Genomic DNA, 288,358 nt, shown 5'->3' with positions numbered 1-288,358 from the left:
CTTGTGCATATGGGTACTGAAAGCACAGAACAGGGTCGAGCAATTTATCCAGAATCTGGCTTAGCTCCTACCAGAGAAATGCTGCTATGTTAATGGGACATTTAGGCTGACTGCTTAGGTGTTTTGGTTTTATTTCCATCACCATCCAGAAAGAAAAAAACCAATGCCAGCAACTGAAGTGAGATATTCTGCCGCACAGAGTGTGTTACCTAGAAGACATGGCAAGTGTGCATTATCATTGCGGAGCGTTTCTGATTCCAACAGTTTCTTCAAGAAACTTCAGAAAGTTTCTAAGGAAACACGGAATGTTTGGAACATGTTCATGGAGTCATGGGACAGAATTGCAGAATCAGACTGGCTTAGGTTGGAGGAGACCTTGAAGATCATGTAGTTCCAAACCCCCTGCTGTGGGCTGGTTGCCACCCAGCAGATCAGGCTCCATCCATCCTGGTCCTGAACACTTCCAGACATGGGGCATCCACAACCTCTTAAGGCAGCCTGTGCCAGTGCCTCACCATCCTAGACAGTACAGAAGGGACCTCTGAAGAGGTCAGTCCTTAGGGCTGCACACCCTCAGCAGCAAGGTCCATACCAGGAGTGTTCCCTCAAAACCTCCATTGCCCTCCTTCATCAATTTAAACCATCAGGCCTTTTCTTGTAGGTCCTTTCCAACCTAATGAACCTATGAACCTATGGATGGTTGGACTAGATGATCTTGTAGGCCCTTTCCAACCTAATGAACCTATGAACCTATGAACCTTTTCCCTTGTCTTCTACTAACGTGTGTCCCATTTATTAGCACTGCTTCTTTCTGATCTGATATGCAGCACTTAAAGAAGAGTGACCCACCCTGCTCAAGCCTTTGTGTTTTTCTGGACTTATGGTTTCATCTTTCTCCCCTAGAAGCAGTTGGCTTTTGCAGCTGTCCCCATATCAGACCCCCTGGCACTGTGCGGGAATGCCCTCTGCTTGGTGGGATTTACACAAGGACAATCCCATTAGATGAGAAGTGACCCAACATCTCTTGTCTGCCCTTTTTAGCCAACAATTGCCTCTGGTTAAACCAGGGCTGAGCTTTCCTCCTTGCTGCTCTGCTGTTTCATGGTTCTGTCTGTGGCTTTCTGAAGAGCAAGTGAGATGGCAGGCCCTCTCACACACCAGTTTACCATTGCATTTACCCTTTGCATTTTTCTCCAGCCCCATGCTGGGGCTGTCACCAGAGCTGTAAATTCAGCTCTCTGCTTTCTTGCTATTCCTGCTGGGTCTGCTTGAGACGAGCCAGTTCTGGTAGTTGTTTTATTGTTGTGGTTACCTGGAGAAAGGCTATTTTAACTATAACTGCTCATTCTCTGCTTATTTGGAATGCTTTCTGTGAATGCCTCACACTGAGCTTGACTTTGAAGGAATGCTCGATTGGAGAATTGTTACATTCTTCCGAGCTTTCACTCTTTTTTTTTTTTAATCTTTTTCACCCTTTCCTACTGCGGACACAGCCATTCTGCCCAGTGAAATCACAGCTGCGTGGTGAGAAGTCAGTTCAGGATTCCCACATGCACTGCCAGTGGCAGAGTCTGCCTGTTGAATATTGAAAGCTAAAACAGAACAGAATTTACAATTTTATTTTATGTTTTTTAATATTTAAGCCTTGGCTGAACAGCTGTCTCAGGATTACTCAGATGTGCTTTCGCTGCAGCACCACATGCATTAAAAAATCAGATTAGCTCTGTATGAGCATCTGTACTGAGTGACGGATTGAAACAGCTGCACGTTGTGGCAAGTACATGTATGAGGTCTGGTGGAAATCCTGTGCAGGATGTGTTCAGCAATTAAATATGTGGCTGCAAAAGAACAGCAACATGAAGCAAGAACAAATTTATGTTCACCATTTGTGTTCAGTGGCTTTTTATTTATTTATTTATTTATTTTGCAGACATGGAAGAAATAACAAATCAAATATTCTAATGAAGGACATTTTTTCTTTTTTTGTTGCTCAGTGGAAAAGAAGAATCTGGTTCATTTTGTCATGCTTTGTGACACACAGTAAAATGCACTGGCCTGCACATCCCCTGGATCTTTGCATAGCCCGTGTCAAAGGTGTTTATCATGTGAAAAAGACATAGAATCATAGAATTGTTTGGGTTGGAAGGGACATGTGTAGGTCACCTAGTCCAACTCCCCAGCAATGAACAGTGTCACCTACAGCTCCAGCAGGTACTCAGAGCCCCATCCAACCTGACCTTGAGTGTCTCCAGAGAAGAGGAATCCACCAGCTCCCTGGGCAACCTGCTCCTGTGCCTCAAAACCATTACTGTAAAGAACTTTACATCCAGTCTGATTCTCCCCTCTTTCAGTTCAAAACCATTTCCCCTTGTTCTATTGCAACAGACTCTGCTAAAGAGTCTGCTGCCTTCTTTCTTACAGTCCCTCTTTAGATTCTGAAAGTCTGCTATCCAGTCATTGCAGAGCCTCCTATTCTCCAGGCTGAACATCCCTCAGCCTGTCCTCATAGGGAAGCTGTTCCATCCCTTGGATCATTTTTATAGCCCTTCTCTGGACACACTCCAACAGATCCATGTCTTTGCTGTACTGAGGACTCCACGTCTGGACACAATACTCCAGATAGCACTGAAGTCATAAATCACTTTTCCTATTTGGACAAGGTAAGAAGGATTGATATAAAAGATGTAAAAACTGATACCTGAATTTACCAGTGAAGACACTAACCTACAGAGAGTGATGTTCAAACAAGAACCTGGAGGCTTTAACTTTGCATGCTAACATAACTTCAGAGAGAAAGCAAAGACACATGGAGATGACGAGCCAGGCAGAAGCAATTTTGTTTTCCACCATGCTCACTGAGGACAATTCACCTAGCCCAGCAGTGCATCTGCTTCTCTTCACTTGCTGAGCTCTGAGCATCCTGTTTTCTGCTGTGGTGGTGGGGCACAAAATTCTCATGAGCTGGTTTAACTGGTGTACAGGCTCTATTTGGTGATGATAAACCAAATGTGAACCCAGGGGGTTCTCATGCATAAGGTGACTTAAGTAATTCGTTACAACACTGGCTAGGAGATTTGAATGAGCCAGCTAAAATACTTCATCCAAATCAGAGGCCTAGCTGTTAAGGGTTTAAGACAAGCCATTTGTGGCCTTGACTTTTTTTATTTGGACTAAGTTGTTGTTGCAGTCAGACTTTGCGTTCCTGAGTTGCTGGAGCAGAAAGTATGGCAGGCTCAGAACGTAAACACAGCAATTCCTGCAGGAAGCTTTGTTTAGAGATGTGCTAATAATACAGAAGGAGCGTGTTTTCAAGGGTTTGGTCTGGACAGCCCTTCAGACCTTCTGTCTCTGGTAAAAGCCAGATCTGGGTGGCTGTAGGTGAGGGAAGCAGAGTTCAAAGTGTGAGGTCCTGTTTGAGTTTCAGTGTTCGTTCTTATCTCTGTGTCAAACAAATCACTGCTGTAAGCATCCAAGAGCTGCTGGCGGGGCTGGTGTCACAGGTCTGGGAGGGGATGCCCGGCTCCCTTCCCAGCTCCAGCTGTTAACATCAGCCCATCTGCTGTGCTCCTGGAGCAATGTCCCTAAAACTACTGAGACACTGACAGCAATCTGCGTACAGTGATGCTGTGTGTGGTACACAACTTGTTTCAGGGGAGGAAGGTGGGGAGAGAGATAGAAAGGAATGTTTAGGATTATTTCTGCCTCATGCCCAAAGGTTCTGTTTGTTCATGCAAGTATCCATGGCAGAATGAAATGCTTTTCATTGAAGCATTTCTTACCACTTGCTGGCAGCCATTCCGCTCCGATTGCCTTTTCTATTGTATCCCACGAAGCCAGGCTCCAAGGTAAACAAGTGAAAACTTGATAGCTGGAATGCAAAGCTCCAGCTCAGACTGAAAGCTTTTATAAGATCACATTCTGCACATTTCTATTGTCTGTGGTACAGCAAAGAAAAGAAAGGAAGAGATTTCCTAATCTTACTAGAGACAGCACCTCACTGCCTCACCTCTGAGCGGTCTTTGCTCATGGTAAAGACCTCATCCACCCCTATTAGCCAAGAGCCTGAGCAGGGATGCTCACAGTTTGCTCCTGGTCTGGATTTCCCACATTTTGGGGTGTGACTCCCTGAGAAATTATTTTCCATTAGGAAAAAAGTATTCCATACAATGAAAATGCTTTGCAAAGCCATGTTGATTTAGCCTGAAATTTTACTTCAAAAGCAAAGACAGCTCTGAAGATGTTGATGTGCCCAGTTGCAGCATAATTGCAGGGTGAGAACTTTTTCTTTTAGCTTTGCAGTGTTTTTTTGTTTTGTTTTGTTTTGTTTTTCACAGCAATTTACCATTTTACACACAATTATAACTGCCATGAGGACACCTTGGTTCTATGAGCAGCTCCTAGCCACACTCCCATAGGCATGACATACTCATACAAGAGGAGGCTTCAGTGTGCAGAACTGCACCCCACGCACTCAGCCAAGCTCCCCTTCCATGCACGTTATGAAGAGCCTGTTTCTCTCCAACAACCTGCAGTGCACTCCACATTCAGCCCGTGGAGGGCCACCATTCTGAAGCCCTGCCAGGCCAACGTGAAGCAAGCAGCTGTTGGAGGTCTGTGCAGACAAAAATCCCTGGCTGCAGCTGTCTGTTCCAATGAATGTTTAGGGGCGGAGGGAATGCAATATGAGAAACACATGCTCAGAGAGGATGGATTCAAAGAGGGTGGTGTGGAAAGGGATTAGGGGAGACTATCCCCCTGGCTGCCAGCGTAGTGCCATGCTGAGATATGCCTGTGCCATAGATGACCCAAGCTGAGTGCTTTACAAGCTGAACATTAAACAAGTTCTGTGGAAAATGGTTTTGTTACAAATATGCTATGTTCCTGGGTGACAGTCTGGATCTTAACATTCAGTTGGGCCTCATGAACCTGGGGAAATGGAAAATGTGAGGAGGGTGGCTGGAAGACCTCTTTCTCACCTTCTCCTCCAATCCTAAGGCTACTGAGCCTTAGATATAATTTAGAAAGGCTTTTCTAAGCTGTGTGCTGACTCCACCTTTAATGAGTGACCTCTAGTCAAGCTGCCCAGGAACAGGTATCCCAGGAAAGTGGTAGAATCACCATCCCTGGAGGTATTCGAGAAAAGGATAGATATGAAACTGAGGGATATGTTTTAGTGGACATGGTGGTGATGGTTGATGTTGGACTAGATGATCTTGGAGTGCTTCAGCAACTCCCTTCAGTTAGTGTGAGGCGTGCTGAGGGATGGGAGGAACAGAGCTCTGTTTATCCCCGGAGCTGCCCCAGAGTTGGGGATCCAAGTGTCTGAGCGTGGACATCTGTAGGGTCTGTGCCTGAATCTGAGCCAGCCGTCTGGGGCTCTCCATGAAGTCAGCAGAGAGAAGCAGGCTGTGAGGATGTGATTCATCCTGTGGTGCAGTGGGAGCCTGACTCAGGGCAGAAGAGCTGCTTCTGTTGCAGTCTAGGGGAATGACGCCCACAGTGAAACACACTCAGTGAGAACATAAAGTTTTAGCAGTCTTTGGGTTTCTTTTGTTAAATTTTTTCTACAGTTCTGGGTCTGTGATGAGCCTGGGGACCTTTTCTGAGGTCATACATACAGAGGCTTGGATGTGCTCAGAGGGGATGACTGGGCAAAGACTGTGGCAAGAGACAGCACTCTAGTGCACACATTTAGCTTTTCCCCTTAAGTGCTGGGAAGCCTACACTTCATGATTTGCAGTGCTAGGATGCTTTCTATGAAGTTGCTTTTATTTCCAGATGTAGCTTGCTGGGGGATTTTACATTATTCCAAAGTGACTTGGTGCATGAAATGTCATAGCAGACTGATCCCAGCCTGTATAAGTGCCTTCATAGCTTCGGCTGTGGGGTTCGGTCATACTTGAGGTGTGGTTTGGAGACCCTGTGGCACTTCAGCTTAATGGAGCCAGCAGATAGGACCACAGAGAACTGAATATACCAGAGAATGAGAAGCTGAAGAAGTAGATGTTGTGGCTGTCTGGGTCCTGAATCCACTGGAGAAATTCTGGAGGAGCTATGAATATTGGTGTGAGTTCCATGCTGCGTGCAGGCTGTGGTCGCAGGAGCTGTGCAAGCTGAGATGTGACAGAGATGGGGTATGGAGGCAAGAATTACAAGACACTGTGATGCCAGCAGTGCTGAAGTATTAGGAGGATTCTCAGAAAATAAAATAAAAAAAAATGTAGGCATGAATTCAGATGGCAAGAATTTTGGCTATGTCCCAAAGAAAACATGGTGGTTACAATACGTACAAGATCGTGACTCTGTCCTGAGGATCGTCAGCTCAGTTTGGACACTCATATCTGGAGGTGTTCAAGATCCACTCCTGGAGGTGTTCAAGGCCAGGATGGATAGGCAGCCTGATCAAGTACGTGGTTGGGCAGGACTCTAGTGGTTGGCAAACCTGCTCATGGCGGGACCCTTCCAACCCAAGTCATTCTGTCATTCTGCGATTCTATGATCTCTTAGAGTGAGAACTGCATGGTCAGGCTTAAAGACAAACAAACAAACAAACAAACAAACAAAACACAACAGATAGGAGTAGTAAAAGGTTGGGAAGGTGGATATTGAGGAAGAGATGGGGAGGAATTTTGCTGTTCTCCTAAGGAAACGTAGCAATGAGAGGGATGTAGCCATTTAGGTCAGTGGTGGAAAGAAAATGCTGATATTCTTGTCAGTTTTATACAAAGTTATGATCTTGGTCTGATTTCTTGTTTAGGAACACCAAGTGCTTTGACAGCTTTTCCAAGCCAACTTCCCTGCCATGGGGACCTCACCAAAGGAAGGCTTTTGGTGCAGTGCACAAATGGAGGCCAGTACAACTTTGTCAGCACTTCCCATCCTGCTCTAGGGGAAGCTAAGTTGGAAGGCAGTACTTGGAGGCAGGCAGGGCAAAGATGATGCTATACATCTGAGCAGTGAGATCCTTGGAAGAAAAGCTGCTACGAACCATCAAAGCATGTTAGAGAAAGTGTAAGGGGATAAGGCAGGTGTGTGTAGGCTGAAGTGGAAAGGCTGGTGTGATAGATTTATGACAAGACTGGAGAAAGGCAGAGGAGATCTACCTATTATAGTTTAAAAAATGGTCCCATCAGAAAACTGTCATGAGTGCTCCACTGTGCAAATTTATGACATGCAGTGGGAGTGATCATGTCTTCTGTGAGAACTGGTTAAGAAAAGAAGAACTTCATTTAATGAATAATGATCATAAAAGTGCAATAAAATTTTTCTTTCCACAAAAAATTTTCTGTTGGGGAATAGAAAGGTCCTACATTAATGGCAATTGAAAACTGATTATTATTATTTTTTTAGCTGCAAATTTCTTCCAATGTTTGTTTGAAATTTTTGTTCACTTCCAGATTTTAATTTTGGAGCAAGCAAAGCAAAGCAGATTGTTTTTATTTTTTTTATTTTTATTTTTTTCCCAGAAATACATTTAAACCCCTGAAAACATATTCAGCTCAGAAAATTTCACAGTGAGGTATGCCAACTTTTCCTAACCGTTATTGCCACCTACCCACAAAAACAGCTCCCAGGCCACAGATAGTCTCAATACTATATGATTTAGTCATAACAGATGAATATTTTAGTATCCTGCCTGTGAAAAAAATCTTCATTTTTAGGTAAAATGTGTGTTTGAGGCTTTCTGGCAAGCCCTTGAAGAGCTTGGCCATGGAATATTCAGCTCCATCAGTGGGGAAGCACATTTCAAGTACTGACCCTTTGAGGAGAAATTGAGGAACCTCTTTTTTTTCATAATTAATTGTTTTAATCTTGAAAAGAGCATTTTTTGAGTCGCAGCCTGTCAGCCTCCAAATAGAGCCTGTCTCCATCTCCTCTGGAAGGTGTCAGTGCCTTCCAGAGGAGATGGAGACAGGCTCTATTTGGAGGTGCATAGCAGTGAGAAGCAAGTGCTTGGAAAATGAACATGGGACATTTGAACTTGACTGGGAGAAAAGGTTTTCAGCACAGGGAGAGTGGAGCACTGCAGCAGGCTGATGAGAGGGGCAGTGCAGTCTGTTGGACCAGGCCACCAACAAATGAGAAAGAGTCTTTTCCAATGAAAGTGTTACTTAAAGGGCAGAAAATTTTATATATGAGAAGCAAAGTATTGACAACACTTTTAAAGGCTGTCCTCTCTTCTCCAAACAGAAAATTAGGCATATTAAATGTTTTCATGTTTTTCTTAGTCTTCAGGTATGTCTTTGATTATCATTTATGGTGATTAGGGATGTGGTTTATTGGCAACATTTGGTGGTAGGTGAACAGTTGGACTAGATGGTCTTAGAGGTCTTTTCTGACCTTAATGACTCAACAGTATTGTGATTCTATGACTGTTTTGGAGAGTGTCCTTTCAGTTCCTTCAATTACCCAAGCACAAATCTGGGAAAATAACCAGCAGAAACTAGCTATTTTCACGTTTTTAATTATTATTATTTTTTGTCTATTATAAAGAATAACTTCCTTTTCCCACTGAGCTGCAGAACTGAAAACAAAAAAAAAACCTCTACAGGATTTCAGAGGACCTCCTGGTATCGAGAACTGGGCAGTAATAAATTGTCTTGTGCTTTTGTTCTATAGCCCATGAGGGCAGGAAAGGTTCAAGGGCCCCTTTGCATAACATTAAATGAATTTAGAAGTATTTCTCCACTTCAGAGGTGCCTGGCATTTGAGTCTGATGGGGAGTAACAGGGTCAAGTAGCAAATGGTATAATATTAGACTCACTGAAATGTATAATTCTGCAGGTTAAACGATGGTGAATTGGCTTTCATGCTCCAGAGCACCTGCTGATTCTCAGGGGGCAAAGCAGGGATTCATAGCCCACCTTTCTTTTTATTACAATTATAGGAGTTAAAGCCGAACTTAGAGGATCTGCCTTTTTACTCGGTGATCGCTCTGGATTTAATTGATTAATGACAAGACTGGAGATACTGACTCCTCTGATTTCCATTATCTACCATTAGTCATGCTCTTGCTGTGAGAGAGAACAGACTGTAGGAAATGGCTTCAGCTTGTGTGACTGTGACTGGATTCAATTTACTGCATGATGGATAAACAGAAATAGATTATTTGCCAGGGCTGCAAAGAATGAATTTTGATAATTAAAGAAATGAACAAAGTCATCTGGACTGAGGAGCCCAGTGCCTGGAGAGTGGAAGAGATGGATTCCTTCAAGTCAGTGCTCAGAAATGCTGTTCCTAAAGAGGAAATACGCAGGAAAGGGCAATACAAGGATTAAGTTGACAATTAGTGTGATTAAGAATAAAAAAGACTGACAAATAGAGACAGCTGTATCAGAGCCAGGGAAAGAGATGTAAAATGAGAATTGCTGAGCAACAAGATGAGTTTGAACCAGCAGATATGAAGTAGCAAAAAGCTTTCTGCCACGAGAATAGAACAAGAAGAATGACAAAGTGAGGACCAAGTAAATGTCCCTGCACCAGAGCAACTGATGTGGGACTTTAGCAAGAAAAGCCCCAGACCTGCTGCTACTTCTTCTGTAATGAGCTGGTTAGTGTGCAGGAATGTTCTTTTGTTTGCGTCCTCCCACACTGTCTTCACTGCATGCTTTTACTTGCTGTGCAAATCACTGTTTAGGAAGGATTGTTGAGGTACAGTATTATTTGTGGAAGACAGGCTTGCTTAAGATGGCATCAAACGACAGAATGTAATGCACCTCTATTTCAACAGTGGAAACAAAGGGTGAGTGAACAGGGGAGGAACTGAAACTAGTGAGAAATTGATCAGATAATACTGACGTAAGCACTCAGAGGTCAGGATCACAGAAATGAAGGTGAGGAGAGGAAGGCCACTGTTGCCAACAGGAATTGAGTTAACAAATGCCATTAGGACTTCAAGGTCTTCTCGGAGGTTAAGCTATGAAAACCATATTACTGTGGTTGGCTGAATTTGTCTGATTCACCTCTAGATATAACACTATAAAATTCATTCTGCTATCTTTTTAGGAGGTTTACTAATAGTTTTTCCATGGTGACAAGTAGAAAAGTTGTCCAGCTCCCTTTGTTCTTGCCAATTCTGTCTCCTTTCATTCCAGTAGTCAACAGTTTGTAGTTGAATGAGCATTTGGAGAGAACTGATTCCCAGTCTTCCATTTTGTAATATGACATGTACCAGGGAACAAATTGAGCCAGAGCCACTCATACTGCCTCTGCATCTGGTATGTTGCTTCTAGGTGCATGGCTGTAATTAGAGCTCATGCTGCTGTGGGGTAGATGTGGTAGAGAAAGAGAATCAAGACTAAGTTTGGGCTGAGATAATCTGAAATCTCATATCTCAACTCAACTGTGATTCTACTTGTCTCTGCTTGAATGAAGAAGGCCAGATTATTTGTTTGGAGGAGAAGGAATGTATGAAACACCTTGTGAACCATCAAGACCTGCTGGGAAACCAAAGTGTGTTGTTCTCTGTTCAACAAACTGGAAAATCTTCATGCTTCCTGTCATATTAAACTTTCTCTGGGCTTTATAAATAATTGCTGGATGCAGAACACGTTCTAGTGCCTTAGCTCTGTTCTCCGGATTACATGATCTAGTACAAAGAACACCCAAATGATGGTCCTTTTGGTCCATTGCTGCATTTGTTGTGGTTTCCAAGATGCTGAAGAAAGTCCTGCATATTAAAATCTTAGAGTCATAGAATGGTTTGGGTTTAGAGAGACCTTTAATATCATCTAGCTTTAACCCCTCTGCTATAGCCAGGAACACCTCCCTCTTGACCAGGTTGCTCACAGCCCCATCCAGCCTGGCTTTGAATGCTTCCAGGGAGGGGGCATCCACATGTCATTGGGCAACCTGTTCCAGTGTCTCACCACCCTCACAGTAAAGAATTTCTTCCTAATATCAAGTCTAAATCTACCCTCTTCCAGTTTAAAACCATTTCCCCTCATCGTGTCGCTACCTGCCTTATAAAAAGTTCCTCTCCAGCTTTCTTTAGGCCCCCTTTAGGTACTGGAAGGCTGCTGGTCTCACAAGAGCAAAGGGGCAGAATCACCTGCCTTGACCTGCTGGTCACACTTCTCTTGATGCAACCCAGGATACGGTTGGTCTTCTGGCCTGTAAGCTCACATTGTCGGCTCATGTTCAGACTCCCATCAACTGACACCCCCAAAATCCTTCTGGGGGCTGCTCTCAAGCCATTCTCTACTCAACCTGTATCCATGCTTGAGATTGCCCTGACCCAGGTGGAAGACACAGGATCTTCCACTTGGCTTTGTTGAACTTCATGATGTTGGCATGGGCTCACCTCTCCAGCCTGTCCAGATCCCTCTGGATAGCAACCCTTCCCTCCAGCATCTCAACTGCACCCCTCAGCTTGGTGTCATCTGCAAACTGGCTGATGGTGCACTCAATCCCACAGTCCATCTCCTATAAAGATGTTAAAAAAATGCAAAAAACACAGCTGTGCAGATTATCTTCACCTGAAAAAAAAAATAGAAATCTCTTTGTTGGAGGGAGGAACTGTATAAATGGTGAAAACAATTTTCTTTGTTTCTTTCTGAGTTAAGAAACTGAGATAAGTTAACATTTGTCTTTGTCCAGGGCAGCAAATTTGAAAAAGCACAGAATTGTGCAGAATATCTTCTCTCTTACTGCTAGGGAAGGGACATCAGTGGATGACCCCAAAGCGCAGCCAGGTGGACCCAGTGCTACTGACAAGCAAGAAAAGAGGTGTCACCTGGTTCCTCCTTCTGCTCTCTGACTCTTGAGAAAATCTAACCAAAAGGTGGGTAAAGATGCTGACACCTGGTACCCAGATCAGCAGGATGCCCATTTCCCCTGGTATTTGCTTCAGGGCTTTGCACCTCTGCTCATTAACTGTGGGCAGAGCTGAGACACCCAGAAGAACACTGAATCCATTGCAAACCATGCAGAACACATTTGCTGCAACAATCCTACTACTGCTATTTCGTCAGGTCAATATGTAATTGCTTCTGTTGCTGGAGGGCTCCATCAACCCCTTCATTAAAATGCAAATTTCACATTAATTAAAAATGCTGCTAGCATTTGCACAATTTATGACCAAATCTTTGAGTTCAGCAACTCCCACACTGGGGAGCAGCAGCAAGAGATCTTTGAAACTGCTGAAATAAATCCTTATCTCACAACACTGGGGATGTTTTAACTGATAGAGGGGGATCTTCTTGGTTGTTTAAAATCAATTTGTTCTCCCTAGATTGGGAAACACACAAGGCAAAAGGGGTTCTACCAGAATTCTATTCTTATAGATATTCTTATGTTTTCCTATGGTATAGAAAATGTCACACACAAGAAGGAAGAAGAAAAATCCTAGCTTATGCTCTAATACAGTAAGGAAGTGATCTAACTTCTGGTCAACCTTCCCTTCCCAATCAGACAACAGTGTTCCCATATAGCTAGCTAACTTATGCTACTAACTACTGGAATCCCTTCATAGCTGTTTCAACTGGAGTAGATTCTACCAGGTCCTACCTCATCTCATTTTACAGGACAAGGGAGAATGGCTTTAAACAAAGAGAGGAAAAAAGAGAAGCTGTGGATGTCCAATCTCTGGAGGCATTCCAGGCAAGATTGGGTGGGTCCTGGGCAGCATGATCTGGGGAATGGAAACCAACCCACAGCAGGGAGTTAGGAACTACATTTTCTTCAAGGTCACCTCTAGACAATCTATGATTCTATGATCAAGAATGGTGAAGTTTCTCTTGTGATGTGACTGCTCCTCTGTGGCATAGACCAGGCCAACTGACGAGTTCATGACTAGGGGGATGTAGCTGCTTGATACCTTTGCATCAAGCTGGGACATTCCTACCTGACTGCTCCTCAGAGAGGAGCTAGAGGGGAGCTGACAGAACCTGGGGATCTCCATCTCAGACTCTGGATGGTACAGCTACAGCAGGACCCATGTGGTGCAGCTGGGAAGATGGGATCCATCAATGGGTGAAACCCTCTATGAGATGTCATGGCATGAGAAGACACTGCTGTCATTTTGGTTAAACATCCTCATATGACTTGATCCCATTCATTATAGCAGCGGTGAGGAACATATGTGATTTCCTCCAGGATATAAGAGGTCATATCACCATCCAACTCCTCACGGCTATGGCTCTTCTGTCTACTGTGATTTGGCTATCCCAGCTTGAATTTCTAGTGCCTTCCCCTTACCACGATGTCTTTCCCACAAGCCGTCAGCACTTCCCAGCTGTCTGCATCCTTCCACCTCCAAGAAGCAATCCATACCTCATCTGTGCCCAAGCAAATCATAGAAAACACCCCCACGGCTGCAAAAATAAACCTGATGTGCCAAATACGTTCCTGCTTGGAGGGAAATCCATGGTGATGGAGGGTGGTGGCTCTGTGCGTGCCTGGATCTGGCAGTGTCTCTCCAGAGCCTGTTTCTGCTGCACCCATAAACCAGCAGCAATTCTACTGAGGAAACAATATTTATGACTCATTATAACATTTACTGAAGTCAGCTCAGAACTGGACCTCCCTGGCAGTTGTTCACAGTCCTGGAGAAGCTGTGTGTATGTGTGCATGTGCACGTTTGCATGAGCAAGAGGAAAGGAGGCAAGAACTCAATGTACAGTGACTGTTCATCCTGCAGCACTACCCAAACACACTCTGCCTGAGACAGGCTGGGTTCCAGCAATAAAGCAGACGCCCCTTGTATAAAGAGCCTCTTCTCTTGTTTAGTGACAAATGTAACAGGTGAACGAACAGAAAGCATGGGAGTGTGGAGGGATGGGATAGTTATAGCTGCATGCCTTTGCGTGACCTCAGTGCAGGCACATCAGTGCCCTTGCGGCTGTGCCTTAATGCAGTTTTGGGCATTGCCAGGTCTGAGTGACCAAGTGCAAGCATTCATCTCTGCCAGGCATGGTCCTTTCTGCCTTCCCAGAGGTCATGAAGTGGGCACTGAATCGCTGTCCTCCTAGACCCAGATAAATCATCGGTGGGAATTCAGGGTCATCGGAGACGACATTATTAGGATTGTTTCTACACTCTCAGCCTCGATAGTCTAACACAGAAAATAAAAGAAAGGAGGGATGATTTGTTTATAATTTGGTCAAACTATTCCAAGATTTCTGGGAAAAAAAATTTCATCACGATAGGTTCTTAGTTATAAATAGCAGTGCTGCACGCACAGGGGTAAATGCTGCATTCCAGTGGTAAAAAAAAAGAGGAACAAGAGATCGTTAGACTCATAAAATTTATGGTAGCCCTTGGACGGATGTGTTGTGTGTGTACAGGCACATACCATACATGAGGTCAGCCACCAAAGATTTATTACTCCCAGCACCTCTGTCTCGATAGCACCATATGTTTGTATGGCCCGAAGGTTTGTAATTGGGAACTGAAGGTCTGCCTCGTCACTCCTTGCTGGAATCCCATAGACGCTGTTCTGAAGGACACCAGCTGTAATCCACAGTCCTTTTTATATCCTGGCTCTATTTTGATTTAAAGTGAAATCTAAAATGTATCTTCTTTTTTTTTTTTTCTTAGCAAGGAATTCTGAAACTAGAGAAGGGGAGCAGGCAACAGCCGGATACCTTATTTCTGTTGCTGTTGTAAAACCTCATCTCCATATGCTCCATATGTGGGGCTTTTACAAGAGCCTGCATTTCCCCAGTACTGTACACACATCCCACCACACGGTACAAAACAGCTCCCTGCCTGGAAACCTGCTAAGAAACACAGAGCATTCCTGGTCTGCAGCAGGAATAGCCCTGAAAAGCTGTCAAAACTGCAGCATTCAGAGCCTCCCTGCAGCCTGGTGCCATTGGTGATAGGGATGCGGTGGCAGGGGACCAAGCCTGGCATGACAGCACTCGGCCACCGGGGAAGGACACACGTGGAAATTAATTATCAAAAGTATGTTGCTAATAAAGGAAAACGAGACAGTGATTTTCCCAGGCACATGTTTGCAGGAGCAGGTGGGGATCATGCAAGGACGGTGACCATCCCTTGCTCCCTCTGCTGAGCCCTCAGAGCTGCTGGTAGCAGGAAATGTTATCTGCTGTGGACACACCCTTGGGTAGCTGTGGTAACAAACACAATATTACGTGATCCATGGAGATAGGGTTGTTGTGGTTAACTGATGTCTTACACACGTTGTGAAGCAGTTCCTGCTCCCAGTGAGGCCTACATGCTATTCACCATCGTTTTTGTTGCCTATGGTCTAAGGTGATGCTTTTTCTGCCAGCAGCACCTAGCTCAGGTCTCAGTTATCCCTATGTGGTGGTCTGAGGGGCACTTGAAGCAGTTTTCTTGCCAGTTCCCCCAGACATTCCCCCAGACAGGTGAGTTTTGCTGCTGGGGGAACAGGGACACATACAGCTCTCCTAGTGCTTGTATGTTCCTCCTTCATGTGTTTACATCTGCCAGAGAGAACAGAGAGGCTTTTCTGTCACCCCTTAACTGCTGGAGTGAAGGCTCAAACAGCAGTTGTATTGCTGTTTTAGAAAATGGCCCTGGGACAAGGGTGCATCCTGCCTTCTGTTGTGCCCAGAGGCACTTGTGCTGCTTTCCATAGGGGTGTCATCTGCAACTTGAACTGTAAAAGCTGAAGAAAAGCAGGTAACAGTCAGAAACACTGGCCTGGCAGTTTATCCTCTGCAAATCTGTTCTTAGCTACATATGGTCTCTGATTCTTGTGGGTCGCTTCCAGCTCAGAAGCTGGAGAGATACTACAGAGATGCATTCAGTGCCTCTGAACTTGCATCTAGATGCACATTCCTTTGTCTCTCTCTCATATATTATAAATCCTTCCAAGCTTCACAATTTAAATCTCCAAATGCAAACGAATATCTTAAAAGATTCAGGGTAAGTATTTAACAATAACACTGTTGGGGGCAATTTGCACTACAATGACTTGGGAATGGCCTCAAGTTGTGCCAGGGGAGGTTCAGGTTGGATATTAGGAATGAATCACTCTGAATGAGTGGTGATGCATTGATACAGGCTGCCCAGGGAGGTGGGGGATTCCCCGCCCCTGGAAGTGTTCAAGAAATGTGGAAATGTGGCCCTGGGGAACATGGTTTAGTGGGCAGTATTGCTGATGGGTGAATATTTGGGCTAGATGGTCTTAGAGGTCTTTTCCAGCCTTAGTGATTCTGTAGTGCTATGCTGTTAGGCCTGAGGGGTTCTTCCCCCTCTGTGGGCTGGGCTGTAAGAGATTGGTAAGTGATAAGAGAGAGACAGCTTTGTGCACACACACAGGAGGATGCAAAGGACACACAGAGGATTCATTTTTTTCTTCTCCTGATTCCATCTCGCATTTAGCAATCGTAACTTTTCATTTGAGTAATATATGGGTTTGTCCTTTTCGTCAAAACTGCTGTGGACATATTATTCCCTTGATGGTGTGTTCTGCTGAATTCCAGATGTTACTGTTTATTCAAGACAAAGTTAATCCAAAGAGGGGTTAAGAAAAAAAAAAAGATCTGCTGAAAGAATAGAAAAGGAAAGATTTTGGGTGCAGGTATTAGTGCTTTGTGAAGCTTTGCACGAGCCGAATCATGTCAGTGCAGTGAATCAGTCCGGGAAAGTGAAAATGACTGTCAGTGCCTGCTTCCCCCATTAACCTTTTTAATGTGAACTTGTAAAATAATATGTGATCTGGGGGATGAGGAACGCGTGAGCACATACTGAAATAGCTTCCACCAGAGAAGTTAGCATTGTTCCTCACGTGACAGTGAAAGAAATAAGCCTTGCTCATTTCAGCCCTGCTTACGTGCAGCTCCCTACAGACAGATGGAGCAAGCAGGGGAAGTATGTGATTAAAGATGCTGCTTGTTTGAGATGTGCCCTAATTGCTTCTGCCTTGGATTAAGTCCCCAGCATGCTAGGTGCTATATGAAGCCAAACCCTGTCCACCTTAGCGCATTTATAAACCACCACAAGCATTGCTCAGAGAGGAAGAGAAGACAAAACATTCTTCTCTTCCTCTCCTTGAGAATTACAAATGCAGCACTTTCATTTTTCCTAGTTTTTCCATCTAGGGAATACAGAAAGAAGCCAGTGGGACCATCAGGGCTGTGCAGCCTTCCCCTGGGAGCAGCAGGCACAGAGAGAGGAGCAGAGCTGCCTTCAGTCCCTCAGTGTAACTAAAACCAGCCTATAAATCTGCCTCCAGTTTTGGCAGTTCTCCACTAAAGTAGAAAGAAAAATGAGCAGAATATAAGAAAGAGGATTGTTTAATTTTGCAGGTAAGGTGTGCATGCTACCTGCTGTGGTTAGCTGAAGGCTGCTGAGATACCTAGCAGCCTGCCACACTAGTTGCCCTGCATGGAAGTGCCTATTCAGGTGCTAATTCACCCCTTTATCCCCCTCAGGTGAGATGAAACCTGACAGGGTGGGTTCAAAGTGGGGGTATGTATTGGGTGTGTTCTGACACCCATCCAGCACCAGCTGCTATGAGAAAGGATGGAGATGAGGAGGACCAAGGAATACAATGGAGAATTTTCCTCCACCATTATAGGGCCCTCCTGTTATGGCTCTCATTTATCTCCATACAGGAACTTCTGGAGAGGAAGAAGATGATGGGCTAGCGCTGGCAGATTACCCTTAAGCAGCAGAGCAGAAGGGTAGAACATAGAATAGAGCATGCAGTGCTGCTGTTCAGTTGGACTTTCTTAAGCATCTCTGCCTCTTCTCAGGAAGAGGTCTGATCTCCTTTTTCTTTCCCTGGGAGCATTTTCTCCTTGCTCAGAAGGAGCACTAGTGGTTGGTGTCCTTATGAGCTGTTCTCCCCGCTGTGAAACTGTCCCTCTTGGACAGGAGAATGATTGACAGCTCTCCAGGGCTTCTGTTCCCACTGGATTTGGTACCTCCTTAATTAAAAACTAAATGTATAATTGATTTTATTTTTTTAATTTTTAATTTGGTTTGGCTGCCTCTGGGAAGGAGGAAGGGCAATTAACCTCTTCTCTACTTACCAGGAGGAATATTTACCTCTGGACACAGCCTAATCTGACTTTTAAGCAAACACATTAATATTTGCTTTTCATCACATTGAAACCTGCTGTTAACATTCCTGGTACAGAAACTTATAAATATTTACATTAGGAGCCAGCAGTGTGGCTGGTATACAGAGGTATATTCTCTGTCAGTTCAGCAGAATCCATTTATTCCAGCAGAGAAGTCATCCTCATTTGTTGTTTTTTTCGTAGCTGTACCAAATCTTGTTTCCAGATTGAAGTTACAATCAGGATAGAAAAGTCATGACAAATGGGAAATCAACAGCACAAATCAAGCAATCAGCACTAGCCCCTGGATGAGTGGAGTGTATTAGGGTCTCTCCAAGGGAGGAGAGGGCGGTTGAGAGCTGGTTTGATGTGCCCCCCTGCCTGAACTACTTATCTCCAATTTCTCAAATCACAAGATTATTCATGTTTTCTTACATGACAGACTTTGTTAGGAGAGCTCATGCATCACTCCTCTTGAGTTTGCTGTGAGGAGATACACAGCCTACAATCTGCATAGGCAAGGTGAGTAGAATGTAAAAGATGATAATGTTATTGTTTCAGCTATTTCTGGGCTGGGAAATCACCCAGCAGAACATTAAGGGATGTTCCTGTGGCAGATGGCCTAGAGCACCCTCATTGTACAATCAATCCCTTCTCTGAGAATGCTCCAATGTAATCAGAAGAAACAAAAGTTGAGGTATGCTAAAACAGAAGCATATTTTGTAAATAGATACATTTTTTAGTTGAAATTTAGTAAAAGGGACCCAATAAATCTACCACAAGTAGATTCCAGCTAAGAGCACATATTTAGTCATTTGCTATGGAGCAGAGCTGCTGAGTACAACTAGCACTGCCACAACTTGCTGCTGTCCCAGAGCTATCTTGCTGTGTGCATGATGCTGTGATAGAAGAGCACAGTTCACACTCTCCACATGTAATTTTAACACCATCAATATATGAACATGCTTTTTCTGATGACTTAGCAGACTGTGCATGGAGTGATGGTTGGATGAGATGACCTTAGTGGTCTTTCCAACCTTAATGATTCTTTGATTCTATGATTCTTTCCCTCTACTTGGTACCGTGCTGAATTCTAGTCAACTACTGATGCCTACCTCTAACCATACTGCTAGTAGTACTAACAATGCTTGAAAGGCTGCTGCTGGTGAACACTGCCACAAACAAGACTGTGTGCTGGAGCGTCTTCTCTGGGACAATACAGACACCTCAGTGCATAATATGGTGGCCACGCTGGCATCCTTACTTCTTCAGATGTTATCTGTGACACAAAAACAGCATGTTGTCCCCTTCCTTCCTGTGTCTCTAATGGATCCCAGGGCATTAACGTCACCCCTAATGGATCCCGGTGTGTTACCATCACCCCATGTTATGCTGTGGTACTGGATGATGTCAATGGTTGTGCAGGAATGGGACTTTGACACAGAGAGCTGGCAATAAACTTTACGTTGGACGGTAGTGCTATGGTAGTATGCTAAAGGACTTAATTTAGTAGTTGGGTAGAGATAGTGATAGGAGGATGGTTGGACTAGATGATCTTATAGGTCCTTTCCAACCTTATGAACTTATGAACTTATGAACTTATGTAGTGCTGTGTATGTGTCTGGTGCCAGCCAGGTCAGGGTTTCCACAGCCAGATCACCTCTGGAATTCATCTTACTGCTGTCCCTCCATGGCTAACTTGCACGTGACTTGTGGTTTAGCAGGCAGTAATTCAGATTTATTTTAATATCATGGTGTCATCAGCTGAATTAGTCACAGAAGGACTCCCTTCTCCCACCTCCCAAAATTGCACTTGGCTTCCCCAGATTTTCCCCACCCAACCCCATCTCACTGGGGACAGCATGCCATCTAATGGTTAACAAAAGGAGACAAGCCCAGATGACAAGGGTGTCTGAGATCTGTGTACGTATATTGTTTTGACAGCAGAAACTACAAACAGATCATTTTTGTTGACCTATGCTCTGCAATCTGTTTGAAAGTAATTCCTGCCTCTTAGTGCTGAAACTGATGGTGGAAATGTAACTAGTGTGGAAAATATTGTCTCAGTTATCTCTTGCCCAATGATTTATTTCTTAATTCTGATGATCCAAGCTAATACTCATACTTCCTTGGCACTACCTGAGTGTAAGACCCGCTGTGCTGTCAGTCACTGTGGAAATGGGTCCTCACTGATGAGATAGAGCTGAGATTGGAAATAAGAAGAAAGTTTTTTACAATAAGGGCAGTGAGGCACTGGCACGGGTTGCCCAGAGAGATGGTGGATGCCCCGTCCCTGAAGACCCTCAAGGTCAGGCTGGATGGTGCTCTGAGCCCTGTTCTATGTGTCCCAGTTCATTGCTGGGGGGGTTGCACTAGATGGCCGTTAAGGTCCCTTCCAACTCATCAATTCTATCATTCCATGACTGTGAGGGACTGAGATTCCATGACTATCATTCTATGTCTGTGAAGGACTTAAAAAAAGAGGATGACACCTAGATAGCAAAAAACATGAGATCAGCTGCCCAACAATTCTTTCATTAGAAGTGGGGGAGAAGAGTGGAAAAGAGATATACAGGAAGGAAAGGCAGTAGGAGGAAATGTGGTCATGGAGCAACAGCAAGAAAAATGGGCCATGTGTTTGCCACCCATGTGTTAGAAACAGCACTTTTGCACCTGTGAAGGGGGGAGGATTCTGCTCAATTCACTTAAGAGATTAGACTTCTCTTTACAAATCTGCCTGGAAAAGAGGAACAGTAATAATATTTCAAGCAGCTCTTCCCATGCTCAATTATCTTGAAATATGGTTCTCCAGGTCCAGCACACTGCAAGAAATTTCTCCCCAGGGCAAGTGCCTTCGCTAGACCTACACCTATTCCTCCTCAGCCACCACTCTGCCCAGTTAGCACTTAGCATTTGAAAAACCCTTCCTTGTGGAAATAGAATTGCAGTACATTTACTAGGCTGGATCAGTGCTTGCTTCTTGCAGACGTATTTGTCCTTTGGTCTTTCCCATCAAGTTGCTGCCAGAACCATAACTGGGCTTTCGTCATTGCCATTATAACAACAATTAAAGCTGCAGAGGCTGCAGAGTCAGAGCTAAACTAAGCTGTTTCCCTCACCTTCATGCTGAGCCTGTTCTTCATCTGCATGCTATGTGTCAGAAATTTGCATTCATTGAAGATATAATAGAGAAGCATCTCAGGCCTCCTGCCCGGCTGCGTCTTGCCTACCTGCTGCTTCTGGGACATGGTGGCCAGCTGGGTGGCAACATGAATCTGATTCTCTCGTTTCTAAAGCAATATCCTTAACCCCTGACATGTTGGACAGCCTGAAGTGGGCTCTTACAGTGCGGGATCAGCAGGAAACATCTGCTGGAAGGAATGTGAAACCTGAACAGCCAAGCGAATTGTGGTGAAACAAAGAATAAACATGGATGCTGCAAAACAAAGTAGGGTCCGGAAGCAAATTCCTTCTCTAGAAAAGAAAACTGTATCTTACTCTTGTTTCCCCAAATCCCCTCTGTTTCCCAGCTAAGTCCCAACAATTTCAAGCATGCCAAACATGCAAGGAAGTACTGCTGACGTCAGGTGTCTGGAGGCCACAAAGAGGGGATGGAGTTCGGGAAATCTGTGTCCTGACAACAAAACAGATACTGTGTGGGGAGTGTGTGCTGGGTCAGAGAAGGGTTTCCTCGCTGTGCAATCCATCTGAGGCAGTTTTCTATTTCAAGTCCCCAGCTGGAGCTGGAGGAAGGGGCAGTGGGTCTTGGGGTGAATCACCCATCCTGCTGGGAGAATCCTGAGCGGGAGATTTCCTGCATTTGGAAAGAAAACAAGGCACTCAGATGCTGTCTATGCTAGCAGGGAACCAAACATCATCTAACGTGTTCCTCAGTGAGGTCATCCAGGAACCCAGAGGTAGCGCTCATCTGCCATTAATTCCTTACACTTGGAAAAATGAACAGTGCTCCAACTGCACAGCCCTGAGGGCCAAGGGCTCTCCCATGAATGTTTATGTTAAGTGGGAATAAGTCCACAGAGCAGGTGTGGATGGCCTGTCATAATGAACAGCTAACACCTAGGTGTATCGGAGAAGAGAGCTCATGGCCAATGTCACCATGCCTTCCCCAGCGGTGGAAGCAAAGGGAATCTCCACTCCCTGCTGCAGCACTCATGAATGCAGATCACTGTCCAGGAATCACATCCATATCTGCAATGGTCTACAAGCTGAATAAGTATTTTATTATCATCTCATCACTTCATAAAATAAATTCTCCTGCAAATTATTCATAATGGGGAAGAATATTCAAGTTACAGAACGTTTGTGAGCCTTGTCCATACTCAGCATGCAAGGGAGATTTCAGCCACAGGGTAATGCTCAAAGTGCTGTCTGCAGAGAATAAGGGTGTGAAGATGATCAAACAGGGCAGTATTAACTTAGCTACACCTGCTTAAATCCAGATATCAACAACACTCAAGGTTTTTATTTGTGCTTGAGGCTAGGCTTCGTGTCATTTTGTACAATAAAATAGGATCAGGAATGAAATTTTCCAGTATGTTTTTGGTCTAATTTTCCCCTCACTGAATCACTGAGCTTTCCACTAGGGTGCAAGCAGCCCAGAGAGCGCCGCACAGCAGCAAGTACCTGTCTTAGCAGAAGCACTGCAGCCACACATGCAGAATGCTGATCTGCCATAAATTCAGTGTGCTGACTCAGTCGTGCTCTCACTGTTGTTACACATTAACTTTTTATGTGCAGGTGTCATACTGGATCAGACAGTTTTTATTTGTGTCACTCCAGCTTCATGTTGAATGGGAAAAGATGCACTGGGACAGTTGGGCTGTCAGCTAGAAATTATCCTACCAAACACTGGTTTTGAGAACTCGTTCTGTTTCTGAGGGAACAATTTTTGCAACCGTTTCCCATAGCAGAGTATGTTAAAACATTTCCATTTATTTGACTAAATTTTGCATATTCTCTAAATTAAGCTGTGTATTTAAATAAGCACTTTCATAACAACTCCTGCTATAGGCCTCTTTTTTGTTGTTCACTAGATTAGGGAGGTAAATTTCTACTTGCAACATTTGGTAAACAAATAAAGGGAAATCTCTTTGTCTGTGATGTGCTACAGACTCAGCCCTCACTAATAGTGTCTTCACAAAAGAAATTCATAACTGTTTGACAGGAGAGGTGGGATTTGTCCGACCAACTCCAGATGTTCACATTGTAAATTTCTGCCTATGAGCTAAGTGTCTAGACTGTTTTTATAGTCAACAAAGAAATACAGCCACCTCAGGATTCATTTTTCCTTATCCTAAAGTCTATAATGGCTCTGACTGCACCTTGAAAGGGAAAATTATTTCCACTAGCTAAAAATGGAGCCTGAGTGACTAGCACTGAGGTAGATGTCCAGGATTTATCTGCATTTGAATACTAAAGTGCTAGGGATGCGATTGTCATCTGGCACTGAAGGTGAAGGCACAGGAATGGCAGAAAATGCTCTTTCCCTCTAAAGCAGTGAGGATTTCCCAGATTGCCACCACCCTTACTGAATCCACTGGGTCTTTGGGGGATGAATTGGTAGCCCATGGCAAAAGCAATGTTGGAGACCAATCTAGCAGTTGGCATGGTGGGACACTGCAGATAGCCAAGCCACAGGAGGCCCAGGAAAGGGCATTTATATTGTTGTTACGTGAAGCAGTGAATCCTACTGAATGTCTTGGAGGTGCTCAGGTCTTCTGCTGCTGCCTTCACTACCTGTACACAGTCTTTACTTGAGTGCTGTTGGAATTTCTTTTGCATGCACTGTGGTTGCTGATATTTGTCTCATACCTTTCCTCATAGCCTTCTTGATGGTATTTTTGGCAGTGCCTCCTGCTCTCTTCACAGCTGACTCCTTTGCATCTGCAGAGATTTCTCTAAATTGGCTTCCCTTTAGTAGTTTTGTGTTGATGGAAGGATTAAGCTTTTCAGTTGTGACTTGGTGATTATTAAAATCACCGGGGATAAGATTGCAAGATCAAGCAATGCTTTTACCCAGAGTGCTTCCTGGGTGAACTTTTGCTATTCCTTTGATGCTGACACATGGCTCTTCCCATTCATATCAAAGCTATTTGCCAGCTGCTCCCACCAAAGCAGCAGCATACTTTCATAAGCTCTCAGCCTGATTAGCTGTCAATATAATGGAAAAATCCAATCCTTTTTCTCATCCATGTTTGCACAGTGGAAGCATACCATTTTACATACACTTTTTGTAAAGTAAAACCTGCTTACACGTAAACGACTTGGATATTTTGAGGCAAAATGTCTGATTTTACATCTTTTAGTGGCCCTCTATCGTGCCTGCAAGATTTAAGCGCCACAAAGAGTTATTATTTTAAGTATCGTGTATGCTAAACCTGTCGCAGGCACACTTTGATTACAGATTTACTGGTGCAAAAACAGCATGACTGTAACCAGAGTCTGCCTGCTACTTCAGTAATATATCAGATAGCTTCAGACAGATGGTGCATCTGAGGCTTTCCCTTTTTTTTTTCTTCTTTTTGCATAATCTCAGTAGTTTCAGTGAGACTTCTCCATGGCACAGAATAAATGAGAGGCAACCCTGATCACAGAAACTGAGGATACACAGAAATGGAGATAAAAAAAGGGATGGACATTTCAGCTCAACTGCAACAGAAAAAGTAACCAAAATAGGATACGAGAATCTGAGGGGAATCTACAAATCTTGCCATTGCATTACAGCTGCTTCTTTTTAGCTTTGAAGTCTAGCTCTTTGAAGATGCATTACCGAATATTTTTATCTATATGCTTTATTTTCCATGTAAAAATATCAGTTTTCAGTTAAGGAAGGTTACTTTTCTAAAGAATGGTTAGGTTTTATTCCTGAAGCTTTAAAATGAGGAAAAAATACTAGCAGGTAGAGTGCTAGAGCATATCCTAAACAGAAGGAGTTCTTGGAAATTGGTCTCCAAACCATTTTTCACACAAATGAGAGGTGCTGTGAAAAATAATAATCCTTATTAATTAAACCTTTAGGTGTTGGAGAACAAATGAAGGCACATCTGAAAGCTGAAGGGATTTGTGACAAGGCTCAGTCTTTTTGCCTCTGGGGCACCACTTTGGAGCTGTTGCAGGTTAGAAGCAACTGAAAGTCATTACTCTTTGACAGACATTTGGAGACCTCTGAGAAATGAGTTCGTGTTATCCTGTGACCAGTGGTAGAGTGATGCAATGTCAAGTCATCTATCCTCCTTACCCAGAGTAATTGGTATTTTCCTCCATGATATCAAACAGAGAGACTGTAACTAAATTAGGCAGAAAGCAAAATGATCATCCTAGAGACACTCTACTCATTTCATACAAAAATAAAGGTTTGAGCCATTCATGTTGACCTGCAGTAAGACTTGTTTCTCCCCAGTGACTGAAAGGTGCCACGGATGATTCAGTCTGATTTATGCCTTTGAGATAATACCAAATAAAAGAAGACCTGCGTGTGCATTTCTTGAGAGTTGACAAAGTGGAACCAATATTCAGAAGAAGCAAATAAAGACATTGGAGACCTGGAACAATATGGTTAGAAAGTTAAAGTAATAAGACTGATTTATATAGGAAAAGAAGATGGAGTGTCAGGTTAGATACAGTCAATAAAAAGGTTAAAACGTTAAAGAGCTTTTCAAATGCAATGGAGAAGGACATGATAAGAAGCAGTGGCTGGAAACTGAAGCCAGACAAATTTAAGTACAATCTTATAAACTATAACTCCCATAAAGCAGTATGTCACCAAGGTAAAATGAAGTTTAATGTTGAGCCTGACTCAAAGCTGATCATTATTTGAAGATGACAGTAGTGCCACTGACTGCAACAAACATTTCAGCACTGGGATTGCCCAAATCTTTTGGTCAGGTGCAAAAGGAAGATCAAACAGCCAAAGCATATTCTGAGCAACCACAGCCCAAAGCAGGGCTTTGACTCCATATTAATAGCTGCCTGGTTCCATCTGAGCAGTTTTGGCCAATCTGAGACACCAACGCAGAGCTGATACAAGGCCTACTGATGTCCCTTTAGGCACACCAAGTAGAAGCTAGGAGCAATACACCAGTGAATCGATGAGGTTGTTAGATTACTAGGGGTATATGGCTGAAGATAGTCTCAGCTGTCTCAACTCTTACAATCAGTGGAGAGAAATAGGCTGTCCAAAAATGTGGGCCTGAGATACACCTGGTGCACTGTAACTTGAATGCACCTAATTTATCTCTTTGTATTGTACAAAGAAGGGAAATCAGCTCACATGTTGATTACTACATTGAAAGTATTTAATGCCAAGTGAGATCAATCCATCACTCAATGTCTAAATGAAATGATCCACAATTGTAGGAATGCTTTTAGATATTTTCTTGGATACTATATCACAAGATTTTCATTTTTCAGTCTGAATTCTGGATAACAGTATAAACATCCAAAGGCCAGAAATTCCATGTTTTCCTGTAGGCCAAATTAAACACATAAGCTAGAATATAAAAAGGATATTATTCCAGGGCTCTCTGTGAAGAAAAACACGCACCCAAAGAAATGAGAAATGTCCATTTCTATCTCAGAAACACCACAGACCAGCTTGTGATGTTTGAGGAACATGTGGTTACTGACATGTAAGCAGACTTCTTGCTACTCCCCAAGAATCTCTTTGCTTGAATATAGGTTTCTAACACGTAGATAACAGTCACGTGCCAATGCACACGTCGTCATGCAACCTCAGAGCATATCATTCCCAAGGCTGCTAAACAATACATAGTGAAGCAACTTGAGGAAGGGAACAAACCAACCCAAAGCAAGGGAAAGATCACTTGCTCTAGCCCTTTGATGCTGTGTTGCTGCTGTAGCTAAGGCAACCTTTGGCTTGGCCTCTCTGGCTGTTAACAGGCGCCCATCCCCTTTCAGTGCTGCACTTTCCACCACTCCTTTGGAAGACTAATTTCATGATCTTGGCCTGAATCACGAAAGAAAGCGCAGTGAAGTGGCAGCACAAATAAATGCTGTGACCAGAACCTCACTTGCTTTTACAGGAGTGGGAAACAGATGCCTACCAGAGCATGGGGCCTTTGTCCCAGAGCACACCACTTGCTGCAAAGAGCCTCGTACCACACCCTGCAAACACAAGAGTTAGCACCATCAGTGAGCAGAGGCACCAAGAGGTCACGATTATTTTTAGAGACTTCACTGAATGGCCCTATTTCCTGAGTCACTGAGAAAACACTGCTTGTTTGGAGGTGGTGTCTGCCAGGAAATGCACAGTACCTTTACAGGTGTGCCTGCAATGTCCTCACTGCGGCTTCGGCTGACACATGCTGGAGCCACAGGTCAAGATGTCTCTGACGTCCACACAGGGATGTAGGCTGGTGTTTGGGTCGTGATTTGGACTCTTCTCTTGAAATGGTGTTCAGGATGGATTTGAATCCCAAACTCCATGTCTGCGGCACAGGCAGGATGTGCTGTAGTCTCTGCCGGTGTGTTGCCTTCCAAAGCAGCAGGGCCAAGGGAGCCATGTGCAGCCTGAACATGGTCAGCAGCTACAGGGCTTCAACCCTTCAGAGTTGGCAGTCATGGTTTAGAAGGATAATTATCCCTGCTGATAGATATCTGATGCATTCCACCAAAATGTGGGCTTGTGTTTTTTTTTTTTTTTTTTTTTTGTGGGCTGTGTAAGATGGTAACAATTTAACAGGAAAAAGCCCCTGAAAAGCTTAACCCAGATGAAGGAAATGGCAACTATTATACAGTCAGACAGCATGGAGCCAGAGCTTTTAATGCAATTAATTCTGTCATGGCTTAATAAATTCGTTACGCTGGCATAGTCAAAACTGAAGTTAAAAACTGAAGCATGGTGATGAGGGTTTTTGTGTTTAAACATAACAGCATTCAGATTGTGAAAGTGCAAGTTTGCCAGTGCTGAGTTTCATGCCACTGGTCAGTATTAGTGTGTCCAGTAAAATAATTCTCCCTTTTGTTCTGGAGCTGGAATTACCAAGGCACAGTGGAAGTTCAGAGACCCAAGGAGCAGTCTGTGTTTCCCAGCCTGGTGCTAGATATGAGGGCATGGCTCTTTCTTCAGAGACACAGAAAGGTACTGTCTTCTGTCAGGTCTTGGCTGGAGCCTCCTTTGGAGATTGGTCACTGCACTTGAAAAAGAATGTAGAGCAACTGGAGGAGCTTCAGGATGAAGCAGAACGGATGTTTCATGGTCTAGCAGGGAAGTTTTGTGATGTCAAAAGACTCAGGGATCATCAGTCAACATCTGGGATGAGATAAATAATTGAAACAAGGTAAAAGGAAAGGAATCAGCTGTTCTTGTGCCTGAAAAAAGGGTCAAAGATGGTGGACTCAGACTACAGCAGCAGAGTTTCAATGAGGCAGAGAACTTTCTTGACTGAGCTGAATGCCCAAAGGAAGCTGCGCAGTCCTTACACTGTTGTCTTTTCTAAAGGCAGACTGGAGAAGCACCCGTCAGGTGCTTCAATACTCCTGGTCCTTCCTTGGGGCGAGGGATCTGCGCCATGATCTCTTGAATTCTCTTTCAGGCCAGTTTTCTGTGATGCTATTATCCCATAGGAATATGTGACTGAAAATCTTCTGTCTCGATAAGGGACCGGCAGTGGCATGGTGCTGGGGTAGGACTGCTCCTCATTATCCTAAAGATCTACAAATGGGGAAAAACTTTAAGTGACTGATCTGAGTTTTGCACAGACAGGCAGGTTGCACACAAGTCATGTATTTCCCCAAGGAGGCTCAAAGCCTTTGAGAACACAACCACTGAAAGGCCATACATCATGTGCCTTCCTGATCCATTTCTATAAAGATTTGCTCCCTAGCAAGCCAGTGCAGTCTTGTCAGTCTCAGACATAACTGAGCAGTCACTAGCAAATGTGATTTTGCTCAGCAAACCTTGATCCATGATGTCTGCAATAGTTTGGAACATTAAAAACAAATGCATCATCTGCCAAATGGCTTTTCTTATATGAATGCCATGGAAATATACACTCTTTATTGGGATCCTGTGTTTCGTTTGCCATCTCTGGAGTGATAGATCCTTCCTAGGTAATTGGAAAAGAGCATGCCAACAGTTATCTCATTCTAAACACATTAGGAGCCGAAATAAATCCCAGTCAAGCCGAGCTCATCACAGATGAAACACTGCAGAAACAATGCAAAGTTTTCTGGCCATAGAGAAACAGTGCATCTTACTTTTCTATTCAAACATGCATCAGGATATATGTGCATAGAAAACTAGAGTCCTTCCTAGCAGTCCCTTTCCTGTCACTGAGCATTCCCATTGTGGCAGTGTATGCTGCAATGGGCTGAAATCGTACCTGCAGAAAAACTGAAGCCCAAAGCACACCAAGGAGAGGCTGCTCCTTAAGGAATGGTGCAGATCTGGGTACATGCTGGGAGAGGAGGGTTGCATTCCCTGATGCAGACCCTAGCACTTTGTTGGGGGATCTGTTCTCTTGGCTCACCGTCCTCCTGAAAATATATCAGTAATTAGGCTTTTATAATAGGAGCACATCTTTCCTTTTTTTTTCTTTTTTTTTTTCTTTCTTTCTTTCTTTTTTTTTTTTTCCAGCTGACTCTGCTTGCACTCACAGAATCACAGAATTGTAGGGTTTGGAAGGGACCTCAAGAGATCATCAAGTACAACCATCTTGCTAAAGGAGGTACCCTACAATAGGCTGCACAGGTGAGCATCCAGCCAGATCCTGAATATCTCTATAGGAGGAAACTCCACAGCCACTCTGGGCTGCCTGTTCCAGTGCTCTGTCATCCTTACCAGCCTGTCAATTCCACACTGTGCAGTGATGGTGATGAGAGGTGACACCTGTGGGGCCATGTACGTGCATGGAAATTAGACTGCTGCATAAATGCTTCTGCAGACAGGAATCCCAACTGAAGAGTGAATTCATTACTTTGTTTTTCGAAAGAAGGGGGTCTTTACCACAACTCTTTATCCTATCAGCCTCAAAGGATATCACTGTCTGAGACGACAAGCAAGTCATATTCCAGATGTCCAAAGTATTCAACAGAGGATGTTTATTAATGACCTGGGGAATGAAGACAAACAGGCTGCACAAAAATATCTGCAGCAATACAATGGCGAGGTTGATCTTTGTGTTCCAGAGAAGTGGGTAGCCCTCTGATAGGATACACAGGCTGCAGTGTGGCTCGGGCTTAGAGCCCCTCCTAGCACATTCTTATATGAAGTAACATATGGCAGTGCTGCAGAGGAGGAATACAGATCTGCTGCAGAAGTGTCTTCTCCCACTGTATGTTACGTGATCAATTATAATGAGAGAAAATTCCATCCTCATCCCTCATGTCCAAAGAAGCAACCCATCTTCATTTAACAAATGCTGCCACAAGGACAAAGGGAGGTGTTACCTTCTGGACACCCATCATTTGTACACCCATCACAGTATTTCTGCTGCAGTAATGTCCATGTGAATGTGGTAATCACAGTAAAAGAACTATTCGATTCCCTTAGCTTCAGTGGTGATATATGAGTGTACAGAAGTTCAGGGACCCTGATCTTAGCTGAGACCCCCTCTAAGAATTAATAATTATTGCACAAGCCAGGAATCATTATCCTGTAAGGATATATCAAAACATGTATCTTGCACATCCACAAGAAGCTTCTGTGTCTTGCCCCTGGGATCTGACCCTTTAGGGTTAACATGACCTTCATTTTCCAGACATGCTGAACCCAACATCCAAACATCCAACAGTTTTGAATAGAGGAAAAAAGAAAAGGGTAAAAATAAACCGATGGAAATGCTTGGCAAACAGAAAAATACAATGGAATGACTCTCTTGGGAAAACCGCATATTTGACCTCTTAAAATCCTAAGAAACATACTTCCCTGACTCATCGACCCTTTGTATCATTTACCTGCTGTCTGCAGCTTTCCCCAGCTAACAGGAGGCAGCTGGAATTCAGCAGCATTTGCATTTGTTCCTAAGCACTAACCCAATAGCTCATTTTTTTTCGGGTGCCTTAAACTCATCCAGAATAAGCGGTCTCACATTCGGCTCAAGCAAAGACCTGTCGTTTCAGAGACCAGTTTATCCAGACTCCTTGCACATCACCGGTTCAGGGGCCCCTCAGCAAACATGCCATTTTGTCTGCAGTCTGTAGGGTGTTTACCCAACCCATTTCTTGGGCTCTCCCAGGAGGAAGCGCTGAACATTATCATCAGTTGACACAGATTAACTCTGCTTAATGCATCCCTAAACGAGATATGAACACACACATATCAGCTGGCATTAAGCAGGAAAAAAACTCAGACCTTGAGGTTTTTTTTGGGTTTTTTTTTTTTTTTTTGCAAGCCTTGTCCAGCTGCATTCATGCTTTACTACAACTGTTACCTCGAGGTCAAAAGTTGAAGAGCATTGTATTTATGATGTTCTTATTGGCAATGAGCTGAGCTGGCTGGATCATCGAAGTAATCCTTGAATTTTCGGAGTGGAAAATCCAGAAGGTTGACAAAGTTCTTCCATTTAATCTCAAGGAATGCTTTTTGTTCTGAACCAGAGCTGTCTAAGGCTTCCAAGAGGCTTCCAGCTCTAACTCAGCAGCCTGGTAGTTGGAGGAGAGATGATCCAAAATGGATCTGTTCAGAATTTTTCAACCATTTTTTTTAAACTGTTACATCAGCTTTTCAAAATTGAAGGTTTTAATGGAAATACATCAGTTTGGGCCAAATAAGGATTTGCAGCTCTGCAGTAGGCTTGGTAGTTGGTCAGCCCTGTTCAAATGAAAGACAGGTTTCAGGCCTCTGTTTTTCTTTATTCAGAACAAAGATTGCTCTGGAAATGCCAGATTTCAGGCAACAGTTTGAGATTTTTCTTTTTGAAACCTTGAAATTATCACCGCACTGGAAACACGGTGGCAAATGGTGTCCATGTTTTGGACTTTTGCTCTTGAGCAAGAGCTGAGGCATCAGGAGGGAGCAGTGCTGGGACAAATGTCCCTGTGCCATTACCCAGGACAACATTCCAGTGTATAGCCAGAGCCTACAGGCTTGGGTAAAGGAGGGTCCAGGTACACTATTCAGTCCCTGGCTTGTCTGAAACCAATCACTGCAATTCAAGGTTGGGATTTTAGGTACCTTATGGGATTCTATTTCTTTTCTCATGCTCAATGTTGTGTGACATTGAACACTGCTGTTTGGAGGAGCCTGTAAAACTACCACTGGGGACCTGGTTGTCCTTGGAAACAAACTGTAATCTCAATGTGTTTCCAAATGAACAAGAAATTTTTGGAGGTGGAATTAGAGAATCTGTGTGACAGAAAGCACAGCTACTGACCTTGTGCCTTAAGGCTGTCAGGGGATGCTCAGTTTCATGAGGAGGTGAGGACAATCTTTTTCTGATGAAACAAAAAATACCAGCCAAGAACATCTGCAACATCCCCAACAGAATATGAGCCGCTCTGTAATTAAGTCTTTTCTGGATGCATAAAGATGTGCAAAGTGAGAGGGTCCCTGGCATGGCAGTAGCGATGAATTTTCTTTGGCAAAATGCCTTCTGAAGTGGATTTTAGCTCATAAGTGATTATTTTCCCTACAGAGAGCTTTCAGCCTGGGTAGAACAATCCCTGGCAAACAGGAAAAAGGGACACCTTTCCTTGGAATAGATTAGCAGCAGTTAGTTAGGACAGAAGCACAATGAATTGGTTAAACAAATCTCTTTCACTCTGTGGCTAGGTTCCAAAACTCAAACAGTGCTGTAAAAGGGAAGCACAGCCTTGCTGTCTGTGTTTGCACTCAGACTTAAATACAGCAGCTCTCAGGCAGGTTGGTAGCTATGTACCAGGTGAAGGTCAGAGAAAGCTCAAATTCTGTGCTTAAATAAATGCAGGTACATTTTGCAATGAGCTTATCTCTGGCTTTCCAAAGACTGACATGCACCATAGCAAAGCTGCAGGCCACTGATGTAAGGTACATGGACCAGGACACAGCTTCAGAGCAAGAGCATAGGAAATCTCTTTCCCAAAAACAGAAAGACATTAAGGAAGAGTGCTGGAATACTGATGGTATTATTTGGCACTTGTAACATTAGGGTTCTGCATCTTCAGGGATGCTGCATTACTGCACAGTGTTTGTCATAGTAGAAGTCACAGTGCAGTGACAGAGCACTGGCACAGCTGCACAGAGAGGTGGTGGAGTCTCCTTCTCTGGAGACGTTCCAGACCCACCTGGACGCCTACCTGTGCAACCTGGGCTAGGGAGCTGCTTGGGCAGGGGGTTGGACTCAATGATCTTTAGAGGTCCCTTCCAACCCCTACAGTTCTGTGATTCCGTGAGGTAAAATGTAAGACTGGCTAACCCAAAAACCCTATCATGAAGGTCTTGACCATTTTTAATGACATAGCACTGTCCCTTTAGGTCAAATACATTTTGGTTCATAGTCCTATTAGCAAATGGCTTTTATGTTTAAAAATGTAACGCTCCATGTAATTACTCCATCATCCCTTACATCTGACTCCTCGTCCCACCTTTTTATGAGCCATCCATAGATACAAAATGATTTATCCAAGTGCTGCCATGTTAGAAACTTGGTCACGTGGAACTGTTGATGAGGGATATCCATAAAGTTTAATTACAGCATTGATTCTGCTAAAATATTAACTTGAATCTGGCTGTGGAGTACTCCACTCACTTCAGATCAAATGAAAGTATAAAATGTCCTGTACTTTAAAGATGTGCAGCATGTACTTTTCAAGAGGTAATCTACAGGGAAAATCTTTCACTGCCTGCTATAAAGATAACCTCTTCTATTAGGATTCAGTGTGAAGAGTTATAAAAGTCAGAGCCAGAAAGGAATTATTAATTCACCTCTGTTTCTCTGCCAATCTGAGTTTCTTCCAGAAAATGAAGGTTATTGGTATAGGTAAGCTAATGGGGATTCCATAGCTCTCTTTGGAGGATGTCATCCTAGCTAACAGACCTTGTCTTTGGAAAAAGCAGTTCTAACATTTAATCTGCAGCTTCTTTTTTTCAGTTTCACCTCATTGATTTCAAATATACCTGCTTGAATCAGAGTGCATGGTTGGCTCCCCAGCCCTGGTGTTACACAATTTCCAATAGAGAACTTTTCTGTAATTGTCTGACCAGCTCAGACACCTGGATCTGGTTTTTAAGGCAGGCTCAAGCCACAGATTTCACGAAGGAAAGCAGTAATGGGCCACAAGATTCAGCCATATAACTCTCATTTAATTTTGTGGGTGTTACATAACTAGAACTCCAAATTGGCTTTCAAAAACTCATCTTTGATTCTTCCTGTCATTCCACAGAGGACACATCCCTCCCAGACCTCCAGTTTGATTTTCTTGATTTTTTCTGAATCCCTTCCAAGGTTTAATTATTTGCCTAACCTCACTGTCAATCCAATGACTAGGCCACCTTCGCTTCAGGTGACTCTTAATGTACTGTGTTTTGTGAATGGGTATTTGTATGCACAGACACATCAGTGTACCTGCACAAATCTATACATGTACCAGCATGACTGTGTAGAGTTCCTCTCATTTGTCTCTATAACCATGCTAAACTCCTTTGGACAGGCATTGGTGAGAGGGATCTCTTCATTTCCAAAAACACCTGATTTTTATTTCTGCAGGGAATAGTAGATGTTGGACTATCTATGTTGGATGAAACTCCAGGATGTTTAAGCCAACAAGACCAGAACTGTGATGATGATCTTTCTACCTGTTTTGCTTATGACACATTCCCACAAGGCTAACTATTGCTCCTGAGACCAGGTCAGTTTTGCTTCTTTGTCATTAACCTCGTTTAATGCTTGCCTCCAAAGCTTCCAAAGACTCATCTGTTGACTGGTTTGACAAAAACGTGGGCTATCCTAATAGTGAAAAAGCAGGTTGGTTGGAGGAATGCACAGAGACTATGAGCAACATGCCAGTATTGACTTGGGTTTCATCTGATCCAGATAGATGAGCTTTGTCTTTCTGTTCAGATGACCCAGTTACTTTGGAAGGCAGCAGAACAGTCACAGAGTGCTAATAAATCTCTAACAAATAGCTGTTAGTGTTCTTGAGTTCACCTCCCTGCAGAAAAGTAGTAACACTCTAAGCTGGAGACCAGCACTCCTCTACCAGCTAAGACAGGAGTTATTAGCTTCAGGGCAGTGAATCATTTGGAGTTTGAGTGAATTAACCTCCAGAGATGGTTCAAACAGCCTGTTCTCAGTATTGAATTTGCTCATCTGAATACAGAATTAATCCTTCAGGTAGTCACATGCAAGATTATAAGCTGCCATTTCTGATTCCTCCATCATAGCACCTTCCAAATTTGGTAACATCTGTTCACCGAGGAACTCACTGTGTCACATGCAGATGGAAGGTCAACCAGCTGTGGCTTTGAGATGATAAACACCTCTTGTCTCCGATGTAACCAACACAGGGAAACACCATTGCAAGCAGCAAGACATAACAGGAACTGGGTGCTCCTGATGATGTATCAAATGTGACATGTATATGAAATCCAGGTATATTAATCTTGCAGTAGACTGCAGCAGTATGTCCCTGCTGCTGGCAGATTTCAACAACACAGTACAATGTCACAGATGTAATCCAGAGCTGATTATACTCATAATATTGAGTTTTACCTAATGGCCTCAATATTGGATCTGAAATGATTTCTAGCAGCCAGAGAAGATGCACTTCAAACATAAGCCATTTGAGAAAGTCCGCAGCAGTTCATGTTGCAGCGACATACTTGTGAAAATAAACTGGCAGATGACAGGCTCCCACGTCTGGAACAGAAAGGTTGCTGCTTTAATTAAACTTTTTAATTGTCATGGGCATCTCCTCCCACCCAAGGCAGACACTGAATAAACATAGGATGTCATCTCATCCTTCCTACAGACAGACACGGAGCCATTTCAGAAAATCAATGGCAATAATTAAGAAAGCTCTCATTCCTTGCTTTTACCTGCATTCTACTTTCCACACCAAGTGTATTGACTAAATGTCTCTTCCCAGAAGGTTATGTCTACAGGCTTTCTGCAGACTGTGCCAGAAACATTTCTTGTTAGAGGCAGGTACTGCTGCTCACATTCCTAGCAAGCATTTTCCTTTACTGTTTGTAGTACAAGCCCTGTGAATTCTGAGCACTGGAAGAGGCTGGCAAGAGATATTCTGTCCTCAGAGGTCTTCTGGTCTCTGAGACATGTAAAACTTGGCCAAGGAAGAAGAGGTGATGTCAGTTTTTTTCCAGTCATGGACACCAATGGCAAATACAGGTGTTCTCTGCTGGGTTGCCTGTCTCGCAGACTTTCAAGGACAGCCCATAGTAGCATGCCCCCTTCACTATTCTGGATGCAGAAACCTTCCTCCTCTGAAGGATAAGGTCAGCCATTCTATCAAAATAAACAAAAAAACCCCCTCCTGAATGTGTAAATCTCTGGAGAACTGATGAAGGCTTGTTGACCCAGCTGTCCCCATCTATTCCAGCTTCTCTGCTGGTCCCAGTGATGCTCACATTACATCACAATGTGATATAAAGCAGATGGGGCTCAGTGGTGAGTCTGGCCTACAGTTCTCAACTGCATGAAGAGCTTCTTTTTACCTTTCAATCACTCCTTGACCCAAATTAGGAGCTTTTACTGTCAGCAATACTTCTTTGTGCATTATGGTATTATTCCTCAAAGTTTTTTTTGTATCTATAAAAGGTTTTATTTATTAATCAGAGATTTATAGCTGATTTTTCCCACAAAGGCCTAGGGAAGTGTTATAGGAATTACCAGTGCCAGAACATGCCTATGTCCTGTTTCCTTAAATCCATTTGATTCTCAATCAGGTGTAGATAATCACACCTTCCCCACCTTTCCTCATTGCTCTGGCGAACACAGATTGCTGAAACTCCTTACCTGCAAGGCTCACTGCTAAAGAAATGTACCCAACACATACATGCAAGCTCTCACAAGCAGAGCTACCAAAGCCCTTAGGAGCCTGCGTACTTTCAAAATCGATCATACATAAGAGATCATTGCAAATGTAAAACTCAGGCTCCTATCACTGTATCCTGAGCCTCCTATGATTTGAAGCACATTTTTCTGCCTAGCAGCCCAGGATTCTGGAAAAGAATAATTTAAATGATTCGTCCCTGCCCAAGACACAGCAGAGACTTCAGTCTCCTTCAGCTGAGCTCCAGGCCTGTAATATCAGTTCACTTTCTTTCTTTCCTAGTATCATGTATAACTAATTAACAGCTTTAAAGAAAGAGAAATTGGCACATGCACCCTTGCAACATTAGGAATGGATCCAAGCTCTTCAACCCAAATAACCCTGAATCTGTAGGCAAACTTTGCAGATGATGCCTAAAAAGCAAGAGGGATTTGTGAGTTGTGCCTCAAGAGATAGCTCGGAGCAACTGACATTTCTGCTGCAGGATTTGAACAGTGCTGCTGGTTTTGCCCTTTGGGTCATTAAGCCATGACTAAGTGACAGATAAAAACTGAACTATGCAATGTTATGGCTATTGCGTATGGGGGCTGACTGACTCTGCTGAAAGGCAAATGTCAAAAGAAGCACTGAGACAGAGCAGCTGCTTGGCTGCATCATTTCTCCTCTCATGCAAGAGCCAGGGTCTCAGCTCATCTTCCCATGTGCTTGGCCCTCAGCTCCTCCGCTGCTCCGTGCTCCTCCTGGGAGGCTGCCCTCTCCTCCAGCTAATAGAAAACTCCTTTTAATTTCCTGCCTACAGCTATTTGGGGCCACTCGATGCACATTTGTTCTGGTGCCAATACTTGCCTTTAGCTTACATAAGTTTTCTCTTTGGTGTTTATCTATCTCCTTGATGCATTAACGACGTGAGTGAATTGCCTCTCATCTGTTGCTTTAGCAGACTGAAATGGCCAAATTCATTCAATTCCCTCTCATGGCACACGTTTGCTGCTCCTTCCAACATCTCCTGTTCCATAAGGAAATGAACAAAACTGGCTCTGAGGAATTTCATCAGGTATATCCCCCACCCCCTATTGTTTTGCTTCCAGAAGAACCTGCTGTGTTTGCTCATGGCTATTTCCCAAAGGACCTTCTGTTTGAATACCACTCTCTGCTTCTTCCAGCACAAACAGTAATTTCCCATGTGGCTCTTCTATCAAAAGTGTTGCTGAAGCCCAGACAGATTAGATCTAAAGCATTTCCTATGTCTAAAAAAGCCTGTGGAGTATTTTGTTTGCTTTTATTTTTTTCTTTCCTTATCACCAAAAGCTACCAAGCTAGTCTGACCCAAGTGACCTTGGTAAAACCCTGTTACATTTTTATCACATTTTTTCCTTTACTTCTATGTCCTCAGTCCTTTCTGAAGTCCCTTGAATTCAGACCCCAGACAGCCTCTGTTTTCATACAACCCAGCTTCAGGAGGTCTGACATTCTCCCTGTTTTTTGAGCACCCTCAAGAAATAGAATGGCTTCAGGGTGTTTATGGAAGGTTGAAGCAAAACCCAAAGCTGGGACCAAATCATAGAACCACTGAGGTTGGAAAGAACACTAAGGTCATCCAGTCCAACCATCAACCCAGGCCTGTGACCACTCTAGACCATGTTGTTCAGTGTAGCATCTACCAGGTGTGTTGAACCCAGGGCTCATTGCCCTCTGGAAAGCTCTACATTTGAAGAGAGCAGCTCTCTGTATAACATCCCCTTTGCTCAGTGCACTCATGAAGAAGAAGACACCTGAATGTGCCATTACAGTATACATGTTCAGACATCAAGGACTCATCACTCACATGCTTTTATCCTACCTGTGTCAATTCAGTGTGCTCTTAAGCACTCAACATCCCTTCTACTGAGCTAAAGGTCTGGTTAAGGCAGAACCAAAACAAATCAGCTGTGGGATAATATACTTCATATTTTGTTTTTTGGCAAATATCTCCTTGCTTCTTCATGGGGGTTCTGGAGACTCTAGGGCCCTGCCAAGAGCTGGGATGGCTCCTGCATTATTTAATTCAAGTCCTCTGTACTTCAGGTTTCACTCCCTTGGCTGGCAAACCAGTGCTACAACCACCACAATTCCACAGCCTTTTCTGTACCTATACACAGATTATGTACATCGATATATGTACAGATATAACTATGTACAGGTATATTTATATACAACTTACTTCTTTCAAGCAGTCCCCTGCCTCCATGTACAACATGAAACAGCTCAGTCCTCATTGTCTGGTCCAGGCTGGGCTCCAAACCCTGCTGGCCTCCCTCTGGGGCAAAGAACCCTTCCCCATTTAGCTGGAGTGTAGCTATGGCAACATTACACAAAGACATTTCAATGCCAGGCCAGCCCTGTCTGCAGACAGATGCTCATTGGTGCTCAGACTGCACTCCGTTTGGACAAAGAGATGGTTACGACTTAGGATGGGCCCCTGGCTGGAAGCACCCAGGAGCTGGAAGCAAAGCCACGCTGCCGCCCCAACATTCTGGGGAATGTTCCTGAACATGTCTTGTAATGGGTAATAAAGAGGCAGCAGAGAGGGAGGGAACGAAATGGATGAGCAGAGGCTGCAGCAGCTGTAGGGCAGCTTGCTGGGGAGCGTTGGGCTCTCTGAGTTATGTCTCATCTGTTTGGAAAAGCTGCGCTCATACGGCTTTCCTTCTTGTCTCAGTGAACTGCCTGGTGGCCACACACAGATCGTCTTGCTTCTCAATGGAAATGCTGCCGTTTTGTCCATGCAGGAGCTGGGCTTACCGGCTTTGCACCATAAAAACAAAAATTCAGCCACCATAAAGCTCAGCCAGGAAGCCATCAGCCTACACATGTGCCATGCTGCCCATGGGACTTATTCAGGGCGTGTTTGAAAAGCTGACAGGAGAAATCACGTTGCCCAAAGAAGCTGTGGGTGCCCCATCCCTGGAGACATTCAAAGCCAGGCTGGATGGGGTCATGGGCAGCCTGGTCTGGTGGGGGAAACCAGCCTATGGCAGGGGGTTGGAACTGGGTGAGCTTTAATGTCCCTTCCAACCCAAGCCAGCCTGTCATTCTATGGTGATTCTATGAAATCTGAGAGCTGGTAGTGCCCATGGCCCTGTACTGGGGAGGTGGGCTGGGGACCACCAGCACCACTGCTAAGACGATGTTTGTTTTCATCTAGACGATGACAATCTGCTTCTGCATTCATCCCCAGTGACATTTCTCTCCTCTCCTTTTTTGAACTTCTGACACCATTCTGGGGGATGATTGTAACAATTTTCTGGGCACAGAGCTTGCTGTAGCTCTCTCTGCTCTTCCACAGCCCTGGCTGGAGCAATCCACAGACACAGCTGTCAAGCAGACCAAAAGTGGGTGGAGGAGACGTCTTCCTTCCTGGCTGAATAGTGACAGATATGAGGTCTAGTCCAACAAGCATCTTTTTCTCCTCCATGGAGTGGCCACTATTCCTCCCAGCAAAACTCTGTCCTACCCTGAGCTACAATGAATGGCACAGCATCCCATGGAGGCCGCAGAGCCAGCGGCCTGGTGCGGGGCCATCTGTCTGTCGTGGTCAGCCTCGTCACCTCCTGAGCACCCCAGAGAGCCTGCCAGCTGTCAGGCGGCCCCGCTGCCTCCACCTGCCTTCCTTGCTCACATGGGCAGCATGTTCAGCTCAGCCTTGTGTGATTTGCTGTGTGGTTTGGTCTGGGGGACTACGCGTGAATGTGAGGAGCCCCCAAAAAAAGCCTGAATAGGGTGAGAGCAAATAGCTCGTGTTATCTGTTTGCTGCTGCAGAAGGCTGATGTAGCAGCAACAAGCAACGGCTGTAATAAATGCTGGAGTTCTTAGAGCCTTTTCCTGTGCTGGTTAGATGAAAGGGGGGAAAAGGAGGTCTGGAACTTGTAGACCTGAATAACTTAATGGTCATGATCTGTACTTTGAAGCGAGATAATAAAAGACATCTTTTAATGCTATTCATTTTAGGAGCCTTTGCTCTTCAGCCAGGATTTTTCTGCCTGCTGGGAACAGCCCGATGGAAAAAGTTTTAAAGTGTTCAGAAATCCTGTCTGAGATTTTTACTTTGTTCTTTACCTCTGAGGTTTATGTAGCATTGGTGCAGCCTGATCCATCTGACAGAATAATAAATAACAAGAACCTTCAGGTCACACAGGGACCAAGTTGCCAATCCAGAGCTCAGCTGATTTCTCATAAAACCAAGATGCTGTACCAGAACAATTTGAACAATAGTTTCAGAACATTAGTGAGAACTTCTCTTTCAGGATCTTCCCATCTCCTGAAGGTGCCAATTATCAGTAGACGTCTCCAGGGTCAGTCATCCAATGGCACATCTTTACTACTCATCACTTCTGCTGCATGCTGCAACATCTGACTTTGGATTCTGGAGGACATCTAGGGACCCCATACATAGGTAGGAAAGCTGAGTTCTTACAGAGGGTTTAAGGTAGCCTGAACAACCAAGAGATGCCAAAATGAGGCAAGAATTATCTTTTAGGTAACAAAGAATTACAGCATGACCTTAGAGATAAGTGCCTGCTACAGCAAAATGAGGGCAGGGGCACATCTGCCTTCCCAGACCAGGTATGTGTAGTGTATGGTGGACCTAGCTAAGTTCATGTACACTGACTGCCAGTGGAGGAGTTTTGATTCTTCAGAAAATCAGAGGTAAAATCCTTAGTGGTCTATGCAGTTCAGGTATCTCCAAAGAGAGGCAGCAGCTGCAGAGATATTTTCAGTTCTGTGGATCTAAGCTTGAGTAAGAATGAAACCTCAGGTCCCACTTGGATTTCTGCACCTTTTGCTAGGGTTTTGCCTCGATTCTTTTCTCTGTTGGGGGCTAAATGCAGGCCATCTCATCTCCCTTCCAGATGTATTGCTATACTACTTCTTCAATTTTTAATGAAGCCAAGACGCAGTTTTTCCAGAGAGCTTCTGAAAATCAATAGGACTCTCTTACAATGATATATTTTTACAGCGGTAGGTCAATAAGGAAGAAAAACCCAAAGCCTCCAGGGACAAAGCTGTCTTCTTACCTGAAGCACTGAATTTTCTATGACAAAGTTCAGGAAGATAAGTGAACATATGAATAATTTGGAGAATGTATCACCACCACATCACCCATTTCAAAGATCTCTGATATATGTTCTTCGGGGTTATTAACTTGATTCTCTGTAACAATGATTTATTCCAAGGTCTGAGGCATTTTAATATTTTTAGTGCAAGAGAATTATTGCCCTGAATTTCTTATAGCAGTTCTTATGCTGTTATTTTTTGTTATTCTGTTTGAAAGCCAAAGCCAACCAGTGAATAGGAAAAGCATGGCATCTTTTAGGAAACAAGTTACGAAACCCAGACATTAATATTCAGACTTGTCATGTGAGACTAAGTAATCATTTTGAAGAAGATGTGAAACTCTCCTGTAAATTTTTATTAGTAATAAATCACATTTTTTCATTAGTTTGGGAATGCTTTGTTTGATTAAAAAGTCAGCAGCCAAATTAATCTGACTGCAGTTTGGGAACGCATGTGAAACTCTCACAAACACGTGTCTACTTCCATTAATTTCAGTGAGATTGAAAGACATGTCTGAGTTTTTCCTAAATTTGATACTTTTCTGAGATGGAATGTGTATTTGTGAACTCTCCTCTGCTGGGTGCAGGAAGGAAAGGCAAAGAGGAAAAGCATATCCATTTAGCTATCGAATTTAGGCACCTCCACTGAAAGCTGGAGCATCTCCTGACGTTCCCCAAGAGGAGAAGGGAGAATCAGACCATTAATTGAGGTAAGGGGCAGATGAAGAGGGATTCAGAATGCCTAGACCGGCCTTCTTGTGCTGAATTACCTCCCTCCTCCTGCCCTTCCCAGCAGATTCCTGCAAGCTCTGAAATTTCCTCTGCTGCCTCTGTTGTTGTACAGCCTTGGCAGCTGTTAACTTGGATTGTATTCACCCATCCACTCAAGGGAGTCTCCGAGGATGTGTGACCTTGGAGAAAGCCCTGCCAGACCTCTCTCATCCCACCCCCACTTCCCTCTGCCCCCTCGGACAGATGTTGTCTGCTCTGAGCGCCTCGTCGATACCGAGAGGCTGGGAGCCTTCACGAGCTATTTTGGGATTTATCTGACAGACTTCCTCATTTTCCTGTTTCTCTCTAAGGGTTTTATCACCAGTTTAGGTAAAAGCCTGTCCTTCTCTGCTTTAAAGCCAGATAAACAATGGTCTAATAACTCTGCTATTCCATTATTTTTAGTTTATTCTTCTCCCCGTATCGTTCCTGCAAGTAAAAATCACTGCCCTGTTAATGACATCTATAGTAAGCCTTCAGATCTTATTTATTAATCCTGCTGCCCTAGGACAATTGGTCTTATTTTTGTCATTTTTATCCTACCATATTTTGCAACTTTTATTGTCCTTTTTTATTCTCCTCTCACTTTTCTCCAAAGCTTTCAGGCAAAAATAGGTCTTGCACAGCCATGAATCACCCCAGAAACTGAAAAGAAATTGCATTAGAGACTGAACTGAAGGATAACATTGGAATTTGGTGCTTTGTTTTCCACTTCTGGCATAGGGGCCTCAATAGGCAGGAACATATTACACAACAAATCCATCTTGTTTAAGAAATGGGGAGAATGTTTGCCAGTCTGTTACTGCTGCTCATTTCATACATAACACCTTGAACAGCCTTGGGCAAAGGGCACTGGATAAAAATGTAGCTGGATCTAGGAAAAAGCACTGTGCAGAAAATAGATGGTGAGCTGGGTGATGGGAAGGATAATGGGATGTCTCAGGAGAAGGCCCAGGGAAAATGCCCATTGACATAGCTCACAGGCACAGATACACCACACAAGTTCACAGGAGCTTGAGTGAGAAGAGCAGATGGTAAAATGGAACTTCTGGAGGGGCTTGTTTTTCCCTAAAATAATCAGGCCCTCGCTTGGTCTTCAACACAAAAATTCTTAATATATTAAAATTGTTTACCATTCAGCAAGTATCTCGAACCACTTCTAGCCTCACTAAAGCCATGTTTTCTTTTCCAAAGAGTTTAGTTTGCTGGTTTTATTTCCTTCACTGGGCTTGGGACCAGGTTCCCAGAGATAAAATGTTCACGATAGATGTGAAGCCACATGTGAGACAGGGATTAAGCACAGCAAGAATTCCCACAGCAATACAACAGGGCAGAAAGGGGGGAAGACAATGATTTCCAGGAGAAACCACATTTATCTGGAAGCAGCAAGCAAGTGTGAGAACAGTGCTCTATGCTTTATCTAACAGCAATCCCTTCTCATCTCCTTTACAGAATAGTTTCAGTGACCAACTGGGCTGTGTCCTGGAAAACCGCATTAGAAGATTAATTAGTGATGGATTTTTAACAATAGTGTAGAAGATATGCACAGGAGAGAAAGATCAGGAAGTTGAATTGAATTATTATACTCGCATTGGTTTTTAGATTGACTACTTTATGCTTTTGATTAAATTATTATAATTTATGTTCTTTTCAAGTAGCAATTTTCTCTGAGAGATTATTTTCCCTTGACCTATCTCCATGTAGAATTATTTCCATGGCAACAGCTTGAGTCATTTGAGAAAGAAACAAAAATATGAACTTATATTACTGCTGGGTTAGAAAACTAGTTTGATTTTAAAGCAAAAATACAGAGGATTTTGGTCTTATGAAGGATAATTATATCAAAAGGAAATTCAAACTCAATCTTTCATCATTTCTTTTAGCAAAAATGTTATTTTCAAAGGAGGGTTATAAACATACTGTTAACATTAGACCTAATAAATCTAACATCTTTCTACTTGAAAGTATCTTTGAAAGTAATGGGACATAAAAGGTCCATTCCTTCTCCTGAGTCAGCAGACTGATAAATCAATACATAGTAACAGCTATCTGGTATTTTCTTGTTATTTTCTCAGTGCTGGAATATTTGGCTAAGTAAAATGTTTTAAATAATAAATTAGAAAAAATAGATAAATCGGGAGGGACAGGTGACATTCACCCTAGGGTTTGTGAGGGAGCAGCTGAAGCCTCCTTGAAACACCAGCAATGATCCTGGAATGCACAATGGTGGTGGAAGGGGTAGATTTCAGCAGGCTGGAAAAAAGCAAATAACAGGAGGGAAAGGGAAAAGATGAGGATAGAGAGAATTACAGACCAGACAGAATTGCTGTGGCACGCAGAAAGGTTCCAGCATGAATTATTCACAACTTAGTAAACTCCAGCAGAAAAACAAAAACCAACCAACCAACCAAACAAACAAACAAAAAAAAAAAAAACCCAAACAAACCCACAAATATATGACAAGTAGAGTTTTCCAAAACAAATAATGTAATTTCAGTGCGATTCCTTTCTTTGGCAGGGTAAACAGTGCCATGAGCATCAGAGGAGTAGCTGATGTGCTGCATTTTGACTTCAGAGATGTTTTTGCCACTGCCAGATTATCATAGAATCATTAAGGTTGGAAAAGACCTATAACTGTACACCTACCACCAGTATTGCCCACTAGCCATGTTCCTCAGTGCCACATCTTCACAGCTCTGGAACACCTCTGGGGACAGTGACTCCAGCACCTCCCTGGGCAGCCTGTGCCAGTGCCTCACCACTCTTTTTTGGAAGAAATTTTTCCTAATGTCCAACCTGAACATCCCCTATTGCAACGTGAGGCCATTGCCTCTCATCCTATTGCTGTCACCTGAGAGAAGAGGATGGCCTCCAGCTTGCCACAACCTCCTTTCCAGGAGCTGTAGAGAGATACGTCCTTATTCAACATCCAAGAAAGAACAAAATATTATACCTTATGAGGTGAGTGCTGAAGTGCTTGAAAATTTGCACCGCGTGCAAGATGTCAACCCTTCACTAATTATTATTATTAATAATTATTATTATTAATTATTATTATTATTAAATGGTTATGGAGATTTTAGTTAATATTTTTTTCACTACCACTTCAACAAGGGAGTAGAGGATGGAGTTCCATTTGTGGAGTGATTAAGTCCTTGGATGAAAGCTTGCAAGCCTGCCTGAGGGCAGCTGCAGTACTCAGAGTAATCTGTAAGTTAGAGGAAAAATACCATTAATTAAATTCAGTAACATATCAAACTTGGGAAGAGAGGATCAAATGTGCAAATAGAAAGCTGTCAGCAAAACAGCCAACCCAAGCTTTCACGAGGGAGGCTTTGGATAAGCTCGTTCCTGCACAGAAATGGTCTGAGAGGAGGAAAACACTGTTATCATCACCTGTGTTATGTAGTGAATGAATTGAAAGGCTAGAAGAAGATGGAGCTGGATGGTGCTGTCCTCTCCTGTCTGATCATTTTCTTTTTAATCAAAGGAGACTCTTCTCTATCACTCAGATATCAACAGAAGAGATCTGGAAGCAGAATAGGTGCCAGGAAATGTGTTAAACCCACCCACTGCCCTGGTGAGTTCTTCTTGGTGTGAACTTCCTGACTGGAAGGCATCTTGCCCAGAGAGTTGGTGGATGCCCTGTACCTGGAGACACTCAAGGTCAGGCTGGACGGGGCTCTGAGTGCCTGATGTAACTGTAGGTGTCCCTCTTCAATGCAGGAGAGTTGGACTAGACAGCCTTTAAGGGTCCCGTCCAACTCAAACAATTCTATGATTTTATGTATTTATGTACTTCTGTCCTTTGCTGAATACCACAGAGGAAGCACTGGAAGCAGAGTCAAATTTGCCTGAAGGCTTCTCAAGACACTTGTGGGATCTACCTGGAGCCCCATTAGCACAAAATCTCCCTCACCTAGATGTAGTAAGATTCAGCTATCAAGAATGCTGCTTCACAACACTGTCATTGCTCAATATTATGCACTGTACAAAGCACACCATGCCCCTTGGGCACAGCTGGAGCATGCAGCCTCCTCACTGGAAGGCAATCAAAGCTTGTGCTATAGGGTCGGTTGGGAAGGTGCAGACTATGTAATCCTTGCCAGTAAGCAACAGGAAACAGAACTTCCTGAGGAGCCCATTTAATCTGGCCAGATGCAATTCATTGTGGATGGCTTCATTTCTCAAATCACCACAGATAAGGGAAGAAGCTCTTATCAGGTTGTAGAGAGCATAACTCTCCTGTGGAATTTTTAGAAACAGACGATCCTGTGTTCACAATAGATCTTTTCTTCTTCTTCTTCTTAGATGTTTCTTCCTTTTTTGTAAATTTTTGGACTTGCCTAGAAACTCTTTTTATATTCTAATCCTTTAATCTCAGTGTGATAAAGTTCCTCTTAAAAGTTACTGTTAGAAGAGCTCTTAAAAGTTGCTTGGAATGCACACAGCCTTTCATAGAAAATACAACTTGTGTTTATGGCATCTCACTAGTTTAAGTCATGTTGTCTTTTACATAGGGGCCAGAGCAGCATGGCTGTATGTGAACTAAGGAAGCTTGCTCTAACCACTATCAAACTTCTCCATTTTAAAGCATTTTGAAGCTGAGTACTATGTATTTTTGGGAAAAAATGTTGGCTGTGTGGGTGAAATGTAGACCAGATTGTTTGTAGTAACAACTGCTTGTGTTCATGCACAATATTTTGTATTTTTCAAGATCCAGAAAAAAACCATAGGTTAATTGGCATCTCCAGCAGGATGACATTCTCATTTAATTGTATTCCCAGCAAAGCGTAGTACAGGCTGGGTTTGACCAAAGTTGTATGGTTTTGAAAATATTAAAGTAATTTTCATGGGGTGGTTATGGGATATTTGCTAGTTGGCATTGGCGGGGTTTGTTGCCAGGATGAGGCATGTCCCAGCTAGTGTTGCAATTTGCTGCCCCAGCCAACTGCTTGAGGTCGTTCAGTCAAAGGGCTCCTGCTGGCTCTGTGAGATCTCCTTCATTGCAGTGAACAATTCCTTCTCAGATGTAAATCTACCTTCATTTCATTTACTTCTGTGGCATTAAGTCCTGGATCTAGTTCTCATAGCCTGCTCTTCCTTTCCTGGACAGAAGACTAAGCCTTGCCCAAGCCCACAGAGGGCCCCTGCCTCTCTTCACCTCCATACTATTTTTAAAGGCCACACTTTGCTACTACTGTGCATGTAAGGATGGGGCACTGTCCAGTATCAGCCTCTGGGGTGATACCAGGACTTAGAGTCATGAAATCATTTGGGTTGGAAAAGATCCCTTCAAGCCCATCAAGTCCAACCATCAACTTGATTTATCAAGTCCCATCACTACATCACATCTATTAGTGCCATTTCCACAAACCTCCAGGGATGCAGACTCCACCACATCTCTGTGCAACCTGTGCAGGAGTGAGCCCAGTGCTCTGCTGTCCCAGCCACCTCCTGTGTCCTTGTCCCTACACGCTCACCCTGGGGATATCCTAACCTCTGCTCTGGCTTTGCTTAGCAGGGTTTATCCATTCTCTACTGCCCTTTGCTTTTCTATCTTTTGCTACAGAAGTGTGAGGACCAAAAGATTTTCCAGCCTTCCTCTGATTCAATTTCTAGGCTGTAAAGTTGAGTAGAGATCCTTTCCTCCTCCTCACAGCCAAGCTGCATCCTTCTGTGATAAGAGTTTCCTTCGCTTTTGGTCTCTGCTTCCTCATGTTTGAGGCTAACAGTCTCATAACTATTAGATTGCTGTGTTTAGGTTTCATGGGAAACTGCTGTAGCAGCTGAAGATGGAAGGTGGAGTGAGACCGCAGTGAGGTCAGTGACGTGGAAGTGCCTTTACCCACTTCAGCTTCATTTGCCACATTAATAGCTGAAATCAAACTGCTTTCAGGTGAGCCAGGATTCTGGTTCAAAAATAACAGTATTTCGTTAGAAAGAGCTCAATAAGATGAAAACACTTACTCCAAAACCAGCTTAGAAGCGAAGAGCAACACTCTGTTATCCATGCCGAATGTAAACCAGAAACAACCAGTGCTTGCAAAGGCACTGAGCCGACTGCTTACAGAAAGGAGCACTGTCCTGCAGCCCTGCAGGCAGGGCTCTGCGACCTGCTCCTGTCTGCACAGCAGTCCCCCACTCTGGGGAAGGAGCATGGATTTCTGCATGTGAGGTTTCAGGATGGTGCTTGGAATTTAGAGGCATTTTCCACAGAGTCACCAGAAAATGTATCCCTTCCAGAATGTTTCTGGCAAATGGGACACTGGGCTTCATGTGCTCTTGCAGTAGCTCTAGGACCATCTGAGAAAATGGCAGGCACCCACGTGCCTTTGCATCACTTGTGCTGGCTTCAGCAGAGTCTGCATTTATAGAGGAGCCTTTCAAAGCCAAGGTTTAAATGCAGCATTTAAGACTCCTTTGTCCAAGAATAGTAAATGTCACGAATTGCAGGTTAGTTACAGCAGTCAGACTCAGCTGGCAAGATTCCTTTGTAGCACTCAGATTTATGTGACCCCATGTCCTGAATTCTCCATCGCCAACATTTCTGTGTCTCAGGGACTGAATGGCAACGCTGCATGTTGGTGTGTGCCAGCATAGCAGCTGGCTCTCAGTGGACTTTAGCAGTGGGGCTTTGGTCATTGGTTTAATTGCTGTATGTATGAAGCTATCCAAAGCACAGCAGGTATATTAGGTAGGTAAGGCTGTGGGTTCTTGGGACATGTTTCATTACCACCCAAAATAAGCAAAGATGTACTGCAAGCTGCCTTGCCAAGAGACTTGCCTCCTTCCCCATCCTCATGAACCACATCCAAGTGCACCAAGGGACTGCTCTGCCAAGCCAGATGTTGTCTTACTGTTTGTTCCTGAACTTGGGGAGTTGTGAGGGCCTCTGTCATTCACAACCCTGGGCACTGAGCCTTGTCTACTGGCCCTACAGCTCCCGTCGAGAGGTGGGGAGGTATTCCCTGAAGAATCTATTTAAAAAAAAAAGAAGAAGAATATTACAGGGGAAAATCAGTCTGTAGAATATAGAATACATTACCGAGGCTCTGGATCTCAAGGGAGAGGTAAGTGGGGATGAGGTGGAAGGACCACTTAAGAGGTTGCCTGGGTGAGGTGGTCAACTCCACACCTCAAGACTGCCTCCATCAGGAAGAAAAGAAGGGTTATTGTCAAGGCAACTCCCTTCTGAGGGGAATGGAGACCCCATACATAGGACTGACCTTACCCATAGGGAAGTGTGCTGCCTTCTCAGGGCCCAGTGCAGGGGCATTACTAAGAAACTTCATGATTTGGTTTGACTTTCTGATTATTACCCTTTAAAGATAGCTGAGGCCGGCAGTGATGAAGTCGCTGAGAAAGGCCTGAGGACCATCAAAAGGGACTGCAGGACACTGGTGCAGTTATTAATGGAGCAGGAGTACAGGTGGTGTTTGCTTCTGTCCCCTCAGTGGCAGCAAGTGATACTGAGAGGACCAGAAGAACCCACCTCATAAATATGTGGTTGAGAGGCTGGTGCTATTGCAGGAATTTTGTTTTTTTTTGACCATGGGATGGTTGACTCGGTGCCTGGTCTGATGTATGTAAGTCCCACTTGTCTCAAGGGGGGAACAGATCCTCACCCAGGAGCTGGCAGGGCTAGCTGAGAGGGCTTTGAACTGGGTATGAAGGGGGAAGGGGATAAAAGAAGACTCACTAGAGATGAGCCTGGGGGAACAATGCCAGGGTTGGTGGTGAGGCAAGGGTCTCAGCTGAAGTGCATCTACACCAATGCACACAGCATAGGCAACAAACACGAGGAGCTGGAGGCCATGGTGCAGCATGAAAACTACGACTTAGTTGCCATTACAGAACATGGCAGGATTGCTCCGTGACTGGAGTGCTGCAATGGAAGGCTATAAGCTCTTCAGAAAGGGTAGGCAAGGAAGGCAGGCTGCTGGCATGGCTATGTTAGAGAGTTTTGATGTTGTTGAGCTCAAGGCTGGGAATGATAAGGTTGAATCTCTATGGGTAAGGATCAGGGGGAGAGTCAACAAGGCTAACATCCTGGTGGGGGTCTGGTGTAGATCACTGAACAAGGATAAAGAGACAGCTGAGGTGTTCTATGAGCAGCTGGCAGAAGTCACTAGCCCTTGTTTTTCAGCTTCCATGATATATGCTGGAAATACAATACAGTGCAGAGGAAACAGTCTAGGAGGTTTTTAGAGCATATGGAAGAAATCTTCCTGGCACAGCTGGTAAGAGAGCCAGCCAGGGGAGGTGCCCCAGTAGACCTGGTGTACACAAATAGAAAAGGTCTGGTAGGAGATGTGGAGGTTGGGAGCTGTCTTGGACAATGACCATGAAATGGTCAAGTTCTTGGTGGAGCCAGGAGAGGGGACAGCAAAACTGCTTCCTTGGGCTTCAGGAGGGCAGACTTTGAATTGTTAAGGAGATTTATAGGGAGGGGCCCTCGGGATTCAGTCTTGGAGGGTAAAGCTGCTCCTCAAGAAGAAAGTCTTAAAGGAACAGGAGCAGGCTGTCCCCCTGTGCTGGTGGAGAAGAAGACCAGCATGGATGAGCAGGGAGCTTTCCCTGAGGCTCCAGGAGGAGGAAAGAATCTACCTCTTGTGAAAGAAGGGATGGGCAACTTAGGGAGAGTACAAAGAAGTTGTTAGGATATGCAGGGAGAAAATTAGGAAGACAAAAGTCCAGCCTGAACTCAAGCTGGACCCTATTGCAAACAAGAGCAGAAAACTTTTTTACAAATATATTAACAGTAAGAGGAATGTTAAGGAGAATCTCCTTAGATTCACTGCAAGAAGGTGAGATGACCTGTAAGCTGTGTAGATGTAATGTGGCACCTGGAAAAGAAGTCTTGGGCTCATATTTGCTTATTCTGTGACTTAAGGACCAAAACTCAGTGTACACTGCATCTGAGCTGCATTGATGGTGTTTTGCTTATGCCAGTTCTGAGAGTTCCCACTTTCTCAAACTGGAAATTATATTCCCAAGTATTAATACACCTGTTGATATTCTTTTCTTTAATGTAAATTATCTGCAAAATGATGTTAATTAAATGCTGCAGAGTAACTCTGGCTGCTTGTTTGCACCTCAGCAGAAGACAAACCTGTAACTGCAAGGCTAATAGCAGTTTGTTCATCACGTGTTGGCACTTCCAAAAGTGGTTGGCAGTGTTTGTTCAGAAATTGGGAAGGGATCTAATGATCTGGGACTAATCTAATTTGCATGGATATTTTACCTTAAAAGCCACCTTGAACAAAAATTAAACTATGCAGAAATGCTTAGGATGGCAGAGAAGATGAGATTGAGCCAATGGAGACAAACAGAAAACAACATTTCTCTTAAGGAAGCTGAATTGCCCTCTAGAGTCTGTGTCAAAACTACTTCTCTCCAAACATGAGTGCAAGTTGCTTACCTCCCTCTTGATCCCAAAGGCTCTAATGGTGCTGTGCTGACATCACATGGATGGAATAGTACTCCCAGGAGGCCTGGGTTCAGGTTTTCCCCAGGTAGACAGCATCTGATGTCACCTCTAGCTCATGGCTGACTCTAGATTATCTCTCTATGTTATGAGGGCAGAATGTTAAGAGTCACCTACCACAGCTGGTGAGAGTATAGAGTCTGGAGCTGAGAAACAGCTAGCTTTGAAACATCTGTCTCAATATCTCAGAAAATGTCCATTTGTATGGTGCTTTCTTTTCCAAATTTAGCTGGAGAGAAGGCTCTGTAGAGTAGTGTGTTGGTGGTGTTGTACTTCTCCAGCTCCAGTCTGCCCAGTGCCCTCATCTGTTGAGCACTGGCATGGGTACAAGAAACATTCACCACTGTGGTGCAGAAAACAAAGGAGATCTCATCACCACAGGAGCCAAATTGCCTGGAAAAATAGTTGCTCCCTGTTCAAACATGCAGGCTGCATCTCAGCAAGGAGTGAAGCCAGCCAAGTATAACGTCTTAAGAAAGGTAAAGGATCTGCATTAATCTTTATTTGTTACTGAATAGGCCTACTTTCCCACAAGCCAGAATTCAGCATTAATCAAACTGCCCACCTTCCTCCAGAGAAAATAACTACACTCATAAACTGCATGGGGTTTGAGTGCACGTTGGCAGGCAGAACCTGGTAGCAGACACCAAGAGGCCTGTGGTAACAGGTAGCTTCTCCATCTGGAAGGAGGGTATGGGTAGCACAAAAGGTGGGGAGCTGCAGCAGCCAAAACAAACTGGAAACAGCAGCTCCCGTTGTGTCCTCAGCCCTCTGCCACTGCACAGAAATGCTCTGTGGGGAGTCAAGTGTTGTAGCAGATGCACCACCCCACTGACTGCCCATCCAGACCATATGTCAACAGCTTGTCTATAAAAGGAAGATAGTGCCAAAGGCATTACTGAAGTCCAGATAGACAGTATCTGATGTTCTCTCATCCATCACAGTAGTTATTTCATCATAGAACTTCATCAAGATGGTTAAGTATGACTTCCTCTTGGTGAATCCATGTTAATTTCAGCTGGTGATTTTCTTGCTCTTCATTTGCCTGGAAGTGGTTTTGAGGATTAGCTGCTCCATCACTTTCCTAGTGATCAAGGTGAGGCTGACAGGTTTGCAGGTCTCCAGGTCCTTTTGCTTGCCTTCTTTGTAGATAGGAGTGATATTTGCTTTCTTCCAAGGCACTGCTCCTGCTTTATGGGAAAATAAGCCAGACTTTGCAAAGATTGGGTAAAACAGCATTATGGCTGAAGGGACTTCATGTGAGAGGGGGTTTTTCTGGCCTTGAAGGAACTTCACACGAGAGAAGGTTTTTCTGACCTGACCTTGCTGGAGTAGATCGTGCTTCAATATCTGAAAATACTTAAGAGATAAAGGGTGCCTCAGGAACTGGGTAGAGGATTGTTTTGACTCCAACCTTCTATGTTTTGACTCCATCCATGCACTCACAAATAACATCTGTCACGCCTCTGCTCAGGTGATGTTGGCTTTGTGAATGCAAAGACAGAGTAAGATGTTAAAGTCCCAATGATTGCCTCCTTCTAATGATTCTCTTCTGGCATGACATTGAGCTTGCAGCAGTCTCAATGGCTGGTCTGTGCACTGAGGCCTCAACTCTGCAGAGCAAATGCCTCAATACACATCTACACAGTAAATGAAGTAAGAACAACAACAAAAAAAGAAGATAATTAGAGAAAGCTATCCAATAACAATGCAAATTAGTCCCTCTGCACAAAGACATTCACAGACCCTGGGATTTTGTGTACTTATTCCTTCTATTAAATGTGACATACTGAAATCTTCCCTTTGCCAAAAAAGCTCTTTCACTCTCTCTGACCTCACTTAGACAAAAGGGCAGATTAGAAGAGAGAGAAATTCAATTTATGAACCACTTGGGACTGCTGCAAAAAAAGGCCATGCATAAAATCTTAATGAAACATACAGTATTTTAAAATATTTTATTTTGCTGGAGCCTCTGAACAACTGATAGCCAGTAACATTCAAAAGTTCACTGTTTCTCTATCAATTGTTCCATTCCTTACAATGAGTGAATCGCTCCCTCCATACTATCCTCCCTGCTTCTCCTGTTTCCTCTTTGCATCCAAACTTGCAGCACCAACTAGCTAATGCAGGTGAAAGAATACACTAAATGTGCCTTTGCTAGAGGTTACAGATTAAATTAAAGGACTGTTTCTTGAAACGACATGGGGTGTTTGCACAGTGTGGAAGGTTTCTGGCAGGTTATCACACAGCCAATTCAGTTTCACCTACCACAGCTGGTGAGGCACTGTATGAAGATCATCAGGGCCTGAGTCAGTTAGCAAGAAGCAGGTTCTATAGAGCCCTGTTGTGGGTGAAGCCCATTCAACAGCTACTGATTTCTCACTGATGTCAAACAAGCAGGTGCTTTTCTCCATCTACCCACAAGAACCATCTGTGGCTTTGGTCTCATCTCCTAAAACTGCCATTTGCTTCTGCAAAGGTCCAAGGGTGTCAGAGGGGACATCCCATTCCTTATTCACAGCTGGAGTTAGATGCAGCTTTTGGTGGTGGATATCAGTAGTCATGGAGGATGCAATGGGCATGAAGAGCTCCTGAAAATGGGAGGCGTATTCCACGAGGGAGAAGGTCAGGCATGCTTTTTCCCATGTGCAGCGGGAGCTGTGATGACTGCATCACCATTGCAGCCTTCAGGAGATATGAGGTAATTTGGCACAGCTGTATCCTCTCTTGCTGCAAGCTAAATGATGTCAAACCTAACCCCTAAGCCAGAGACTTGGATCACACTTGGACATTTGCTGCTGCCGAGGTGCTGCGCAGTGACTTGCCGGTCTACAGTGACTTGTTGAAGCCTCTTAATGTGGGTAAATCTGGGGCAATGTGGTGCAACACATCAGCATCGAGCTCTGCACACTTATCGGCCAGGCTAGGCCTGCTAGCCGTGTGTTACTCAGAACCAGACAGGAAAAAATACAAGCCTGGTTGGCATTCATCGAAGTAAATGCTTCAAGCTGAGATTTATAGGAAACGGGCTGTGTAATGGGAAACAGATCCTTCCTTCAGAGCTCACGTGCCACTAAATGGTTTTACTATGTTCCACGTGTCCTTGCCAGTCATCTTTCGTCATGGTCAGCACATTCATCCTTTATTAACATCCTTTGGGTAGTCATGTTTAGCTGAGGAATTTTTTATTTATTTAGAAAGCATCTTCCTTGGAACTGAGTCAACACAGAAGGCTCGTGTAGCATAGCGGGAAAAAAAAGCATTTATGAGAACTGCTGCGTGCTCATTGCACATTGTGACTTCCAGCAAATGCCCCAGCAAAGCTTCTGTCCCAGCACTTGGTGGCTGGGCACCAGAGGACTTGGTGGTGTTCAAGGCCAGGCTGGCTGGGGCCCTGGGCAACCTATCCAGTACTCAGTCTAGTGGTTGGAGACTCTGCCCATTGGAACTAGATCATTCTTGAGGTCCCTTCCAGCCCAAGCCCTTCTATGATTCTGTGATTCGATGACTTTGCCTACTCTGCTGAGTAGGTGTTTGCTGGCCCCTGGCATGTGTCTGGCCCTGCCCAGGGAGCTCCCACATGGTGTCCCCAGGTCTGGGAGCCAGCCCACAGCTCAGACCACTCCTACGATGGCATGGTGCTCCTGTGCTGGCTGGTCTTGGTGCCAGATGTCTGCAGTGTCTCCTCTACTATTAGAGTTGTAAGATGCTTTTCAGTGAAATACTGAGCACCCTCTACCTATCTCACAATCAAACAGAGTCCAAGGCAGACTCAGAAACTGCTCATTATCAGGTATGGGATGTTCCTGTCCATATTAAAAGACTAGGATCAGATCATTTGCTAACCTGCCTCTTCTTATTCTTTCCTCCCCAAGAACACTGTGGTTCTGAAAATCAACCTTCTCAACATCCTGCCTTTCAACACATCCATGGAGTAATGCTGGTTGCCAAAATCATGAGCACAAGTCCTGGACATGTCCCAGGGCAGAAGAATGCTGGGAGTAGCGCTGCCCATGGCAAGAAGAGGTTAGACAGCACTGATGAAGGCTGGAAAGAGCCTGGAGTGATCTGCACTGCCCTCATGACAGGAGAACACCTTCTCACCCTGCTCCCAAGCCATACAGTACTATCAGGCTTTCCTCAACAGAGGCTGAGATTTCACCAACCCAAGTGGGTAGCATAGAGGGCACTTTATTACTGAAATGACAGTCCCCAAGAGAGGGCAACCAGGCCTGGTAAGTATGCCAACAGGAGAAAGTGCCTAAAAAAAGGACAGAGAGCTTTCTTTAACATTGCCCACATATATAAATCTTTATTTAGATTAATTAGCCAATGCCTCTCTCTTTCGTGGGACTGAACTGCATCATAAGCTAATGGCCACTGTGGCCTTTGAACAGGAGGTTTGCTAGATCCAGACAACTTTCCCACCAGATTGCAGCAGTTCTGAAGTTAGTGAGATGAAGAGCTTAAACCCTGGTGTATCTCTGACAACAGATGTTCCCCTAATGAACATAAATCTGTCATTCACTTTGCAGTCCCCCTGAGGTCACAGACCACAGATATGCACAAGACAGCAATGGAGGGGGAGGCAGCTCTGTATGGATGGCACATTAGTCACTGCTGTTCACAGGGTTATTTTTAATCTCCTGTCTTCTGCAGGGGAACTCTTTCACACAGTATTTCTAAAAGGAAAAATGGGTTTGACAATGTCCTCCTTTCCCACTGTGTGAGAACAGAGCGTCTGCCAGGAGGAGAGACGCCCACCCTGTTGCAAAGGCAGCTTAAGGCCAAGCAAGTTGGAATTCAAGAAGTGTATAGCTGAGCACAGCTACCTGGGCCTCAGCTGATTCACTACCAAGTATCCCATCCCAAGTACCAGTGCCACCGGCAGCAACCCTGTGCCCTAAATCTGGGATGTGAAGGATGGGGGGGGGCGGGCAGGGCAGCTTCCCATTCATGGCATTATTTCCAATAAACGTGCAGCCTCATTTTAGAGTTGATGCAATGATGTCTTTACCCCTCTGGTGTGCTAACAGACCAAGAGTGCACTCCCTGTCAATGTAAGGAGAATTCTTCCTTTACTCAAAGGTGGTCATGGACCAGCAGGGAGCGAAGGCTGGCCAAGAATGGGACATAGAATCATAGAATCATAAAGGTTGGAAAAGACCATTAAGATCATCTAGTTCAACTGCTGACACATCACATCTATGTTCACTAAACCACGTCCACAGGCAGCACAGCCCTATGTTTTTTGAGAACCTCCAAGGACGGTGACTCCACCACCTCCCTGGGCAGCCTGTTCTGTGTGGTTTCAGGAAGAGCAATTCCTATCAGATGGAGAGGGCAAAGGTAAATCATCTGTGGGAACTGGCCTGGCCTGGAGCACAGCCCTGCACAAAGCCATGCATGTTTTGAAAAGCAGAAGTTCACTCAGGAAGATGCTGCCCTTGAAAGAGAATGATTCAGTTTCCATCAAGTTTAATTTTGGACTGTAAACTTGGACATGCATGACTCAAGTAGGGTCAGCAAGCAGAAAGCACTGGGCTCTCTTAGCTTCTGGAGAGACCCCCTCTGTTACTCACATCAGGGAGAAAATTGGCACAATGCAGGAATCATTTCAGAAAGGTTTCAATATCAGCAGAAGTTTCAGCATATTGAGGCAATTTCCTGACTCTTTTAATCTAACCTCTCAACCCAGCAGTTTTATCCTGACTGACAGGGAAACACTTCAGAAACAATTAGATTTTCTATTGCTAGCTTTTTCTATGGAAAAGTGGAGGTTGGCTACAGGAGCAAACGAACAATAATAATATCCAGTAAATCACTCCTTACCATTTAATTGCATAATGCTGAAAATCACACCAGTGTTGGATATGTCCATGTGGATTGCAGGGCCTGGGCTCTGACTTCTCCCAGTGTCTGTAAGGGGAAAACATTTCAACACTGGGGAAAATGTGGGAACAGAGGTACAGATCTGTCCCTTTGTTTTTAAATTCACCACCAAATACTTGAATTAAATACCAATCTCTCCTCTATGACTTAGTGAAAGTGATGCCAAATAATTGCTTGAGACACAAAATCCCATATCAATCCCTTTAAGATCAAAATATCCATGGATATTTTCTTTAAAAGCCATCACCCGTATCAGGTTCTCTTAAAGCTTCTGTTCCATTTGCTTTATTTATTCTTCCAAGGAGTCAAGCTGCTGTCACAAAGGGTGCAGCCAGGTCGTGGTGCACCAGCTCATGTGCACGTGTTAAACAAGAGAAGGCAAGAAGGCAGCACCCACGAGAAAACCTGATAACTTGCAGCAAGGCATCACCTCCAATGCCATATTGCCCACTGACCTTGTTCATCATTGATCCCTAGCCACTGGGTGCTCTGTGACTTGTTGCTGGAAATCCTGGTGTGCCTAATGCAGATCATGACTTCCTTTTGGCTCCCGTTGCTTCCTTTGGGTTGTATGTGCATGCTCTGCTCTTTCTTATGAGAGGAATTAGGTATTGACTATTACAGACCTTAACAAAAGAAGTGATAGTAAAGGGGAAAGTAGCCCTGCTACTCCTCACAGGCTTTTGCAGGAGACACCCTGAGCTGCTTAGACCATGGGCAGAACAGCCTTGAAAAGGATGGAGCAATTTACATACTGAAAAGAGCCAAAAATCCCCCAATCAGATTTAAAACAAACCAACGTAAGGCCTGTGCTGTCCTTACGCAGGGAAATCTGCTGCACAATCCCAAACACTCAGCCCTACGCAGATGGATTTCTTTTCTTGGGAAATGAAGCCCGTGCAGCTTTTCTGGGCATTTGGGAACGATAAGCTTTCTCCCTGTTTATCAGTCTGCTATGCTTCACACACAGTCTGCATGGTGCACTACAGCACCACTTTTATAAGGATGTAGAAAAGAACAAGATGAGAAAGTGTTGGCAATGCTTAAGCCACCTTCACTTCAGCCCAGCATTGTCTGTTCCCAGACCTCAGGGCACTGTCAGACTTTCCTCACTAAATGATGGAAGCCGGTGGGGAGCTGCGTCTCCTTGGTTATTTCTCTGAACACAAACATTCACCTGAAGATTAACGATTTGTCAAGTCATCTGCTCCAAGGAATGAAAGAGATAGATAGATTAGACAGATAGATGGATGGATGAATAGATAGATAGGTAGGTAGGTAGGTAGGTAGATGACAGACAGACATAAAATTCAGAATCTTAGTTGACTATGATGCCCCAAAAGACATGTCATTTCCAAATGACATTTGAATGATGCAACTTCAGAGTTCAACCTCTGAAAACTCATCAGCTGCCTAATCCTGGTCTACCTGATATCTGCTGACCAGTCAGATGCTATCTGGTCAGTGATTTTCCCTCCGTGGTTCACAGCCTTGAGACCCTGGACAGGGATACAGAAGTTTCTCCTGAGAATGCTGTCATATTCCCTTGGTGGGACAGAGGGAAGGAAAGAGGGTGTGAATGATGAGTACTGCCTGGGAGTGAGGAGACTTGCTGTGAATCCTGCTTCAGGGGACAGCTAGCATAAACTACACAACCTCTCCTTCCTCTGAGAGGAGGCTGAAATCTGATACATACCCTCATGTCTGTATCATGGAGACATACTCATTTGCACACACTCCATAGCCCATTGAATATTTACTGTTCAGGGCATACAAAGCACGAAATCATTGAGAGATGTTTATGTTTACAGGGAATATCAAACTCCAGAACACTTTCCAACATAGCTAATTAGGTTAAAATGAGGCAGAGGAGAGAAATAAACTGTAGTCTCCTGTGGCTGGAGATGTCTTACTAGCCAAACAGTTAATGACTGTGCTTCTTCCAGCCTTGTTGTGAACATGGGAAGGGGAGGAGAGGGAAGGGAAGAATGAAGGGAAGGACAAGGAACTCATGGTTGCTGCAGCAGATGAAAACACCCCAAAGCCCATGGCTCATCAGCCTTAAAAGCTGTGGGGAGGAGCAGGGGTACTCTGTTGGTGTTAATGAGTACTTTCAAACATCAAAACGTTATCTTTCTCATACAGTTCACAAAGCCAAATCCTGCAAGTCCATGTTCCTATGAGCCTCCCCACTGGAGTCAGCAGAGATTGAAACTTGGGTGCATTTACCAAAGTGTTTTTTTAGGGGATCTCTCTATTCTCCCCACCTATTACTTCAGTTCATATCCAGGAATGGTCCCAGTGCAGTTAATGAAGGTTTTGGATGAAGGAACTGCCCTGGAGCACACTCCTGAAGGGCCTTCACCAATGTAGTCCAAGGTAACCCCCAAACACACATCTCACCAATACCACTCCAAACACATCACACAGCCTCCTTTGTTTTCAGCACCCACCTCCCAGATTTCCCCTTGTCACAGAGTGCAGATTTCCAGGAGCACCACATTTCCAAGCAGATCCCTCATCCCATAGGGCAGCAGGATATAGCTGCTGTGGGGCTGGGAGGTTGGCTCATGTGCACCCCACACAGTCCCTAGAGGCATCTGGCAGGTGACACATGCTCTCCGACAACAAACTCAGCTAAATGATTTCCAAATCCCCATTCTCGTTTGGAAGGCAGGGCCACAGTGCTGATGCCAAGAGTCTGTTGCATTGATTTGACTTGGTCGCTTAAGGCAGCGTTTCAGGACATACTGGGCTGGGTTTCTTTGCAGGCGTGTGAAAATGGAATAACAGGCCAAGGGCTCCCTCTGCATCCTCTGCTGGGCATAACTCCGGTCCCAGCTGGAACAGCCGGGCTGGGGGCATATGCTTCTCACAGGGATTGGTGCCTCAGTTCAGCACTGCTGATATGGGATTGCCTCCAGCCCCCTTGGAGGCAAGAGAAGAAGCAACCAAAGGGGATAAGAGCACTCTGCACTTCTCCAAGAGGACTGAGAGGTTTTGTTTTGTGAGGAACCATGTGTCTGCATCAGACTAGATCCATTTTGGTGTGGCAGGAGGCATGAAAGGCTCTGTGCTCCTGAGCTTAAGCACTGCTTGCAGTGAGCTTGGTGATCCTGCACCATGGCACGTGGTACAGAAAGGCAAGATCTTGATTTTACACATCCAAGATTTTGTGTGGGGTAGGGCCCTTCGCATAACTTGTTAATTAAATGTTGCATCATTGCAGGAGATACACAGCTCTTATCTTTGGCTGCCCAGGGTAACACCAAATACTCTTTGGAGAAATGAGAGAGATAGGGGCACCGCTTTCCAACAACCTGTTTGCAAAGGGATGGCAGAATGGTTTTTATTTCTTAGGTGTAAATGCAGCAGCACAAATTCACATTCAGACAAAGGTCCTGCTTAGGGCTGCACCTCTTCATGTAAACCCTGAGAAGATGGCACCTGGCTCCCTATCCCATGCTGAAATGGGGCTTGGAATAACCTCCCTCTGAGCACATGGCTCCACCAGGCAGCTGAGGTCTGGAGCAGGCCAGGAAATTGCTTTGGTGCAGTTTTAACAGTCCAAAGTTAAACTTGATGGAAACCGAATCATTCTCTTTCAAGGGCAGCATCTTCCTGAGTGAACTTCTGCTTTTCAAAACAAATGGTCAGTCTTTTATACTATGGCTGCAGTTTTAAGTTTTGTTTTTCTGCTTGATATTTTGCCCTTTTGCATCAATTTGAAGCAGAGGTATTTTCTGCAGCCTTCAGATTTCCCTAAGGACAAGCCCAGCACCTCAGCATTTCCACCTATAGTTTTCCCAGCACCAACATGTATGAACTGCTTTTCTAAGAATTCTTGTGAAAATGCACTTTTGACATGAGGCGAGCACACAGAATAAAGGGACAGGCTTCTGGTGAGACAAGTCCCACCTAGGGCAAATTCACAGCACTCCATTTTCCCTGCCTTGGCCACGAACCTCCCCGTGTACCTGCTGCCAGCACAATGTTGGCTAGCTTGCCTGCTGACAAATGACCTGAAGCACATTTACAGGAGTAGGCCCAAAATAATGCTTATGGCATGGCTCCAACCCTTGAGCCCAGCCTGGAATCCCTTCCAGCAGCTGCAGGCCACGGCATGCCCAGCTTATAGGAGGGGCCCAGCATGGCCATGGGGCACGATCTGTTTCACCTGAGTATAGATGCCCACAGCCTGCAGCTGAGCTCGTTGGCCAAGGTTCCCTCCTGGAGGCCAACAGGCATTTCCAGAGGGTGTTTTGTCTCGCCCTTCTATTGACTAGAAAGGTGTCTCAGTTGCTTGCTCTGATACACAGCTTTACCTCTACTGTTCAGGTGCTTAAATGTGGGCATCTCATGTCTGCTTGGCCTGTAGCTGCTGGCTCCCAACCTCCTCCTTGCATGCCCTGCTCCGGGCAGATCTGCTGCTGGCACCACAGTCCCGTTGGAGCTAGAATCAAGCAACTCACAGGGAAAGCCTTGCTCAGCCTATTCCTCTTTCAAGGCAAGGGATTATAAGGCCAGCATTTCAACCATGTTTCTAAGGATTGGAAGCGCTGTCAGGACTTGGTTTTCTGGTTATAACTGTATATTCAGAATATTCAACTTCATGTCTGCTGCTGCTGACATTTTATGCCTGCTACTACCATTTTAGGCCTGGTTACATCCATGCCCATTCAGAAGGAGTAGCAATGTTTTCCTGTTAAGACAGCAGCCCTGGATTTGTGAGGCCATGCAAAGCCTCCAAGATGGGGCTCAGGTACCTATTACCTATTTTTATTTTTAGCAAATTGCAATGGCTAGTCCTAGTGCTTAATGAAGAGGAAAATCATTTCTAATTGTTGTGTCTTTGAAGGCACCTCAGGTTTCTGCTGGGACAAGTGGACAGCAATCTTGAAGGAAAGCTTCTTTTTTAAAAAGCTCTGTCTTATGGCATTCTGATCCAAATCCAGCAAGTTAACCATGGCTGTGCCAGAGATTTAAGACTGGACATGGAAGAGGAAGGTGACTTTTAAAAGAACTTGGAATTTGGACTTACTTTGCTGACATAATAAAGAAAACACTTTACACTTTTCCACATTTATCTGTAAAGGTCATTCATTTCCTTCTTGTATTTTATTGGAAAAAAATAGGAGGAAACTCAGATTCTCACACCCTTAGTGTTGGGAAAACTAATTAGCAATCCAAGCAAATGTTGTTTTTCTCACAGACATTGTTAGACACTTTAAAATGAGACAGGAATTTGACTAGGAAAGAAACTAAAAATTGTAATGCTACAATATCCTGTCCTACTGCTCATTTTCCACCCTTAATCCCTTAATCCTTAATAATTAATTCCACCCTTAATTCCAACCTTAATGATTCAAAGAATCATTAAGGTTGGAAAAGACCTCTAAGATCACCTAGTCCAACCATCCACCTACCACCAACATTGCCCACTAAACCATGTTCCTCAGTGCCACATCTCTGTGGCTCTTGAACACCTCCAGGGACAGTGAGTCCAGCACTTCCCTGGGCAGCCTGTGCCAGTGACCACTCCTCCAGAGAAGTTTTTCCTAAAATCCAGCCTGAACCTCCCTGGTGCAACTTGATGTGACTAGCTCTCTGGCTATTGTGCAGTCAAAACATCTTCCTCAATTTCTAACAATACAGCGGAAAGATAGGCTTAATGGTTAGTGGTTCATATTTCAAGTTAACTTTATGCAAATCACAAATAAATAAATAAATAAGAAGTAAAAACAAAAATGAAAATTCCTTAATCCATTAGAATGTTTTGTTTGTATTTTCAGTTTAGCCTCGAGGTTCTTGGCCAAGATAGGAAACCAAATTTTTGGCTGTCTTTGCTGCAGAGTGCCAGGTTAACTGTGGGAAGATTAATAACTCTCTCAAGTTTTTCCATGTTGTCATATGTACTGCATGCCTATCTACTATCAGAAAGAAACACACAGACTACAAATAAATGACTCCAAAGTCTTTGGTCTCAGTCCATGAGGAAGCATATGAAACAAATGAATACTGTTTTCATGAAATGGTGGTTGTTAAAATTGCTGTGGAAGAGCCCAGGGAGGCAGCAGGACTCTGCCAGTGGCACATGATGAACACCCAGCCAGCTGCATGTGGCTCAGGTGGGATAAAGAGAAAAGGAAAAAGTTAAAAGGGAAAAAAGAAAAGACCAACATAAAAGCATTCAAAAAATCATGCTAAAAGCAGACCTTACACGTTTCATTCTCAGTAATTACTGTATGAGGCACTGCAGGTCAGTACCTTGAAGGTGGCTGTAGTAATGGCTGCCCTGAAAGGAAACGCGTCCACTTGCGATTGCTCTGCAGAACTCTGTGCGAATGCGTGACTTGAAAATATGGGAAAATCGGAGCTGGTTAATCTGGCAAGTGCAATACTGTTCAGAAGAGCCGTGTTGCTCATCTGTCTCAGCCAAAAATGTTGCTCTTGGTACAGCCACACAAACAGCCTGCTGCCCGATCCAACCCTATCTGCATGCTGCCAGCCTGGAAACAGGAGGAAGCAGCGGTGAGCCAGGCTTGGGACAGTCTCCTTTCTCATTGCTTAAAGCAATTTGTATGTTGTAGAATGAAGAGCAGATACAGCAGCATTAAGCTGTTTTGCTAAGGGCATCTGAAGGGATATTGTGACACCTGCATGTCATATGGTGACACCTACACGTATATATTGAGACATCTACACCAGAGCAGCAGGGGACACCTGAACCTCCCTGTGATTTTGCCCCTTCCTCTCTGCTACAGCAGTACAGTCTCTTCCTGCAAAGGTGGAAGGTGAAGCCAGATGGATCTGGAGCTCAGTTTACCACCGAACACACACTGACAACATCAGCATGCAACAGGAGAGGTTTGCAAAGCAAAATAGCTATTGGTGACCACCCACTGCCCTCATGTACTCATTTGGGGAAGTTATTTCTACTTCTAGTTGGGCCCTCTGGACCAGAGTCCTCATTGCTCTAGTGCAACTCTGGTGGGACCTACATGTGGGATATGGAGATCAGGTTAGCAGTGAAAGTGCTCCCCATCCTACACTAATCCACTGATGAAGACAGGCCCATATTTCTTTTTCATTCTCCATGATAAAGATGCATTTTCCACATCATTCCACGTAGAAATATGTTTTCTTTTTAGGTAAGGCATTACGACTATAATTAGCCAGCAGTCCTGGGCACAAGAAATTCCTCTGAGGGACTGCATACAAGATTAAATATGCAAGCTATTAAAGGTCAAGGCACAGGAAAGCATAGGCAGGAAAGTAAATCACTGTAGCCTGCAGATTTGATTGCATAAGGGGAGAAAGCACTGAATAGCTGGGACTCTCAGCATTCAAGGTAAAGAAATGATTATTTCTGTTCACAGGAAGGGCTTGTTAACATACCTAGACACTGTTAAACTGAACCATTTCTATATTCTTCTCTGAGTTGATATGTGGCCTTAAATTATTATCACAAGCCAAGCAGTCGGAGACGTCTGGGATCATTAGTACAAATCCCCTGGACAAACTTAAAAAGCACAGAGAAATCAGACGAGAAACAAGTTCTCAATAGCTGCCCCAGGAATTTAGTAATTTTAGTTTATTTGCTTTTATGTTCATCTGGAAAACCATGGGGTTCATCCCAACAAAGGACCATTGAACGGATCACTACAGCCCCTGTCCTTCAGGGGAAGGGAAAGGCTCCAAGCACTGTGTATAGACCAGGAAGATGCCTTCTTCCATGCTGTCCTATTTCTCTTGTCCTCAGTGTGCTCTCCATACTAATCTGGCTTGAACAGCAGTGTCATAAATCATCATGATTTGGCTGGGTGACTGAAACTCCCAGATAAGAAGGTACTATGACCACAGTGCTACCCTATGGACTTAACGGTTCTAACCATCCAAATGTGACATTATGGTTCCTAGGTACTGGAAAAACAATGCGCCCAAGGGGAACAAACCACGGTGGCTCTAAGTGCTGCAGGAGTCAGTCTTTATTTATGGTGACTGTTTCAAACTCTGAGGCTCCTGAGCAGCTCACTGAAAAATGGCATAGGATAATCTAGGGAAGCTCCTCTAGAAGGAGGTTGGACTAGATGAACTCCAGAAGCCCCTTCCAACCTCTCTGATTCAGTGCTAATATCAGCAGCCTATTTAGGGGTTATTCCACTGAACTTTGCTGAGTGTTTCGATGATGTCTGTTACCTAGTCATCCTTGAGATACTTTTACATTTGACTTCCTAGGCAAGGTATGGTATCCAATGATCTTACCTTTTAAGGTGGCATTTGAAGGAGGTGGCACTCAGGAACGGTTGCTACCAATGAGACTTCTGCTGCTCACTGCAGATATAACACAACAAGAGTGGGTTTTTAAAAAAATCAGTACTGCAAATCAGAATTTCCACCAACCTGAGGAATCTCTCCTGAGTAAACAGTAAATAGGAATGACTTGGTTGTTATATGGCCAGTGGGCAAAAGGGTGCTGGGAAGTGCCATGCACTGAAGATGTTCTGTTCTTTAAGTCACCATATCCTCGCTGAGTGACTCATTCAGTACGAGTTTTGGATTAGATCAGTATGGGATTCTTCACAACAGCCAAAGGCAGAGGACTGCGCGGAAGTATGAAAATATTTGTTTGTTGAATATTCTCCTGACTTCCAGCAACTTGTAGTTGAATGACTTCTCAGTCTCTAAGAGGAATCCTTAACAACCCGATAGATTCCTCTTTCATGAGTCTAGCTGTGTCTCCTTGGCTCCATATAAATTTTTAGCATCCACAACATCCTCACATGAATCCAGGCTCCAAATATCTATGACTAATCAATCCTTTAAGCAGCTCCACTGACTTCTGAACTCCCATAGCAATACTTACTATTATATCATCATTAACTTTCACTGCTATTATTTTTACTCTCAGTGGTGTATTCTGCAGATGGTTGTCTAGAAATACAGGCACGTGATTTCCCTTCATTTTAATTTATCATTGGGTTCAATTCATTTCAAAACAATAGTATACAGAAAGGTAACAAGGAAGATCAGAAATATGGTAAGGACTGAAAAATTGGATTGGGGGTTTAAAGATGAACCAAAGAACTGATGCAGTACAGAAAGTAACTGACTACATTCAGTCCAGATGTTGCTGTTGAGATGTAACGTAAGAACAGAGATAAAAAGTCCCAGTAGAGTACCTTAATCTTCATGACTTAGGGGTTTAAACTGTCACAATTAAGAGCACATAACAATTGATGGGAAATGTAGCTGACACAACTGCGTGTGTACACACATGCACACGCAGAGAGAGTCAGGAATCCTCAGTGAGATTTCTGACAGCCACATCTATAAGTGAAATATGCTTTTGCTGTACTCTGCATTAAATCTAACAACCACAGGGATTGGTCATTTACAGTCTCTTTTCATTAGTTAATGCATAAGTGCCCCATGAGTGTGCTGGGTTTTCCTGACCTTAAATTACAAGCTGACTTGTGTACTCCAGTGTAGCAAGCTCAGCTACAATGCAGAAATATCAGTTTCAATTAATACATTTCTTCAGATCCAGCCCAAATCACCAGTGACTGAGCTAGGTCTTAAATGTGTGAATTAGCTTTACTAAAAACATAGCACAGAACTGATATGAACAGATGAGCCACTCAAATTAGTGAAATCAGCATTTTAACTGTGACTCAAATAATGATATATAGAGTTCCATATTACCAGTGCTGTACCATACAACAAGTAGAAGGTCATGCAAAACAAGCAGCAGTTTCTAAAGCAATAGGGATACCCACTATGAGCTCTAATTAACAAAGACAATATCTTTTGTAAGGGTTTAAATTTAACTCTACTGCTTTTCAGATCTTCTGATGAGCTAGCTGCCATTAATGTCAAAAGGTGATGTCTGTCAGCCAAGAACTACACTAGAATCCATAACTGAATTTCAAGAGTTGTCAAGAGAAGGCTAATAAAATAGCTGCTACTGGGAGTCATGCATGCAAAAGAAAAGCTCTGGTCTGGTAGGATGCAAAGTATGTTGTGTGGTTTCCCAATGTCATTTCAAATAATATGTTCAATTTTTCTGAGCTGCATTTGCCTGACATTCTTCTCCTCTATAATAATGATTCATTATATATAATTTATTCAAAGACTGTAACTCACCTCTAAGTGCCTATAAATATTACTGGAGCTAGACATTTGCATTGTAAAACAAATGTGTAACACTGGGATTTATGAAGGATCCTTTTACATTGGTTCCTTGACAGAAAGGAGAGATTTTTCTGAAGTAAAACAGACCTTGAAATAATCTTAAAAATCTACCACAGGAAAACAGTAAACAGCTCTTCCTTCCCTGTGCTGGTTAGGTAATCTGACAATTTAGGGAAGGATTGAGGACAAAATATTCCTTGCTCAGTTTAAATGGATATTGCTATACTGCTGTTTCATCAGTATTACTGGGAACGTTCCCATAGTTATATTAGTGCATAATATCTGCTCTCCCACTGCTTTGCAAAAGTGTGAGCCATTTCTGAGCTCTTAGAGGTGGTGGAAGGCAGACAGAACTGCACCACACCGAGTATTAAGGGAAGGGTGTAGGATGCTGGGAAGTTGGTACATGAGTACATAGCAATTCTAGAAACAGGACAAGTCCAGTGTGAGATGACAACACTCAGCCAGGGCACACCGAGGCGTGGGAAGTTGGTACTGTAGTGATGTCCTGACCTAGTTTCATGCCTCCCTCACAAGGGTGGGCGTTCAGTCTAGAGATGAGACTGAGAGGCATACTTTGCCATCATTCTGTGCCGATGAGAATTAGAAATTACAAATCTAAGTTGCAGTAAGGAAGGGCTATGTCAGACAGTAGAAAACATTTCTAATTGGATGGTCAAGAACTATAATAGCACCCCATGGAGGCTATGGCACTTCCAGCACTCTGTCCAGCCAAACTTTTACAGGCAGGTTAGAGAAATGCTTGTGAGAGAGAACACACAGGCACTACAGCCACTGCAAGAAAAAATCACTGGCTAAGCTCAAGGACCTCTTCAGTCTGTGTTCAGTCACCTTTTTCAGGTCTGGCACCTGCCAAACCTTGCAGCAGCAACCTCACACCATTGACACTGTCCACAACGGTAAGAGCTGCCACCAGTGGGACACAGGCCAGATGTTCTGGCTTTGGGCAGGAAATGGATAAACTGGTCTTCACAGACCCCTGCCAGCTCTGTGTTCTGTTACTTTGCTAACTTACTAGAAGAAATCTTGATAATTTTCCTGTGCTGAACCCTCACTAAGGTTAAAGATGTGCACTCAGTCTACTGACTGTTAAATCCATGACCCCTCATATGACAGCTTTAGTAGAGTTCAGGTCAAGTGCCAGGCTGTGGGCCAAAGATGCAGAAATACAATCAGCTTTGTGAGCAGCGCTGCATAAAGCTTCCTCAGCCCTCAGTGAAACACGCACTGCCTGGCTCATGACACCAGGCTGTGCAACAGCAAGGCAACCTGACTTTAGTTCCCCTCTGCTACTCTCTCCAACATCTCTGGCAAGTCATTTGTCTTTCCTTTGTGCCTTTGTTCTCCTTCTGCAGAATGGGATAAACAAGCTTCCTAATTGCACCAGGACACAGTGAGACAGACAGGATCAGGTACTTCCTTTGCCCATATATAGTCTTACCTCTAGCTGCTCGGAAAGGAAATATGAGCATAGCTACATTCCTGGTTTCATACTTATTTACACAGGATTTTAGCTCAGCTTGCACTTTAACTCCATGGAATCTATCCTTTAACTCCAAGCTGCTGCTTTTGCACAACCTAAGGAACAACAATAACAGTAATCTCAGAAGGTTAGCAGTTTGTTTTTTATTGTACTGAAACATATTTTACATAGGCAATAGTTAAGGTTGTACTTGTTCCATCAAACTGAAATACTATTATCATATTTTCTTAAAAAAGAAATAATGAAAGAGATCATTTGTTATATATACATTATATATATATATAATGTTTTCTATTCGTTTTGTTCTACATTAGAAAGGCAAATTTGGGGATAGTGATATGGCTTAAACATATTAACATTTTCCCTCTGAGGAGTTTGCTGTTCAGATATGACACATGTGGAATGAGTTTGGGACTCTCCACGTGACAACATTTGGGTAAAATTCTGCACATTCAACCAGAGTGCTCGAGGTACTGTGCTTGTCTTACTTTTCCTGCATATTAGATTTTCTCCAGTCCATTTTCTTCCTATGCTTTTATTTTGTCCTCCCTTTGTAAAGACTGCCACAGAAAGGAACATATCACCGTTTATGAAATATTTAATGATGTATGAAATATTTAATAATTCTAATGTCGTGGAATTAATCACCATCACTACTTGAATTCATGGGAGAAGGGAAGGAAAAGAGTGAGAGTGACCACAAAGAGCAAGTCATAGCTCATCTATTAGGACATCTGCACTGAATCAAGTCCTGCAGATATCTCTTTGTTTTTGCCAAGTACAACAGAAATCCAGGAAAACACATCTAGAAAAAAAAATACTAGCCCTTGTGTATCTTGCATTGGTACAGCATCTGAATTTCCTACACGCTGCAGCTTAGGTGTATGTCTGGAGCTGCACCCTTTGATATCTTCAGCCATGGGTTATCTCCCCCAGGGGCTGGAGATGCAGTGCCTAATGTTTGCCATCCTACAAGTTCTCCTCTAAGTTGTCATTTATACAACAACGAAGTCAGCAGAACAGTCAGGCTTAGCTGGGATTTCAGTATTTCTCTGAACTAGAAATTGCTAACCATACTTAACAGCTACTGGTTATAAATTACTGAAATGTCAGATAAGGAGGAAAAGGCTGCTATAAAAATGCACAGGAAAAAAAGCAACATTACCTTTCCAGTGAGCTGAAATGCCTAAAATGACATGAAAAGCATCCCATCCTCCCTTAGACCATTGGTTGGATACTGTTCATATTGCCATTTCTGCAATACATTTGCATAGTCTGGACTAAGCTGGACAAAACTTTATTATGCTGATATTAAAATAGGCATAATCCGTAGTGCTGTGCCCTTGTCTATATTCTTTAATGCCTTGAAAATCTAAGGCAACATTATACCACAACTGCAGTGTTTTGAAAACATCACATCAAGCCTTTCATAGCCACATTTGCTGCTCTCTGTATTGTGGTACACAAAAGAGCACAGTGGCAATAAGGAGATCTGGCCTTTTCTAGCTACTGTCATTTCAGCTCACCAGGAATTTGGACCAAGAACGTATTGATTTCATATTAAAAATAGATCTATTTAGAAAAGACTTGTATCTTGGTCGTTGATAGATTCATTTTCCTGGATATACTGGAGAATGTCCACTTGGTTCATTGTTTGAATGTTGTCTTCCTTTGGCTTTGCCAGCGGAGGTAAATTTGTGTCTCTGGGGAAAACTGCTGTCTTCTGAGGCAGTGGTGGTTTTGGTGGTACCTTAGGTTTTGGTTTGGAGGTTAATTTCAAGAGTTTTTCTAAATCATCTTCAACTCTGGAATGAAAAGAAAACACCAGAAGCTCCTCAGTGACACAGCTTGGGAATTTCTGAACTGCTTGTTTGTTTTCAGTGTTGACAGTGGTTTCTTTAGTGATTTTTTAATTCATCGTGAAAACTAATTTATTTTACAGCATGATTTCAAACTAAAAACAATTTGAAATTATGCAGATAATCAGCTCTGTAATGACTAGCTACAAAAGTGAAATCCCAGATACAATGCATACCTCATATATGCTTATGAAATACAAGATTTGCAAAAGGCTCTGCCCTTATTGCAGCATATAAGAAACAAAAGAAAGTTTAAGTGTAAGAAGCGCAAGCAAAAACTTACTCAGGGGACCAGGAGGAACATCAGGTTTGTAGTATGACAGCATCTCCATGTTGGATCCCAGCTCTAGTGGGAGACGCTTACTCTATGACTGCAGTAAAATGATCTAGCTGCTTAATTGTTTACAAGCACTGATACAAGAACTGTTTTTACCAAACTTCAACATCAACTGAAACAGCCCATTAAGAAGCTGTTAACACTGCCAGCAACTCCTTCTGCCACAGCCTAAGATAGGGTAGCCCAACAGGTATGAACTGTGAGATGAAATTAAGGTACACAAGTTAATCCAACGGGACTGAAATTTTCTTCCGTGCTCAAGTTCCCATCAAGTAGTTTTACTTAGTTCATTCTTACAGGACTTGTGAGGATAAGAAAGTCTTGTCCAGTGAACCTTAAATGAGAAAGGAGTCTGCTGTCCCTGTGCAGCCCATCCTCTCTCCTGCAGGAGATGGCACAGGAGGTGGCACAGTCTTCCCAGCAGGGAGGATGAGCTGTCTGCTGTTTGTGACAGCTTCTCAAAGTCAGATCTTTCTGTAACTCTCATATAAAACCAAAAATTGTCAGTTTAAACCAAAGCTAACCTGTAAAATCAACTGCCTGGACACTAATATATATATATGTATATATATATGAAATACCTAACCAAACAAACTGATGGATTGAGCACAGACACTGTCCCAGACTCCACACCATGAGCTCTACACAGTGCACTTTGTATTCCATGTGCTTCTGCTGTTATCTCAGATTTCAGCCTTCAAGTAATTCCGGAGATTTTATTCTGTTTTAATTTCATAATGTGATTTATGATGTCTGTTGGGTTTCATGACTCCCTGTGGGTGTTATATCCCAACCTAACTTCAAAAACACTTTGTGAGTATCTTGCTTCCTTCTGAATCCTTCATCTACAGAGAAGAAATTAATTTCATTTAAGCCCAGATATTTGCTGCAAACTGTGATATCCAGAAGATATCACACCTGTGATCACACTGCCAAGACATGTTCTTGTTCCCTATGCTGCATAATAAACAAAACGTGTTAGGGCTGGTATTTTTTAAGCCTACTTCTCTTTAGCTAATCTGATGCCTCCCAAGTTGGCATAAACAAATACTGAATGAATCAGAGTCCATGTCATAAGTTTTGGTCAGAAACAACAGAAACCATAATAATCAAATGAACAATGCAGACATACACATATACAGATCATAAGAAGCCAGCATGATTTTGAACCAGCTGCAGTACTTAAGCAGGGGAGCTGATCTGCCAAGCAGGGGCAGCAGTAGACACAGCTAATTAACCTGATCAGAAGTCACAGCTTGCTGAATTATCTACTCCTTTGTGGCTCTATATTAATTTTTGTGCTAACCACAGCAACAAAACCACAGTCATAAAATACCTCCAAAAGATGCGGCTGTGATATTTTTTTTCTTGCCATGTTGTTGGCAATATACTTTCTGGTCACCAGTTCTGTAGATCTGATTTTTCAGACTGGAAACTGATTGTGTAAAGCTCTTTTGTCCTGGATTTTTGAAAGAACTCTTTAAGAGTGAGAAATCTTCCACAGAGGACACGGCAGATAATGTGATCTTTGTTTCAAAACCTGCTTTTCATGCTGCAGCATTAGGCAAACTGTTTCATCCGCTGCCTTTTCATCATGTGAGACACAACTGTCTTTGGAAAACTAAAGAGGTAAAATGCAAAATGCCTCAGGCAGAGATAGAAACAAGGACTCCTACTTCTTGAGAAGCAAATGAATTGTTACAGCGCGTAACTACCACCATATTTAACTCCAGGCAAGAAGGAGGTAGAAGAGAAAAATCAAGCAAATAGTCTGAAATAGCAAGCAGATTAAAGGAAGAACCTTCCTGCTTCCATCCCCCACTTTGTTATGGACAATCAGGTACAGAATCCATGTAATTAATCATTCTCTAATTAGTCTCTCTCTCTTTTTTTTTTTTAATTTTATTTTCAATGGAAAAGCAGCACCACATTGTTTAAAATTCCTGCCATACTGTTGTGCTGATTCACAGACTTTTTTTTGGTGGAAAATCTCATTGTTTCCAGACAGAAAGCAATCAAAACCTCTATTAAAGAAAGACTGACACAAAGCCCTATGGTATAATTGCCAGCATGCAGACTTCAAGGGAGGAAAGGATTTCTGAGCTGCAGACAGAGATATAGGTGCCATCAGAATATCAGCATTTTAGATGTCACTTCTCTTAACTTTCATTCTGTCTGTCTGGACAAAACTTCTGGGACAAGAACAACAATGTGTGCATGCAGCATCCAGCACGATGAGAGCAGTGACCTCCTCAGCCTGCCAGGAATGCTCTAATGAGGAGAATTAGTAATGAAAGCAACAAAGACTGCCATAATTTGCTAAAGTATCCAAAAGGATCAGTCTTGAAGCTGTGTTATGCACCACAGCTCTTGCAGAACAGACCTTTTATCTTTCTGTATCTAACCATCATTATTCTGTCTGGAGTTAATTCTGTGCACAACAGATTCTTTAGTTAAGTAATGGAGGAGAGATGTTAATATCACAGTTTTGATAAAGGCTTTGAAGTACCTGTTGGCCATTACATCTACAATGGGCAACAGAGAGAGTAATGCCTATGGAAATCATGTAGGATGAGTTAACAACAGGAGGGGACAGCACAGGGGGTGTGTAGGAGGAATTCTCCACCTGCACATGCCTTCACTTACGGTCAATTCCAGGTAAGTTCATATTGGTACTTTAAACAGTGTCAGGAGGTATATCTGGAACCTAAGTGCCTGCACTGCTGAACTGTTAGAAAACCCCCCAGCACGGTTTTGGTCTGGGTTAGATTAGCCCTCTTCCAAAAAGCTTCCAGGCATAACTCATGAGCAGGCAAAGGACAGGGACCATTCCCAGCAGCAGCTGCAAGCAGTCTCTTTGTTCCAGAACTGATGAGTCTTAACAGCATGGATGCAGCCTGATGGTGCTGCTTGCCCTAGGGCCAGAGAACAGGCTCATTAGCACACCTAAGTCCTACACTTATATACTCAGAAGCTCCCTGAGGATAACAGCCTACTGGTTCAGTCACTCAACCAAGAAAGAAGACAACTGTTTTTACAATCTGAACCAAAGAGCTGGTTCAGTTTTTCCCTATCCTGAACAAGTTCAAACTTTTTTTTCCTTGCTTCTCTAGAAAGTTCCCTTGTCAGAAACCTATGGCATAGGATGGTTTATATTTCCCTGGGTGAAGATGGCTGTCAACAATGCAAGTGCTCTGGGGCAAAATGTTTGAAATCTGCTGACTCTTGAACCTAGCAAAAAGATCTCTTGCTATACTAAGATCAACTAGGAATCTAGGTCACTACTCTGCTTTATTTCATACAACCCACACATGTAACTAAGTGTGGGGCAAGAATTAATGTTTTCTATCTAGCAACAGCCATTCTACTCTGTTGGCCAAGTTTACTTGGTAGCTCTTTCACTGTTGGTAGGTAGCATTATAATACATTACAGGAAAAATGGTACAACAAAATAAATGCTTCAAAACCATTACAGAAAGTGTTCTTGGGCAGCAAAGAAAATCCATCAAAACGGGGGGAAAAATGAGTATTTATTTTTTTACTGAAAGCTACTGCAGCCAGATAAAGATTATTTCCCCAACAATCAGATCCCAACAAGCCATGGAAATTGCCCTGGAGTGGTCAGGAAATCTGAGTCTCTTGTTGCAGCCTCCTCTACCACCTGCCCACAAGCCAAACAATCCTCTGCCTAAGGATCTAGATTAAAGCCCCCTAGGTTTTCAAAGCTTTTCCACCTGTGGTACAGCTCTCATACCCTTAGTACAGTGAAAAAGTATTTCACATGATATGTAGCTGGAGATGGTGTTCCATATGACTTCTGGTTCGTCTTAAGATGCTGCCCTTTGAATTCAGCACCTGCTGCTGAATGAAGAACAGACAAACTCTGCTTTAAGGATGGAGAGAGTTTCCTGACAAACCATAACCTAACAAACCTGCTCAGGAAGCTATACAGACTGAATGGTGTTTATAAATGGCCAATGTTAGGATGTGGTTTCAAAAGCACCTTCAACTTCTAACAATATCATGCTCCGGAAAGAGCACTTGCATCACTTGCTGCTAAAAATAGAGATTAGCTTGTAAATACAGACAACATTTATCTTTTAAGGGCATGGACTGGATAAGGCAGCTCTAGCACAAAAGTAAGAGCAGGATGGTCCCTAGATGACACTATTCTCAGCACCAGAAAAAGACAAATCTCATGCTGACAGCTGCTTCCTTCCATCTCAACTCCTTATTCATTATCAAAGGTGAAGCAAATTAAATCTCCCCTAAAAGGTTGCTCAGACAACTCTGTTAATTATTTCAGGCTAAGATCTGTGGCAATTTATGTAATTCTGCGGGCCAGAGAAATTCTTCAACATTCAGAGGATCAATTTTAGCACTGGTTTTTCACAAAAATTGATCCACCGCACCAGGCAGGCATGATTTAGATTAATGAGGCAGAAGAAGCCAGCTGAAAACTTATTTTGCACTTCCATGGCTGCTGGGTAGACAAGAGATGAGGAAACAAGATGGCATGAGAAACCATGATGTAAGAGTTTGCAGGGCACTGTCTTCTGTAGCAGCTGACTTCTATCTCTAGCTTAAATAGAAGTCATACTTGAGGGGGAAATTTGAGAATGGTGGAAAAAGGCTCAACACATCCAGAAGGAATCATCATATAGTGTGGTGTGACCTGAGGAACGAGAGGAGAAGCATAATCCTAAATCCCTTTCGGAGGGTGATCCTTCTAACATCTGAGAAAGGGTTGTTCAGTTACCCTTTCCATTTACTTCAGTGGGCCACACTATACCTTGAAAGAACTGAAAGCAATGGAAACCTGGACCTGCTGGAGGTGTTTGGGTTCCTCTGTATCTCTGCAGAGATTAGCCAAAAAGATGTGGTTACCTACTCCTCTCTTTTGCAAAGCACATCCCATGAAGGACATGCCTTTCTCCCGCGAAGGCATGTCTGGTATTTGATCTTGCTGGTTCCTACTACAGCAATTTACCTCTTCTTCATACAAGTTTGTACCTCACTGAAGTATTATGGCAGACCTAAGGGTAGGAAAGTGTGCCTTCCTCTATGATGAATGAGGTAGCTCACCTCACTTCTCCATCACTATCACATGATGTCTGTTGGTCAGAAGAGAAATAAGGAACCAGAAGATGCTGGTCAGTGGACAGGAAGAGGGAAGATATTTGTTTGAAGGGATGTGGGTGTTCTGCCATAAAAAAAAACCCAACAACAACAAATCCTTTCATAACACTTGCAAAGCATTTGGCCTTTCTCAAACTTCAACACCCCTTAAAGTGCATAATTCTACTTAAAATAGTAATTCTTTTATTTGAGCAGGCATCCAGAGAGAGAACACAGTCTTCCATCTGCAATGAGAGCATTCATCATATTCTCTTCTCCCTTATGTTGTGACATGCAGAGCCCACACGCATTTTGCAGGCTCATTTGTCTCTATAACAGTCTCCTCAGAAGTTTCAAGTCATTGCTGGGGGAGATTCACTGTTGTACATGCAATGCTGTGTTGGTACTGCTACTGCAACTGCAACTGCTCAAGTATTGTGAAGGTCACAAAAGACTTGATTTCTCCTGTGTGCTGATCACAAAGGACTAGACTGATCCTGTGTTCTGCTCTGAACATCATCTTTTTTCCATCATAGAATCACAGAATCATAGGGGTTGGAAGGGACCTCAAGAGTTCATCGAGTCCAACCCCCCTGCCAAAGCAGGTTCCCTACACCAGGTCACACAGGTAGGTGTCCAGGCAGGTCTTGAATATCTCCTGAGAAGTATGTTCCACAACCCCCCTGGGCAGCCTGTGCCAGTGCTCCATCACCCTCACCATCTCTCCTTTGTAAGGAGAAGGTTCTGCCCTACTCTGCCTTACGCAGTGCTCTCCTTTTCTGCCCATCATTCACTGGAAAATACATTTTCTAGTAAGACGAACACTTTCAGACCTATCACACATACATGAGTAGACTATGTGGTACATGTGGATGTGCACTACAGAAGTCAAGAGTTACCATATCTGCATTATTCTGTGTACAGTGAACATGTTTAAGGTTTCTGGACCTACCAGACTCTATGATGTACATGTAACACTGTGAACTAGGTTTATCGGGGCAATTTCAGAGTGTTAGGCACCTAAACAGGACAACAGATCCTGACCAACTTGCTTGTACCTCTAGCCCAGTGAGGAGTTGCCTCTAAATTCCTGTAGGAAATTGGACAGCAGGCAAGATTTTCTTCTTCATTACATGTGTTTGTTTCCAGTTGGATCTTGATGACTTGACAACTACTGAAAGCACTGGGACAATTCACAAATAAAAGAAAACAACTGGAATTTAAAAGAAATGGAATCTTTTCCCATGGCTTTTAGCTATCATCTGGGTGTGCTGCTAACACTGATGACCCTGAACTGCTCTGAAAACAGTCTATTGGTCTTGGAGTAGACTTCAGAGACCTTTCTTCACCACAGAGGAAGAGAAAACATACAATTCAAAGGACGTTAACATGGCAATTGGAGAAACTCTTTCCATTAGCAAATAATGAATACAATGATTGCATTAAAATAGGCACTTCCAGCCACACAAGCTATCTGAATGCATGCTGAGATGGCTAGCAGAAGAGAAAGCAAACATGAAAACACTGCAAGCACAAAATGCTTGCTTCCAGTGTACAACAGTACTGAATTAGGTCATGTCCTTCCCCATCAACTTTCATAAACATCAAGTGGGCTGCCAGGATATAATGTGAGATGGCACCTAACCCAATTTAACCTCTGTTTAAATTAAGCCAGATATTAGTGCTGAAATAGTTAGCACTTTAGCATGGGTAAAAAGCAGTACTGCAAAATTATCTACTTCAGGAGTGGAAAACACTGCTTTTCTCCCTTGAGTTTAGTACCTACTGTTGAAATCATACATCCTAACAGAAGTTTGCTGTCAAGAACTGGTGCTTGAAACAGGTTGGCTTCATCATTCAGATGCTGGCCTGAGATCCAGACAGTGTGAATTTGACTCTTTATTGCAGTACATACTCCCTGGCAATGCTGGTCTTTTGGAGCACTGGCATCCTGCTTGGTAACTTGAAGATTACCAGCGCAAGCAAAGTAGACTTGTGAGACTCATGTCAGGAATAAAACATGTTGATGCTATGTTCCTGTGCCACATTAACAAGGGAGCAGGAAAGTGTAAGAGCAAGTACATATATTCTTCCTGTAACTATAGGCCCAGTCCTCTGGTCCTCTAGATTAAAAATTCAATACAGTGGTATCGATTTTGATGAGAAGCTTACACAGTTGTGGTGACAGGCACAGGATTTTTCTTGGAAGTGCACATGGAGGTCTGAGAGCTACCAGCAGAAAATCATTTCCTATTGTGTCAAGAGGACAGAGGAAAGAGCGCCACTGATTTCAGCTCACTAAAGCAGAATTCCTCCTTTTTTTTTCTGGGTGTTAATCCCGAGACAGTTTTTTGCTTTCTGTACTTGAAGTTATTTTTAACCCCTGTGTACCACTCACAGAACGCAGAAGTGTCGTGTTAGAAAACAGATACCTTAGCAGTTCCTCAGTGTCCTCCTCAGGACCTGTGTTTGGAAAGTGCTCCCTTTCCTCACAGGCAGCTGGCAACAGCAGTGAGTCACCCAATCTAACCACTCCACCGAGGTCTGGATCTTCAAATAATTTCACATCTGGAAAGGGGAACCAGTAAAAGATGTTGTTTAAATTGTACTACACAGAACAAGAACCACATTAATGCTAATTAAGGAATCTGAATAAGGGAATGAAAAAAAAAAGATCATATAGACATTTCCTTTTATACAATTATTTCCAATCCACAAAGTTCTAGGAAACACATCAGTAATATGTTGTGTTCCCAGGACTTGGGGTAAATCTGCTTTTCTTCTTGCACATAGGTCACACTGTTCTTGCCCATATCACGACAGCCAGCTTCTGAAAATCTGTATTACCCAAATCTTAAAAAGTGAACAGCTGCAGGTCGTATTTATCCTGTTTAAATGATTCTAGATGGTTTTGCCATAGCTTTGATTTAACATTTTAACATAAAATTTGCCTTAACATTTCCAATCTAACCTGCATACTCTGCATCACTATATTTTAAAAGTCCAATCATACACATGCTTTAGACAAAAGAGACTCTATATATACAAATATAGCAAGGATTTACTCTCTTTCATCTTCTTCCTGGGACCAAGCGATGAGAAATCTTTCTCTGGGCCAAACAGTCCTTCATTTGGGTCCACTTCCTCTTCAAAAATGATTAATTTGTGCTTCTCTTCCTTGGCTGGAGGAGCAGATGCCTTCTTTGTTTTTTTAGTTCTTAAAACATGAGAGACAAGAAGATCAACTGCAATTCTTCATTTAACAAGAAAGATTTATGGCTAAGTCCCATATGCTGAAAATAGATGGATGCTGGGAAAGTATTAGAGGAAGGTTCATACACATCTGATAGTTGCTGGCAGAAACAAGATATGGAGCTGGGTAGTTAGTTAGCATGACACACTCTAACTGTACTCACACTCTGTATTCTTAGGTACTACCAAGGAATTCAATGGGAACTAGAAGATTAACTAAAAATGCCATACTGCAAAAACTATTCACTTTGAGCAGTTTTTTTTTGTTTGAGCTTCAACAATTCCATCACAGACAGACACAGAAGGGATGGCTTGAAAAACAAAGCGCAGGCTGGACACTGCACTGATCCCTTTGACCCTGCTTCCAGTCACTGACTCTGGGTTTGATGTATACATACTACTTTCATCACAGTGTCAGCCATTTTATGAGAACACCCTCTAAGGAGAGATGGTACAGAGTCTACATCACCTTTAGGCTGAAGCATGTGGGGATTGGAAGACAGTTTTTGGATAGGCTGCAATTTGCAGAATTTACAGGTGCCATTCAGTGCTTTCTCAAAAAAAGGGTAGGATTAACTTCCTCTAAATTCAGCCTTCTAAAAGTTGGACAGTGAAACAAAACTAGTTTTAAGGCTTCTTCTCTACTCAATGGAAAGAGATGGTCATTCCCACAGGACAACGAATCCCATCTCCTTTCAACACTGACATGTGAATACAGTAAATCTCTGCAGATCTCCCCCTCCCTTCCCACTGGACACAGGAGGAGGATGAAGACTGCTCTGGATTAGAAGTATCGTTTGAACATTGTTTAAACAAGGACAGGAGCAAAAACCACGCATCTAATGCTCTCATATATAGCAGTTACATTCCACTAGCCATTGCAAGGCAGCATTCAAGTAGGGCAGCTTAAGAAAATTTGAAGAACAAAAACGTTTGGATGAAAAGTCCAATCCAAACTAAGCTGAAACAGAATTCCTTAGGACAGCACGTCCTTCCCAAGAATTTGTCGTATTTTAGAGATCTTGATTCCTAGCATAAATGGCCTTAACACTTCTATGGTAGCCTCTTTGAGTGCCTCTTACAACGGAAGATCTGATCTTCTTTGCTGAGAAGAAAGAAGAAGGTCAGGTTTCAGCCTAGAGCAAACCCAATTATCAGCACTTAACATGCCACAGTCATCAAAACTGCAAACTAAGGTCAAAAGATTACACACACATTCCAACTCCATAAAAGAACCCTGTAAAATCCTTGTCTGAATACAGCTACACACTGAGTGCAGAGTCCAGTTACTTTCAGTTATTTCCACAAGTTTATTATCAACAAAACAGAACGTAATGGATGATGTTACTCTGCTACCATCACTTCGTCTCCTGGCAACAAGAAAGGCCACACTTCAGAGGCCTAAGAACAAGCCTCATGTAGAACTGAAATACAGACTTATTTGGAAATACAGCCCGACAATATACTAAAGGTATCTGCAGTTGACAGTGATAGTGTGCTGATCTATTTAAAGTACAACCCCCTTCCTTTTTTAAACACTTCAATGCCTTTGCTTTTTTGCATGTATACTCATTATGGATATGCCTTGAGTAACTTCTGAGTTTGAGCTGTTTTTGAAAAGTGGGGTCCAAGCGCTTGTCTCAAACTGAAGCATTTGTGAAAGAGCCTTCTTACAAAAATGTACAAAAACTAAAGTAATATGACCTACAAGGCAGACAGCTTCCAGTAGAGATTTCCACATAAAATTATTGCTTTATTAACTGTGGCAAGAAATCTATCACTCAAATGAGCTTAAACATGAAAGGAAAGGGTAAAAAATGAGATTAGTTATATAGAACAGAAGCAGAAGAACAGTAAAAACGAGTTGTAGAGAGCTGGCCAATTAAAAGTAGAATTAGTAGACACAAAACAATCCAATCTACTGGGGACAGAACAATCTTTGCAGATGTTGTGCCTTGCACTGTATTCTTTGAAGTGACTGACAACATAGATGAACATCTGCAGCCAGTGGAGTACCAAAAAGCATTCGTTGAGATACCTTGTCCATGCTGAGTGTGACCACAGCTCTCCTGATGCCTAACAGCCTCTTAAGCCACAGGTACTTACACATGAGTCAACACATGTTCAAGCAACAGCTCTTCACTCCACTGAGGTTAGCAAGGAAGATCTCAACAGTAAGCTGATGTATTTGCAGCAAAGAGTGTCAGCATGGTGGGAAACATCAAGGGAAGGACAGAGAACCATCAAACAACATAATAAGGAGTAAGACATAAAACAGAATGAATTGGACTCATAGGCCTTAGCAATAGCCCTCTGTTGAGTCTAGCCATCAGACCAGACAATGGACACTGTCTTGCTTTCTATTTTGCCAAAGGACTCCACTGACAGTTACAGGGCACAGGGCCAAACCCACAGGGCCCAACCACTAGCAGCAGAAACACGAAGAAGTTGTTTTTCTGCCTCCAAGTCATTTCCCCTCAGTGCCCTTCTCAGGAAGCCACAGCTGGACTGCCAAGTCATTCCAGCATATCCATACAGGGACTCTGTGGAGGTCAGCCTCAAATTGGGAAACAAGATTCCCACGGTTCTGCATTTAGCTGTGCCCATCCAGGCTGTATGCTATAAGCAGAGGTTAACAGATGAGAAAGGGTGTGTGAGAAGCTTCTGAGTCTGTCCGAGGCTCTGCCTTCACAATCAGCTTCAGCTGGCCCGAGTGTGTGTTGCAAGAGGTGGCTCTGCCTGCCCACGTGTTGGTGATGAACCTACGTGCTGGTGGGAACACACAGGAGGAGCTGCAAGGATGGCTACCTAGATGCTCATGGTACTCCCAACCTTAGACATTTGGAACTACCTGAATCCAGCTGGCTAAAATGACCCATGCATTGCTATTTCTACATTGCTGGAACAAGTGAACGATGGAAAAATCACTGTAGTTAACTTTAAGAATCTTAACGACTACCAAACCAGTGGTAAACCTTCATCGAACTGAAGAGATTTCTGGAACCATGCTTACTTCCCCAACTGGATGCTCTACTTTCTATACACAAAGCACCACAAGACTTCTTCTAGTAACACTGCAGTCTTATGCCTTGAGCTCAAAGTGTCTCATAAGTAAAAGTATGCAAAGATTCATCTCTGAACTGATGTGGACCAAACCCCAAAATTAGGGAATGTGAATGCTCCTAGTCATGTTATCAGTACACTTGAAAATCCAGCTGAGACTCCTGGCCCCTCAGGTCATCTGTGAAAATGTCAGCACAACTCCAGATGCAGGAGATACTCACTTTCAAAAGTAGCCCATATTTTTCAGAGCAGTTCTTTTTACAGACACAATGTAGGTCACTTGTTTGGCAGCCTCTCCTTCTCACTGGCACATCAATAATGCAGAAAAGCTTTCTGGTCAGCTGCAGAGAACAGCAATGTGGATGACTAAGACACTCCATGTGCAATTGCTGTTTTGAAATGCTGGATCTCCACGCCTAACTCCTGGAGACACACAGCTTAGATCACAGAGCTGGGCTCTGTAACTCCGCACAGCTGCTCTGGTTGGCACACAAGTCCCTAACCTGTTCTCACTACTGAGTTAAAATATATGCAATACTTATACTTACTTGGCATACTTATCATTCTGTGCATTCAAAGTAAGTGTAATCTAGTATACAGACAGACAAAAATGCTCTGAACTTACTTTCCTGAAAATATGACTATTTGTTTTTTACAGGAATAAGATTATGCTCCAGGAAAGGAATGTTACATGTAAAATAAATAAATAAATAAATAAATAGAGATAAAAAAAGGTTTATTCAAAATACACACACTCATACTTCAGGAATCCAGGAGATTTCACAAGGAAAGAGCTCAGTGACATAAATGCACTCCAGCTCCCAAACATCAGAACCAACGATCTCCTGCTAAAGCAACAGCAATGTTAGCACATCTTCTTGAAAACCATTTCTAGGAAAACAAAGATCCTATACACTAGCTTACCCAGAAAACAAAATGTCATCTGCTGCTTTCCTTTCATTCAGCATGCTCATTTTCTGTAGCTCCCTGATAATACCAGACAGGACAAAAGGGGTCATTCTCATCCACTTTGGGCAAGGGATGCAGCACAGAAACTTGAGGGCAGCTAGCTCAGCACAGCCTGGCATGAAGCATTAAGCAACCGTGACAAGTGCTGGCCGCAGGGATATTTCAGCTCACACAGGAATTTTCTTCTTGTAGGCATTGTAGTGACTTACAGTGCTTCAAATGGCCCTGTCATGTCCCAAAAGAAGATAATGTTTAATAGATGGAGCAAATCTCCTATTAGAAATTATGTGGAAGAAGAGCATTAAATTGCAGGGGAAGTTGCTCCTGCTCCATACCCTGGATTAGGCAAGCTTCAGGCTACTGTTCCAGCAGAGCAACAGACAGAAAGGAAGCATGAAAGACTACATCTTCAGCTCCCATCTAGGGACCTGCTTTTGAGAAGAGAGTTTTCCAAGGGCACTGCAGCCAGGAGAACCTATTCTTCAAATAAAAGAAGCCACACAGTTTTTACAGTCTGTCCTTATGCTTTCTGGTGATACTCTTTTTCAATGTAATTCAAAAATGGGCAATAAGATTAGATTGACAACTTTTGTTTAGTGCACAGCTTATAAGGAAATATCATAATATAGAAGCACCTCCTACAAAGTTTTAATCTAATAACTAATTAATAAAACTCCCAGGCACTGCTATGACCAGCTAGGGAGCAAGGGCTACACAATGAATTGCAAAGGAAAATATAGTATCATTTTCATTCGATCTTCTAGACTAATCCAGGATGTGTGACTTGTTGAAACAAGTTAAGGACAACAACAAAAAACCCCCAAGTTTTAAATATAATTATGACCAAACTAAACCTCAGCAAGGCCACTGGTTCAGAACAAGACAACCATAATCCTGGTGGATGACAGGTTGGCCATGAGTGTGCCCTGGTGGCCAAGAAGACCAATGCAATCCTGGGGTGTGTTAGAAAGAGCGTGGCCAGCAGGTCAAGGGAGGTGATCCTCCCCCTCTACACTGCCCTGATGAGGCCTCACCTGGAGTACTGTGTCCGGTTCTGGGCTCCCCGGTACAAAAAAGACAGGGATCTCCTGGAAAGAGTCCAGCAGAGAGCTACAAAGATGATGAAGGACATGGAACACCTCCCTTATGAGGAGAGGCTGAGAGACCTGGGTCTCTTCAGCCTTGAGAAAAGAAGACTCAGAGAGATCTGATCCACGTCTATAAATATCTAAGGAGCAGGAGGCAAAGGATTTGATTTAGTAGTTGGGTAGGGATAGTGATAGGAGGATGGTTGGACTAGATGATCTTGTAGGTCCTTTCCAACCTTATGAACCTATGAACCCATGAACCTAAAAGGGACGAGGCTGAACTCTTCTCAGCAGTGTGTGGTGATAGGATGAGGGGAAATGGCCACAAACTGAAGCATAGGAAGTTCTCCAAAAATGTGCATAGGAACTTCTTCACAGTGCAGTGACAGAGCACTGGCACAGCTACACAGAGAGATGGTGGGGTCTCCTTCTCTGAAGATGTTCCAGACCCGCCTGGACGCCTACCTGTGCAACCTGGGCTAGGGAGCTGCTTTGGCAGGGGGTTGGACTCAATGATCTCTATAAGTCCCTTTTAACCCCTACAATTCTGTGATAATAAAGCGGCTGCCAATAACATCAATAATGCTGTGAAAAAATCCAGAAATACTCATGAATATTTGGGATTTTATTTACAAAGGAGCAGAATGGCTCCTTCAGGGTTTCTGATGACAGTGAATGAGTTCTTATTCTAACATCCATGCTAATGCTGCATGTTTTCAAATATGCAATACCAGGTAGCATGCACAAACGTGTTTTGGAAAAAAAAAAAAGGGGCCAAGCATCATTCTGCACCCCTGATATACCTACTCGCCTGAGATACCTCTACATCTTAGGTGCTCAGATGTATCAGGCATGGAAGGCTGAAGCCAGAAGGCTTTCTTTTAGTAATTCCCCACTACTGAGGAGAGAAACTTGTGTCTTGCTTAGCAGCCTATGGATTACTAGAACAGCAGCAAGGCAAGAATCAGCATCAGGGCCTGGCACATACAACTTTTTTATGCCTTTAATTCTGTTTATATGCTTGGTAGGACACAATTTCAAACTGACAAAAGAAGAGACTGACTTCTTCTCTGCTTCCTCTTCCTGGTGCACCATCTCTTTTCCCTGAGCCAAGTCCTTGGAATTTCTTCCCAGTATTGCCTAATTCCCCTTGTCAACCCTTCCCAATCCATTTCTCCAAGTTCTGGTCAGTATCAGGCACTTCCTTGCTCCATCTCTAAGACCTGCAGCATTGCATTATTCTCCAGATCAACGACTGGGGCTCCTGGTCATCTGTAGTGCTCTACTGCCCTTATCTGCATCATGTACCTTTTCCAGATCTCCACTCTGGTGTACTCTTTTACTGCTTCAATTCTAAGCATTTCCATTATTGGTCAAACTAGGCTTTTGAAAAAGCCCACAGGCTGCAAGCAAAGGGGAGACAGGATTCTGCAGTGGGAAAGTGGGAAAAAAACAGGAAGGAAGGTAGGGGAAGAAAAAGGATGAAATTAAGCATAAATAACAATAGGCAATTCAGCAAAGGAACAGAAAAGGAAGAGTTTGAAGCTGATCAAAAATGATGACCAGCTGTAATTGCTGAGCACCAAAAATAAACAAGGATGTTGACAAGTTCATTTTCATGTTTAATTTTAAACAAACATAAAATCTCTCTCGAGAAAGGAAGCTTTATAAGGAAAAACTTAGGAAGAACAGTTTGGCCTTAATGAACTCTACTAGATGTTAGACTTTGATCTATCTCCTTTAAGGTGCTCCAGATCTATGTTTGCACACTATAAAAATGACACTCAACCAAAAAATCCATTCTCTTGCACTGATTAATAATTGGTATTAATCTGTAGCTCCTGAGACAGGAAATCTGTTGGCAAGTACTCTGTTGCATGCCTGTAAAGTAATGTCTACATTCAGTATAGCTCATCAATACAATGTGCCACACAACAAGAACATGACAACTGTAATGAGATCGGTCTGTCAACAACTTGCCAGTGAGTATGCATCTGTCTCATGCTCAACAGATCCAGGAGCAAGCAAGAAAAAGGGCCTGACAAATGGGGAATTTATGGTAACAAATTATCCAAAACGTGGGTGGTCACGCTGGAAATTTCTGTACTTTCTACACTTCAGCTACTTCTAAACTTCAAATTTTGGAAACAGATCGCTGGGACATTCAGAGGTCTCTGAATTTAGAGCAACAATCACCTTGAATGTTGTCACAAGAATTCTTAAAAACAGCAATTAAAAGTGACAAACGCAAACAGCAACTGTAGAAGAATTGGAGAAGTAATTGGTTTCTTCACCACTGAACTAATGAAAAAAGAAGCCAGCACACCATGGCTTCTTGTCAGACATACTTGAATAATTTCTGCAAAGCACAGAATAGGTGAGCAGGTGATGCTGCATCTCCAGAAGTGTTGGGCACCCACAACCTTAATTCAAATGAGCAGGACCTGAAAGACCTTGGTGCTCCCTCACAAGGATGAGCAGCCTGTGGCTATTCTACACTTACTCCACAAAGTTTTGTGTTACCTTATCTTCCTTGCCAACAGAATGTCATCGTATCCACTGGCACCTCCTGCTACCTACCTGTGTTTGGCAGCCTTGTGGCCTCATTTTGTGCTCCTCAGCAGCAGACACCTCCCTCTGTACTGCTGCCTCAAGAGAACTCAACCCTCACCAATTCTGAAGTGCTTGTTAGCAAAGCATTGAGCAGGCTCCACCACTAGCCAGTCAGGATTAATTCTCAAAGGCAGATCGCTACTGAAGTGTCTCCAGTGAGCCTGAGGAAGGGAGACAGGCTTCAGACTGGTTTTCCATTGCCTTCCCTCCCCCACAATTTCCCCCAGCATGCATTCACAGAGGTCAGTGTTTCCCTGTGTTGCTCTGACTGCTGTGCTTTGGGTAATGCAAACCTACCAGCACAATGTGGAGATGGCTCCATGGGGAGTGACATGGAGAAGGACACAAGGAGGCACTGACAGAGCTAAATGGTACTTCTGTTGCAGGTGCAGCCCTGTGCTCCTCTGCTGCCTCTCCTGCTGATTGTGAGATCAAAGCCTTTTCCATAAAAATAAAATGTGACTTTCCTGTCTAGAGGTAGTTTACATTTTTTTTTCAGCAGAGGTAAAATAAAATTGCTCTGGGTGAAATATTCCCCAGGCCACAGATATGCCTATTGCACAAAGCAAGTGCTCCTTCTGATGTTGCAGACACTGCTGGAGGTCAGACTGCAGGCACTGGGGAGCAGAGACACAGACATCTCCTTCTCAATAGACACTGGGGTTCTGCAGAGGCAGCTGCTGAGGGGCTGCTTTCTGCTGCAAGCAGAAAAATAGCTGACATAGTTCACCATTCTTTTTAAATCAGAATCCTGCTTACATTTTTATTGCTAATGATTTCGGATGACACTAACTGCCCTCGCTTCTCAGCACACAAGCTTTTGCAACACAAGTGATTTCAGCACTGTGCTCAGTGCACTCAGCAGCTGCCTGCCAGGTGCTGTGGGGTTGCTTTGCTTCCAAAGCACTGTGAGCACATTGCAGAGGTCAGGCACTGGATGGCCAAAAACTGGTAAAGGTGAACAGTCCATGAGCATGTTGCTAAATGCAAAAGACATCAAGAGCCTTTACAACCATTCCAGCTCATGCACGAGATCCAGCTCAGCATTGGTGTTCACAGCCATAGCAGTACTCTAAAATCCTACTGACAAAAATCTTCCAGAACCCCGCACACCTGGAGCACAGCTTGCTACTCCCACAGCACTTTCCAGAGATTGCGTATGGATTATCTCAGTGAGGGCTCCAACCATCACCTCATACCCCCAGAGAATTACCACCTTGCACCGCAGCTCCACCCAAGTGATTCATTACAGGCCCTGTTCCTTGCTCCTGCTTAGCTGTCTGACTACATGCTACCACCAGCTGCCTCCCCGGGGGCTGCCTGGATTTGAAATGCTGGCAATCCATGAGCTGCAAGGGCTGCAGCAGGGAAAATGGAGCAGGGAGTGCAGCTAAGGGGGTTCAATTTCAGGTGGTCCTGTGTAGAGCCAGGAGTTGGGACTCGGTGATCCTTGTGGGCTGTTTCCAACTCAGGATAACCTGTGATTCTGTGAGGCTGAAGCCCCCTGTAGGGACAAAAAGTGGAAAGTGGAGAGAGAGGGCTCTATTAGCCCCCAGAGAGCTCTTTTCAGAGCTGCTGTTGACTCAGGCGTGAACCTAGGCAAGTAACCTGATCTTCTATGCCAGTGTGCTGACTCACAAACCCTGCCAGGACTCAAAGTATACAAATTATACCATTTTATATCTGTGAAGAATCTGGTACAACTACACCATACAGTGAGTTGGAGAGATGTGGAAAACTAACTGAAGTCTGGTAAGTAGGATCTTTTGTTGAAAACAGAGAGGGAGCAGGAACTCTATCGCTGATCTGAGTCAGGAAGAGGGGCTAGTGGAAAAGTGATAAATGATGCTGATGACAGCAGGGGAGTAGCGATTACAAATAACTGCATGGTGTTTCAAGCTTCTACTCCCTGCTGTTACAATGCCTGTGGCAATGTTGGAGGAAAGAATGATGATTTTCAGACTGAAAACATATCCCCAGGACAACTCAGGACCTGGGTTCATAAGGAGAAATGCTACAGCAACCCCTTCATGTGCTAGGAGAGAGAACCAACACAGTGAACTGCAAGCATGCTGTCCAGCAATTGCTGCCATGCTGCCAGGCACTGATTCCTGGGGCTGCTTTGTGCCTCCCACCACATCACTCTCCTGTCTGCTGCTTCTGTCTCTGTCCATCTTCCTTTGCACCCCCAAGGGAAGACTTTGCTGCCTGCCTGGGATCTCCTCAGGGAAAAGAAGTGGTTTGAGGTTGCCCATGTTCCACAGCTGGCAGAATCCCACAACACAGGATGCAGCACATATACCTACCCTGCTCAGCAAAACAAGGTTGGGTCTGCACAAACTTGGCACTGGGTCTTCAAAGTGCTTGAAATAACATGAAGGTTGTGCTAGAGCCCTGCAGAGCAATAGCTTGAAACACAGAGTACTTACGATGTGCCCCAGGCATAGGAAGAAGGTTTGTGCTGGTGTTTGAAGGTGCAAATCTTGATGAGATACTGACAGAGAACAGATAAGCAGAGAGCAGAAGGGAGACTGTCCTTCACCATATTATCCATTTGTCACGGGGCTTAAGGATACGCTGGCAATCTTCATATCATCTACTAGTAACATTCATTTGTAGGGCACAGGGCAGCATGATGCCTGCCCTGCCTTGAACAATGGTGCCATGCTAACAGCTGGCAGGCACCTGGCAAACTGAGCACGATCCTCTGCAAGGGTGGCACAGCAATGGGTACAACAGGCCAGGCTATGTTTCCCACCACCTCCCAGAGGCAACTGAGAAGATGCTTGCTGCCAAGAGACAGCAACATTTGGACAGCACCCAGTCACCTCACAACCATTCAGAGCTGACTCTCACTGCACCTTTGTGCAGCAGGGAATGTCAACACTCTTCTTTTGCAGACTGGGAACAAAACAAGGTCCCAGAAACCAGAAATGAGCTGGTTACAGCATAAACAGGATGTCTTTGAAGGAGAACTGAAACTAATTCCTCTGAGAACTTGGCCAGCAGCTCAGGACCACATGCTTCTCCTTCCTGTCTGAGCATCCTGCATTGTGTGGCACTGCCTTTGTCTCTTGGCAGCACCACTGAACAAATAAAAACAATTCTGATTAGAGAAGGGTTTGCTTCAACAGCCCCCAAGAGAGGAAGGGAGGGTTAGCCCTCAGAAGTCTCATTAAGAACATTTTTTTTTAATATATATTACATGAAGAGTGAGGCCAAGCCTCTGTCACTCACAATCAAGACGGGAAAGACAGATGGCTCAGAAGCAAGTTTGCAGGACAAGACTGTTATACACAGGAACAACTAATGCTGGCAGATAACCCATCACACAAATGAAAAATGAGACATCTTTAGCAAATGGGTCTAGATGATGATGTAAGGTGGTTTTGAGGGCAAGACATTGTGTTTTGTGCTTAATGATGCCTTCAGAAATGCCTCAGATACTATTATAGACAAAAAGCAATAAAGCAAGGCAGAGAAGAGGTTTGGAAATCTTCCATTCAAGTCACTCTGACCAGTTTGTGAACCATGCCAAGTCAGTAGCAGTTATTACAGAAGAATCATGGTTCAGAGAGCAGACCTTAGAAAACAGTATATAGTACCAGAAACCCAAGACAAGACCTTTTTCCAGTCCTCTGACACACCATGGCTTGTACCATGGCTAAACTCTGCTCCAACACAGTCTGACTGCACCAATGCAGCCCTGAGCTGTGCCCACCATGACCCAAAGATCACTACCTGATATGAAGCACCATAGCCAGACTGAATACTCACTGCAAAACACCCTTGGCACACCATGTTTATCTAGAAAGTTGTTAGCACGCTCCCTGGCATGAATTTGTCCCAAGTTAGTTAATGCTCTCTCAGATTAAACTACGTCCCTGGACATAGTTTAAGGTTCAGTACAAGCTCAGGCTCCTTTCCATTTTGGATGTAGCTGGCTTGCTCTGGCTGTAGACGAGGTGTCCAGCTTGCTCTGCGGAGCAGAAGATTTTAGTCAGGATTTAGTCATCATTTAGTCACTGAAAAACTACATGCCTTGTCCAGTTTTATTTACTTGTCTAGTCACAGTCAAATCGCCTCCACAGCTGTCTATATCACTGTGCTGACAAATCCAGCCCCTGGACACAGACATGACTGGGCATCTCAGGCAATATGAAAAGAAAGGTTTTGAGCCTTATCCACAATTTATGGCAAGAAATAGAAAGCCCTTCTTTCACTTCAGTCAGAAATGCCACTAACAATCACTTGAATGTTCCATTTCTTTGCAAAGATGAACTTTTCCCCAGGCAGACTGATGGAATCAGTTTTATGCCTTTTATCAAAGGGATAATGGAGAGATGAAACTTTCTAGCACTGTACCCAAGATGTGACCTGAGAAATTCAAGGGCAGAATGAAGAGCTGCTGAGTCCCAGACATGTGTCTGTCTGTAAGCACATTCCTCTTTTTGTTGGCACTTCATATGATTCCAGATCTGGCCAACTACTGCAAAAGGCAAGAGCAAGAGGACAAGATCCTCCAGGTGTGTTAATTAGTACCACCCCACAGTTACAATGGCTAATTCATGTATTTTTTGTAAGGTTTTACAGACTGCTTCCAAAAACAGTTTTCCAAAAGCCCATTCTTTGACCCTTTGAAACGAAGACAGAAACTTCTGCAGCAGATCCACGGGGAGAAGGGAACAGTGGTTCTATTAAGTCTGCTGATTTAGGAATTTGACAGCATCAGATGAAAAGACAAGCAAATCTCCCATCTCACTGGGCACTCAGTCATCCTCCCCAGACAGCTTCTTCCAGAGCAAGCAATTCTCTTACACTTGGTGAACAGAAAAACAACAGGGCACCTCTGAATCCATTCCTCATTAGCAGTCTGTCTCATCTACAAGCAGTTCTCCGGGTCTGCTGATTAAAGATTTCCTGTGCTTTGGTGAAAGGCACAAGCTAATCGATGAGGTAATGCTTTTTTATTCTAATTAAGGATTTGAGTCATCCTATTATTGTAAAGTCCATGAAACAAAACATGTTTAAATCTGTCCAATTACATCATGTTCAGTCCTCTTCCAAAGAAGAAATTAAAAAAAAAGCAAACAACAACCAACACTTTTGATTCTGTGTAGTTGCAAATTTATCCTGTACCCCTCTAAAGGATCTCCTGCCTCCTATGAATCTGTCTCAGTTAACTAAGGGCTCGCACAGTATGCCTGCATAATGGCTCCTGGCAGCTCCTGCACGCCTTCATCGCTGCTTAGCTCGGCACTGCTACAAATGACAGCACACTGCTGTTAGAGAGGATGGGAAAATCAAAAGCTGGGGTTCACTTAAAGGACTATGGGAATTATGTGAAAGCTGGTGCCAGCTAGTGGCAACGTTATTTCATGTCGGTTCCCTGACATTACTGGGCTCCAAAATTCTTCTATTTACAGAAAAAACGTGTGGCAAGTTTACATGCACTGCCCTTTAACACATTGCAAACAACAAATCAGGTCCATTATAAACCTCACAACATTTCTTTCTTAAAGGCAGATCTGTCTAATTCTGTGAGACCGTCAGATTCCAGGCTGGATATTTACACTCTCATCAGCACAGTTCCTCCTGCTGAATTCAAGCTGAATGATGCCTTCCCCACTTAGTGCCTGATGTTGCACGAAGCCAATAAGTCCTCACTGCATTTTACCCCAGGTGTAGTTACTCCACACCGGAATGCTGCTGGCTGGCACACACAGCTGTGACATTACACATACTATATATAGAGTTATTTGCAGTCCTCTGGGTTTAGGATGATGGTATAAACACAAAATTACTATTTATAAAACCCATTTAAATATATTCAGCGCTCTAATCAGAACGAAAATGAAGCACATTAAAATAATGACTTGAACTCCCTCCCAAAGGATGCTCATGTTCCAGCTGTGCGTGTACGGGAATCATGCAAGCCAGCCACGACAGAAACTCACCACTCAAGTTAATCTGAGGCAATTGCTTCCACATGCAAAGGAAAACCTGGGGAAACAATGACTGCATAATTGTGTAGGGCCAAAAATCTAACACTAGAACAGGATATATGACTGCAGATAAGGATAATGCTGGTATGGGGGAGGACTCCTCCAAGTTTCCCCTGGGTCAGGCAAGTAACTATTTCCAAAATAAAAGAAAACACTAAGCAGCCAACTTCAGACCTGTGAGATATGGCTCTGCAAGCCTCTCTGGCAGAATGCTCTACCTCTGATCCCATGGTACAGTTCCTTCTGATCACCACAAGTAGATATACAGGAGTTCTTTCAACATTCATCTGTCAAATATGCTCTCCTAAAGCAGCACTTATGGATGTAACCTGTAACTACAAAAACGAGGATTCCAGAAAATCTCAGTTTTCCTGAGTCCACTTTCATTCAGAGTCACAGAACTATAGGGGTTGGAAGGGACCTCTAGGGATCATTGAGTCCAAACCCCTGCCAAAGCAGCTCTGTAGACCAGGTTGCACAAATCAGTTAGCACCTGGCAGACAGCAGCAATGAGAAGAGGGCTGAGTCCTGCACACTCCCAGCCCAGTGCCCCTGCTTGGAAAGTGTAACTAGAAAAGTTTCTCAGCTTTACCACACGGAGCACGCAGATCTTGGTAGAGTCCTTCCAAGGCAAACATCCTCCCAAACCCCACAGCAATCACTGCAGACAGCACTGAACTAATATGGATGTTTCTGTGAGATTCAGTAGCTGAACATGTTTTTGTTTTCCACTGTTTTTTTTGTTTGTTTGTTTGTTTTTCGATCACCTTCAACCCTACATCTGCAGGAGGACAGCAAGTTTGGCAGAAAAAAAACCATGAGAAGCTGTGCTGAGGACTTGGGGTTGAAGACAGAATGCAAAGGGAGGACTGTTGTATTATCTGCACATGGGAAATGAATGTTCACCAGGCATCTATAGACATAAATAATGTTCATGACAGGCAAACTAAAGGACTGAACTGCTGCAAGGAGAGCATCCTGCCATCCTGCTTTATCCCTATTCATTCCTATACAGCCTATCTGCACAGTAAGTTTGCTTCTAAAAAGGGTCAAAAATAAATAATTTCATGAAAAGCAAATAAGACTCATCCTTTATTTGCACAAGTAATCCACACTTTCTGCTGCCTTTTCTCCTTTTTCCTCTCTTCGATGAGGAAGATTACTATACCAGACTATGACCTTGGTTTTCAGAAACATTTCAACTGCCAGAAATGGAAGACCAGTGGGGTTGTTTACTGAGATTTTATCAGCTGCCAATTGGACAGCAGCTGGACTGGAATTGAAACAAATACTTGTGTCACTTGGCAAAGCGACAGTGGAGCATGCCCTGCAACCTAAACTTGTGACTCAATTCACAGAACATAAAGATCTGCCTGTTTCAATATCTAAAGGCTTCACAGCTGTGAGCACGGATGTACACACTGCTAGCAAAACAAGGCTCTGTTTCTTGTTCATTGTTTTATCAATCTGAATCTCAACCAAGAAAACACAACCTGTAACTCCTCTCTTCTCTGACAAGCACACCCTCTCTTAGCTGGTTAGGACAGCCAGGCAAGCGTTTCTACTTTCGTGCTCAATTCCTGCTGGATTCAGAAGGTAAGCCATGAACTTACACACGGTCAGACCAAAATACAGTTGTGAATTTACAAGTGAATGAGGAGCAGGAGGATCCCTGAGAAGTGGAGGTAACACCTCAGGAGTGCAAGCCCACAGACCAAGGACCAGAAGGCATAACAGCTGAACTTTTGATAGGTTTGCTCCAGGCCACCTGTCCAGTGCAGAGCAGCCATGACACTGCTCCAGACTGCAGAAATTCTATTCTTCCTTGGAGGCAAAAATCCACCAGCAGGGAGCTGACTTCTCTGAGCTGTTCTCAGCTGCCCAAAGGTTCTGGTACAGGAAGCGAGAACAAATTTTGCCACCCAACTCTCCCCCAAAGACAAAAAAGACTGAGGCCAGCCTAGGCCACAACAGGGAAGAAAAGGAAAAGCAAGGCATCACTGAGATGTCAGAGGACAAACTCTAGTGTGGTGGCCATTGGGACATGACCCAGAAATAACTGCTGGCTTGTGCACCAACCTACTCCTCCAACAGCCAGCCTGGCTCTGCAGGGCTCTGGCAAAGTCAGGGTAGCTGCCCGGCTGCTTCCTCCCCACCAATCTGCTGCTCAAAGCAATTGCTCACTTTGTCTGCAGCCAGAAAAGGCCCGACATCCTTTAAAACTCTTTACCAATCAAACCCAAGTGATGGCTAACCTCTGGTATCAGGGCTGATTGAGCTTGACCTCAGCAACAATGAACAGCTTTTAAAAGCAGCAAGCCCCAAAACATCAGCTCTCAGCAGCCTCATCCCTTCCACACTGCTGTCAGGAGTTAGCTACATTTATGTTTATACGCAACAGATGCAGCTTCAATCTATCTGTGTGCCTTTATTCCTCTGGGAAGTTACAAAATAGGATGAAGAAAAGCCACAAGGGTAAATCTGCAGAAATAATAACAAAGGTAGAGAGAGGAGACAGAATAGCTCTTGCATGGGGAGTACCCACCTCATGGCTCTGTGCAGTCTGCCAGGAAAGACCTCAGGCTGAGGGAGGATGTGCTGTTGCTGAAAGATTTAGGGAGGCAAAGGAGAAAGGATGGAAAGGAGGGAACCGCGTGTGGAGGAGAGGCTCCTGTGAGGGGTGCAGAGGCAGGAAAGCACAGGAGAAGGTGGGTTATCCCAAAATGGTGAACAAATATTAGCTCAGAACTTAATTGTAACTGAAGAAATGCATGCAAAGGGCTGTCAAATGCTTGAACTAAGAACTCATGTTCCTTTGACAAAATGATCACTGGTTTCTTCAGAAGAGCTGGTTTGGAGTCATTTTAGTCAACTACTGACTCAAGTTTATTGGAGTAAAATGAACTTAAGTACTAAAGCCAGTATGAAAATGTGTTTTAAATCTCTTGTCTTCAGCCTACATACTGCACGTTCATCCGTGGAAGAGAGATGAAACCCAGCTCAGTTACTGTGATAGGTTCCTAAAGCTGTTTTAAGATTCAAAGCTAGAAATGTCTAATGTGGCCTTACTAGGACCAAACAGAAGGATAAAATCCATAACTGGTTGCCTGAATTCCCTATATTAAGCAAAACCCTAGGAAACCCCCTGGACAAATAGAGAGAGCAAACACAGCAGTAGGCAGAGAGCTAACCCCTGCTGGAAAAAGGGCTCGGGGCTATACTTTATTTATTTACTTATGGGTAACTGCTTCACACCTTGGGCCCTAGCACAGGAACTCAATTCAGCAATTCAACAGACAGTTCCTAGTGATCTCCCAGCATGGGACAGACTGCTTTCTCCTAACCCATCCTAATAACAGCCCCAGAGATGCCACAGGACAACAGCTATTTCCAGTGCACATTCTGGGTGTAGCAAACCTCTTCTGGAGGACAGAATGATATAACAGTATAGATACAGCCAGATAATGCCCACACAATGTGCTGAGTTTAGCAGCACTGACACTGTTTGAGAATCTTGCCTCATCTTTCACTCTTTGCTTCTTGCAGATCTTTTCTCACAGTGCTGGCATGTTACAACTTTTTCCACTGTAGAATTTACAGTAGTATCATCAAGAATATCCTGGCTGGGGATGGATGGCTCCTCCATTTTGTGGCTGCCTTCCATAGCCTTCCCTTCAGAGGACTATCCTCTTTGGGATCTAGCATTCTCACTTCCTTCATTCTTAATGGTACTCCAGCTGGAGAAAGCTTTTCAATGCTGACTAGACACACAGTAATATTTTGTAGTTTACCAGAAAATCTTCTAAGAGCCAGCACAGCCAAAAGACTCCACACCTCTAGAACTCAAGGCATACTGCTAAAAGCACTACTATAGTTTATTGCTTACTTAATAATATGGATCTGCAAATGTAAATAGATGGATTAGAGGCCGATAAATAACAGCATTGCATTCATTTTAAGGAGAACAGAGAAGATAAGTTAATACACCTAATATTTTCCCTATGATACGACATAAAATATGTATTTAATTTCCCAATCTAAAGGATTTTAGTAAAGGGATACTGTAAGGATTATGGCTTACTGGAAAAAAAAGAAGAATGAGATACTAGTTTTACAATAAATACTTTGGCTAAGGGAGCCCCATGACTTAAAAGTAACTGTAGACTTACAGTGCTAAATTCAATGAAATAGAAGAGTGCCACTGCTACAAAAGCAGGCACAATACATTCATTCCCCACTGCACAGTTGATCTCATCTTACTCAGTATTATGAGTGCTGTCCTGCACAAAGTAGAAAAGATCTCTCCAAATGTCCAGGAAAACTTGCAGAGTGGCAACACACAGAATAACAATACACCTAACTCTCAAGGAGAGCAGATGAGGTGGCAGTACACATCCTATGACCACATTTCAGGTGAATTTTAGAACTGCACCCCAAAAGTAACATAATTTTGAGCACTTTTCATTCTAGGATATTTCCAAGGTGCATTAAAAGGTGCAGCTCCAGGGTGTAAACTTAATCAGAAGTATATATTTGAGATTATCCTAATTCATACAAGAAATCTTTCTGTTAAGCATCCCAGACATGGATGATGATCACTGCACAAATATAGAAAGCAAACTTTTGAGCATGAGAACCATACAGCAAAGAAACACACTGTAGGTCTGCAGATCATCTCTTATACCCACAAAAGCTGAAGAGCATAGAACTGGGAAGTGAGTTGTCACCAGACATGAAAGAAAAAACTTGCCACAGCCCTGAATGCAGGGAAGAAAATCAGCACAACTTGGACATCTCCTCCAGGCAAAATGAACCAGACCATTACCAGGTTCCACCTGGATGAGCATCATTAACACAAAAGCAGAAAAAAAAACCAAAACAACCCAAATTTAGCATTTTACCCCTAAGGCCAGCACATTTTAACTGGATATCTGGTGCTTCAGCAGCACAGCAGCAGTGCTGGGCTAAGTCCAAGACACAGCCTTCTGGCCCAGGAGGAAAAGTTGTTACCAAATGAAGCGTGTTGACAACATATGGAGACCCCTGCTACTGGAGCAGTTTCATCCTTATCCAAAAATAAAAAAATTGTAAGATTATGCCAAACACATGATTCAGTTTAGGTCAAAGCTCTGCTACTCAAAGCACTCTGGCCAGCAAAATGCCTTGCAATGGACTGGCTTGTTTTACTGTTGACTTCTATATTTTTTCAAGTGTTTTTTGTTTGATTTTTTAAACAAGGGAAAGGCCTGTGGATTTTTAAAATCTGAATTACCCAGCAATAGGGAACTGTGTAGTACTAAACACGTTTATCCAGTCTGTACCACCTTCCTTTTCATTTGTTCCCATCCCAAACTGACTTAAAACATGTCTGAGAAACTGAAGCTGCAAGTCTTTCAAGTTCCTTGTTTAAAGCATGGAAGCACATACAACTTGTAGGGCAATGAAAGACACTCTAAAATGCTCACTCCAGAAATATCCATTCACTGAAAACTATGCTCCTTTCTTTGTGCTCTTACCTAGACATCTGTTATTACTAGATGGTATAAAACTAGGATGCAATGCTTATGTCCAATCTGATCTCCATTATGTGAATTAAAACTATCTTCCATGGAAGCTGGATGAGTTAGAGGGGATTAGAAACAATACAAAATGAGACTCAGGATTCTCATTTCCGTGTTTGTTTCTGCTGTGACAGAATAATGTGAGATTAAAAATAATAATAATAAATACATACCAAGAAGTTTTTATGAAGGAAACCAACCACTTGAAGAGAAAACCATCAGACTGCATGATGTGACATGCTGCAATTCTGTACCAGTAAAGGCCTTGTTTCTTCTTAAATAAACAAAATTATTCTGATTCACTAAGAATTCTGCTCTCGAAAGGAATGGAACCAATAAACTAAATGAGGATTAAATACCAGATCTTTTAATCTTTCAAGGCATTAAAGGACCAAAATAATCAGACTTTCATATGCTATGTCAAACTCCACAGAGCAGAAAAGCAAACTCCTTGCTTGTTTTGGCACAGAAAATTCTTTATAGCTAACACTTGTTGTAACTCTGAAAATACAACATTACGTTTGCTTACCCAATAGATCATTTTCCTAACCAAAAAAGGACAGCTTCTTTTATAAACACCACCAACTAAAGACCATTCTGCGGGAAGTACTGCTTAAAGTTCCCCAGTGAAGTATAAAGGATTAAGTATCTCCAGTAAAACAGATGCTACATGGACATCAACAATTAAATGTGATTATAATAGCAGAAGCAAAAACCTTAATCATTATAGTCAACCTGAACTTTAGTTTGGGAGACACACACACACAGAACTTGGTGTGAATGACCACTCTGCAAATGATTCATGGTAACTGGGAATAACAAGAGAGCATTCTGGCTAGTTCCTATCAGTTACTGACTTCTAGGAAGAAGCATTTCAAAAGCCCAGACTGGTTCAAGAAAAAATACATTCAGTAGAGGCTAGTGATTGTGCGTGGCTCAACCAATTCAGTTCTGCTTACTGAAGGTCAAGAACTTTTCTACTTTGGGCTTCTCAACTTGGGCGTCTAAAGTTTGAGATGCACTAAAAAAAAAAATAGTCACAACTCATGATCCCAGACATCATGAAGCTAAATTTACTTTCATGCTTCAATAGTTAGAAATGCTTTTGGGAATTAGTGAGAATTTCCATCTTTGAGTGGAAATAACCATCTGAAAATTATTGGACAGATACACAAACACAGATACAATCTTTATCAAGTTCTCATTCGATTATGCAGTTTTTCAAGCTTTTATTGCTTGTGTCTTAGAGGCATTTAGGATGAGACATCTTCAGAGAAGGGCAGAAGGAAAGACAGCCTATATATGAATATCATTACTGAAACATTGGTTCTTTTGGTCTTCACACTGCTATTACCTCACATCATTCTAGATACCAGCCACATCAGAAGTAGTTCCAGACACACTATTACCCTAGTGCTCTCCAAAGTGGCATGTCCAACGGTGCCTGGTGGCTTTACATTTTGTGGAAGCTCCCTGCAGTGTCTGGTAGAATGTCTACTGCAGTTGAGAATGTAGTCAAGTTGTTCACCATGTCTCTCTCTCACTTGGATTCCCTGAGGAATGCTAAATGGTACTACAAAGGTTTTTTTTCTCCATGAAGACACTTCATGAACTGGATAGGAATATAGCAGGGGCCTGTCCTCTGTGAAGCTCAACTGAAAGCTTTTATATTACAAAATGTTGTGAGGAGGGGACAGAGACACGGAATAGCCTTATCTGTTTAGAAAATCAGGCTAAAAATTAAATAACAACAAAGGCCACAACAGCCATACCTGATTACACCAAGAGGGTCTAAATCTTCCTCCTCCTCCTCTTCTTTTTTCTCATCTTTCTTGGCACTCTCTGGTGCTGCAAGCTTTGAAATTAAGTCAGGCGTCTTCTCCTCTTTGAAAAAATCCAATGCATCATTTTCTTCTTCTTTCTCTTCATCGTCAGGAACATTTTTACCCTTGAAGTCGATGACACCAGTGGATTTTGTTCCTGCAAAATGCAATTACAGAAGCAAAACTGAAAATACAGGACAACAGCCATGTTTTGTTTCATGCCTTGCACCTGTTCCTCGTGATTTTGTTTGAGGAATGAAGTACACTATCAGCTTTTGTGAAATTCTTCCAGTATTCCCAACTGTCCCCAGTTCTATTCAATCCTGTGTCTTTATACTTCTGATCTGTTTAGTGATTTAAAATTGCCAAGTAGAGAAAGGCAGAGGAAATGATCTAAAACCTAGCAGCATATGCCTAATCTCCTTTATGTTCCTTCTGTAGTCAGTGAAAACAACAGAATTTCCACTCGGAGAGTCACCACATCGAAATACAGTTGTTTGACAATAAGCTTCCTTCTGAAGTGCCCGTTTCTCCCCACTGGCTACAAAGGGGGCCTAAATGCTCCACTTTGCTGTAGATAACTAACCTTCATATAACTAGAAGAGATGAAGTCCACTTTTTGTTACAGATTTAATTACCTTGGGCTAAAATACAGCACTGGACAGCGTGAAAAACAGTTTCCAAATGCAGTCCTTCAATTTGCACTCAGAAATGAAGTCTGAAGTTCTAACTCTCTTCACTATGCAAGATCCATCAAACTGAACAAACTCAGCAAACTGAAAGGTGCACACTGAGAAAGTCTTCTCACCACACTTGTTATATGGAAAGCCTTTGAGAAAGAGAAATGCTCATAACTACTCTGTTCTGTGGAGTCTCTGGATGTTCAGGAAACCAATTTAAAATAATGAGACCAGGTAAAAACAGGCTAGCTTAAAAACACTATGGGTAGATAAAATTCCTACCTTCATCCTTTTGAGTATTAAATTAACATGGCAAGTGAGACTCATCTCACCTAGCTTTCATGACTGCATGTGCCTAATCAGCTAGGGCAGAATACAGTAACTAAACGTGCACATCTACACTGAACAAGTAGTCTAATGCTCCCCTTGCAGGCAAAGGACTGCTGGTGAGGGTAGACAGAGGAGGTTATGATGCTACATATTATACCCCCATATAGATAAACATCTACGTTTTGCCACGTTAATTCTCCCTAAACACCACTTTATATACTGACTATGTCTCCAATAGCTTAAGGACCTGTAGTGTATGTCTTGAAGTTCATCTGGTTTGGTAGAGCAAGACATGCTATTCTAAGGCAGATTTTGATAACTAGGTCACATTAGTTGCACATAATCTGTTCACAGAATATAAAGACTCATTCAGCTATAGACATCTGCATCATATACATAAAGCCTTAACACAAATTCAAAATTCTCTGTGGTCTACTTTCAAGAGAACGCTGACAAGGAGAGGGGATAACTCTCAAACTTTATCTGGATAAATCCTTTAGCTAATATTATATAGTTTTGCCCCCCTTCCCCCGACTTTAAGAAGCTGTTTTCAATTGTGCTTCACGACTGACAAGGCTTTGGTTACTGGGATGCACACTTTGCTAGTCTCACAGAGCTTCCAACCTGTCCACACTTCACACTTTTGCAGAACTGTTTGCACGTAATGACTTGCTAGTTCCTTGCACCGTTGGTTCCTTAAAACTAACACTACACTAAGAACCCTGCACAGCACCAGGATGTTGTATTCTCTGCTCAGCAACACTCAGATGAATTAAGAGCAGAGAGCCCATCTGTTCCATTCATTCACTGACTCCCTGCTACATCCAAGGAACGTAAGAAAGGATCTGTATGAATCATTAGAAGAGGCAACAAGAACTGGACACAAAGCTAAGGAAAATTAAGGAGAGAAAAATAAAAAGCTAGAGAATGGGTTTAACTAAGAAACCATCAGACTTTTACTCAAAAAGTCACTGTCAATAATTTGCTTTACGGTCTACTTTAGCAACACCTAGCAGTTTTATCAGGAATGAAAAACAGACAAAGCATGGAAAAGTTCTTCACTAAGGGAGCCCTGTGCAGTCCTTTCAGGGTACATCCCTCTGCTGACCATATATGATTATTTAGCCTTTGAAACTTACATGTTCTGAATCACAGCTTCAGTAAATGCCTAATGGAAATTAGAGATTGTGCAACTGACACTTTTACAGTGACCATTTTGGCATTGGTACTTCCAAAGGAGACATGTGTCCACTGAAAAGAGTAGAAAATAACAGCAAACATGATCAGAAAGAGTAGTAAGGCATTGGCACAGGCTGCCCAGAGAGATGGTGAAGTCCCTGGAGACGTGGCACAGAGGGACATGCATAGTGGGCACAGTAGGAATAGATTGGTGGTTGGACTACATGATCTAAGAGGTCTTTTCCAACCTTAACAATTCTATGGTTCTCTGACTGTGTAGCACTGTAGATGCACAAGAGAATATTTTTAGTGACAACCTTTACTCTGGCATTCTCTAGCTCTTGACTACCTAAATCAAGTACCTAATAAGGCTTGATTTAAGCATGTTTGTGGGAGAAGGGACACTCACGTGGTTTAGTTACCTAAAAATTCCAGTAACTCAGGACTCGTTGCTAGATCCTCATCTTTTGAGATGCATTTCATGATATCATTGAACATCGCTCTTCGTTCATAGATGTCAGATTCTCCCACAAAGAGAACTTTTCTAGGCAAGAGTGGAAGGGAAGCACGTGGATACCGTGCTGACAGTCTGTGGTAGAGCTCCTCTATCTCGCTGTACTTCTTGGACACCTGAAATATAATGTGTTGTCTGGTTAAGTTTCTTTAAAAGCAAGAGGGAGACATGGGCAGCAAGCAGCAGTTAAGCACTGTGAAGCATTAACCCTGGAAACTCAAGTGGAAAAACATGTTTTACCAAAGAGCTTTCCATATAGCCTAGTAAAAGCCTGTTTCTACATCTACACAGTCAATCCCAAAGTACTGTTGCTGGTCTTCTTATTCTGTTATTAAAATCTGCTCCCTAATGAAAAAGAAATTCATTGCCAGACACCCAGCGTCCATTTGTCTGACTCATCAGCTAATTAAGTACTGGGAAGATCACTGCTCCAGATACTTTCCTCTGACAGTTAGAATTCCAGCCTGCTAAAAGTGAGCTATGTGGTAATCAGCTCCAAAAGACAGGAGGCACAGCCAGCTACGTACCTGATGGAGAAAACAGGGTGAATCTTTCTACCACCATGTCAGAAGACAGATTTCTCAGCCTTGCTGGGTTTCAGTGTGCTTCTGGCTGTCAAGGCCTAAACAACTGGCACACTTGCAGCCCTGCACAGCACCCAACACAGAAACTCAAGGGCAAAGGCCTCAGCTGATCCCTGACTCCTTATCTGTGAGAAAATAAAAAGCAACCACTTGGCCATGGCCTACAGGTTCTTGTTAAGTGAGAAGACGCCAACAGTGGAGTCACTCCTGCAGACAAAGACAGGAAGTCTGAGGAGAAATAAGGCCCAAGATACCACAGGAAAGTGATAATCATGGGAATGCTGGTTAGAAATAGGGTGGAATCTGTGCCACAGCCAGTTTTGAATTCAAAACTGGAAAGCAACACACACAGAAAGTCCCCCACAAAAAGAAAACACGCTATCTGTAATTGATATTATGGGTATAATAGAGATTGACTGTCATGCTATGGGACCATGGTATTATGAGGACAATACATTCATCTCGATGCTCCACAGCTCCATAATCTATTAAAGCATTTCAACAAATACAGAGTTGGATTTAAAAAAAAACAATCAAACATCTAGATCAAGGAGAGTCTTCATGGATCAGATCCTCTCCTAGGGTGGAACAGCTATCCTCCTTTAACATATGCTGGTGAACTCTAGTGGAGTGAATCCCAATTAGCAGTGCGATGTAAGAGATGGAGACACAAGCACCACATCTTCTATCTTGGGATAGAAGAAGGCAGAATGCTTCCACCAACACAGCAATAATAGGTCAACCCACAAGAAGCATAGAAGTAACTGGGAAGCAAGCTGTAGATTAACTTGGAACCCTTAACTGTATCTATACAAGCAAACTTAACAGTATCAGGGTCTAATCCCCAGCAATGAAACTTGATAGTGTGTGATAAGAAGCTCACAGTGCCTACTGGAACCAGATAGCATCTGGCACAGTTTTGCCCAGGCAGATAGCACTCCCTCAGCTAGATTTTCAGTCCAAGATTCAGCCTGGCACAGAGCACTCAGTAGCCAGTTCAGGCACTGCCAGACATTGTGAAAGGTAAAAAAAAAAATAAAAAAAATTTCACACTATAGATGCAGTCGTACTATGCTAGCTGGCCTCCAGGTCAAAGAACAGGCCCTGACTGTAACAGACACATCTACACTAGTCCACTGAGCTACACGTAACCATTAAGAACAATAGCCACCCTAGCTTTCATGCTTCCCTGCTTTTCAGAGAAATTACCAACCAACCCAGACGATTTACAAAATGTCTGTATTTCTGATTTACGATGATCTCTCTGGGTTCAGCCTCTACCAGTAAAAGGCAAGCAGCCCTGCAAGAAAGATCAGAACCACGAAAACAAAACCAAGGTGATAGGGGAATGAAATATTAGGATTTTACACTTGCTTCCTGTAAGCAACACAGCTAACTGCAGGCAACACTGTACTCTGCACGCAGGACCCAATGCTCAGTTCAGCAGCCAGGGACTAAAGTGATGGCAATAAAGAGATGTTCTCAGAATAAGACAATCCTACCTTTGAAGAAAACCCCAACATGAGAGAGGAAAGCAATTCTGGAATTTCTGAAGTGCTGTACATTTTTGTTTATCTGTTCCCCAATAGCACTCTGAACAGGGTATGACATCCGAGTCCCTTCCAAACATTCTGTATAAGCATGGGTGTAAGGGCAGTGAGGAAATAGCTGGTATTTTTTCAACAGAATAAACAAAGATTACCCTCTGCCCAGAGAAAGAATCAAGTCTGACTTGCGAAAAATGCCTACCATCTAATTAACTGCAATAATGCATAACAAATTAATGTCTGAAACCATTAGGAGACGGCAGCCAATCAACAAGACCAAGCCAAAACAGCTTTATAATACTCAAAAAGGACCACTGAACTGAGACATCCAAACTTGCTTCTCTCCCATCTTAATTATCATCCCTCCTCTATCAAACACTGTAAATTATTCATAAATCTCAATTTATGTCTAATTACACCACTGAACTTAAAGTAAACATACACCCTCGCATCCTATCACTAATTGAGCCATTGTGAATCTGCACGGGCTCTGCACAACACCACTAAGAGCACATACAGTGTGATTACGCTGTATCCAAAGCATACTAACAGGCTGCCCAAAGCCTGCAACACGCCGTACAAACTAACATCCAGCAGTGTGGGGATGCCCTCTGCTGGGATAAAGATGTAAAACCTCCAGTCCAAACTGCTCCCCACCTAAGCCCAAGGCTGTGCCCAGCAAGTCCATAGCTCCTTCTGGCTCTTCTTCTTCTTCATCCCATTTGAATGATATTAAAATATTCGTCCTATGCTACCTGCCATTCCTCCAGGATCCTGCAATTATCCTCTTCCCCTCCCTGCCTCAAACCCAACTCACACAAATGCTGTTGCCCTAAGCCCCCACCTGCTGAAGCTGGCCCAAGTGCACCGACTTCAAGGGAGTTCTGTCAAGTTGCAATATCAAAGCCTTGATTTACTAAACTTCAAAAGAGTTATCACACATACAGCAAAGCATTTGCATATTTGCCAGGTCAAGACCCTATCTGCCTGTAATAATTAACACTGAACTCAGAGCTGAAACAGAGACAGGGATGGGTTGAGTGGCTTTGGGCTTTTTTATTTTTTCACCAGGAAACAGATAAGTAAGTCAAACATGATCACATATAGCTGAAGGTTAAGAAAACCACGGGAAAGTTCAAAGTGAAAGACTGTAGTTTGCTGCTAATCCCTCAAATCCCTTGCATGTGCCCTACCCCCTTCTTCACAAGAACCTCACGCATGAAAGTGCCCATTAATGGCTGGAGGACACGAGCCTGGGACTCTGAGATGTGTGTAGGAGAATTTGATTCCACTCAGTATTAGCGGGATTTAATGTCTCCTTTCCCCAGGCTCCTTTTAATGCCTCAAACCTGTCTTCATATGCTTTTTATTCACAGTGAGATTTCAATGAAATAGAGGCCTCAGAGAGAGCTGAGGCTCAACTCCTGTGGCCAGCCAATGCACACTAGTGACTAGATTTAATTTTACAGTATTTCATGAAATACATATCATTTCTGTGACTTTTAAAAGCTCGCTTTTCCACATTGTCAGAAAATAAAAGTACAGCAGCACTATCCCTTAAAACACACAGCAGCTTTGGATTAGGAATCAAAAGCATTCCTACCCACAGACAGCACAGAGCATTCGTGGTAAGCAATACCAGAATTGATGTTGCTCAGGGAACTCATGGTTATGCATTACAGTAAATTTTAATTACAGGATCACCTGCTTGTTCTTCTCACCTGTTTCACACAGCAGAAGAGCAGCATGCAACAGGAATTCTTAACAGCTGCTGAACCTATTGCTACACTGAACACTGCTCACCCATCACTGAGGATTCAGCGTGAAGGAATTTATCTCCCCAGCATATCTGTGTGGTCAGGAAACAGCAGCCCCAGCTCAGGGATTGTGAGGCTCACAGAAAGTAGGCCAACACATGCCAACAGGCAAGAATCAAAACACACCCACATGCTTTTATTCCTTCATTTTATGAGGGGAAGACAGTTCTGTAGTAAATTCCCCCTCAAAATGCGCTGTGCCTGTCCAACACCAGTAGTTATTTGCTCAGCTTAGAAAAAGAAAGAACTCAACTAACAAATGTTACTTGTAAAAAAGAAGCAAATTAACCAGGCACGAACAGAAAGAGAAGGCACTATCTGTCAGGTGGATTTTTAATTAGGCTGGGAAGAGAGAAGCTCATTGCTAAAGAAGGTGAGGTGTGTCTACAAGAAATGTATTTTAGATAAACAAAGCCTTTTCTTCTCACATAAAATGGTACATCTATAGATAATAATTAAAGGTTACTTTTGCAGCAGTACTTGATGCAGTATGAAAGATAAAAACCATTTCATTGTTTCAGCAGGACAAGAGATTCTGACCCTTGAAAGAAATGCAGCTGAGTTCTCCTTTAATTGCCAAACAGAACCTCAAGGTTAAGCAGTTCTAAAACCCATCTGCTGTATTTTACACATGGCATTATTTTTTTTTAATTAAAAAATCCCTTCTGTTTCTAAGAATGTAGATCTGAAGGTTGCCAGGATGTGGATTTCTTCTTCTGTTAATGCTTCATAAACATTTCATTTGAAATGCTGACTTTGCACAGTCCCATTATGGCTGGGGAACATAGAACTCTGGATTGCTCAAACCCACAGTAAAGGGCAGTAGCTCCCCAAGTCATATATGAAGCCTCTTTCTGCTGTCTGTCTAGCTTTGGTCAGAGAACCTTCACGCATCTTGATCCACTGGTCTAAACCACAGTGCTGAGATCAGAGCTTACTTAGGAGATGCTTCTGTCCTGTTCACCATCTTTTCTCAGAGGACATCAAGAAGTTTTTTGTGCAATAAAGACTGTACCAAACACATGCAGCACAAGTTTCACTGCTGCCACCTAGGGCATGAGAAGGTGGAGGACAGTGGCTTCAACTGGAAGCAGGCAGAAAAGCAGCTATTCAAGGAACATCAATTTACAAGGGAAAGGAAGAGAGGAAGAAGAAGGAGAGAAAAAACAAACAAACAAACAAACAAACAACCACAAAGAAAGCCAAAGGTTCCCAAAATACAAATCTGGCTCCAAATTTGGATTATCATATCCAGAGCCAATGAAATTCCTACCACACCTACCAGTCTTCTGTAACCTATTATCTCAGTCTGTGGCTCTGGCTCCATCCTCCAACCTCCCAGATTTTGTAATTTCAACAATAAAAGAAATAAAAAAGTTTGTGTCCCATTCTTAAAACATACTTGGTGAGGTAGAACAGGCAGACTGTTGTTTCTGTTTCCTCCTTCAGATGTTTCATCTCAGACTTTGATGTGCTGGACATGCTACCCAAATGGAACCTCCCCATCCTACTGTTCTCTCACACTTAGCCTGAAAACCTTCCGGGGAAGGGTCACGGTTTCTGTTTGTGCTGGTACAACACCAAGCACAATGGGGCACTGTGCAGACACAGAGCACTAGAGGTGACACATAGTCACTACCTTTTGGAAAGAGGTGACTGAAATTCAACCAAAATCATGCAAATGAGGGATTCAGGTGCTTAAATGCAATCAGCTAGAGGTAGATGCAGTGTACAGCCTTCTACTTCATTCTATTCCAGGACTGTGCTGATGCCCTTACATCTTGTGTCAAAGTCCATCGCCCTCTGCAGGCATCTCAGGCTTCTCAGATAGTACCAGCCATGCACAGTAAGCAAACTGAGTTCACAGATTCACATCATAGACTCACTGCTACATCCTTTTCAACAGTACTGCAGTGACTGCAATGGGAAAATCCTGGTCAAATGCAGATATCCGAACACAGAGAATAAACTGCTCTGCCTATACACAGGCATCTGTGCCATCTGAGATGTTCTGGGGTACCCAAGGCAGTGTGTGGGGCAGGCAGATATCACACGGGACCTATGGGAGACCCACAGCACTCTGAGGGCTTTTTGAAAAACCCTAAGGCACCTCAGATAGTCTAGACAGAGAGTGGTGTGCTACTCAATTGAGCCTGAAGCATTTTAGCCTGGCGTCAAAGCCCCCCACCCCAGCTGTCTAACATACAGAATGCTTTCCCTTTACAGTCAAAGCATAGAGGCATTTCCAGAGGATGAGTCACCCCATTCCCCTTCTTCTCACTGACCACAAAAGCAGTGGCAGACTCAGATTAAAATATCTAGATATAAAATCTCTAGAGAGATAAATTAGGACAGGTGAATCCCTTCGCTCCTTCCAGTAATACACGCAGAAGACTCGTTGGAATGAATCGATGCAAAGCATCCATTCTCCAACCACCCAGCTCAGAGTTTTAAATTACTTTCATATACCAAACTATATAATATATCAGACTCAGTCAGCTGAAAAAAAAAAAAAAAGATGAGACAAATGTTACTCCCATCAGGCTACGCCACAGTTTTCTTCTTCATAAAGAACAAAATGTCAGGAGGTCAGACCTGAGAAAAAATCAGAAAGGTTCACTTCACTTGAGAAGAACAGCTGAGTGTGGAAAATTCCCTTACTCAGAGAGAACAGACTTGGGAGTGGATAACCTCAGTAAGCAGGGGGAGCACAGTAGGAAGTCTGCTTCTCCTCAGCGTAGAAGAGCTGATTTCAACTCCTTTTTCTAAGTGAAGCGCAGTGTCAGATAACAATAACCAGTTTAAAACCATGAGTTTAGTCAGGTTCCTCCTTTCACAGAGCTGCATGGAAACAGTGCATAACAAGAAGGCATTACAGCAGAAAAATAGCAATCCCACATCCCCTTCTCTCATCGGCCCCTGTCTAGCCCTTCCCCTGTCCTACAGGGATGGCTGATGAGTGCTGTGCAACACAGAGGCTCAAGAAACAGGTGTCAGTTAGTACTAAGCAAGAAACACCCAAACACCATTTTTAGCCAGGATGACTCCTCAGCTGTCACTACAGAATGGCCACATGACAACTGCCACTGGCACAAAGAAAGCACTGCAAGAGAGAGAACCACTCGTTTCCCCCTGGAATGAGAGGGGAAAAGAAAACAGTCTCTTTTGCCAGCACTTTACCATAGTCTATCACTTAAGGAGTGCAACAAATGTCAGAGATTTGCTACTCACCACAGACTTTTTCAGAGCATTGACAGATGTTTCTTTATCTGCAATTCAGACTGTGCACAAATCCATTTACCAGCTATGACTCACTGAGCGTGAGTTATACTAAGGCTAAAGGTCTACCAGGTAACCACATGTCATTCTTAACAACACAGTTACCACCAAAACACTTGAAAAGTGCAGATAGTTACAGCATGCAAAAGTATCTGCTACATCAGAACCAAAATAAGCAAAGCTGACTACGAAAGAAAAAAAATGATTGCTAACATGGCACCAACCAAACATTTACCATAAACTGAACAACATCCTCAGGTTTGTGCTTTGCTGATTTGAAGGCAGCCAGTCGGGTCACGACGACAATGTGATACTCCACGTGGCCAGACATCATCTTCCCACGGACCTCCTGGTATTCCGGCACTGATAAATCCAGCCCAGTGTGTGCATTCTGAATTTGCCTAGGAAGGAAAATACACACAGAGCTCAGGCACCGGCACACACACTTTTAAATATCCCTCTCTCAGGATCCAATTCACAGCTCCAGAAAATCAGTACTCACATTTCAACAGGGTGCAGAACAGACCCTACACCGCAGCAATACCAAGTTGCACAGATAGCACCTATCACAATATGGAATAATACGTACTGGTTTTGAATATTATAGTCCCAGCTAATGCTGCTCTACCCTGCAGGACAGACGAGAAGATGCTGTGATCTCCCATTGTTCTGGTCATAATTCATGCCAAGCCCTACCCACCTCCCCTTTGTCTTTGACATTTCCAAGAAGGGCAGAAACAAGAACTGAAAGAAGGAACTTGCCTGGATGCAGGGACAACTTTATGTCTGTAAAAGCCACCCAGGGTACAAGATTAAAGCTTGAAATACTAAGAGATGTTGGAGCAGATTGCTGGGCCAGCCATGCTGTTTCCTCTCATGGAGCTTCTTGAAGAAAATGAAACACCTATTGGGAAAGTCCTTAAATCTGGGTATTTCAGGTCCCCTGAGCAAGTTGAAGACATCTATGGTCCCTCTGAGCTGCCTTCTGGTCTTGACATGATCTGTCAAAACTTGGCAGGTGCCTTTGAAACTCTAGTTTTCCAGGAAGGCAACCTCTGATTCTTCAATGCAAAACTGAAGAAGCTTTTTAAAGAGATCATCTCAAGAGTTCTCTACAAAGCCAACAGCAACAAAGAAGAGCACAGGCCCAATTTTTTACCTAGTCCTTTTTGCAAGCCATGTCCTGCTCTTGCATTTTTATGGTTGTTTCATTTTATTTTGACTATATATGCCAGTACAGGAAATGCTTTACAGATGCGTTACTCAAAAGTTGTGAGGGCAGTAATGACAGCAAATACTCAGGAGTGAGTGACTTCTGTTAACACAGCCACAGATGGAGGATGAATGATAAATTAACCTGCTTTTCAGGAAAAAAACAGCAAGAAAAAAAAAACCCAAAAAAAGAAACCAACAACCACAACGGAACAGCATTAAGCCAACACTTCTGAATAGCCTTATTTATCTTCAAACATCAACCACGTACTGCAGTGAAAACTTCATTGTAGAAGTCACTGCATTGAAGAGTACTACAAACATCATGAAGTCGGTAAGGACCCATCTAGAGTCAGGCTTTTGACTTCAAAGCTGTTAGAAGTCCCCGCTAAAATGACTGCAATGGAAAGCGATTAGAGGGGAAGCGAATCACAGAACTATAGGGGCTGAAGGGACCCCTGCAGATCACTGAGTCCAACCCCACTGCCGAAGCAGCTCCCTGGACCAGGCTGCACAGGAAACAGACACATTTTTATTTACTTGCTTAATGCTTATTTTTTTAAATACAATGATGATTCTAAACCAACAGAGTTCAGCAGGGAGGCTGAGGTACGAGGCAACATCCAAAGCACGCTGACTCCTGGGACACCTTGGTTTCAAAGTAAGGAGCCTCCAGTTGTACTACGTTGCATACTGTCACAGTTGTCGCTATTCGAACTGAAGCATCCACAAATCCCACAAAGCCTCGCTAATCTTTTTTTTTTTTTTTTCCTTTTTCCTTTTTTCTTTCTTTTTTTTTTTCCATCTCAAGCACAGCGTTTTTCAACACCAGGAGTTTTAAAAAAGAAACCAACAAGGAAGCCGGCTCTTTATTTAAGCCTAGACCCGGAGCTGTAAAGTTACGCTCCCGCCTCCAACGCTGGCGGCTGGAGCTCTGCGTTAGCTCCGCCGCCGTGAATCGCACGTCCCACAGCTCAGCACCGCGCGGGACAGCAGCGGCCCCAAGCGCCCCGCGGAACCGCGCCCGCCCGCCGCCCCCCGCCCGGCCGCTACCTGCTGCTGACCAGCACCGCGCTGCGCTGCATGGCGGACGAGCGGGCTCCTTCCGGCCCGCCCCGGGAGCTGAGGCCGTCACGGGATCCCGCCTCCCCCCCCGCGGGCCGGACGCGGTGCAAAAGGAGCGCGGGGAAGAAAAGGGCGGCACGCGCCGTAGTCGGCAGGATTCGAACCTGCGCGGGGAGACCCCAATGGATTTCTAGTCCATCGCCTTAACCACTCGGCCACGACTACATAGATGTCTGAAGAAGTCGGCGGGAAAACTCCAGTAATTTATCTCCCTGCGTACAGTGCCCTACATTTCTTCTTAACCATCCACTTCTCCGCGTCTCGCTGTCTGGCAGCACAGACTTCAGGTGTGCCAGCCACTCCTCCCAGCTTTGTGTCGTGTTAAAGGAGAAATGGAAACCAAACCTCCTCTGGGTGTCCGGATTGAGGAGCAGCAACCAGGGGAAGATTAGAGTTTCATCCAGGACGCAGACACCAGGAGTCAGGGATGCGATGAACTGCACGGCCTACGCCATCGAAAGCATCACAGAATCGGGAAAAATAAAAATTGTACAAAACTCAAATTGACAGAAGCAAACTGTATGATGCAGATTGAGCTGTCTGCTGGAGCCGAACAACTATCTTTCCTTGACCAGAAGCAACATCTCAGAGTTTGGAGCATGACTTCATGGAATCACAGAGTGGCACAGGCTGTCAGGGTCCCCTGAGTCCATCTGCCCCAACTCCTTTTCAAGAAGGGACACCCAGAGCAAGGGTGCCCAGAACCCGACTGTATTCCACTTTGTGCCCATGGCTTATTGTAAAAAAAGGCTGCCCAGGGTGGTGGTGGAGTCACCAAACCTTGAGGTGCTTAAAGAAAGGGTAGATGGAGTGCTTAGGCATGTGGTTCAGTGGGCAACTTTGATGGCAGATGGACAATTGGACTAGATGAACTAGGACTGGACTAGATGAAGTCTTTTCTAACCTTAATGATTCTGTGTTTCTGTGACAGCTCCAAACTGAAGAAAGTTCTCAGAGAAAAGGAGGCCAGTACGATTTCAGTCAGTGACCTCTAAAAAGTGAAGAAAAATGAACAGGAGACAAGTAATTAAGTTCAGTAAATGGATAAAGGAACTTCATTTGTGTTGAAGATGTATGAGCATTCATAAGGAGGAGCTCATGATGAAATTTGGTTTTATTCTGAAAATCTCCATTAAGAGCTCTCCACAACACAAGTGTAATGGAAAAGGCAGATTTTAAAGAGTTAAGGAGAGATGCTCATAACACCAATAGTTGGTGTAGCAGCTTCATCACTAAAGTGGCCATTCCAGTTTCACCATCATCATCAAAAGTACTTTGGCCATTACTAGGTCACAAAAATAAGGGGGAAATGTGATTAGTTATTTTCAGATCTTAGAACTCTGACACTTAACATAGGCAATGCCAATTAAATAACATTACCCTTATAAATCTCGTGATTTTGGGATACCTTTTTAACACTTGTTCCAGTAATACAGTGGGGGCTGGTGAATGAATTGGTATCATCATTTTCCCAAACTTTTCACTAAATCCCTCACAGGGACCTGAAATTGTTTCTACTCTCCAGTCTTCATACCTGTTTGCCCTCCCACTTGCTTGCTGCACAAGCCAGCAAAGCTCCCGTGTGTGTTTCCTTCAACAAGAATGTCCCATGGAAGAAAGAAAGTCAAGAAGATCCTCAAGAAGACGTTCAGCACAAGCCCGTGGATATTGCAAACGCCATGCCACAGCCAGCCAGGTCAGCTCAGGGAGGGTGAGCGTTGTTTGTTTCTGGATTAATTCTTCTGTCCACTAGAGAGCACTCAAATCAAACCAATAAACCAGGACAGGCTGCTGATGCTAACTGCCATCCACTGCTGTGTCTCACCCTTTGGGACTCACGTCTGAAACCCGTCTCAGAGTCATATCTGTCTTCTGGCCGGGACCACAGCCCTGGCTGGGTGTGATTTTTGGCAGCTCTCAGGTTTTCTTTTCATCTCCCCCGAGCTAACCGACCAGCAGCAAAGAATTTATAAGACTCATGGGAATTATCACCCAAATTTTGGATCCCTGGCAAAATGCTCTGCTTGTAATCATGGATGTGGAGAAATCAGAGCCCTGCATAGGGTATAGTAAATAAAATGGAAGGGCTGGAGGGAAGCAAAGGACAGGGGAACATACTTACATGCAAAATAAACTGGCTATGAAAACACATTTTAAAAGCTGAAATGGAACCTTTTTCAGCCTAGATCATATTGGGAGAAATACAATATCATTTAATTACTGTACTGGAGTAATAGGATTCCAGTGAGATGATCAGTCACTTTATCGTTTCTGCCGCTGTTGGTTTGCAGATGACAATTACAGAACGCAGACACGAACCACCAGGAGATTTTATATTAAGACCAGAGTGCTGTGTGAGTTTCAAAGGTAGCCAAAATGCTAGATTTAAAGTCCACTGTTGTTATATGATGTGGTAAGGCTGCTGATAGCCTGTCAAGCCAGCCTTTCAATCTACGCACCTCCTAAATTTGGGATCGATTTATTCTGGGAAGAAGGGAGGAGAGTTATATTGCTGTTCTTCATTATACCTCATGCTTTTCTCTCCTTTAAACAGTTAACCTGTAATACGATGAGCCACATGTCAGGAATAATCTAGTAGAAACCATAGGTAATCCCTGATGAAAGATAACCTGGCTCTTGCACTGCTGTAGCCCTGGAATTAAAATTCCCTGTCTCTGAAGTCTGGGAGACCAAAATCATAGCTGCAAAGAAAAGATGAGATTTTCTGGTTTGCCTCAATTAAAAAAAAAAAGTAATAATAAAATAATAATAAAATAAACCATGCAATAATAAAAAAGTCAGTATTATTCCAAAACTCATCTATAGTAGGTAGAAACTGCAGACTTTTTCCCTTCCTTCCCCCCTTCCTCCCTTCCTGCCTCCCTCCCTCTCTCCCTCCCTCCCTCCCTCCCTCCTTTCCCTTTTTTTCTTTCAATGACAGATTGGGGTAGCTGACTTTTTCTATGGGCAATGAAAGGCGTATTTCCCCAACCCAAGGAAAGGCGAAGACTAGTCAGTAACATGCATTTGCAGCTAGACTCCCAAAAATGTGGCCATGTTTTTCATGTAATTCTTCACCACGCTTAACCTAAGCTCTTGTTTACCTTGGTTTCCACCACTCCCACCAGGTAAGCTCTGGAGGTGTTTATCATAGAATCGTATTTATGGCCATGTTCATATATTTGGTTGGAGATAAACAAGAGCCCAAGGTCTGCTTGGCTTTGATGCTTACTCTAGTTGTTCAGTGTCTGTGTGGAAATGACTCCTTTTATGAAGATCCTGACTGGACCTCTTTCATCAAAAGACAAGCCTTTAGTTATTGTATACTTAAAAATCACTACAACCTTGCTGGAACAAGGCTTTGAAAGAATGAAGACAAGGCTGTACATAGGCAGGAATGATCTGGGTTTTCAACACAGAAGCCCGTCAGCTAATTTGCCTTGGTCTCCAGCACCTCTAGAGCACCATTTACATGAGTAAATCAAACAGTGCCTGGGAGCAAGGACTGACTCTGCTATCAGTCCAACGACTTTATTAAAAGGATTCTTGATGTGTTTTCATGGCTTCAAGTTGTGCCAGGGGAGATTCAGGCTAGACATTAGGAAATACTTCTCCGTGAGAACTGGAACAGGCTGCCCAGGGAGGTGGTGCAGTCACCGTCCCTGGAGGTGTTCAAGAAGTGTTTAGATGTTGTACTGAGGGACATGGTTCAGTGGGAAATATTGATGATAGGTGGACGGTTGGACTGGATGACCTTAGAAGTATTTTTTAACCTTGATGATTATATGATTTTCAGCCTAGAACTATGCTGAGCAGTTGCTGGGGCAATCCAGTTGTTAATACAAGCCAGGGACCATTCCCATCCAGCACTCTGGTCAGCAGCCCTGGAGCATAGGGGAGCTCAGTCATATGGACATGGGCTTGTCCATACCAATTCACCCTGGTGCCAAAGAATGGTCCAACATTTAATTTGCTTGTATAGACGTAGCCCAGGGTGCTAGTTCTGCTTCCACAATCAGGTCCACCTGGAGAGCTCACTGGGTGGTATAACAGCCTTTACATTTACAGCCTGCCTTATGCACACAGTACAGCCCTCGCCGTACAGAGGAAGAACTGTTGAGAAGATTTAGAGCATGATTGCACTTGCAGTTTCCACATCACTACATCATCAAAGCCCTGGAAGACCCTTAAGTCTCTTTGTGTCTTTGGCTCTTATTAAAGCCATCAGCTCAGGCTTTATTTGTGCTGTAGAGTGAGGCACTACAGAAGGGATACAGGCAGAATTTCGCACCTCCTTGTTCTAAAAGCAAAGTGCTGGTTAGCAAACTGCTCTCTGCCCTCCAGGCCATCAGTTCATCTCATACAGTCACATCAAATCATTTCCCACTGCATTTCCATTCAGGTTGCAGAGCAAGAAGCCACAAGTGCCATGTTTTTTATTTAATGTACGGGATTAACGCAAGAATGACAGAACTCCCAATACACTGCAGATGTGATTCATCATCAGCAGTGTGCTGCTCAAGGATTTCTTCTCCCTCTATCAGCTGCAGCCTGCTGGTGCCTTCCACGCTCCCCCTTGCACAAAGGTTTGCTGCTATAAATCCTTTCACCAGGAGATGGTGCTCCTGCCCCGGGAGTTAGCCCCGCTTCAAGCCGGACCCTTCCCGATGCTCCCGGCTTGGTGATGGTGCTCGGTCCGCCTAGCAGCAGATGAAGCTCCCCTAGAGCAGCGGGTGACATGACTGCGTGCCCCCTGTACGCCCCAGCTGCCCCCCACATCTCACCCGTGTTCCCAGGGTGACCGGTAAGGAACCAAAGCTCCCACCTCCCAGCAAGTACCTCACACTGATAGCTGTGCTTAGGAGGGATGGATCCACCTGTTGATTCCTGCCCACAGGGATATTCCCAACAAGGAGAGAATATCCCCTGCTTTCAGGGACAGACTTGCTTTGCCAGATCCCTGCCATATAGAGAGTTATTGGGTTGACCTTAGGGACTTCAGCTGATGTAGCTCCATTGGGCTGATTTATAGCTGGAAATAAGAGCGTTGGATTAAATATGAGATCAAAACTCGTGTTTTGGTAAACAATACCAAAGGATGGGAAGATAACCTAAAGGGAAAAAATCTCCTTCCCAGGGCTCTCAGCTGGGTTCCTTGGTTAGCACTGTAGGAACCACTTCTGGAAGCCTTGCTCCCTTTCCAAAAGAGAAGAAAGGTCTACTGAAGGGCTTTTGTTTTCCAGGGGTGGCTGAGCTCTTGGCAGTGTTTCTCTGAATCTCCTGGCCCTTAGCTAGAGCATAGTGGCCAAGTAAAAAGTGGTGGACATTCAACTCACAGCAAAGCAAGCTCTCTGGGCCTAAGGGAAAACAGCCTACAGGACTTCGGATCCATTTGATGTTGCCCGCATTGACTCTGTGCCTTAATTTGTCTTACCTGTGTAGACAATCAGAAAAAAAATCAGCTTGGCTTCAGATTCAGTAAGTTTTGGAAAGACTTGCTAGGGACATGGTTAGTGGGCATGGTGGTGGCAGGTTGACAGTTGGACTGGATGATCCTAGAGGTCTTTTCCAACCCTAGTGACTCTGTGATTCTACAATAAGGTTTGGAAAGAAAAGGATTCTGTTGCTTGGTTACTTGCTGGGCTGCCCCGCTGTCACTCGTTGCCATCTCACTGAACGTTTGCTAAGCGAAGCCCCAGGAGGCTTCTTGTGTGGTCACCACATGGGAACATATTCTTCCAAATAACCACAAGCATTACACATCGTGACCAATGCAAACGTGCCAAGACTTGAAAATGTGGTGGAGCCTCACTGGTTTGGCTGATGGAAACAGCCACAAACGCCCCAGCTCTGAGACCTGGGGGAAGTTTGTCACCACAGTTCAGTTTTGTTCCGTCAAGCAGTTCTGATGAAGGCGAAGGTGAACAGCTACGGAGACAAAAGGGCTCTGGGAACTATGGCACTGGGTTCATGGTCATTCCTTGAGGATCTCTTTTCTGCCTCAGATTCCTCCTTTGGGACCTGGTGAGGTGCTTGGTCCTGGTTATGACGAATAACTCCATCTTCCCCATGGTGAGGAGTGTCTGTAGGGTGTGTCCTCTGTTCCAGGTGAGTCCCAGGCTGGCACCTTGCCCACAGGGGAAAAAAAGGATGGCAGGAGAGTTTCTACAGCCCTCTGTAGAAACAGCTGGGGATGTGCTCCATATGCATAGGTACTCTTCCTTCCAAAAATCCATACAGAACAGTGTTGTGGAGAGACTCTGGTGATCCCTGGTACACAAGTGTTGGCTTCATAACATACTAGAGACAAGTTCTCTATGTTCTCTCTCATACTGGAGACAGGTTCTTGGAGAAACATAGAGGCAGATGTGGCCCTTTAGCTTCATCTTAGGTTCTGGCAGACTTCTGGATATAGATATAGAATCATAGAATCCTTAAGGTTGAAAAAGGCCACTAAGGTCACCTGGTCCAACCATCCACCCCTCCCCACCATGCCCACTAACCATGTCCCTCAGTGCCACATCTCCATGGTTCCTGAACAACTGCAGGGACAGGGACTCCACCATCCCTCTGGGCAGCCTGTGTCAGTGCCTCACTACGCCTTTGGAGAAGAAATTTTCCAAAATATCCAACCTATAACGATGGGACATCTCGGAGCTTTGTTTCTAAGTTCGTGCTGGAGTTACCAGGAGGATCTGTAGGAGTAAGGAGAGAGAGAGCAGGGGATGGAGCTGGAGGCAGTCTCACCATGCTGGTGGTGAGCCACCATGGGCAACAGGGAGTGCTCTTGAGAGGAACAAGTCTCCTTGCTGGTGAAGTCAAATGGACATAAAATCTCCCGTGGTTATATGGGTTGTTTTTTCTGTATAAACTTGCTAATTGAGTTGTAAAATAAAACTACAGCCTTTCCTCTCCAATTTCTGCTGCCGCAGCCGCGTGCTAATTTGGTTTTGGAAGGGGGCTGGTAGAAGGTGGATCTTTGCCAGCATGGAGTTATGCACAGAAGGGTTTGCGTTGGGAGAGCAGAGTGTGTGCTCCAGGAGGGAAGGGGCAGGAGCTGGGGCAGCTCCTGCAGGGCGGCTGGGATGGACCGTTGAGAGTCCAAGAAAGCCCATAAGGGTTTGGACAGAGCTGCAATGGAGAACAGAAGTGAAACTCTGGCACCTCTATAGATGCTGGGCAGTGGAGAGGATGGGCTGTGGGATTGCACAGCCAGGCAGGATTTGCTGTGTGAACATGTGCCCATGGAGCCATGTGCTGATGAGGGCACAGTGTGCCTGCTGTGTGGTGCATCGCTTGGGGTTTTATGGCCACGTGCATGTCCACGTTTGTGTCTTCAGATAGAGAACTCTCTCAGCCCCAGGGCACGTGGCACCGTGCGGTGCTGGGGCTGGAAAACTGGAGAAAGAGAGAACTCAGGTGCTCTGTTGTGTCCATATCATATTAATTTTTAGCAGATAGACTGAAAAAAATGCAAGAGCAGTCCTGAGAGCCCTGAATTTGGACGAGCCTGGGGTTCTCATGTATGGAATCATTGGAAAGGACCTCTTGGAGTTGGAAGGGACCTTTAAAAGCCATCAGGTCCAACTCCCCTGCAGTGGACAGGGACACCTGCAGCTCCATCAGGTTGCTCTGAGCCCTGTCCTGCCTGACCTTGAACGAATGTGTGCCTCCACTGACACCATTTTTACACCATTCACCATTCCCTGTGAAATTGTCTGCTCCGGAGGAATCCAGGGAGGAGGCTCCAGTGCCATTGCCCCGAGCCCAGAAGTTCACAGATGGACTTCTGAAGCTCATTACATCCTTCCCTGACCCGTTCACTTCCTTCCCATTGGGGAGAGGGCACTTGGGAAGCGGGGAGCCCCACACAGGGCATACCCCATTGGGCAATTCTTTACTCGGACTGTGCTGAGGCACTGGCAGAGCTACCCAAAGCAGCTGTGGGTGCCCCATCCCTGGAGGCATTCAAGGCCAGGTCGGGTGGAGCCCTGCACAGCCTGATCTGGAGGGGCGACCAGCTCACGGCAGGAGGTTGGGGCTGGGGGATCTTTAAGGTCTCTTCCAACCCAGGGCACTCCGTGATTCCATGGTGCCGTTGGTGGAGGTGGGATTGGGGCAGGATGGGAGAAGAGTTGCTCCAAGCACTCAGCCTCCATGAGATGGCGATGTCAGTTGGCGTTAGGAACCCACGGGCTGACCGAGCACCTGTAGGACGACAGCAGGAAGAAACGCGAGAAGCTGCAGTGATAAATGCTCGTGAGAAGAGTTTGTTGTTTTTATGTTTTTTTTTTTTTTTTTGGGGGGGGGGGAGAGGAAAAAAAAAAAGCCGTGTTTGTTTTGGCCAAACACTTACATCCCTTCCAATAAATCATCGCAGCACTTGTTTTTGTACTCGCGGAGAAATCGCAACAGACATAAGCGGGGACTTAGGAGACTTGAAATAACATCCCGGTAACTACCCCGCGCTGTTATTTTAATCGAGGCCCGAGGAAACATCTGAATTTTACCAAGGAAACCCTCCTTGGTGCGGGTGAAAACATCAGCCCGCGCCCGCCCGGGGCTTTGTTCCGCCGCGGGGCGGAATTACCGCGGCCGCTCCGAGTCCGCTCCCACTGCCCCAACCCGCCCCGCTCCATCCCCGCGGGCTGGAGGTCCCCACCCGGAGCGTGGGCCGCGACACAGAGGTGCGGGGCGTGAAACGGAGCCGGGAAGCGCTCCAAAGGAAACAATTAAAGCCCGTCCCCGAAATACGGCCCAACGAGCGTGACCCCGCGGCACGACGAGCCGTCGGGGGGAAAAGTGGGGGGGGGGGGGGACCGCGTCGACTCTTCACCTGCGGCCGAGGGCGGGGCGGGGGGCGGGCGGCCGGCAGGGGGCGCCGCGGGCGGCGGCGGGAGGCGGGAGGCGGCCGGCGGCGGCGGCGACGACGGCGGCGGCGGCGGCGGCGGGCGAAGACGATGTTCAAAAGCGGGCGGGGAGCGGCGGCGGCAGCAGCACAGCGCAGAGCCCCGCGCCGCCGCCATGCGTCTCCGCGCCGCCGTCGCCGCCGCCCTCTGCCTCTGCCTGCTGGGTGCCTGCCGCCTCCGCCGCGGGCCGCAAGCCGCCGCCGCTCCCCAGCGACCCCCGGCAGCCGCGCCTTCCTCCGCCTCCTCCTCCTCCTCCTCCTCCTCCGCCGCGGCCGCCGCCTCCCCCTTCTCCTCCCCGCCGCTCCGCAACGGCACGGTGGTGCCGCACCGCTACATGGTGGCCCTCTATCAGCGCCTGGCCGCCCGACGGGGCGCGGCGGCCCGCCCCGTCGGCACCGTCACCGGCTTCGTGGAGCGGCTGCGGGGCGGTGAGTGCGCACGTCGGGGATGGGGACGGGGCTGCGCGGGAGATGGGGATCCGCGCGAGTCCCGCGGGGCACTGCGTGGCTGTAGGGTACGGGCAGCGCTGGAGATGCGGTGGAAACGGGCGCGGGACGGAGCTCCGATCCTCTCCCACCCGCGGCGGTGCCCATAGGGATGCGCGCACCGCACTGGGTGCCCCCCCCCCCCCCCCCCCTTCGCATCCGATTTGAGCAGTCGCACCGATCTATTGCATTTTCTTTTTCTTTCTTTCCCACGTGCACATATATACGCACCGCGTCGTCCCGACAAAAGTTTTCGGGGCGGAAAACAAACAATTAAATCACACCCTCCCCCCCCCGCCCCCCGCCGCTTCGCCCTCCCCAGATGAAATGCAATGAGAAGCCGAAGGGAAGGGCAGCCCGGCTCCCCCTGTGCCCGGACCCCCCGCAGCCCCCGTCCTTTGCTCGGGTTCCGCGGGAGAGCAGCCGGGACGGGGCGGGGGACGGATGCTGCGGGGTGAGGGCGGGGGGTGAGCTCTGCGAAGGGATCCCCTTATCCGGCCCCGCGGGAACTTGAAAATTTGCTTTAGAAGAAAATTATTAATAATAATAATTATTATTAATAATAACAAAGGCTGTTTCCCAGCCGGAGCGCGGCTGCGGGTCGAGGGGAGCGCGGGGCTCGGGAACGGCTGCGGTGCTTGCAGCGTGCTGCGCTCCGGTTTCTTATTAGAGGGGGGAAAAGAACAAACCCCAAACCCCAGACCTCGTTCATCTCCCCCTCCTCTCGCCCCATCCAGCGCCTCTTTTTATTTATTTGTTGCAAAATTAACATCTAGTATATAAGCGGTGCCAGAAGCAGCACAAGTCTGCGTTCGGGCTGTGTGCGGGCGTTGGACTCGGTGATCTTTACGAGTCCCAGCTCCGGGTATTTGCTGTTTCTGCGATAAAACAGGGACAGATTCAGCTTCTGGGGAGCGCCCCGTGTCAGACACCCCGAGGCAGCGCCCAGTGCCCGCAGGGAACAATGGGGTTTTCCCTTTTCCTTTGCTGGGGGGGACGCGGGGAGCGGGAGGGCACTTGCTTGGAGCCATCCCTCCCCTCCCCGCTCTCCCTCCCCGTCCCTGCACCCGGTGACACCGCTGGGGCTGCGTCCCACCCTTGGGATGCTCAGCCCTTCTCCCATTGCTGCCATTCACTGCCTGTGACGATCGCCGGGCTTCGGCTGGCTGCGTTTTGATACTGTACCTTTTTTTCCCTCTTTCATTTTTTTTTCTTTCTTTTTTTTCTCTTTCACCCCTTTTCTTTTTTTCTTCCTTTTTCCTGTCCTTTTTTTTTTTTTTTTTGCGTGTTCTTTTTGTGTTTTTTGTTGTTCTTTTTGCCCTTTTTTCCCCCCTTTTCTCCCTCCCAGATGCCTCCCCGTCCTCTCCCGAGCAGCGCTACCTCTTTGACATCTCCAGCCTGCCCGAGGCCGAGGAGGTGACGGGTGCGGAGCTGCGGGTCCTACGCTCCCTCCCTGCAAACCGCAGCCTGGCCCTGTCCCCGGAAGGCACCTTCCACCACCTGCTCCTCTCCACCTGCTCGGGCCGGGCCGGCGAGGAGCCCCGGCTGCTGGACTCTAGAGCAGCCGATGCTCTGGATGCAGGCTCCAGATGGGAGGTGTTTGACGTCTGGGAAGCGCTGCGGGAGCGCGGGGAGAGGCCCCCCCAGGGCAGGCTGCTGTGCTTCGTGCTGAGGGCGGTGTCGGATCGCTCGGGCCGCCTCCTCCCCCCCCGGCAGCTGGGATTCGGCAAACCCCATCCGCAGCCCCACGAGCGAGCGCTGCTCGTCGCCTTCTCCCGCACACAGAGGAAGGAGAACCTCTTCAAGGAGATCCGGGAGAGGATGAAGGTGCTGGGCGGCCCCCCCGTGCTGGAGCCCCCTGATCCCGGCCGGGAGACATACCCCAAGCGGAGGAAGAGGAGGACCACCATCGCCGCCCGCTCCGGGGGCAGAGGCCACGGGAAGAAGGCAAAGACGCGCTGCAGCAGGAAGCCCCTCCACGTCAACTTCAAGGAGCTGGGCTGGGACGACTGGATCATCGCCCCGCTGGATTACGAGGCGTACCACTGCGAGGGGGTCTGCGACTTCCCCCTGCGCTCCCACCTGGAGCCCACCAACCACGCCATCATCCAGACCCTGATGAACTCCATGGACCCGGAGTCCACCCCCCCAAGCTGCTGCGTGCCCTCCAAGCTCAGCCCCATCAGCATCCTCTACATAGACTCCGGGAACAACGTGGTGTACAAACAGTACGAGGACATGGTGGTGGAGACGTGCGGCTGCAGGTAGCAATTTCTGCAGCACTTCCCCTCCCCACCCCACCACACCCCGTTTTATATATATAAATATATATAATATATATATATATATATACGTACACATTTTGGTGTGTGCCTCTCCAAGAGCCCCCTGCCCCCAGGGGCTGCCCTGCAGGGATGGGGACACCCTCTCTGCTCCTTACTCAATGGTTTGGGGCCTTCTGCATCGCCCTCGGGCTGGGGCGGTGGGAGCTTTTCTTTCTGCATGTAAGGACACCTCTTCAGAGCATCTGGGGAGAAGCAGAGTCCCAAGCTCCCCAGGGAAGAGCTGCTTTGCTCTTCCAAATTATTTTCCAAATATTGGCTATAAAATGGCCAGGCCCTGCACCACCTCCCTTTGGCAGCAATCCCTCCCTGCCTGCCCTAAAGGGAGCGAGCCCACATCCTTCAGGCAGAGACATTTCACTGGTGAAGAGCAGAGCTGAGAGGGCTGAGAGATGTTAGGAAATGGGCTTAAATTGTGCCTTGAACCCCAAGAAGCCTGGCATCCATTGTGCGATGCTGTCAGGTGGCTTTTGGTACTGAGCTGCAGCTTCGTGGCTCAGGTCAGGGATGGGATTGCTTTGGTTGTGATAATTTGTTTTCTGTTGGTGTCCAAGCTGTTGCCTTATAAATATCAGTGCTCACCAGCTACAGGAGTTTGCTTTTAGGGAGACCGATTTCTGGCAGAAAACATTTTTTTTTAATCAAACTCCTTGTCCTCCATCTCAGGGGTGTCCATACAGAGAGCAGTCAGCCTCCCAGCCCCAGGCCATTTCTTTGGGCAGGAGAGAGCATCCAGCTCTCAGCCAGACAACCTCCAATGGGGCAGTGTGACCTGAGCAGGGCTCCCACCCTGCATATCACAGCAGAGAGGTACCCCTGGGATAATCCCAGCCTCTTCCCAGCCTCACCTCCAGGATTCCTACCAACTTGATCCAACATCCCTGGCAGCTCTCGTCCCACACCCGTAGCACACACATCAATCAGAGCAGGAGGATGCTGGCACCACAGCATTCCTGAGCCCACCAAGCTTCCATGTACCTGGCGCTTCAATCACTGATGGTCTCCAGATAACTCTCCTCATGCTGAAACAATTTTTAACGTTTTCATGTTTTTACTCCTTTCCTCCAAATAATTTTCTGTAAAGGTTTGTGGGCAGTTCAGTGTTCATATATACATACAGCTCCTGGCAGCCCCACAAGTGGCCCCAGGCCCCTGCGTGCAGGACGTGGACCCATGTCCGTGGTGGTGCAGTGGGGAGTGAAGTTCTTGCTTGGTCACTGCAGCTTCACAGCCCAGATCACTACGGTGGGGAAAACAGGGAGGTCTGGGGAGAGCACAGCAGCTGCTGCTGGCGTCCGTGCTGCCTGTGGATTTGCCCGTGTGGGAATTAATTGCCTCTCTCCCCATTGGGTGCTTCTGTTTTTTGGCAGAGTGCTCTTCTTTGGGCAGCCTGATGTGGGTGGCAGCCCTGCCCGTGGCAGGAGGTTGGAGTTAGATAATCTTAAGGCCCCCTCCAACCTACACCATTCTATGATTCTACGATAGGTGAGGGGATGCTCTCTGGGGGTATCACTGCCCAGGACCCTCTGAAGGCATCGAAGCCATCCCATGAAGTGGTATTCCTGATCCCTCTCTTGCCTGAGCTGATTTCTGAGCAGTATATATAGGAGACGAGAGGCTGAAAGCAGACAAAGGTGGATTCAGTGGACTCGGAATGATTTGAATGGATAATTACAGGTTCCCAATCTGCAGTATTTATACAGCCTTTCCAGGAAAAAAAGAGAGGAAAAAAAAAAAAAACCCGAAACAGTTTCCATGCAGAGTATATTCTCCTGGAGGATCTGTCTGTCCTTCAGCACCATTTTTATCTGTAGGATGTAATTACAGCAAGGCTAGAAATAGCAGCATCTGGAAAGGGCCGTGTACCTGGTACACGGTCCTCCGTCCCCTCCTGTGCAGGGCAGCAGTGGCTGAGGGGCAGGGAAAGCTGCTCAGACCCAAAAAGCCTTTGACAGCACAGAGCTGGGACTCAGGGTGTGTGGTCAGGCCAAGCCTGCTGCCTGGAACCTGTGTAAAACCAGAGCCTGTGCTTCCAGCACCATCTCACCAGGTCCTGGAGAGCACTGCCCATTGGGGTCCCAAAGCAGGGGCAGATGGAGTGGTTTTGTCCTCCTGGGCTGTTTGCTGATGCATGGCACACCCGTGAGGAAAAGTCTGGCAACCCCGAGCTGCCTTCTGCTCAGAGCTGAGCACCAGCTGCCTCTGGTGTGCTCGCACCATATGGATTTCAGCTCACATCTTGCTCGCGTGGCTCTTGCTGCTGGGGAGAGCGGGGAACACCAGCAGTGATTTATTGGTCACACTCCCTTTGCAAAGCAAGCAGCCACTTCTGCTGCTGGCAGCTGCACGGGCCTCTCCCACAAACCCTGGAGTGTGTGTTTAGTGGTGGTCACCCTGCCAGCTTCCCCCAGAACCGCAGGCATGGGGAGCTCTGCCCCTCCTGTCCTTCAATGGGTCTCTGGTTGGTAAGAGAGATGTGCTGTACCAGGCTGGTGCACCCACCACGCTGAATATTGCATGATGAAACCAGCTGCAGTCAGTCTCCTAAAGCTCAGTGTTCCTTTAACGCCTTGCTGCATACACATTGCACAGTGCTCTCTGAAATTCAGACTGTATCAGCAGTTGTCTTGGACGTTCAAGAAATAACCAAAATCTGGACTTCCTGATGTGGAGGAGGACTGACCAAAGAGCCCATCCGTCATCTCTGAGGATGTTTCACAGCCTTGGGATGTGTAGGTTGCACTACTGCTCTCCCTTCTGCTGGTACTGCTATTAGAGCAGTCCTCAATTTGCTGTGTTGGAAGGAGAGTGGGGGAAGGTGCAGGAAGGGTGCCTGGCCCATGCTCAGCTTCTGGACGAGGTTGCACAGAGAGGTGGTGGGTGCCCCATCCCTGGAGACACTCAAAGTCAGATTGGATGGGGCTCTGAGCACCTGATGGAGTTGGGCTGGATGGCCTTTAAAGGTCCCTTCCAACTCAGATGATTCTATGATTCTACGACCAGGGTGGGCAGCCAAGCATTTTCAAGTACATTACTATTGTACACCTTTAAACCAAAGCTTGATCTGTTCCTAGAAATGACACCAAATGAACCTCAGCCATTCTTTGCTGCTTTTTCAGCAGATTATTTTTTCTTATCATCTCCGCTCTAGAGTTCATTCTTACTTTGGTGAGCTTGCTTTTCAGTTTTGATACGTTTTGTACATTGGAGATGGCAGTGTTCTCCATGGTGTTTTTCCATGGGGAAGCTTTTCAGCTCCCTCAGCCCTGCCTTGAAGAATCATAGAATCATTAATGTGGGAAAAGACCTCTAAGGTCATCTACTTCAACCATTGACCTGCCACCATTATTGCCCACTAACCACGTCCCTGAGAGAGAGGGGAACAGGAGGAAAAGACCAAGAGCCCCAGCTTAGGGCTCACATTGGCTGGGCTGGCAGCTGCGAGGTGTTAGAGAACCATGGGGCAGGAGAAGGGCTGGCAGCAGGCTCTGGTCACTGAGGAGGAGCTGAAGCAACGTGTCCTGTTGGCTGACGAGCTGAGAGTGGGACACCTTCCTCGGGCTGGGAGGGGAGTTCACGCTGGTTTAATTCAGCCCATGTGCTGTGAGCAGGTTAACCTGCAGGATTAAATAATGTGTAAAAGAAAGATCTGAGCACCTGCAGGGCCGTATCTTTGTAGATCAAGCTCTTGGCCCTGTGGTCTGGGGCCTGACCCCAAAGGCCTTTCTGTGCATGGATGAGCTGCTCTGTTCATGGTGCTCACATGTAGCCTGGGGCAATGTCACTCCTCGTTTCTCCACGTATCCTTTCTTTGCCCATTCTTTTTCTGAAGTCAAGTCAAGGCTATCCGGAGCTCTTTTTTTTTTTTTTTACAAAATGAGCCTCTCTGCTGGTCAGTCATGGTTTTATTTATGCCTTATTTTCTTTAGTTAGAAAGGAAAATATCAATAAATGAAAAAGGATTCAAGTTTCCAATAGCCATATCTCTAGTAGTTAACTTTTTGAAGCAATACTTGTATCCCTACGTGTGCCTCTAACCTTTCCATGTATTTGTGTGGCTTTGTCAGGTCTGAGTGTGTGAAATATCTCAGAAGAAGATAGCTCTGTAAGTGATGGTGTAAATGCATCGTTTGTATGTATTCTAAAGTTTAAATAGATTGTACATATTGGATTGTAAATGAACTGTAAACAGCAATCTATATTTTCTTGAATATATTATATAGCAGTATATATTTGTTAAATAAGTATTCTTGTATACTCTTCAATAACCTTTTTAATATTTTGTACAGATAAGTTTATTAAATATTTTATTGATAAATAGATCTCGGAAGTAGTTTTTCTTTCCAAGACTTGTGCCTGTGTGCCAGAACCAGATGGCTCATGTCAGAGAACTTTTCCTAAGTCGTATTGGCTTCCTGGGCTACCAAAGGAACTAAGGCAAACAGTGAAAAAGCAGTTCATTTTACAGTGCTTTCCTTGGCAAGCTCAGGTATTTTACAAAGGAATAAAAAAAAGGGAGAACACCGAGCGTTTGCAGTGCATTTCTCACCAGAAGGTACATCCCTTTTCTTCCCTGAGTTTTTGAAAACACTCTCCTGCCTTGACTAGGAGCTCCCTAGCTCCAGCCAGCTGAGCAGGGTGCTCTCTATTAACCTGAACAGGAAACTGCAGGGGCTAAGGAACACTAAATTGAAGGGGATAAATATGACAGCTGAAAGCGTCCCCCCTGCTCACATCACGCTTGTGACCACCCAAAGCCATTTGGATAGGTTTGGCTTGGGCCCAAGTCTCTGCCCCCACACACGCAGAAGGAGCCCAAGGCAATGGCCTTCCTAAGGGGAGGGATGTACCCAGTGTACTTGCACCTGGTGAAAACATCCCCACAGGAAATGAGGAAGAAATGTTGCAGTTAAAAATCTGGGGAACGAAAAAATACTTGGAAAAACGTAGAAGAAAAATAGGTTCATAGGTTCATAAGGTTGGAAAGGACCTACAAGATCATCTAGTCCAACCATCCTCCTATCACTATCCCTACCCACTGAACTACTAAATCCAATCCCTTAGCACCTCATCTAAACGCTTCTTGAACAGCGCTAGGGATGGTGCCTCACCCACCTCCCTAGGCAGGCCATTCCAGTGCCTGACCACTCTTTCAGAGAAAAAATGTTTCCTCAGGTCTAATCTAAATGTTCCCCGGCGCAACTTGTGGCCATTCCCTCTCGTCCTGAATACTTTAGTTCCAGTCGGGATATCCCTGATACTCAACAGTACATGTCCTACTGATCTAGAGATTAGACTGTATATCACTAGAATAGCATTATTTTTATTATACTGCTTTTAATTAATTCTTTTCCTGCTTTTCCTCTCACCCTCCTCCTGATTCTTTTACTCACTCTTTCAATTAAATGTATCTATGTATACACACACACACGCAATGGCAGCAGCACTGGTGTTACAAAATGAAGGATGTCCACCCATCTCTGAACATCTTGGCTCACAGCAAAAGCTCCACAAAGGAGAGATCTCCAACAAGAGATCCTTCCTTAGTGACAGTCAGCCCTTAATTGAGGTCTAATTGGGGTGAGGCCTGGCGGATTTCCTTCACCTGTGCTTCCAGGCCTGACCAGGCCTTTTCTCCAGGTGCTCAACCAGTGGTTCGGGCTGTGACTGTGAAAGCTGTGTGACCCTTTTCTCACCCACTCATCATTCATGAGGACCCTCTAGCTGTCATGGGAGGAGTTTCAGGCCGAGCTGCATAGTTCCTACAATGGACACTGCCAAAGTCATCTGATCTTCGTACAGGAGGACTTACTCGGAGGGAGGTGAGGCCCTGGCACTGCTGCCCAGAGAAGCTGTGGGTGCCCCATACCTGGAGGTGCCCCAAGGCCACGTTGGGTGGGCCCTGGGCAGTCAGAGCTGGTGGGGTGGGAGTTGCAACTGGGTGGGCTTTCAGGTCTCCTCCAACCTCCATCATTCTGTGATTTCTCTTAACAAATGAAACACAGCATTTTAGAGCTGGGGAGGGATTGTGCAAAGCGAGTTTGATCATGTATTCATCAGCAGGGGAAATGAGGGGCACTCCCTCACTGCATCTTCCACTGTCAGTTGCTTCGAATGGGATGGTCAAAAATCTCCAATGTCTCGACTGGCAAACGCTGCACTGCAGGATGAGTCAGATGCCTCAGACAACATTCTGTATTTCATTAGCTACTGCCAACTGCTAAGAAAGCACAGCACAACTGCATGTTCTGCAATATGTGGAATGGAAAAACCGAGCCCATTTACTATCAGCTTAAGCACTTGAAAACAGCCTCCAATTAGATGTCCCCCCGCCTATGCCATCTGAACGTGCATATTGTTTCGTAACTTCTGTGTGGTGCTACTGAGCTAAAACTGCTCCTGGCAGCTGGATTGTATTTCTGGTATTATCTCTTGCTTGCAATAAACCCTCTCAGCTGTTTCAGAAATCTCTGCTGTTTGTATATGGCTCCTGGTCACTTCCAAATGCTTTCAAGATTTTTATTTTGTAGAAATGCCAGAAAAGAGAAAGTTTACCTGTAAAGGACGAGCCTCAGCAACGTACTGAGGTTGGGAGTCTGAGTGTGACCTGTGACACGGAGGAACAGGGGTCTGCCCATGGAGTGGGCGTGCATACAAACGCACTGTCTGCACAACCAACACATAAATGACTGAACTGCAGAAAAGAGATGGTCGCTGTGGCCCATGTATGCAATGTGAGGCAAGAAGCTGATGTGTAGCTTGGAGTCCTGCTTCAAATTCTTCACTGTAAACACTGGGAAAGCACTCACACTCCTAAAGGTACAGCCCTTCCTGGTCTGCATGCACCATAGCTCGGAGAAGGAGGGAGCAAGAGGAAACACTGACTGCTTTGGAGTGGCTGTGGATAAAAATGCTTCAGGGTGTCAAGTGCCTGCCACCCCCGACCTCTTGTGAATTTTGGTATCTAAATTGCGTGTGAGATTTGGGTTTTGGCAAGTATTTCTGTCAGTTCTGCATGCGTGAGTAATACGAGTAACCAAGTTATGAAAGACCCGAATTACATTTTACAACAAATGTCTTTATTTTTGATACTGGATTAGTGTACTTATCATAAAAGGTATCGATCTAGCAAAACACGAGCATGAGTCCAAGTCATTGCAGCTAGCAGGTTTACTCACGTGGTGACAAAGCACGAAAGTGTGAACGACACAGAGCAATGCATTTGTGATAGGTTTCCCAGTAACTCTACAGTAGTCTACGCCAGGCAGATGACACTGTGTTTTTATGGCAAGTTGGCACGTTTGGACCACAAGCACTTCTGACACTCTCAGCCTCGGGTCATGGCAAACACCACCAGATTCCCCTCCTGTGAGATCTGCTGCTCTTAGGAAACACAGCTGTGACAATCAGGCCCGTGCTTTTTTGTTGTTGCTGCGATGAACAGAGTAGCAAATTTTCTTCGCCTCACGGTGACAGCTTCGAGGAGGAAGGACGCAATCGGATCGCTACGGTTTCAATCATCTTAGAGAAAAATTCATTGAAGAAAGTTGTAAGGCATCATCCTGCGGTAGATCTGGTCATCGCTGACCAGGTCTCATCTCAGTTTAGGTCTTGATGCAGTCAGTAGGATTTATAACAGATTAGCATTTGTACAAAAGGAATACACAAGTATTGCTAAATTAATTGCTCATACAAAGTATACGAATAATGCACTGTAAACAACTGCCTCTGATAGGTACTTCAGCTCCCAGGCTGTAATAGCTGCTTGTCATCTTTGGTTAATGCAAGAATTTTTCTGTCCTCAGAAGATCCACTACAACAGCAGAATTTTTACAGACTGATTCCTCGCTCAGTTCCCAGTTCCACGCACTTCAAAGAACAAAAGTTTTCTCCAGCAGTATCAGTGTGTGAACCAAAAGGACCAGATTAACTTTATTCTTTATGTTGCTAACCTACACACATGCGTTATGTGTGTGTATAAATACGTGTACATAGGTGTATACGTACACACCTAGGTGCAAGCATACATCCTCGCTCTGCCACAGAGTCAACAGGGCAGCCAATGCACTTTTGCACTGAGGAGGATACCCAGCAGGACTGCATGCCAACATCTGGGGGCTGCTTGAACAGACACAGATACACAGAACTGTGGATTTCCAGAGTGAGCACAGGAACTGTCTCCATCATTGCTGCCTGTGGAAAGAATGAGGGTCCCAGGGCTCTCCACTAACCTGAATCAGTTGCACGGGTACAGACCCTTCACTCTGAACACCCCCGACGGGGGTCTCAGCATTTCTGCCCCGAACATCCCTGTTTGGTTATGTGGCAGTGTAATCTGAAAAGCCACTGGCTAGTCTCCAAAGGCAAACCAGCTCACGCTGCAAAAAAGGGCACTTAAATCCACTGGCTGTCAGCAGGTTTGAAAATTGGTCCGCAGTATTCAGAAACTGAGTTCTACAAATTGCTCTAAATAACAGTAGAAGAGTCAAGTGGGATCTAGAGAGAAGTGGAAGGTGTGTGTATAGTCGTGTGAGATAAGCAAGGAGTTGATCATTCAGTCCTACAGCATCAGACAGTGCTCTCTAGCTCCGTTCTCAGGAGTACCACATTAATACTGCTCATTGCTTGTGCAAGGTAGGTACTTAATGCACCATCTAAATTCATTTGGTTGCTAGGGCAGGACTCACTGTGACTATGTTCTGTAGTGTTTCTATTTATTTATCTCTATAAATGTCTCTAGGGACTCTATAGGGAGACTGTTTCACAGGTTCACAGCTATTGAGCCTTTCCTGATGGCACATGGCTCTGTTCCCCTTACTTATGTTGCTTTCATTTCTAGCTTTAAGCTTTAACCTCTTGTATTATCACAACTTGTACTATCACAGCTCGCAGGATGTCTCTGCATATTTTTTTTTCCTATCTGTGAAGGAGAGGGATGAAAAAATGCGAGGAATATATACTTGTCATTAGTGTACTACAGCTGGGACCTGGTCCTAAATGCTAACATTTCATGCTCTTCCGTGGGTGCAACAATGGCAGAACAGCCATCTTCTCACTTATCTAATCTGTGGCTTGGCAGAAAATTTCATGCTTCAGTCCTTAGAGCAAAGAACTGAAATTTAGGCATGCATCAAAAGTGATTTAATTCTTTAAAGCTGCTGAGCAAACACCGTTCCCGTGGGCTTCATTGTGAGAATGATAGCTCAGAGAGCTAGGGCACTTCCAAGTGGTTACACATGGATTCTGAACTGACCTTAACCTTGTAACACTGGCACTTGTGACAAGGGTCCTTTACTTTCTCCACAATCAGAAAATGTTCAAAGGTTCCAAATATGTTCCCTATGTGAGCAGCCAGGCTTACCTTACGTTATGTTTAACACGCTGAGGAGTTCTGGCAGCACCCTGAACTCCATCTGTGACTTGGAGGATCTTGTCTTCACCTCAACTCCACATCTCCCTCACAAAAAGCCTGACCTCAGCTCTGATGCCCAGCAGCCCTATCCTACCTGAAGGAGGCAATGCTGAGTCTTGGGCTGTTCTGGCTGTCCATTACTCATGTGCCAGGGATACAAAGAGATTAAATAGATGGAGAGGATCAGACCCTGGTTCTCAAACCAGGCCAGACGGGCTGCCCTAAATCCAGCCCTGACGGTTCTTCAGCAAGTAGCTGAGGTGGCAGTAACTCAGCTAACACTTTTACTCAGTGAATCTAGTGTCAGTGTTGTCTAGAGTGCTAGAAGACAGTAAATATTCCACGCTTTTCCAAGTCCTTCAGAGTGCTGAAGACACAGGATCAAAGTACATCGCCACTAAATAGATAAAACTATATTTTGGACCAGCCAGTCTCTCTTTAACTTTCTCTAAAACTTCTCAGTAGAAAACAAGCCATAATCTGTAATAAACAGAAAAAAAAAATAGGACAGACTCTCTCACAAAAAGGTTACACGTTCACAAATTAATTACATAGTTTTCTTGTTAATCACTGAATCGGTGTTTATAATTTGGTCAGATCATCCCGTAACCAGTCTGTAATCATGGCAGCCATCTCCTTGCTGGCATCCAGCACGAACGCATGGCGGAGCCCTTTCTCACAGAGTCGAATGTCCCCATCTGGAAAATCCATTTTGATCTCGTCATAGTAGTTCTGCGGGCACCAGCTGTCTCCAGTTCCGTAGTAAAAAATCAGCTAGGAACCAAAGCATATCAAACCATTAATTAAAAAAGTTCCTAATGAAGCAACCAGTATCTGAATGAAGAGCAGTGAATTGTTTGGAAAGAAGTGATGCTTCACAACCCAACATATACTGTGAGAAATAGCAGATTGGTAACTCTTGCTTATTTCCAAGTCTACAATTGCAGTCAAGTCAATTCAGAGGACTATAAATTCGTTTCCTCACCTGTAAAATCATGGATCATAATCTGCACTTACCTCCAGAAACAGAGGTCTGCTGACAAAGGTCCAGCTGTCCTGAGAAATTTGTTATTATGGACTTGTTGTTCATCTTGTTGTTCATAGGTTCATAGGTTCATAAGGTTGGAAAGGACCTACAAGATCATCTAGTCCAACCATCCTCCTATCACCATCCCTACCCAACTACTAAATCAAATCCCTAATTCAGGTTAATCACCTTCGCCACTCCACAGATATGCTATTGTGTTCTCACTGGTTATTTGTTATTTTTTCTATAAAAAAAAACCTTCTAACTTCTTAATTAAATAACAAAATTGAGGTCATATCCCACCTGAGTGGACTAACCACTATGTTTATTTCTTATTTTTTTCTGAGTATGAACAAAGTGAAAGCAAAAGGTTCCTCCACATTCGTGTAGCTCGTTCTTATTGACATGTTAGATGTGGTCTCAAAGCATCTGCCTGGTTAGGGTATTAGGTGGAGGAAAACAGTTTCCTTAGCATCAGTGCTAGACATAAACTAGAGGTGAATCACTCAGTCATGTCAGAATATTGGCAACTATCACAGTCATAGAAGGGTCTGGATCAAAAAGGACCTCTAAAGATCATCTGGATCATTCTCAGAAGCAAAACTTTTTTTGCCTAGAGAATTTTATCTTTCTAAAATACTGCACGTGTATAGCACAGACAGGTTCCTTCAGATTGATGAGCCATTTTCTTCCAGGAAATAATGTAGAACTATAATTCTATCAAAGACCATTTTGTTTTGAACTGACTGTAATAAATTTGGTTAACAACAAGCCATTGTTTTCCCCTATTTTCAACTCAACTTTGTATGCTATCACTGTATTTTTGATTTTCATAAAGTAAATCAAGGGAGAGTGGTTGTCTTGGAGTGAGTAAAATCCGACTGATTCAAACCTATACAAGAACAAGATTAATTACAAGAATTCTTTATACTAAAGCGCTTGACTGCAGGTACCAGAAGGATGTTGATTGCTCAACCCATCACACACGCAGTTTGGCCCCATTCCATTACTCTCATTTGTTTCGTATTTCATTTCAGTACTTTAGTGAATAATTGAGCAACACTAACATAAATTAGAGGACAAGACATTTTCTTTTAATCACAAAAATCTTCAGTTCCATCATTTCTGTAGCCACGTGAAATAAAAATAAATGCACCTTACTGGCCCACTGGGGTAGAGGTGGGCTAGGAGCCCAGACTGCACTACACAAAATGTTACAAGTTTTTGTCTTGCTTTTCTCTTATTGAAGTGTACCCAAATCTTAGGCATTGCTATGGACTGTATCCAAAATACAGTATCTCAGTTGCATAGACACTAACCCAAGCAATACTTCCAACTATACGTGCATAAAACATAAACCATCCCATGTTAGCAAACATCACTGGTTTTGTCACTAAGTAATTGCTGAAAACAAGGTATGTCATTTGTTTTAGAAGAAATTTTCCTTTGATCTTGCCTCCCATGGTGACTATTCATAAATCACGGGACGCCACATTGGCAAAAATTCTTCAAAAGAGCCAATGTGAAATGGCCAGCTGCATTCAAATCTTCTGAAAGCCAAACATCTGACCAAGTTATGTCCAACCCTGGATGCTGTTACCAACAGATACAAAAATAAAGAATATGAAACTGACAAGAAAAGCAATGGAGCTTTTCCAGTATAATGGAGTTCTCCTTGAAATCATTAGGCATTTTGATCCTAGAATCTCATCACGTGATTATTTAGAAAAAAAAAGATGAAAAGTCATTTACACTGACATAGGTGGATAAAGTACTTGGCTTAGTCTGCATGAACAGAGAAATGGGCTGTTCTCCAGATAGGGTTGTAACCTTGAGAACGCACAGACTTGGAAATGCCTAAACAAAAGATTTATGTATGTTCTTAGCTTGCCTTTAGTATATCTGCATTATGGTTTAATCTCTCACTGCTTGATCCAAAGGATCCTTGAGTCATTCAATCCACTGACAGGATGACATTCAGTTGATGAGCTGCTATTTGATAGTATTTTTCTTTTTAAATTGTGTGTGTGGTCTCAGCATTTATTTGCTACGTTTCATGGTTTACAGGCAGAATTTGTTTTCTTATGTGCATTCCTCTGGCATGAACCATTTCAGTATTTGCATGCTCACATTTGTTCATTTATTTCTGCAACACCTTAGTGTCCATTTTTATCTGCATTCTGCAGATGGAGACCACAGAGATTAATGTCATATTACGTACTTGAATTTGAATGCGTAGTCTGTAACGTCTAGGAGCTGGTTTTCCGGTGTGCATAACATCATTCTTTCAGGAGAAGCTAAGTCAAAGGATGCTGATGGTAGCACACATGAACTGTGTAGTGAGTCCTCTGAATGAATGCTCTTCAGGACCCAGTTTGAACTCTATTCAGTCCATGGGAACAGGCAACTGCTGGTTAAAATAATAACCTTCTGAAATGCCTACATTGGGAACATCAGGATCTCATGACTTACTATTTTGCTCTACAAATTCTCCTCTATTGTGCTACTCCTGATTTTAAGGCAAGCATAGCCCAAGGCATCTGCTGTGAACTGAAGTACTAAAACTTCAGAAACTTAGGTTCCACTCCGGGCAAAAAAGGCCCATATATTTACCAGCTACAGGCCATGTCCAATCTTTTGTCCAGACTTCCCAAGTATGACTTCTGTCCTTTGCATCCACCCTTTCTGGTCTCAGTCTACTCATCACTGGCTTGTTGTTTTAGCCCCATCCTCCTTACCATACCGTTTCCAATTTCTACTACTTATGCTTCTTTTTCTAGTCTCTGTCTCTTGCCCTGCAAGTTCAAACTATAGTCTTTTGATCTCTTCATTCCATTCTGAGTCTCACTTCCAACAATTTTTTCCCCATGGGATTCTCCACTTTTAATCAGTCTAGAACCTCCCCTCCCTTATGTTTTGTGCAGATGTTGGTGTGTGCAATGTGAGTATGTCTGCAAATCTACAGCTTAAACTTACATGCCTCTTAATTAGAGGCTGCCAACGGCATTCAAAATTGTTTTCAAAAAGGTTTCCCATTAATGGATTATTCTACAAAACCTAAAAGCAGAACTGTAATTAAAGTGGGAATTTTCAGTGCTAGAGAATACAGTCAAGAGCCTATGAAAACTGAAAGTACTTTATTGCCATTTGTAGCACTGTTGGGTTTCCCTCTGAATGACCAAATCTTGCATTTCTTGGCCTACACTGCATACAGGCACAGAATTGATGTTAGGATGTTACCTCTTCTCCTAACATATTAAGGGATATTCGTTTTAGGCATATACTTAAGTATCCAGTACTCAAAGGTTCCCATCTTCATTTTAACATCAGTAGCTTTGCCACCACAGCACACAGGCAGACATAATTAATGAGCCATGTGTAACCAGAGGCACATGGAATCTTCATTAACGATAGGAAACACTGGCGTGCAGTATATGATTTGCATGGATCTGTAAAGTACATATTTTCCTGTGGACTGCTCACGGCTGTAAAGACATCCTGAGTCAGCACAACCACTGTACCAGCAATGAAATACTGTTGCCAAGCTAAGCATTCAGAAATGGTGAGTCAGGTCCCCAAAATAATGCGACTAGCTTAAAAATAATCAGATTTACAAAACAATAAATAAAAGGCTCTATGTTTCAACTGTGCTTGAAGTTTTCAGTAGTTATGTTTTTTAACTTTTCCGCCATCAGAGCGGAAGGCTTCACTTAAATTCTTTTGAAATACCGAATGCAGAGACTTCCAGGTATTCCTCACTCCAGAGGAAAACAGCAGCTACCACTCACTGGACACGACGAAGACTCAGTATGATCTCTGGTGCAATACTGTGCTTGCTGTGAGCAACTAGAACAATTATGCTCTCAGGATCTGACTGTGGGGGCAGAGTAAAAGGGATGTGTGTTATCTTTGCCATTTCAACAGCGTGTTTTAAGTAGTTTAAAGTAACAGCAGAGTTCTTGTAAGCTGGTTTACAATTCAGTTCTTCAGAACTACTTTCAGATTTGGCTTCTGTAAGATAAAACACAAGCCAGAGTATGGCTCTGTTAGTTGTGTACCATGTAGTATGGTATGTGTACTCAGACACTGCACAATGACGGCAGCTGCTAAGTAAACATCACAAGAATCTGAGATTCGTATCAACAGGATGTTTACATTTTAAAGAGTTTCTAAGAGAATAATAAAGATTTCCTGCAGTTGACTCCATTGGCACTTGTTTTAGTATGGATGACAGTTCACAGAAGTATAAATTACAGAGAGATTTTTTTATGCCTCTTCTGTGGCCATCATAGGTCAACGCTGAAAAAGAAATCCAAAAAGTTAAAAACTATTAACTGAGTTTCTTCTATCTCTCTGGAATTTGGTGCACATTATAACAACATTAGGACCTTATTACTTCGGCGGGCACTGCTCCAGCTGATGGCAGAGAGCAAAGGACCGATCTCTGTGGATTTGAACTGATGGCACATGTGCAATGGTAAGCAAAATTGGACCAGCGTCCTTGTTGGAATCCTTCTGTCAGAGGCAGTAATTTTTATCAGTGTCACTCTCACATGCATTCTGGATAAGGCAGTAACTTCTCCCTGGTGACATCTCTCTTCAGTAACCAGCGAATAGTTTCATTTGCTCTTGGATTAAAACTAGTTTAAAAGTCATTAGCCCTGAATTAATTGTAGATTCAGTCATAAAAAATGACTTAGCTTCTCTGGACTTATGAAAGTGACTCCACCTTATCCTGCCAAAAGAATAGCATAAGTGACACTGGGACGTGAGATCTGGTGTTCTGAGACACCATCCCTTTCCCCTTGTGATCCCGCCAGAGTTGAGATCAGTTGGTTTGACAGCAACGTCTTCGGAACTTGCTTCTTGGCTTGTTTAACCAGAACTACAATTGCTCAACTTACCAAGCACCATGTGAAGCTTCTTATGGACCATTTTGAGAGGAGGCAGCTGACAACCTGGATTATGTAATGCAATTTTTGCACACTAACCTGTAGGGTCTGTAGCAAAGATGTAATAGGAAGTCCGAGGATTGGTGGTGATTTTATTTTAACATAAGAAATGTGCCCAGTTTTGCTAGAATAACATTAACAAACAAAACCAGCTTCCTCACTGGAACCGAGTGGATAAATATTTTGCTTTCATCGAAATTAAGATGCAAGGCCTTAGACACAGCCAGGTAGAGTGGCTGCTTTGTACACGACTCCGTGTTAATTGTGTCCTCAGTGTCACGTATGGTGTTCTACCAAACAGACAGAGCACAGGCTCCCTCCTCTCATGCTTTTGTCAGTGCCAACTGGAAATTCAGTAAACGGAGGAAGTGGATAGGGTTCCTCTGTTTGGCTACCTCTGTAACTTCTGTTAGCAATGTTACTGGCAGCCCTGCACGTAGGCCCAGGAGATCAAGCAAGCCAATTCTATTTCTACTTTCTCACAGACAACAGAAGGTCAAACTCAACGCAACGTAAAAATGTACTTTTAAGAAGGATGCACAAGCTTTACCAACAAACCAGGGTGATTAACTTATTTTTACTGTGTTACTTTTAAAGACTTAGAAACCTTCCAAGGGTATATATTTAGATGTGTCAGCAACATGAATATTTCAAAAGTCAAGGCTGTATAGCTATGAAAATAAAAACAAACATACCTGAAACCACTATTTGAGCAATACTACTGCTGGGCCAGATTCTTCTAACCATATTTACTGTAAATAATTCCTTCCTCTCAACACCAGCCTGACGTTACCTACATTCTGGGGAACTTTATCTCAAGTCAGATCTCTCTTGCAACAAAAGGATCAGCAATGGGCCATAAATGACAGGCTTGTTCACTTCTGTGAATGAGATTTGTGACACAGCGAGGGAAAGTAAGCATCTCCTTAGGGTTTAAGGTTGCTCAGAGAGGTGATGGATAATCTATCCCTGGAGACACTCAAGATCAGGCTGGATGGGGCTCTGAGCAACCTGATTTAGCTGTAGGTATCCTCGTTCATTGCAGGAAGCTGGACCAGATGACCTTTAAAGGTCCCTTCCAACTCAAACGATTCTATGATAGTACTGGTCAGATGCTAACTTCTTTTCAGGTACTCTTCAGAAGGCGACGGAAATACTGCTGTCTTTGCTAGTTTTGTGGAGCACAAACTTTATACCCACCTCATCACCCGACAAAATCCTGGAAGTCCATGTCACTGCTTCTTTATTGGAATACCACACAACAAGAATGATGCTAAGAGGAGTTCAGCTATATGAAAAAGTATAATATCACAGGAAAGTACACTGTGGCCCACTAAGCTTCTTGAATCCTCGCTGAGTTCCTTTTCCATTCAGGAGAGAAAGTGTTGATCCCTGATCAGGCATTCTGGGTACTTCAAAGAGAAGGTTGTTTTTGTGGCTAAATGACACAGGCACCAAAATCCCTAAGCACTTGTGTAACTTCCTCAACTTCAACTCTGTACCTCCAGGGAGTGCAGGCCAAAGAGGATGTGAGACCAGCCAAAAAAGAGGTGTTCTTGGCTCAGGAGAGCACTTTGCACCTATTCAAAAAAAGCGTTTGGAAGTTTTTTTTCACAAAAATAATAACAATTTTCAGTTGCTGGGGGAGATGACTTATGGTTATGAAAATATGATCTACTACAGAAAGATCGCTGCCTAACAGATCCATGACTTGATGAAGTCTGATGGAGCTTTTGCATTGATTTAGATGGGCTTTGGAATGGATCCTACACTTAAAAATAGGACTCCTGTGTATTACACACAGTGTAATGAATTAAAAAAAAAGTCACAACAAATATAAAAACAAGAGGTGATTTTCTTTTACAAAATTTCCTCTGTATACACTCTAGTACTACCCCTTAATGCAATTCCTTCTTGATTACAACAGGATTATCAGTTCACCTGCCACAATGAGAGGCAATAAAGCTGAGGTTTACAATAAAACCAATGTCGCATGAATCAGAGTTAAAAAGCAGGGAGCTCTTCTACAGGCATATCACTGTCCACCCCAAGCATGTTAGTGAATGTTCAATACAACCCTTTTCTCTTTTTAAATTGTTATTCCATATGTAAAACCTCTGTGACGCTCAATGCTGATCCATTTTTTTAGAAATGCTGAATTACACCCACTTCCTTTTGTGCAAGAAGTACAATGAACTTCCTCTAGTACAGTAGTATCTTTCCCTCCAGCTTCTGTTAGGAAAGAGAGTTGGTGTCATTACAGCAAAAGAAAGTAGCTCTGCTGGCTTGGATGTAATCAGCTAATTAGTTCTCATAGCTGAGCAAATCTTACGTTAGCATCCCCTGCAATGTATGTTTGGATTTTGTGTTTTCTCACAACTCCGTGTTGGTGCAGTGAGAAGGTTACCCTCATGCACTGCTCGATCCAGATGTAACTTCTGAGCCCGTTTTTTAAATGCTCTATCATATATTATTTTGTCAGAAGATAGGTCTCAATCCTCTTCATACAATTCCATTGCTATTTAATGTGCATACCATCTGTTTTTAGATTGTAAGTGAAATACCTCAATTAACTTCCCCGAAAATATGCCAGCTCCTATTCTTTCAACACAAATCTGAGCAATTAGCATTGTTAGAATCTGGGATCTGAAGGTAATATTTGTCCTGGTTTCTAACTAGCAATAATTACAGTTAAACCTGGACACATGGAAAGACTGGAATAATTTAGTGTCTCTTCTTCTTTCTTCTTCAGATCAGAGAATGCAAATATGATCCAGAAATAACTTTTCGATTCCACAGCAGCTGGCAAAGTCAGGTGTTAAGATTGGCTTTTAGAGTATGATCACAGCGACCACTAAACAGTATAAATTTTTTGAAGTGACAGCTTGCCAGTTCTATAGCAACTTGGACTATAGTTCCTGTTTTTATAAACTTCCAACCTTCATAAGTTAAGTCCATTTTTATTGTCAATACACTTCAAATTTAACATAATGCCAACTCAAAATTTTTTCCTTAATTCTGACATTCCCCGAAATTCTAGAAGAATGAAAAAAGAGTTCCCTTTGAGAGCTGCTTTCTCTCTGGTTTGCCAGCTGTTTGTAAGCTCGCTTCACTGTTCTGTTTACTTGAATTCGTTTGCCACTTTTAAAGTATGAGGACACAGAAGAATCAATAAAGGAAAGTTAACACAGGTTTGAAAATGCTGCTGTGTGCCAAGGCTGTGCTTAGACCGACAGAGTCAACAACTGCACAGATGAAGCAAAGACACCTGCAAACTCTTACTGCTGGCTACTGGCCTTCATTCTGCACAAGAAATAAGCATTTTGGTAATTGGGAGTGTCTGAGCAGACCTTCTGAATTCACTGGAGCTATGGCTAATTGTCAGCTCTATCATCCTCATCCAGCCAAGCTTTTATGCTTAACTCTAAGCATGTGCTTGTGATTAAAATTTCCACAAGCACTCAAAGTCCCGACCCTGGAAACTCTTCACTTTCATACCCTGACTAATCCCATGCAGAGTCTTACCCTGGGTTTCAGGCCCCTTATGGTGCTAGTAGGACCCTAGCAGCCTCACCTGGGACCTTCACCCATAATTCCTGCCCATGGGTCCAGGCTCTCCATCACTACTCACCTCCATCTCCATCCCTGAGCCTTTCCCTTTGAAATCTCCCCTGAGCTGAAGCCTTTTCCTGAGTTTTCAGCCTTTGCCAAAGCCACTAGTTCTGCTAAGAGCCTCTGTCCTTTCCTCCTACTGGCAGGGGACCTACACTGTACACTGCTTGTTGCCTGGATGGCTCCCACCTCATAGCTCGCCTCCCATCATAGAAAAGAATTGTTTGAGCAGGAAGAGACTCTTAAAGGCCACTGAACAGGGACAACCAACAGCTCTGTCAGGCTGCTCAGAGCCACATCCAGCCTGACCTAGATTGTCCCCGGGCTTCCAACACCTCTCTGAGCAATCTGTTACAGTGTCTTTGGTCAGCTCTCCTGGACAGACTTCAGGCCCATGTTGTAGCCCTGTCTCTGGGGCTGCCACCTCTTGTTCCTGACTGGACTCTCTTCCTCATTGTATTGCTTTGCCAGGGAAAGCTGATGGAATCTGTTGCCATCACCTTTCTCTGCTTGCCTCACTGTGGGAGAGCACCCTGTTTGGCTCAGGGTCACTCTCAGCTCACAGAGCCTCTCCCTTAACAAGGATGCAGACCTCATTGCTCCCTGACACTCAGAGAGGCAATTCAGCCAGTAAAATGGACAATTTCCCTTGAGATCACTAGGTTTTGGATCAACCCATGGAAAGTTTTATTTAAGACAATGAGAATACTTCGTTTTCTGCAAGATGAACCCTTCAGTTTCTTTACCGAGATTTCTCCGTAGGTGTAGGAGAACTTCAAATGCTCTGCAATAACCATGTGAAGATATGTGAATGCCTAGTGCAGTGTCATGCTCCTTAGTCATGTGTGCTATTCTGACTTCTTTTTAAACAAATTAGAACTGAAACCATCTGCACATACCTTTCAAATTGCAGAGAAGGCAGTGGGATGTCAAAAATACATCAGTTCTCAGCCAAAAAAAGAAAGACTGATTTATTAAGTGAACTTTGTACCTTATCTATTTACAAGGGACAGAGTAATCTCATAGAGATCTAGGACCTCTGTCCTAGAGAATTACATTCTCCAACGAAGATCTCTGCCAGCGCAAAGTGCTGGAATCATTCTCTCAGTATAAAGTCAGGGATGATACAATAAAAAAGGGAAGGAAGGGAACACTATAGAGTAATATATATTATACTGATTATCTAATCACACAGCAGCTACACCAATAGTGGTTTATTAAATGTGGCAGCTTTCTGGCTCATCAGCATTCTGGAGTGACCTCGCTATTAAATTCCCTCAGCCTCCAAAACAGGGTGACCACATCAAAACTTTAAATTAGGAACAGTTCCTGGCCTGTGTCAACCCCAGAAATGTGTCTGGGAATTGACCGAGAGAATGCTAATTGGTGTAGACCAAAACTGTACCAGAATCTGTTTCAGTGATTAATCTGTACAGTTGAAAAAGTTCAGTGCAGGGGAAAGGTCCTTGGAAATGTTTAGTTTACAGCAGTAGCTCCAGTCTCCAAGCAATGCACTATCCATCTTCACCTCATACAGCTGAGTGGCTGAACTGTGTACATTTTGCTGACTCCTCTCTTGTAAGTGTTGATACCATGGCAAAAAGCCAAGCTTGAAGAATCCCTTGATATTAACTGATCTCAAGTTGAAAATATATGGATCCAATTCTACTCTTAGTCACAGTGGTCTAGACCACTGGAGAAGACCTGCACATCATGCACACAGGTGGTACATGTTGTATTTCATCTGTTCAGCTGCAAAGCAGAGGACCTGCTCAATCAGTCCCAACTTATGTTCTTGCCATCTGCCTGTCTGATCAGAACCCATGCTAACTACTGGGCGCACTGCACACCACGTCTCTGGCTTAGCCAGAACACATGCATACCTCTACCAAAGGTAGCATACAAGCAAGGACAGAAGAAGGAAGGAGTGCTGTGAATACTGTCTGTGGTGAATATTACATCTGCAAAGTTGTAGGTCAGTGACACTTCAATGATCTGTGATCTCTTTGATGGTTTCTCCAAAGGCTTTAACATACAATCAGAATCAACCCTGACAAAATCCTGGTTTTGCTGTTATATAATAGGATGTAACATTTTCCCATGCTAGATTTCCCATCTCCCCATGAAAACTTGGAAAATTAAGTTACCTTCTTTAAGTTTTGCTTTATGGTTGTACTGTCTCTCTCCACAACCTTCATCATTTCTTGGCTGGCCATATATAAGATGTTGGCTGCAGAGAAAGAAACATGCAACAATGCAATTACAACGTAAATCTTCTACAAAAAGCTATATGGGCCCAATACTGCTAAAAAAAGTAAGGCAACTAGGGCAGTTCTCAACTTGACAATCCCACGGAAAACAATCCCATAAACAGAAATGGCAGAACATATCTCACTTAACTGAATCATCAAGAAAGCATACAGATAATAAGTTACCCTGACTCCTTATGTAATTAATGGAAATGGAAAGACACTTTTGGAACATGATTCTACCCACCTGTCTCACAGACTTCTGCATCAGACTGTGGTGATGACTGTCTTCAGACTAGAGAAGGAACTTTGATGACTACCTGTCACTACCTACTTGAGAGTGGTAACTGTAAGTATGATAAATCATCTGTTGAGTGTGGGCTTTTAAGTACAAAACACATGTTAAAAGACACTATGAATCACTGTATTATTAAATCAGGGACACTCAATATGAAAAAAATATGCAAATAATACAAGTTATATGCAAGTAATAGCAAACATAATACCATCAAAACTTGCAGTTCCGTGTAATATTGATGGTACTTACCCAAACAGGACTAGACACAGTTTACAAAACCAATGGAAGATTACTATAGGATAAATAACTGTGAAGTATTTCAATTTTCAGGTCCCAGATTATCTGGAATTATTATAAACTAGTAATATATTTTCTGGAAAAAAAAATGGAGAAAATGGCAATACTCATGTTTTTTTAAATACGAACCAAGTTTTGTGTGCAAATAGTTAATGACAGTATTGGGCCTGAAATTGCTCTCTGAGACAGAGGTAACACATTCTCAAAATGTGTGATAGCAGAGGAAATGGCAATTACACAGGGCTTTGGTGGCGATCAAAACATGGAGCTGGCAAACTTCCAGCAATGCTCTAAAGAAATAGGATGCCACTGGAGAGATGAGTGATGGCTACAAAGAGCAAATGTTAAAAGACAAAGCCAGCGCTCTCAAGTGAAAAACAAAATCCTAGAAAGAATTATCCACTTCTGAGTTAGCCACAGAGGATGCAGCTCTGTTCTATGCCTGCAGAGCTCTGACTTTTTTCAATTAAACGCTGAATGCAGCTAGTGTAAGACAAAAGGGCTGCAGATGTGACAGCACATAAACAGTTCGGCAAATTATGCAAAAATATACTTATCCCACTCCATTCTGCCACGCAGAGGGGCCCCAGCGTGGTTTTGTGTCTTGAAACTTTGTCATCTAACCCTGTGGTATGAGTGACACAGTTGGCAAAAGTCTGCCCATCTATATCTAAGTTCAAGTCCTGATACTTGTGTACTTTTTCTCAGTTCAGCTCCAGACACTGCTCAAACAAGCATTATACACCTTTGCACCTTTGTTTTTAGAAGAACATCTTAGAGTACACCTTCAAAAATCACCTCAGAAAACCTTAAATAAGAGGTACAAAATTCCCAAGGTATTTCATTAACTTCAGATTGATTCCTTTTTCTAATGTGACAGATAAGACTTCAGTGCTCAAAATTCTCACCTTTAAATGAAAGTGTCTGCCTGTTAAAAGCACTGCTCTGTGTCAGAAAGAAAAGCAATACACCTAGCCCAACTCCACTGCAATGAATAGAGACCTCTACAGCTCCATCAGGTGCTCAGAGCCCTGTCCAGCCCGACCTTGAGTGTCTCCATGGTCGGGGCATCCACCACCTCTGGGCAACATGTTCAGAAAAAGGTTCTCATTAGTAGAACACAGTGAACTGCCAACCTGCAGTCAGAACTTCTGCCATTACCTTACAGCATCAGCTGCGGACGGAAGGCACGAACAAACATCTTGCTGGAAGAAGCTGGCATATATCGGTCTGCTCAGTGTCACTGGGATTCTGCATGCAGCTCTCCACTCCCACTTCAGGCATACAGCACAAATAGGAGCATGTGCAGTGCAAAAGTGCTCCTGTGCTCCCCATCTCTCACCTTACAAGTTTCTCCGTTCCACCTCTTATTCTTTGTAAGTCCTGTTCATATTTCAGGGTTTTGTTTGTTTGTTTGTTTATTTTGTAGCAAGAAAATAAGAAAAGAAGTGGAATATGAACACTTAGTAAGCAATTAGTCAGGAAGATCCTAAAAGTGACACTGCAGAACAGTAACTGCAAAGGTCATAATGACAGTACTTTAAATGGAACCGTCTCTGAAGATTTGTCTAATGTGGAAGAAGGGGAACCAGGAAGGCAGGATTAAGCTACACCGGATGAATGGCAAGGTTCAAGAGTCGCTTTCAACCAAACAGAAATCTTTAAAATTTTGGAAACCTGATCCCAGGGAAGCCAATAAACAGGAACTTAAACTTCAGCAGGCGTTAAGCAAGAGGAAATTGCAAAGAGCAAAAGTGGGTTTCCAAGAACAAACATCACAAGAATTAAAAATAAACAATAAAATATTCTTTAATCATATCAGAAACAAGAAGCCTACAACAGAACTGGGGAGTCTAACAGATAATCACAGGCTAAGGGAGCTGCTAAAGAAGATAATTACACTGTTTGGAAGTTAAATGATTTTCCCTTTTAAGCAATCACCTTTCTTGTCCAAAACATTTCAGCAGTTTCTACTCTATATGCTTTTTCTGGCCATAACAATGACTTTGCATAGTGAGGTACCAAGAAATAGTAACAGTGGAGAATACATTAGAAAAGTCAGGGCTAGACAGTACCTAACAGAGTTTTATGAAACCTTAAATAGGGAATTGCTGAGTTTATGGCATTCTACTACATAAGAAAATAGTGTCTAATCACTACTGATTTTACAAAGGAAAATAAAATTTTGCTCTCTATTTTCTTGAACATTTCAGTAAACACAACCAGATGTCAATAATTATTGGTTTTCTAAATGCTCTCTGTTACAGTTTCACACCATAAGATGTAGATGAAGCTACACAACTGTGAAGTGACAGGCTGTAATGGATTAAGGAATACCTTGGAAGCAAAGAAAAAGTATTAGATCATTTTTATCACAGAAAGGAATAAAATCTAAATTCATCCCACATATGGTTAAGTAGTGATTATTACTAACACCTGTAAATAATCACTGAATCACTGAACTGATCATTTATGGGGTGGGTTAATTCACTTCCTGAGATGCTTTTTGCCTTTAGACCTTAACCATCCCAACTTGAGTTAAACATCTGAACTGAGATGAGACGAGTTATGGCCTGAAATTTAGTCCAGCTTCATGCATAAAGTCATGGGTTACTTATTTCTTAGTCTGCTGAAGAGACTAGTAGTTAACTAGCAGCATTTGCTCAGGTAATTTATGCCAGTCAGTTTGGGAGGCAGGCAGTAAGAAATGCGAAAGTGACCTAAAAAGGAGAGAGAAAATATCAACGCAGCAAACAAAATTCAAATTCAAGAAACGTTAAGTGGCTTATATGCATAAGAGCACAATTTTTTTTTTCCCTTAGAAGCTTCTAAATTAATGCAAGGAAGGAAATCAGCAATTCTGAGACCCATAAAATGAATGCTACTCACTGTGCATATTTACTAAAAAATACATTGAAATTATGCACTGTTTCATAAATAACAGGAATTTGAAGATAAAGGATTCTGTAGTACCACTACATATGCCCTATGACTGCACCTGAAGCAGTGTGCATACTGAGTATCACAGCCTCTGTGGAATACTGCACAATTAAGAACAGTGGTGCAGTCAGAGAAGTAAAGTTAAAGACATGTTACCAACAGTCACGATATTTATGATACAACTGCTTTTCCCCCTTATAGTGCAACACATTAAAATGCAAAAGAATAAAAGGAAGTACTTCTTTAAAGTCGTATGCCATTAACTATGAACCTTACTGCCACAGGAAACTGCTAAGCATGGATCTTTGCCAACATGGAGGCATTCTCATCCAAGCATGCTGCCCTAAGCTCCATTCATAGCAGATATAATTAATGCAAGCAATCTTAGGGCAAATATATACATGAAGAGGCGGGTCATGTATGCCTAACAGTTGTTTCAGATATGTCACTGTTATAAGGATACTATGGCATTATTGAAGTCAAAATATGCCACATCTACTGCTTTCCTTTAAACCACATAACCTTGTGGAGCGTTCAGTGGCTACAGAAAGCTACATTGAAAGAGATGCCATTCTAGAGCACAAATAGCAACTTTCTTCTCTCTTGCTGATGCAACTTCTTCAGATAAGCTATTTTTTTCATAAGCAAAGTCACAAGTTCAGGGAGAAATCCCTCTGCTATTTCCTACACTATACTCTGCTAACCTTGGCATTTTTTGAATATTTATCTCTTTCCTATTAAAAAAAAAATCTGTTCCATTATTACATGAATACTGAGCTGCTTTTTCAAAGGAAATAACTCGGAAGAATTCACTTGTTTTTGGTGCCTAATTAGGAAGCCATCTCAAAGGGCTCCCAGAGGCTGTTACTTTGAGCAGCTCTGAAAATCAGGCTGTGACGTGGCCAGTCAGAGAAGATGAGACATACAAAAGGAATGGCATCTAAATCTTTCCTTGGGCAGTGCAAAGGAAAGTCGACTTGTGAGATCTCCTGGTCAGTGCCTGTGTCACATGCTGTTACCAGCTATTGAAAAGTTTCCATCAGGTGGTAGCACTTGTCTTGGCTGAAAATGTCTTAAGGTTCCCAGAATCATTATCAGGAGTCCTACCAGCCCTGAAAAATGTTCACAGGTTTTGATTGCCATGATTTCAAGGACAATATAAAATGTAACCCAGAGCCACATGCTGAAATTCCTGAATGACAAAGCAGACTCACTAAACTGCAGAATGAGTCACTGCACAAAATAAAGCCCATCCAGGAACTTGCAGGAACCTGGCTCAAAATGCTAACATGGGAAATCCACATAACTGACAATCTGGAAGTTGTATCAGAGTTGTCACCTTGGCATCCATGCTGTAATTAGGAGAAACACAGCTTTGGTGTTTGGCATTTACAAGTTGTGAGATTCAAGCAAGTTGTATCTCAGTACTTGCTGAAGTAAGAAATGGCTTAAAATAAAGAGAATAAAAGATTGGAATTAGTAGTCTGAGAAATCATTACATTTGAAAGATAAGACTGAACATGGGACGGAAGATCAGAAAGCCTACAATGGTCAGGATACTGCAGGCTTAATAATTCTTGATGTCAAAAGCATTGTATAAATGTAAGAATTATTAATTAGTCCTTGAAAAAGATATTTATTTAACAATAATGAGGATTATAGAGCCAAACTGGTCACATCCCTTTAGAGTTGCTTGTTACTACCTTTAAAGTTCCATTTTACAATCATCAAACAATAAAATCTTCAATGTAATCTGATGAAGAATGCATCAAAACCAGTGCTGTAAATATCCAAAGTTGGGATGTGCCTTATATTATTTAATTTATATTTCATTATGTCATTATTAGTATCACAATTTATATTTGCTGAATTTAAATTATTTCTTTAAGTGAAGACAATAAAAGCCTGGAGGATACAATACTGCACACATACATACATGCACTTCTGCATATGATCTGCTAACCTTGCTGCTTTTAACAGGAATGCTCAAAGTAATGATGTCAGATATTTGAAGGATTGGAACCTTCCTGTATTTTAGCCTAAGCAGGTTTTCAATCAAGCAACAATTGATATTTGGTTCAACTGTAATAAATTCATCTTGCCGTAAAATGAAGGTGTATGCAGCAGTGTTGGCACAGGCTTTATACAAGCTGCTTAGTGGACACAGTTTTTTACCGAAGCAAGACAGTTTAACTTCCTTTCTGAAGGACAAAATTAATCTGTGATTAACCATGAAAACATCTGTCACTTAGAGGACTCACTGCAGCACTGCAACAATGAGATGTGTGAAGGAGATGATCACCAAACCCACTGGTTCCTTTGCTATACAGATCTCAGAATGAGAACTGAGTTCTCATGGAAATGAATGTGATCACTTCAGAACTCTGTTAAAAAAAAGACACAAGGAATGGAAAACATGTTATCCAGTAAAGACAAGTTGAAAGAACAGGGTCAGGGTTGAATCCTAAATCCCGGCTCACCGTGATAAGTCATCTGCACCTTTTGAGGATGCATGAAAACCAGTCCTCTTCTGAAGAGAATTTGGAAGAAAGGAACACTCTTTTCTAATCCTTCGCACATATGGCAAAAGCCCTTTACCTCTACGTTCTCTGTTTAGGAAACGAGCTCCTTAAGAGTTGGTCTTGAATCCGTCTAAGACTTCTGAAGACACAGAAGCTCTCCAGCTTTTCCTGCTGAAGTATATAGTATCTTAGTTTATCAAGTTTCATAGCCTTAGGCCAATGTTAGCAATCTTTTTTTCTGATTTTCTCTTGGTCTAATCTCATTCCCTTAAGTCCTTATGCAGGACTGATACAGTATAACATGGCCTGGGTCACTGGGATGATCCACACGACAGAATGTAGAGCACATAACATCAGCCTCCACAAATATTCACTTATGTGGGTATTTCACATAGCAATTAGGAAATGAAAAACACCTCTCACACACAGACGAACAAACAAAAAAAAAAAGAATGAAAAAGACACATAGGGAAGAAACAGCTCAGTGTACCTGGAGAAGCTGTAGAACTCCAAATCATTTTTTATACTCAATTCAATTTCACGCTATTGTTGCCTCTTGTAATTCATAACCAATCAATTAGTATTTAATGATGAAAACAAATCTGTTGCTAATAAATAGTAAGGCATAACAACTAAGAAGTGAAATCAACATTTTAAAAGGCAAATACCATGTTTATCATTTTTTAACTCATAATAACTTCTCAAACTAGTCTAACTTCTTTCTTTGCAGATCTTTTATGCATATTGCTTCACAGATAAACAAGAAGTGGAAGCCTCTCCCTTATTCACAGGTCACATTTAAAAAGTTAACTGCCAAAGTACTTTCTCCCCATGGTCCTGCCAATGACCTTTCTCCTGCCCCAGTAGGATCACTCCCTCTCCATGGATTAAAGGTGATTAAGGATCAGTGTCAGTTTAGTCTCATACATTCACTAAGCAGAGACGACAAACTGTGCCAAAATGTGTTTGATTTATTTGTGGTGGTTTTGTGATAGAGAAACACTGATTGGACTCAAATCAAGGATCCAGAAAAGAAAAGAATGCTTTATATCATTGGTAGCTCTTTAACCCAGCGTGTCACAGCAAGGAGTTAATATCCTTCAACTAAATTATTACTTTTCACAAACAATAATGACTGAAATCAATCAAGCTTTTCTGTGTTTAGGGTTATTTAACCACCAATTCAATTAGCCAGTTGTTAGATGAATACCTGTAATTTACTGAGCTCAAACTGACTGATGTATCCACAATGCAGTCAGGCAAATGAAATATGAAATAAAAGATTTCCTGATTTAGAAGAAACACGTCTAGCAGCATAGTTATTACTTTCAGAAGATTTTAGAACTAAATACTAACTGATGCATTGTCAGTTGTCTCTATGGATATGCTGGAAGCTAGAAAGCTGTGTTAAAGGGAAGAAACACGATTCTAACCTGGGAGAGATAAACTTTTTCTTTATACTTGAATCTTGAAGCGAGACAGAGATTTCCTGTTCTTGCACTGAAGTATGTGTTTTTTCCTCAAGTCTTTGAACTTCTTGTTTACTGAATGTCCAAAGATCATTTGTTTGCTTATTTGAAAGAAAAAGATTAGATTAAGGCCAGATTAATTGTAAACTCACACTGGAAACTGAGCAGTCACATAATGTTGTCTGTGGAAATTAAAGATATTCCATAAAGACAACTATGTTTCAACACAGAAAAAGTGACATCCATGTCATTGCACGTATCCATAAAATATAAAGTGGAGTTTACTATTTCAGACCTGATCATGAGAAATTTTCAGAGACACATATGCCCCTAAACATTTAAAAGTCAAATCTGTGTTGTGGTGGCATGACTTGATCTTACTCTGTGTGGTTTCTACCTGCAGTCAGTATCTTAATTACGTAAAAACAGTACTGCATTCTTTGCTATGCTAAAGAGATGAATTTACTGTGACAGAAAGAAGAGATGTCATACGAATGAAACATCAGAGACAATACAAAGGACAAAAAGATCAACTTAAACAGCCAAGTACTTAAGGAAATAATCAGAGCAGTTCCTTTTCCAACAAAAATGGTTATGAAGATAGCACCAATCTAGACACTTTAATGGACACATACACACATTCTTTAATAGCTTGTTCATCAGACTAAAATAAATTTTACCCTAAAAAGGGTTACCCAAGCTCATTCCATTTCCCTACTGATGCTGGTTCAGATTATGTTGACTCTATCAACAAAACTGTGGCTGTAGGTATAATTATGTCCCACACATCAAAATATTGCTCTATTTTGTAACCTAGTAGGATCTATAGATTCATAGATACATTAGGTTGGAAAGGACCTACAAGATCATCTAGCCCAACCATCAATGGTTGGATGTTCCTGTGCCCTGGAATGGGTACAAGGAGAAACATGAAGCCAGATTTTTACTTCAAGGCCTAGACAATGCAATTTCAACAGCATTAGATTTGGAAGAACACACTATATGCTTTTCCAAGGTGGACAGATTCACTCACATGAATGGAGAGGAGAAAGACTTCTTATGCTGTCTTCTTACTTTCAGTAAGAAATAAGAAACTTCCTTCAGTACTAACTGGAGGAGTATGCAAATATATGAAAGCATTTGGAAGAACTTCCAGCTTTGGCCCACCAGCCTGCCAGAAGCCTGTTAGTACTGAATATGCAAGTGGATCAGTTGGGTATTTCTGGAAGCATTCACTTGTTGTCTGTCAGTCAGGTGTTCTGGGATACTGTACCATGGGAAGTCATTAACATTCCTCCTGACCTCCTTCACATGTTCCTTACTTCTGGCTTCCATTGATTCTGTTTTTCATGTACATAGAACTTGTTTCAGATGCATTTTTTCCCATCATTTTTCCAAGTTGAATGTCATTTAGTTATTGCATTTTTCAAATACCACTTTCCAAACGGCTTTGGTCCCCCTCATGTTTCAGGCATTTAATATGCATAATTAAAACCTACAACTCTGAAATGCAACCAGGCCCACAACAGATCCCCCTGATTCTTCACAAATCTTTGGCAACTCATTTTTAATACAAAGGAATACAAGAAGACTGTAGTATCAGAGCCAGTAAAAGGAAATCCATTTTACAATGTGTATCATACAGCTGTAGAACCCATAAGGGTTTGTTAAGGCAAAGAATAAATGAGTGACAACAAAGACTTCTGAAATCAACAAATATTTAGAACTCTATTAATGAACTAGAATCAAAATTTAATACTCCATATTATCAAAAAGGCCTCAGGCCTTTAAGGTTCTACCTCTAAGAACAATGCCTTTATTAACTGTCAGAGCAGACTTCTCTGCTGCTGAGTTTTTCCCCCTCTTTGGAAGCATTTCATTCTGATTGTTGTTCACAAGAAGACAGTTGACAGGACAGCCTTGGGATCTCACTTTCAGATACTAGTTCCTATGTATCTCAATAAAACATTTAAGTTAGTGTGGTAATATTTACATTTGTCCAATTTCTACCTAATTTTTTGCGCAACACTTGTCACCATGGATGGCAAAATTGCATTAGCTCCCCAGGAATCCCATGAAGAATTCCATGTTTATAATTAACTAAAGTCTAATCTGAATCTACTCTGTTGCACCTTATCTATTCTACCTTAGATATTAAATTATTCTCCTTTATTTGAAAACTCTTATCATGTTCTTGACTTTTAACTTGTTTAGTCCAAACAATTCTTATTTATTCAATTTTTCCATTTCTATCATGGGATTCACATAACAAATGTGTATATTTGAAGTTTAAGTTTACTCCCTTCACATCTGTCCTCTTCCCTTCTCTGAGCCTCTTTTCCCTGAGCAAGTTACGCCTCTTCATACTGACAATCTGATTCAAGCAGTTAACCCACCTGAATCTGTAATACCAATTAATAAATAATTCTGTATTTTATAAAGGCTCACAATACTACTTTGTTTTATTTTTCATACTTTTGTAATTTGCATTACTGGCATCACCTAGCTCAGCTACTGCTTTGACATAGCATTACTTTGAACTCTCAGTAGATCTTTGTCTACCTTAGTTACACGACTTCCAGGAGGGCACTTCTGCTCATAGTTATATACAAGCATTGTTTTTTTTTTATTTTTTCCCGATAAACTCTTAATCAAGTATTCTTTACTAAAGATGTCACTGTTAGTAATATCTTTGTGCCTTAAGAAGCCAAAGACCCCATGATGTTGGTCTAATTGAAGTGATCCAGCCACTCTGCGCCCATGCACATTTGCAAATTCTTTTTAGAAAGTACAGTGGTGTTAATAACCACATCTTAAACCTTGTCAAAAAACAAGTAATCTCATTCCACTGTGATTAGTTGTAATAATCTTTCACTATCTATGCTTTGTTTCCATACATCTTTCTTTCTCACGCTGACTTTCCAGTTTCCCAGGATATTTCTAATGCTCTGCCTTGGAAAACTAATTTACTGTCTTTTTTTTAATTTTTTTTCACAGAACACATCTGCTATTTCACCACTTGCCATTTAATTGCTTATTGCTGTTACTTTAGACTATTATTTGTGTTGGCCAAGGGCTGCAGTAAAGACTGGGGACACATTTTGTCAGGTACTGGCAGTGCTACACGTAGAAAAGCCTGAAATGATGCTTTCTTATGTCACACAAGGGACTTCCAAAGAACCTCCAAAAATTCTTGGTTTCCCTCTCCCAGAATGCTTCACTGAGGCCTCCCTCAGTAAATTTGCCTGGCAGCAGGATAATTTCACAATAATCTGGTATTATGAAATGCCTGAGAAATATTTTAAAATACACAAAATACTGGCTAGTTTTAAGCCCCATTCCTGGCTTCATTCAAGGTAAATTGTACAGCATATAAGTAAACTGGCAGTTTGTTTGTTGGTAAATGCAGCAAAAACGATGAGTTCTTACTGAAAACTGACTGCCTGATTTATTAACTAAGAATTAGGTACACTGTATGGGACTGCTAAAGGTCCCAGTCAGGACTTTGGCTTTCAGTGTGTCAGAAGCTATTCAAACTATCAGGAAAAACTTCCTTTCTGTTCCGCAGATTTAACAGTCTATTTCTAAATCCATGGCTGTACAACACTGAATTGTAGATATGCATGCCGAGATTTGCTTGTTTTTCTGGGTGAGGGAAATGAGGTAGAAGAAGAAAATAGTTTAATTTCAATGGGAAGATTCTTGCCAAGGATTACTATTTTCATGTGCAACAGTAAATCTGCACCTTGACAAGCTGTAATACGACTCTTTCAAACATTCTCTCTACTTTAAAGTAGAATTGCTTAAATTGCAAAATGCTTAATCAGTCCTAAGTTGGATTCTCATGCTAAACTGAAATGCTTTGCATAAAGTAGACTGAGCTTTTGAAAATATTTTTTCCTCAGGGACTGTGCCACTATCTGGTCAGAGCTATTTTCCTGATCAGTTCCCTATCTTATCGTAAGGGTCTTCACGAGAGTGTAACACTAGTTTCCTTTCCAACTGATCCTTTGCTCTTAAGGAAGTAATTTCTGTCATTCCTCAGACAGACTTAGAACACAGTGGTACAAACTAATAATACCAAACAGCAGTGTAATTTCCTAAGGGGAAAACATATTTTCTACTGGTAATTATTGCCAACAGCAATCTTGGAAATATCGTATAACATTGTTTAAAACATCAAACAGAAGGAACTGCTTAATATCAAGGATAACTAAAGCTGGAATATGGGCATCCACACATGCATACACACATTAGATAAAATGTTGATGTTTAGAGGCCTACAAGATGTAAACATTGACTTTTGGTGCTGGTTCAGTTTACGCTTGAATTTAGAATGAAAATATACCATTTAATACAGAATGGTTAACACAAATAGGCAGAACTAGCTGCATTTATTATGAAATAGACTTATTTAATCTGCTTGGTATTAAAGCTGCAGAAAGATCAGAACTGCACAAGAAAACCAGTCAGCTGTGCCTGAGAAAGAGTACTACTGACTGAAGGCAAAAAATAAACAAAAAGTTATTCAACTATTATATCCAGATGCTTTACAAATAATAGATGCTTTGTTAAAGCGTGTGAAAAACACTGATTTACTTTGTGTGATGAAGTACATGCACAAGAAGTGAGGTGTGTGATGGAAACTGAAATGTCTGTGGACTTAATCCTGCCCTGAATTACTTGGATGCAACTCCCATTATCTTCAAATGACAGAACTAGCCCTTGGCTGGGGAAATTAATCTCCAGATTAAGCTTTCACACAGAGAACAGTTGGCAGTTGGCTGGGATGGTGAGATTTCTGCTCTGTTCTAGATTTTTGGTTGTAGGAAGTATCTGTTCTCCTCCTCTGTAAGAGGGAAGGGATGGGACTGGTGTTGGTGGTGCTTAGTCCCTCAGGAGAGGACAGGATAGACAGTGTGCTGCACGTTATTATTCCCACACGGTGCTTTCTGCCTGGGCTCTACTGGGAATTAATATGCTTTTCTAGACAAGTGCTAAAGTTAGTGATTAGCTTTATGAAGATCTGTTTTAAGTGGCTTTCAGGATTAGAAAGCTGATGCTGAAGCATCCTTGTGGATGCTGGATGGAGCTCAACAACTTGAGTACTTCGTCCTGTGAATGAGGTGAACTCCTCTCAGGTGGAGTGGATGCAATTGCTAGGAAAGGTCATTGTAAATATACTTAACCATTGCTCTAACCAGTAAGCAAGCTTCTGCACCACTGGGATTGCTCAGGACAAACCAGCATTTCTACACATTCATAAAAATGCTATATTGTTTTTCCCTTGGCAAAATCATAATGATAGAGAGTTCTCTGACAAGAAGCAACAGCAAAACATGTCACTGATGGATAGTCTTTTTTAGGAAAGATAGGCCAGCAAGGCCAGGTGGTGGAGTTGCTCTTTATGGGACAGAGTAGCTAGAAAGTATCAAGCTCCACCTGCGAGTGAATGATGATGGAGTGGAGTTCTTGTGGGTGTGAATTAATGGGCAGACTAATATGGGTGTCTACGGTTGTGGGTGTGCACTATAGGCTACCTGATCAGCAGGAGGAAGTTGATTAGGCTTTCTACCAACAGCTGGAAGAAGCCTTGAGATTCTGGCACTTCATCCTGATGTTTGTTGGATTAGCAACATGGTCAGACATGCACAGTCCAGGAGGCTCCTGCAATCTATTAAAGATAACTTTATCATACAGGTGGTAGAGAAGCCAATGAAAAGTGGGCTGTTTGGAGACATGAACTTGGAGCAGCTTAGGATGCAGCAATCATGAGATGGTGGAGTTTAGAATCTTGTGTGGAAGAAGCAAAGCAATAAGGATTGCAGCCCTGGTCTTCAGGAGAGACAACTTTGACTTCCTTAAGGACCTACTTAGAGGTATCCCACAGGCTGGAGTGTTAGAAGGCAAGGGAGCACATGAGAGTTAGTTGACACTCAAAGACCACTTATTCCAAGCTTAAGATCAATGTCTCTCCAAGAGTAAGAAATCAGGGTAAGGTGGCAGGAGACCTGTATAAATGAGCAAGGAGCTTATGGAGAAAATCAAAGGAAGAAGAAGGTCCACAGAATGTGGAAAAACGGTCCGTCCACTTGGAAAGAACATAGGAATGTTGACAGGGCCTCTAAGGATGCAATGAGGAAGGCCAAGGCCCACTTAGAACTTAATCTGGCAAAGGAGATAAAGGATAACAAGAGTGGTTTTTAAGTATGTCAGCAGTTAAAGGAAAACTAGAGAAAACAAGATGGGTGCCCTGATAACAAGGAATACTGAGAAGGCAGAGATACTAAATGTATTCTTTGCTTCTGCCTTTACTACAAAGACTTCCCCTTTGGAATCCCAGACCCTGGAAATAAGAGAGAGGAAGTCTGGGGAAGACTGCCCTTTGGTTGAGCAGAACATGGTCAGAGACCATCTAGCCAAAATCAATGTGCACAAATTCATGGACCACAATGGGATGCACCCTCATGTGCTAAGGGAACCTTTCTCTATCGTCTTTGAAAGGTCATGGGGAATGGGAGAGGTGCTCGAGGACTGGAGGATAGGCAATGATGTTCCAGTCTTCAAAAAAGGCAAGAAGGAGGATCTAGGAAACTACAGGCCAGACAGCTTCACCTCCTTCCCTGGAAAGCATGATGGAACAACTTGTTCTTGATGCCGTTTCCAAGCAATTGGAAGAGAAGAAGGTTATCAGGAGTAGTCAACATGAATTCACCCAGGAGACATTGTCCTTAACCAACCTGGTAGCTTTCTATCACTGGCTAGGTAGATGGGGAAAGAACAGTGGATGTTGTGCACCTCGACTTCAGCAAGGTGTCTGAACTGTCTCTTATGGCATCCTTGTAATGAAGCTTACAAAGTGTGGACAGTGAGGTGGGTTGAGAACTGGCAGACTGGCAGAGCTCAGAGACTTGTGATCAGTAGCATAGAGTCTAGTTGGAGGTCTGTAACTAGTGGTGTTCCCCAGGGGTTGGTGCTGGGTTTGGTCTTTTTCAACACCTTCATTAACAATCTGAATGAAGGGATAGGATCCACCCTCATAAAGTTTGCTGATGATACAAAGCTGGGAGAAGGGATGACATATCTGACAGCTGTGCTGCCATTAAGCAAGGCCTGGACAGACTGCCTGATGAGGTTCAGTAAGAGCAAGTGTAGAGTCCTGAAGCTGAGGAGGAATAACTACACGCATCAGTACAGGTTGGGGGTTGACCTGCTGGAGGTGAGCTTTGCAGAGAAGGATCTTGGTGTCTTGGTGGACAACAGGATGGCTATGAGCCAACAGTGTGTCCTGGTGGCCAAGAATGCCGATGGTTTCCTGGGGTGTATTAAAAACAATATGGCCAGCAGGTTGAGAGGTGATCTTCCCATTCTATTCTGCCTTAATGAGGCCACATCTGGAGTACTGTGTCCTGGGCTCCTCAGTTCAAGAAAGACAGGTATCTCCTAGAATGAGTCCTGAAGAGGGTGACAAAAATGATTTAGGTCCTGGATCATCTCCCATATGAGGGAAGGCTGAGAGATCCCTGTTCAGCCTAGAGAAGACTGAGCGAAGATATGATCGATGTTTATAAATATCTAAAGTTCTGGAGGCAATCAGATGAGGCCAGATACTTTTCAGTGATGTGTAGTGATTGGACAAAGATCAATGGCCAAAAACTGGAACACAAATACACTGAAGAACTTTACAGTGAGGGTGACAGAGCACTGGAACAGGTTGCCCAGAGAGGCTGTGAAGCTTGCTCTGGATTCAAGACTTGTCTGGATGTCTACCTATGCAACCTCCTGTAGGGAACCTGCTTTAGCAGGGAGGTTGGACTTAATGATTTCTAGAGGTCCCTTCCAGACCCTGCAATATTGGGATTCTTTGATTCTGTGTGAAATATTGTGCTAGCTGACTACAGGAATTACACACAGCTGTGTGCTGCCTTTAGTTACATGGAATACATTAGAATCAAAGGATTATAGAATCACCAAGGCTGGAAAGACCTCTAAGATCACTTAGTTCAACTGTCCACTTACAATCAATATTTCCCACTAAACCACGTCCCTCAGTACAAAATCTACATGTTGCTTGAGCACCTCCAGGGACAGTGACTCCACCACCTCCCTGCACAGCCCATTCCAGTGCCTGACCACTCTCTCGGAAAAGAATTTTCCTAATGTTCAGCTTGAATCTCCCCTGGTGCAACTTGAGGCCATTCCCTCTAGTCCTATTGCTAATTACATGGGAGAAAAGGCCAACTCCGACCTCACCACAACCTCCCTTCAGGTAGTTGTAGTCATCATCTTTGTAGATGCTAATCTCCCAAAAAAGCTTTAAGACACAAACTGTAGTTTACCCATGAGTATGGCATAAGTGTGTACTTAAGTACTTTGCTGGGACTGCATGGATGAGTTGCAGAACATATATGCTACCTTGAGAATGGACTTAGATGAATCAAGTTAAATTCCCAACCAATGAACGCAAGTTATGACAGAACCATGAGCTCTAATTTCAATATTCCTAGGAGAAATTTAGGCAGACACCCCTCAGGCAAAAGGCATGAGTCTAGTGGGGGATCCTTTACCTGAATTCAGGGTGCTTTGTATTGGGCCCAGGGAAAACAATGTGATGACAGTGGGTAACAAAAAGCAACTGTAGCTGCTAGCATTTAACTTATTAAAGTCATTTACTTATTTTCAACATCCTTTCCACTTTGTTGGCTAGCCTTTCCTTTTAATGTTACTCACAAGGTATTGCTAGACTCCTTGCAAGTCTGTGGGAGTAAATCAGATCCCTAGGGATGAAACCCCACCAGGGATGAATAAACAATCTCCCCTTCCCATGCCAAATCCCAAGTGGGCCTCACATTTCATGGAAATTATCAGCAGTTCCACTATCAAAACATTCACACCTTGTGAGTAATATTTACGATGGGAGTCTTTTACATTGAGTTTTCCCCCAAGAAGAAGAAGAGGAATAATTAACAGAAATAAAACCAATGAGAAATTTCCACATTATTACTATTATTTTCACAAGGTTTTCACAGGAAAGTAAAAGGTTTTGCAAGTAATAAAAGTCCTTGTTAAATGTCTTTCTTTCTTTTGGAAATGGGGTAAATTATGAAGCAGATTGACTTCAAAAATAAATAGGACTATAAATACATGAAAGTCATTGCTTTCCTCCAGTAATTTAATATGAGCATCCTACTTTTAAATAAGGAAAACTTTAGTTCACTCCCAGAAAGAATAAAGCAGATGTGAGCTTTTTCCATCGGCTGAAGTGCTGCCTTGGTAAGGTGAGTTGTCCGACAACATTAAACAAACATTTTAGTCAGGCATCACACAGGAAAATAAACAGTAGCAGAGGAAACATGAAAATATTAAAGGCTGTTATTCTTTGGCCCCTTTTCCTGTGAAGCAGGTGATAAAATATTACTATGTTTCCACAGGTAAGGAAACACTCTTAAACACTTTGCAGAAATACATATTACGATCATCACTTAAAATGTCAGAAGTGGATAGGACTCCACTGTGACAGCACACAGGAGACTGCAGAGAAACACAGCAGGATCAGATTTAGCACGCTGGGTTGGACTGTGGGCTGCCTGCAGCAGCTTTCTCACCCTGGGCAGCATGTGGTGGCTGTAAGCACAGATACAGGCAAAAAGCATCCTGCCAGAGATGATTCCTGATTCCAGGAAAAGGATTTTTCTCCTGAATACTACTTAATTAGAAGCTAGTGAGAAGGAAAGAGGTTGTCTGCTCCATTGTTTTGACCTCTTCATGCCCCACTGAGTATCAAGGAATGCATACAAGAAGAAAGGAGATCTGCTGATCTTCATCCTTGTTTGCACACTGTGCTACACAACACTGTCCAGATATAAACTTACTTAATTTATGTAGATACAATTTACTCATCATGCTGGCAATTTCTGCTCTTCATTAAATTCTGTCTCCCTATACATCATCTCTGAAAATCTATACAGATTTGGTTATAAAAGTAGAAAAAATATCTTTAGAATGATTTCCTCATTGTAGGCAGAAGCTTATCTCAAGCTTACCTTCATCAGAAGAAACAAAGCACAAAGATCTGCACAAGCTGTCCAGTGGCATGGGGAAAGGAAGCCTTTACTCTCATGCCAGTTGAAAAAAAGATAGGTGTGCGTTTGCAAAGTACTACACAAAATCCTCAGTGTTTGCAATTTCTGACTCTACTTAAGAAGGCTCTGCATGCTTGTCAGCCTGTCTAGCTAATGAGGTTTGTGCAAGTTGCTCATGATGAACATGTCTAAAGACCACAGATTCCACAGATGAAAATGTAGAATATACTCCCTTGGATGTATATACTCCTTTGGAAGTAAATGTAGAATATACTCCCTTGCAATGCTCCCTTGGCCTTATGTGCCTCAGTGGAGAGAATAGTTCCATACAATCCCCAATCAAAAGATCTCTGTGTTCCGTGATGGACTTAGGGGGGCTCATCACATCTTCCATTGCTTTTAGGAGCTAAATTTTCATTTCAGTGTGAGAAAATAACTCCATTGTAGATAGCTTTCTAAAGAACTCATTATGGTGAGCAAAGCATTTTTAATTCACCCCTTCACATGAATTTGTTTATAAAATGCTTACCTAATACTTAAAAATAGTATCTGTCTCTGAAAAATATCAGCTGAATAATTGAAGTGGCTCAGGAGTGTCAGAAAAGTAATGCCATGTGCTGCACTTACCTACACGTTATAGTAAAGATAGGTATATCTACAGCAGTTTAGCCTCAAAGTAGAGTTCTCCAAAAATTTCCTGTTTTTCTTGTCAGGAAGTGGAAGTGAAGAAGTGAAATGAGTTTTCAAATAAGGTAGGAAGCAAACAATAGGGCTATATCGCTAGAAATCAGCAGTTACAAATTTTAACACAAGGTTTAGGGTATCTGCCTGTCCTTCTAGCAGCAGGGGTACAACTCAAGAGCACACTGTTTTCTGATTCCAGCAGCAAAATGAACAGCTAGTAGCTACAGAGTGGAATTTATCTCCTCTAAATTCAGATCGTTTGGGGCACCACAATATAAGAAGGACAAAAAATTATTAGAGAGCATCTGAAGGAGGGCTACGAAGATTCTGATGGATCTGGAGGGCTAGCTGTATGACAAGCAGGTATGCTCACACACAGGCAGATGAAGACTACTCATAATATCATATTTAACATCTCTTTATGAAGAGAGAATTGGAATAGAAACAGATCTCAGGATGTGGTAACTCCCAAGGTGGGGATAATTCAAACGTATTAAATTTGCCAGTTGGAGACAGATCTTTAAAACAACTGAGTTAATGCAAAAGCTTATATTCCATCATCACAGAAGTCTGCAGTAACTAGAAGCTTACATTTCACAGGCTTTTGACACAAATTTGTCTCTGAGATCCTATATGCTAGTTCAGAAAATTTTATCCTATGATAAAACTTACTCCTCTGTGGCATTCCAGGCATCTAATTTTGCTGTCCCGTACAGCCAAGGTACAGACGTAGCCTAGGTTCTCTCAGCCTCTCTTAACCTCCCAGCCAGGATTGTGGACTGCATGCAGTTTCCTAACTTAGGCATCTTAGCACTTTTTTCTCTGTAAAATGAATGAAATACAAACACTCCATGTGAAATCTGAATGCCTTCACACTTGGCACAAGATAGGGATTGAATCCAATCTCTGACGCTTAATCTTCTCTCCTTATCTTCTTACATCTCTTGGACTCATAAAATAAAATGAAAATCGACCGTCTCCAGCTTTCACTTGTGTGACAGCCAAAGCCCCTCTGAAACCCTCATTTCAGACTTCTGAGTTCCCTCCTCCCCAGCCTGCCTGAATTCCACAAAGCAGACCTTTCCCCCCTCCATCGCCCTCCAGATTTCTGTATTCCCCTGCTCAGTGAATAGGTTAAACAAACAGGGAGATTCCTCAAGGGAAGTCACAGGTTCAAGATCACAAAGGACGACCATGTTTGGGCCAGTTGGAGGTTTTTCTTGCTATTGTGCTTATCTGTATCTTCCCTGTCATCCAGACGTTAACCTCTGACCTGTGAGCCCGCCTCTTGAAAAAGCCTTGCAGTGTTTACCTATTATGTAATGTCTGTGCTTTTGTGGAAATTCTGCAGAAACAAATGGAGGAAGTTTGCCAGTCAAACTGGTGGACAATAAATCCTGTCCTATGTAGATAGAATGGTTTACTGTCACTGTAAGTCTGCTGCTGGCATCTGTCACCAAAGAAATGTTTACAAATTTCAACAGGCTGCAGTGCCAAAGTATTCCAGTACTGAACAACTATACAATATTTGTAGAATAACCACTGCTGTACAGTACAGGGGTATCCTTGTTTTGCCAGCCTGAATACACAGAATGACATTTCAGATCACTTAAGGTCACTAACGTTCGATTTTTCTGTCTATTCACCCCACACATTAAAGAAGGAAAGTACTGCAATTCCAATTAGTTGTCTTACTTTTTCTGCTCTAAAATTTCTTTGCCAAAACCCCAAACTGCCTTCAGACCCCCTTGCTTACTTCCAAATGGTTCATTTTTATTTTTACACTCTGTCTCCCTATCCTTCCCCACAATTGCTTTTCTTTGCAATCCATTTGTCTTTCCTCCTTCTGCATTATTTCCTTTGGGACAAGACTTTACATCACATTACCTTTCTCGACAGTGTAATCAAAATGCTCCCGTTGCCTGACTGGGGCTTCTTCATGCTGTTAAGTGTGAGGTTGGGACAATGGAAAGCTTAGTTTGGATAAGAAATGTGAGCAAAAATAATCTGAAACAATGAGTTAGACAAGTAATACAACTCTTCCTTCAAAACACCCTAACCTCTCAGACTATTTCACGTAAGAGCTTGATCTTGCCACTGAAGGGAACTTCTCATAGAATCACAGAATCAACAAGGTTGGAAAAGACCTCCAAGATCACCCAGTCCGACTGTCCATCTATTACCAATATTTTCCACTAAACCATGTCCCTACGTACCGGCTCTAAACACTTCTTAGACACCTCCAGTGACCGTGACCCTGGGCAGCCTGTTTCAGCACCTGACCACTCTTCTGGAGAAGAAATTTTTCCTAATGTCCGACCTGAATCTCCCGGCACACCTTGAGGCCATTCCCTCTAGTCCTATTGCTAGTTATATGGGAAAAGAGACCGACCCCCACTTCACCATAATCTCCTTTCAGGTAGTTGTCAAGAATGATAAGGTCATCCCTGAGCCTCCTCTGGACTAAACAATCCCAGCTCCTTCAGTTGTTCCTCATAAGGCCTGAGCTCCAGATCCCTCACAGCTTCATTGCCCTTCTCCAGACATGGTCCAGGACCTCAATGTCTTTCTTGCATGGGGGCCCAAAACTGAACACAGTACTTGAGGTGCTGGCTCACCAGTGCTGAGTACAGGGGGTCAATTACTTCCCTGCTCCTGTTGGAAACACTATTTCCGATACAAGCCAGGATGCCACTGACCTTTTTGGCCACCTGGGTACACTGCTGGCTCATGTTCAGTCAAGAGTCAACCAACACCCCTAGGTCTATTTCTTCCACAGAGTCTTCCAACCACTCTGCCCCAAGCCTGTAATGCCGCCTGGGGTTGCTCTGGACAAAGAGCAGGACCCGGCACTTGGTCTTGTTGTGCCTCATCCCATTGGCTTCAGCCCAGCTATCCAGCTTGTCCAGATCCATCTGTATGGCCTGGCTACCCCAGGCAGATGGACACTTTCTTTAAACTTGGTTGTCATCTGCAAACTTACTGAGGCCTCACTGAGGTCATCAGTAAAGATACTGAACAGGACAGACCCCAGTACTGACCTCTGGGGAACACTACTTGTGACTGGGAACACCACTCATGACTCTTGATCTCAATGGGAGCAATACTAGGTCTTATAGTTCCACTGTAATTAAGTTTTCAAGCCTCATTTCCTTTCTGAGGAGAGAAAACATTGTTGTGACTAAGCTTTGGATGTGGTAACAAATCCCTGGCAGGTTGGTTTGTTATAACGGACGTATTAGTTTTAAGGAAACTTTTACCATCTTTTCTGCCCTTAATCACAGCTTTTATTACAATTACAGTAATGCAACAGATGTACATGCCAAAGGCAATACGTGTATTTTTAATGAGTTGACATGCAACCTTCCTGGAGAGGAGGAGCATCTTAACTTGCTCAACATTTCTCAACCATATCTAGCAGTATTAAGGGACAAGGAATAAATCAGGAAAGTATTTATCACAAATTCAGAGGCTTCACTAAGTCATGGATGGGCAGTTCTGTAGGACAGTCTCTGTTTTTGTGCTAAGCTTAGCGAAGTTTTGCTGAAGCGTTACACTATTGTCCACAAAGAATACAAGAGAAGGCCAAAAGGCAATATCCAGAAAGCCCTAAGGTTATTAATCCATGCATGTGGTCCTGAGTCACTGGGCTGTAAAATATCATCATTTTCCAAAGATGGAATCGAAGAGGAATTCTGCCTAGGAGAGATGATATCACAAGCCCAGAGGAATCAGTTGCATCATAAGGCCTATTTATTCAAGTTTTACAAGACATTGGCTCTCAGGGACTTTCATTCTGGTATAATGGATTCAGTCAATAAATTGAACATAGATACCACATCCTATGAGAACAAGCCCATCCTATGAGAACAACCTGGCTTCTTGCTTCAATTTTTGCAGTTTAGACACATTGGTGCACCCAGAAAAATTACCTCTGGCTGTCATGCCAGGACAGATATACTTGGGGACTGAAAAACTAAAGAGTTGGGCTCCAACAGCAGCACACTAAATCCGCCCTCTTAAAATATTCCTGGCACTGCAGTGGTCTGTGCCAAAAAGCATTCACAAACAATGACTGGCCACAATTTTCTGGAGGTTAATGCAGGCCAAGGACCATTTCCACCACAATCCTGGATGCGGCTACCTGCTTTGAGAGATAGAAGTTTATCTGTTCAGACCAGAGTATTCCTGGCTTGTAGAAATATGACCCTGCAGACCTTCACATACCTTCCTCTGAGACTAAATTAGCAAAGGAAGAAGCCCGAATTCCTACTGTACATATGACTGCAGGGATGTTTTCTCTTTGGTCATCATAAAATTACCATAAATTAACAGGAACTCAGGCAGCAGACCATATGACTTCCATCAGGAGTTTACAGTATCAACCAGCAGCCTGACTTTGTCAGGTACAGGGTACTGCAATGGAGCCACTATTCTTAGGGCAGTTTTGTACAACATAAACAGCACTGTCTGGGTTTGTCAGCAAAAACCCTGACTGCCCATCCTGCTTGCAGCCTCTGTACAACCCTACAGGCAAGTCATTCACAGATGAGGTTAAAGAGACTTGCTGCGAGCACAGAGTCACTCTGGCACATCTGTTTGGACGATTAGGAGGTAAAATTAACTGATAGAAGACAGAACACAACTGGAAATCTAGGAATGTGTTTTTACTACTATTAATGCAATCTAAACTTCCTTCGTGCTGTTATTACTGTGTTAGCATGTCAATTCTATTCCAAATTGTTTTCAACTGCTAACTTCTAAAATACCTGGAGTATAGCACAATCCACGTTCTGGTTTTCATTCTAAATGTAACATAATTTATCTCAAATTATTCCCTTTCTTAAAGCAGTTCCTGTTGCTAGAACGTGCAAACTATGCATACGGTGTGCCATATCAATAGAAGGACATTAATCTTCTGTCTTTGCCCAAAAAAGCATTGAAATTCTTCTGCGCACAAAGTAACTTCTATGTGTCCCCTTGGGCTGAAGGCCTTTTCCGAAATTCACCAATACTCCAATTCAGATTACAAAAGTGACAGAGAGAGTTGTATCACAGCTTAATAAAACTTATCAGGAGAAACGTTTGTGAAAGTGATTATTGATTTATTTCACTACCCAGTGTGAAGGAAATGCAAAAAGGAGGGATGAATAAAGAACGGTTTAATCACATGAGATGCTGCTAGCCAGTCTTCATTTTAGAAAGTCTTCTAATTTACAATTTGTGCTCTAGTGCTAAGCTTTTGTCTACAAAAAGCCCGGTCTACATTCCCTAATTGGGAACAATACAAAAGCTGATGCAATGAAAAAACCCCACGTGCTCACCAATGCAATCCACGCTGAAGAGATTCACTGAGGTCGTTATGGAAGATTCATCACAGGTCTTCATCCCCCGCAGAGCAAACCGCACGAGGGAGGCCTTGATGCCCTCGGGCAGGAAGGACAGCAGGTAGACGGGCATGTAGAGCGCGTAGCGCAGCTTGCACAGCAGCGGGGTCATCAGCTTGCCCTGTGGGGACTGGGCCATGCGCTCTATGGTGGGAAACAGCAGCACGGAGCGGAGGACCTGCGGGACCGGGAGAAAAGAGACTCAGCAACAGCTTTGGCACCCAACCAAGCCTTGCAGAGTGTCGCCCAGCTGCCTCTTGGGTTTGCCACATGCAGACATGTACATAGGCTTTTTGTGGTGTGCCCTGACCACAGAATCATAGCATTATTTGAGTTGGAAGGGACCCTTAACGGTCACCTGGTCCAACTTTCCTTCAATGAACGAGAACACCTACAGCTCGATCAGGTACTCAAAGCTCTATCCAGCCTTAATTGTCTCCAGGGATGGGGCACCCAGCACCTCTCTGAGCAATCTGCTCCAGTGCCTCACTACCCTTATTGTAAACAACTTTTATCTTTTATCCAGATAAACGTCCCCTTGTTACATCTAAAACCATTTCCTCTTACCCCGTCACCTTGCTAGAAGTCTGTCTTCTTTTTTCTTATATTAGATTAAGAAAGGCTGCTCCCATCTAAAGACAGCTAATATCTTAATGTTTTCCAAAGACAAGGTTGGGTTGGGAAATGTGGGGTGCACACAGTGGGGAGCCCATCTGGAACAGAAGGAGCCAGCGTCCAGAGGGCACTGCCCCACCAGAGGGCAGCAGGCAGCCCCACATCCAGCATCTGGATCGTCTGTTAGCACACAGCATTGTCAATGGGCAGTTCCATATCAATGCACCTGCTCAGGGCAGGAGCATGAGAGCACGACTCCACCACTGAGATGTGCACACTGGTGCACATCGCTGCTTTTAGCACGCTACAGTGAAAGAGATGTGTTTTAAAGCAGGTAAATTATTTTATATTATGGTAACAGTACACAACAGCCTTAAACTAGCATAAGTGTAAATAAAAATCCCACCCACACCAACTAAAAGCAAATTAATATACCCACTCTCCATTGTATATCCATGTTAATATCAAACCAATATTCCCTAAGAATACCTGCCACCTTTTTCTGGATATAGAAACACGACTCAGAATTATTGTGAGAAAAAGCCTCAAAGATATGCAACTGCTGTACCTAGCAGTAGTATCAAGAAGGCAAAATAAGATTCTGGATACTGCATTTGCAAATAATTATGTATAAACCACGGTGCTTTGTTGGCAAGTACCACAGATAGTAAAAGTTGCAGTTATATATGCTGTTATATGTCTTTTTTGCTGCATATATCACTCTACAGATTGCACAAGTTAGATTAATATGTCGAAAATATTCTAGAACTATTTCAAAATGTATGTCTTTGCTCTGCAGTCAGCTCCAGCTCATGCATGCCAGCACACCTGGTAGCAGCATCATGCTCTCAGCGTGCCACGACAAGATGCTTACAAAATCTGGGCACTGTAACACAGCAAAGTGATTCAGGAAATATCAGTAACTTGCCATACTGGACTTTCCACAGTATTTTGAAAGCACTATTTATAGCCAATACAGAACTATTTTAAGAAATCCTTCCACTTTCCAGCTGATACTACTTTGGTTTTAGACAAAGAAAAATACATTCTCAGGGAAATCAGTCCTGGGCCTTTTTTTATTAAAGGCAACCAGCAGCTGAAGTAGAGGAACACAAGACTTGTACTAAATTATATGGCAGTTTTGTGATATTTCAGCTAGGAGTTGAACTCCAACTCTTGTGATCTAAAGCAGATTTGACCTGTGTTCCCAGGCACACATTAATCCTTTGACATTACAGTTTATAGATCTAGGATTAGTTGCTTGGAGTGCTGTACTAACCACTGGGGGAAGTCGCTAAACCTTGGAAGTAAAAGAAAGACAAACCAAGAAAGCTGTCAGAACGTCCCTTGCCTTCCTGCACTTTTTAATGACATACAAATTTAAAAGATGGTGGTAATATGGAGGGTAATTTTATTTAATTTCGTTCTTTAATCTGTCAGACAATAACAAAGGAATTCAAAATCTGTATTATTCAAACACTTATCAACTATTTCTCAGCTTAGTGCTAGATTCCTGAGCCAGGATTCTGAAACATGTGTTTGCCTGCAGAATTGCTTAAAGATGTAGTTCAGCTTCTTTGCAAGACAACTGTGGCTACAACAGACTTAACATCTTCTGTTATGATAACACACGTACATAGAAGCAGTGTGTTATTTTTGTGCCTTGAAATAAGTGAATTAGAAATATAAAGTAAAATGAAGTAAAATGGTCGGATTCAAACACCTGACATCAGTTGAACATTTTTGACTTGTCAAATGCCAAGATCTCATCCAGTTGCAACTGGCACCAGAAATCATCTGGTTGGCACACAATTATACTCCTGTTACAACTCCCAGAATTCTTATAAAACTACTAATTCTGATAAGGGAGGCCATTACATTTTAAAGCACTGGGTATTGTCAGAGTTGATAGCAACAGTATATATCATTAACTAATGTGTAAGGCATAATGATCCCTTTGTTTATGGAAATTCTTCTCATATATAATAACAGACGTTTTCTTGTGATAATGATCAGTCAAAATAACCAAAATGTTACACATATCTAGACTGAGAAACCCAAATCTCCTGGTTCAAGCTACCCCTCATTCAAAGTCTAGTGAGGTTTATTGGTTAAGCACTGGACATCTACAGACACTGCTCACTGACTTAAATGGATATGGTGTCTTCTGCAAGTTGGCTGATGAACCTTCTGAAGGCAAACATGTCCTGCACCCACAATGTGCTGAGAGCTACAGGTCACACCAAAGCCCTGACTGTGCTTTGGTCAACCTGACAAAAACTGCATACCTTCCTGCATTATACTGAAATTGTCACTGTGAATTCTTGTGATGATACACAATATTTGTGAAGCTTTTTTTTATACTTGCTTGACAGTTATTTATTTAAAATGCTATTGAAGTGCAAGATTTCAGCCCTCAGGATGACATATATATTCACAGTTAAAGTTCAAGGTGTTTCTCTTTGGCTTTGTTACCAGGCAGCTTCTTCTGCTTTCATTATCTATTTTTAACTCATCAAATTACATAGCGCTCAAGACCTGAAAGGTTCAAGGGAGTGAAATATGATGCAGCATCTCACAAATGTTAGTGTTCTAGACTTTATTAACAACAAAAACCTAACATTATCTGCAAGCACATCTCATAATTTAATGTGGGTGTCAAGTCAGCTCCTAGTTACTTGTCACATAATATATATATCACTGGGAGAATGCAGAGGATACATCCTGACAATGAACTACCTTAAATGCCCAATACATTTTACCTCACAATCTGCACCACAGTAGGAATGTGTACACATTTCTGGAGCTTTATTTTGCCTTTTTCATATACTTCAGTGCCTAGAACTATCATCCTATCAACTCCAGATGTGTATAATTCGCACAACTTTTACAAGACACAAGAGATGAGGTACTGCTTATTTCAGAGAAAAGTGAGCTCTCGAGCACAATGGTGGCCAAGGAGCTCTGGCTAGGTAGTACCACTAAATGAATATGATTCACTTTATGCCATCACTGCTTCATGCAAATATTAACGAATAAAACAAATAAAACTAAGGTTTCCTCCGAGCTGTCTACATAAAGAACTTGCAAAATTCCTGTACATTTGGACAATCTATCTGGCTTTTAATCTGTTTAACACAAAACAGTGGTACGAAAACTAAGAGCTATGACAGAAGGACATCCCCTTTGCTAACTATGAAGGGAACTCAAGCAGCTTATCTGTATTCTAACATCCAGCATTTTCACTTGTAAAACACAACAAATCCTACCTGCTGATAATCATTCATTTTGCAGAGGTGAGCACGTAAGCATGGGACAGGACATCCACATTCAGAGAATTACAGACTCTCAGAGCCCACTTTTTCCTACACTGATTTTTCGGTGCATAATGGTTACTTCCACATTTTTGGATTTGCAAAAACAGTTGGAAGGTTTTTCTTCTGATTAAATTGAGAACAGGGAACAAAACATCCAACCATTAAATTTACAACAAAATGGTTTTTATCACTGCACAATTTATTAGTCTTGAACACGGTAACATGGAATTTTTGTAAAATGTTTAAATAGTTTCTATATAAAGACACTGAAAGTATGAAGATCAGATCCAGCCAACAAAGCACACTCCTATTTTTCATTAGTGTCTTCTAAGGAAAGAGTTGAAATACATTTGTCAGCTACAAATTCACATTTATGTGGTAATGCTTCTTGTTTCAGGGATCAGTAAATGACTATACCAAGGATATAACATTCCACTGAAAAAATGGGATGTCACTTAACAATCAGTATTCAAAAAACTGCAGTGATTCTCAGAGCTGTTAATTCCTGTGATGTCAATGAGAGGAGCTCAACACCTCTGAAATTGAACAGTTTTGACTGTGCGTAAGAAATGCTGGCGTTAAATTCAGGCACCTGTGATTATGCAGACATTGGAAGTGATTATGCAGACATTTAAAGTGAAAAGACAGATACAAGTGTCAGAACAAGACAAGAGACATTTTAAAAGATTTTCTCTTCCTTCCCCAGAAGAAACCCCAAGAAGGTGTGGACCGAAGCTCGACTTTGTTGGTGGCAGACCTCAGCTCCCAGTGGATAGGCTGTCCCTACCTATGCTCAGATCTCTCTACTGAAGCTGTAAAATAACAAAACTCTGATCCGCTGAAAAAAATATTCCTCCTACACTATCAGAAATGAAACCTTCCCCAAAACAGACCTGAAAGTTCACTCTGCTTTGGCTGTCAGTGGATGCTTGCTTTGAATTTGAGATTTTGTTTGCTCCTGCTGCATAATTTGCTCATATTTGGGTGCAGGAACAGTTAATGCAACAAGCACCGACAAAAGAACATCAGATTAGGATTCCATGGCAGTTATGCAACACGCAGCCCACAGCAGCCCTGGACACACAGTCAGCTGGCAGCAGCAGGAAGCAATCTATTACTTTTTATATGCAAGCCATTGTGCTGACCCATGGCAAGGAACGCAGCACCCCAGCATTGCTCCATAGCCACACAGCCCTGACCCCGTACCAAGAGCATCAGGATGTGGGAAGGAGGGAGGTCTTCAAATCATACAGCTGGGAAGAAAATGGCACTTCCTTCAAAAAAGCCTATAAGAAGCAACAGCCATTTCACCACTAAATGTAACACTTGTTTTCATGTATCTTGTTCAGCCCATGTATTAGTTTATTATTCCTCTGTTGTGCTGGCAAAGGAAAGCTATTATCTGTCAGGTGAAACTTCGTAAATTTTTCTAAGATAACATAATGATGCATTTAGTGGTAATCTACAGCCTACCCTTGACACAGAGTGCCACATTAATCACGATTTCTTTTACTCAGACTACAGAGACATGTAGGCAAAACAGTTTGGGTCAGGGGAGTGCATCCTGCTTTATTAGCACAGCTGTGCCGTGAAGATTTCCAGGAAAACATACAGGGAAAAACAGCAGGCACTCGCTTACACCTTCCTTGCCCCAAAAAGAGCTTCCTAGGCTTGCCACTTCACTTTGCACTGTCACTTTTCTAAACACACTCTTGTATTAGTTTTTTGTCTGTGTATGCTGTCAACAATAAATCCTACTTTAAAATCTTAATTTCTTAGAATCAAAGAATTATTTGAGTTGGAAGGGACCCTTAAAGGTTACCTGGTCCAACTCCACTGCAATGAACACCTACAGCTCCATCAGGTGCATACCCTGACCTTGAGTGTCTCCAGTGATGGGGCATCCACCATCTCTGGGCAACCTATGCCAGTGCCTCACTACCCTTATTGTAAAAAACCTCTTCCTTATATGCAATCCAAATATCCCCTATATGTTTGAAACATTTTCCCCTTATCCCATCACAACAGACTCTGCTGAACAGTCTGTCTCCTTCCTTATAGCATCCTCTTTACGTACTTCTTGAGCTGCTTGTTTGAGATGCCATTCTGTTTGCTACATCAGCACGCTGTCACAGCTGGATATAAAGAAAACCAGTTTCACCATAGAGCATGAACAGTGAACAGAAGTTCCAAAAAATTATTTCAGTCCTAGTGTGAAGTAATTCCATACGATGTGAACTTTATTCTATTTTACCTTCTTGATCTCCTGTAGTCCTAAATGAATACGTGGCAATATTAAACGTGAGATTAAACAAATAAACACAGTTAGCAAAGAATACTATGCCTGAAAATTGCAGAGTATTTATATGTCTTATCACACTTATTTTGAATCATAGAATCATGAAGGTTGGAAAGACCACTAAGATCTTCTAGTCCAACCAACAATGCATGCTTGTGACTGCTGCAGACCACGTCCCTTAGTGTAACATCCACTCTTTTGTTGAACCACCTCCAGGGTGTGATTCCTTCACCTCCCTGGGCAGCCAGTGTGTAACCACAAACTCTGAGAAGAAATTTTTTCTAATACGCAGCCTAACCAAGTTAGATGACTCAATGTAAAAAGGTATACTGTTAAAGAGGAAGATTAAAATCAACTGTATGAATCCAAACAATACTGACTAAGACTCAAAACACTAGAACATAAACATCAAGTGTCCTTTTAAGGACTAAGCATAAACACAGGCAAGCAGCCCCTAAGATTCATTTACCAAATGGACTCTGGCGTGTATTGTGTTTGAATTGTCAGCTGTAAGGCCCAGTCCTTGTGTTGAGCACATGCAAAGTCCAACACTGCAACTTTTTATTATGTTCTCTGGCATGATTTTGGCTAAAGCCAGCCAGTACTTCCTCTGATGTTGTCTGGGCATAGGTTAGATGGTCTTGTTTGGTCTTGGATGTTTCAGAATTATGAATCACTTCATACTCCATGTATAGTATCTATAAAGTGTATATCAAGACAAAAAAAAAAAAAAAAAAAAGGAAATTATCACCATTAACATCAGTACATGATGACTGTGAGTGCACTGAGATTTTACACTGTGATAGTACACAGAAAATAAAATTTGGTAAAGTTAGTTTTGGTATTTTATTCGGTTAATTTTGGTATTTTAATTCTCAGCTCATGGAACTAACACAAAAACTACTGCTACCTTTAAATATGCCCTTGAAAAATAATTCAGAGCATAAACAAGTAAAAAACAAAACCCCAAACCAAAATGGGTAAGTCATACAACCAGCGGGACATGTGGAGGATGTGGAAGAGCTGAGTTTGCAATGTGATATGGCACAGAAAGCAAGAGATCCTTCACAAGTCATTCTTATGTAGAGTGAAGAAGCATTTCACAAATGTCAGAGGAAGCTCTGCTTCCGTGGGAGATGGCTAAGATTGTATTCTAGGCTCTATATCCTAAAAAGAAAGATTTAAATCCAAAACCACAGTTAAAACCTGACACTGATGAAGAGCTTGGATGATAACATTTCTGAAGGAAGTTATGTTTATGTAGAGCAATACGAATAACTTGTCAAAATGGGAGCAAAGATATAATGGTGCAGTAAGAAATATCTCACTATTTTGAGGGTTATAAATGTGAAAGATGAAAAATAAAATTTGGGGTGGGACAAATTAAATAAGAAGATGTACTGGAAAGACATGAAAAAATTCAAACGCTATCACTGTTGATAAAAACCAATCATATCTTATTTGCCAAGTTTTTATGCCTTCTCTAAAAAGGAAGAATGAAACATGAAAGTGAGAACACCATTCCAAAAATGTTTCCCCATAACAGATAGAATTCTGTTAATGAAATGAACTGCTTTAAATACTCCAGCACAAGTCACTGATTGTTAAACCCAGTCCAAAATCACTCTGTATTTCCTTGCTGTCAAGTCAGAAGGAAACCCTCCAGCACCCAATGGCACATTTACAATGCTTTAGAAGAAGACCCCAAATCCCAAATCTGCGATACAGCACACGATGCAGGACGAGAAGATGACAGGCTCACAGCACTATCACAGACATGGGCCCTGTTTTCGGATAAAAAAAATTCAAATTATTCAGAAAATACCATTATATATTTTTTAAGCCACTTGAAAATGCTGCCAAAGAAAACAGTGCAGATGAAGAACTCCTTTCCTTCCACAGTACAGGTTCCTCTTCCTTGTAGGCTTTTCCTCTACCTATTTCAGTTTGAATTCCTCTCTTGAACCAAGTTTGGCTAGAAATGAAGTTAGCCCTTAGCCCTCTGCCACACAGTTTGCTACTCCATGATATGAAAAGCACATTTCACATGTCTTGTCCCTTCCCCATCTTCACAGCTCTCCTTGAATGCTCAATATACCATTTTTAAATCTCTTTCCTGCTCACCCAAACTTTTAATTCTTACAATATGCGTCCAATAAGTGAGGTTACCACCATAAAATGCTGTGCTGACCTGGTTGTCTACACAACCTTTCCAGTCTTGTTCACTGGTCAGATTGTCACTCAGAGGTCAAACCAGAGCCCAGGGAGCAAAAGCTGAGGCTGTGGAGAAGTGGTAGCCAAGCTCCAATCAGTGTCTCTCTCCTCTAGATATCTGCAAAGCCAAGCAACTAGAAATTCATAACATATTTTAACATAACAAAATTGCCTTCATATTGTGTTGCATCACATCCTAAGCTGAAGTTGGCAGTGTGACAAGGGCCGTTTCATGATTGAACACTGTTTTCCATTTATCTTAGCCTGATGTCAAGGATGCCTCTGCCTCTTGGCATCACAGGCACTTTTCTTTCTTCAAACTTTACTTTGTGTTTTTATACATAAAATTACTTACAGTCTAATAGTTTGAGGAGGAATCTAATTCAAACTCTATTATGGATTTGAACAAAACAGACAAAATGAGAATTATCAGTGTGTATGAGAGAGAGTCCATCCTTTTTTCTCTGGGACCACAGGTACAACCCTGTTAGACCCCTTCTCACCTCTGTTGTCATCACTGTTACTGACCCTAGGGGAGCAGGTCAACTTAGGCTGACACATCTCCAACACTCAGGATTGCAACAATGAGATTTTAGAACTGGGGGAGACACTTTGTTCTAAGAAAACTACAACAGGCTGGATTCAGAATAACATATATTCAAATGATCATACAGTAAAACTCTTACCTAAGACTATTTCTATTTGGACATATTCATAAAGCAGTTCTATATGGGTTCTTCGGGAAACAGCATACATACATATAAATGTACACATATGCATTGTTTCCAAATATTTCAAAAGCATAAGTATCCTTCATAAGTAAAAATACAGGCAACACTGATATTCCTTTTGTGCAGTTGTGTATAACCTTCACAATTTCACAATATTTCACTGTGTTATTTACTGGCATAAAACATAAGGACGTAAGAACTCTTTTATTTTTACAGAAAGATTGAACTGTAGTAAAGTCAATGTTGTTTTCAGTGATAGCAAACAAAGCCAGTTTTTGTAAACTGCACATTAATATAGGTAAGCCCAGATACAGTAAATGAAATCTAAGGGGAAATCTCATTTTTTAGTATGTTGGTTCATAATTTCTTGTCTCTTCCCTCTGAAGAAGTGCAGTGTAACACAATAGATTACAACAACCTCACTTTTCCGTTTCCCCACCCTACAGACTCATTCCCAATGCCAATTATTTTCCTTATTTTTCATGACTTAATCAGAAAAATATTGTTAGAAAAAACTTAAGGAGCTTGCTCTGCTTTCATATTCTGTTCCTGGTATATTCTTTGCCTGAAGTATGTCACCATCTCTGGGAGAAGTTAGTCTAAGGCATTCTTTTAGCTTCAGTACAAACAACAGCCAAGAATAGCTGTGCCATTCCTTACTAATGAAATGCAGGAGCAAAATGAATATACCAATGCACCTTGAAGGCACCTAATTTGTACTTTCACAGACTATCTGGAAAAAGAAGGTGGCACCAATTTAAGGTATATAAATAGATGTTAACTCTTAGCTCATGTACAGCCAATTTGTTGGCAGCAGAAGAGATTCTCCTTAACTCAGCAGTGTATCTGGTATGGTTTTCCTTCTATGCTATGTGGCAAAAAATAGAGAAAAATTTAGCAGGAAAAGCAATTTGTAGGATGTATTGAAATCAAAGTTAATCTATGTGCTCCACACCACCCAAAAAATTCTGTTTGCTCCTAGTTTGCTGTCTATTACTCAAACTAATTTACATGTCTTTATATTCAAGATAAACAGAATCCCATATAAATTTCTGTGCTTCCTTCAACATCTGAATTTGACTCACTACCTACAAATATATATAATGCACATACTTTTCAAATGAGTGAAAAACTTGTGTTTATTTTTTACCATTTGCTTTCAGATTCTACCTTTAGCCAATATTCTCATCCGTTTGAAACACCCTGCAGCGATCATAAGGTTTACCATGTCCTGGCACCCTCATTACTTAACATACACTATTAAATGCTGTTTGAAGTATGGCTTTTATGCCTCAAGCCTCCAGTGCTTCCTGGCTGTTCAACCTGGATGGAAACAAAATTCAAGTACCAGCATTTTTTAAATGTGTTTGTATTTCACACTGCCATAGCCTTTAGTGCAACGATGTGGACAGTGCTGGGCACAATGACCACATGCATTCACATCTGAAGTTAAATAGGTCTGAGTGCTACTTGCAGCAAGGTGAGGTGTGACTATATTTATGTCTACTTCAAGGCCACATTCCATTGACTTAATACAGATTTGATTCTGTGCCCTATGTGGTGGAATCCTGTGACTGAACTCATTGCACTAGCTGTATGAAGAGCTGGTACAAAAGATTTAAAAGAGATTTAAAATGTGAATCACAATCAGGCTTCTCTAGAATTAACTCTGCATAATATTATTGGGAATACATTAAAACCTGTTCCACAATGTTCAATAATGGAAGAACTAAAATGGAATGAAAATAACTGTATCTTTCAATAGCACGGTGAGAGGCATGGAAATTTTGGTACTGTCTAACTTCATTATGTATCTTGTGTCCTTGGCTGCATGTCCCCATGTCCCCCTTTCAAAAGGTTGTCAGTACCTTTCTTAACACCTGACTTCCAATGCTGAAACCTGTTTAATGCAACAGGAAAGGGACCATCCACATCTCACCTTAAAATGAGTCATGGCACAAGAAAATATAATTTGTTGTTTCACATTACTTGAAATATTTTCCAAAAAGAAGTACTTCTAGAATTTTCCCAGTCATAGTCCAGAATTCTACTAGAGATACAAAAGACTACAACACAGAAGTGTTCCCTGCAGACACAAACTACTTCTCAGCAGGTCAGCCTTACATACTGAACTATTTGCAAATTATTAAAAATATTAAAAATATTAAATACACAGACTGTTCATTACATTTACTAGTCTCACAGGGCTGAAATGCAAATTACTCTGTACTACAAATATTTGAGTAACTGAAGACTTGCCCAAAATGTTTAAAAAAAAAAAAAAGCCTTTTTATGGGTTAAGGTAATAATGAGAAAACTGTTCTCCCAAAAAGCTGTATCTTATTGTTGGACTGAAAATAGTTTAATAGAGAAAATATTCATTGACAGAGCAGTATTTTACATTGAGAATTAAGCCCCATCAAAGTGGGCAATATCATTCCATCTACAAGGGAAGTGCCAAAGGAGACAGCCAAAATTTGCAATGGTGCGATAATACCGGCAGGGATGGATTTGTTGCTATTATGATTAAAGCATATAAACAGAAGAAGATTAGGAGGGGTGAGAGTGAAAAGAGAGGAAGAATAGTTTATTGGTTGGAAGAAGGGCAGGGAGAAGCTTATGTTGGAATGCAGTGTCACAGTTACACACCATAAAGCTTTCAGTTGCTCCCATTACATGAATGTCAGAACGCAGCTGCCACTTTCCAGAAGAAATTCTTTCCATTTTCATGTTGGAAGTACAGGGTGGGATTTTTTTTTTCAGTGCAGCACTCACATGAGACCACTTCATTCCATCTGCAGGTACCTTTATGGTACCAGCAAGTGTGGTCCTTCTAGACATGATCTGGGAGACTTACCAATGTGGATGAACTTTAACGTGTGTGATGAAGAGATCGATGGCTCAGCACAAAACAAGTATTAATAATCAGGTTCTCTTCTGTCTTGAACCAACTGCTTTCACATCAATGTAATAAATAAAGTCATCAATGTAATAAATCTCAGTGACAATGCATTTAAGGAGAAGTGGCTGAACAAGGTGAATGAGAAACCAGCCTTACAATTATAATTTCATTTTGCTGATGAAAAAGGAAAGTTGTGATTTTCCAACCGTGCCTTGAGATCCTTAGACATCTATTTTTAAGTATTCTGCTTGAGACACTGATGGGGTATCACCATCCTCCACTGAAATCAGGCTTCATAAAGCCATCCTGTTCATCCTAGTTCTTGCCTAGAAGGGTTAGCAGACAGATAAAGAAAATCAAGATGAGATTTAATACTGGAAGGAGTTAAGTCCAATATCATTTTAACCATTTCTAAACGTCTAATTTAACAACATAATCTGGAGTTAAGAAGAGCTGAACAAATCCTGACTTATTCAGCGAAAAGAAGTGAGACAGAAACTACACGCTGTGAAGAAAAAGAACAGAATGTCAAATTTTCTGCGTTGTATTTTTGTGAATGGAAGAAAAGAAACAAGGTATTTATTTGAAGTTCAAGACAGCACTTACATCCCAGTGTCTTGTCAGGGTATCAGAAGTAGAAAAAGAGAGAGGAATCAGCTCGTTTTTCAATTTTTCCACTGACTTTCCCAGAACTGAAAGCATTTCGAATAACAAAGGAAAAATACAAACTTCCTTCCTGAGCAGTGCTACAGACTGCTGTAGTATTAACTGCATTATGAAGAGTGGAATATGGGCACGAATCTGCTAACAGAGCTTACACATCAACTCCAATCTATCATGCAAATATAACTGGTCATTGGGTTAGAAGGGTGTTAGTGCAACTGAGAACGAGAATTTGGTGAGCATCTTTCAATTGCCCAGTGCCAGGTAAAAAGTCCAAACTCTGCCAGCTACCATTAAGGGTCAATATTCAAATTGTATTTATTCAGATCTGTTTTTTGTACTTTTTGTTTTAGTAAAATTTACCTACAGTAGTCATACTGCTTTTTTAAAACAGAGGAGCAGAAATTCACTCACACAATTAGGATTCAGTGAATTCTACTTGCACAGAATTATACTCCGTTTTGGAATTTGAAATGGAGCAGGGTGCTCTTACAATTTTCCAGTGACTAGAAATGCTGTAAGAAAGTTACTAGAAGTATATTTTCATTAGCATTAATTGAACTTTCTTACGGGACTCCAATAGTAACAAGTTTATTAAATACATTTGTGGTTTCTGGATTTTCACTTAAATTTATATTTAACACTAAATTCCACATAAAAGAGCAAATTAAAAAAAAAATTTAAATGTCATAGCTAAGTAGCATTGTATCCAAACAGCAGAAATCAAGAATTTCAAATATTTACAGACTTAAATAAATGGAAAAGGAAAAGGACTTCTGTTACACTTAATTCTGAAGATGACCTCACTCAAAGAAGTACAGAGAAGAAATCTAGGGGTGATTTAGCTCACTAAACATAGTTGTACAGTCACTCAACACATCCTCAGGTACATGAACTGATTCATTGGGATATCTGCAGAAACTCTCCTACAATTATAAGCAATAAAAGTAAGAAACCAGGAAAAAAAATCAAGTGTTTATCTGAACTTAATTCAGTTGTATATTACAAATCTCCTGAATGCAGTGAGTGTTCACTCTTATTCATACACAGTTGTTGTGTATCCAGCTTGTGTCTGTTCACAGTTCCTTTTACTCCAGGTCGGAACTCCTAAAACAAAATCCATCATTCTCAACACAGAAATTAATGCAGAGGACCGTATTTTTCCACTCTGTCCTTTAGAGCAAGCATCCATAAACTTCAACACAGGCCATGGAGAATGAACAAATTAGGAATATGGCACAGTGGAAAATACTTTAATTATAACACTGTCCATTCTAAGAATCCTCTTCTAAGCAGAAGACCCAAACCAAATCCTCTGCATCTGGAAAAAACTGTGTCACATACAATGAAGCACACCAGTTGATGAAGCAGTTCAACTTCTCTGTTAAGAGCTCAGGGTTACAGGAGAAATTAATGCAAATCTTATTGGAACAGAAATTGGTGATGGGAGTTACTGGCTGTGCTCAAAGTTTAACTGCATGTATGTGAAGTATATGTTCAAAAACTCCACAAAATTCTTTCACATACTCATTTCATAAACAGCTCCTTAATGCCCTTATTGATTGGCATCTCCCTTTCTGTATTCAATTTTAAATTAAATAAAGTAAATTTAGTCCTGATTCCTAGCTTGACTTTCTTCTGTAACGGCATACTAAATGGTACAAAACCAAAACAAATTCAAGCTCTGTGCAACATATCTTGATGCTGAATTTTGATTATTTGGTTCAGCTCCCTGAAGATGCGGGGCTCTGATTTTCAAGTCAAGTCCTACGCACATGCATCTGCAGCCAGAATTTCAAAAGATCTCACCGCCCAGCTGAAGAAGTTCTTTGGGAAACCTGGCTTTCCAAAGGGTGTTGAGCTCTTTTGAAAACATGTACTATAAATCCTAATTGTTTTTGAAATTCACTTCTTGCTATGTGTTTATGATTCCCTCATTTTTATAGAATTCTTTAACCTAGTTATTACCATTCAAATCCAAATTTTTGGAGATTCAAAGTAATGAGACTTTATGAACAAATGTGTAAAAATCCACAGTACTTCATAAATCCTGTTGTGTTATTCACTGTGCTAGCCATATTTTTATTTTTAGTCCTTCATTTCCTCTTCATTCTCATGTTTTACTTTGGATTCTTGATGAATGACCGCAGATTCCGGTTTTCGGTTTATTTTTATTATTTTCTGTTTGTACATTTGGTTACTTTAATATCTTTTAACTTCCTAGAAAAAATATTTTTTGTAGGTGTATTTGAATTCTAACTACATACATCTGAAAAGAAATCAGATGTTTCATTAGTAACCAAAAAAACACGTTATTAAAATGAAAAAATCAAGTCTCTTCAAATCAACTTTTATTGTTTTTGTGCTTCCCTACTCTGAATCTTTGCAGACTAAAATCTTAGTTCTCTTATTGTTTCTATATCCAGCTGAGCAGTAAATTACATACGTTTCTGTCAGTGGTATAAGTCGTATGTTTTTGTGAACATTATGAATAAGATACGATTCTCCTTAGATAGTCTTGAGACCTCATTTTTCCCTTTTTCCCATGGCCTTCTTATCACACACTTATAATCTAAACAACCTAATCTTAAAGCAATGTAATTATTATTTACTCTGGATCCTCACTCTTAAAAACATGATCTTTGTTAAAATGACACTTGCACATACACACTAGATAATTACATCATGACAGATGTACTACTGATAAATTTGTAAAACTTTTATTTTTATTGCACTAGAAACCAGTTTTAACTAAATTAATATTTGTACTTTATATAATCACTGTACTATTTACTGGTTTTATTTGATCTTCAAGATTTCTGGACCGTAAATTTTCCTGATTGAGTACTGAAATATATTTAATCTAAATTTGCCTTAACGTTTCAGGACTGAGCAAGAGATATCTACCAGCTTTACCCACTCAAAAAGCATACAATGTATGACAGCACTGTTCAGGGATGCATTATTTGCTTGCATAACATATACAAGGCAATACTATAAATAAATGGCATATATATTTCAAAAGAACTTCCTGGAAGCAAAAATAGAGCTTTAATTATACCTTAAAGTATCCCCAATTCCTGTTTTAGAGGAGACATTTAGTAATCAAATAAGGAAAACTGTCAGTGTGTAGACTTTGGTCAATAATTGGTAGATATAAAATGAGTGGATTTATCAACCAGTTTTGCTTAGTGCATATCCTCTTTTTTTTTCTGTTCTTTGACAGACACATTGCAATCTTTAATCTTTTTGTTTTCTAAACTGACTTTCTATATTTAAACCTTCTGGTCAGATTCTGAACTCAGCCAGGCAAATCTAGGACCCAACTGCCCACTTTCAGGTGTTGACAGCATGATGAACTATGGCTCCCATTTGTGGTTAATGTGAGCTGAGCCATGGTGTGCTAACACAGTGTAACAGAAATATGGCACAAGATATTAGTGAGCAAAATAAAACAATCAAATCAACGTAAGGTTAATTTTAAAAAGCTTTCTTTGGACCAAATAACCAGGCATGAGCTTTGGCCAAGTAAACTGACAAGCACTATAAGCCTAAATTTCCATTCATGCTTCCTTGGCATACTCTAGACTTTGGTTTGGAAGTTAAAGTCTCAACAGCTACAGTATGGATCTGAAGAAGTGGCAAAATATAGGTAATTAGGTAATCCTACCTGACATGAAATTCTGAAAATTCTTCATGTTCCTAATCCTAAAGTTTTTTGTTGCAAAAAATCCAGAATTTTATCACTGTATGTTGGTCACTCGACTTTTCAACTTTTGTAGTTTCTTGCTTGCTATCCCTACAGCTACAAGCAAGAACAGGTCTAGACTGGAGATGGAGCAGATGTACAAAATAAAGACCTTTGGAAACCACTTCAACTTAATACTGAGGTGTTACTACCATGCAGCCAGCGATACTGAACAACTTACTGCTCTGTGTCCCACTGCATGAAGCAGCAAGGCTAAGCAGAGTTACTGAGAGCTGAGAGGGAAGAAATCTCTTGCTGTGCTTAAGAGACTAGTGATTTAGCAGTTTCCTCTTTTGGAATAATTGAGAGAAAAATGAAAATTCACGTAGTAGTGAAGATGGTATGTGAGAATAGATTAAAGAGCTGAACACAGAATCACAGAATCGTTAAGGTTTGAAGAGACCCTGAAGATCAATCATCAACCTAACGATAATGTGCCCACCACTAAACCATGTCCCTAACCACAGGCTGTACACTACATTAAAAGACAAAACCTGAACATTCCATCCTACAGAAGCAGGTATATGGAGCTACTCAGTAGTTCTCTCTGAAAACAATCACCCCTAGAGGACAAGCCCAGAAAAAGCAACCAAGTATGGGAGTAACTAAAAAGGAAATGTTTTTTGTTTTTGTTTTTGAAAGTCTTAGATCTACATTTTGCCACAAATCAAATAGAAATTATTATTTTTTCATCATAGGATTGCTTGGCTTGGAAGGGACCTTGAAGTCTAGTTCCAATGCCTGTCATGGGCTTGCCCTTCACCACATCAGGCTCCCCAGGGCCCTGTCCAACCTGGCCCTGAACACCTCCAGGGATGGGGCACCCACAGCTTCTCTAGGCAGCTGTGCCATGACTTTAACATCCCCCGAGTAAAAACTTTCCTCCTAATATCTAATCCTAATCTCCCTTCTGTTAGTTTAAAACCATTTTCCCTTGTCTTATCACTGTCTGTTGTGTAAAACTTTTGATCTTCCTACAAAGCTGTAAATCACAAATCACATCACCTATGTCAGAATCAGTAGCTGGTACCATGTCTAACTACACAGAATATAAATAAAAGCTAACTTCTCTGCTTAAGTTACGAAAATAGAAGAGACATAATACAGTAATGTATGGGTATCCTCAGAGCATGATTTAAGACTGCTCAAATAATTGATTGCATTTTAGTACCCATCAGATTTAGTCATTTGCAGATAACTGATTGATCATGCCATTTTTCCCTGACAAAAATGATATTTTTAGTGTTGAGAAAGGTGTATGCCTCTCCCTGATGGGAGAAAAGAAATGAATTTTGACTCCTTCTTTAATATGCCCTTAGGCTTTTACACACCTGTAAATGCATCACCTTTATCAGTTCATTCCTCATATTTTAAGCTATCCAAATTTTTTTGATATTGATATTATTTTGTCCTCTAAATTGCAAGGTGGATTTTTTGTCTGTGAAGGGAAGAGTAATTTCAGGCTGACCTACATAGCACAGCCAAAGGCAGTTTCCAGGGAGAGTTACACCACAAGTCCTGTCAGCTGGACTTTTCCCCAAGAAACTCCCTTACTGCTTCAAAGATACAGCATCTTATTTATTTCATCAGGTTTAATAGCTCATGTGCATTACTTCTTGCTTTTTCCAAATGACAGAGTTGTAGCATATGCACCAAGATCATATTGCTTGCTTTCCTGGCTATTCTTGTAGACTTGCTGATACTGCCTGAGGCCTCACTGAGAGAATATACTTCTCTAAAACTTTGTCATCTGTTACAAGGTGGATTATGCAGTCTGTGCAATGTGGACATTGTCAATGAAAGCAAATTTTATTAACTGCTGGCTCAGACTACTTGTGTTCCTTGCACATGCTCCCAAAGGCTTGCTATCTACTAAGAACTGATAGAGAACTGCCAAATACATATATATAACAATATATGTTAGAGAAGCAGTCTAATTCTAAGACCAACTTAGGATGTCCATAAAGTTAAATTGACACACGTCTCACTGAAGGCAGCTGAACTCAGACTCATGATTAGATCTGTGCAAAACAGCATTAGATTACTTTTTTTTTCCATCCTTCAACACCTAAAGGTGAATGAAGGTGAGTGTACATCACCCAGTGCTGTTTGCTTATTTTTTAAACATAGAGCTCCTTTATCTGGGATGGACAGACTGACGGAGGAGTACTATTCAGGAGACTCAGTTTAGTTTTCTAATACAGTTTAGAAAGATGCAGCTCTCTTCACAAGATGCACATTTATTTGGAATGTGTACTAATGCCCTTGTGAGATCTGCAAAGTTTAGCCACCTGTTTTTTTTTTTTTTTTTTTTCTGTGTAATAATTTGGTCAATGTTGTCATTGGTTTTGTGTTACCTATTTTTTAAAGCTTTTTTTTTTTTTTTTTTTTGGACTTGACCACTTCTGTCTGCAAGTCACATAAAATTTATATAAGAACAGAGTTTCTCCAGATCATGACCCCTACTGTTGGATGTGATCGCATACCCATATTACACCCATCACTGCAATCCATTAAGGAGCTAAGAGCATAAAGATCTCAGCAAGGAGAAGTCAAACAAGGCTGCACAAACCAAAGACATTCTTAGTTTTAGCTGTATTGTTGGTGACACCACACACCAGCAAAAAGATCTACAAAGCATAATCTTCTGTTTGAGAGAAATCATTTTACTTTCTTAAGAATACTGAAGATCATAAAAATTTTAATTTTTCACTGAACATACTTTAATCTTCATAATTTTGAGTCAAACAACCCCAAATGAACTCACCTAGACAAGGGCTACGCAAACTGATTTTGTTAAAAAGTATTACGATGTAATTTAGGTAATCACATTTCAATCTGATGTTACTATGTTGAATAAAACTTAATTTTAAAACATGCAATCACGATTTGTATTCCCATTTATTTCAGCTACTTTTAGGTTTCATTTTCTTTCAAAATACCTTCTAAGCACTTCAGAATCTACCAGCGTCCTTTTAGAAAGTATTTTTCTGTCATAATGGCACTACCTGCCTTTGATTACACATACAGGTTCTAACCTTATAAAAAGGGAAGTTGAACAAATGGCATTGCCTTAATTCAGATTTTCTATCATCCATTTATGAAAAGATTCTCTTAACATTTCAAATGTCAGACATGCTTAGCAGTTCCCGTCCCATTAATAAATCTGCCTCTTTTAATCTCAAAGTCTTCATCGATTTCTAAAATCTACAATTCTATATAAAATAATTTTCAGAATTTTTCAGAAAAAAGAATATCAGGCTTTCAACACAACTGAAACTACATTTTTATTGTTAAGGATCACTGGACTGAATTGTATATCACAACTGTGTACCACTTAGGAAGACTTGTTTCTCTCTCTTATGGCCTAATGCTACTTTCACTTAAACTAGAGGGAGTTTTTAAGGATACAGATAACTCCTTACATACCTGGAAAAAAAAAATATGAAAAAAATCCCCATTAAGAAATGGCTTCTGAAATGTAATTTCCTAGTCAATGTATTCGTCAGAGGAATAACATGCAGAGCTATGTTCTCCCACTAAGATGAGTTATGTAGGGCTACAAGTAATCAGGAAGATTAATCAGGAAAAGAAAAAAAAAAAAGCTAGCAGAATCGTGACATCTGTCATTGTGATATATACCTGTAGGCCACCAATGATTTCAAGCACGCTGTTCAGAACAGATGGAACACCGCCCTTTGGTTCAGGTATGAAAACAGAAAATGAGGACCATGCATGTCAAACTAAAGGTGCAATCTAGGAGAGCACAATTTAATGAAAGCCCCAAGTGCTAATGGAAATTTTGGACTGAGAGAAGAAATAGTCTACCTTGGACAGGTATACTATTTGCTGGGTATGGAACTGGCTGGAGGGCTGGGCCCTGACAATGGTGGTGAATGGAGTTAAATCCAGCTGGTGATCAGTCACAAGTGGTGCTCCCCAGGGCTAAGAACTGGGGCCAGGCCTATTCAATATAGATGACCTGGATGAGGGCACTAAGTGGATCTTCAGTAAGTTTGCAGATGACACCAACGTGGCTAGAAGTGTCAATCTGCCTGGGGGTAGCGAGGCCCTACAGAGGGATATGGATAGATAGCTGGGCTGAAGCCAATGGGACGAGGTTCAGCAAGACCAAGTGTTGGGTCCTGCACTTTGGCCACGACAACCTCAGGCAATGCTACAGGCTTGGGGCAGAGTGGCTGGAAGACTGTGTAGAGGGAAAGGACCTGGGGATATTGATTGATGCTTGGCTGAACATGAGCCAGCAGTGTGCCCAGGTGGCCAAGAAGGCCAACGGCATCCTGGCTTGTATCAGAAATAGTGTTGCAAGCAAAAGCAGGGAAGTAATCGACTCCCTGTTACTCAGCCCTGGTGAGGCTACATCTCAAGTACTGTGTTCAGTTTTGAACCCTTCACTGCAAGAATGACAGTGTGGCCCTGGGGCATGCTTAAAGAAGGGCAACAAAGCTGTGAGGGGTCAAGATCAGGCCTTATGAGGAACGGCTAAGGGAGCTGGGATTGTTCAGTGTGAAGAAGAGGAGGCTCAGGGGAAACCTTATTGCTCTCTATAACTACCTGAAGGGAGGTTGCACTGAGCTGGGGGTCCGCCTCTTCTATCTTATAATTAGGGATAGGATTAGAGGGAATGGCTTCGAGTTAGGCCAGGGGAAATTCAGACTGAATGTTAGGAAATACTTCTCTGAAAGGCACTGGAATGGGCTGCCCAGGGAGGGTGGAGTTACTGGACGTTTTTTTCCAACCTTGGTGATTTTATGATTCTATGGAAACCAGCAACTGGAATATACAGGCAGTTTCATTTGTACCTCATTAGGCATATTTAATTTCTTTTTTAATGGGAACGAGCAGCACCTCTCACCATCGCTCTCACCATAAAGATGCACTTCTGTGCTGTACGACTGATGGAGCACTGGCAAAGGCTGCCCCGGGGTGGTGGGGTCTCCTCGTTGGAGTTCTCCAAAAGCCACCAGGATGTGGTGTGGTGCACCCTGGCATCCCTGCTGGAGCAGGGGTTGGGCCAGATGGACCTGGAGGTCCCTGCCAACTTCAGCCATGCTGTGATTCTGTGATGTTTTATCAGCTGTTATTAATAAAATCAACCAAGTCTTTTGCATCACCAAGACACAGTAACAAAATATGATTTTGAATTATATATAACATAAATTTTATTTGCTTAACCTTACACAAACTCAGAGATTTTAAACCTCTTCAATGAGCTTTATAGGAAGGGAAATGTTTATATTGCATAATAATTTAAATCATTACTAACTGTTAATTCACTACCACAAAAGTGCTAGCATTTCAATAGAAACATCATATATATATAAGATAAATTCTGGAACAGAATGTATTTAATTAGATAGGAAATGGGTCAATCTTTTTATTAAATTAACAAAAAAACTGAGTGCTTTAGGAAACTGTAGGATCATCAGCAAAGCACAGTGAATTAGTTGAAATAAAGATCTGTATTTTAGAAGAGAATGCCTGGAGGATGTAGTGTATTTGTGAGTTGTTGGCTCAAGCTCCAACAACTGAGAAAACAAACTGTTAGACAGCTTCTTTTTTCAGTGCTGCTAGCTGAATGAAGAAGATCATGAGTGTAAGACCAAGCATCACTTAAGCTGCAGAGTACATTCCTGCATTTTTTCATCTACAAGGTGTAAGGATGATTAATATTTTTAACACTATGAGAAAAATTCAGAGCAGTTTGACAAGCTCTGGATGCTCTACTTCCCACAAAGAGGAGGCTCTTAGAAGATCTGACATCCACCACGGTAAATGAGAAGTGTCCTTGATTAGATGTGTACCAGCAAACAGAGCAACCAGGAGCTACTGCCTGATCCTGAGATTAAGAAGGATGGCATGAGATGGTCAGTCACAACCATGGCTGAATTCTTCCCACCTCAAAACAGTACATTTGTACCCAAACTATTTGGGAATAGATCACATTCTCTACCAAGCTCAGACATGTGTCACATAGGTCTCAAACTGTCAATTCTTGTTTCTTTCTTCTTTTAGTAAAAGATAGCAATGCTTCACAGAAGCCTAGGAAAAAAAAAATCACAGTACTCCATCAATCTGCAAAACACAGGGCTCATGAAGTTAAGAGCCACCAAGTAGGACAGAAGTGGAGGAAGTACTTCACCTTTGTCATGCCTCCAATGCTCACCAAGTTCCTTCATCATTGCACAGAAGATCTACTCTACTTTTGGACAGATTATGAAAGGCATTTAAACTGGGCAACAAATTCAAGCCTGCTAAGTGACCATTCCAAATACAAACATTTACCGAATCATTTGAGTACTAAATTAAATGCATTAACCTCTAGCACAAAGTAATAAACTGTAAGCAATAAAGGCTTTTTAAAAGCAGAGAATTTAAGACCAAAACCAAAGCTCATATAATAAAAGAATATCACATAAGAACTTCACAAAAATAAAATCAAATGATCTAGCTACTAAAATACACATATGTGCTCAAAATCTTGTGGGAATCAAATATTCCAGTAAAAACAAAGGGAGAGATGGAAACACAAGTTTCTTATTATCACACTTCATATGTTATAAAACCTAACAGTTAACTTATTTTTGGCAAAGGGACAAAGGTTGCACAACACTCTGGCTTATACAAATATTTTCTATTGTTAAATGCATCTTAAATGTGGTTTATCATATAACTCCATGCACACAGTGCACCATGAAGTCTCAACATGTCCCAGAGATACCTGCATTTCAAAACACTGATACGTAATGTGCTGCCAACATCCAATGGATTAAGTGTAAAAAAATTATTCAGCGATTCATAGTTCAATTGAAAACAGGTAAAACCATTTGTATAATAAGCACTGTACAGATGCTGACCAAAGAAAAGTTGGTATTTTTGGACAAATTACTGCATGTGATATTTTCTAGAACACTCCCTCCTGAAAAGGCAAAACAGTAATAAAATTTATCTAAAAAAGCCCCTCCTTGTTTATGATCACAAAGTGAAATATGCTTGGGGAAATACAGAAAGTTAATATATAAGCTTAACCTCATGTTTCACATCTTTAGTTGCTGTCTTGTTTAAAGGAAAAAAAAATAGTTAGATGTGCAGTGGAAATGGTTATGAAGATGTGGAAGAATCTACTCATGCATATATTAAACACAGACTTTATGTTAACATTGCACTTCCTTCCACTGATGTGCTTATAATTTAAAGGAAGAGGCAACGGTATAGCAAGAGTGAACACTTAAGAACGAATAAATTCAGCATTCTTCATTGACCATCCACTAGCAGGGTGAGTTACTACTGAGCACTAACAGTTTGCAGTCTCCTGAGCTGCAAGGACAGTGTCCTTCCTCACATTTACTGCTGCTTCACAGTGAGAAAGAAAACTATTCAGATGAAAAAAGGCAGTAACACCTTGAATTCTTGTTACAAAAACGAGGACTGTGCTGCAGAAGCACTGATATTTGCATACATATTAAAGTCTAAAGACAACCTATCTTAGAACAGTACACATCACTGTTTATTATTATTTTCCATATAATTTTCTACCTAGAGTTAGCAACCTATTTGCCTTGAGATCTCTGATCCTTGAAAAGCTCTTATTAAAATCATAATCAGTTATTTTGGTACCATAACATAAATTAATTACCATATATCTAGCATTTGTTTACGAATTATTTAAAGATGGTAAGAGAATAAGAAAGTCTTAAATACATTTATCACCATTAATAATCATCTGCACTACGTGGGCATTTCGAGGTCCAAATTTAGAACAAGACCTTTATTTCAAAGTAAATTGCTTAATTATATTTTATTTGGCTTAGTCATTAATGTTTTTATTTCATTTTGATGAGAACTGGGATTGAAAGCTTGTCTATAGAAGAATATAGCAACCTCAGGAAAGTCCAGGCAATACCCACAGGTTAACTATGTGCACTGTTTTCCTAAAAAAGCCACTCTCATGCTTCAAGTTTGATGTACCTGAAGTTCTGTTGCTCGCTTCATCATCTCCAGTGTGATGTAGCAACCAATAGAATGAGCAATCAGTACGAGCTTTATATCTTTTGATACATTCTTTTTGAGGAAGTTCAGCTTATGTTCTACTTGTCCATTAAGTCCAAACACATCCTCCAGCTCCTTAATATCTGTGTCTGAAACAAAAGAGAAGAAGTCCTTTGTTTTAATAAAAGTTTCAAGTACTTCATTTTTCTCAACTTTTTTTTGGAAAACTCTGAAATAAATAACATTTTTAATTAAAAAAGAAAAAATAAGCTGCTAATTGGCAGACCATCATTAAATGTGCAGGCATATACAACTAGCCAAATAAGAAGTATATAGCAACACATGGAGCTTCATGGTCCATCATCTAGTATGGTATTTGTTTGGTAGAAGGCCAAACTCACTATACTAGTTCAGCTTAAAACAACCCAACCTTACATTGCATGTTCAGGACCTAATACAGCAATATTACCCAGGAAGAAGAATCCCTGCACTCAAGCCAAGTTATCACGTGCTAAGGACAGTCAGATACCTAAGATCTCTTGTCTTAAAATACACAGGAAAATAATCCCATACGGTGAGGAAAAATATGGAATGCATATCTGCGAACACGAAGCACCAGCACCTACACAGTTTACACATATCTAGGCAGGTTTTTATCATCATTGATCCAGCTACAAAGAGCATCAGGTGAGAGCTTCAAGTTTCCATGTTATCATGCTATTTCATTCCTGTTCTGTCAGGGACCTCCTAAAGGAGCCTGGGCAGTCACTGACAATGAGAACTTCACCACTTGCTTCCTAGAGAGCCAACAAGCCTGAGATAATCCAGAGACTGTAGCAATTTGCAGCAACTGGGGTGTTAGCACTGGCTGATGATGTGAGGGACATGGCTCTGAAGTTCTAAGTCTGAGGGGACTCACAAAACTTTAATCTGCTAGAAAAATACTCCACCTGCTAAAGGTGTTACACCACTCCAGTTTAATGTGGGCTGTTCTATGGAAAAGAATGCAAGAAGAAACAAGAGTGAAAAACATGATGCAGAAAGCATGAAGGCACATATTCCTATAATCTGTCCACAAGAGATGTCCTACTACTAATATCACTTGATCTCTTAAACCCACAGTGTTATCTCAGAGCTCAGTGTTATACTCCTGTGTAACCCCCTGATCTATTGCACTCTTTACATGTTGACTTGCAGCACATCTTTAGTCCAGAATGATCCCGGCCTCTTGGCAGCAAGATTCGGACAGGAGGGAGTATGGCTCTTTACCAAGCTATGGCCCTACACACAACATACAGCATCCCAGCAAAAGCACAACAATTAAAGAATCTGAAAGGCACTCAAAAACTACTGTAAGAGAAACCTAGCCCACAGTGTAGGACCATTTCAGGTGTAGCTGGTTTTGTACCTGTAAGGAAGAAGTGATAACAGATGCCTTTCTAACTATCCATTATCAAATTATGATGACTTACAGGTCTTTCAATCTCTGTGTAGTAAATCTGTAACCTCAAATGCTAAAAATAACTAATACAAATGTACTGAAGTTATGGCAGTTTTGGCTGCAACAGTAGTAACTGGTAGCATGAGTTGGAGCTAAATTGCCTTTTAGATTATCTGTATAATATATGTTTTGAAGCAAAATAATTGTTTTAGAATGTGCTCTGATGCCTTTTTCCTGAGCTTAAAATATTACCACAGAGGCAATAACAAGCACATTTTTCTTCAGTTAAACTAGTATTTCTACTAAAACTACTTATGATCACAACCCAGCATAATTTATAGTAGTTTACTCTGAATGAAAAAGAGGTTTACTAAAACATGCCTTAGGAATGCAAAATTGGATTAGAAATAATATATCACCTATTAGGCTTTCTACAGTAATGTGAAACAAGAAGGCCGTTCTGTTTTCTGAAATCCTAAGGCCAACACATTGTTTTTAATCTTAGTTTCTATTTTTAGTGAGAGCTACTTTTCATTTATTTATACAGTAACTTAACTTCATGCAGGAGTGGGCTGTGTACATTGCAAGTCTAATTAAGGGTATATGTAAAACACAAAAAACAGAACATTAGAAATATGATGACTCACTGGATACAGGAACAAGTGACAGAGTATGTTACAGTGAGTATATGTGTGTTATCATGTGTTGGGTTGAGGGGGTCAATTTTCCTCTGTAAACATCTACCATTCCCATACTTTATTTCTCAGGCACTGCCATCTTCAGTGATTTATCAGCAAGTCTTTTAATGTTTGAAATTCTGTTCATAGCCTTTGTTCTTGAAACAAAGGGATTGAACAAGAACTTCTGCTTCTTCTAGGTTAGAGGAAGGGAAAAGGAATAAAGTACGAGTAGAAATCTTCCAGAGAACCTCTCAAGGTTCATAAAATACAGAGACCAAGCAGGAAAGAACACATACTCTACTTGTACTGTTCATACAACCTCATGACTTTGAAGCCAATCTTATGACTCCATTGTCAATACACGTGACTGAAAATTATGGTTTTCCAAGTTAATGGCTCCTTTTCTCAGCACAAATTCACTATCTGCTAAGAGTGACATGCTGAACGCTATTGCAATGTTATCAATGAACAATACAGCAAATACAGCCTTGCTCAGCCTCAACATGTTCCAAGTTCAAGATTATTTGTCTAATTAATTAATTAAAAAGTTTTTTTTTAAGACATTACGTATCTAATTCAATATTTACTTACCCACTAAAATAGCATTGTAGAGATTCAGTGTAACATATTCAAAATTATTACTGATTTCAGTAGTGATGTGCCTATTGAGAACCAGCTTTGTTGTCAAAGAAAGAAAGTCAAGGAAGGATAAGCGCTGTGCTTGCAGGGATTAAAAGCAGACAGTAAAGACTTTTTCCTCCTCTCATTTGCCCAAGCTTTAGTTTAGGACTTGAACATACTGAAAGTGAGCTCTAACAGCCAGTGCTGACTCAATAGAATTGTTCTAGAAGTTCAATACAGCTTTTCTTTTTCTTCTGCAACACTGCTTTGCTGCCAAACAAAATTGCACTGGTATTGCTTCCAGAGAATCCACCCTGGATGAGCATGCAGCACAGGGTCTGGAGATGTACACAGCGCGTTCCTGTCATCCCAATGGAACCAGCAATCTTGTCAGGTGAACTCCAGTGTCACATAACTCTATACTGAAATACATATCTTATTTTACTTCTCGACAAATATAAAGCTACCCGTGTCTCACGGTAATTTGCGTTTTCTCAGTACAAATGATGTGCTTATAATAGTCCAAAATATGTGGAGCTGGGCCGTGTCATATGTCTGAAAGACTTATTTATTTTATGAAATAATATCATCCGGGGATTTTCCAAAATCAACACGAATTTCTTGGGTGGAGGAGCTTAAATTGGTTCTTTATATAAGCAAACAGACTTGCACAAACACACTGGCAGTCAGCAATCTGATGGCTGTATATCAGAGTAGGGACCAGAGAGCAAATTACCTCACCTCAGGTGTGGAACAAGCAGCATGACTGAAATAAAGCTCATTTAAGTTCTTCTGAGACAGTAGAAATTATATGACCTGTACCTTATGCTGCAAACACCCCACTGGGCCAAGGCATGTGATGTCAAGACTTTACTTAGCTTAAGTGTATTAAAAGAAATACTGTATTTCTTTATTTTCTTTGGCAAAACATCAATCTTCTGATGTGCTTTTGGAAAAACAAATGCACAATCACTTTAATGAATCCCTTTTTCTGACCTCTGCTAAACCCAGTGTCAGAAAACAATGATAGATTAAAATAAAGTGTTTGCTCTGAGATTAGTCGACAAGTTAATCTTGCTGGGGAGGAGGACTTGGATTTTCAGGGAAATAACAGAGAATTCTGTTTTTCTGTTGCATATGCATGAAAAATTCTTAGGCAGAAAAGAAACACATCAGTTACGTGAGCAATCTTTATACTGCAAATTTCTAAAATTAATAATTCTTCAGAAATCAGAGATTCTTTTTTCCTTTGATGATTCAAAAAGATACAAGAAGCAAGATTTTCCAGCACTACTGTTAAAGTGCACTCCCTAATTTCACAACGGAATGCTTGTTCATCCAAACTCCTAGCTATTCTGCTCGCAGACGGTGCCAGTGTGGTAGGATAAGTGAGAAAGGATAAGTGAGAAATCTCAGACACAAATGCTTCCATGAACAGGAGGAGATCAACAATCCCTTGAAGACAGAACAACATGAGTTTTACTCTTTCTTTACATCTGGGGGCATACTGCAGTGAAAATGGCACGAAGCTAGAGCCTGTGTAACCCATGGGCCACAATGCTGGTGAGACCCATAAGGTGTTGTAGGAACGTGACGATGCCTGTCTTGAACAAAACAAGGAGCTGCTTATTGCCTAAGAGGAAGATTAACCTTAGAGGATTCTCTTAAGTACTGATAATGTAGCCCACATATTCTCCTGCGTTTGGTAGGTGGCTTTTAACAGTTGTGATCTATGTCAGGAGGCCACTACAGCAAAGAGGAAGAGTGGCATTCCAAGAGGAAAATACTGTACACAACCTTGCCAAGTGTTAAAGCACCACCTCCTTTTTCCAACACAACCCATACAAACACTCAGGGGAGAAGCAGCAACTGGGACTGCGTAACTGGTGTTGAGATGGAGCAGTCTGTGTAAGGTTTAATCTTTGCCTTCACACAATGACAGACAGAAAGCTGCCCCATGACCAAATTATCTAGGATTACTTGCCAAACAGAGCAGCATAGTCAGAAGTCTCATTCTGTAAATCAAATAATCCATGTGATTGTTTTCGTTCTTATGGCAAAACACAGTAATTTGTTACCACTGGATGATGCCATCTGAAAATGTTTAAAGGGAACTGTAAGCTTAAAAACCAAGCTTTCTGGTTTGTGGGTCTAAGATGGGAAAATCTTTTAGAAAATACACCCCCTAAAGATATATTGCTTGAAGCCTGAATGCTTCACCCAATCTTTCATTTGATTACTGAACCCTGGATAATTTGTATCAGCGAGCAATAAAATGACAAAGAAATGGGATGGAAACCGTGAAAGAATGTTCAATAAATAGTGAAGAACTCCTACTGACACCAGGAACCAGGTTTTAAAGCATTGTGTTTTAGATTAACCCTTAGACCTTCCTCTGGCCCTAGTACCCTCAGGAACTGTTCATGCAACTTTTAAGATAAACATACTGCTCATTAGTGTTTATTGGAGTAATTACTTTTTGTAAAGGTATCCTCTACAAATAAATTACCACTTACTCAAGACACTGTAGTGGTCATTGACATTATTATTTTTTATTAGAAAAACAACAAGACCTTAGTTTATAAATTAACCTACCTATTTCCTTTGCTATCTATATACCTATTGCTGGGACACTTACTTAGCATCTAATCTGTTGCTGAAAGGAAGCTGTAGTATAATTAAATTAGTACCGGTGTAGTCTGGCAGAATGGATTAATGTAACAAATAGTAAAAAACAATTTTTGATTATTTGATTAAAAACACACAAGAGTGTTCAACGATAAGAGTATACTGAACTTCCCAAATGAAGACGTTTCTGAGATACTTGTTCTGCATTCCCATTCTTGCTTCCCTCTGGTGATGACAGCTGTTACGGAGGATGAGATAACAGCACAAGTGTTGAGACAACATTGTGTTGGTTGCTTTTAATGTAGGCAAAGCAAGCAACTTTAAGCAGTGGTTTTTTAAGCAGTGTTTTATTGTGAAGTTCTTTGCTAATGTTTACCTCCATTATCATTTTTAATACACAAACCAAATCAAATATCCATCACAAATGGATCTTTCTGTATCTAAATGACTGCACTTCACTGTCAAACTGAAAAAACTGAAGAAAGTGCATTTTATAAGAATTTTAAATGTTTTTTGTAACAAAAATAACAAAAAGCAAAATAAAACAAATAGAAAAGGCTTGAGTGAAGGTGTTAAAGAACTACCAATGTACAGGAGCAGATCCAAATTTCCATCATAAAGTTACTTAAAGGAAAAAGGTCTGAGCAAATGGGAAGTCGATTGTTCATGGGACACTTCTTGTTGTCTGGATGCTCAATCTTCAAGAAAAGATATGCCACAAGGTGTGCACTGAAACATAAAAATACTCCAAATTCAGCATGAGCCTCAGGATGGGTTTATCATACCAGTCCAAACAACATGAAGAAAATCTTGTAATTTCCATTAGCTGGCTGACTTGATGAGTCAGGTTGCAAAAAAATCAGTCCAGATCCAACAAACCCACTTTCATGCCCCCAGAAGTCCGTTTTCCTTGCTTTGTCTGGCAGGTGGTACTCCTCCAGATGTCCACCTTGAGTGTTTCCCTTAGGAATACTCATTTCACACATGGTCCGAAATATCACCCAGTTTTACAAGGGTAAATGTTTTTTACTGGTATTTGAATTATCTTGCACCATCAGACTGAGGCATGTGATGTTTGAGTCCATCCAGGAAAAACACACATACACAGGGCGTTGCTCCCTAAGGTAGTTTTGTACTGCAGAGCACATTAGTATCAAGATCTTTTTGAGTTATGCCAGATCTAACGTCTTCCAATTTAACATGGTGAAAATTCAGTCTTGAAACTAAAGCACGGATCTCTCTTACTGAGTGAAGCAACAGAAAGCAACTACAGTAAAAAGCACACTGCAACATCAACTTGTGTTGGCGCAGGTTGACAATGGAAGAAAAATAAAATAATGACATGCTGCACATCTCTAAGATTGGCTACATATAGCACTACAATATGAAACAAAGGAAGGATAGTGGTAATCGTGTGAGCGTGGAAATGAACAAAAATATTGAATGTCATTTAATAGGAATGGATTCAAGAGGTGTATGATAAATAAAACATTGCACCATAGTAGGTAATTCTAACAGTCACACCTACTGAAAAGCACTTCAGGATTTTGGGAAGTTTAAAGAGAAGTAAAGAAATAGGGGCTGAGAGCAAACAAAAGAGAGCTGAAGCTTGACGCAGAGACAGACAGCTAGCCAAGGACGACAACCCATGTTATTCCACAGACAGGGAGCAAAAAGGGTTACTTTAAAAGTGGAAGAAAAAAGGCAAGGAATACAGCACGGTATGGAGAGGTAGAAAGCAGAACAAGCACGCAGCTAAGAAGGTAACCGGATAGGCAGCTATACAGTAACACAAATAGCAAGACAGAATTTGCACCTTACGGCTGCACGCAGCAAGGTGTAACTGAACAGATCAATGGGAGACATTTGCTGAAGTACTGAACACTTTGCTGAAAACACATTAAGATTTGTGGCTTCTTACACAAGCCCTAATTTCTCTTGAAAATCCATCCCTATATTATATTTAGAACTAAGATAGACAAAGACAGAAATGTTCAAATAAGGGGTAAGTCTTTCAAGTAATACTGAAATAACACGACTGCATTTCCCTCCATAGTGGCACTAGCTACCATCATGGCATCTGGATGACATTTAGTATAACTTAGGGCTTTCTCTGTACTCTTGAATATATTTGTCTTAGCTGATACTACACTAATAGAACATACAGGAAAGTGTAGGTTTGTGTCTTCATTTATTCACGGAAATGTTAAATTTAGTATCTTGAATAACCACCTGAAGTAAGCAGGTCCAGATGATATAATAACACTGACCAGCATCCTTCTTATTTTAAGGAGTAAACGACCCACTTAGGCAAACATAACATTTTTCCAACTTTAACCTGTGTTCTTCAAAAATGACAGATCATAAGAAGTTTTCAAAATTGTATCTTAGATACAAACTAACACATGGTTTTAGCTGGGATAAAGTTAAATTTTCTCTGAAGAGGCTTGTATGATGCATTTTTCATGGAAACAGTGACGATGGCACTACAGGTTTAGCTGTTGCTGAGCAGTGCTGCACAGAGCCAAGGACATTTCAGCTTCTCACAGCACCCTGGCAGTGACGAGCAGAGGGACACAAAGAGCTGGGAGGGGACAGAACCAAAACAGCTAACCTGAACTGGCCAAAAGGATGTCCTATACCATATGGGGTCATGAACAGAAATAAAAGCTGAGGGGAAGAAAATATGTAAAAACCAGGTTTTATTTAAAGCAGTAGGCAAAGCTAAGGAGAGAAAGTCTAATTTCACTTTGTACTTCCTTGAAATACAGCAGATTTCTTTATCGCTTGCTGACATTTTAAGTAACAACATGAAAGTAAAGCAGAGCGCAAACTGTCTCTCTTTAGGGAAGAAACATATTTCTGTCAAATTAACCACTTCAAATTATGATTTATATCTTTCTTACTGCTAAATTATTTTAAAACTGATAGATTTATTCCCTCCAATCATGACAGCAGTTTCCTTTCTAACCCTCCTGCTGAATATGCTGTAGGCTTTTTTCACGGTCACCTGGCTGAACTACAGAGCAGAACAGGTATGGCAGCATGCCAAAGATTCTGTGATGGCTTTTTTTATTTTTTTGGAGTTTTGCATTATGACTGAAATAGATACCAAAGCATTACCGTTACAAAGTCAATTTGTCATTATAGATGAAAAAAAAATTGTTTTTGCTTTTCATTTTACACAGGTGAGACCACAGAATCATTTGAGTTGGAAGTGACCCTTAAAGGGCATCTAGTACAACTCCTCTGCAAAGAACATGGACACGTACAGCTCCATCACTGCTAAGAGCCCCATCCAGCCTGACCTTGAACATCTCTAGGGATGGGGACAGGGCACACACATCTCAGGACAATCTGTTCCTATGCCTCACCATCCAAAAGTTGTAAAGAACTTTTTCCTTACATTCAGTCTAAATCTTCTCTCTTTACATTTGAAACCATTTCCCCTTCTTTCCTATCACAACAGATCCTGCTAAAGAATGGCTCCTCCTTTCTTACAGCTCCTCCTTCAGACACTGAAAGGGCGCTCTGAGAACTCCAGGCCTTCCCTTCTCAAGGCTGGTACTCCAGCAGCACAGTGGCTTCCAACTCCTGTTTGTTTCCAAAGCCGTATACTTCGGCATAGACGCACTTCAGCTGGACAGACAGCCTTGTCTTCCTGGTGGATAACTCCTTAGTTCCTTTGAAGTGTTCCCCTTGAGTTTCCCTGTTGCCTTCTCCTGCTGCCCCAGAGATCCTTGGCTCATTGTTTTAAGATTTCAGGTGTCCCATAGCATTGCCAGCACATCTGTGGGCAGCAGGTTGTGCTACACAGAAAGCAAACCAACCAGATGCGACTCAAAAACAGTGTTAGGTTCACAATCAGGTTAGAGCCAGTCTTCTCATTCATTTATATTAGCAAATATTGAAGCCACAGTTCGTTACAGTCTCTTTAAAACTCCCCATGGCTTTATAACACCATTTCTATTGAAAGATAGCAACTGAATTTAAACCACACTCTACACATAAACAGATTCAAATACAATCATGTAGAGTTTAATATATATTGATGTGCATTCAGGAATATGATAATTAGCCTCTTTGTGATTAATTGGAGGACGAAGCTCCTTTCATCTATGTAAACGGTAGTCAATGGAGTCTCAGAGGTATTATTTCTGAAAAGTTTTATTCTCAAAAAAATTATCAATAAACTAAACTAAAGCAGAAGAACTACAGCAGCAATCCTAGAGAGCTTCAGTAGACTCTATTGTCTCTATTGTATGGTTTAAGCCAACAGTGGTTAATTAACTAGGCAGTCACCTGACTTCACTACTCATGTAAGAGTTGGAGTAAATTAGATTTTAATAGCTGTATTAAGCCACCAAACACAGCATTTAACCTTTAGAAAGATAAGAGTATGTCTAGCTTAAACCCAAAACAATAGTCTATGCTGTATCAAAAAGAGGTAAAAAGAAGAACTCCTTCATCCAACAAGAAACATGAGCCCCTCATACCATCTGGCTCCCCAGCACTGTTACCACTTTGTCCTTCCTCACATCTCAAACTGAACAGCCCTTACCCAGAACTTGGTAGGAGATGGAGGATGATGTGCTACAGGCATGAGCAATTCATTAATGAAGCTGACTACCTAAGAATGAGGCCACCTGTGTTTCCTGCCTCATGCTCTTTACATTTCCCTGAAGCACCTATGTTTCCCCTTAAAGCAAACTCCCAGAACCACAACAAACAGAGGCTGAAGTTTCAAGTTTCAAACCTGAATATTTCCTGAATCTGGAATTCTGCTGTGCATTGCTGATAGTTCCTCAGCCTTATGGCTGCAGACGACAGTGAAATAAAAATCAAATTACCATGAAACACTGTACCGATTGCATTAGGATCTGCAACATTTTGGCAAGCTTTGTGGTATCAAAATTAAATTTAAGGCCTATACCCCAAAGTAGAAATTGTAATTAATGAATAAAAAAATACATTGATCAGTCTGTTTGTTTTTTTTCCCTCAGAGGTAACCTACATAGTGAATAAAGTTTTGGTTCAACTATTGTAACAAACCCAGGCGTGATAAACCTTCAGAGAGCAGGGATTATTTTCCTCTACAGGGATTGCCCATTTTCAGTCCTTTAGCAAATGTAAATGCATTTTGCAATCTGACTTGTATTAAAGGATTCTTAAGCATTCTCCCTTGGGAAAATAATCGGAACCATTTCAATATTTTATTCAATTATTTCACTTTTTAACTTCCCCTACAACAGAATGGCAAAACATCACATCACTGCTCATTTCAGTGAACTATGACACGCCTTCTAAAGTCAAGACACCAAAAGATATAAATGTTACCTTTTCATAGGGTTCAAATTCTTAAAACACTTTTTTTCCCCTTCACTAAACAGCCATCTGCATCTAATTAGAAGTGATGGTATCAGCTGGAGAACATACCTAAGTCATGGGGTGAAAGGCAGAAAATGATCCATAAACAATCTCAAAACTTACATCCAAAGTTTCCTGGAATGCACTGAAGATATTACACTCTCCAATAGATGATTTTTTTTTAATTTTTATTTTTTTAATGTCCCATTTTCTGGATAAGGATCCAGAAGAATGTATCAGGATTCAAAAACCATTACTTTATAAAACATCCCTGAATTAGAATTATATTAACCTTATTTGTAGCTATGGATGGAAAAAAAGCTTTAACAGGGGAATTAGTTTGATAAAGTGCTAGAATGGATTATAAAGCTTTTCACGGATTTTATAAATAGTGTACAGACAGACAGTGCTGACAGATGCACTGAAAAATCTTGAACAAAACAGAGGATCCATCTGACATACAGCAACAACAGGAGTAAAGTCAAAGCCCTCTTAATAACACCAGCAAAAGTTGGTCAGTACTCCATCAAGGGCAAAGGAATACAGAGCTACACTTTCAGTGGTACAAGAATCATCTTAATAGTGTTTAAGTGATCATTATGAATAAATATATGTCTAATAAGGCATGATGTCATCAGCAGTTGAAATGGATAACATTTTAGTTGGCCAGAAAAGAAAATAATAAAACAACTTAGAAATACTGCGCATATGGAAAAATTTTTACTTTTTGAGTTTTGATTCTGAATTGAATGAGATGTTTAAAAACACATGCTTGAAATTAAGTAGAACTGATTAAAACAATGCCAAATACCTACGTTTCACTCAAAGGATTCATTTGCATAATTACAGGCATTGATTATGGCTCCTGTATGAATAATTAACAGAACACTGCACATGGGAAAGAAGTGCTAAGGTAATTGAAGTACTGCAGCATCTCTAGAGCTGCCTGCTCTTCACATGCTTTGATGTAAAACATTCCAGTGGGTTCCTACCATGAACTGCATATTTTGAGGAAATAAACACCTAGAACTAAAATCAAACAGCAACATGCAGATCTTACCAGGCAAAGTCAAAAAACCTCAACGTTTACAGTATCATGATAACTTCAAAATGTACACACATGCTTCCTTCCTCAAGGCACCTCTTCTAAAGAGAAGGAAGGAGTACAGCTGCTGGGCAGTGGTGCTCGCTGCATCAGGAGGAGCAGCCAGGTGGCACTCCCCTGTCCTGATAAAACCACCAGTCCCTCGCTGGCGCCAAGTGCCATGCCACTGTGTATCTCCATGTGATTAATTGATATTGAGGCCAGCTATACAAGCAGTAAGCCTCCCCTCCCTATACCTTAAAAAGAAATCACATGAAGGCATGAAACTAGCTTAATTCTATCTGGAAAGCAAAAAGCGATAAGAAAGGCTTCAATTGGTAGATCAACTGGAAAAGGAAAGTGAAGGAGGATTCACCCTCCCTAGTGAGCAAGAGGACACTTCCTTACTGAAGTCATTCAGCCTGGTCTCTGGGACATGGGACTCAGACCCTCTTGCTGGTAAAAGCTGAGGCAAAGAAGTTGATCATTACCTCAGCCTTTTTTCAGTCCTGTGAAACCAGGTCTTCCATTTCGTTCAATGCAGGGTCCACATTATCCCTCATCATCCTTTTATCACTGATGCAGAAGCCCTTCTCATTACCCCTTGACATCCTGGTCAGATTCAATTCCATTTGGGCTTTAGCTTTCCTAACTCCATCCCTGGATGCTCTGACAGTTCCTCTGTATTCCTTCCAGGCTCCCTGTACTTGCCTTCCTTGCCACTCTTCCTTTTTTCTATGATTTTGGCCAGGAGCTCCCATGAATGCCTACCTACTTTTCTGCCCAACTTCCTCTTTGCTGGGGAGCATTGCTCCTGACATTGGAGGAAGTGATCCTTGAATATTACCCATCTTTCCTGGATAACTACCTACTATCACTACTGCTGTTTAACCTCTGACCATACACTGCCGAAGCCCTGATAAAGATTTGAAGATCAAAGACCTCCTAAAGCACCACAGATGCTAATTCTGAGATGTTTACATATGGACTGAATAGAAAGCTGGTAGCTCTCATTTGCCATAAAGAAGATATTCCCCCCCCCCCCCAAACCAGCAATAATTACGAAGTTTCATACTACTAAAAATTAGAGCCACAAGATAACTAAAATTATGAAATACATGCTAACACCTTGTGCCTTTGTGAGAATTCTTTCTTTTAGGGTTACACAGAATAAAAAGGACAAAAGCTATTGGCTAAAGGTAACTATTTTTCAGAGCTCAGTTTTCAGACCAACATCTTTTAATGTCTTCTCTCCTGTTTGCAGCAGTTCAGACCATAGTCCCAAATCTCCCACCTCCATGGTGGTGTAAAATCTCAAAGACCATTGCAAATACTTACACACAAGAAGTATAATTGGAAAATTATTCTTAGCTACCATTAATTCAGCTGAGCAGGTGGAAACCAGTCAGAGAGCTAACTCCATCTAATCAGACAGCTCTTCCTGGACCACAAGCAAGCATCTCAGGAACCACTAGTGGCCACAGACCACAGTTCGGGAATCACTGCTCTAAATAACACAGAACCCTCTTAATATAGCACACCATTCTCCCTGTCTTGCTCAGGTAACTATTTTAGCTCTATTTTTTTTCCCCTACCAGCACAGCACTTCACATAATGGTAGCAATTTATGGTTCACATCTGGTAAACACGACCACACTGTCATTTGGTGTACAACTGCCTAATAACCAAGGAGATGATTACCTTGCTTAGTATTACCCATATGACTTTAATAATGTTTTCTGTAGTTTTATGCCATTACAGCTAGAGGCAGAATCTCACTCAGTCAATTCTGCAGTTTCATTAGAAGTCAGGGGGCTGGAACAACAAACTCCACTCAGATGAGTAGCAACACTAAAGAACACAGCCAAGAAGCAATCAATATACCATATAACTTATGTGCAACATAACTTTCAAGTTTTCCATTTCAACTCACACTGATGGTACATTAACATTTGGGATCGCATAATGAATGTCTTCTCAGACTTACTAACCCTCCATTCCTTTTCCTATATTGCTTCTTAACGATGTAACTCAATTTCAAAATGCTCTGCAAAGATCCTAATCTCCATACAAAAGAGAAATCAACAGAAACAATCTTTCAATGGACTGTAAATCCTAGATAGAACTGGAACCCTGTGGACCAATTTTGTTATGCAGAATGAACATGAACACTTTAATGCATTTTAAATACAGGAAGGCACACAATTACTGTCTACTGTCCATAGGACATAAAAATTAAGACTAGAAAACTACCTTGCAACTTTTTAAGAACTTCACTCCACCTTCCTTGTCATTCAAAAGCTATCTAATTTCTACTCAACAATATAAGAAGGTACATTCTTTTAATGCAGTTTATTTCATTTTCATTACTTCACAGGAAGCAACATGTATATGTTAAGTCTGCACACTCTAAATAAGTTATCTTCAAAGTGAGGTGTGTATGTACACTGGGATGGAGGAAGAAAACATGAGAACTTCAGTAGTAAATGCATGTAACTTATATACATATTATATAATATATGCATATATAAAATACATTTACATTACATATATTCACACATGCTCAAAAACATTTTTTACTGATAAAGGTGCATAATAAAAAAAGTTTGTAGATCACTGTTCTAAATGAATCAATGTATGTTATTCTTCCCTAGTAACTTCCCTGCTTTTTTAATTTTCAGTTTGCTGGACTGCAACTAGAAAAACTTCAGCGGCAACCAAGATTCACATGTTATCGTCATTTATGCCTTAACAGTAACAGTTTAATGACAATATATCCCTTAATCCGATTTTTTTGACAATAGGTCCTTTAATTTTGCTTTGTGAAGCATGCAATTGACATGGCTTTAATAATGCAGGAACACTTTCTCAGAAATCCAGAACCACGAATGCACTGAAGACCTATAGAGAACACAGTTATTTGTCCCTAAGCATGTGCTTCTGCTGGTCCTTGGGGTTCTGTGGGTTGTTTTTTTTTTTTTTTTTTGATCTAACAACAAAAAATGTAAAATAAGAGCTTCCTGGAGAAGCAAAAGAAGATGAGTAATGGGCCATGATTCTCCATTCTTTTTGGTCAGCCACCTTGCAATCGCAAAGATACTGAATTCTTGGTTTGGTCATTTTTACTAAACCTTTGCAGCCAATGGATGAAAACTGTTTTCAGTAATAAATAAATAAGAGAAAGGGAATCAGATTCTAATAATTAACAGTTGCATTTAATTTCTTCTTTGTCATAAAGACGAGGGAAAACTACCTCAAATCTACCTGCATTGTAATTGAGTTACAAAGTAGAAGGAATTCCTCCACAGTGGATGTAGGACATCCATAACTCTATGCTGGCCCCATCTACAAACCTCACCACTTCAGCTAGCTCTGCTATGCCAAGCCACCAAATGCATCTCTCAGCTGTTTGAGAGATGAATGCAGACACAGAGACGTGATCTAAGGGCAGGTTATCAGACCTGCAAACATTATCTACTATAGCCTTAGCTCCATTCAGTTGTCAAGACTTGTTGATGCTTTACCTGCATCTCATGAGTAATAATGCACCAGAAATTATAAATGTAGATATTTCTCACCTATCCAAGTAATGCTAGCACCAGGTACTTTGATGCCTGAACACACCTGGCAAGAATTTTACCAAAGAAACACAGGTTTCACATTTTAGTTTCAAACCAGAGATTAAACAAACCAGTGAAAAAGTTGAAAAGTCCAGGTGGAATTGCTAGCGAGGGAATTATTTCCTCTCCAAAAACTTAAGGGTGCTTCACATAGCTGAACCTCTTACTCCTAAGAAATCATATCCATTTACTGCAGCATTACTGTACCTTACCCACATCCAGAGACCTGCTGTCATGAAACAGCTTCCAGGACAGCTTTCAGCTACTGGCTGCCTCTGCCTTGCAATCATGTACTTTAAACAATATGCACTTGCAATTGACTATGACATCTTCCTGGTCATTGACATATCAGGAGACTTTTAACAAGCAAACAAAATTTCTTCCCAGCCTCAGAAATTTGTACTTGTTTCCTGGAAATTCACTACATCAATAAAAGTACTATTAAATTCAGAGACAATTAAGTCTATCTTCAAGTATTTGAAGTCTGAATAGGAGATTAAAGATTAATTTTCTAATCTGCTCTTTTCAATATAAATATGTTCTAGGCCTTCTCTAGAACATGCCTCCTAAGTCTGCAATCTGCAAACCCTCCTATGCTCTTCACAGCCTTTATTAGGCTGACAAATCTAATTTACCTAAAAATATTATTTTCCTTAGAAACTTCTCTTTTCATAACTTTATTTCGTGGAAATAGAAAACTCAACTTTTTTTTTAATAGGCACAAGTTATGCAGGCAAAAAAAAAAAAGAGTGTTACAAATTATCAGTGTGCACAATTTACAGTATAGTACCTTCTATCATCTCCATACCACTGGGGGGCTTACAATGTCCAGCATGGCTCACAACCCAGACAGGATACTGCTGATTTAGTCCACAATATAATGCCTTTATAAAGGTCCTGTAATAACCTGCCAGCCCAGGGTTACCTGCCAAAAGAAACACACAAGCACAGTCAATATAACCTCACCATAGAAAGCAGTTTACTTCAAAGCAAACTAAATGGCATAATATATTAACTTGTTAATTTAATTTCTCCAATACACTTCCAATTTCTGTTCTCCCAATACAAAGGGCTATGCTATTGAACAGTTTTAATTCCATTATTATGGCACAAATGAGAAGCACATTTTAAAAAACGCTGAAGGTAAAAACACAATCTAGAAGCTAAAACCGAAGCTCTATAAAAGAGAAAAATCTCCTTTCCCATTAAAGCACAAGCAGCTTACTCATGTATCTTGTCCAGTTACAGACATATGAAAATTGGGCAGATATAAAGAAATCTCCTGCTCACAGAGAAGTATCGCAGACTATACTGTGTATCAAACTCTATTTTTGTAATTTAGAATATAAAATCAAAGAATCACAGAACTGCAGGGGTTGGAAGGGACCTCCAGAGATCATCGAGTCCATCCTCCCTGCCAAAGCAGCTCCCCAGCCCAGGTCACATAGGTAGGCGTCCAGGTGGGTCTTGAGCATCTCCAGAGAAGGAGACTCCACCACCTCTCTGTGCAGCTGTGCCAGTGCTCTGTCACTGCATTGTGAAGAAGTTCCCACACACACTTGTGTGGAAATTCCTAAGCATCAGTTTTTGGCCATTTTCCCTCGTCCTATTGCCACATGCTGCAGAGAAGAGTCCAGCCTCATCCCTTGGCCTCCCTCTCCTTAGATATGTAGATCAGATCCCCTCTGAATCTTTTTTCAAGGCTCAACAGCCCCAGGTCTCTCAGCCTTTCTTCATAAGAGAGGTGTTTCATGCCCTTTACCATCTTTGTAGCCCTTCACTGGACTCTTTTGAGGAGATCCCTGTCTATCTTGTACTGGGTAGCCCAGAAATGGATGCAGTTCTCCAGGTGAGGCCTCACCAGGGCAGAGTAGAGAGAGAGGATCACCTCCCTCAACCTGCTGACCCCGCTCTTTAATGTACCCCAGGATGCTATTGGCCTTCTTGGCCACCACGGCACACTGCTGGCTCACAGCCAACCTGTCATCCACGAGGAATGTCCATTATCACTTGAAAATAGGTACACTGTGTACAGACAGTACAGTATTTGTTAAGCATTTCAAGACTTCCAAGTAAAACTTTAACTTTCACTCATTTGGTTGTTGGTTTTCATTCTTCCTTCTTTTGTACATCAGTAATGACGAAGTGTTAGCGGACTCAAGTTGAGAGTAAACCTACATGAAGATGAATCAAACCTTGATTTCTGTTTCCTTTAGGATGCGTAAAAATTCAACACATAAATAAAAACATATTTTCTCCCTATTTATTTATTGCTCTCCTAAGGTAGTCTCACAGGTACCTCGTCACTATTTAGATATCAAGGAAGCCCACCATCATATGCAGGACTGCTCAGTTGCATGTCCTTCACTTGTACACCAAACAACACTTAATTTGGATATCAACAGCAAGAAAAGGCACGAGCAGTACTAGAAAAAAAGCCATTAAATTTTTCAGACAAAGGCATCACAAAATAACTCAAATGTACTGCTGCAAGAGCACGAGGGGGAAAAAAGCAGACAAACGTTAAATCTGTGTAAAATCCTTTGTAAAATTCTGCTGGCAATAATAGAGACTGACCAAGCATAAGGACTGACTGGAAGGTGCATGTCAGACAGGTAAAAGAGAAGATCCGTGAATATGAAGCAAATCCCCTTCTCCCACTCTCCATACACATCTGCTCACAGGAAAAAAAAAAAAAAAGATCTCAGGGGTCAGCTGTTAGATTTGCTATTGATGAAAATATCTTGAAGAGGTATGAATGAGAACCAAATTCATCATGCAGACAGAGGTACTGCAGTACTCACTTATGCGTTTTAAGGATTTCCCCGTACGTCAAAACAAACGTAAGTTCTTGCACTCAGCCCCTAAGTGTCAAAAAATGAAAACCATAATCAAATGCAATGTTAACCTTCATGATTTGAAGGTCACTCTGTTATTGAAATACCGCATCAATTCTCAGACACCTTAGGGCACCTGAATCATCCATGCATGCCAGCAAGCCTCTAGTTGCAGTCATCTGAACCAAGAAGCACATCTTAAGCAGTTACTCTCAACCGTGCTCAATTCTAAACTGCATTTATGCTGTTTCAGAGAAAAAAAATAAACAGTATCTGTAAGTGGTAACCACTGCAAGATTAGCTTAATTTGCTGAAGATTTTTAAGCGTTTTGTGGGAAGAATGTGTTACATGGACAATTTACACAGCCAATCAGAACGCAGTGAGGCTTCTTTATCTGGTGTATTCATAAAGTTCAGGAACAAGGAACTCCTCTTTCCTTCACTGTTATTTCCCATAAATAGGTCAGTTCATCCAGCTGTTCTATTACAACACTAAATCCTTCATTTTTTAACATGAAGATGAAACTCCCTTGCTTTTGTGAGGTTTCCATGTTCTTGTTAGTGCTTTTACCACTAAATTCACATTTTAAATACCAGTGGCTTCTTTCTTACAAAGATAGTAGTGAAGAGACAACAACTTGTTAAATACCTAACCCAGTATATCACTAAAAATCACTTTCATCCTGATGTCACATTACTTCCTCTATAAAGTGTCATAAGGATAAACTTGTCCTGTTCCTAAAGGAAATACTATTACTGGAGATGCTGCACTTCCAGGAAATAAGTGAGCTTTTGGGCACTGCACTGTCCTGCAGGACGTCCCACGGTGTGGTCATTTGTTTCCAAAACCAGATCATATGCAACAGCAGTAGCTGGCTCTGGGCTGCAGTGCTTCATGCACTTTTCAAGCAGTTGTTTTCTGTTTCCTTTGGGACCTCAGCAGGACCATAAAGAATAGAAGCAGCTACATGAATAGAAGAAGGGAAACACACAGCCAACAGTGGGCTTACAGAGAACTTTGAGGAACTGGAAAACATGCCAGTAATTACCATGAGTTTAATTTTAGAAATAATCCACAGTTTCAGAATTAAGTATGTATACCACAGTATAATCTCTTGCAACAAAAACCAACTGCAGGCTTTTTGTTTGTTTGTTTTTAAATGAGCAGCCATAAATCACATTTGAAATCCAGGGGTGCACAGCAGGACCACACAAAAGTCATTTTTGTGGCAATGGTTCCAAGTGCCTCCTCACAGAGCTGCCAAAGCTCCCAGCTCCAGCCAGAAGGATTGACATGACAAGTTCCTCATTCAAGGAAACTTAACCCATTTTTGGCATCCAACCAGCCACCATGGAAGAAGATGCAACTCCCCTATGTTAATGAATGGAAAGCAGCCCACGCAGATGTCGGGAGGATTTAAATGGAGCATGTAAAAAAAAAAAAATACAATGATGTTCTCACACTTAGGAAAAAAACTGCAGAAACTGACACTGCAGTTGACAGTCAGCCCTTAAAAGGAAACACGCACATTTCTATGCCATGCAGGTCAAGGAGTTTCAACTAAACCTGTCAATAACTACTGAAAGAGCATCACAACCTCTCATCAATTAAACTTCCACCTGTTTGCAGATCCATGGGACTGAGATTCTTAGCTCTGTGTTCTGCTTAGAGACTGTGTGCTGCCGAGCATCATCAGCCAAGGCATAAACATTTACAAGGATGCTCTGCAGAGACACATGTGAAAGCTCTGTTTGATCCCCTCTAACTGTGGAATCCCAAATTTGGCTGAGAAGCACCTCAATATACTATAGTGAGAGGTGTGAAAACAGGGAATCTCTAAAGGATTCAGCCAGGTGCCAGTAAATGCTTATTACAGAGGTTTTTCAGGAATATTTTACATTTTCTCTCTACAAATATAGGTGAAAATACATAAGTTTTTAGCCTGATATAGCTGTAAAACTTACAAATAAATTTTTATAATACACATTCTTTGTATGCATTTCACAGAGCAAATACATTTGCCTGCTGTTCTCACACACAGTTCCACCATTGGGGAAACGTGGGTTCATTTACCTCTGAAGAAATCCTATGGGCAACGTGACAAAGCCTGAACTACAAACAACATTGTTTTTGCTTACGTGATTATAGTGCCTTGAGCCTGTGAATAAACATCCCCAGCTAGAAATTGTGAAGGGAAAGCACATGCCTGTTTCTTCAAATGAATGATTAAAAGCATTCATCCAGACAGGTTAAGACATCGAGTCTGGAATGGAATGGAAGCCTAGTGAGCTTTATATGTGATAAAATGGTACTGCAGGGGTGTAACACAGTTAAAGCCCACAGACAATATTTACCTTTAATGTCTCAATCAGGTAAGACACATGCTGAAATATAAATACACCTATGAACAATTCTCTTAATGCATCTGTAAAAAAAAATGTTTCTTGAAAGAGAGTCAAAACTGATATGTAAAAGTGAACCATAGACTATCCCAAGATGGAAGGAACCCAAAAGGATCATCAAGTCCAACTCCTGGCTCCACACAAAACCACCCAAATCTGAGAGCAGTGTCCAAACGCTTGGGGCTGTGCCCACTGCCCTGGGCAGCCTGTTCCAAAAATGGAGCTCCCAATGGCATAGTGAAATTTTCACTACAATTCTAAGAGCAACAACCAGGTTATCTAGAGTACATGATTAACTTATTTTTGCATACAGATTAGAAGTAAACATTTTGAATTAGTTCTCCTGGTACACCCCTGCACGTACACAGCCTCTTGTGCACTTCAGCAGATGAAGACATTTTACTACTTTAGACATGCAGAGGTGGTTGACCCCGTCTGTACTGCAACCCCTCCTGCAGGCTTCACTTGGGTCTCAAATTGCCACTGAGATTTGTACAGTCGAGTTCAGTGACTGAAGCACATTTGGACCAACTATCTCCTTCCAAAAGAAACAAAGGAGAACAAAGGATGCAGCAGAAGAGGAACATGAGACTTGGTGTCACATGGGTTCACAATAATGTCAATGAAGCATCTGAATAACAACGCAACACTGATGAGACAAATTCAGCAGAAAAGAGACAAAGGCAAAAATAAACAATTCAGAAACGAGATCACCGCAAATTGTTTTGTTTGGATAAATAGCTCTGCAGATTCTATCCATTTTGAATAATGTACAAGAAGGAAGTAAACAAATTCAGAAGGCAACAGAATCTACATTATCACTTCTGCTGTAGTTTCTGCGGAAAGAAAAGATTTCTTTTGGTGGCTCAGGGATGTCAAGAGAATGTAACACATGAGAAAATAGTCTAAGGTTTTTTTTGTTTGTTGTCAGTCTGACGAAGCAGATAAAGACAAAGCAACAACCTGACCTGCATATGATAGATCAAGAAGAAAACTGAACAGCGAGACCACGCAGTAAGCACGCTTGTATTGGTTCTGAGCAGACGTTCCACTCCAAACACCTTCATCAGCACAAGTCACTCTTTACAAGCATAGATTTTAGCCATCTCAGACCTACTGTGAAGAGCTTCTCTTTCATAAGACTTTAATAACAGATATAAATGATCTAAAACTTAAAGGTGGAAAAGCATTACATAAGTACGTATTACTTCGTATCTATTGATTCTTACTGAAGTTTTTAGATCCATCAAGAATAACCAAGAGTTGCTTTCAAAAACGCTTATCAGGACAACAATGAAAATCCTCCATCACACTCACAACAGAAAAACAACAGACCAAGAGGAATGACTTACTGAACTTTTGGTTCTATTGTTCTCATAATCTAGCTATCCAACATAATAGGGGACATTTATTTTCAGTTGAGCTTCAGTGTCTGATAGAAGTTACTATCAGGATAGAAACACGGCCATGCATTATCTACAGTTTGAAAGGAGAAACTATTTTTCCTGATTTCCAAACATCACTACAAGAAAATATTTAGTGTCAGTGGTAATCATACCAGCTCAGGTGCTTCTACCAGTAGCTACTATGAAGGAAGATGTACATTACACACATTTTGTATTTATTATTTGCACATAGAAAAACTGGATTTACATCATAGGTCTTTCAGCAGGTAGTTATTTCTTCCTTTCTGCCTCAAACATCACATGAAGAGAAACAGATTCTTCTTTAAATGGTCAAATCAAGAAAAAATACCATAAAACACAATATTTCCATAACTCAGGCCAAGTTGAGCTTCTGCACATTGCAGGGGACGGATTACTTCCTCTCCTGATTATGCTTTGTGGCCAGGGAGGCAGGAAGAACCATGCTGAAAACGCCTCATTAACAGGGAGAGGACATGGAGAGAATACTACAGATTGAGAAATTTCAGTAAGTCACTTCAGTAAATCACATCTGCCACCCAGATTTAGTGGAGGGAATTACTGTCAAGCACAGTTGGATCTTCAACCATCCTGTCATTACTCTGCCTTCTCAAACTTAACAAGCCTAAATGTGCCAAACCCCCATCAGAGGTACTTGTGGAGCACTGGGGAATTCAACAAAAATGGCATATTTTGAGCCTAGATCTGACATACAGGCTCCTCTTTGCATGAGGAAGTTTTTATTCTTAATGATTTTTTTGTTTAAAGACAATGGAAACTGGTGGGCTGACCCAGTAAACAAAGCACAACTGTCAGCATATTTTAAAATATTACTCACAAACAAGTAGTCCATAAGCAGCTAAATAATGGAGTATAGCATCCTAAGAATTGAATTTTCTAATATCTAATATAGGATAGAAGATTCCTTTTCCTCAGGGAGTGCTCTACTGCTCAGTACTTTTTCCATCCAAATCATCTTTTTTTTGTATCTTCGAGGTCCCTATCACTCCAAAGGATTTGGGGAAAGTCAGCCGATACGTTCAGAGTTTTAAGTACAAATTACTTTTATCCCCAAGGAATAATTTTCATTAAAAGTCCAACTATTTAGCACAGTGAAATAAAGAGAGCCTCAAAGAAATTTGATCTGAATCCAGGCAGTACATCTCATTGACAAATCCACGAGAACTTGACCCAGAAAGATTTCATTAATCCCAGTCAGAGAACAGAAATAACAGACTGTCGTGGTTGAACCCTGCAGGCAGCTCAGCACCACGCAGCCACTGGCTCACTCACCAGTTGAGTGGGGGAGAGAAAGAAAATCTGTGTGCTGAGATAAATGCAGTCTAATAGGACAGAAAGGAAGGCAAAATAACAATTATCGTTGTAAAAGAATACACAAAGCAGGTGATGCACAGTGAAATTGCTCACCACTTACTGACCAATGCCCAGACAGTTTCTGAGCAGTTAGTTCCCTCCAGTCAACTTCTCAAGTTGATTACTGGGCACCCCAGTAATGTTCAGCATGGCACCATATGGCACAGAACGTTATATTGGCCAGTTTAGGCAAGCTATTCTAGTCCTGTGCCCCCCAGCTCCTTGCACACACCCATCTCCTCGCTGGCAGGGTGAGAAGCAAAACTGTCCTTGGCACTGCTCAGCGATAACTAAAATATTGATGCGTTATCAACATAATTATCACCCTAAATCCAAAGCACAGCACCATACTGGATACTAGGAAGAAAACTGACTGTCCCAGCCCAAATCAGAACGCAGACTAAATTTATGCATGAAATAAACCACTAAGAACTCCACCAATTATATAAAGTTAACAGCACCTCACGCACAGTCATCTGAACAAGAACATGGTCCATCAAAAAGACTGAACATATAATTAAGCCATGAACATTCCTGCTACTGATAGAGATGTATCTAGAAAAGTTGGAAGAAGTGATTTTTTTTTTGGTTGCTGTTTTGCTTCTGTTCAACATCAAGCTTAGAAAATATGACACTGTACAATACACATTCCATGAAAGTATGCCAGTAAAAAATGTTCTGCTGTACTGATGTCCCACTTAAATAGAAAGCTGTGCTCTTACTTCCTACAGAGCCACTGAGTCATAGGTGCTGGATGGGACCTCTGGAATCATTCAGCCCAACATCCCTTTCCCTCTAAAGCAGGATGCCTACAGAAATACACGGGAAAGCATCCAGACAAGTTCTGAGTTTCTCCAGAGAATGAGACTCCACAAACTCTCTTAGCAGCCTCTTCCAGTCGCCCTCACAGTAAAGATGTTTTTCCTCACGTTTGTAGGGAACTTCCTATGTTCCAGTTTGCACCCTATGATTAGAAGACCTGTAGTCAAGGGGAAGATCACATTAACTTGCCCCATGTAAATTCTTCTATCTAGACTGTTACACTACACAGACTTTGAACTCTTAAGAGTGCAAACTGCTTTCAGCACTTGCTGCTGTACTGCCTATACCAGCTACTGGAGAGTGAGAAGCTCCTCTGCCCATCAATTATTCCTTCAGGCAAACAAAAGAAACTCAAACTAAAGTAACATACACATTGTCAAAAAACTGAAAACTCAGGGTCAAATATAATGCTGGCAGCTTCATCCAAAGCTGCAGAATAAACAAAAGCAGAAGCCACAAGGAAGGGGCACTGCATTCCCAGCGAATCACTACCACCTGATGTGACCAGTAGGGTACCAGCCCCATCCAGAAAAGCCTCAGGATGGAGTGTGTGAAACCACAGGCGCTGTGTGTGCTGGGGACTGACACCATCATTTAACATCAGAAAGTTCAGCAGCAAGTTGAACTGGAGTAATTCCCTCCCACCTTCTTCCTGCCATTCCCACCCCCCTACCACAGCTCTCCAGCCTGACTTACACTGGCAGAGCCCTGCGGGGCCATGCTGTGAACCCAAACAGGGAACTGTTCCAGCTCAAAAAGGACCCTAGAAGTAAATGTATGTATTTATTTAATTCACAGCATGACCTCTCAAACTATTGTTTTGACATAACCAAGGGGTGGAGTGGCACAGTGTGGTTGGAACAGGATTACCTTATGCCACTATTGTTGACAAACATTTGGATTGTGCAATTATGGCTTTACAAAGTATTTTAAATGCTCCAAGCAGTAAGCTGTTAGATTTCCTGGTGGGTCTCAATATATACTCTATGGTTTTTAACTTCTATACTGTTTTAGGCTCAGGAACATCTGCTTTATGGGTCTAAGGCAAGACCAGTGCCCTGAAAAAGTGCCCAAATCCAAATGAAGGATCAGTTACATCCCACCTTCTAGCACAGAAAGGAAGCATAGAAACTCTCCAGGAGGGCTTTGCTTACCTGACATTGATCATGTAAGGTCATTACACAGACAGATGGGCTACAGGAAAGGAGTTCTAGGAATACCAGCTGGCTTTCCCAGAGCCAGTCTGAAGAACAGCACAGCAGTCAAGTAACACGCTCAGAGCATCACGTGGTTGCCTCACACCCTCTGCTATAGTCATTATAACAGCACAGAGTTCATCTTCTACCCACAGAAAGGGCAGTGGGTTCATTGCTGCTCTCTTCTAGTTAACTCACTGTCGGAAACGTCAGGGGTGCTGTTCTACAGGAAATGTTCTGCTCAGGTACAACCTTCAGGACAAAGTTTAATTTCAAGCACTGTCAATATCAGAGAACAGATCAACACTGCTGCTCAGATACTACGTAAAAAAACCCTATTTTTCTTACAAAGATAAATAAATGAAGGAATTAACTGTGCATACAGTGAAAAGATCCTGCTCAGCCTTTTGGATATAAACATCTACCCGCAGGACTGAATTCTAGACACCAGCGTGAGACTTACAGAGATGTCATACTTAAGTATGAACTGGCTGCCATTCTGGGGTGCCTCTCTTTCCATGTACCATGTCACAGCAGCCAAAACTCAACACAAGGTTCTGAAGTTATCACCTTCATTTTTGTGCCCCAAATTCCCCTTTCCTTTCCATTTCACTTCTTCAGCTGAGATCTGTCAAAAGCAGCTCCGCACTACTTGGAAAGACGTGGGAAAGATGGGCATAAGTAACAACGCATGCAAATCCCTGTACCTGAAACTAGTGGAGATAAGTGAAGGACAAAGCACAGTGTTAACAGAATGGAAAATAACCACCCACACAGAAAACAGCGTGTGAAGATATACACACAAGGAAAACAACCTGTTAATCTCAGCTTCAGATAATCAAAACTAAGTTAGCCTATAAACAGAAATCATATGCAGTTTCTTTCAACGTTAACAGGAGTGAAGTTAAACTATGACCTTCATTTTAAAATTTCTCACTGTATCTAAAAGTATTACTTAATTCAAACCATTAACATCCAAAGCAACATGATTTCTTTTTCTACATAATGAAGAGTTGAAGTATTTAATTGTGCTAAGTTATTTTCTTTAATGTCCTTTGGATATTTAGTGCTGTACAAACAGCAGATGATATATGTCCTAGCCCAAGGATTTTGTGAAACAGAAGGAGTGGAGCTGCCCAGAGTTAAACATTGTAAGAGAGGAAGCATTTGTTGTCTCAGACTGTCCAGTTGTGCTTTTATTGTTAATTTATTTACTCATTGTTAGCTGGTTATTACTGAACGTTAACTTAGAGACTCTGGTGATAGATTAGATAAATTTTCCAAACGGGAACAGAGATTTGTTTGGTACACAATTTGTGAGGATAGCTGAAGCATCTATTGAAAAGCAACCCAGTGACAAGGCTGGGAACAAAAGCTCCAGCATTCCAGTCCTTACGTTAGCTGCTCTAACTGGGTCTCCTTTATTTCACTCTCCATAACACAAATTAAAGGCATTTTTATGACCCTCAACAACCAACAGAACCAGTTAATCACTGTCACATGAATGGTCTTATAAAGCTATTTTTCTTGTGTGTGATGCACAAGCAGTGGAGAAACAGTGCCTACATACGCATTCAGATGGTAGCATAAAGCCTGCTAGCATATGGCATCGCTGACTATTACAGCAAAAAGCTTTCCAAAAACGCTGTATTTGTTCTGATCTTTGAAACAGCTCCCTCTTCTGGCATACTTCTTCCAACAAACTTCATTGCAGAGTTAAGGCACTTCGTAAGCAGTATGGCTGTGAAGGCAAGAAGTGGGCATCTTGAATTAAAGTTCCTCCACATATGACTAATTCTAATCAAGTAGATATCTATGATTATCCATATGCTTTTGTCTGCTACCTTTTATACTCCTAAGAATATAACAGATAAATAAATTAAAATCCAAATCCAGACTGGGACAAGAAGCCTGGATGACCAGCCATTGAGCTGTATTCACAGAACCACTGAGGTTGACAGGGACTTCTTAAGACTACCACGTTCATCCTCCCATTCACACATTGTTAGCTGAACAGCTGCCCAGCAATGTGCCCAGTTGGGTTTTGACCATATCCACAGCATCTGAGCAACTCTATGCCTCAGTAGGTAGAAACAGTACTGAGAGTGCCCATCCCCAGCTCCCAGTCACACAAAATGCCTAGGAATGCATTCTTATCATGGACCTTCATGTTCCATCACCTTAATTAGATGTCTGATATTAGGCTAGTCCTCTTTAAGAGCCAGGTGGCACGTATCAAAACTGAATCTTTAAAAGAAAAAAAACAAAAATCCAATCTCGCTCTCATAGCCAGCTTGATAGTGCCAAAACCACAGAGGTAAAAGGGCAGATGATTCTACTGTTGATGCCATGGTGGTATTCAGTCCTAAATAAATACATAAATAAATCTTACTGCTTAATGCAGTTTGAACAGGCACTTGATTTCGTTCATGGAATCCTTGCTGGAGCTTCTTCAGTGATTGCATATGCAGCACTAGAACAGGTGCCAGAAGCTAAAAGTGCCCTCACCCAAGTGGTACAAACATCTTCCTTCTTCATCTGTATTTTTTTTTCATTGCCAGCAGCATTCCCCTTTCTTCCAGTTGTATTTTCAAGACAAATGGTGAACACTATTACATCCTGACTGCTGACTTCAGAAGTACCTGCTGTATGAGAGGATGGACTTCTCTAGAATGACAGAGTAAACTCTACTCCAGAATCTGATTTCACTTCACCAACAGATCTATTCCTTCTTTTCACTGGTTTAATCACGCATTAAATCCCAAGATTCACATATTGGATTCTGAATTACATCTGCCCAAGGCTGCCAGAAGCTGTATACCCTGCATCTTTATCAGCTGATACAGGATGTCCTTACAAAATCTCATGCACTTCTTCCTAGGAAATGACTACAACACAGATCAGACACCAACAAGCCCTTTAAACCCATGGATTTTGTTTAAATTAAAACATACCTTAAAATCCAATTGAACTAGAGTTAGTACACTTTACATGGTTTGTAGAGTCATGAAATATTTTTTATTGATAAGCAAAGCCCTGGTCTCAGTGGTAGCAGTAGCTCCTTCAGTAGACCTCTGAAAAACTATTTATCCCAGTGATTGCTGAGCAGAGGGAACCACTAATAACTCTACAAAAGCTGTGTTAGTGGGAGCAAAAAAAAAAAAACCAAAACCCAAACCAACCAACCAAAATAAGGAAAAAAAACCCCTCTGCAAAATATAAAGGAATTAAGCCTCAGAATTATACAATCCGTTATAATGTGTATTATTATTATTATACAGTGGTATTTAATAAATTTATCTTAGCAAATGTAGAAAGATGATTTTAAATACGGAATCTGCAGAAGAGAAGACAAAACCAGATAAAGCACTGAAGGCTTTTCAGAGTCTTTGCAGCACAGTCAAAAATAGAACTTCAAAGACTGTAAGTTTTAAAGGAAGCTTCACTTCAAGGCAGAACCTGTTACAGACTTGTCATAAGCCAGAAAGATTGTCTGTACTATTTTCACTACTGAAAAATAGTTAAGAAGTCTTCAAGTGACAGTGTCTTGTGGAACTATGTCATGCAGCTACTCCAAAGAGAAGATCAAAATCCAACCATCTGTTGTGCAGAAAACCAAAAACAATGCTTGACTTGGAGGATTAGCTCAAGAGATTAAATTCTTATACTTTAAAGTAAGCATCTGTTTAAGGCCTGTAAGGACTTAAACACTATGAAGTCACTGCTTGTGTTGGTAAAACAATGATGATCCAATAACCCAGCAGCAATGAGATTACAAGCAAGAAGATCAAGAAACTTGGCAAGCAGAGGGAATAGCTCGTGTGTGCACCAATTAAATTCTGAGGTTTCTGTATATTAATGAACAAAACTTACATAGTCTTCTTTACCAGAAAGAAAAGTTGTTTACATTATGCACTATCAACCATAAAACCAGGCTTTTCAAGTACACGTCTACAAATAACAAAGTTGCCTAGTTTACAGCAATGGTCATAAAAATGATGATGTTTGGTAAGAATGTATTACAATGCACTTCAGCAATGAAATGCAAGAAGAACTTCGTGAAGATTGGCCTAACAGCACAGTGGTTTTAAAATGTGTACTGTATTTATTTACAAAGTTAAATGTTTCATAAATACACAGACACAAATAGACACTTAAAACAGTAAAAAAAAATATTCCATTACACCCTGTGGATCCTGGTTTCCAGCGAACCCAGGCAACATTAAATATTGCTGCAGTAGATTTTATACCTCATTGCTAATTTTACACTAAACAAACACTGTAAAAGGAAAAAACAGATCTTTATGACACAAGAGAAAAAAAAAGTAATTCCTGTCTCTCCCCATAACGCCTACATTTCCAGAAAACCAGGGACCTCCTGATCCTTCAACTGCATACATTTAATTTTACTCTCATGGGTAAATTGCATTATTTAATAGGAAAAAAAATCATATTAAGTGCAGTAACAAGTACACATGTATTCTGGACCAAGGACAAGAGGACAAATTTTTGCATAGTAATAACTTCAGTAAACACATTCTACTTACACAAGGAAAAAGGTTATAAACCAACAAAGTGTACATTAAACATTTCAATGTATCATTCATTCAAGTATACACAGACCACTGCATACCAAAAGCATTACCCTGTTGCTGTACGAGACTGAACTCCACTGAACACTGTGCATTTTAACTGCTTCAGGCATAGTTAAATTCAATCTAAATTCAGTGAAAATTTTTCCATTGATTTCAGAGTATGAAAATGTTGTGGAGTCAACTCCCCCTGAGATATTCATGAAAAACAAAAATCAGGGCAGAGAGGAATCCTCCACGTTAGGGAAGAATCAAACTAAAGAAAAAGAAAGCAAGAATCTTACATAAAGATTTACTCTCAAGTTTCTTGTGATAAGACCCTGTCAGAAGCTGAGAACTTTATCATTCTTTTCTTCCCCTTCCATGTCCTGTTTTGACAAGGAAATCATATGCATGGATTTAATTCAAACTGGAAAAGCACGCAGCAGATCAGTTGAACACGCAGAGCAACGCACCACATAGAGTAGGACCAAGCATGCTCAACCTGGCTGCATACAATTTCCTTTTTGAGTGAAAGATGCCCCTGGCTGGCTGGTTCTTTCATTGACCTGTACCAGTTGTCCCTTTTTGTCCTTCATTAGTTCATTACATGAGGAATCAGAATTAGGGATACATGCATCTCAAGTGTGAAAACTGCTGGGCTCCTAAAGGGTTCAGCATTTCATACTTATAAAACCACAAGGAGAATGCTACCTACTTCTAACTGTTTAGGTATATGAACATGTTGCCAGATGCCTCACGTGCCCAGAACTCCCCTTGAGCTGTGCTTTTCATAAAATAAATTTCCTTGAAAGACAAAAATAAAATATATAAAAACCTCCAAAACAAAACACCAAACATCTGATTCATGAGAATCAAAATGGCACTATGTGATGGTAGCTCCTAGCCAGCTCCCTGGCTCTTGCAGGAAGGAACTTGGGAGACTACGCTGCCAAATCTGGGTGTCCAAAACAAAGATAACATCAGCACTACAGTGCAAAAGTAAAAGGGAGTTTTTGTTTGTTCTTCCAATGAGAAGCTGTGGCATTGCAACCCTAAGTGTCTTGGCAACCATCTTGCAATACACGTAAGAACAGAGTATAAACCAAGTCATTCAAGACAAATGCCTTAAAATAGCCATTTCTCTTGACCCAGTTTCTAAATTAAGTATCAACCAGCAATACCATATTACTAGATGAACTGCATATTTACAGACGAGGTGTATATATATATATATATATCCAATCTATATCCATAGATCTATATCATATCATATATCCAATATGTTATGGCTTCTTCCCTAAAGAAAGCCAGTAATAAAATGTTTATTTTATGGGACAGCAAAGATACAAAAAAATAGAACATTCTGTTCAAAAGCACTGAAAAGCACTTTATTTTCTAGTAACGCGTATTTATGCATCACTAGAAAATAAACAAAGGAAAATAAGAGGGAAATATTGTTCCTGTTGATACTGCACAACAATGTGAGGTTTTCCTTAAAACTTTCCCATGATGTATCACTGCCAGACCAATTTCACTTTTCTGATCAGGAAGAGGAATCATACGAACACAGAAGACAGAGTCTGTCCTAGAAATTCTTACAGTATCCTATGAAATGATGAAACTAGTAACTTCAACAAACTGCAGAAGGGGAAACAGCAGGAAAGATGAAGATTCGATAGTGCTGTTTAAACTTCTGAGAGATCAGAAGTACCATTCAAAACATTATTGGCATCTTGGCCAAAACGTTCCAACAAGGAATCTCTTCAAGGGATTTTGAGTACTAACTAGCAAGTCAGAAGTCAATGGGAATGTTCTGCCTGCTTTGATAATGGCTTTTCAGAGTTCCTCCTTCAGTGGTGTTCAGGCAACATCAAGATACTCCAGGAGCAGAAAAACTCTTCCCTGAGTCATCATTCTCCAAAATGAACTGCAGGTGGCAGGTATGGGTATGGGAGTAAGAACACTCTTTTTAGGCAGACAACCACAAGCATATTATTAATTTAAATTTCCTCTTGTAAGCACAGCAAAGAAAGTACACGGTTATAATGGAAAGCTTTGTAGAAGACTCAGATGTTGGGGCAGTGATGCCAAAAATCAGTTTTTAAAACGCATCTCACAGTATTTGGTGGGGTTTGTTTGGTTTGGTTCCTTAAAACCAGCTCCTGGATGTAGAAATCTCTTTTGTTTACAAGAGAATCTTTTAGCTCTTCAGTGAGGCATTACCCACAGCAACACCCAGACACAATAATTAGATACAAAATATAGTCTGTTCAGGAGCAAAAAGAGGCCAACATGAACCCAAAATGAAAGTTCAAGCAAAGTGAATGGTATGGCTATATAAATCAAGAACAAAGAAGAAATAAGTGAAAAATGGACAGGATTTGGAAGAACGGGTAGCAAGGGTTGAGCTGCATCTTGACAAAATACACAATTGTGATTAAAGAGGGAATTAAAATCACTGTGATTCTTAAACATTTGAATACTTGGCTTTGAACATAGAACATTTGTTGAATGATTATTCTTGGATTTTTTAGGACTTCAATGTACACACATCCTTGCATTCCTGAATATCAATATTTGATACTCAAATAAAACCACGGTATCTGCTACAAATGCAAAGACAGAAGTGATATTAAGAATATTAAGAAAGTACTGCTACCACCCGAAGATAAATAAATACATACTTATGGAAAATCTTGCAAAAAAAAAAAAGCTTCATAATGAAAAAAAGCTTGAGTTGCTTTTTGCTTATTTTACAATTGTTAGAAAAGAGGAGCACCATAAATGAAAGAGTATCAGTCATCTTTTAGGTATGCTTGTAAAAGCTCTTTGCTTTTCTGCTTTCCTATTTGTGTTAACAAAAAGAATCCCCTGTTCTTAATGGGGCATAACGCTTGGTATTTCACAGTGAATGAGGTCAAGAGACTAGGAGGAAAAGCTGAGGAGTTAGGTACCCTAATGTCAGGCTAGTCTACCAGAAAACACCCTCATCATCAATTATTTCTAATCTAGCTACTTTGCAGCTTGGTAGCTTTTCCTACTGCATTGTTTTTAACTATTCTCATAGTGGAAGAGCTTCCAGTGTTACCAACACAGCTCTGAAATAAGAGCATAAACATCAACTAGCTGCTCACAAAAGCTTGCAGATGGCTACAGAAGTTCCTTGAATATTCTTCTGATGTTTATCTAGTTAATAGGAAATGTTACATCCCCACAGAAGTATACTGCAGGAAACAAGACTCATGTAGCCCTGCTATTGTTTTCTTGTCAAAAAGAAGCACAGAATCTGTAAGGTCTGCATATCCTGGTACATTTCAAGCAAAATAACTTGAAATACAGACCAAGGCTCCAGAACCTGAGGCAAAAAGAAACTTAAGGCCTTCCAGAAATGCCTTAACTGTAAGAAATCAACAATCAAAAAGTGCCAACTCACACTCAGACCTCTGGAAAACTGTTCCACAATTTGGATCCGAACAGATAGATTTTAAAAAGAAAAAAAAAGTTACTCTGTGAAGCATCTGGCTTAGAAAGTTGTTCCCCTGAAGCAGTAGAGATGAACTCATTACAGTCTTATTTCTTCTTTTCAGTTGTAGAAAGAGTTTAAACTGTACTGTGATCGTGAGAAAAGTAATGCTTCCAGTAAACTCCAGGAGGCAAAGACATAAAATTATTGTGCCTGAAGAAAGTAACAAAATATTCTGTGGCACTTCCAATACCTTGCAAAAACTGAAAATTGAGAACCAGTCACTATCTCACCATGAAGCAAAGACCAGCCTACACACTGGCCTATAAACACCAGACTATGTTCAAACAACAGCTTGCACAAGGCTGATATCGCAACAGCACATTAACATACAATAAATAAATAAAGAGCAATTAAAGCATATAATTCTGTCAGGAAACAGCCACCACAGCAAAAATAACTGAGACATTCTAATTTTTCTCTATTTTAGAAATACAGATAACCTTCTTGTTAAGATTACAGATAACAGTGCTAATTCAAATATAAGAAAGAAATTTCACCATTGCAATACCACTGATTTTCAGCCATGTGCACGTGCCAAATTTATCTAGTGATACTTCTGATATTGAAATTGAGCATGCCTGTTCCAATTCATCACATTTCCAAACTTAAAATGAACAAAAAACACTTACCAGGAATAATCATGAACAAGAGCCTGGGTAGATTTTTGCTTTCATCCTTTGAGAGGTCTTTCCAGGGACCACACTTTAAAACATGGGTAGCAGCTCCACAACAGTAGATAAATTCTTCATGTAACGGGACTGGCTCTTCTGACATCGACCTCATGTTAGCTGTTAGACAGAACAAGATACTATTATAATAAATCAGCAAATACTTACGTATCTGGCTCTTTGCTAGAGTAACTTCCCATAGAATAATTGTGAAAAAGCAAGAAACCATGCTCCCAAATAGTATATAATGAGGAAATGGACAATGACATCTAGTCTATCTTAAAGGCAAATAATTTTTTATTTCCTATTCACACAATCCAGTGAAAAAATTCAGCTGAAACATACTTGAAGACAAAAAAAAAAAAAAGAAAACCAAACCAAAGAAGCATGAAATTTTTTCGTAATGCTCATCTGGAATTTAACAGAGAGAAGGACCACCACCTTTACAGTTATTTAAAAAAATTATTTCCAGGTGCAACAGCCACTAGTCATGACTGACATGGCAGCAATCCATCAGCACATAGCATTAGGATAAAGAGTTTGAATGAGAATATGACCAAATAAGATGCAATAATCCACAAGCATTACAATAAAACTGTATATTTTTGTGTACCAGCATAACCTTCAAGTTTCTAGCTAAGGATAAAATTAGTACTTCCAATTTGTCTGGTTCGTGGAAAAAAAACAAAAACATTCCTTACTGAATATAGGGGTCCAAATTCTGCTCCCTAATCAGTTTGCCAAGTTTCATGCACATAAACTGAACTGAATACTCTACAAAGTGTTACACAACCTTTACTGGGCTACCATACTTCAACATCACATTCTTGGAGACACTCAGAGCATAGATATTGGTTCTGTTTGTACTTCAGGTCATCTGCTAGGGAAAGCAAATCCAAAGTCAGGGCCATGGCAGACTGGAAAATACTTAGAGCTACACAACTTGAACAGGTCTGAATGAAGCTGTAAGTAACAATGCTCAATTTCATAAAACAACATGTACCAGTAGAAACACTTCTTTACTTCCTGAGTTTGTATCTGGTTCTGAAGATTTAAGTAAAACAAATGAAGTAATAGGCAAAGCAGACAAGATGCATAGTGCTTCCTTTTAAAATAACATGTAGCACCTTAAACAAACAAACAAAAAGAGAATGCTGCTGGAGCACTGTTTGGTACTTTCAGTCACAGCACATAACTCTCTGGATGAAGTCTCCTCCCACCCCCACCACCTACTTCACTCCAGAAAAGTTCCATTAATGTCAAAGACTACAAGTTTAATACTGCATTGCTCACCATAGCACCATCTCTAGCTTAGAGTAACTGGAATATAAGTAACTGAATATTTTCATGCTACAATAAGAAATGTTTTGCAGTGCATTATTCCTGCTTTTTATCTCTTCATCACTCAGAACTGAACAATGTGACAGAGAAACCCAATTACATCAATAACCAGAGTAAAACTTTTTTAGCTTGTCATCCCTTATCTGAAGCATTTACAACTCAAGATGCCTTATCCAAAATCCTTAATCAAAAAAGTAGGTTTTGCACAAAGTTTCTAATCATGAATCAATTAAGAAAAAAAATCAGTTGTACAGTTTCATCCAACTGGCAATTCTTCACTCGCAAGGAGCATCTGCAATATCTAGTCATGAAGAACGAAAAAGGAAGATGAGCAAACTGGATGAGTGGTTGTTTTTTAAGGCTCACACCAACTCTTGCACAGTAGTTCTGTTTCTCTTTTAAACATACCTTAACTTCTGATTTTCTACTATACATAGCATTGCAGTAACTGAGGCTGTGCACTAAAGGTTTTCTTAAAGACAGCCCACAGCAGACAGTCCCGAAAGGCTTCCTAGCAGCAACTGTGTGCAAGAGCTGACAGATTTTTATTATTATTTTTTCATTTGTAATATTATGGACTTAGAAATATAGGTTTCTTTTCTCTTCAGTCTAAGTAAAATTGGATGTAGTTCTACAGTACTACTCTGAGAAAATTAATACCCAAAAGCCTACAGTTCTCCTTCAGTCTTCATAAAAAAAGCTTTGAACGTTTCCATTATTGGCATCTATCTCTGGAATGAACTGTCTGTCCCCAAATACACTGCAGGACAGCCTGCTGATTTCTAGATACACTTAATGGACAGAGGTGTCAAGATGAGGTTCTCACCAGCTCGGACATCTGTCAGAGGTCGCAGCTTGTGCTGCAGCTGCAGGCAAGTTAAGAACTCACAGCCACAAACTCATCTGGAGAGAGCTTCAGGAGTCAGTGTGGAGGAGAGGAACAGAGGCAACACTACATAGGAAACTGGGCCCACCAGTATTTTCTCCCTCATCCCAACCCCCACTCATGAACTTTTTAAACATGCATACAAAGATATTACAAGGAAGGCATTTTCCATCAACTTATCTAGTGAGACACATAAGACTAGAATACACAAACACTGGCTTTGACTTACTGGGTATGGCTTCAGCCCTAGATTAATGCAGCATCGATGTCGGTGTCTATCTGAAAGCAAACTCCTATTACAGAATACAGAGACATAAGTTACAGTAAATGGACTGACTACTGAACAGTCATGGGACACACTATGCTTCTACCTTAGGATGAAGACAGCGATCCACTAGTCAGCAAAGTGTACAGGGAGGTCTTGGACGCACACTGGAAATATTTAAAGGCACTTAAAAACAAAAATGTACATTTAGGTGTTTTACTACTGATGGGGACTCCATCTGTCACCACTGCATTGAGTGAGGATACTTGGAGCAGCTACCCACCAGGAGCAGATCACTGATGCTGCCATACAGCTAGGTCTCTTCAACATTCATCCTTATTTCAGTTGACTCCAAAGTAAAATGCTAACAGTGAAAATAACCTTCCTTAACTGTTTATGTAGCCACCCTGATAGCATATTAACTACTTATTCCTACAGCGTTACTTAGACTTGTAATTATCTGGAATTTGAAAGATTGCTTTGTAAAAACATTTACAATCTGCATTTAGATACCATTTGATGAAAGCACTATCACAAACCTGACCAAGCACTGCATAACATAAGCAGAGTGAGCTGTTTAAAATTCCACCTATAAACTGCCCAGTCACAAGACAGGACAAACAGGCTGCTGCATCTCTTCTGAAGAATGCTATGTAAGTGAGAGAGACAGTGGTAATCCCAAGGGCAACAATAAGCCTCAAAGAGCAGTGCTGGAAACAAAGTAAAGGAGAAGGAAACAACAAAGCTGACGTGATATATACAATGTCACAGAAGTATATAAAACACAGCCCAAGGTGCCCGGGAAGCTGGCAGGGTTACTTTGAGTCTACTCTCTATCCTTTTTGCTGCATCATCACACTGAAATCGCACCCAAAACCTTCAAGAAAGCAACCATCATGTACACCCTCAAGACAGAGGATGCAGGGAGCTACAGGTCAGTCAACCTCACCTCAGATCTCACCAAGCTACCAAGGAAAATCCTCCCAAAGCCATAGGCACATAAGAATAACTGAGAGCATGCAGCGAGGATTCAGCACAGGCATAATCTGTCCAAATAACTTATTTAACTTCTACAATGAGATAAATTACTCAATGGCTGATGGAAGAAATATTGATGTTGCTTAGCGTACCTTGAGCAAGACTGTCTCCCATAGTATTCTTAAAATCAGATTGGTGAGATGGAGATTAGGCAAGCAGACTGTAAGGTACTGTTGGGGGAAAAGATAACACAAAGCTAAACAAAAAGAACACAACAAAGAAAAACATTAACTTGGCAGCAACATCCCTCAAGGATCAACACTGAGCCAATACAGTTCAATGTCTTCATCAAGCACCTGGACATGACACAAAGCACCTGTCAGCAGGTTTGTGCATGATACCAGTATGGGAGGAAGAGGAAGAATCGCTGAATATCCTGAGTTGGAAGGGACCCACAAGGATCATCAAGTCCAGTGTCAGGCTCCACACAGGACCACCTGAAACTGAAATCCTATGTCTGAGAGCACTGTCCAACCACTCCTTGACCTCTGTCTGGTTGGGGTTGTAAGCATAGCCCTGGGGAGCTTGGGCAGATCAATACTGTAATGTAGCAGTACAGGCTGGGTGCTCACACACAAGAGTAGGTTGGCACGAGGACAATAAGCTGAACATGATAGCAGTGTAGCCTTGCAAAAATGAAGAGCAAGTGTATAAAAGCTGCATTAGCAAGAGTAACCAGCTGTTTTTTCTTCAAACACTGGAGAGACTGCATCTGGGGTACTGTGTCCAATTTTGGATTCCTCACTGCAAACAAGACAATAACAGACAGGAGAATGGCAATCAGATGACAAGAAGGTGGTGGGGCACACTGAGCATATCCAAAGGACAAGGACTAACAGTTAAAAGCTGTACTTTTCTATTAAGCCAAAAAAAGGTTAAGTTGTAACCTAATAGCAGCCTAAACCTACTTGAGAGATACCCACAAGTCTAGCAGGGCTATCTTTTTCTTTGCCATGGCAGATGGTAAGCCAAGAAACAACAGTCACAAGTTGTGCCTCCAGAGACTCATCATGAAAAACTTGGTCACTAGGAAAAAGGTGGATGAGAAGTCTCAGAGGTAATTGAATCTCTTGAATTGTTGGAAGTTTTTCAAACTCAACTGGATAAAACAATTTTTCTATTATTCTAGCAAAGGTAACAGAGTGCTTCATGAATAGGTGGCAGTAACAAATTATACAGTTCAGACAAAAGGAATCTGAACTAGGTCAGCCCCCTAAAAATCAAAGGAAATTGAAACTTCACTGATTGTCTCTACAAGTTTTATTATAATTTTTTAATAAACATCACCTTAATTGGTGAGCTTTCTGACTGAACTGGGTATCGTAGTGCAAAAGAGGAACTGGAAAAGAACAGTGAGCTTGCTCCTGCTGACTGCTAGAAACAAAGGTGCAGTGTTATTCCCAGAAGAGAATAACCCAGACTTTACAAAAGCTCCTCAATTTGGAGACAGGAACATGCTCACAGCTACGAGCTGGCAGCAAAAGGAACAGACTGCATGGCAGGAAACCTGTAATGACAAATGGTGGCTGGAATGAGGATGCCCCGATCTCATCAAGGATCTCTCTGGATAAACTACAACCAACAGTACGTGTCAGATTTTCTATAAGAAAATTACAAGCTTGGGCCAAAGACTTTGTAAGCTGATGTGACACTGGTCACAAATCTTAACTTGCTTTATGTAAGGAAACAAGCATTTTTGCATTTTATTTTTCAGTATAATTCTGTTAGTTGTAGGACAGAAAAGGCATGCTAACCCCTTTCAAACTGAAGAAATAAATACTGTTCAGTGCTTTTTGTAAAACCAAGCAAAGCATAACACAGGTGCCAAATGAAACAATGCAGTTAAAAGTAAACAACGCATAAAACTCAATGTCTATACCTAAGACAGTTCAGAGCAATAGGCTGCTTCCATTGAAAACAAGTGAATTGGGAAGCCTTTTATTCAAACGGTGATTTTGCAATTTGAAGACCTTTGTTTTGTTCCTTTGTTGTCATTGTTCCTCCCCCACCCATCACTGGCTTCTCCCCTACAAGTAAAACATTCAGACAAACTCCACTGGTGACTGTGCAAAAACACCTGTGAGTGCATAAGAACAGGTTACAAGCTACAGCTTATTCACACTCAGAGCTGAAACAAAAGAAAAGATGAAATGCAGATTGAAAACCAGAATCGGTTTTCGTTTCAGAACCTGCTGCAGAGACTTTTCAGGGCACTGTGCACAGACCAGAGCACAAGGAAACCTGGTTTTAGAACCCAACCTATAATATAATCAGAAAATGTGGATTTCAGTACAGCTAATAATCTTGCAATGATCACCAAGAAAGGAGTGTGCTGTCCTGCCAGGATGGGAGGATGGGAAAAGAACTTCTTGACATCAGTTTTTTACTAGACAAATGGTCCCTTGTATGTGCCAAAAACTAATACAATTCATACAGAAACTTTTCAGCAAAGCAGGAGAGAACTCAAAATCAAAGAGTTGGTTTTAAATGGTCCAGATTTTATGTATAAAACAGGAATACACACATCTGTTGAGCTGCAAACAGAAGTGGGGACCCACGGCTGCAAACATCTACCAGTGATTATTGTAAAGAACTGAGCAACCTTAACAGGAAAACCTCTTCCTCTCTATTCACCATCAAACTTGTTCTAAAAGGACTGCACTTCCATGAACCATAATAAAACCTTTACTGTACTTCTAGTGTTGATTTTCAAGAGTACAAAACAGAAATGAAAGAATTCTGAGACCACAAGGCATAATGACAACTTCTAAGAAGACAGTTACAGGTGAAAGTATCAACTATTGGTCTACAGCACTCAACAGAATATATTCTGGAAACCAACTTTTCATTGTAGTTCTGGCAATAACACACTAGTTTCTATTTTTGGCCTCTTTTCCCTTTCAGCAAGGATCTCACTTTTTGTTTGTGCTGAAACTCCTTCACAAAGGCCTAGAACCATAGAATAATTTGGGTTGAAAGGGGCCTTATAGACCATTCAGTTCCACCCTCCTGCCATGGGCAGGGACACCTCCCACTACATCAGTTGCCCAAAGTCCCTATCCAACTTGACCTTAAACACCCCCAGGGATGGGGCACCCCCAACTTCTCCAGGAACTCATGCCAGCACCTTACCATTCTGAGTAGGTAGATTCCTCCTCTTCTTGTCTAAAACTATTATTCCTTGACCTATAGCTACAATTCCTGACACAGCCTACCCCAGCTTTCTTCTAGACCCTTTTTAGATACTGGAAGACTGTTAAAAGGTCTTCCCAGAGCCTTCTCCAGGCTGAGGGCCCCCAAATCTCAGCCTGCCTTCAAAGGAGAGATGCTCCAGCCCTCCGACCATCCTCACAAGCCTCCTGTGGACCTGCTCCAACAGCTCCATATCTCCCTTGTGCTGGGGGCCTCAGATCTGGATGTAATAGTCCAGATGGGGCCTCACAAGGGCAAAGCAGAGAGGGCCAATCACTTCCCTCGCCCAGCTGGTCACACTGCTTTGATACAGCTCAGGATACCATTGGCTTTCTGGACTTTAAGTGCACACTGCCAGCCCATGTTCATTTTTTTGTCCATCAACACCTCCAGTCCTTCATTGCAGGGCTGCTCTCAGTTGACAACTGAAAACCCATTTCACTTGCCTGGAGCTCAAATAGAGAAAGCCATGCCCTTACTACATAGGTCAAATAGTTTCCCCCATTCAGCATTGCAACTTTTACACCAAATCAGAAACATACTGCATTGGAATCAGAGCAATGGCCAAATCCTGAAAACTTCATCTGCATGACTAAGGATACGAACGCCACAGTTTACAAAGGTATGCTACACACCACCAGTTGACAGTAAATACACAACTCTGATTGTGAAGTTAATATCTGAATATCAGAAAGAAATGACCAAGAAACGATTGCTTAAAAATAGAAGTGCACTCAAGAAAGTACCAATGGTTCATTTCGCAAACATGACAAAGATTATTCCCTGCAAGGGATCTGGGCGACTTCTAAGATTTAGTCCCAAACAAAGGAAAACTGTTCAACTGCATAAAGAAAAATCTATCGGTCAAATAAAGTCTCTTTCAAAGACAGATTTCCCTCTGAATGCTGCATAAAAAGATCTGAGATAAATCTTAAGGGTATAAAACAAATCCCACAGAAGAATAAACAGAAGGTAGTGAGCATGAGCAACAGCGGGGTATAATAAATATACTTTTTTATGTTAAGTCAGAGCTTGAAACAGTGACTGAGCACCTGGCAGGAAGGCACTGGTAACCCATAGGAGCTCAGGTGCATGCAATACACCTGAGTGACTGGAAGGGCTGGAGCCAGGATCTACCCCTTCCCAGACCTCATTTAAGGGTTGGCAGTGGAGGCAAGGGCACCTTGCTGGAGATCCCTGCCTACCTGAGGCCTTCTTCTAAGGGTAAGCAGCTTTTTTTCCTTTGCTTCTGTGTCCACAGCTGCTCCATTTGGGCTTATCACTTGCTGCAGCCTAGGACTTTACCACCCCACTATTATTACTGGGCTTCCCATTGCATAATAGTGTTACACTTTTTCAAGTGTGTTCTGAGATCAGCCAGCAATCTGAGAAAAAACTCAGTCAAGATGGAATTCGTAAGCAACAGAACATAAAAAGCTGTTGTTAAAGTGCAATTTCTTTACAGTACGGAAGGTTTCCAGAGAGGAAATTATTCCAGTCTCTTCTGAATGACGTATTTCACAGAAACACTAGACTCGTGTCAACATCATGTTGTGAATTAACTTCCCTAGCTACCTGCAGGAAAACAAAAGCGAAAATGCAGAAAATCTCCACGAGAAGATCAAAAGGAAATAAATCAGTTTGAAATGGACAGCATCAGAAAGTGTAATAGGTTACACACCTTGCAGATTTAATCATCTCTACTTCATAGACACAGAATCACAGATTTCAGTGTGAACTCTGTCAGACAGTGCATCAATATTTTCGGAGCCCCTCAACAAAGTTGAAATTTAACACTGTGGCAAGAGACTCGGTTAAAATCTTGCTGAAGGTAGAGGTGGGAACATTACATTAATGAACAAAGCTGTAAGAATCCATTCAATTTATATTTGAAATGAAATACTAATAGAATTCATACTTCAGCACACCTAAAACAAGGCATGTTCAAAATCGAACAGGTATGTAAACTAAGTTGGAGAAGTGATGATATGGGCCTTCATAGGTAACAGAGTTAGAGGAAAGAAATAACAGCACACACTGCAAAGGAAATGAACAGAAAATTATGGGCAGAGGCACAGGAAGAAATCTAAAATGAGGGGGAGAGAAGGAGGCCATATGCACATGTAGAATCACAGAATCACCAAGGTTGGAAAAGACCTCCAAGATCACCCAGTCCAACCCATCCATCTATTACCAATCTAACCGTCCACCACCAGTATTATCCACTAAACCACATCCCTCAACTCAATGTCATAAGGCTTTTTGATCACCTCCAGGGTCAGTGACTCCACCACAGCCCTGGGTCACCCATTCCAGTGCCTGACCACTCTCTCAGAAAAGTATTTCCTAACATCCAACCTGAATCTCCCCTAGCACAACTTGAGGACATTCCCTCCAGTCCTATCCCCTGTAACACAGGGGAAGAGGCTAAACCTCACTTCTCCACAGCCTCCCTTCAGGTAGCTGTACAGTTGCTCACATTTTTTATCCTAAATAAAAGATCATACACAAGCCTCATTTCTATTGGATTATTACTTAAGACTGGACAACAGTCAACAACCAAAAAATAAGCACAAATTTAAGTAATGATAATCTATTCACACTTTTAGAAACTTCCATCTTTCAGCGGCATTAACAACACGCAAAAGAAATAAAAGGTATTTGCCTCTTTATCTAATGTCAAAATAACTCCTTTTTCACTGCCTATTAGATTCAAGAAGGAGGTCTATGCTCTCTTGTTCTTACTAAGCAGGCAGAGTTCAAAGAGCATAATGAATACAAGCATCAAAGCAAAAACAAAACAACCCTACACCATCCAATTAGCATCAGGCTGTCCTTATTTGGTTTCCCCCATCCTTCACTGTACTACTGTTAAGCATGCATCTTCCTATATACAGTGAAAAGGCATAGTTACTTCTTTTCACTGTTTCTTCCATATTTTTACCTTATCTGTTCTAAGACATGCTTGAATTCAAGCCTTTTTTTCTACTTCTTATTTTATTCTTTCAAATCACATGTGCTCTTGCATCAGTGGTTTATCACACCTTCATCTTCAGTATCTAGCTACTGCTGGTTTTCTTGTTTTCCAAGTAAGAACAAAGAGGGAGTCAACATACCATTTACCTACGCCAGGCCAACTTACTGAGCACCATTCTGCAATTACCTCTCTATCTGTGTTTGCTGCCTACCACCTCCTGCCTATCTTCTGCAGCACTTCTTGATTGTTTATTAACATAATAGGCTCTGAAGGCACTATGAGGCATAACAACAAATAGGTCTTATGCAGCTCCGAGCAAAAGTCAACAAAAATAAAACAGAAGAATCATTGAACATGATATGTAAACAAAGAAAAATATCAGACAGCATTATATCTCTTTCTGACTCACTGCAATAACATTACAATCACCTGTATTAACCTTAGTCTTAGAATCCACAGTGTTCCTAGCAAGGAGCAAGGGTGAAGTTCATCATTCTAAGGAGATGGATAAATCCACGAGTAACAAGAGGATTTGCCATACTGGAAACAGCACTAACTTGCTCCATAAAACAAGCATAACCACTTATGTAGCACTGTTTTGCACAGGAATCCAGCTCCTTCTACCAAAACATCCCTTGTCAAACCCTGACAACCCCTAAGCATGATCATAGAAGCACGCGTTCAAAGTTGCAAATAATCACAGAATCACAAAATTGTAGGGGTTGGAAGGGATCTCTAGAGATCATCAGTCCAACCCCCTGTCAAAGCAGCTCCCTAGCCCAGGTTGCACAGGTAGGCAGGTGGGTCTTGAACATCTCCAGAGAAGGAGACTCCACCACCTCTCTGTGCAGCTGTGCCAGTGCTCCGTCACTGCACTGTGAAGAAGTTCCCACACACATTTGTGCAGAACTTCCTATGCTTCAGTTTGTGGCCATTTCCCCTTGTCCTATCCACTTAACACCTGACAATAATTTTCAGTGTTCCAGTTAATTCTGAAAGGTAAAATTTGGCTGTGTGGATTTCCACAAAGCATTTCTATTAATAAAATTTACTTTCTACATTTTATTTTATTATTCTTAAGAAATCTGAGTATGTCTAAATAAAGGAAAGGAGAACACAGGTTGTCAACAGAGGCATGAGATGAGACAGAAAAGGGAAAGAACAGCACAGTTATTGGTAGCAGCAGAAAGTGAGTATCCTGAAGGAAGAAATCCTGCCGTAATTATACTTGCAGTATGTCTGGTTAGACATTGCTCTGGCACATGAGAATTACCTAACAGATGAAAAGAAGCTTACACAATGCACAGCCTCATCAGGCAGTTGTGCAAACCTAGCTAGGTAAACAAATGATTTTCTCATTTATTGCACTCATCTGCTGTGAAATCCTAGGTATGCTTCAAGCTTAAGATTCAGTTTAATTTGAATATTTTAAATTACACATTTGTTCACTATATTTAATATTCTTTTATTCAGAATTACTTGCTTCCCCCTGTATAACCTGTTTCTAAACCTCACTGCACATCTAAATACCATCAGACCATAAGATGGAACCAAATTCAGTCAAACACTCTAAGGAAAATCCAGTCTTACACAGTAGTTTATCAAGAGCAGAAAAGACAGTTAAGCCACTCCAAGCAGCATGCCTAATTTAAATAAGTAAATAGTGTCCTTTATGCCTTGCTTATCTGTTTTCTGTATGAGTATATGCAAAACACCACTTACACCTCAAAATTTGCTTCTAATACTTGGCAAATACAACCTTGACTTTATTCCGAACTGAGGATCTCCTCTTTTTCCAAATAAGGTGCCAACATTATAAATCATAATAATGGAAAAAACATTGATTAAAAATCCAAAACTGTTTAAAAAAATAATAGATTACTGCAATTAAGAAGCTTTAGGGTAAATTTTGTCAATGGATGAATTCTTTGACTTGACAATCAATGTTTGGGTTTTCTTTTTTCTTTTTTTCATGATTACCAATGCACAATTCATTGTAATTGTGCTTGTAAATCGTACAAAGCAGACAAACAGGCAATAACTCATCGTTATCTTTTTGAATTAAAGGAGAAGTAAATATCAAATAAAGAATAAAAATTAAGTAGAAATGAAATTCAAATGAATGGAATTGACTCCTTAATTAGTGGGCATTTGAGCCACAGAATTTGAGGCTGAATGCTGAGAACACCAAAGCTCCACATGGGTGCAAGGTAAGAATGAGTTCATAGAGATTAAATTTGGAGAGAATTTAGGTCTTCAGTACACTTGTGCCTGTATGTGCTCAGGCTGCACTTGTTGGCTGTTGCAGGCTGAATGAATGCATACAGGGCGGGGCCACATAAAGAAGGATCACATGTGCTTGCCTCTTTCACAAGCATCTGCCTGGTGAATTACTAAAGGTTCTTGAGATATCACTGATTTCCAATGCTTTCATGCAGCCTTTGAGGTAACTCTATGATGGTAAACATTAATTGCTAATGCTAGGACTTATCCAGATCTGTAAATCCTTTGTTTTGTTAGCATTGTAAGTCAACTCCACAGGAACATAGGGAACTGCAATAATCCTAACATTTGAAGGCCCCTAAGACATCCACAATGCAACCTCATAACCAGATGCTGTGAGAGGACTGTGCAAATGGACTTTCAGACCTTAACTGAGCAACAGCGAGTCCCAGAGGGCCTGCAGCATACCACATCTCAGTGAATAAGGACGTGCAGCACTCAAGTAGTTTATGTCTTCTGAAGATATGATTCGATTATTATCCTTTTGTTGCTAGAAAAGAAACTGCTTCATCACCTTCACAAGCACAACTAACAGGTTAGCAAGAGGAAAGCTTCCGACAACTGTCATGCCTCCACGCTGCTTCCTCATTACCTCCATTTTCTCTGTCCCCACCCTTTTCCACGCCACCACCTCCATGGCTCCCTGACCCCACTGCTCCCCACTTGCCTGGTGCCAGCACATCCCCACTGCAGCATCAGCCTTCCAAGTGAGCTCTGGGGCCTATGGTGATGCTCTGGGGCCACCCAGGCATGACTGAGGGTTCCTGGAGCAGGGCATGGGGCTCTGCTCCTCCCAACCACCCGAGCCACTCTAATAAGAAACAGTTCTTCCCCTTTAGCATCTCATCTAGCTTTTCGCTTTTAGGTACGTGTAACTGCATTGCCCTCATTCACAGGCCATTTTATCCCTACCTGCTTAATAACCCGAAAACGAGCATCACTCAGAGCTGCAAGAGACATCCACAGAAACACACACCGAGACACTAAGCCCCACAAGCAGCGTTACCACAGCTATTTTCTAGAAAGAAAAAGAAACAAAGCTGAGGATTCTCGAAGTTCCACGGTGAGCCGAGGGAAAAACAAGCAAACAAACACAAAATGAAGGGAGCACGGGGATGCGCTATCGCTAAAGCCAACGCTGCCCGGTGGAACACGCTCGCAGGACAGGACTTGGCCCCAGCGTTACATAAGGGCGGGTGGTCGCCCCCGGCCCCGCCAGGCACCACGAGGGGCGAGGGCTCCCAACCCTCCGTCACCGAGGCCGCCGCACAGTCCCCGGGGCACGGGCGGGCAGCTCGGCGGCCGCCCCACGTGAGAGCGGGCAGCGGAGCACCTACCTTCCCCTTTCGCCGGCTCCGCGACACCCAGCATAGCGGCGGCGAGATGACGGCCCGACGTCTGCCTGCAGCCGGGCGGAAACGGGCAGCCGGGCCGCCGCGGGAGCAGCGAGCAGAGGGCGGCGGGGCCGCTCCTTCCGCCTTGGGCCGCGCGGGGTGGGCTGAGCGCGGCTCCGCTCCGCCCGCCTCCTCACAGCGCTCCGCCCCGCCGCGCCCGGCCCGCGGCGGAGGGATGCGCCCGTGCCTTTCAAGCGACGGGGAGGGAACGGGGTGGAAGGGAGGCGTGAGTGTGTGTTGCATCTTGCATCCACACCAGGAGTGAGGACAACAGCCTGGCTGCCTGGACTGCCGAGACGCATTGAAGGGGACTGAAAGTTAAAGACTTTGAAAGTTAAAAGCCTACAAAGTAGCAGTCAATCTGTTCTCAGGGCACTCGGTCCCATAAGGTGTGAACGGGGCTCAGGGCCCTGTTGCAGGAATTGAACACCACAGAATCACAGAACTGTAGGGCTTGAAGGGACCTCTGGAGGTCATTGGGTCCGACCCCCAGCTGAGGAAGGCTCCCTGCTGCACGTTGCACAGGAAAACATCCACGTGGGTCTTCATATCTCCAGAGGAGATCCCACAACCTCTCCAGGCAACCTGTTGTGCCAGTGCTCCGTCACTCTAACAAAAGTTCTCAGTGTTCGCATGGAACTTTCTGTGTTCCCGTTTGTGCCTGTTATTCCTTGTCCCATTGCTGCACACTACTAAAAAGAGCCAGACCCCAACAATTAGACTCCCACACTTCAGAATACAAGCGCTGATGAGTTCCCCTGGCATTCCTCTCTTCTCTACACTGAATGGTTGCAGGTATCTTAGGGTTTCCTCACAGAGGCCCTTAGTCATCTTTGTGGTTCTCCACTGGCTGTGTTTATCTAAGAGGATCTCAGGGAAGTCTTCATGCAATTTTATTTATTTTTTCTTGAGATCTATGTTGGAAGAGCCATTTCAAATGGGAGCTGTGGTAGAGAAAAGGTTAAAAAAATCCATTGGATAATATCTAAGCGCTTCCAAGAGGAATCTGGACAATTGTGAACCAGTCAGATGACTCTGACTGGCATTACTTTCAGAGCAGCCCTTGAATGCAGCATTTGAGGCATGGACTCAGATGTGGACAATCCAAGTCATTTATTACAGGTTTAACATCCCTTATATACATTCACAAGTTTTCTCTTATAATTTTCCCACTTGCCTTTATGTGTCAACAAAAGACTCCTCAAACAGTCATGCAGGCACTTATCCAGTCGGGGTCATGAGTCGTTCCAAGCCACACACTCTTCCTCCAGTTGGGGTCTGCCATCACACAGCTTACTTGAAATTGTTTTCCTTTTCTTCTGGAGTGTCCTTGGTTCTCAGCCTTCCTTTCTCATGCTGTTTATCCTGCTCCACAGCTTCTGCTCTGAATATACTTTCTAGTATTCCCACACTTGAACATCTCATTTCATGAATCCCTGGTAATCTTTGGAGGATGACCACATGTGGACAAGGAATGAACTTGGAAAACCCAAAAGATTTTTTTGAGAAGAGCCTTCATCAAAGCCTTTTAGAAGGCCAAGCTGCTATGGGATAGAAGTTATGACCTTCAGAAGGACGAGGAGAAACCCCAGCCAGAAAGGTAGGATTAAATCACCTTTTTTTCAAACAGAGTGGCAAATGTATTTTAAAATTATTGTATTCTTATCTTCATCAGAAACATCACAGTTTCCAGAAGTTAACAAGTGTTTCCAAAAAGAGGAGGCAGATTTATTGAAGGGAAACCCGTCAGAGGCTGTTGAACATAAAGCTGAGGAGTCTTTAGTCTTCCAGAGGTTAGGCAGTCCCAATGCTCTTTCCTTAGCATCAGCTGGTAGATGCTGACAAAGACAGAGAGCACTTTTAGCTTGATCTAATGAAGTTTCATATTTACAATGAATATTCATATTTACAACCAGCATTACTTTTTTTCTGAAATCCACGTCAAGCCCTGCAGGTCATTTCTCATTTTAGAAGTCAGGTTGTATAACGTGTGTCTAAACTATCCAAGGTCCATCCAGGTGCTTGAGATACTATTGATCAGGGAACAAGGTTTTGTTAAACTGCTTATAGAGCTTGATTGTCAGCAGCAAGTTCATTGTTAAAATGATGACTGCATGTATTACGTTGTATCTGAGCTGAAGTTGATAACTTCCTGCAGCTAAGTTCCAGGTAAGTACTTTGCTTCTCTCTGTAGAAGTGCGAGGTAACATTTGCCCTGGTCTGCTTTGATTAACTTTAAGAAAACCCAGAATTTCTTCTGTCCTGGATTTTATACGTGAATTGCTCTTCTTGAAGAAAACATTTCAGTGTTTTCATGTTCAAGTTTCTCACTTAAAGACATTAATAAAATAGCCCAAACCACAGTGGTAAGGTGTAAATCCCAAGGTTGCTGGCTTTTCCTCCCTTCAAGAGCATAACCATTAGGCTTTTGCTCCACTGATTGTGATCTGATTGCTGGCTGTGATGAGGATGGCAGAAAGCAGGAGGATGGCATTTGAATGGTCACTGGTGGTGGTAAATTGTGCAGGTTGTCTTCACAGGAGAAGTGTAAGCCATGGTTTTATGTGAAATTTGGTATAGTTTTTACAGTGCATGTGCTCCGTGACTTTTAATTTACTAAGTGAGACCATAAAATTGCTGATTAGCATAAATTTTCATGTTGGTTTCCCTGTGGGAATGGAGTGTACGAACAACTCTTTCACTTTGCTTGAATTGCAGAGGAATGGCTTGAAGCATTCTCACCTGTATTTTGTTCAGATAGAATTCTGTTATAGATTCACATTGCTTAAGACATTGCTCACATATGATTAGTGCTAATAATAATTACAGCAGTTCAGTATAACTGTTCTTTGATGTGTTTTCTGACATTTTTGTAATGTGTTCTTTGTGAATTAACAAATACATATAATACATGAACTTTGTGGATTACAGACCTGCATTGATTATGTCTTTTCCAATATCCGTCAAAGAATACAAATGCATTTACTCTCCAGGTGTTTAATTCTTCTCTTGTGTTTTCAATGCAATGAAAAGGCATTTCTAGAGGTATCTGTGACTCCTCTTTAATGCACACACAGAAGGTATTATAATACATTAAGGTGATGAGAGAGAAAGGTAATTTCATAAGAGTGACTTAGAGTCAAGAGACAAGAAATTACAGTTTAACTTTATTATTATTTTTTAATAAAGTTACAGTGTAACTTTATTATTATTTTTTCATGCTGTTAAAGCATAGTAATTCAGGACAGCTTACCAACAGCTGAGTTACAAGGAAGTTAACTAGAATCTGTCACAGGGCACTGATATAAATCTGTTTGATGTGCTCCATATGTCCACAGTGTAGCAAATATTTAAATGTTCTTATTAACTTATATTAAAAAAATAATAAATAAAATAATAAAAATAATAATTAACTTTTTTTTTCTTTTTTTTTAATTACGTTTTCTATTCTGTGAAAACACTGCACTAGGAGAAATTTGACTGTATACAAAAGGTAAATTGTTGATAGCAACATTGGATTTTCAAGGGAATTATTGACTCTTGAAGAATTAAATACTTTAAATGTCTGTGCAAAACATTTTAAAACTAATATTTTTCAAGTGGAGTGTGCATGGATTGTATAAATATTGAAGTTGTTCATGGATATATATTTCACTCTGAACAGTTAAGCTGTTGTTTACATGTTCTTTTTGTCTAAAGAGCATTTCTCAGAGGTATATAATATTTGCTGTGGTTTTCAAGTTATTTTTTATTACAGAGCAATTGAAAATGGATGTATTTTAAAATAGCGAGTTAGTATTGGTGTCCTGGAGACAGCAAAATGCTTCAAAAAGTAGTTGCCTCTTGAGTTTCTGAAATAACTGCAACAAGAGATTGAAAAGAAACAAAGTCCTTCAAAAGATTTAGCTTTACTGGTGGTGAATGTAGGAAAAGGGAACAGAAGGTAGGAAAAGGTTACTGTTCCACAACTCCACGAAGTGAAATAATTGGCTCATTGTGTCCTTATGTGTGGGCACATGAGGACCCTGTGGTATGCCTTGAAGTGTGTATGTTCACATCATAAATGGCAGCAATAATATTTTAGTATGTATTCCTCTATTATGAGGCTAAAAAAAATGCACAGCAAGCATTTTGAAGTAGAGGTTAATTGGAGATTGTATAGTTTTTATATAGTGTACGCAGTATTGCTCTCATGTGATTCTTATTTTTAGTGTGTAAAGCCAGCATACAGCAAGCATAAAACGTATGGCATGCGACTGGTCTTACATGAAACAATGGGCCCAGAGCTTCCCAGCACACATCAAACTGCTTATGCACACAGCCCCCATGACAACAGTGAGCTTAAAGTGACTCATGTGCATGAGTATCTTTCTAGAACATGTTTGAATTAAAAAAAAAATGCGTTTAAGGGTCAGTTTAACTCGAGGATATGAAGAGCAGTGATTCTGAACGATGAAAGCTTGGGGTAGGGCTTAATAACGTCAGATCTTCCAGTGTGTTTTGGACAACTTCCCTGGTTGGGTTCTGACTAAGAAATGAAACGGGACCAGTTGCATGCACCTGAACATACCAGACCACTGCTTGTCGAGACCATTTAACACTTAAGCTGTGCCCTGGTATTCTTCCAGCTTGTGAACACTTTTCTAAACAGTCCAGGGCACAGTTCAGGGTACACCATCCACCTAAAGTCATTCCCAGTGCACAGTATGAACAAGATGTGGCCAAACTTGTCTTTCTTCACCTCACACAGTCTTCCAAAGCTGACCTAGCAAGCTTTGCACCCTCAGCCATCACAGGCTCTTCTGATCCATAAAACCTGTTTCATGAAATGGAGAAATCACAGTGCAGGACTGCAACACAGACTTTATGTTTTTCAGACACTAATAAATGAAAAATAAGCCAACCACACAATATGACAATGATACCTTATAGCCTTAGAGGTACCACCAAGGTCCAACAAGATTAAGTTCAAGTACTAGGAAGCATAGAACTGACTGGGCTGTCAGTTGACTCCTTGTCTCATTAATGGTCCCTGATGTTATTTCATTCAGTTCCAGGGGCATAATCCCAAGCATGAACATTCTATACAACCAGATAGCAGGAAGGCCTCTACAGATGTAAGTGTCGAAACAAACAAGCCTGGAGTATTTTTGCTGGCAACAAACCCTAGGCACAGTGACATTCAAACAGGTTTTAAAAGCTAGTTGGTCATATCTCAGCACCACATAAATCTGCTGGAGATAGGTTCTTCTGGCCGAGGTCCTGGAGGACATCTGCTGTAGCCAATCTGTTGTTTAGGAATGTAAACAACACAATAATTTCTATGACCTATATATTTCAGGCTGTTTTCCTAGTTCGATTTAATATACTTCATCCAAGGAAAGCACCATTAAAGGCCAATCAAAATATAAAATACCCTTTACATGTTGTCAGTCATATGATAGCAAATCCTGTCTTAAAACAGAATGTAGGATCTTTGTTAAACTTGCCCCACAGATGAATGGAAATTAGAACTCAAAGATCAGACGGAAAAAAAAATTACATATACGTGGAGAGTAACATATAGAATTAGCAGGAACTGGATAAATACATGGAGAAACAAGTTGCTAGTAAAACTTCCTGAAGAGGCATTTGGTTCTTGAAAGTACTCTTGAGTGTAAAATGTATTTCTAGTTAGCTATTAATGCAGCTGTGTGTACTGGAACAACTCACACTGCAACTGCCTCGCATTTAATAGCTGCAAACTGTAATATGAAATAAAACACTGAATTTCATGAAAGTAGATTCCAGTTATAAATACATTTGAGAGCTAGACAAATAATTTTTTTTCTCTTGCTTTCCCTTGTTGCTACCTAAAACTAACCTTGAAAACAGTAGGTCATAAATCACATCAGATTTTGGTCAACAATCTTCATCACAGATTGTCTGATCTTAATAAGTGTGCAGATTTCAGCTCAGGTATAGAATTTATTCTGTACAAAAAATCACCTTTAGCCCTACATATTGTCCAAAGCCCATGGATTGCTTTTATGTTTAGTCTTTGCAGAACTCTTCCTTTTTCCCTGACAGAATTGTACGAGGTGGAGGCTTACAGACAGGTGCACCTTTGATTTCTACTGGTTTTATCTCTCAGGCCTAAGGCAGGTGCATTGAATGTAATGGGGGAAAAGAGTGAAGGATACGCCAGGGATCATGGCCTTTGTTTGTTTCCTGCAGTGAGATACTTCTTACTTAAAAATAAAAATCAAATATATAAGCATTGTCCTATGGCTGATTGGTATCTGACTGCAAACCAACTCCTGTTAATTAAAAGGTTTACTGAAAAAAAACAGAAAATCCATTTCCATCAATTCTTTTTAGTGTTCTAAGAAACTTTCCGTTATTGTCTTGGAGAATCTGTTCTCTGGGCTGCATGTAGTTTCTGTTTCCAAGACAATGATACTCTGAAGTAGCCCATAGGAGAGAGCAGACTGGGACCACAGCAATTCTACTGCCAGCTTATTGTTGCTGTTGCAGTCCCACCATTCATGCTATTTGCGGGGTCACTGTAATCAGGATTTAGTTGCATCAATGTAGGAACCTCACACTGTTTGAGAAGTTTCTGTGTTCCTAAGACCTTTGTAAGGTTCTGGCACAGATAAACAGGACCTGCAGTGCATCTCATGACAGGAGCAGTGCACCCTAGGGCATCACGCTCAACCCTTTTACATGTGTTTGTTGCAGCAGAATCCTAGCCTGGCACTGAGCCATTTGGAAGTGAATCCCAATGGGAAACACTGCATTATCAATTGATATAAAAAAGCCTCTAGAATTATCAGTATGAATTAATGTGGATTAGTGTTTCTAGATTGGCCAATACGTTCAAGCTACTGCAGCTGAAAGAGGGCAGAAAACATATATCTACGTGCCTCCTCCTGCCTGCGGGCACTGTCATGCAGAGAATGGGAGTGCATATGTGTGGGTTCTTTTTGGAAGACTGCAGAAAGGGCTTTAATAAAATTATGTAAGACATAGGACAGAAATAAAAAACACTGCATGTTTAATGAGGAAAACATGCAGTTCCATTTACAAGCTGGGAAGGACACACTAGATTGTGCTTTGAACAAGAAGCATTTTCTTAACATCTGATATGTTTTTAGAAGTTCTTCATAGCCTGTATGAGAAGAGTGACACTCTTGTGCTTCATGTGAAAGTGTTAAGCAGCCTCAGCCCTGGCTCAGTTTGCAGAGGAGCCGGGGGCACTGCACTAATGCAAGCGCCGAAGTTTCTCTGCTGATTCCTGGGCTGGAGCTCTGTGATCCTCTGGGAAGACGTCTTGACAGCCTGCTTAGTTGTTGAAAGCTGTGCTGAAAGGAATTTCCTGCATGAGATTTCCGAGGTCCTCTGGAAGCGCTTGCTGCATCGGGGTGCCGACTCCTCATCAGACAGAAGGAGGTGGCTGCGGCGGAGCAAGGTTTGCTCCATGGGACTTCTCCCTGCTGAGGCTTCCAAGGAAAAGAAGGGAAATGAGTCACCTCTTTCTTCAGGCTCAGAAGTCAGTAGCTTGAGATCTGATGGCCTTGTGCTGGATTTTTCAACCTTCTCTCCTTCCCTTGGATTTTTATTATGCTGTCTGTATAATTTACTTAGAGTAGGCAAGTTCAAGGATTTGCTATCAGCTTTTTTGACGACATATTCCTCAGGTTCTCACAGGCAGCATCCTGCCGTTTACCAAATAATTAGCATAAGATAAAATGAGATGCTGTGTATGGTTGGAAGAAGCCCAAGTGAGTGCAATATGTAAATAATCAGCAGGTGTTTGGCTTCTGCCCTGTATGAAAGGTGTTTCCTTTGCTACAAAATGGTATTTATTGTATGAATATCTCACGCCATTCTTTTGATCGCTGTAGTCTCCATTCCTACACTGATGAAAAATGGCAAAGAAATTGAGAAGTGATAAAAATTAACCCTTTTTAAACCCAACTACTTAGAAATATTCTGAATACTTTTTGCCATTGAATTGAAACAATGAGCCAAACAGCTAAATCCTTCACCACTGCAACTGAATGAATCTAGCTACAAATCTTTTTTGAGTACATAGCCCTGTTAGTGGTCCATATTTAGTGTATTCAGTGTCCCTCTGAATGCATGAATTGATATTCTTACAGTTGTCACATTGCTTGTGTTAAGTATTGAAAAGCCTTCAAATCTAGCCTGAAGCTGGAAAGCCTGGCTTTTAATGTACAGCTTGGTTCTTGCTTGAGTTCTCAAAGATGTATTTGCATTATTTATGAAAATCCAAACTCTTAATATATTTCCAGAAATAGAATAGTCACTGGGTCCACTTTGTCATGAGCTAGCTGCCACCCAAGGCAGAACAATGCCAATTCTTTTATCTAGTAGTGAATGGAATTTCACAGAATGAGCTTCTCCTGGTTTGGAGGATGTATTTTTGCTAATTTGAGGATGAAAGCCTCTTCCCAACCTACCATGCTCTCTGGGGACAGAAGCTGAGCCTTGCATGGCTACAGCTGAACTCTCATCCCTTTCCTTGTCTGTATTTGTCTGTAAGATGATGGCAAATTAGCCAACTTCAATCACTCCTTTGTTCAGTTAACCCCTGTACTGCCAGAGGTCAGCTGCAGGAGCAAAGGGAAATGATTTATATAGAGTTTTGTTTCAGCTTGAAGATACTGTGCATGAACAAGCTTTGAATCAGCACTGCGAGCATCTGACTGCCTATGTTGAAATCCTCATTTTAGATCCTGAGAAGAGAAATTAGCAAAATAATGGTGTTCAGATGGTTTGAGGGAGTCTCCTGCTCTGAGGTTGCCTTTCCCTTCGCTTTCTCTTTAGGAAAATGTAATTAAGCTTTAATATTCTGGATACATTTTTTAAAGTGTAGTCTGTGTTGATATTATTTGTCTCATGTATGAAACGGCCACCACCTGCATTTAATTTATCCTGTGACATGTCTTTCCTGCCTTGATCTAAAATTCTTCAGAAGACAAAAAAAAAATATTGCTATTTGCTGCTTGGACTTTCCTGGCTTGCTCCAGTTTGATTGTTGTGGGTCTCTGAGAGCCTAAACAGATAGCATGCACTCAGCACAAGGTTTTATAACTAATTACTAACGTTCCTAGAGCACTTTGAAGAGAAAAAGTGCAGTCCATGTGTTAATTATTATTAAGAACCTAGCTTTGAACATCGTGTTCTGAAAGGAGAAATGTTTAGTGAGTCCTCACCAAATCATAGCATTATAAATGTATTTCATTAAGAGATCATTAAGACATTAAAAGAGATCATTATTAATCTATACATGATCTAAGCTTGGCAAACCTCTGTAATCCAGACTCATTATATTAACGTGAGTGCCTTTCCGGCCAAAAAAGTCCTGAGATTTTGAATGGTAGCATTTCAATTTATCAACGATATTACAGATGAAATAAAAACTCTGATTTTTGGAAAGTCTCCCCTTCTAGCGCCATTACTTTTTCCTGGGTTTGATACTGTGCAGTTGTTGTTTCTGGCATTAATGCCTTTCAGGTTCAGCATTGCACACATTATTTGAACTGAGCAGTCTTATACATGAAGTGCAAAAGATCTTCAGCAGGCTCCATCCAGGGGTTGCTTGGATGTGCATCAGTTGATTTTGCAGGAGAAAAGAAGTCCCTCTGGTAAATAAGAGCTGTATATTTCTTTGATAATATGTTCTAGGGAAGCTGTTAATTTTTCTTAAGTACTAATTGTGATGTGTAGCACAGTGAATAGACTGTTGAAAATCATGGTGATTTTGTTTAAAGTATGATGGAAAAATGATCCCAGCAAGATTAAATGATAAACTTCCAATGTGAGAAATCCTCAAAGAAATCTAGTAAGAAAATCAGGAAGACGCAGGAGGCTGCCTGCTCAGTTCCCTTGCAAGATTCTCTTTGTAATTTGTAAGGGCATGCTCATTTCCTCATTTCAGCTAGAGCTTTTCTGCTTTGAAACCTCCAAGTGCAGCCAGCCGCTGGCATGTGAACAATCCCAGTTTTCTACTTATTACATTTAATTATTCTAAAACACGTTGAATAAAAGGAAATATTTTTGTAAAATGTGAAAGCAATTTTGCAAAACAAATCTGTAATCCTTCCAGACGTGACCGTGAAGTTTCTGGGATAATTTGATGTACTGTAAGAAAGCAGTAACAGATATTAAAAAATATGGGAAATGAGTGTAAGAGAAAATGTGTTTGTTTAGTAGAATGATTGAGGAGCCCCAAAAATCTTTTACATGTAATTACACCATGTAGTAATGTTACTGTCATCGTGTCAGTCAGTATTCCCGCTTATGAATTCCAAAGTATTTCACCAAACTCTTCTAGTCTGGGCAGAGTACTTACTTTATTGTTATATTTATTCAAAGGAATGCAGAAAATCTTTTGGAGCCCTACACTTGCAGACTCTCTGTTACTAGGCAATTTTATTGTCATCACTTAATATACCGAAGAACCGAGATACATGGATGAGCTGGACTGGATTTTGCAACTCTTCTACTTGTCTCACTGTAGGTATCTCATAAAAATCTGGTGGTTTTAACAATGATTTCCTTTAAGCTTTTGGTAATAGAGTTCTGGTTAATTTGCTTTATTGGAAAATGATTTCTTTCTGGTTAAAGAAATGAGTGGCTAATATTAGTTCAATCTTTTTGATGCCATGTCAACATTCCTGATGGGATCTAAAGTGAGATATCTACAGCATAGGTATCAATGTATGTCTACATACCTTAAGTTGGATATTAGGAAAATATTTTTCTCAGAAAGAGTGGTATTGCACTGGCACAGGTTGCTCAGAGTGGACTTACTATTGTGGGTGATGCTCAAGAAACATGGAGATGTGGCACTGAGGGACATGAAGCTATCAGTAGGCATGGTGGGGATGGGTTGACAGTTGTTCTAGATGGTCTTACTGGTCTTTCCAACTTTAATGATTCAGTGATTCTATAGGGCCTAGGTATGTAAACAAAATGTAGAGGCTTGCCTTATGTGTTCACACTCAAATGTCTGCTGTCACCTGAGATGTGTTTGGACTTCTGAGATAACTATCTCAAATGTAACTGGCAAATGTGACACAAGATTGATGGGAACTACTTGGCTTTCCAGGGAGGTGGCTGGAGCCAGGGAGAATGCCTTGAACATTTTAAATGGAGCCTGGACATAAGCAACTAACCACTGAGGTAGATGAGTCTGCACTGGGCTGCAGTGACTGGAGTTTAAATCACTGGCTATACTGGGAACTTCTGGGAACACCTCAGTTACGCAGTGACACTTAAGGACACTTAAAAAGTCTGATTCTGAATCCCATTGCTTGGGCTCTGTTCATCTGCCTACAAATTATGTATATTCCTATTTGAGATAGTGTAGATTATCTGAGACATCTACTTTAGGATGTAGACTTGTAGGGAAAGCACGTGCTTTATTCAAGCAGCATTTACATGCTAGACAGTAAATCCTATTTCACCTAAAATGACATGAGCAGCTGATGTATACACAGCTGAATCCAGCCATTTGTAATTGTGGTAAAGATGCATCTTTCCTCCAAACCTCTGCACAATGGGAAAGTTTACTTCTAAGTAAGTGGTGAAGAGTCCTGAGTACAGATAGAAACGTCTGTGGCCCTCAGGAGAGCAAATCACAATGACTACCTGTTAGACTGAGGCACTTACACTGGCAGCTGTGGAACCTCACTGTTTCTCCAGTAGGATAACATCTGTCAACCACAGAATTTGATATCTGTGCTAAGTTTTGCAATATAAAAATGTATCCACTAGAGGCTCTAGTGGTACCAGCCAAGAGAGTTTGAGTCCTGTTTGCAAAGGTGACATAGCACTTTTAGGTTAAGGTTTTTGTCTTAGCTATGCAGTGCTGTGTTAGAGATTCTTGAGTTGTTTCCAAATAAGCTGGCAGCCTCTACGGCACTGCACTTTTGAAAAGTGATACCCTGGGTCTTGTGACTCAAGCAAGACAAATGTTGACAACTACTTTACAGTAAGGAAAAGTTAATAACTAAAAGAGATAAATATTTTCTGTAAAATGTTATGCTAGAACTTCAGTGGTAACTGCACAATGGGAAATTGATTACTGTTTATATTTTACCTTCCTGGTTGTTAGGGATGATGCAAATGTGATCAAACTTTTTGCTCTCATTGTTACTAAAGCTATCTTAATTTGATCCAATTTTAAGATTTCCTACCAGAAGCAATAGGCTTTGTCATGCCCAGGTCCTCAGAAGACAACCAGCTCAGTCAGTTGAACATGTCAGAGCAGCCCTGGCTGCACTCTCTGGTTGTCACAAAGTGACTGTTTGACCCATTCATTCTAGTCACATCTGTTGAGTCACAGTTCAGTGTTCCAGAGCACACTCTCAGGTTGGGTATCAGATAACAGTCTCAGAGGCTGCGAATTACCTTAATCTTTCTTGTTATCTCTTCCTCTCTGCCTGTTCTTCAACATTTTTTTGGTTTTGAGTCCGTGTTGGTTTTCACTCTTCAAAGATTATCTTTACAGGACACAAACTATAATTATATATACATCTATTTCCTATAGAATTTACTTATGATTCATACTAGAACATTTTGTTTCTTTGCTGTAGTATATACATCTAGTAAAGAATAACTTTAAAAACTTACCTGATTTATAAGTATTTATCAACCAGAACAAAGCTCGAGAGCACTTAGCTATGATATTAAACACTTAGTCATGGTTGAATTCAGAATTCCCTTGTCAGCCCTTGCTTGAATTTCAGTATCTTAAGTCACCCTCCATCAACCAAAGGATTAAAAAATAGATGTAAATAATAGTTTCTTTTTACAGTTATTTGCTGAAGAAATAGAGCTAATGGGACTGGAAATTCATCTCTTGGTCTAAGAAAGTATGTTAACCACCAAGTTCTCTGGCAGTTTAAGAGAGGGGGAAGTGTGATGGTTCATACTTTACCTCTTCAAGTGAAGCTAAAACTTTGCACTTGTGAATGAGAAAGCTGGGAGGGGAGGTGGCATGAGGAAGCTTGACTTCATGGTTTGTTCAGTATTTTCTGCAAAGGCGTACAGAAAATGGTTTTGTGTAATCCAGTGTCTGCTTAATGGAAAACATCAACAACCCTAGGCTCAGCAACTAATGTTCCAGCTGGCTGCTCCTGTAGTGAGTTTCCTACCAATCTCTCTTGTTCGAGCTGCTTCAGTTTTATAGCTGTATCATAATAATGACCAGCAAAGAGCGAAGAGAGCTAATTAAACTGAAGAACAACTGGATTTATACAACATGTCTAAACGTAGGCTAGGCATTAGAAAGAGGCTCATGACCTTTCCAAGAGTTAGGCAGAACAGCCTCCACAGCTACAGGTAGTTGAGGCAAATAAATCTTTCTAATATGGATTTTAGAAAGTTTATGGAAGTAATTTATGCTGTGCAGCTTTTATCAACAAGTAGCTGGATGGGGTAACACAAGTATCATGCAGTGGTCTGCAGTATTGTTTAGTTAGTAGAATAGGAAATTCTACTGTTTAATTTGGTAATAAACAGCCATTTAATTACTAAAGGATAAACTATAAGTAATTATGAATGATCATGAATTCAAAGAAATAGAAACGTTTTGCAAAAAGCAGAAAAACTTTATTGTCATCACTTCAATGTCTATTCTCAGTCAAGATCCTATGGACTGATCTTAAAATAACAAAGGATGTAACGATAACTCTGCTTTCCCGAAAGAAGTGATAATCATTTAAGCTTAAATCTAGACTGGATTTTTCAGATGAATACATTTCTGCTAAAATGCAGTGCTGATCTTTACAAAAATATTCACCCTGAGGTTTCGTGTGTTGAAAGATCATTATGATCCCTAATTCAATTGCATTCTCTTTAAAAGTAGAAAAATAAATTTTAAAACTAAAATCAATCTGTTATTATGCAGCAAACTTTTGTTTACAGCATGACATTTTTATTTCTTATCCTCTTATGATGTCATCTGAAAAGATAATAGTCTTCTTTTGTCTAGGTCATTAATGCAAGTATACAGTGTGGTGCTACTCACGTGCTTGCAATTAATTGGTCACATAAATGTTTGCAAGACAGATTCCTCTGTGGTACATCAGTCTCTGAGGTTTAGGCATTTTTGTACTTTTTTTAAGCAATTGAGGCTTTTGGGTTTTTAATAAAGCCATAAATTGCAAAAGAGGCTTTTTGAACATTTCTGATATTCCCTTATTCTGACCCATTTGAAAGACTATATAAATCTTATCTGCAAAGTTTGGAATTTCCCATTAATAATAATGAAGAAAGAGAAAAGAACAATAAATTGTTCAAGAAGAGCCTGGAATTTTTCACTGAGAGTTATCCAATAGAGTAGAGAACTGAACAAAGATATAAACATCAAACAAATGAAATTTTGATTGTCATTTATGAGGAGAAAACATCTGTAATGGATATAACAAGCAATCTTGAATCTTAATATTCAGACTTTAATGAGTAAACAGATATTTCACCATCTTGTAAAACAATAGTATTATGAGCTCAGTCTGGTTAGAACTACTCTGGTGCTTAAAGACAGGCTTAAGTGTTTTTCTGGATCAGGCCAGAATGGTCAGCACTCTGCCAGATTAGTTATTGGAAGAGCATACAGAAAAATAGTGAGAAAACTTACTGTGGATAGCAAGAAATCCAAAACAGTGACCAAACTTAATCTGCATTAACTGTAGGGTAAACCAAGTTCTTGAAGAGAATGATTTGAGATACAGAGTATATTTTTTTAAGATGGATTTTGTCCTATTTCTTGGTGATGGTGTTGGTAGTGATTTTTTAATGGCAATATATTTGTCCTTTGTGACACTCGAGTGGATTTCAGACAAAAGGAGGATACTGCAGCTTTTTTTTTTTTTTTGCATAAGAAAACACTCCTGCTCTTGAAATCCCATTTCCATTTGCATGAGTGAACTCACTTGTGGCTGATTCTCTGGGAAATAGCAACTTAAGGAAAATCACCGCTTTCTTTCCTATAAGAGAGCAAAAAGCAGTGAGATACATAGAAATATTTCTAGGTATATGGAAACAGCTCAAAATAGGAAGAACGCTGAAATAAGTTGCCTGACTTGCTATCTTGGTAATACCTCCTCCTAAGAAGGAATTTGGATGCATATAATATCCATAATGCAATGTTTTCATGAAAATGCTTATCAGATCACAATTTTTGCATTATGCCCTCCTTCCCTTCTTCCCACAGAGTGGGAAAATCGCCAGTTCTGTGTTATTGTATGAAGTTGATATCCTCTACCTTAGAAACTCTTTACTATCTGCTCCCCCCTCATTTTTCTGAGGTCACTGAAGTCCCTGCAGCTTGTTGTACAATAGGATCCTCAGTTAAATCCTAATGTATTGATAGTTGGTGAGTCTCTAGACCCTTCCTCCTTCCACTATTCACCATCCACCAGTTATCTTCATCCATTCCACATAATCCACATCATCCACCAGTTATCTTTGAATTAGTCAAGTATATTGACTAATATAGATAAGCATCTAGCCAGCTTCTGGTTGGTTTGTCTGTAAGGAACTGTCTGAGCTCTGTTTTGCACTTGTGGCTGAAACCATGTTGATAACACACTAATATTATGGCTGTTGCTGAGTAGGACTTGTACTCTTAAGGCTTTCTCCCCATACACACCTGTCCTAGAAAGCTGGGGAGACACTGGGGAGACCTCAACCGACCAAAGGGATATTCCATACCATGTGATATGCTCAACAGAAGAAGCTTAGAGAAAAAATATAAGAAGCAGAGAGATTTGGAGTTATAGTATCCAGACACTTCTTCCTTGGAAGTGTCTGGACATCTGCCTGCGAATGGGAAGCAGTGAGTGAATTCCTTATTTTGAACTGCTTGCGTGTGCAGCTTTTGCTTTCCCTATTAAACTGTCATTAACTCAGTCCACAGGTCTTTTCACCTTCCTTCTCTCTCCCCATTCCACAGGAGAGGTGAGGGAGCAAGAGGGTGGGTGTTTGGCTGCTGGTCAGCCCACTACACTGGCTATTTAAGTGCTCAAATTAGGTAGGAACTTTTCATTGTACAATCTTGGAAATTTGTTGGATTGTTCCTAAAATATAATTCGCTATAAAGTGCATAAAATCCTTGATTCATTTTATCATAGCTTTGTTCTATAATATTTAAATCTCTTGCATGTTTCCAGCACTGTAGGAGAAAGTTGTGTTGGCAACATCACAGCAGTTTTACAGGCTCCATTCTCAGTCACGTATTTCATGTTTTTAGTATTCTTTCACTACCTATGGTATATCTTAAGACTTTGTCAGTTTGCATCCAGTTTTACACATTTTTGCACTCTCTGGATGGACTTTGGCCTATTTTTCAAAAATAGAGAGATGATCTTGCCTTTGAAGTCTGCTAACGCTGTTAGAAAAATCAGCTATTAAAAGAAAGGAGGCAGAGTGCCTGCTGTAATGGGGCTTTTGTCCACACAGGGAGGTCTTCAATATTATCAGAAAGGAAATAATCCTGATGGCATGAGAATTCTGCTCTAGGTAATCTTTAAAGCTGATCCAGACTTACCAAAGCAGAGATGGTAGACTCAGTGAATTTTATGTAACCTGTGTTACCCTGCATTTACTCAGCTCTGAATTACTTGTCAAGGTAACGAATATGAAGGCACATAAATGGACAAGCATCTATTTCTTAACATAATCTATATAGGTTTGTAGGAAGTTTACACTGAGAAGACAAAAATACTAGAAAAGTTTATAATCCATGACTTCAGTGATTTCATTGGTTACTAGAAAAGCCAAATATCAGTGATGTTTTGCACAGGATTATAGAAAGCACTGAAATTAATAACTTGTTTAAATATGGAAATAGACTACACTAGCTGTGACTGTTCAGTTGTTGCAGGCAACCATTGGTAAACAAGAAAACACTGATAGTAAAACTTCATGAACAAAGACATAGTTCTGACTCCAGTTAACTCAGTGATTTATAAATACGAATAATTTAAGTATGGTGAGACTTCAGTTTCAGAGAAACACAAGCAAATCTTCCTTTTGGCAGTCAACTCTGGATCACACACAAGTCTTACTGCTAATTCTTTGGACTAGAATTTTGTGATGCAACTGAACATAACATTGCTTTGCCATATTTTGATCTGCCAACCTTCTTATCATAGCTTGGCATATGTATGGAGCTTTTTAGATGAATGGTTCAAAAATTCTGGAAGCTTTCTCTTACATTTTTGTAGTGTTATTGGCAGTATATCCCTCTGAAACTTCCATGAGAGTTCATTTTCATAATTCTGTAATAAAAGGAATATGCCCTTTTATGAGAGCTGACAGAACTAGTGGAGGCTACCAGCTCTAGAAATGCTGCAGATCCTAAAGGTTAGCTTCACTTACTTTGAAAATGACTTCAGCTGTTTCACTACTGACAGTGACTGAGGGGAAAAATGTGAAAGCACAATCTCATACACACTTCTGTTTAATATTTTGTCTATTTAAAAACATCTCAAAATGGAAGGGTGTAAATATTACTTCTTTTTATATCCTACATTTTATTCAGTTTTGAGATGACTTGTACGTATGCTTGCGTTTTTTCCCCCTGGATTTTTGCAGAGAGAATAAATTTGAAACAGTATAGTGCAGTGAAGAAGGAACAGAAATGTTGAAGTTGTCTTTTTATTCAGTAAAAGCATCATAAACATCATGAAGCATCACCTTATTACTGTGCTTCAGCTCCGCTCTTGTAGAGCCCCTTCCAGAAATTAACTATCTCTTGTGGCACAGTTCAGCTGCCCAACATGTAGAGCTGTTTCAAATATCTACATGCCCTTAAATTGACACCTCAGAAGGGCATAGACCTTCTCTAGCTGCCGCAGTGCCACTTGGCTGCCTCTGGTATGTGAGCTGAGGCAACAACATTGAATCCTAAGAGCCTGCAAACTATTACCTGACGTAGCAATAAGTGAAGTTTTAGCACTGCAAAACAGCATCCTTTCTGTGCAGTGTAAATGTTGGGGAATAACATGAAAGATAAATTGATCTTCCTCAATATGGAGGTTAGAGTTCAGCCTTTAATTCAGAACCATATGTCACATTGAGAGCCTAAGCTAAACGTGTGTTGATATTTATGCATATGCATATGACCTTCCCTGGCAATTAGTGAAGATGTAGGTGACTATTCAGTTACAAGAGCATAATGTCTGTGCCTGAGATACCTGCCTGGAGCAACGTACAAAGTTCAAGAGACCCATCTGGAAATCAGGCAAGATATCAATAGACATTTCACATACTGTGATAGTCCTTTGTATCAGTTACTGAATTGAGATATAGAGCTAGTTGAGACAAGTCACACTTGTAGTTGCTATGAAAACATTATTTATCACGAAAGCTGTTGTTATAGCCTGCAGTCCTGAGGAAGTGACTGAGTTTCCATTTTCATTTTACATAGACCATAGAAAAACTACTGAGTGGTAATGAACAGAAACCAAAAATTATTTAGTTTACGTCTTCAGGCTTCCTTAGCTCTGATGAAATTGTACTGTTGTTTTGTTTCATTTTAAGAATGTGACATTTAATTACATACTGTTATTTTATAACAACTTCCTCTATTACTTTTGCATTTATACAGCACCTTCAGGATTTGTCTTCTACAGCAAAACCACCTATTACTGTTGCAGCAGTAAATGGGTGCATTACTGATGCAGTTTATTTGCTGTTCCTCATTATATACATGACAAGAACTATATAGGATCAAATCATTAGGTCAGTATTCTATGGGATCTTTAATAAACAAGACTAAATTTCTAGAAACAAGATAGTGGCACTGTTCAGTTTAGTTATCTCTAGGTAGTTCAATGATAAATGTAACACTGGAAAATATGGCATACTACTAAGAAAAGGCATTTCCTGTTTTTCTAAAAAAGAACAAAAATTCAATTATTAAAATCTCATTTTCTAGCTTCACTAATAATTGATAGTATATCTTCTTCTTATCAAAAAATCCAAATGTATCCTTAAGCACGTTAAAACCCAGGATCCACAAACTGAAGCATGGATCTTTGCAGAGGAACATAATCTTGTTATGCTTAAGTCAGTAACATCTTATGATAACATTTTTTTCTGAGTAGGGGCAAATAGAAATGCCTGTTTGCAATAGATTATGCTTTTTACTTTGCAGTTACCTGTAAGATATTAGTACCCTGTTAAACTATATTTTCTGAACATTACATTCTGAATCATTGACTTAGCCTAATATATTTAATATCCTTCTGATGTTCTGGAGCTTCCTTGGAGGAGGCAAAATTCTTACCTGCTTCAGATAAAAGGTTCTGAAGCAGATCTTTATGGCTACTGTGGGTTTATTAAAAAGTCTGTCTTTGACATAGATGTTACAGTTATCTGAAATGGCAAAATACAAAAATATTTAAGGAAGCCACAGATCCTTTCAACTGATTGCTAGGGCATCATGACCGCAAGTCTGGAACTGCAAGAAACAAGTCATAAACCTCTGGACCTTGGAATTAAGAAATCTGGCACAAAAAGGCAGAACCTATCTGTTAATCCATAGTTAATAGTTATGCCTTTTACACAATTGTATATGCAGAAGGAAAACACATTTTATTGAATAAAAAGTGCTTACTTCAATCAAGAAACAACTGATGCTATTAGGAAAGCATGAAGGACAATGAAGAATAAAATGATTAACAAGTTGGAGCAAAATGTGGAAAAGAAATACATGAGAGACAACCAGGTGCTTTGACTGGTAGACTTTACTTCACTCATTTCCTAACTCCAAACTAACTAATGCTAATGTATGACTTAAAATTGAGAGTAAGGTAGATGCCTCAAGAGAAAGCATAGAAAGGAAAATGAAAGAAACTAGGCAAAAATGACCTTGGAGAAAAAAAAAAGAAAACAGAATAGATAGTGCTAATAGGAAAGGAGGAAAAATATGAAATGAGAAGGTGAAAATAAAAATGATGCAGAATTGTGCATCATTCAGAGGGTGGTGATGCACTGGAACGTGTTGCCCAGAGAAGTGGTGGATGCCCCATCCCTGGAGGCATTCAAGGCAAGGCTGGTTGTGGCTCTGGGCAGCCTGCTCTAGTGGTTGCTGACAAGGGCAGGGGGGTTGAAACTAGATGATTTTTGAGGTCCTTTTCTGGCCAGGCAATTATATGATTTATTCTATGATTATAAGTGTAAGGTATATAGTATAAAGTAGGAAGAATCTGCAAGAGAGAAAGAAAGTAAACAATGAGAAAATGGGCAGGCTTTAATGTTCTGAGGTGTAAGCAAGAAAAAAAAACACCACCACATACAGCAAGAAGTACATATAGTACCATTAAAAAGGAAACAGAATATCTGAATGTGAAAGAATAAAGAATAATTGATCAAAAATACTTGAACTAGAACGTGTATGAAGGACCATCAGTAGATGTAAGTTTAATAGACAAGCAGACCAAATATCTGAATGAGGCCATGCTTGCTGCTTTTCAGTCCTTCCTATTGATGCAGTCATCTTTGCTCCTACCTATGAAGTGTAATTTAGTAACTGAAGTTTCAGAAGTGCCACCTTGCAATTCTTCCTCATTACTAGTGGCTTTATCCAATTCATTTACCTTTGTATTGTTCTGTCAGTTAGATAATAAGGCTTAAGTAAGCCTGACAATTACTTTTCCTTCTCATATTCTCTGTGCCTAATGCAGAGAGAAACTACTTTGGAGAGTCCTAATAAAAAGGTGGAAAAATATGCCAGCAGCTGTACTTACTGCATATCGTTTCTTATTAATTTTCTATGAATAAGGGGAAATGGGGACTAAATTAGATCTGAAATGTGATGTTGGGGGCCTTTTTTTCTGCTAAATAAAATAAAATAAGATAAAATAAAATAGCAATTAATCTTAGGCAGCATTAGGCAAATAATAAAAGGGATCAGAAGGTAGAAAGAGCAAAAATCAATTTTAGGAGGAAAAGTAATTCCTCCAAACAGGAAATCCTGAAGAGAGAAGTACCACTGTTCATAAATTGTTTCTCCTTATGGGCTAATTAAAAAACATTTTCTGTAGTGCAGTTAGGCCTGCACTGGCTGGAATACAAAATCCAGTCAAGTGTGGCTTGACAAATTATAGTCAGTTTTTCTTGTGTATTTGGCTTGCAAATTTTCCCCCATGTTTCTTTTATTAAAAAAAAAAAAAAAAACAACCACAAAGAAAAAAAAAGACAACAAAGCTTTCCTTCTGTAATATTTTGTTTTGTTTTAAGTTGATAGCAATGAAATGTTTTGGTGAGTCTCTATGCTGTCTTTTATCACTGATTTCAGCCAATAAACTATGTATGACTTCAACAGATGTTTCTTCTATTTCAGACAGTGAGATGTTTTGAAGTCTTCAGAAGCAAATTAAAGTAAGAAGGAGAAGTTTAGAGAGTTGTATGGAAAAGAGAGACATTTTTCCATGCAGATTTAAAAAAAAATAACCTTTGATGTCCCATTTGAGCCTAATAATAAAAAGCAGAAAGATATTCAGGTAAAGACATAACTGCGTAGGAAGAAAACATCTACAAAATTCACAATTAGTCACAGTTAATGTTCTATCTGTAGTTTAGATTCACTGTGCCAGATTTTCCTTTGGTGTAAGTGTGGCTCCTTTGACTTTGATAAAACTAGACTGTTTTATATCAGGTGAAAATCAGCCCCTCTGAGTCATGTTGTGAACAGGAAGAGAGAAGGGATGAGGCTTGAAGATGGACAAAAAGATGTCTGCTTTTTATCTTGTTTAAATTCTCATTGCTTTTCCAAAGCATCAGGAAGACTTTTCTATTTTGTGGTGTCTCGTGCTATATGCAGTATTATTAAAAGTACCTGTAACATAAATCTCCTTCAAGTAAAAAGGATTTCAATTCAGTTGTCAGATATATATTGAGGTATTTATGAAATTTATCATTATACTTCCTTGTATTTTCCTTGCTGGGCATAGCCCAAAGATTTCCCATGGTTACCTACTTCTGTAACATTTTAGGCTTGGAATATTTCTGAAGGTGCTTAATCACTTTATATAAAAATCTAGAAGTCTCCAAATTCTGGATTCAGTGTTTGTAGGGTCTAGACATGAAACAACACAGAAGTTCTGTATTTCTAGCAGCATTAGAGGTGGCATTTTGTCCGTTAGAAAACAAAACCACAAAATATCATCTAGTGAGGCAGATATTCTGGGAAGCAGCATCACGCCTGAACTGAGAAATGATCCTCCAGAGAGCTGTGGAAAAAGTGTTAGGGAGAAGGTGAATCATAGAATCATAGAATTTGAAATTGATTTTGTGATCAATTATTCAAAGAAAAACTTCTGTACTGCAGTGCTCCTACAAACAATCCCTGTGCTTCTACCAGCGGATGGACTTAAGATCAAATCCCAGGTGGGGATGGCCTTAGGCTATGTGGATGGAATTTGTGAGATGTTAGATGTGAGATCCCAACTGGCCTTCAGTTGCTGAAAGATCTGATTTTTCATAGGTTTGATATCTGCCAGCTCCATGCAGAATTTTAAGATATCTAAAATAGCGCTGAAGATGGCTTCTAGTGCTCAGGACATAAGATGATATTGGTCCATTTTCAGCCTAGCTGCTGCTACAAAAGGCTCGGGCCTTTCCCACCTCCCCTAAATCTTTCAATTTCTATCACCATGTGATCATCTCAGGCACGACAGGGAATGTAAAGTGACACTAGACAGAAGGCAAATGGATTAAGTGTTGGGTCTCACCATCTAAGTCAGACTTATATTTGATTTCAGTGGTGAGGAAGGCTTACTTCAGCTGTTCTATTCAACACAACTCTTCTTAGGATGGGATGAATGCACGGTACCCTCAGAGGATACTGATACTCCCAAATCACAGTGTCAGCAGGATGCTTATCTTTAACCAAGTCCTACTCTAGATGTATCAGGTGTGTTGACTTTCTCTTTCAGTGCCACTGGCTGTGCTACCTAAATTTCATTGATTGTGCTGGAAGTTCAGATTATAATGCAATCCACTGATTAGAGCAGGAATGTAATTTTCCTGATTGGTGTCCAGCTGCTGCCACAGAAGACTCTATGTGGTACATTATTGCTGCCAGCTCTGTGAGGATATTGGTGTATAACATCCCAAATGAAGTATAGGACACCTAAAATTGACTGAATCAGCTCCCTAGCATTCAGAGTATTAAAAGTGGGTGAGAGAAATCCCACCCTAAATGCATTTTGAAGTAATTATTTAAAAAGAAAAACATATTACCATCTTTCAGTGTCTACAGGAGGCTACAAGAAAGCTGGAGAGGGACTCTGTCAAGGAGTATAGTGGTATAACAGCGGTTAATGACTTTAAACTAAAAGGGGAGATTTAGATTAAATATTAGGATGAAATTATTTACTGTGCAGGTGGTCAGGCACTGGCACAGCTGCCCAGAGAGGCTGTGGATGTCTCATGCCTGGAGGTGCTCAAGGCCAGGTCAGCTGGGGCTGTGGGCATCCTCATCTGGTGGACGGTATCCCTGCCCATGACAAAGGGGATGGAACTGGAAGATCTTTAAGATCCTTTCCAATTCAAGCCATTCTATGATTATATTTATGTCATAAAAAATTTGGCATTTAGGCATTCCCTTCTAGCTCTAGCTTCATAAAATACAATTCTAAGATATATTTTTGGTCGTCAGTCACTGAAATCACTACTGGTTTTTGGGTACCATGTAAATATAATAACAGAAAAGTGTAAGGAGAGTTTAGTTATTCATTGCCATAGCTAATCACATTGCAAGTATTGGTATGGAAATATAGAATATAGTTTTTAAGCAGCTCACAAAGCAAATGAACAGATGCCTTTATTAAAGACATATTCAGAAGAAAAATATAGCATAGAATCAGATTTGAGCTTTAATTATTTTAAAAGCAAATACATAAGGAAGGTTTTTCATCATTTATTTTAGAATGATTTTGGTCAGCTCTGGAGCAATATCACTTACCATTTTTGACAGTGACACTTTCCAGAAGATGATATATAAAACTAATCCTGCAGTCACCACATGCATGACAAATAAAAACTACCCAACTAATCAAATCAGGTTCGGTAGCATTGGAATTGAACACTGTGGGGATGGAGCTGGGTTTTCTTTTTTTTCTGTTTTAGAAAATCTATTTCTATACATTAGAATATAAGTGACCGAAACTCCTTGAAAGTGCATTTTTTGGTGAATTGTGGAAAAATCTTTAAAGTAATAAACGTTGCCATTCTTATAAAGAAAATATTATTCTTACACTTATGTCAGCATTTTTTGCATAACATTAAAAGCAGCGATCAGCTTTGTGAAATGAAATGAAGCCTGATCCTTTGCACTGACTGAATCATTTTTCTTCAACCAGAAAGAAATTATAACTTTTTGAATACAGTGAACTGTTCTGAAGAAGTGCATGTGGAGCTAATCTTAATTCTTTGGTTTGTCCACTGGGCTAAATTAACCACATACCCTCAAATCTCCTGCACAGATCCTCATTTCTAAATGATGTATTACAACAATTAGTCCTATATTTGTTTTATGTATTTCTTTTTATCTGTTGGTGGATAAATATATCGAACCCTAGTATATAAACCTATAGTTTATAAGTCCTCAAAATTTGACACAAACCCAATTCAGACAGAATTAGTTAATCTTCAATTGCAGTAAAATATTGCTCAAATATTATGCAGGTGTACTGCCTGGAGAGAAGCCAGAAAAAATAGTCCAAAAACTTGCACAGTGAAATCACTGTATTCTAAATGAATTTGTAAATGATGATGGGCTGTGTTTTTAATTATACGAAGAGGCATGCCTATAAGCAGGCAAAAGGGATTTTAATCTTGGCTGGATGAGTCTGAGGAAATGCCATCTTGTTTTAGATGTTACGTAGGTCCCAAATCTTGATCTTTTTGTTTTTCTATTTAATAATCCAGATTGTTACCAACGTACTTTTAAAAAACAACAGCTTCTGTCTTTAAGGTAAAGCTTTTCCTGAAGCAGGAGCAGTGCTGCCTGTGAACTGTATGGGTATTGGGCTCTGAAGAGAACTGAATGTTTACTGAATTTATTTGAATAACTTTATCCCACAAATTTAGCCTGTATATAAAAGCATATGGGTTTAATCCTCCACTTCAGTCCAACAGTTTTACACTGGTGTAACTTCATTAGAGCAGCAGTGGTGTACAGTTGGAATAACAAAGTGGCAAATTAGACCCACATGTGTTTCATATCCCCTGGGAGCTGTGTCTCACGTGCTTCTCAGATACAGGGCATGTGGAGTGCCATGTCATATCTGGGGGACACACACTATATCACGTAAGTTCATGCAAGCCAAAGTATTGTCACATACATTGTACTGAATAAAATATGGACTGTACAGGTTCAGCCTGTACGAAAGGGGAGGAAAAATAACCATAAAATTATGCAAAATCTGCAATTGGGATCAGCTGTAAGCTTTTACAGCTCTGGGGGTGTGCTTAAGCATGCGTTCTGGTGCTTCAGAGAAGGAGTCAAAGCTCTGGTCCAGGTGATAGACATGTTTTACCTCTGCAAGGCTGAGTGACTGAACCCGGCACTGATTTTCACTGCCATGTGCAGAAGTGAAAAACATTGTTTAAGGAAGGCCATCACCACTTCCAAAACCCATGTGAACAGATTTTTTTGAAAGTTTTGTTTGTTTGTTTGCTTTTGTTTTGTTCTTTAAAATCTGTGACCCAACCCAAGCCTGTTTATGTTATGAGATCTGATGGGACCGTAGCACAGGGCAACAAGATTTCACTAACAGCTGTAGAAAAAACACTGCGGAGTCCTGATCTGTGTAAAAGATTCACAGCATATGTTAAATAGTTATTGTGCACGATGGAATGAATTTAATTGTATTTAGCCATGCTGTAATTTGCGAACCAATTGTTAAAACATGCTGCAGGATGTCAAACTCATATTTTTAATAATCTAGGCAAACTATCAAGTGGTCAATGTTCTTCTGCTTCAGCCTTTTTTGATTAGTTGCCTTGCAGGCGGATTTGGACAGTTATATGGAAACAATACAGGGATGAACAAAGAGGGAACTGGAGTGATAATTTGAGAGAGTAACTGGGAAATTGGTCAAAGGAGAAAAAAGTATGATGTAGATGGTTCATGGCATGTTGCTTTTTATCCTGTTCACTTAAAAACAATGTGCTGTAATTTATGAGTAGACAGACCTAGTTAATCCTTGCTTGGTTTATGTAGATGCTTGGGTGTCCAAAAGCTCTAAATCAGTTTTATAGTATGCATTACATGTACTGTTGACTGGCTGACCTGAATAAAATGAAGTTTACAAACTGGTTTTGATTAACCGTGTCTGAATGTAGACATTTAGCCTATTATTAAATTTAGAAGCCATTGGTTTATATTTTGTTTTATTGCTAATCATCTTTTACGTTACTGTCAGAGTTTCCATAATGTCCAATTAAAAAACAAACATTGTGCACAGATAAATAAAAGCTTTCCAGGCTTGTGAGAATAGCGTAGACTGAATCTGGATAGCACCCATTCAACTGCATTTCATTACTATGGACGAACTGCTGCCAAGGGCAAAAAACATTTAAGCCTCTTTTCTCTGCAGCACACTGGATGGATGGTCAGTGAGTCTGACCAATAATGCTCCACTGGGTCTAGTTATAACAAGAACTACTGGAAGCACATCTGCCCTGGCCATTCATTCTGACCCTCGAGCATCAATTCCTAGGGAGTTTTGATATGTTCATTTCAGTATTTCTATTTGAAGGCTTAGAGGGACCCAAAAGTTGCTCTGAAGGTTTCCCAGGACAGTGCTTTCATGTCTGCCAACACTTTGATATGGAATAGGTAGACCTAGATGCATTGCCTCAAACTCTCCTTATTAAGCAGCCTGGGCTGGCATGGGCCTATACAGTTTGTCTGCAGAGAAATAGGACTGAAGTTCCTGAGGGATACGCTGACTCAGAAAAGACCCTGAATTATCTGTTTGTGTATTTGGCTCTTCGAGAGGGAAAACATAGAGCTTGAACTGCTACTACATTTCTAGATGCTTACTGAATGCTTAATGTCCATCTGAAATCTATTGTTCCTGATTCTGTGCCTTGCAAATGGCAACACATTAAGATATCAAGTATCTTAATATACATCACCAGCAAAAATACAAACTATAGATTAAAATCTGTTTTGCATTTAACCTGTGGGACTAAAGCATTCCACTCCAACTTCCAGCATTTACTCTGAGCCTGTGAAGGGGCTAAGAGGGCTATGTGCTAAAAGAGATTGACCTCACAGTATCTGCAGTTGATTTCCAGCCTCCATATTCAGAAACAGATAAATATTTTCCCTATAAAAGTAGTCAAAAGAAAAGCAAAGCAAAACATGATGTGCTGACATCCATCGAGAAGTGACAAGGGAAGATAGCAGCATGCACATCACATATATTTTTCACTCAAGAGACATGTCTCACCACACGTACCTCACAACCACTGCTTTAGCCTGGTTTCAGGTTTGTCAGTGGGCAATAGGACATACTTACATTTGTAGGAAGGTGGTAAAGGAAGCACTCATGGTTTGTCCCCCAGATCCTCTGCTCATTGAGATTTTTCAGTCTTGTTTGCCGATCCCTTGAGACATACAAATTAATGCAGCCCTTATTGCCCCCAGCCTTCTGAGGCTCAACTTGTGAGTTCCTGTGAACTCAAATCCCTGCCAGCTTCTTGACATCCACAAAATAAATGTTCCATCTCACAAAAGACACCAACGCTCCAAGAAGAGCAATTGCAAGGAGTCTCTTGCCTTACTGTAGTCTGGTGGCTGCAGAGTGTAAAATGTGATGAAAGTTGGGAACATGCTTTTTCACTAATAGGTCAGAAGGGGATTTCTATTTCCCTGTCACCACACCTGCAGAGTCTAAACAGGGCCTATTCACACAAACAGGAGGAAAATTAATTTTGCATGAGTCCAGATTTCCTTCTGAACACCCAGTAAAACTGATCTACCTTTGTCTTCCATCTACATCCTATTCATCAACCCATGACCAGAAGATGCAGGGAAGATGGAAATCTCCCATTCCTGCTTCTCATGGGAACAGTTAATAATTAAACAGTCTGAGCAGAAGAATATTTGAGATCCAAAATGGGCAGACAGGCAGACAAAAATGACTGGGGAAAAAATCCATACTCAATTCAGTTTAGGAATATTAGGAAAAAAAACTAGAGAATTTCTATTTTTATGCAAGGATTAAGATGCAGAACTGTTGAATTCCTTCACTGTCATAGAAGCAAATTTTCTTCTAAAAACGTTTCACGCACCTCTGCTAGGGTGGATTTTTTACCTTAACATCTTGGCAGAAGATAGTTGACCTGTGCCAAGAAGTTTGACTTTTCTGTGTGGGATTTTTTTTTTCCAAAATTTGGAAGTGCAGAGTTTACTGTGCTTGCATTTCTGAAATATATTTTACTGTATCAGAATGACATGTGAATATTAAAATAAATGAGTTGATATTATCATGAACTGCAACAAGTACATCTTATAAAGTTCACAGAGTTCATGACCAGAGTAATGCTATAATATTAAATATAATTTTATTATGTAGTATATATGTAGTGAATTTCAAATCCTTACTCCTTTCTGAGCATGATACCTTGTGGTTGGTTAACCTACTGTTGGAGTCTTAGATTCATAGATTCAGAGATTCATAGGTACATTAGGTTGGAAAGGACCTACAAGATCATCTAGTCCAACCATCCTCCTATCACCATCCCTACCCACTCAACTACTAAATCCAATCCCTTAGTACCTCATCTAAATGCTTCTTGAACAGCGCTAGGGATGGTGCCTCACCCACCTCCCTAGGCAGGCCATTCCAGTGCCTGACCACTCTTTCAGAGAAAAAATGTTTCCTCAAATCTAATCTAAATCTTCCCCGGCGCAACTTGTGGCCATTCCCTCTCATCCTGTCATCATTTATCAGGGAGAAGAGGCCCATCCCCTCCTCACCACAACCCCCCTTCAGGAAGTGGTAGAGTGCAATAAGGTCTCCTCTGAGCCTCCTCTTCTCCAGACTAAACAATCCCAGCTCCCTCAGCCGCTCCTCATAAGACTTGTGCTCCAGACCCCTCACCAGTTTTGTTGCCCTTCTCTGAACACGCTCCAGGGCCTCAATGTCCTTCTTGTAGTGAGGGGCCCAAAACTGAACACAGTACTCGAGGTGCGGCCGTACCAGAGCTGAGTACAGGGGGATGATCACCTCCCTGCTCCTGCTGGCTACACTATTTCTAATACAGGCCAGGATGCTGTTGGCCTTCTTGGCCACCTGGGCACACTACCAGCTCATGTTAAGCCGAGCATCAACCAACACCCCCAGGTCCTTTTCCTCTCTACATTCTTCAAGCCATTCTGCCCCAAGCCTATAGCATTGTATGGGGTTATTGTGGCCAAAGTGCAGGACCCAGCACTTGAACTTGACCCAGGCCTTATTGAACCTCATCCCATTGAGCTTAGCCCAGCTATTCAGCCTATCCAGATCCCTCTGAAGGGCCTCCCTACCCTCAGGCAGATCAACACATCCTCCCAACTTGGTGTCATCTGCAAACTTACTGAGGGTACACTCAATCCCCTCGTCTAGGTCATCAATAAAGATATTAAACAAGATAGGCCCCAATACCGACCCTTGGGGGTTTTGATATGAAGATATTAAGAAATAAAAAAGACAACCCTTGGTGTGTAATTTCTGCCCACGAATTCTGCTACAAAAGAGTACATTTTCCAAATCTGAATTTTCTGACTTCATATTGCACCTGTTTGTAGGTAGGTATATTGTCAAACAAGAGCCAGAGGCTTCCTTTAGAACTTGGTGTTTGTGATCTTTTGAATTAATAATTTTTGAGACATTAACACTGATATTTATCAAAATAAAGCCTATGGAAGTTATTAAACTCATAAAAATAGAGTGGGATCATTCTTATAAGTTCAGCTGTAGCTCAGTTATAGCAAATTATTATCTACCCAAATTAAAATTCACTAAGGAAATCTCAAGTAGAGCAAATCTCTTTCCCATTTATGAGAGTACAAGTGGCAGTAGGGAAAAGAGTACAATCTGACAGAGTTGATTATCGTAGAGTAGGCCTGAAAGTCATAAATGTGTATTCCAAAGTTGTGCATATGATGGGGCAATGTCAAAACACCTGGGTGAAACTCTGCCAGCTCCTTGTCTTCTATTTATGTGATTCCCGTGTGGCTGTCAGACTGCGCAGTTGTCGTTTTTAATAAAAGAAATGAGTGAAAGAGATGAAGCAATTGCAGAGACATTCAGCTGAAAGCAGGTCCTTCACAAATGATTGGATAATTAAAAATATGAATGTGGCTAATCCATGTTGACATTTTTATAGCCTTTACATGAAACAACCTTTAAGGGTATGGTGGAATAGAGAGATAAGATTCTACGGGAGGACCACTGGCAGTTGATCACAGAAAAAAAGAAATCATATGAAGAAAATGCTGGTTTAAACTGAGGATAAGAAAACAAACCAAATGCCTAATAATAAACATCAATGGGAATCTCCTACACGGAAAGTCACTAAAGTAATTGTATGTATTATGATGAAGCCATGGCAACTAGTAAGACGTCCCCATGACGGCTGAGGTGTGGGGTTGTATAGCATTGGTGACATGGAGACTGACATTAATCAGAAGCGTGGACAGGATTGCATATGTAGCTTCTGCACTTAATGTAGCCCCTTCTAACATGTTCTGTACATCCCCTGTGCTCACATGTTGTACAAATTTTGTTGTAAAAAAAAATTTGGAAGACAAAGCGTATGGGAGTTCAGTGGTATATAAACCAAATTAATATATTTCTTGAAACCTATCTTTGTGTACACATAACAAAACATTTCATATTCCAGCATTATTCAGTGTAGCAAAGAAAGGCATAAAAGGATACACCACCACTCAATTTGAAGTTTTAGAAAAGACTGAAGGCATGATGCTTGATACTCACAGTCATGCAATACTCAGTGAGTGTCATACTGTGATGGATTTGAGATAAAGTAAAGTAAACAAAAAAAAAATGATAGTCTTTCTAGCAGGTAAACTTTAGCTGCCTGTTGCTTAACTTTGAGGGATGGTAAATTTGCTATTCCTGAATAGACTGTGCTATTCAACTTCTGAAATCTTAATACTGTGCTTTGGAAGATGATGGATTCTTTTCCTTCTAGTCTCATGCAATTACATTAAGACATTTAAAATCAATCAGAGAGAAAGTCCAAAACAGGATTTACACACAGGTTTTTTCTAATCATTATTGTTGCATATGAGCTGATAATGTCTGGGGACCACTAAGTAAGAACAGCATGATGTCTTTATCTGCAGCATCAAAACTCTATGAAAACATAAGTGACAGGGGAAGGCTCTCAAATTGGAGGTTAGGCTTTGTGGGTTTTTTATATTTTCTTTACCCTAACCATATGTTGAACTAGTCCTTGAGAATAATTTAATATATCAAGAGATTACCTCAACTGCCCATGCCTGTCTCTTGAAGTTGATGGTACGTGGAATGTGTGCTGCTAACACAGAATCACGGAATTGTAGGGGTTAAAAGGGACCTCCAGCGGTCATCGAGTCCAACCCCCTGCCAAAGCAGCTCCCTAGCCCAGGTTGCACATGTAGGCGTCCAGGTGGGTCTTGAATGTCTCCAGAGAAGGAGACTCCACCACCTCTCTGTGCAGCTGTGCCAGTGCTCTGTCACTGCACTGTGAAGTCACTCTTACTATGCTTGTGTGCTGTCCTTTTTACCTCTTCCTTCAAATCTGTCCATGATCTCCTTCCAGCCAGGGTACCTTTCATATGATGGCTATGGGAGTTTTTAAAGAGAATGTCCTACAACAGATGTGCTTTCATATGCATCTCCTTTTGACACCTTGGAAGACAGAATACTGGGTTAGGTGGTCTCAGGACAAGTTTGTTGCTCAAGGAATGCAGGAGAAAAATAGTGAGGAAACACTCATTTTGAACAAAATTCTGCTTTCAGAATAAAACTAGAGGAAACCATGAGTACTGGCAGAGGTGAGCTAATTTTACATTCATAGATGACTGCAGAATATAAATCAACACACTGAAATTTCAAGGAATATATAATAAATGTGACACGAAATATCCCAAAGTGAAAAAAGCCACAAAACTTTGAAGAGAAAATGAGTAACTTATATATACATGATATTCTCCTTATTTCTTCACGATAAGAAAAAGAAATAATAGTCATTTCTTGTTGGCATAAATTGACAGAGGTTACTTGAATTCAGTGTAAATATTCTGCTATGCACAGGCTGTTAAGCTGACTTCAGATTTTTAAGTCCCAACTCTACCCATTACCTCTCAAAGGTATTAATCAACTACTGAGCTAACTCTAAAATTGTGGAAACTTTGACAAAGGGTGGAGCCCAAGAAATTTAAGTGAATTAGTCCCATTTCATGTGGAAAATTGGAGAGAAATATGCATACATTAAGGAAATATGCAAGCTAATGTTCTAGATGTTTATTGTTTCCATGTGTTTATTTCTAAACAGTAATTTAAGAAACTCACTTTGAACATATGGAAAAAATATGGGACAAAATCTGACATAAAAATAGGGAAGTAAACCGAAAATGAGAAGCTTGCTGAGCTTTTTCTTCAGCTCTTTCCATCTGCAGGAGGGATTCTTAATACTAGATTCCTGAGGCCACTGACATTACTAATCAGTGCACTGATGATATCTCCATGCTTTCTACATTTCCCCCTTCTCCTTGTCCCTGTGTCCCTTTCCCCTCCTTTGCTGTGCCTTCCCGTTCCCTGCTTGCAGCCTGCTTGCCTGGCCATCTCCCCACTTTGGTTTTACATCATACAGAAAAACATTTCATCCTCACAGCAGAATCAGCCACAGCATATCCAGTTGCTTTCTTTCCCACCTGCCAATGCTTCTGATAGCACCTGCTCACTGTTGCCAATCTTCATGTGATGGATATTATTTCCCTCTTCTGATTGCTGTCATCACTTTCTCCTTTGTGAGAAATAATTCCTATTTCTTCCTCCTATTACAAAATACAACTTCAGTTCTGTAAGGGCCTGAGGGAATGGCACGGAGCTGTGTCGGGGGGGCATGTGGGGGTTAGGGAAAGGTTCTGCACTAGAGGGCAGTGGGTATGGAACAGGCTGCCCAGGGCAGTGGGCACAGCCCCAAGCGTTTGGTCACTGCTCTAAGATTTGGGTGGTTTTGTGTGGAGCCAGGATTTGGACTTAATGATCCTTTTGGGTTCCTTCCAACTTGGGATAGTCTTTGGTTCTGTGATTCTAGGATGCCATATCCTGCATTATCTCTAATCATAATTTCCACTTAGTTCAGTTGTGTGTAGCAGGCTGAGAGCTCAGCTGAAGAAAACTGTTGTGCTGGGCTGACCACACACTCAACCCAACCCTAGTAATAGGAACTGTGTGAACAGTGCTGTAAGGAGGTAGAGAAGATGAGCTGTAAAGATAAACCTTTTCTTTCCCTGTCTTTACAGATTTGTAGTAAAACACATGGGAATGAACACAAAAGATTTCATTACTGGTTTCAGTATTATTGAAATGTCTGAGATCCTTGGGGTCCTGTCATGATATGTGCTATTAAAACAAAAAAAAAGCTTCCTGAAAGAACTTGAAATCTAGTTATGAGATGAGACAACAGATAGCTATAGGGGAGAGCAGGGAAACTATAAAATCACATTGGTCATCATGACAAATAGTGATCTCAGCACTCTAGCATTCTCACAAGCATTAAGTGTTTTGCAGACATCATGGAAACTGCTGGGTGGAAATGAAACTCCTGTTTGTTATTATAAACAGAGTGCTCAGAAATCTTCTGCGGTCTGTTACCATTGTAGAGAAATCCATGTAAAATGGACTGATACCATGACTCCTCATTGTGTAGCAATGGGATGAGTAACTCAATACCAATAACTAGAGCACTGGGGTTGAGCTTTGTCTTGCAGAAAAATTCCAAGTTTGGTATACCAGAATCAGAGTTACTGAGCAAAATGTATCTTTGCTGATATACAAGCATCGTGGCAAGGACTGTAATTAAGACCATGTCATGACATAAGCACGCTATTATAAAAATAACTGTGTTTTACCTTGTGAAATAGTAACTCTGGATATTTTTATAAAAAGTATACTGTGTGTGTTCTGAACAGGTCTTTTTGAAATGCCTGGGACCATGGACTCAGGCTGCAGTCTGCCCATGCAGAGAGGGAAGGGACATGGCTGAGGCAGAACCTTGGAGAGCTGGGTTTGCTTCTGCCACTATCGCAAGAGAAGTGGAGGAGCCAAGGAGTAATTCACATTGCCAAATCAACAGACATATTTTTGCCAGTTCCTGCTCAGTGTACTCTATTGCCTCTGCTAACACATCTCTTCTGCTTCTCATTGAGATGGGTCTTCAAAGGGCTAAAACAACAAGGGACCCAGATCCTCATGACACTGAATAGTAGTTTGCTGACAGTACACCATTTTTTAGAAAGGGAAACTGTTTGCATGATCTGTATTTGACTTTTGCACTTAAAAAGCTTAAAATTATTTTTTGAGCTACCTATATCATTTGAAAAAATATCCTAGATGATCAAAAGATGAGTAAAATATTACAACCCAATTTTTCTTATGATGTTTGAATTCCTGAGCAGGAACACATACATCCTAAGTGTCACAGTACTGAAATACTTGGACTTATTCAGACATCTCTCTGCACAACTCAGTAGAAAACCTGAAGTGCCAGGTACTGCAAGAGTTAACAGCAGGAGCTAGAGGTCTGATTAGTTATAGGCGTCTATGATGAGATCCAAAATAACACCAAGTTGTCCACAACATGACAGATATGCAACATCTACATCCAAGAGTAATAACCCAGACTGTTATGGGGCCTTAAATATGCTAGTAAAATCTTTAAGTATCTAAGGTTCTGCTACAGCATGTGATTTAAGGCACATTTTGCTGCAGCTGGATGTTTTGAAATCATGATCCCAGAAGGCTGTACCGCTTTTACACAAATTAACAGCTTGTGGTGCCTGAGCTGCCTGATTCTTAGGCAATAAGAAACCCAGTATGGAGCATGGCAGCCTCAGCTCCATTTAAAACACAAGGCTGAGGGAGAAGATGGGTAATTCAGATCAGTGCCCTCTGCTTCACAGGGCTGTGGGTTGCCCAGCAGATTACACAACCAGCTTGGGTAAGTGTCTGCCTGGCCCCATGAATTCTGGATTCCTGGCTGCAGTGCAGAGTATATTTCAACACCTTCCCCTTCCCTCACTGTGCATGCATGTTTGCACAAAGCACGATGCACAGCCTGCTGCACAGGAGTTCAGGAGGATTCAGGCTCTCATTAGCTAAAACAGGTGTGTTCTTCCTGCTTCTGTGCTCTCCTTGTGAGGCTACAGTGATATGAAACTGAACAGCATGGTGAAAATCCACTTCATGGTTTTCTGCTACAAAATGAGCAAAGCAGCATGCTGCAGTGCCTCTTATCAGCAACGGGTGAATCTGAGTTTATGAGTGACTGAATATGACTTTGAGAAGTCAGAGTGACATCACAGCTTGAGTTAATAGTTTCAAATTAATCGTCTAGAAAATAAAGCTGATGTCAAATGGGTTGTGTGTCCTGTGGAGCTTGCCACGCACGTCTGAGTGGTGCAGTGCAACATATGAACACACTTATCAGCTGAAAGAGCTTTGATTAGCGTGGCTGACATCAACCCATGGCTGACATCAACCCATGGCTGAACTGGTTCTTCAAACAGTGCAGGAGTAGCCCTCGTCTGAGTTGTCAAGTGCCTCTCAAAGTTCCAACAAAAGCAGGAACAAAGTACCGATAATTGTTACCATGTTTATTTGATGTTTCTTAGTTTCATAAAATAATTACGTTCCAATGAAAAAATACATGTGAAAATATGTGAATTTAAGATTAAGATGGCAGTGTCATCAGGATAACTCCCACAGAGTAAGACAGATATGGAATATGGCAGACAGGCTGAGTGCAGAAAGCAGTCATATAGGTTCTGTTTTTTCTGTTTGGTCCCCATTTCTCTTTCTGTTCTTGACTCCCAATCCTCTTCTCTCTCCTCTCATTCCTCATTAGTAAAGTGGAGTCTCATCTTGGATATGCTTTCTAAAATGGCTGGAAAGGGGCAAATGCTGAACCAAACAGATGGCTAATTTATTCTAATCAAATTCAAAACACTTAATTAATGCAAAGTTCAGATTACAGAAGTCAGCCAAATCTCTGTTTCTGTTGGAACCTCAGCATGTAGATTTCTGTACTGTTTATGATTTCTAACTGTACAAGCCTATCAGGAAAATATTCTTCCTCTCTATTTCTCTTTCTTTTCCCAGATAAAAAAGATTAGGGTTTTGGGTGCAGGGTGAGGTTGGGATTTACAAAAATGAGGGAAAAAGTTTAACTAGGAAAGGTCATTGCCTTTTTTTCCTAAGAAGTTGGAAATTGAGCAACCATTGCTGGTTCTCTCTGAGATGAGGACCTAATGTTCCTCTTGTGGGCCAACATACAAGGAGAAATTCATAGAATCATAGAATGACTTGAGTGGAAAAGGACCTCAAAGTTTCAACCCCCTGCCGTGGGCAGGGTTGCCAACCACTTGAGCAGGCTGCCCAGAGCCACATCCAGCCTTGCCTTGAATGCCTCCAGGGATGGGGCATCCACCACTTCTCTAGGCAACACGTTCCAGTACATCACCCACCCTCTGAGTAAAAAACATCCTCCTAATATCTAACCTAAATCTCCCCTGTCTTAGTTAAAAACCATTACCCCTTGTCCTATCAGTGTTAACCCATGTAAACAGTCATTCTCCCTCCTGTTTGTACACTCCCTTCAAGTACTGGAAGGCCACAATGAGGTCTCCTTTTCTCCAAACTAAACAAGCCAAATATCATCACCCCTTCCTCATAGGAGAGGTGCTCCAGCCCCCTGATCATTTTAGTGGCACTCCTCTTGACCCATTCAATTCCATGGGGACAATCACCTTCCTCTCCCTGCTGGCCACCCCTTTTTTAATGCAGCCCAGGATATAATTGGCCCTCCAGGTTGCAAGCATGTGCTGGTGGCTCATGTCCAAATTCTTAAAGAAACACTGTGAAGGCAGGCTGGCAATGGTGAAAATATGGGAGAAAAGGAGAGAAGGAAGTCAGTGAAGAGAAATGTCTTACACAACACAGTGTGGTTGTTCCCTTATGTTCACTGCAGCATAAAGAAGAGGTTGCCTAAAGGAATGGGAATGTAGTTTAATTTTTGCATATGTCTCACTGCAAATGCAGACTCTGTTTCTTCTGCACAACTGTGGAAATCATTCAGAATATGCTGACATAAAATATCTCATCTTTTAATTAAGTTCTGGCTGTCTACATTCCTTAGGTTTCTTGGAAATCAAAGCCTTATTTTGCACAGAGAGCTCCAACACAACATTTGAAGAGGAACCAAAAGTCTAACATAGATGAACCAAAACATAGGTGAACCAAAAAAATATATAAAGAAATAAAAGGAAAGAAGAAAGGGATGAATCAGAGCAATAACAAGAGTACCTCACTGTTCTACAGATGCAAACGCTTTCTCTGCCTGATCCCTCTTTGGAGAAATTCTCACGGGCTGTTCCATCCACCACTCCTGGCTTTGGAGCTGACTCCCTCCAGATGGCTTCCAAGGATCTCTGAGTTATCAGCCTTGGTCTCCTGTGCTAAGACCAGCATGACCCACCTGGGTTTTTGTGACAGACCTACACACTGCATTGGCAAATGCTAAAAAGAGAAAAAGAATAAAAAAATGAAAAGGGCAAAGCAATTCTTCTCTTTCTCAAGTGTTACTTTTGCTCACCTATTCATACCATATATAATACTTCAGGACAGCACAGGAGAAGCTCAGTCAGCAGCAAAGGCTCCTGCCTGAGCACAGTGAGCTATTACAAAGAAATACAGATTATTATTATATTTTTGTTTGTTTGTTTCAAAATAAAAATTGAGAGACACCCATGTGATGCATGACTAACCAAGTTCTTTTGTTTCAAGCAGGGCATGAAATACTTGAAGTCCCCAGTTGGCTTTGATATCCCGGTTGGTAAACAGCAGTTGAGCTGAAGGGCTTGCAGAGAACTGCAGCAACTCAGGTAGTATTAATTTGCCTTAAGGCTTTTCCAGAAGCCTAGGACACAAAAGAATGTCTGGGAGAGGCTTAATAAGCAGAGAAGAACTGTGCTCTCTGTGATAAATTGAGTATATAATGAGTACTGACAGTGCTTTTTGCTTTTTTTTTTTTTTTTTGGTCACAAATAAGCAAAATAATTAACCAAGTCTTCTCGAAAGAGCTTTTTTTCTCACTGAGCATCACTGATGACTGTGTTTTTTCAGCTGTGCTGATTCAGAGTATTTTGTATCACCTTTTACAAAGCCAAACAAAGCTTAATGGCATTGTCGTTAAATTTCAATTGAAATACTTCCAGAACAGTTCTTCCATAAAGATAGGCTATTTGTCCTGATACAGCTCTCTGATAAGACATTATCTGGAATAGCATGTACTGTTCTGCTAAGCATTTTCAAGAAAGCAGAGAAATCAAGGGGAATTATGCTCTTATCAGATGAAGTGGAAGCACCAGGCTTACTCAGTGCAGGAAACAGAGGCAAGCAGAGGCACTTGTGGTCTGGGAGTTTATCAGAAAGGGATGAATGCACACAAGGAACAATGTTGGCACAAGAACAAATTGAGATGAACCACTCACGAAAGCTGACATAGCACTTTGAAAGGGTAATAAGCACCGTGTTCTTGGATGACATTCTAGTAGATGCAAAGGGCTTCATGTAGGATAGAACTTGGATAGACTTTGCTCACTTCATGAAAGAAATTGCATAATATAATGCCCTCTGACAAAAGTGGATGTTCCTTTCAGTCACATGTTCCCAGCAGCAGCAATGTCCTAACGAATGCGTTCCATAATATCTCAATCTTCTTCAGCCAGAAATACTGATTTTTAAAGTGAGGCCAGCCAAATGGGAAGGGCAAATATTGACTCTCTCTGAAAAGAACACATTATTAAAAACAAAAGAAAATCTGTGTCTCTCACCGTGCTACCATTCCATCACAATCCAAAAAGCATCAGGTTGCATCAGGGAGACGAGAGGAAACTCATTTCATGACTTTGTTTCTCATCCTATTGGTGGTAATAAGTAATGACTGAAATAAATAGAATTATATCAGTAAGATGGAACAAAACCCAGCCTTTGTATAAGAACAAAATAGCAAAAAGAAGCTCTCTTTTCTATGAATATATTTAACCAAACACTTACCAAAACTAATGAAATACTTTTGTATGTGGCAGAAAAAAACTAGTTTACAATATAAATTTATTGAAAAAGTTAGCATTGATTTATTTGATGAGACATAGAAGGTTACCAGATTTGATCATGTCTTGCTAAAAATCCAGTTTGCCAAAATAGAAGTGTTGGTAAGAAAAGTTGCATTCATTTCCAACTAACAAAATTAATATGTGGGAATTTCAAAAGTCACATGCATGTTGGTGGGGAAATTGTATGAAAATCTGTAAAACTGTCAGTTGTTGCAGGAGTTTTTGATTGGATTACAACAGCTTTAAAAAATAACAACTCTCCTTAATTCAAGTTCTGAAACTAATGGTCTTCATAGATATATTCCAAAGCTTTTCCTATTTCACATAGACTTTGTTCTGCTGTATTTTATAGGAAACGCTGTTTTCTACTTTAAATTATAAATAAGATATTCTCTCAGATGTTGTTGACTGTTAGTGTAACCAGAGTGGGTGGATTCCTTATATGGGAAAGGCAGATTTTTAGTGGCCTTTGTAACTGCAAAAATTGCCATCAAGAGAATAAATTTAGCAAGACAGTACTTGTTATTTTAGGGAGATCCCAGACGCACTCTGACAGTCTGTCCTCTTGATGAAGACTTATTTTTTATGTGAGCTCTGCAAACCTAATGGTCTCCATGAGTTTTGAAGTGATTTTCTCCTTTGAAAAGTGATGCTTGAACAACAATATATCGTATTAATATCAATATATGTATAATAGAAAAATGTGGTTAATATAAGCTGCAGAAATCATATCCTTCAGCATCTCCTCAGGCAATTACATAAGCATGTCTCACCTTTTTTACATACAAAACCGGTTTCCTTTGTCCCTTCATGCTGGCCTTCATGCTTTTCTTCTCTGCCTCTGATAGTTCAGCAGCCCACCCCATACAAGGAGGGTGTCACATTTCACAACAAAATTCGGATGTTTTCACAAGGCTTCTCACTAGCTGTGGGTTAGAAAAGCTCTGCAGTGGTTGAATGAGTGTCCTCATGTGCAAAACTGTGGACAACTTTATTTGACATCTCCTATCATGGTATCTAGCTGGCTTAAACCCTTGAATACTAACCACAGAGCAGCCGCTGTACAGGAAGCAGCTGAAGGCCTCGCACGAAGCAGTAGGTCAGAGTTAATGCAGCACAACTTTCACATGAAAGTACATGGATCTCTAATATGCTTTCACTTTAGAAGATGTCCCTTTATCTCCTAAATCAGGAAAGTGATTTTGAAGTTGTCATCTATCACTTGGAAAGATAATAAATCATCTAAATGATTCTTTGCCTTTGAATTTTGTACCGTAAGAGTGATGGATCTCTTCAGCCATTATAAAAATAAAACTGAATTTCATTTAAAGCACAGGTCTTAGGTTTCCCAGTTCTACCCCCTGTTCTCTATCCAAAAAGTCTTCTCTTTCTCCACCCCCCAGTTTCAGAGAAATAGAAAGGTCATTGCAGAGTACGTTAGTATCTTTTATAGTATTATGCACTGACTGAGAGTTTAAATATGGAAAGTATTATAGCCCTATGCTATGTTACATGATTAGAAGCACATTTTGCTGGAGATATGATCTGTGTAACCAACAAAATGAGTATGTATAGGATCTGGTTTAACTTAGTTATCCTTTTGTCCTTTTTTCTGCTTATTGTTATGTAACAGTTGTGATGGTGAAATGCATAATAACTATTCTGGACAGTATGATAGAGCATCGTATGGCATTTATATTGGAGGGTAAAGCATATAAACATATGAAAGTCATTTAAAGATACAATTAAACTTCTAAACAAAGAACTTCATAAATATTTCATTTGAAAACTCAGTATCAAGCAACTACCTGAGGGCTAAGGGGACTTTTTTTTAATACAACATAATAAAGATTTAATAAAAATGCTGTTGTTAGAGGTGCAAGTGTGTTAACTCTCTCTGACAGATGGCTATTAAAATGTATCCTTCAGTCAGTTCCTTTTTGCATTTTATTTAAACCAGCAAGGTCCTGTGAGTTTTCTGCCTAGGATTATTGTAAACAATAGAAACAGTATTTACAAGTTATATTGTATTGCATATATCTATATAAACCTTTAATTTAGATAACCTTCTCTTCATCCTAGGGATTTTCTGCTGGTTGGTACAAATTCTGAACTATCTGCATATTCCGACATGGGTTTTATTCAAGTCAATACTTTGCTGCACTTGGTGCAAACAGAAGTGACTTTGTGGGTTTTCTGTCAATACAGGGCTATAGCTGGATTGCCTGTTTTTCATGACTAAATCCACCAGTCCAAGGACATAGCATATTTGACAATATGCGAAGATTTTAAATCCAGAGTCAATATGATTCTGAATCATGTTCTGTAGCAAATAAGACAATTATTTGAGTATTGCAGAAATGGCTGTGGGAAATTTATAGTCTGTTATGCAAGTCATAATAGTCAGTCATAAAACCCTCTTTGTCTTTAAAAAGTAGGAACTATAGAATAAATGGAATTTTTAACTATCTTAAGCACTCCAGAGAGACCATGATATTCCTTGAATAGTGCTACTGTATTTCATTCTGGGCCAACGTTTCATAATAAAATTGATAAAAAGTCAGTAAAAGACATTTTAAAGTTTTGAAGTGAGTGCTGGCTCATGAGATTGGAATCCAGGGGAATCAAATGTTCGTTAATATTTTGTGTATTGACAGAATGGGAGCAGGAGACAGAGATGGAAAGGAGGCTTCACCAGATTTTATGACACACCAAAAGGAAAATGATTTATCTTGGAGGTTCATTATATTGCACTGAAGCAGCCAGGTGAATGTCAAAGTTTAGACTCAGACTGTAGCCACACTTTAATACTGGGAAGCAAGGAAGCTCAAGGAAGCTTAAGGATGCTATCTTAATATTTACTTTTTTATTTTTCCTGGCAGATTAAAGTTCTGTTTTGTTTTCTTACGTTTTTGGAATGAAGTGGAAAAGGTTCAAGACACTTGCTGTGTGAAGCAGCAGAGAAGCAGCAGTGTCTTTATCCTTCAGGGTCAGGATGTGATATTTCTTATTTTTGTGTGTTTGCTTTTTGATTTGTTTTGTTTTGTTTTTGTTTCACTGGGACACTTTTTTCTGTTAATATTTTTATGCACATAATATTTTGTTATGTTTAGAGGTTTTATAGGTGATAGAACTGACTATTATTAAAATTACCTAATGCTTCCTATTATGAAACCTTGATTTCATCTCCTTTTTATACTGCCAAACTGTAACTGTTTTGACTGAAGTTCTCCATGCCAAGTAGCTGTCTCAGGCTGTACTTTTCTGGAAAGCTCCAGCCAAAACAACTCAGCCACTTCTAGGAATGATGCAAGGAAAAAATATGTATTTTTGCCCATGTCAGTGAAGTTCTTGAAAACCTTGCTTTGAAATGTGTCAGTGTATCGAAACCTTGAGAAATAAAAATGTTTGGAAGTTGTTTAGGCATGAAAAGGTATGCCTCTGGTGAGGAGTTTATTGCTGCTTCAGTAAAGACGCAGGTAAAACTCTTGAGTTTAATCAATTGAAAATTCCAAAACATGCTTGAGGGCATTGGTATCCCTGAATCTTCTTTTATTTTATAGGTATCATCCCCCACCAAGAGCTCACAGTGACAGACAAGGATGGGCTTGCAGGCTAACATGGGCACTCAGATGAGAACATTATAGTCTTTGTGTCACTTTTCTGTTTTCAGCTATAACCTTTCTTCTAGCATAAAACAATGAAAGAACTGCATGTTCAGATGTTCTAGTGAGAAAATATGATTTTGAGAAAGAATAGGGCTGGGCAGAAACAATATATCTAGAGAAGCAAGGGATGTAAGGGAGAAATAAAAGAAAATGGGAAACGGAAGGCAGGAAGTTAAGATTGTCTGGGCAAGGAGTTTAGGACTAGGAATATTAGGGAAGATTGAAAATGGTAAGAAAAACTTCTTAGGGCTGAAAATTCAGGTCATGAGGTAAGAGAAAAATTTACTTTATAAGTTTGTCTGTGTATCATGGCATTACTGTTAGTTCAAGATATGCAGAGCCTTCTCCTGGGATCCCTGTCCCAGTCAGAGGGCTGGGATCACAGATATGTTTGTTTTTGTCATGCGTTTGTTGCGGAAGTGGAAGGAATGTAAAGCTGAATCAAGAGTTTTCAGTAAGAGAAAGGAAGAGCCTCATAAGGGAGTTGTGGATGCTAGTCCAGACAATTGAATTCCCTTGCCTTCTCAGTGAGAAAGATTGATAACTGTGAAAGTTACTTAAAATTTTGTAGATTACTGAATACGCCTCATTCTTTTTGTATCAAGGCTGAGAGCGTGGAAACAAATTTGAAGAAGTGCTGAAGACTCCCAACTGCAGCTTAGGTCAATGGGAGCTATAAATCAAAGCCTCTCAAACTCAGTGCTCAAAATTCATGGATATTATTAACCATAATCTCTCTACTTCAGTCTTTGTAAGATGTGCATAGAACCCATTATCTCACAAGGATGTTGTGGGTATAATTAGTATTTGAAAAGCTTTCACAACTATACTGATGAACATCATAAAAGAGAACTCATGAGGAAGTTAATAATTGTCTTTAGAGAAGGGTTTGAATAGTGTGCAACAAAGATGGCATGAGGCCATGAGTTGAACAATGGGACCATGTAATGAACAATGAACTAAATATTGAACAGCTGTTCATTAAGTAAGCACCATCCAATATGGAAATTGGAATGACTAGGGTGCTATGATAAAAAGAAGTTTGTGACTGCTTAATTACAACCTGTATCTGCTCAGAATAAATCAGCTGAGGTTGTATGAGCAAAGTTATTTCCGGCAGGCTCAGACTTGGTTATTTTTTACACTGGCATCTCTGATAAAAAATGCTCACCTGTTAATGAGTCCTTTAAATTGTAGAGGTAGAAAGATGGAGAAGTAGGAAAAAATAATACTAAATTATACTAAAAAGGTTGTCTGTCAGTGGAGAGAAAATATAGACTATATGAAGGAAAGTGGAGAAGGTGGAATGATGTTGTGGGAGGTCTATATGAGAACATGGACAGATGTTAATTCTTCACCATTTAAATGTTTAACATTTGCAGTTGAAAAGTGCACTTCATGTAATTTTTTTAAATCCTTTTTAATGGGAAATGGAATTCTTATTCTCATCATCTGATGAACCATTTGAACAATGTTCAAAAAATCACATCCTTTTTTTCCACAGCCATAAATAATAACACTTTTATAAGAGCTTAGCATAAAAGTAGTAAGTTCACAGTCAGACATTCATTCATGTGCTTGTCTCAATTAGTTACCATCAGCTATCATGTTTGAATGACAGTTTTCTCTTATATGTCTTAGATTTTACAAATAACACTGAAAATCTTTTCCCTTGCCTTTTACTGTGAAGGAAACTAATAATTGATATAGGAATTGATAACAGAAGGTGAAAGAATCACACAGGTCATATTATGAGGAGCTCTCAATGAGTTGTTTTTTGTAATCAGAGTATTCTTCATTTTTGTTCTCATCACATACACTTTTGTATCCCCTATTTTTTTCAGTCTCTCTGCTTTGCAGGTCAGTTATGGCCACTGAAGAATTGCTGTCCATAATCCTTTCCTTTATGCTCTCTGTCTCTTGGGCTCATTAGTTTATCATCTCCAGCCTAAGAATGGGTACCTTGGTATAGATACTGTTGTTCTTACATTATCTTATAATCATTTTGACAAACTTAGAGCTTCTGCAGCAGTATAGAAAAAGGTTAATCCAGTGTGAATTTGTTTGAATTTTCTGACAGACTAACCCCTAATCCTTCTAAAAGGTAAATGACCAAAAGCACAAAGAAGAGTAAAATAAAGTGAGAGAGAGACATTTGGACAGCTGACATTGTAGAAGTGTTGTTATGATTTGATCTTTCAAGACTGCAATCTAAGTAAAAGTTATATTAAAGATATTTCTTTACACAATGATTAAATTTTAACAGAGGTACAAGTGATCATAATGACTTTGGAAGTCCCTAGGTCAGAACTACAGACTCTTTAATCGAAGGATTTTAGTTCATATAGCTTGACCTTTATATTGAGGTTTTATTATTTCTATAACATACTCTTTTCTTATAATTATTTCTGCTTCCATAAAATACCAACTTTAACTGTTTTGAATGATGAATTGTAACAATGACTTTTTAAGGTAGTCTTAGAAAACAGAAAGAGTAAGCTTTTTAGAGACCGGTATTACACTCTGCAACACAGAGCACTATATTGAATACATCAAATTACTCTTCAGTACCCAAT

The 288,358-nt window shown here is 41.5% G+C and overlaps 3 protein-coding genes and 1 non-coding gene across 6 annotated transcripts; 1 reads left to right on the top strand and 3 right to left on the bottom strand.

Moving 5' to 3' along the window:
* Window positions 1-70,766: 70,766 nt before the first annotated feature.
* HS1BP3 (HCLS1 binding protein 3) lies at window positions 70,767-113,846 on the bottom strand. Its single transcript, XM_065731131.1, has 7 exons — window positions 113,800-113,846; window positions 111,770-111,935; window positions 104,216-104,423; window positions 101,554-101,761; window positions 80,296-80,447; window positions 79,663-79,798; window positions 70,767-71,721 (listed from the first exon to the last, which is right to left on the bottom strand). The coding sequence occupies exons 1-7, from the start codon at window positions 113,829-113,831 to the stop codon at window positions 71,493-71,495; spliced, it is 1,131 nt and encodes a 376-aa protein (XP_065587203.1). The 5' UTR covers window positions 113,832-113,846; the 3' UTR covers window positions 70,767-71,492.
* A 108-nt stretch (window positions 113,847-113,954) lies between these two features.
* Window positions 113,955-114,036, bottom strand: TRNAS-AGA (transfer RNA serine (anticodon AGA)). Its single transcript has one exon. It is a non-coding gene; the product is annotated as a tRNA-Ser (tRNA).
* Window positions 114,037-122,895: 8,859 nt separating this feature from the next.
* On the top strand, window positions 122,896-125,533 carry GDF7 (growth differentiation factor 7). Its single transcript, XM_065731130.1, has 2 exons — window positions 122,896-123,208; window positions 124,614-125,533. Exons 1-2 carry the CDS (start codon window positions 122,896-122,898, stop codon window positions 125,531-125,533), a joined length of 1,233 nt encoding a protein of 410 aa, XP_065587202.1.
* Window positions 125,534-135,419: 9,886 nt separating this feature from the next.
* LDAH (lipid droplet associated hydrolase) lies at window positions 135,420-242,720 on the bottom strand. Of its 3 annotated transcripts, none has more exons than XM_065730667.1 (7): window positions 242,622-242,720; window positions 229,264-229,422; window positions 211,269-211,403; window positions 195,017-195,186; window positions 170,476-170,716; window positions 146,758-146,840; window positions 135,420-135,793 (listed from the first exon to the last, which is right to left on the bottom strand). In XM_065730667.1, the coding sequence occupies exons 1-7, from the start codon at window positions 242,653-242,655 to the stop codon at window positions 135,602-135,604; spliced, it is 1,014 nt and encodes a 337-aa protein (XP_065586739.1). In that variant the 5' UTR covers window positions 242,656-242,720; the 3' UTR covers window positions 135,420-135,601. The 3 variants fall into 3 exon arrangements, with proteins under 3 accessions (XP_065586739.1, XP_065586740.1, XP_065586741.1); XM_065730668.1 differs by lacking the exon at window positions 242,622-242,720 and adding an exon at window positions 242,197-242,215; XM_065730669.1 differs by lacking the exon at window positions 242,622-242,720 and adding an exon at window positions 237,706-237,723.
* Between the last annotated feature and the right edge of the window lie 45,638 nt (window positions 242,721-288,358).

This window comes from Cyrtonyx montezumae, unplaced genomic scaffold, assembly GCF_038088225.1.
Source record: "Cyrtonyx montezumae isolate F1298 unplaced genomic scaffold, pur_monq_1.0 scaffold_13, whole genome shotgun sequence".
NCBI lineage: Eukaryota > Metazoa > Chordata > Aves > Galliformes > Odontophoridae > Cyrtonyx > Cyrtonyx montezumae.
The sequence above is the reverse complement of the archived record's forward strand: the minus strand, read 5'-3'. Positions and strand labels throughout refer to the sequence as shown.

Bases quoted from the DNA above. Each gene is read 5' to 3' on its own strand.
- HS1BP3 (XM_065731131.1), bottom strand. From the start codon at position 113,831: ATGCAGCGCAGCGCGGTGCTGGTCAGCAGCAG. The intron at 111,936-113,799 runs GTAGCGGCCGGG...TTTCCTTCCTAG, and splicing joins GCGGTGCTGGTCAGCAGCAG to GCAAATTCAGAATGCACACA. The intron at 101,762-104,215 runs GTAACTAAACCA...TGCATTTTGCAG, and splicing joins TGAGTTACTGGAATTTTTAG to GAACAAAATCCACTGGTGTC.
- GDF7 (XM_065731130.1), top strand. From the start codon at position 122,896: ATGCGTCTCCGCGCCGCCGTCGCCGCCGCCCTCTGCCTCTGCCTGCTG. The intron at 123,209-124,613 runs GTGAGTGCGCAC...TCTCCCTCCCAG, and splicing joins CGTGGAGCGGCTGCGGGGCG to ATGCCTCCCCGTCCTCTCCC.
- LDAH (XM_065730667.1), bottom strand. From the start codon at position 242,655: ATGCTGGGTGTCGCGGAGCCGGCGAAAGGGGAAG. The intron at 146,841-170,475 runs GTGAGCACGTGG...CTTTCTCTGCAG, and splicing joins CTTCAGCGTGGATTGCATTG to CCAACATCTTATATATGGCC. The intron at 135,794-146,757 runs GTAACTTAATTT...TTTGGTTCCTAG, and splicing joins TAAAGCAAAACTTAAAGAAG to CTGATTTTTTACTACGGAAC.